Consider the following 288,358-nt stretch of genomic DNA (forward strand, 5'->3'; position numbering starts at 1 on the left):
AGGCAACTAATTGTTCTTTAATTATACGCTCAAGGATCTTGGAGAATACACTCAAAAGGCTGATGGGGCGGAAAATTATTTTTATCTAAGAAGCTATCTCCTTTATGCAGTGGAATGACCTTAGCGATTTTAAAGATATCCGGGAAAATACCGGAAGAAATACTTAGATTTATTAAATGTGAAGGGGCTTAGAGAAGACATAAACATTGTCCTTTAACACGTCAGCCGAGACACCATCACGTCCGGGGGCGGATCCCCCACGCAGTCCAGTCACGTGCCGTATTACATCAAGTTCAGTAACAGTGGTCAATGTGAACACGGTGTTCTGTCTGTAATCCGCATCACTCAAAACTGGGTCCCCACTCGAGTCGATGGCACTAGCCAGACTGTGTCCAACCGCGGAGAAAAAGGAATTAAAATCATTAGCTACTTTTTTACACAAACCGTGAGCTATATACGGAGTATCTGGTAACATTTTTGGATCGAAAAGGAATCTCTCTTCTTAATTTTACCTGCGAGCTCATTTACGATAGACCAGAACATTTTGGGATTGTTTGATAATTTTCAAGTTTAGTTCTGTAAATATTTGCTTTTTTAGATTGTTTTAAGAGATTGCTTAAATTGTGTCTTAATGTACGAAAAGATTGATAGAGATCATGATTAAAAAGGTTGTTTTTTTAATTTTTTTACTTACTTTGTCTCTAATGCGAATTAATTTGACCAAATCGGATGTAATCCAAGGTTTTAATTTTTTGAGCGTGTGGAATAGTTAATTACAGGTTTTGACGAAGCTTTAATAAGATGAGATATTGTATTTTCAAATTTTTTTAGCGCATGTTGTGATATCCTGGCAACTCAAAACAGATTCCCAGCTTAAGTGAGCGAGATTACGGCCGAGCAGATGCTTATCAGTGTAGTATTGTGTAGTGAATTCGTCAGTAGGGTTGTCATTGTGAGGCGATGTGGCAGTGGCAGTGATAGTCAGGCCAGTACTGTAGTGGTCACTCACGCCAGTCTGGAGCACAGCTGATTGTTACATTGTTCATGTCATAGTAACGTAAAAATATGTGATCCAGACATGACGAGCAGTTATTAGTAACTCTAGTTGGTTTATCTATACATTGGACAAATCCCGATCCCAGTAAGCAGTTTAAGTATCTGTCACATGTTGGAGTATTTTTAAGTAAATCGATGTTAATGTCACCTAGAATTATTCCCATCTTGCTCTTATCTAAGCGATTTACAATAATTTTCTAGTTCAGATAAGAAACATTCCAAGTCACTGTCAAAGGTACGATATAGGGCAAGTATGTAAAAGGTTTTGTTGCAGTAATTAAATTCTAAGTTAATGCCGTAAACGTCCCCAAGTGTTAACTTGTGAGGTAGTAGCTGATAAACGTTTGTTGAAGTAAATGATAACACCGTCTTTCTGTTACGTTGTTTGTTCGTCAGTACAATGTCAAACCCTCCAAAACCTCCCCCTCCTCACCCTCTCTCAACCAACATTCAGTCAGAACAACTATGTCCAAGTGTGGAATATCATTCAGATATACTAAAAGTTCATTAAAATTTTTACAATAACTCCGAATATTACAATGAAATATTTTTTAGGCTGTCATAACCATTCCTGATTAAGAAAAAAATTACTAATTTGTTGTATATTATTACAATTCTAAACAATGGTTTAAATTTAAAGTGTCGTCATCTTCCCCATTCATGAGCAGGACCCTCGGCACAGACCACCCGCCCAGTTGAGGACTCATCAAACCTTTACAGAGTATTATACATAAAATAATAAAGAGATATTATAACAGTAATGGATAGTTATGATATGAATGTGCGATCAATAAAATAGTTGTGAGGTTACAAATCGCACAAGATTCTTAAATTAAAAAGTATAATTAAACTTAAATTGAGTATGACTATAATTGAAGTATAATTAACATCTTGTATATTAAATTGTTAACAATCTATTCAGGTAGGCACAGAAATTAATTTTACTACAACTAGATAACAATGATTATTTAACTGTGTAGATATTTAATAGGCTAGAACAAAGTACAGGAAAACTCTTAAACAATGTTTATAATATTATTTTAAAAGTATTTCATGATAGATGATTACATTTTGTACTTAAATTCAAATAATATAAACTGATTTGATTACTACTGTATGTGAAAAAAGCTATTTTATACATTCAAGGAAACAACACGTATTAACTGAGCAAACTTATAATTTCCTATTGAAAAGGAGAAATATGCAAATACAATACCCACACACACACACAAACATACATTATTATAGTAATTGATTTTGTATGTATTATATGTCTATTTTTTATCTATGCATAGAAAACCAAACAAAAATTAGACTTATCTCGATAAAATTAAAAAAATAAGAAGCCTTCCTTTACATATATATGTAATTGACACCCATATGCGCATACACTCGTGCACACATACATTCACATGCACACACATACGCTTACATACACATACAGATACACACATATTTTACAATTAAGTATAACTAAACATAGATTATAGCTGAAGTTGCTTCACTACTTCAGCCATAATAAACGCAAATTTACATTGGAAGAAAAAGAAAATACTTATTAAAATAAAATGATTAATTGTATAATTCAAGCTTTTTTTTAAAAAAAAAAAAGAATATGTGAATATATCGTTAGAATAATTAATTAATGTGTATATTATGTTGACAATGCATTCTGTACAGTATTTCTGTCCAAATACACTTCATAAAAAATAAAATTAACCATTTAGAATTTTATTAAAATATAAATTAGCTGTTAATAATGGAAAACAATTCAGACTTCTGCTGATCTCGATAAAATAAACTAAAATAATATCCTACCTGTGTGCCATATGAATAAATATATTTAACAAACTAAAAACGGTTGACTAAAATTGATATTAATACAATTTGTTAAATTAAAGTAAGGATTTCAAAATAACAAGCTGCTAAATACAAAGCGAACAATACAGTGTAATATAAGAATGTTATTTGATGAATGTGATAAAATAATATATCTTAAAATTTATGCAGACACGTATTTTATGTTAGTAGTATAAGTGTTACTATTGTACCCAAATAAATAATTAAAATATAACAAAACATTCCTCTGATCGACTTAATTCAATAAACTGTACGTAATACATTAATCAGTGTACCTTATGCCGGAATAGTGTTAGTTCACTTATCAAATTTGTCAAGGTCAGCAAGCGCAGTAACTCGTTCGGTCTCAGCACCCTCAGCCACCTTGACAAGGATCTTTCCCGTTGAAGAAACCGGCGAAGCTAATCTTCTTCTCTCGCTGTAGTCTCCGTGCTCGCCCGAGAATTGCCTTGTTTATGTGCAGTTAAATGTTCGTTGATGAACACTGGGCTGTTGGTCAGCGCCGGGTCGATGCCAGAATCGGTAGTATAGTTTACGCGTGAAAGCAAAACAAACAAAGGCTCTTGGAAATTTATAATATTAATTATAATTCTCTGATCAAAAAGTAAGGACACCAATTAAAATTGCAATTCAAAGTTGCGAGTGAAATATTAATACATAAGGCCTAACTATCCCAACACATACAGCTTCATTAAATGGTATACTTTTATCATATTAACTCTGATGTGAAACCAAACTTTAATGAAAAAACACGCGATTGTTTCATGTGGTAAGATAGTTCGAGAAATATTTCATCCGTAGACAACTTCATTTCTACATGAACAAGAATGAGTTTTATGATGGTGCATGTCCAGCCACGAATTTGGCTAAGAGTCGCTCATGAGGTTGACACAATTTCTCTTTTGTTTGACGGGGATATAAAAAGTTCTTTTCCGTATGATTGTCTATCAACAATGGCATGAGCTATAGGCTTCAAATTTTGCACTGAACCTCGGCGAAGCCTGTTAAATGAAACGGGGTGTGGCGTACTCCTGCTTTGTTATTTTAACAAACACTAACAATTTCTAAACATTGCAGTGAAGTGAATATTATGTAAGATAAATTAAGTTTCAAGAGTGAATCATCACATAATTATGTGATAGTGATATATCAGTGGTTCAATATGGAATCCGTTTAATAATCTCGATGTAAACCCGGAGAAGCTATAGCGGCGATTTCCCTTCCAACCGAATCTGGTCCACTTCAAAACACTTTTTCTACGTTTGTATTGAAGTAGAGCGATGCTTACCTGGACGTTAGGAGGGATTTTGCGTTTTTGACATTCGTCGATCTAATTAAAATGCATTTTATACTATTTTGACATGAAGGATCTTTACAAAAACGTTATAGCCTCAATAAGGATCTTGAAATTATTAAGTAGCTAAACCTTGAACAATACTGGAACTGACGTTATCATTCTCTAAACAACATTCTTGGATCGCAACCTTACCAAGAATCTAGTACTAGCAGGATAACCACGATTATTGTACATGGGTGGGAGGAGGGAGCAAAATGAGTTACGATTTATATACGCCATTGATCTGTGATAAAATGAAACGTTTTAAATAGTTCTTTACGAAATTATACGCTCAAGTTAATGTTTTTGAGAGCTCGATAGCGAGACTAATGCCGAATGTTTTAAACTACTCCGTCAAAAACAGAAGTTTATATAGTAATTTAGTTGGAGCACAAGTTTTAGAATTAGGAATTTTTTTCAAAGTTTTCTTTCAAACGAAGACCATTTCAAAGTAACTCCCGTCATGTAGCTCTACTGGTTAGTTGTGTTTAACTTTTAAACTCGGGTATCTAAACGTTTTGATCTGAAAGCAGTTAACGTTCTTCTCATTCTTAAAGGGGCCCCATGTAAATGCTTTTCGCCCTCTATGAATCTAGACCACTCTCTCAAATGTAACTTCAGTCAGGATTTTATTTCTTCTTACTCTATAGTACTCAGTTGTCTTCAACAAAAAAAATCCAAAATGTCCCGAAAGACATCTCAAGTATCCCATGAGTCTTTCTTTTTGATATTACTCCATGGTTACTGAGTATTCAGATGAATCTATTCCTACAAGAATTCCTTAAATTGAAAGCGTACTGCAGATAAAGAATTTATTAAGAAAGAAAATTATACACAAAAATGTATTATAAAATACAATTTAGTACCCATGACAGTTGAAACATATCATTAATACACATTATTTCTAGTATGGTATCGTTTTATAAATAAACTAGCAGTTATTCGCAAACTAGCGGTTTCGCACGCTTATTCCAGCCGAAAAACTGGAAACTCATGGATTCTTCATTTTAAATGAAATTCTAAACATCACTGAGATAAGTGATAGTCACTGAAGGATACTCCAATTTAATGATTCCGTCGTAAAATTAAGTGTAAATAGCAGTATTTTTTAACCCTGAAGTCGTAGAATGAAACAGTTTATGAACTGTTATGAACGCGAATTTTTCTCCAATACTCCATGATATTTGATGGAATAGATCCAACGATTTCATTAACAATAGAACTATTTTAGACCAGTGAGGAATAATCCTAAAGTCGAAGTCCTTAGCTTTTCAATTAACACACTTATTAGATAATAAATAATTTTATAATAAGTAGATATGTTTTGCGTACGTATTATTTAAGTGTACATTACAAATAGTTTTTTTTTAGGATTTGCGCGTGTATGAGCACTTCTAGTTCAAATTAATTATATTTCCGACGCCATAGTTGAGTTTGCTTTGTTGACCCGATCAAGAAAATGTATATTGGAGTATCACCTGGGAGGCCTTTTTTGGTCAAAAGTGTCTACTTATGGCCATTGTACGAGTAATTTACTTCCGTCTAAGATATGTTTGGTTCCATAGTACACACACACAAAACAGGGGGTAGTTAGTTTTTTTGTTTACTCTGTTGCCCCGAACTATAAAATATACATACGCAAAACCTAGTTTTGTTAAAAAAAAAAAAAAAAACAACCAATGTGGGTATTTAGTAGTCTTTAAATCTATAGTAGTAGTAACTTTCTCTTTGATATATGCGTTAAACTAATGATCAAGCACTAGATACTTAATATTTGCTCAAATTTTCAAATAAGTATTTTTTAATAAATATTCTAATTTTGTTGTCTGGATAACTTCTGTGGTCAAGATTGATTAAAGAAAATGTTGAAATGAGAACTATTGTTAGTTTCAAGTTTACTCTATAAGACTATAAGTGTAAAGAAATAAATTTAAAATTATACCTAAATTAATTAAACATGATTGTGTAGTCACATTATAACGTTTAATTAGAAACGTTGATATTTTGACAGGTTTATTGAATTAATAACATGTATTAGTTACAATTCACCTCTTATGGAATTTTTCGCAATTCTAGAGGCCAGAGGGACGGAGCCCTAAGGTCGGAGAAAAAAAATCCTTACTCAGTGCGTGCGCGTCTAGGACAAAATATAAACCTATGTACATATGTTCATGTTTATATTTCAGGGATTTTGCTAGGCTTTGGTGAGTCAGTTAGTCAATCAGTCAGGACGTCTCGGTTTATATATTATAGACAATATAAGACTGTAGCCGTTAGCAGCACAATAACGCCTGTATTTTGTGAGCGATAATTGTGACACAGTAATGGATATGAAATGCAGTTTCAATGTTGCAGGCAGACATTTACGTTATCTATTTAGTGAACGATATCTTTGATTATGTAACCAATGTAATATAATAGTATTATAATAACCAATTCTACTACATTATAGAGTTTTTAATTTCACGAAATTTTCTTTACTCGTATATATTTAATTTGTTGATATCACAATAATTATAGCCACTGAAAAGTTTAAGGGTGGTTTGGATATGTGTATTCTTCCAAAGTTATTTAGCCTGAATTATGAGGCTCCAGACGTAATGTTTTTGTTTTTAAGTAGGCCTACTGTATACAACAAATGCTTTTTGTTATCCAAACAGATTTATTGCTGTATTATTATTAATTTCATGACCTAGGTTGCAAATAAAACATTGTAATCAGTGCAGCTTTAAGATGACTATACTTTCTTGTTGGTTGTGTACTAGTAAATCCTAGCTGCCAGATTATAGACTGAGCAATAGACTTGAAATTTCGAGTATTTTGCTGTCAGAGGGCTGGCAACATTCCTCTCTGTCTGTTTATCTTGTCTTCCGCAAGATATCTTGCAAATGAGTTATGCTATAGATTTAAATTTTTTGAATGAAACTACATTATTAAATGGACAACATCGAGTTGGATATTGATACATATGCTCAGCCTGTCTGAAGCCAGGAATTTCGTTCGGAGGAGTCCAAAACCAGGGGTGTCCCCCCTCCGGGAAATGTTTGAAGAAGGGTAATAAAAAAGGTTTACAAACTAGTTGCAACACTTTTCATGATCGTAAAAACTTAATTTTTCAATGAAATCGTTTTTTAACTCTTGATTTATCAATATTTTAATTTCTTTCATGATGAAGTAAAGTAATTGTGTTTTATCCAAATAAACATAAATATAGTGTTGTAGTTTGTCTGGAGCTTGAAGCACCTTCGAATAAATAAATAAGGGTAGAAAAACAACAGTGTAGAGCATTATTTAAAATATATTTAAAACATTTTAACATTACGAAAATATATAATTAACGAAATAATGATCTCAGTTAGAGAATTAATCTTCTATTTCTTTCCACTTTGTATATGATCAGTTTTAAAGAGTGTTGTAGTCCCACGTTGGCTGTGTCATTTTGCTCCGAATCGGTGTTTAAATAATGTTCAAACTTCCAATTCCCACGTCGATGTGTCCTATGCTGTGGAAATTGTATGTAGTGTTGTTGGAAGTATACTGAGTCTTAGTGAAAGTATACGTTATATGTCACTAGGCCTAGGCCTATATTCATCTCAGGTTTTAAATAGGTTAAATGATAGTGCAAATTAAATATCACTGTATTGAAGGCTCACACTTCTTCGCAGATGGGATAGTCAATCATATTAAAACAAAGCAAATCACTTTGATACGTTAATTTATTTTAGTGTGATACAAACAACTAATTGTACTCACTTTGCTTTGTTGTTAATTTATTCACTAAAAACAATATCCCATCGCCCGGTTATAACTTTTAATACACTATTGCACAATTCCGTATTGCATCACTGTCAGGTGGATCTACACTTCTGACGTCCTCTCTGCTTCAGCTCTCCAAACAGAAAGAAGATTCTCGGGCCAAAACCTTGTGTACTGTCTCAAACAATGCTCAACCCCTCTCCCGTTCAAATTAGCGTCTTCACGATTGAATATAATTTAATTCTTTTCTCATAATTATCGAATTTTATCACGTTCACTATAATTGATCAATTTAAGTCTTTCTATTTTCTTTAACTATTTTTCTATCGCTTTTTATTTAAATTTTTGCAACATGTGCTTTCTGATGTCATCAATACGCAAGTCATTTTATCCCACCATTGGCTTTTTTGCGTAATTTTATTTGGTACTTTTAGTAAAAACAAATTTTTGGTTATGTTTAGCTCAGTTTAATTATTTGAATTTGTTCCCGTATAAAGTTTAACATATTTCTCTATTATTAATTAAATAAATAAATCTCAATTCCAATAACATGTGATTTACTTGCGTCACGGTCATTTGGTTCACCGTCTGCTAATTCCCCGCGAATATTTAAATGTCGTAATTTGACCTGTCACAACTTCTGGCCATTTGATCGATTACTTCGTCTCTGTTGATCAGAGCTGTATAGTGAATTAACAGTAGGCAAGCCCATTTAATCGTTCATTACTCATAGAATTCCTCAGGTAGCTTGAAATTCTATTGAGGTATGAGTATGATCTCTACCCCTGCCATTGACACTGGTAGGCCTAATGTAACAAGAACTGCAATAGAAAGACATTTGCAGTTATTTCTATTTGATTTCTTTTAATTTCGACCAAAAGTCAGTTAAAGAAAAAGGTAAAGTAAAGTAAAGATGTCTTACTTTACAAGGCAAAGTTAGAGCTAAGAAGCCCTCTATTACACTTAAGTTGGGGACTAACGGCTTAAAGGTGACTTCTGAACCACCAACAATGGTCGGGCAGGTGGGCTGTTTGCTAGGACAAGATCGCTCAGCTGTCACCCATTCAAGCAGCAGCCACCCTCGATCTTGTTTGATCTGGTTATCTTTGTTAGTTAGGGATTATTTAAATTTGTTAAAGTTTTATCTTCGATAATTATTTATTTTACTGTCTGTATTTTAAAATAGTTTCGATTGATATATTTTGCTCTACTTTATCTAAAATAAACTGTGTTAAAATGTGTATCGTTTAAACAAACAAAAGTATCAAAACATATTTGTATAGGCCTACTTAGTTTTATAATAATACGAGTGAATAGTTACCTGAAGTAAACAGTTGATAGCAGAGTAGAAGATTTTGTCGCAGGCTAAAAGTTTTGTCTAGAACTGACATGATTTTTTGGGAATTTTATATTCTTTTACTTTTTCCATTTTGTACTTCACACTTTGTACTCTGCCTCGACCCCACAATCAGACCACCAACTATCGCAGAACAGTCTCAGGTTTTCAGTTTGTAAATATTTGTTTGTTTTGCATTATTTGGGAGTAAACAATCTAGAGCTTCAGAATATCGTTTTTACCAGAATTGGTCAACCAAACTTGAATTGAATGAATCGATGCAAGGCATGGATATTGATTGACGATAATATTCCTCAGCAGTATAGCAAGGGAGGCTCTTTTAGTTTGCTTCCCCACTTGTCAGGGAACAACAATTGCGGTTCCAAAATTATCTTGAGGCATCTTGTTCAGCCCTTTCAAATAAGGAAGTGAACTGTTTGAATATCGCTGCTTTCTTCGTTTTCATACAGGTTACGCAAAACCTTCAGTCGTTCAACCATGTTAGCAGCAAAATTAAAGTCAGTCGATATGTCGCTTCCAGGATTTTGGAGGTACTTTGAAAGAGGATGAGAGATTCTAAATATGAATTCACACAATACCATAGTAAATCAAAATCAAATCAATGTATTTATGACATTCTCACAATTTTATATTACATCGCAAACTTTCTAACGTTTGCTAACAATTTTTCAGACACACACACACACACACACAAACTTACATGTTCACTCATTTAGTGAAGTACGCTCTCACAGACCCCAAATCCTATGCCTCTCATATATCAAAACGGCACAACAAGAACTCATTGACATAGTAGAACGCTCTTAATACCAATAAGTGTTTTACAACAAGGAAACTTCCTTTCTCAACAGAAGATAGGAGATTGGCAGCTGATATCATTCTACTAGTAGTAGGCTATACAAATCTTGCAGAGTAACCAATGGTGGCTGGAATAACCTCAACAAATGTATTGATAAATCTTACCTTTCAATGAATCTTGTGTCAGACTGGCGAAGGAAGCATGTTTTTCTTTTAGTTTCAAGATTATCAATATGTATTTTTAGCATATCACCACGTTGAGTATTATTTCTCTTTACATTTGCAACTTAAGTTATAGTTCCCAAACAATTCCTCATGCAAAGAATGTCTAAGGAGCCACTCAAAATAAAAAAATGTTCAATTGAATATTAAATCCTAAAAGAAACATGTGGCTGTTTTGCAGGCCACTCGGCTCACAACTGTCTTCATTTATATCTTCGATTTTCATTCTTGTAAATTATAACTATCTGCAAATCTGATACAGCACTGTGGGAGTTCTTGCTCTCTAATCTCTGTTTGCTATTTCATCTTAATTTCTTGTTTTAGTCTAAGAATAATATCAACTTGTATACACCTAATCAGTGTCATATCCCCTATTAGTACAAAACAGGCAAATACTTCAAATACTCCTTTCAAGCAAATACTTACACCTTTTGTGTGGTGCACTGATTTTTTATTATCAGAGGCTCACTGCACTTGCTTGTTTGTTTAAATTATATTCATGGAGGGAATGGCTTCATAGAATTATGTTATTGCTCGTCCCTCTTGTTCTTCCTTCAGTTACTGTACAATCCGTTCTACAATGATAAATTAATTTTATCATTAATTGAATTTTAAAGCCATATCAAATCGATATCCAGAGTAAAAATAATTGCTTTTAATTTTTTACTGGAGTGATCAACAGCAAAAGTTAGATAATATTATTGGTAATGCTGTTTGTATCCTACTTTTGATGCACTCAAAATTGTGTTTCAATGGGATATATATATTTCATACTTTTCAAATTTTTCTTTCCATGAAAACCTAATATGGATTGTTATGAGAATTTAAAAACTAAATATCGAACATCGCTCCAGGCGTTATTATGAATGACAACAAACAACTTCATTTTTTATATAGATAAAAGAATATAAACAAAGTTTTGTTGTCGGAGCCCTGAGGTCAGAGGGAAAAAGTCCTTCCTTAGTGCACCTCTAGGGCACAAGATAAATCTATGTATCAAATTGCATGTCTCTACCTTTCATGGTTGTTGCTGGGTATAAAGTAATTAATTAGTTAGGACATCTACTAGTACTACTGGCAAAAATTTTCAAAGAACTGTTAAAGTCAATTTTGCTTTTGGATGAGACCAATTGTTCAATGGATTGAAATATATACAAAATAACTGATTTTTGGAGAAACATAACTAAAACATTGTATTTTATTTAACATCAAGGTTTCAAAATATTAAAATCTTGCCATTTACAGTAAGTCCAAATTTTGTTTTTGACACAACTACTTTCATCTCAATATGGGGTTAAAATATAAGATTTGACCAATTCACATAACTGGCTTATATTGAGAACTTTCTTGGGCTTTTATCCTGAAGAGTAGTCACTGATCCTGATTACAAAAAAGGATAGTTTTGGTTCTCTTTTGATACGTCGAGTTTTAATGTATGATTTGAACAATTTCTAACAACACTTTTTAACAACATTGTAGAGTGATATAGAAAACTAGTAGCGTGCTGAGTCATGTTCAAGTATATGACACAGGCTTTAAAAATTTATGTTTTAAACAAAAAACTCATTCAAATATTATGTATCATACATAATTATTTTCAGAAAAACATGCTCTCTAATACAAATAAAAATAAAAATGCATACCATTTTGCATTAAGAACGATTCTTTTTTCTTGAGTGGCAGAGCAAATACTGGTCATTATTTTGTTTAAATTTATCATGTTTAAATGTTTTTTTTAATGCAGTAAAAAATTCCAAAATATGCAAGTTGTTTATTTTATTTTTTATTATTATTTTATTATTATTATTATTATTTTGAATAAAATCAATCATGAACTAAAACTTTTAAAAAAAAAACCACACAGAAAACTATTTAAATAGTAACCATGTTCCTTCGGCTTAAATTCACAAATAATTATATATATATCCATCATAAGTACAATGGATATTTCTTCAAAATAAACAGCAACATTGATTATAAATATGAGTGCATAAAAGATAAGGTCAGTTAACGATGTAAAACATACAATTTTATTCACAAACTCCTGTTTTGTACAAGTTACCAGGTGACTGATTGGCCCAACTTTGATTTCTCTTACTTCTCAGAATTTTCTGATTTAGGACTTACAGTTTTGTCAGTAGGCTACATAGAGGTATTTTTCCTACATTTTATTTTGCAAAGACCCAAAGTTCCAAAGAAATTTCATTCCCATGGTAATGCCATTTTTAATTCTCTTAACAAAGATGGCCAGATCCAAAAATAATTAAATACAAATAATGAGCTAATTAGTACAAATATAAATGCAACAACAATCAAATTAAATATCTAAAAGATTAAGTGAATACATCCAACATAGTGATGCTAACGGTTTAAAGTGGTTTGAGTAAATGACTCAGTCGGAACACTTTTGATGCTAAAAATGTTTTATTAATTTGATTATTCGCAATTAGAAAACTTTCATACTTGTCAAGAAATGATTACATTCTAAGTTTGATTTTTATCTTTTTTATAAACAGTCATGACTAAAAATATTTTCAAAAAGTTTTTTTATTTAAAACTTGAATCCGTGGTGAAAAATATGAGTTCCCATTTAAAAAATGAAAGTGACATTATAGTCTTTAAAACCATATAAATTTATTTGTTGATTTGAAAACTTATTCTCTAATTTTTATTCCTGAGGAAGTATGTCAGTGATGTGGTAACTTGATTAGGTACCCTATATATTTGTCATATTTACTGTCTAATAAGTTTTATGTTACTGTATTACTAACAAAAGTAAATAAGGAAACACAATCAGAAACAACCAAAATAATAATATAATCTGCTACTACACAGTAGTTAACTTAAAATATACGATATCATTAAAATCAATCAAATTAAATAATAATTGGTCAATTAATGCTAAGGTTGTGGCTAGGTTACTATTTAAACATTTTAATTTTGTTTCAGTGTTCTGCTATTTTGCTGTTATGGACGAGCCTTGCAGTACGGTCTGAGCCAATTATTTGTGCTAGACTTGATGAAAATTACAATCAGATCAAACCAAGAACGTTTAACCACTTAGGGAATCGAAGACCATCTTTATCTAATAAAGGAGGGTCATCTTCAGGAAATCTTATCCTACATGACAATAAAGTGACAGGGAACTTTGGATTGATCCATGGTGGGGGAGGTATCCCCAGTGGAGGCTCTGGAATTATTCATGGTGGCCAAGTCAATAAAAAGTTTATTGGGCATGCAAAGAATAGCTCAGTGTCTCAGAGATTAGGGAATTTGCTCCATCATCACTACCACGGTATACCAGCTGGTCATGGAGCATCTGCTGGACAAATTCAACAAAGTGGTAATTTATATGTACAACAAAATTTACAAAATGGTCTTCAAGGAGGGAGTAATACAGCCACAGTAGGCCAAGCTAATTTTGCTGGTGGAGTGACAACAGGAAATGTTATAAGCCAACACCAAGGAGGAGTTAGTGCTGGAACTGGTTTTGGAATAAAAGGTAATAAATTTAACCATGCCCATAACCGTCCTCATCATGTTCATCATCTACACCATCAACAACATGGCGGAGGTCAGCACATCATTCATGGAGGTTACAACACTCAATTTTCTGGATCTGGAGGTGTCGCTGGAGGAGGAGCTATGTCAGGAGTTAACCATTTGCAACATGGAGGGCAGTACCAACATCATCATCATGGACTTGGAAGCTTAGGAGGAGGGCTGGTACACCACCATGGTCATCATGGAGGTTTAGGATTAATCCAAGGCAGTTTTGGAGGAGGTCTACATAATGCAGGAGCTACAACTGCTGAGGTAAATAATTTAGGACAAGCTGGCAACCAACAAACTACTCAAGGTAATTTAGGATTGATTCATAGCAGTCATGCTACTGTTAACAGCTCAATCAATGGTGGAGGTATAGTAAATAATGTTGGACAAACTCAAACACAACAAGGAGGCTTGATTTATGGCGTTCATGGGCAACAGGGGAGTTATTCAACTGGTAGTGGTAGTAGTAACTATCACGGTGGAGCAGGATTACAAGTTGGTCATGGACAATCCCATCATGGAGGAATAGGAATGATACATTTTGGAGCACAAGGAGGACACAGTTCTTCAGTTGGTGGGATTTTTCAGGGGATAGGGCATATTCAAGGCCAGCATGCGGGATCAGGATCAGTCCAAGGTGTTTATGGGAGTCAAACAGGTCAAAATATTTATCAATCAGCTGGGACTGGGAATTCAGGTCAGATTTACACCCAGCATAATCTTCATCAAGGAAGCTTAACTCAAAATGGATTATCAGGTCAGGGACAATTTATTGGATCCAGTAGTGGAAATGGAAACTATCAAACTGCTCAGGGAAGCAATACACAAAATCAATATGGAAATCAAAACGGAGGGCAAGAAAATCAAATTTATGGAAATTATCACCAAACATCTTCCACTGGTAATGTCGGAATCCATGGGATGGGTCAGAACCAATTAGGCAGTTATGGAACCCAAGGTGGTATTTCATCTTCAACTGATAATTCTGAAAATTATTTGACAAATCAAGGAATTTACCAAGGATTTCAGTCTGGAAATTATGAAGGACAAGGAAGTTTGTCACTAGGTTCAAATCAACAAGTACATCCATCAGGACTTTCAAGTCATTATGGCTCAGGTACTGTATGGACGATCCAAGGAGGGGGCAATGGCCAAATATCTAATACGGCAAATGGAAATTACATTGGTACTGGTACTAATAATGTAAATTTTGAAGGTGGTTTAAATATTGGAGGGCAACCTTCAAGTAACGTTAATTTAGAAAACTATCAATCTACATCAGGCAGCTATACAGTACCTACAAGTAATCCCCAAAGTAATTTAGGTCAAGATCAATACAACAATGTGGGGGGGTTCAATGGTCAGTTCAGTATAAACTATGAATCAGGGTCAAACGTTCATGATTTTGGTGGACCTCAACAGGTAGGTAGCATGGAGGATAATATTATGTCAAATAGTCCAGAAAGCTATTCTGAGGGGTACAACATAAATCAAATTCAACATTCCCCATTGGCAGATGAGCCGTTTGATGTTTCAAATGAGGAATCTAGTGCCATAAGTAAACCAAATAGTGCTGAAGCAAATGATGTTCACAAAGAAAATATAGTGAATTTTTCTGGCGATAAAACTACTCACATCAATGGAAATTATGGTTTAAGCTCATCTTTTTCACAGAACTACAATGCTACCAGTTCGGCTGTTGCAGGAAGTGCCGTGCATTATGGAGGGTCAAACTCACAACAGTCTTTTCAGAGTGATGGCTCTAATTCATTATCATCTCAATCGTCTAATTACTACGGAGCATCTGGCAGTGCATTAGCATCTAGTAATAGTTCATATAATAGTATGTCATCAACCAATTCAGAGGGTGGTGGTTCTTTTGGAAATTCACAGTCAAACTATAATACACAATTAGGAGGCCAAAGCAATGGATTGTCAACTGCCCATACCTCAGGAACCTATTCAGCTGGAAGTGGTGGATCAGCAGGAATTAGCAATGAACAACATGTTTCAGCTAATGCAGCTTCAGGTATATCAGCTGGTAGTGGTTCTATTGGAAGTTCACAATCAAACTTCAATTCTCAGTTTGGTGGCCAAAGCCATGGATTATCAAATACTCATTCATCAGGAACCTATTCAACAGGAACTACTGGATCAGCAGGGACTAGCAATGAACAACATGGTTCAGCAAATACAGCTTCTGGTATATCAGCGGGTAGTGGTTCTTTCGGAAGTTCACAATCAAACGTTGATTCTCAGTTTGGTGGCCAAAGTAATGGATTATCCAATACCCATACATCAGGAACCTATTCAACTGGAAGTGGTGGATCAGCAGGGAGTAGCAATGCACAACATGTTTCAGCAAATACAGCTTCTGGTATGTCAGAGGCTAGTGGTTCTTCTGAAAGTTCCCAATCTAACTTTAATACACAGCTGGGTGGTCAAAGCAATGGATTGTCAACCACCCATATATCAGGAACCTATTCAACTGGAGGTGGTGGATCAGCGGGTATTAGCAATAACCAACATGGTTCAACAAATACAGCTTCTAGTATATCAGCCGGTAGTGGTTCTATTGGAAGTTCACAATCAAACTTCAACTCTCAGTTTGGTGGCCAAAGCAATGGATTGTCAACCACCCATACATCAGGAACCTATTCAACTGGAAGTGGTGGATCAGCAGGGATTAGCAATGAACAACATGGTTCAGCTAATACAGCTTCTGGTAGTGGTTCTACTGGAAGTTCTCAATCAAACTTCAATTTTCAGTTTGTTGGCCAAAGCAATGGATTATCCAATACCCATACATCAGGAACCTATTCAACTGGAGGTGGTGGATCAGCAGGAAGTAGCAATGCACATGTTTCAGCAAATACAGCTTCTGGTACATCAGGGGCTAGTGGTTCTTCTGAAAGTTCCCAATCTAACTTTAATACACAGCTGGGTGGTCAAAGCAATGGATTGTCGACCACCCATATATCAGGAACCTATTCAACTGGCGGTGGTGGATCAGCAGGGATTAGCAATGACCAACATGGTTCAACAAATACAGCTTCTGGTATATCAGCCGGTAGTGGTTCTACTGGAAGTTCACAATCAACCTTCAATTCTCAGTTTGGTGGCCAAAGCAATGGATTGTCGACCACCCATACATCAGGAACATATTCAACTGGCGGTGGTGGATCAGCAGGGATTAGCAATGACCAACATGGTTCAACTAATACAGCTTCTGGTATATCAGGCGGTAGTGGTTCTACTGGAAGTTCACAATCAAACTTCAACTCTCAGTTTGGTGGCCAAAGTAATGGATTATCCAATACCCATACATCAGGAACCTATTCATCTGGAGGTGGTGGATCAGGAGGCATTAGCAATGAACAACATGGATCAACAAATACAGCTTCTGGTATATCAGCGGGTAGTGGTTCTACTGGAAGTTCACAATCAACCTTCAATTCTCAGTTTGGTGGTCAAAGCAATGGATTGTCGACCACCCATACATCAGGAACATATTCAACTGGAGGTGGTGGATCAGCAGGGATTAGCAATGAACAACATGGATCAACAAATACAGTTTCTGGTATATCAGCGGGTAGTGGTTCTACTGGAAGTTCACAATCAAACGTTGATTCTCAGTTTGGTGGCCAGAGCAATGGATTGTCGACTACCCATTCATCAGGAACCTATTCAACTGGAGGTGGTGGATCAGGAGGCATTAGCAATGAACAACATGGATCAACAAATACAGCTTCTGGTATATCAGCGGGTAGTGGTTCTACTGGAAGTTCACAATCAACCTTCAATTCTCAGTTTGCTGGCCAAAGCCATGGATTATCAAATACTCATTCATCAGGGACCTATTCAACAGGAAGTACTGGATCAGCAGGGATTAGCAATGAACAACATGGATCAACAAATACAGCTTCTGGTATATCAGTGGGTAGTGGTTCTATTGGAAGTTCACAATCAAACTTAAATTCTCAGTTTGGTGGCCAAAGCCATGGATTATCAAATACTCATTCATCAGGGACCTATTCAACAGAAAGTACTGGATCAGCAGGGATTAGCAATGAACAACATGGTTCAACAAATACAGCTTCTAGTATATCAGCCGGTAGTGGTTCTATTGGAAGTTCACAATCAAACTTCAACTCTCAGTTTGGTGGCCAAAGCAATGGATTGTCGACCACCCATACATCAGGAACCTATTCATCTGGAGGTGGTGGATCAGGAGGCATTAGCAATGAAGAACATGGATCAACAAATACAGCTTCTGGTATATCAGTGGGTAGTGGTTCTATTGGAAGTTCACAATCAAACTTAAATTCTCAGTTTGGTGGCCAAAGCCATGGATTATCAAATACTCATTCATCAGGGACCTATTCAACAGAAAGTACTGGATCAGCAGGGATTAGCAATGAACAACATGGTTCAACAAATACAGCTTCTAGTATATCAGCCGGTAGTGGTTCTATTGGAAGTTCACAATCAAACTTCAACTCTCAGTTTGGTGGCCAAAGCAATGGATTGTCGACCACCCATACATCAGGAACCTATTCAACTGGAGGTGGTGGATCAGCAGGGATTAGCAATGAACAACATGGATCAACAAATACAGCTTCTGGTATATCAGGGGGTAGTGGTTCTTTCGGAAGTTCACAATCAAACTTCAACTCCCAGTTTGGTGGCCAAAGCAATGGATTGTCGACCACCCATACATCAGGAACCTATTCAACTGGAGGTGGTGGATCAGCAGGGATTAGCAATGAACAACATGGATCAACAAATACAGCTTCTGGTATATCAGCGGGTAGTGGTTCTACTGGAAGTTCACAATCAACCTTCAATTCTCAGTTTGCTGGCCAAAGCCATGGATTATCAAATACTCATTCATCAGGGACCTATTCAACAGGAAGTACTGGATCAGCAGGGATTAGCAATGAACAACATGGATCAACAAATACAGCTTCTGGTATATCAGGGGGTAGTGGTTCTTTCGGAAGTTCACAATCAAACTTCAACTCCCAGTTTGGTGGCCAAAGCAATGGATTGTCGACCACCCATACACCAGGAACCTATTCAACTGGAATAGGCGCAAATGTGCCTTCTACAGCAACAGTTCATGGTATTGATGAATCTTCTACTGTCGGCTCTTCCTCTCAAATGTTAAACATAAATGCAAACAAGAATCAGGTCGGTACCGTGACTATGACAACAGTAAATAAGGAGCAATTAATGTCACAGTCATCTCACTTAGGAAGTAATAGTGTAGATGGGGCAACTTACACATCTACAGAGGGTAGTAGCATTGGCAGTCAGTCAGCAATAATATTTAATCCAAATGTATCTGGTCAGTATACATTAACTGCCACATCAAATGCAGTAATAAGTAATGGCTCTAATGATTTTGGAAGTCCTATTTCAACACAAGCAACAAATGCAGGTCCATTCCGATCATACTTTGTCTACAGCACATGTAGATAACAATCAAATCAGTTCAAGCTCAGAGCCAAATTTAAACAGTGGATTTCAGCAAACTTCAAGTACTTCTAGTTTTGGAAGTGGATCACAAAACAGTGGAAGCTATTCATCTAATTTGGGTCAAAGTTCTTCTTTAAGTTCCAGTCTACATGGAAGTCAGAGTTCTAGTTACAGTGAAAACAATTTAAGCAATTCTCAGATTCAAAGTACAAACACAGGACAGCTTGCTGGGTCAGGGTTGTCAGGACATAATCATCAGTCTCAAAGTAATGAGAACCATGGTTCTTCTTCCATTAGCAGTTCAGGAATGGTCTCAGATTTAAGTTCAAGTACATCTGGAACTCATAGCTCTGGCTACATTGAAAGCAGTATGGGCAACTCTCAACTACAGGGGTTTTCAAACAATAAAGAGCACCAATTAATAGTAGGAACGTCAGGAAGTACGCATCAGGCTAGTGGTTCTGGACCAGCAATAGGAAGCTCAGGCCATTTTACTGAATCACATAGCGGTGAAAACCACGGATCTCTTTCCAGTAGTAGTAGCTTGGGACAAAATTCAGCCTCAAGCTCAAGTACATTTATTGCTGCGGGCAGCAGCTACAATGGAAACGAATTGCAGGGGTCTGCAAGCAATAATCAAGAGCATATAGGAACAGGGATATCCGGGAGTACGTTTCAGTTTAGTGGTTCAGAATTAATGACAGGAGGCAGTGGTCATTTTACTGGAGTACAAAATCAAAATTCAAACACTGGTATGACAGGCACCACAAATTTGTTTTCTTCTGGAACTATGCCTAGTTATAACCAATACACTGGTTCAATGTCTTCGGGTCAGGGAGTAAGTGGTAACCAAGCTGTCCAACTAACAAGTAATGGAGCCAACCAACAAGGAGCCCAAGGACATTTGTCAGCATCATATAGTTCTGGAACCATAGGGACAGGTCAGATTTCTAGTATAACTACTTCAGGAGCTTCTGGCTCATCACAAAACAGTCAGTCAGGCTTCACAGGTGGAATGACTTTTGGTAATGTAGACCAGGCAAGTGCTTCAGCTGCTACAGGTGGTTATGGTATAAATCAAGAACAAAACAACCTTGTTAGTTCAACTAATTATGGAAATGTAGGTGTACTAACATCAACAGGTTCGCTGTCTTCAACCAGCAATGGTCAGTTAGCTACGTCCTCCAGCTCTCAGAATACAGGAAATCTCTTCACTTCTAGTTCAAACAATTTCAACCAGTATGGTTCAACGTCAGGAGGAGGTACTCAGATAGGTATCTCAGAAAGCAGTGGTAACCATGGAACATCTATCACACCATCAGGAAACACAGGGATTACTTCAACATTTAGTGGTCAAGGGCAGATATCTGGAAATATAGCAACCAATGTCAATAAGGAAATATCTGGTTCAATTCAAACTTCTGTTTTCAGACATCCTGATCATCATATTATACAATATTCCATTGTGCCTCAGAGTGACACACAGAACATGGGGTATTCAGCTGTAGAAGGTTATGGGAGTGCAACTCTACACCCCGGAAATAACTTCAACTCTCATCTTGTCACTGACAAGAACGGTTTTCATTATCAGTATGTGAATACTGGGGGAACAAATCCAGGAGAAAAAGTATACAGTTATAACACATCACCAGTCACCAATCAAGTAACTCCAAGTGGAATTCCTCCACAACCAACAGATCCTGCTTCTGGGCAGGCCTCCCTATCAGGAGAATCTCAGGGTTATCAAGGAATAAATGGAGCTCTACAAACCAACTTTCAACATTCTAGTGGTGGAAATTTTGAGAGTGGTTTTAAAAAACCATTTAAAGGAAACTTTGGTATTTTGGGAAATCATCGCCATAAACTGAATGCAGGACTTTCTGGCAGTATAACTGGTCATTTAGGAGGTGCGGGAAATCTACAAGGATTCTTAGGTGGAAACAGGGTTGGTGGAATAATAAATGGAGGAGGAAATACTGGAGGTGGAATCAGAGGAGAGCATGGTATCAGTGCAGGATTTCAAGGTGGGATAAATGCCGAACATGTTAATGAAGGCCAATTTCAGGGAACATTTTTAGGAAATCCATCATTAAACGGGCAATACCAGTCTACCACAGGGCTAACTGGGGGAATCAAAGGAAACTTCCAGAAGTATCATACATTATCTGGGTCATTCCAAGGAAATTCTGCGACAAGAGCACCACAAAATTAACTCATATTCTTTTCAAAAGTAATAATAATTAAATAAAACAATGAAACCAAAATACAAGAAAATTGCATTATTTATGTTGATTTTGATTTCAAAGCTAATAATAAAATAATAATAAATAATAATATTTCATATTGGGTTGACTACTATTAGTAAATGACTATCAATTTAAACTATTATTGTAAATAGCTCATATTTTATCCTCAAAAAGATCTGTAAAATCAGTAGAATCATATGTTATTAGTATTGAAGTACAGTTTAAAAAATAATATACATACATGTACTTATTACTATGTATCTTGTTACTTAAATCATTCTTAGATATTATTATTTATCATATTATAAATTAAACAGTTCTCAGAATATGAGAATCAATGTCTTGTAGAACCAAATCACTATCAAAATGTGTTATTTTATTTAAGTACCAATCAAAAAATGGCTTTGTTAATAAATACGATGTCTACATTTATTCCATAGAAATAACTAAATTCCATAGTAGAACTGCTCCATTATTAAACCAGTTATAATAACTCTGTGTGATTAGAACCACATTCTAAGTCATGGATGAATGTAGGGAGTCCATTTTGGGAGTGCAAGTGAAAAGGAGGAGGTAGTCCTAAAATTTTGGAATATATCTTAGATCAAAAGGGCTTCAGAAGATCTTCACCATAAGAATATTTTAATTACTTCCATTTTGTTTTCTTTTTAAATTACTATTTAATTTTTGGGATAACAATTCACTTATGTTCTTCCTGAAGTACATTCATCTATTGGATAAAAACCTAAAATAAAATAACCTGTATTAGCATGTAAGAACTACAGACCCTTTTTTCTAGAGAACACAATTTGTAGTCTCCAAGCTTTTCTCCATTATCTCAAAACTTTAGTGATACATTTCTTATTTCTTGAATTGATACAACTTGTAGTACAGTAACCTAAATAACACATTTTTTAATAGAGAATATTTTGCATGCATTGTTTTCTTCCAACTCCGGGTCTCCGGGTTTCTTGCAAGTCCAACCATATATTTAATGTTGCTAGTAAAGAAGTCTACTGTCTCTTGTTGGTTTTTAGTGCAATCAAACAATAACTGCAGAAGTTGAGGATTTTAAAATTTTAATAATACAAGTGTAAAAGTTGAATAAAATAATTTTTTATGTAAACTACTAGATATAAGTAATTATTTTGTACATTTAAGTCTGTGCCATTTTATTGTATTAAATTAATATATCATATTGATTAAATATTTTTTATTTTTTAAACATGCCATTTTTTAATTTATCCCATTTATATTTAACTATGAATTTTACTGTGAATTTACTTTATATCTAATCAGGTAAAAGAATAAATGGTAAAATTATATACATTTTAAATAAATTATTTTTTATATACATTTTATAAATTATATAAAATAACTTTAATATTTTTTTTTATATTGTATGAATAAAAATTTTACATTTAAAATCGCATATGGTTACTCAATTTGTTTATAATGTAATGCATTCTGTTATTTTCTTGTTGCCATAATGATGACACATAACAATGTAAAAATATTTGCTAATGCACAGCCAAATCCTATGAAGTTGAACCCAGGTTGCCTATATACAAATGAAGCTTCATGCAAAATTTCAAGTCTCCTGGTCTGTCCGTTTTCAAGATATCGTGCGGATAGACAGATGGAGAGAAATGCAGTTTTTTCAGCCCTCGAGTGATAGGCTTTGCTAACTCTTAACCAATGATTAAATCAGAAGAAATAAAGCGTTAAAAAGAAACAACAAAATTAAACATTTAATTTTGAAATAAATCATTACAAAAATTAAGTAAAATATTTATTAAGTAATGTTTATAAACTGAGTTTATTTTTAATCCAAAATACTATAACAGCTGTGTTGTTTACGCCTGAAGTAACAATATATTCCAAGAATTGCACAGAACAACAAGAGGAAATACACAATTATATACACTGAATAACTTCTGTCCATGCGAAGGTGTGTGGCTTCCCCATACAGGGACTGGAAGATGTTGTCCCAAAATGCCAACCTATCCTCCAACACCGGATAGGGAGCCATGACCAGAGGATCATTGATGATCAAGTGTCTAGTAAGTTTTCCCTTCACAGGCTCCCAGGTTGGTTTTCAAGTTACTTCCAGGAGGCACTGGATCCCTAGAAATCATGTTAGTCCATATTTTATTTGAAGCCTTTTCACTATAAACCCCCCCCCCCCACCCCCCCCCCCCCCCACCCCCCCCCCCCCCCACCCCCCCCCCCCCCCACCCCCCCCCCCCCCCACCCCCCCCCCCCCCCACCCCCCCATAACAACACTAAGGAAATTAAAAATTGGTTTTAGCCAGTAGGTATTGATCTCACTAACAGCATGATAAATTAAAACTCAACATGTTTAAGTTGACTGAAGCTTTCTGGATAAGTGGCATAAAGCTTTTTGCACTGTTCATATTAACCAAGAAAGGAATTAAGTCTTGATCCTCAAAATATAGTTAGTACTCACATACTATTGCCTCAAAACTTGTAAATACCTTATCTCCAACAATTAAGAAACCTTATGCTAAAGTTAGTTATAACTTATTTCCACACTAATGCATTTCTTTGGTTACAAGTTAAATATACTTTAAGTTGAAAACATATTAAAAAACCTATAAAGCTATGAACTATAGTGACTACATTATTTGATTTCAAATTTAAATATTAAACTGGGTTTACATACCGTATAAGCATGCACAGGGTGGTATTAATGGGAGAGGGGGAGGAGGATAGCAAGTGCAAGGTCATTATTTAAGTTAACCAGAGTATGTGTATTGCAATGTCTTACATTGGCTTCATATAATTTCATATTTGATTTTCAGACCAGTGCGATCACGACTTCTTGAATCAGTTAATTTTTTGCATGTCTTATCTTCTGCTATAAGGTATTACGTCTGAAGAAGATTGTTACCAGACAGTTACCAGTTCTCGATGCATTCTGTTTATGTCGTAACACATAATGGTGGCAAATGTAATCATGTCAACCTTTCAAACTGCCCATCATTAATTTAACCGTAAACAAAGAACAATTGTTTGCAAAATTTGTTAGAATACAAACTAGCACCAGAACTGTTTAAGGGTCAATTCTATCACACTTGCCATTGCTAAAATGTTTATTGCTGGAATTTTTAAACCATTTGCTTGTTAAAGGTTTCTTGTCCCTGGAGATTCCTGGAGCACCTGGCAATGCAGGAATGAAGGACCAGGTGCTGGCTCTGCAATGGGTCCAGAGAGAGATCCAACAGTTCGGAGGTAACAAAGGAAATGTCACTCTGTTCGGAGAGAGTGCTGGGTCAGCAGCCGTTCACCTTCAATACCTCTCCCCTCTGTCTACAGGTGAGATTGTTAATGTTGAGTAGGTCGTCTTGACCATTAAAGTATCACATTTTAAAAATTTGAATTTCTATGGGAGAAACCTCAGTTTAAATCTGGTCATAATCATTAGGTTATTTTGTAACTTAAATGCAGCTGGTATGTGAAGTAGGTACAACATGTGAGGCAGTATGTAAAATAATATTTAACCCATCATTCGTATAGTGCCTTCGAATTTTTGGTGAAATGAAACCGCTTCTGGATTATAACATTTGGCATTTGAAAGAGTAGATATTTATGATTAGTAGGTACAAAAAGTGGTGTTAAGCTACGCTTACAAAATTGTTAAGCTTGAATAATTCATAAATGTATTTTAACTTGAAACTTACCACTGCATGCAATTTTAAAGTTTGTCCTCCAAAATTTTGGGGAGGTGGGGGAAGGAGGAGGAGCTTGAGCAGGGTTTATCAATCTTGCTTTCCTTCCCTGTAGGAATAGCTAAGGAAAATTCACCTTCCGTTTTAAAAGAGCCCATGGAGACAAGTTAAGGGGCTTTAAGGTCATAATATTTTATGCATGAAATCAACCACGTAACAAAAAAAGCCAATGTTTACTTTTAAAAAACTATTTGCAAACTAGCAATTTTTGAATTTCTTTAATCTAATATTGTACTTTAATGAAGTGTGTATAAAGCATCTATATCATATGCATAGTATATGAACAATACTATTGATTGTTGTACCAATGAATCTGACATATCACAGTTAAAAAATTACATCATTTAGGCCTTTGATTAGAGATATTTTGACTTTGACTCGTTCTAATTACTATAATCTAATCAGTTTCTCTAACCTTCAACTTTTCAATATCTCCTATCTGTTTCAAACATGCGAGTAATTTATTTGATTGTTTGGTGAAATCACACAACAAAAAATGTAATGTTTTGTGATAAAGGTAGGGAGGAGATGTTTAATGGCTTTATTTGATAAAAGATGACTTGATGTATTAGAATATTTCTTCAGTACAGGTGAGCAGATAGAAAAAATGAACCATAAGTCTTACATGTTAGTATTGTATTTGTAAATATTGAATTCGTTCATTAGATTTGAGAGGTTGGCAGGACTGTTCCATCGGGTGATTGGAGAAAGTGGTACTGCCCTGACGAGCTGGTCTGTGAGGAGCAATGCAGCAATCTATGGGTTACAGCTGGCTGCAGCACTCAACTGCAGTACTGCAGATTCTGTTAAGGCACTCAAGTGCCTGACTACAGCTGATGTCCAAGAGATAGTGGTCGCTCAACAACGTCTAAATCAAACAGAAGAGGTGGGAGATTTTCACTGTTTATTTGATAAACAATTAAAAACTCTTTTAGTCTACAGTTTCGAAATGCTAAAAAGAAGAATTATATTTAGAATACTCTGTATGAAATATTCTTCACTTAAAAAAACAATACTATATTTAGAAATATACAATACTTTAATAGTTATAACAATACAGTGTGCCAGTTTTTTTTTAGTCAACAGTATTTAAACATAGCACAGTTCAGTTGACATAAGTGTCTGTGGCATATTTTTAAGGTAAAATTGCGGAAGAAATAATTAATTTTACATACATGCTTTAGGCAAAAAAAATATTTTTTAGTTACCTCCAGTTCAACTTCCTCTTAGTGCAGCATCTGAAACCTGACACTGTTAAAGATTTGACTCCTAATATCTGTAGTCATGTTCTTATAAAGAAATCCAAAGAGAGAGAGAGGAAGAGAGATGGGTGAGTCAGAGAACCTTCTTCCTGCAGAGAGAAGTTCTTGTATCCAGAGTAGAAAAATGGAGATGAGAGAGGAGGGTAGCACAGTGATACTCATGACCACCTAACCTAGATGAGTGCTGACAACACGCACCATTGATGCCAAAAAAGTGAAGCTCTTGAGTGAGGAAATAAGAAGGTGGATTTTCAATGTCTTAGAGGATGTTAATGGGATCATGTCAAATATAGGATCAGCCAGCAATGTAAGGATTCAAGATTTCCTGAGTTCAAGGCAAGACAACAGAAGATATTTCTAAGAAGAGTAGTTTGAGGCCACATACGATCTGATAGGGATTCCAATTTGAGTAGCAGTACAGCCTTTGTTTGATCAAAGGATTAAGAGACCAACAACAGTAATTTTAAATGCATGTCTAAGAGTTGAATACCAAATTTTCTGATGAAGGTGTATACTGACTTCCACCTTCCAAGGGCTCTGTAGAGAAGAAGTAGAGATCATGATGACATACGTGTATGTAAATTTAGCCATTTGAGGGGAGTGAGAGAAGCCTCTAGAGTCATGAAGAGTTGAGTTCAAAGGAGTACCCTCAACATAAGAGCATTTTGTATTAAAGAAAATGTACTATTTCTTGAACATAGGGGAGAGTATCGTCAGCATGATCAGGATCAGTAGGCTGGGATGAGAATGTTCTCTTTTTTGATTAGCCTTTGATTTAAGTTAGTGTTCAGAGGGTTAGGGGTTTTGCGCATTATTAGGTTATATTGCAGGGTCTTGAGACCTTCTGTATGCTCTTAGCAATTGATAAATGTACAAATTGGTTTAATAGTACTAAACTATCAGATTTATTAGTTACATCTAGCATATGACTTTTGTGTAGTCATATTGTAGTAATGTCATGCAGTAGGTCATACATATGCTGTAGGTAAGTGGGAGCATTGAGATTAAGATTCTTCAGACTGAGAAGTATGCCCAACAAGAATATCAAAATATCAACATTTAATCAGTTGCAGTGAGTGATTAATGAATGATATTCGTTCATAGAAGGGATACACAGGTGATTCAGGTCAAGCTTTAATAACTTCATATTTGATCAAAAAGTTAGAGGAAGTTCTTTCCCTGTGTACTACAAGTTTAATCAAAACTTGTATCATTCTAGGTATTGCACAAATAAATCATTAACACCTTGACTATATTGACTGTGACAAGAGTCTTGTACCAACTTTAGGACAGCGTTAGAGTATCAATTTGTGCCCTTCGGAGTCAATGTGTTAATTTAGTAAAGGTATTCTCTTTTTTAAAGGGATTACTTCTGGCTGGTTTATACCTTCCAGTTGAACCCACCACTGGACACAGCAAAAACCGATGTGTCACTTAAATCTGGGCAACTTTATGGATGTCCAGTAGCGGCACATCACTAACCGCAAATGTTGAGATTCTGTGGTTCACAGGCAATTCGATAGGTCTAGTCTACTGTGGGAGATGATTGTTGGAGTTGGTGGGGTTTGTTCCCTAACCTCAGAGGTTCTTGTTAGCCTCGACAAGGGTGTGCCTCCCCCTGCCTACTTTGACTGGAGAGGCTGGTTCAGAGCTGGCCTCCCCTTCTTCCGGCGAGACATGACTTTGAGATGTAGTGCCCTAATTCTTCGTGTCACTCCGGAAGCAGAGCAAAGGTTCTTACAGGACTAGGTGCAATTTATAAGCTTCTTGTCCTAAGAGAACAAAAAAAGGGTATTTCAATAGTTAAATTGTTACTGTTAAAAAGGTTACAAAAAGCCATAGGTTTCAGTTTTGTTGGCGTCCAAAGCAGCAATTTTGTTGATTATATTAGTGCATTTAATACTCTTAAACATTACATTATGAATCCAGAGATATGTTTGAAACATTGTGTTTGTCCTATGAAATAAATTTGTTTTTCTAGGACAAGAAAAATGGACTGAGTTTAATTTTTATTCCTTCGATTGACAAAACCAGCAAGAAACCTTTTCTTCCATACCACCCCAAAAAGCTGCTGGAGGAGGGAGAAGGATCTTTTGTGCCCTTTATCATGGGAATCAATAGCGATGAGGGGATGATGACGTTGGGAATTACCAGTAAGTTCAATTATGACGCTTAATTATTTTGTTGAAACTTTCTGTTCATAAGAAGTACTAAAAAATATTGCATTACCAAATTGAACATCTCAAACAGAACATTCATATTCCAGTCCACTATTTTCAAATATAAATAATTAAATACCCATATCTTGTGACAGTTTCATCTACATCGTCATTTTACAGTTATAGCTTGTTTATTAGACAGTCCAAACTAGACAACTCACTGAGGTTAGTTACTAGGGCCAGTCAACATATTGGTGATGTGCTATTTTCCATTAATGGTAGTACCAGGACTGGCCAGTGTATTGCGCTGTGAACAACTGTTCCAGTTAGATTTCTGGTTTTTATATATTTTTTAGTTACTACGATACATCTCTTCTCTGCATATTAATAGTTGATAAGTGTATGTTGATAAATATTATAAGGAGTGTAGAATCGTGACAAAGAGAATTTCTGTTTTCATAAATATCTAGCATAAATATCATAACACATTTCGTTTGATGATTTGCTGAAATATCAATAATAAGTGGCATGCTGCTGAATGGTCAACAGCAGAAAACAAAAATTATGAAGGTATAGATATTTACCAAAAAACAAGTTTAATTCTTAATTACTTGTTCACTAATGGTCACTTTGTTGTAGCAGCATCTAAATTCTAGATTCTTAGATATGTCTTTGCACTTTTAGTCTTTGTGTATCTCTGTTAATAAAACTGTATAACAATAAATGCGTTTTCTTTTATAGAAGATGAAGAGCGAATAAAAAACATCACCAATAACTTAGAAAGGTTCATCCCACCGGAAGTGAGAAATCAAAGCACAGAGTCAAGACTGGCATTTCTTGTAAAGAAGATAAAATGGTTTTATTTCCAGGACACAGTACCTTCGGCTTCCAACTTGAGAGGTTATGTTGATGTAAGATACTATTCAGATTAGTTTTGTGTTGTGTAAAATCTTTTATCTATTGTTTTGGTATAAATTTACCAAACTTATGTCTCAATAACACAATAACATACAGAAAATCAGTTCTTTGTGTAAAGTTTATTATTAACGATGGATGATTTGAAAGGATAATAAGATTTCGGACATCAGTGTTCCATCTCCCCTAGGATGTGCAACATGTGTTGTGTAATGTTCCATATTATATATAGTAACATTGCTTGGGTTCATTTTTACCAGTCTGGACTTTATACTATTATACGTCAGGTATATACTTGATCTTTTGATATAGAAAATACTCTGTTGTTAAATTTAGTTTAATATGAGGTACATTTACTACCAAATTTAGTTAAAAATATTCTGTCCACGTTTAACTTTATATCTTAGGAGGTTTTGACGCCTGAAGAAGAGGGTAAATTTTAGGCCTTGAAATGTAATGTTCTATTTTTGTAATATATAACAATGGCAAAAGGCCGAAATCCTATTATCTTTCCACACACAAACGGAACATACTTTGGCACCCTGGATTTTGACTTTTGAAGTCAAACATTTTTGAAACTGGCAATGAGAAATCATTGGTTCCTTGTACCTACAGTAAAATAATGTTTTCAGACAAAAAAGTATACTCTTTTGTAGTATATCTCACATCACTATTACAAAATATCAACGACTAAAACATTCTTTTTTAAAAATTTTTCAATTTATATGGAATTTTTAGTTGTTGAGACAATTACTTGAAGAATCTTACGGTTGCACTGTCAGCAAGCCTGTTAATTTCAAAAATACAACATATTCAACAAATAAAAATAAAAATACAAGACTATTCTGATATCTTAACCTATTTTTGCTTAAATGTTGGATATGAATCAGCTATCTTCATGTACTGCTGATCATTGCATACTACCGTTTTCAATTATACAATAATGTGCGGTGATTGATGATATTTTTGCTCAGGTATTAGATTTGAATCAGCTGCATCAATTTGTTGTATTTGCTGCATACTCTTATTTTCAGTTGAACACTGATGTTCTTTTTGGCTATTCCACTGCGGTGAGCGCTCGGGCTTTCAGGGACAGAGCTGATGTTTACTTATACTTCTTTGCATTCAATGGCACATTCAAGGAAAGGGTCACAGAAATTGTCATGAAAACATACAACTTTTCAGGTAAATGTATAATACTAGCAGTAACCCGTGGCTTTGCATGCAGTTTTTAGGTTATGCACCTGTATGAATAATTCTGGTTTAAGTGAATTATATTTCCGACGCCAAAGTTGAGTTTGCCTTATTGCCATGATCATCAAAATACATTAAGAAGTGTATATGTATGGCCATTGAAACAATCATATCACATATTCTTAGATCCAAGAAGCCTACCTCTGTCAAAAGAGAACTCATATTGGAACTAATTTATTCCAGTATTTAAATTTATACTAAAATTTAGATAGTGACATTGTCTTTTATATCTAATACTTAATATTTGATAAAAATGTACATTTAAAAGCACATTAATAATTGCACAAAATAAAAATTATATTGGAAAATGTTGTATTCGTTTATACTAGTGATAGTACAATAAACCTTTTTTCCAATGCTCCAAGATTCTACAATTACACTACATGTTTTTTTTTTATAAACTAAAAATATATTTTTAGGAAATATTGGAAAGCTGGAATTGGTATACTAGTTTAAAAGCACGGTCATTGAACTATCATCTAGCATAGTTCTTGCCGGACGCTTCAAAGGAAGTCTTCGGAGTCAAATTCTGACAAATTTATATTTTAGAACATTTTCTAAGGTAGATGAATATTTACCTAATCGCTGAAATCTCAAATGGTGTGGAATAATACTTATTCCTTAGAGAATTTGCTCATTATAAATGTAAAAAAATTGAAAATAGCGGTTAAATTAGTTAAAAATACGATTGTACTGTCCTAAAACAATGTTTACACAGTTGATTACATGTGACTGGCTCTCTCAATTAATATTTTACAATTTTATAGATCAAGGCGAGATTTTACACTACTTTAAAGAACAGTTGGGCGTAACCCGGAGGGATTTTCGAAATAAGAATAATCCTATATTTATCCCAGGGACTGGAAGAATTTCCATGTAAAATTTCAGTACAATCAGTTCAATAGTCTACGTGAAAGCAAAAGAAACAAACAAAGGCCTTTTGCATTTATGATATTATTTCAATTTTATAAATTATAGGCTTGAAGCTGTTATGAAAAAGTAAACTTGTTGGTTTAATTAATTTTGTTTATCTTTATAAGTATCTTTTACTACAATGTAAAATTAATACAATGAAATATTATGCAATGAACAATAAACTTTCCACTACCCAGGGGTGAGTCATGCTGAGGAGTTAAGCTACTTGTTTGTGCGCCAGAAAGTGAACCAGACAGCGACAGAGGATTCAGCAGAAATGAAAACTTGGAAACAAATGGCCAAACTGTGGACCAACTTTGCAAAATACGGGTAATATTTCATAAGCTTTAAAACTTGGGAATATATATTATATGTATAAGTAAATTAATAGCACTTAAATCTATAGGAAATACAGTATGTACTCGTATTTTAAATTTCACAATGACTTAAACGCTTAGAAGTGCCATATATAAGGTATTGAACTGAAAATCTTTTCAGGTATATTTAATAGTCAAAATGTACATCCACCTTACATTAATTAAATAAGATAGGAATATTTTTACAAGCAACAAAATTTCGTCCTTGAGAATGAGTTCCATTGAATTGAAGTTAGTGCCTTGAGGATCTTTACTTAATCAAGTCATTCTCCTCATCATTCAAGGGACATTAGTTTAAACATGACATCCAAACCACCACAATATGAACTGGTTGTAAAAAGAACCACTCAATATTCTCCGAACAAAATATTACCTTAATGATTGTTTTTTTATAATCGACAATCCCTATTTTGGAGGGTAGAATACTCTGATCTTTATTATTGAACTCATTCATGATTGCTAACATGCATAGTCCTCTACTTATTTCTGCATTCCAGGACACCGACTGTGGGAACAGACCCAGAGCTAGATTCTGTAGCCTGGTCCCCTGTCGGGAATGTGACGACACGCTACCTCCGGATAGACGGAAACTTGACGATGATTTCCAACGACTACTTGGGATCCCGAGTGGCCCTATGGGACAGTATCACACCCTCTCGCTCTGGTTACCTGCAGGCCACAGCTGTTCTGATTATTCTGCTGACCACAATTATCCTGTACCTCACTAAGTAGATGTATCTTTCATCTTGCACCTATCTATTATGCACATTATAGTCAATGTTTTGCTGTCTGTGGACATCAAGCAGACAATCCAGCTGTCAAAAAAAGACCCAGGATTTCTCTGAGGTACCGTATTCACAGAAATATAACTCTATAATTCAATAAATAAATCTGATTGAACTAGATTGAATCTGATATTTACTAAATTATACAATGTTGTGTATTAAGAGAAAAATCCATCTGACCAGTTAAGTGAAAGTAAATTTTTTAGCTTTTAATACTGCACAATGTAAACTTTTGGTGATCAGATTGTATGGTATCTGTGAAATATATCAAAGTAAGGTATAATTTGATGTTTGTTTTATTGTAATCCAACAAATTTATGTTGATATTCTTTATTTAAAATTTGGAAGTACATAATTTTGCTTCCTTGAACAAGTTTTATATTTTAAATGGTTTATTTATTTGGGCAAAATTTGTACTGCAAGTTATTTATATGAACACCCCCCTCTTTAAGGTTAGTACTCCAATGTCTTAAGGTTGGTAACATGATATGGGTCACCATGTACTGGTGACCATCTTGATTGTCGCTCCATAACACCAGTGTTAAGTATCTTTACCATAATAAGTTACATTTTAAGCTTGACCGTGAGCAATGTTGAAGAGGTAATAGAGGCAGGAAGAGACAAATTCAAATGTGATATTCAAATACTCCAAATACATCAAAATCCAACATATCAAATTAATCCTCAAAACACAAAAATAATTTAGTAGTATTTTTAATATTGTAGTATTCAACAAAATAAGAGTAAAAATTAATTGATTGAGTAATGTAAGAAAAACATAAACAGACTTATTTTTATCCTATATCCGTCACAATACTTTCAGAGTAACCACAAACTAATGCACAATGAGGATTTGAGGAAAATGTAGTTGTGTAGTCTGCCATTAAAAGGAGAAAATCAATGTAAAATCTTAAACACTTTTATAATCTTAATGTTTCTCAGAGGGTTATCGAAGATATATTATATTTTTAACAGTCTAAACATTTTTAGTTGTTTAGTTATAAGATAATATACTAATTATCTTATTCATTACATAGTATAATAATAAAATTCTAATAATGACAAATAATGAGTGCTAAAAGTATTTGAAGTTGAATGTTGTGTTTATGATTTTCACTACAGCCTGTTCATTTGTCCAGTGCTGAATGTGGTGTTAATTCTGTGCCACTTTGTGTAAGTGCTAGGAAATCTGTGCTCATGCTACAAAAAAAGTCTTAATTTGAACTAATATAGCAGATGGTATGTATAACAATAATTTATTTGGCCTCACACTATTGATTGCCATCTGGATACAACATATCAGCTTCACATGAGTACACAATAAGATGTATAGTCCAGAATTTTCACTCATAATCCAATTCTACTACCTTAGTTATAAATTATCACCTAAAATAAAAATATGTTTTGTATTTATAAAACTCAAAGAATATTATTCACTATTTCTTCACATAAGAACTGTATATTTTATGGGATACAATTATCTTTCAGTTCCAAATGTCTAATTGTTTTCAATGAGTTTCAATTTGTTTTAAGTAGGGCATATTTGGGTTGTAAACATTGGTTCTACTTAACATTTAACATTGGTCTGCAATTAGTTTAATTAAGTCTTCTTCATTCAGAGTGTTCATATTGCAAGTTAATTACAATAAAATCCTTTTCTGGTGTGAAAAGCACGTCATGAATGCATTCAACTCTTGAAGTGGTATCAGTTTATCAACAAGAGAAAAGTAAATGATAGTACAGAAACTGCAACACGATAAAATACCTAAACACACCCTCGTTTCCAATAGGCCTAATTTGCAGAGCCACAGCTAGGGGCGTAGGGGAGGGGGTCGCTTGCCATAGATGACAAAATTATAGTGGCGGCAAAATCATAAAAGATCGAGTCATTGAACAACTACTATATACATATAGTTGGGTATTTTTCAGGTGAATAGTTTTACTTCCGAATCAGAAAGTACAAATAACCGTACTTGGACGTTAATCACATAATAGCAAGTAGAGGTACAAGTACAATTACGACATATAAAACAAATTATGTACATATAACTTCCAGTTACATCAGTGAGAACGAAAAAAGTACTGGTTTTTGGTTACTTCCACAAAACTGTAACTTTGAAGATTTATAACTCTGAAATTTGAGATCCAATTAAGACAAAACTTCATAAAAGATAGAGCAAGTGTACTGTATTACAATGTCATTTTGGAATTATATGAACAAGTTTGTTGTAAAATTGCCATCTTAACTTTTACTCTTGACTGGGTGGTTCAAAAAGTTGGCACTGATCACGTTAAAAGCAGTTCATAAGTCATTATGTTGGACTTATAATTTTGTGAACCACTATTTAAAACATTTAATTGTTAACTAGGATTTCATTGAGCAAGGTTTTATTAATTTACCGCAGCTGGTGCCTGCTCATTTTGAAGGCCAGACTACCGAAGCACCGCGTTGCAGCCGTTCTGAGCAGTAAAAATAAGGCAACCTTTTATTGATCCTGAGAATGTTATTATTGTTTTAAAGGTTATATACCTGTCTTCTAATCTATACAAATTTTTGCTAGTAATTGTAATTGTAAAATAGCAAATTGTTAATGTTTTGACAAATTTGAATATTTTATACACATTTATATTTAAAGAATAACAATTTTAAAATAATTTGAATTTAATTCTATTTGTTGCTTTAAATTGTTAACCTTAATTCATTGAGCTTTAGCCAAGTCTATTTATTACTCGTGGGGCCAGAAAAATGTCACTTCTACCTGTCTATCTGTCTGTCTGCCCAGACGATATCTCGAAAACAAACAGACAAATAAACTTGAAATTTTGCATGAAGCTCCATTTTAATATTAGTAAGACTAAGTGTGATGATGGAGTCTGTCACAGTGATGGCAACAAAAAATAACAGAATAAATAAATTTTAAAACAAACTATGTACATTTATATGTGATTTTAATAAATGACATTTTTATTCGTAGAGTAAAAAGAAAATATAATAGACGAGTCAATGTCAAAAATCGGTGACAGTATTTCACTTCAACTCGCTCTTGTGTTGTAATATCTTCGCTATCTTACAGGAACTTTTATTATTTGAACACTGCTCTAAAGCCTATTGTACAAAACTGGTAAATGTATCATGTTGCAAGATATTTAGAGAAAGATTTTTTATTAAAATATTTTTAAATTTTTCATAACTCTTTATTTTTAAATAAACAAAAACGAGTTCTACTAAGGTGCAAGACCAACCATGGAATTTGGCTCAGCGTCATTGATGTCTATTAACAGTAGGCTGACACAATTAAATCTCTTTTGTCTGCCTTTGTTTTGAAAGGATCGCCCGAAACATTTCTTTTCTGTATGACTGTATCTGTCTATTCATTTTAATAATATCTAGAGAATTTGCCATCGGCTATATGGATTATAAAATTGTGAATGAAACACTCTAGCAAAGCAGGTTACTAAGTGACATATGATTTGGTGTGTGTCTATTACTCCTGACATATTTCTCTTTTGTTATTTCTTTTTTATGACTGTATGTCTATTCATTCATCATCTAGAGAATGCCATCGCTATATGGATTTAAAATTGTGAATGAAACACTAGCAAAGCAGGTTAGTGACATAATTGTAATTATTTATTTTTTTAGATATGTCAGATTGATGCATTGAAAGAAGTCAATTGTATTGTATTGAAGTAGTTGTCAAACAGTAATGTAGCCAGGGGAGAAAATATAGAGATGATGAAAGAAATTTTATAAGTAAAATTAAATTTTTGAAGCAACAAAAATCAATAAGACTTTTAGCAAAGCTGACACTACACCTTCCTTTTCCCTGTGACCACACCTAGTTCAGTGCATTGCCTTGTTACTCTACTGCTCTCAAATAAGCAAAATTGGTTTAAATAACTTACACATTAGAGCAAAGACATTAGCTGACAGTTATCCAGAAAATTTTAAAATTGGGAAATTGTTCAAAGAAGTATAAGATTTTAAATGCCATAGCCTTTAATTAGGTAACAACTTAAGAAATGCTATACCTCAATTGACTTTTAAAACTATTTACAAACAACACTTGACGAAGTTTACCCAAACATCATAACATCTCTCCGAAATATATTCCTTTTTCTTCCAGTCTATGTCGCTTTGGACGAAAGATGCTTCATCAAGACGAAGTTTGTTATTTAAGAAGTACTATGAGTCAGATATTACCAAGTGTAAATACTATAACTTAACATTGAAGAGCACAACAAATTACAAGTTATCCAATCAACACATTTGAGCCAAAACATCTGGGAAAATAAAATTGTATTAAGTTAAAAAATAAAGTTTTCATTTTTGGGTAACTTGATAATTTATAATAAAATTTCCAGATAGAGTTTAGTGTGTTTATTATTGAAATTGTTTTTTTTCTAGTAAAAAATAAATAAATAGAGAATTATCTTAATTTGAAAGAATGTAAACTATTAGGACTGTCAATTCTGGCAATGTGAAAAATTTTAAAATAGTTGGTAGTAAATAACATTAATGTTTGAATATATCATTATGGCAACATTAACTTTTTACATTTCTTAAAATGTATGTACAACTAACTACAGATAAAAGGTACATAAAATTATTTTGGTTTGCTCTCATCTTTATAATAACAAATATAACATAATCATTAAATACTTATGGAGTATTTAGAAGCTAATTTAGAAGCATCATAAAAATACATATTTAAATTTCCGGAATCGAGTGGTGGGAAAGGACGGCAAATTTAGGGCTTTTTTTTGTTCTCTTAGGACAAGAAGCTTATAAATTGCACTTAGTCCTGTAAGGACCTTTGCGCTGCTTCCGGAGTGATAGGATATTCAGGATGGGTAAGGTTAGGGAGTAGGGACCGCCTCCTATCGAGATCCATGAGGAAGAATTAGGGCACTACATCTCAAAGTCATCCCGGAAGAAGGGCCAGCTGTAAACCAGCCTCTCCAGTCAAAGTAGGCAGGGGGTGGCACACCCTTGTTGAGGTTAACAAGAGCCTCTGAGGTAAGGGAACAAACCCCACCAACTCCAACAGCCATCCTCCACAGTAGGCTAGACCTATCGAATTGCCCATGAATCCCAGAATCTCAACATTTGCGGTTAGCGATGTGCCGCTACTGGACATCCATAAGGTTGCCCAGATTGAAGTGGCACATTGGTTTTTGCTGTGCCCAGTGGTGGGTTCAACTGGTAGGTATAAACCAGCCAGAAGTGATCCCTGCTGGGTGAAATTTAGGGCTTACTCTGCCTGGAAAGTTATGTAGCTGCGGCTTTGTTAATTTGCAAACTGTTTTCACTCCGAATCTGTCTCAAGTTCATACGACAGAGGATGTTTTGCCTGATCAAACTATGGGCGATAACCAATCCAGAAGCACTCCGCCAGTTGTCTTAAGTAAAGATGCTTAGTACATCCCTGTGTGTTCTGTTTGTAAAAACAATATCAGTGACAACTTGTTTCCATAAACAGGGGAATTACTTTGTATGTCTCCACAACCACAGCATACAGATATGCGTGAAATATTTAAAGGAGCAATGTGCTGACTTCCCTTACCAGCTATCTGATGACAAATCATTACGTGTTTTAACTCGTGGCCTGCAACACTCAGTTGACTGTAAAATACTCTCACTTGTTTGCTGAAAAAGGACATTCAGTTAGAGTAATAAGTAATATTCATTCTCATAACAAAGGGAATTTAACACTTTTCTTTGTCGACTTAGAAGTTGCTGACAGTAATAAGATATATATTCCGGATTGATTTACTGATGTTACTTATTAAAGTGGAAAATCATTGACCATAACGCCAATTTACCTAGTTTATACGTTGTCAACAGTAAAGTCAAGCCAAAAGCTATTGTAACAATCGTTCACAGTTAGTGTTAATGTTTAATTTTAGTATTTAATTAATTAATATTATTATTAATTAATAAAATTAATTAATTTTAAATTTAAAATAATTTAAAAGTAGTTTAGTCTTTTAAGTTTCACAAAAAATCTATGTAATGTAATGCTTGAGAATAAATAAATAAAACAATCATTCACTGTACTGGCTCTCACAAATTATCATCTTGTACCAAACTCAGTGACATACCTGCTACATGTGTCCTGTGTAACCATTCCTATCTATCCCCCCCCCCCCACAGAGAACCTCATCAACGGTTTTGCACTTTGTACCATTTCCTTGGTTAAATACTTTATCATATTCCTATTTTCTAATGTTAGGGGCTGTATTATATTTTTACTTCTAGCCTTATATCCTCTTTTACTTATTTACTAATCTTTACTACATTTGCCATTGTTCTTTTTCCTTTATTATTCAATTTTATTATGTATTGGTTATTACCTACGGCTTCACATCAATTTATTAGAGTATAACAGAGGATTTATGCACATCATGTAGCTATGGTAGGAAAGGTTGATTTAATTTGAATGTGAAATTTAATTCGATTCCACCTTCTGATTAGAAACGTCTTCGTCACTGACTTTTTTTGGATCTTTTCAAATAAACACAGACTCCAGATTCTAGGAGTTAAGTCTGTTAAGTGTCAAATTCAGACACTGCATTAAGTGGAAAACGATATGGGGCTTAAGTAACATTCGCAGAGGTTCTTAGGTATGCCCTTTTTAAACGGCATACCAGGCACTCTTACGTAAAGTGGTGGTTTTTTAAAGAAAAACTCATTTCCAGATTCGACAATTGGAATTTTATTTCAAAGACGGTGTCTGAGTCATAAAGTTGGACAGCGAAGCACAATCTCTAAGCATCAAGGAAATCATTTAATGGTTTTATTCTCAACATCACCTTTCACTTGCCTATTTTTCCAACAAACTTGTTAGGTATCCTGGTGGGCAAAACTGGATTTCCTAAATTCTGAAGTTCAATAAATAGGGAGTGGCAGGGAGGTAAACCAATTGAGGTAAATTAATTTCTATTTTTCGGTATGGTTTTTGCCAACATCAAAACAATGTTGGCAAAAACCTATATCTAGAGAATCCCTTTTGATAGTCTAATTTTAACAACAAAAATTTCAAAATCATAAACTAGGCTTTGTCTTAAGTGTCACAAGGAGCATATATTAAAAAAAAAACAAAAAATTCTTTGCATCATTTTTTTTCTCCTTCAAACAAAAAAAAATTGTAACTTGTTTGGGCGTGCCAGAGTATGTATACTGTTTTAGCAGAGTCTTGTTTGAAGGGAATTTAATCTTTTCATCGACATATGAGTGATGTCTCTTAGAAATAGCACTTTTATTCTGAAAACCATCAACTAAAGATAGAGTTTTGTTAAATCTACTACGTTAGTGACCTTTACTGTCATAACCTGCATCTTCATTGTAGTTAAGGTTATCTTTATGCCACCCCATATATTTATGTTTATTGCATCAGTGATCTTTTGAACTCTTTCACTGTATTCTTGTTTTGAAAAAAATCATAAATGGATATATAAATCTATATATTCATTAATCTCCTAATGGGTTGTTAACATTATTTTGTTCAGTTGAAAGATTATATATTATGATTATATATCATAAAAACTTTCAAATAATATATGATAACATATGTCCTATCTTTATTTCCAAAATCACATATACATACATATAACTTTTAAACTAAGCTAGATAGGAGACACGTTATCGTATATTATTTGTTAGCTTTTATCTGATGAACAACGAAGGAAAGTTTGATCAGTTGGTTACGAAACATTCTGCATAATTTAGTTCTTTTTGCTCTTCCGTTATAAATTCAATAAAAAATTGCAAAAATGGTCATACGACATACCGCTTGAAAGCTCATCTTGTGCTCTTTGCAATAATAAAACAATGACACTCACAATTTTAATTGTAAAAGTACAATAGCAAAAATGAAAATCTCAAACAATGTCCAAAGAATCTTTCCCACTTAGACAAGACTTGTACCAAATTGATTGGCATTCAAATGTCTTCAAAATGATGTGCCACATTACCTATCTAGCCATTTAAAATTTTCAAGACTCGAACCCGTGACTCTTATTTTCAGGCACACTCTGTATTTTACGTGCGTCAGAAACAATTTTGTAACGTTCACCGTATAAGATTTATGGGGGTTACAGTTTGCTGCATCGCTTTGTGTCAACGGTTCAACCACAGGAGATTGTGGCCGAGTAGTCTTAAGCAATGTTTTGTAATGTATTCTTCATATCATTTGTAAATTAATAATTTATTTTTAAAAATTTAATACTATAAGGCACTATACTAGGCATATTTCATGACTAAAACCAATCTTTACGTAAATTATTAGTAGTATTTTTTCATATTATTCTAAAAGAATCTAAACATCAGATTCAAACATTTCATATACCTTTAAATCAACTTATTTAAAATAAAACACTACTTTGATTAATGCGGTCATAAGGAAGTCATAAGGAATAATCAAGAACTGGGTTTATCGGGTGAAAACTAGTCTCGTCTTGTCAATGTTAAGTGCAGCGCACTAAGTTATTCAACTACTTCGCACTAATCTATTCGTTGATATGCAAATACAATAATTATTTGTGTCAATCTCTTTTCAGTACGTATTTTACCGCTCATAGTTATCCAACTGTGTATATAGAGTTGGGATGAGATCAGCACGTTTGTTCCAAATCGCCTGAGCAGATATTTAACAAACACTGTACACAAAAAAGTGTACTTCTACTGAGAAGATAAGAGAACGCCACGCAACGTGTCGCGTAACAGGTTTCACTGCGGTTGTACGCATCATTCCAAGTGTCGATGGCTGGCTGCACGTGTGAGTATTTCACACGTTCAAGTCTCATATGATTTTACTCTGTTTGTTTACAAATTTATTCATCCTGCGATTTTATCATTGCCATCATTGTTGTTATTCATAAGGCCAATGCTCAAAAGGTTCGCTAGAGTGACATACACCATCAACGAAATCGATGTTGCTTAGGCAGTATATAAATGAAGCTTATTGCAATATTTTAAGTCTATATATAAGTTCGTTCTCGAGATATCGTACGAAAAAACAGATAAATATTTTCCAGCTCCTCAATTCATAGTAAATACGTAGACTGTTTCGAAAACGGAGTATAACATTTGTAGGTATGATTAAATTAAATTTTCCGCATCCCTGTACACTGTGCTACAATGTCGAACAAAGCTATATACGTAGGTAAACTCTCGTCACGACGCGGTGCGGTCTATCTCAGTCTCAGTGTTTTGACATGAGAGTTTCTCCTGACCGGTCGCAGACACCAATCAGTGTGGACCGGACTAGACGACTGAAGCGACGCGATGCGACCTATGCCTGTCTCAGTGTTTTGACATGAGAAATTCTCCTGACCGGTCGTAGCCACCAATCAGTGTGGACCGGACCAGACGACTGAAGTGACGCGGTGCGCCCTATGCCTGGTCCAGTGTTTTGACATGAGAGATTCTCCTGACCGGTCGTAGCCACCAATCAGTGTGGACCGGACCAGACGACTGAAGTGACGCGGTGCGGCCTATGCCTGGTCCAGTGTTTTGAAATGAGAGATTCTTCTGACCGGTCGCAGACACCAATCAGTGTGGACCGGACCAGACGACTAAGTGACGCGGTGCGGCCTATGCCTGGTCCAGTGTTTTGACATGAGAGATTCTCCTGACCGTCGCAGACACCAATCAGTGTGGACCGGACCAGACGACTGAAGTGACGCGGTGCGGCCTATGTCTGGTCCAGTGTTTTGATATTGAGAGATTCTCCTGACCGGTCGCAGAAAATTTGAGCTATACCCAAGGAAAAGGATGAAGGAAAAATGGAAAAGCTCTTCAAGCGGTAGTTAAAAGAATTAAAACCGAACTAAGATTTGGTGTTTTGCAGACGGGAATAAGTTTTGAAGACAGAAAATATATATTATAAACTAACACAAGTTTTGGTACTCTTGAAAATTTTCAATAGAAATTTAAAATAATACCGAAAATGTGTTTCCTTCGTCTTAATATGGTTTTACATTTTTCATAAGTGGTGGTAAACCCAAAAGGCCAATTATTGCAGATTAATAAACGTTGGAAATTTAACGTAGCCTAAAACAAATTGAGGTAAACTTAATTTATACATAGACTTACTTCAATATGTTAAAGATGTATTATTTATTTCTCTATCAACATGCACGAGTATTAACCCTTAAATTTGTACAAGTTTTATAAAAGTTGTGTTGTTTTATTTTTTCTGATACAGAATAAATTTTTAAATAATAACTAGCACTTAACCGCTTATTCTTTCCAACTAAATAATATGAACGTAATAGGCATACCCTTTTATAATACAAAATGAAAACTCCTTAAAATAAGTGATGTTCACTGGAATATATTGAAATCTCCTGATTCCTGAATTTTAGAATAATCTGTCTAGAAGTTTAAAGAGCAGTGCTTTGGGGCTCTGAAGTCGGAGAGTAAAGCCGTGTTTAAGAGTACCTAGGAAGTACACAAATTTCAATGCAACATTCCATGATACTTAAACAAATAACTCTAACAACTTCAGTGAGACTTGGAAAAGTTTAGACTTGGAGTGGAAGAATAGTCTACTGAGTCCGTAGTAATCTTAATGAAAGCACTTAATATGCAACATCGGGATATTTGGAAACAAAAATATAGTTCTTCTACACTTTAGAAACCCATTTCAACCCCTAGTGGTGGTTTATCTTTATAATAAATCTTTAATTAGTCTGTTGAGAGCATACGACATGAGACTGTAATTTTCCATCTTTCTAGGACATCGGAAAGATGAGAAACGAAATATCGTATTTATAGGAGTTGTAACCCCATTACAACCCCTATGGTTCTTCATGTAATTGTTTTTTTTACATATTTCAGCTATGAGGAGTCAAGAGTATACGTGTGAGTAAGAAACCTTTAAGGCGGTGGGATGTTGAAAAAACATAGAGATCTTCCAGCTTTTATCAACCCCTATGGGTGGTTTATCTTCATTAAAAATCTTTTACTTTGGCTGGCGAGACTTGGTGTCAATTTTTTATTTTTATAGGACATCGCTAAGTTGGGAAAACATAAATATGCTTCATTGTACAACAAAACAATAAATTGCAATATTTTTGTACAGATGTTTAAACATTTTTTTGTCTACATTTCTGGTTTAAATGGAGTCATATACCAATTTTCATAGCACAGTGAATGACTGATATAACCGACGCGTCGGCTCTAGATGGTTTATTGTCTCAACAAAATATAGTAAAAATATTGGTCTCTGTAGCATTAGTAATCAAATATGACAATTACTTAGTAAAGGGAGAAAGATTAAAAAATAATAAAACATGACAAACCAAAAATACTGCTATAAACTACACAATTACATAAACAAATGGTAACTGTTCACGAAAAGATAACACACCACAAGGTCTGGCCTTGTTTGAATTACCCAGGAAGTAACCTGAATATCATAATTGTCCGTTATAAACCGTCTATCGCCGAGATCAAAATCAAGAATCCGATACTGTTGGTGGAAATCAGAATTTGACCCGCCGCGTCCGCACCGCCTCCACTACACCTGTCAACTGGCACTTCAGTGCCTCCGCATTTTCAATATTAAAACTCACACCAATATGTAACATTTGTCCCAAAATTTTACATTCTCTGCAACAACGGGAGTTTTTATTTACAATATGTTTTGCAAGAATCGTAGGCAGGCGAGTTTCTTCTCAATTCCACAATTAAACTAAATAATTAAAATTCATTTTTTAAATTTACCGAATGTAAATAAAAATCGTTTAATAAGTTTTTGGTTTCCTAACCATATGTTAGTTCGGTTATTTAAATACATATGTGAGAGTAGCGGCCAAATATAAAATAATTAAATCGTAAAAAGTAAGGACTCTGAGTGTAGTGGTAGCGCACTCGCCCGGTAAGTGAGAGATCCGGGTTCGAGCTCCTGTGGAGCAAGTACTTTTTTGTGATTCAATGTTTCTTTCAATTTAAATTAAATTTGGGTATTTTTACCTATAAAAATTAATAGAATGTGTGTGTGTGTGTTTATGTGTTTATTTCATAGAGCATATATTTACTCTATGTACAGCTTCGCAATTAATCATGACGCATGAAATACGCAATCTTGGCTGATGTCCATGCATAAATGAAAGGATGTTGAAAAAACACATACATAGAAAATACGAACTTCTAGATTTACAAGGCACAATATTTTGCTACTTTGGTTATCTATTTCGGACTTTCATACAAAAGTACGGCACTAAGATTTAAGCGATCGGTGAATAGCTTTAATATCAATGAACGAACGCCGTGTCGGTTTCACGAATATATATATATATATATATCTCGACAAAAAGTCAATATATACATATATATCTCGACAAAAAGTCAATATATACATATATATCTCGACAAAAAGTCAATATATATATATATATATATATATCTCGACAAAAAGTCAATCTATTTTGTATGAAGGTTTTAATGTTATGTCACTCCTCACTACAAAGACTGTAATACCAGATTATATATTCTTTTGGTTACAGTTTAAGAAAAACTATTAAAGGCATCAACCTGAGATCTGACAGAGGAGTCATGGCATTGATAACATATTTGATAACAAATTTATAAACTCTCCTGTATCGCTCGTATGACTATGAATGTCTTTTTTAACAGTTTCTCAGTAGCAAGTATGCTGAACCTAAAAGAAAAAATACTAAGAAATCAAAATAAAACTTCTGTGAAATATTTCAACTAGAATATTGGAATAGTGTTTTTAAATAAAACTGACTTGAAAAGGTTTTTAAATAAAACGTTCCTTCTAATTTACAAAACAATATCAGTTTATAACAAGCAAAACTCGTGAAATCAGAAAATTAGAAATAGCATATAAGAAGTTTAAGATGCTTATATTTTATAGATTAATGGCCGACAAGAATTGAAGAATTATTATATTATAAATTAATGAATGTTGAACATGAAACTTATTGCTAAAGTATCCGACCATGCGAAGTACTCGGATGGTTGCCCCTTTGAAAGTAACCTAGAAAATTATCAACAATAATTTTTCATCTTTATCATCTAATCGCGAGGTGAATGAATTGACACTCAACGTGATTTCATATACGATCTACAAGAAATTTCTTCAGAATTACATTATGTAATGGACTCTTGTACATTAAACTCTAAATACTCTTCTTCCACCAAACAGGAAAATATTACGACTGTTTTAGTTCGTGAAATATCCCTTAAGTAATAAAATTAATATATTGAATTTAATTCCCTTTTACAAAATACAGTTCTTTGAATCTCTAGATGGATTAACTTCTCTCAAAAAGAGTATTACAATTTATTAGTATCTTGTCTTCTTTACTTATCAAAGAATATGGTTTGAGATATCCTCTATCTTGACTTTCTTGACTATCTCCTCTATAACTTAGAGTATCATTACAACATATTGACGATTATTAAAGCTATCCCCATTTTATATACATAAAATTCAATCTTAATAGCTTGAGACTAATATAGATTACTTACAAATTTCCAAATATTTTAGGGTGGTATATTTCTTCATAACGTTAAATCATATTTAATTCCTGTATTACGTCCATTGTTGTAATACAGTGCACTAGTTTATTTAATTACTCTACTGTACGTCTTCCTTGAAATCGATTATTTAATATGTTTGTATCAATTTGGATTTCATCATAACCTCTCCAAGATTTCCGCTATGCCTTTATTTTTTAAGCTGTATATCCGTTTCTGGTGATTTTTTCTTTGGAGTGTCAAAAGAATTTGTATAGCATATGGTCTTCCGGATAGTTTGGGGTCTCGGGATGAGAGAGACAGAGTTGTAGAGAGTTTTCGGCCAGATAGTGCCTTAAAAATCCCCTCTTTATCTATTTATCTTTGTAGTAGTTTTGTGTCTAATAACGCCAATGTGTTTAAGATTTCAGGTCATAGTTAGAACAATAGAAACTAAAATATAAACATTAAAAAAAATTCTTTAGGTCGGACATAAATAATTTAACCCTATCTCTTGATATAAAAACTGTATTAAGTATACTAATTTAGGAACGAATTTCGACGTTATTGGTAGGTCTGATAGGTATTTACAGTTGTCAGGAAGTGTTTGAGATTATTTAAATATGAGCTTAACATTGACTTGCCAATAAAGGGTGATTGAATATTATTAGTTTTTTTTATATTTAATTTATATACTTTGTACATTTTTCTTAAAGTTGAGAGACCGGGTGGGTGTCACCCCAAAAAAAGTGACACCCGGTGCGGTCCGCCACCGCCGCCCCCCTTTGCTACGCCACTGCTGTTACAATTTTGGTTGGAATCCAAATTTATTTCGTCCAGTAATTTCCGCAATCAAGGTGGAATCTCAGCAAGGTGATCTTGAGCATCAAGTTTATTCCTCCTAGACCAAAAAATTATGACCGTTTCACTAGGTTAATCCTGTCGAAAACTAAAAGATGTATCCCAAAGGTTTCGTAGAGAATACATCCTAGGGCGGAATCAGGAATGAGAAGATATGTACAATGAGTTTAACGATACAGAAAAGCCAGGCACTGGCGACCTCTAGCTCCACAACCTGGATAAAGTAAGAAGAAAAATGGACGAGAACCGCGAAAATCCTCAATTTCATTCACAGCACCCCGAAAGGTTGGTTCACTGAAGACACTGCCCATGGTATTCCTGTGGCTAAAACTCGATCACCGTACTAAAAACGTGATGATTTAGTGAAGAATATATTTTTTCTTTTGAAAATAAAATACCTGGTACTGAAAACTATGTTTTCTACAATTTTCATGATATACAAACGAGTCAGCGGTTTGAGGTTTCCAAAAAATTTACGTTTGAAGTGCTCGAGACGGAAAATACACCTGTGTAATGAGGAGGGTGGACGGGATTGGTGGAATCACAATATTTGAAGAACATATGTGAAGCAGTCAGAGCAAGCTGAAAGCTACCGCCCTCTGTCACTTATGTGTGTGTAAAAGTTTATTGATCAGCTGCTTGTCGCTCTACTCTCTCTTACTAGCAATCCAGCATCGCTGTTGAATGCTGGATTCAGACCTAGAAATCCAAGACGTCCATTTTACAACATTATCCTGTTTTTTTTTTTATTCAATTTTATGTGGGGTGGTAGAAAATACAAGGTCTTCGTCGGGCATAAGGAGAGACCTTTCAGAACCTTCAAGTATGGCCTGTCTCAGGGATCAGTTTGTGCTCCTCTGCATTTTTACATAAATACCACTGACCTCTCCAACAGCCAAGGAAGTTCATCTATGTAGTGACACAACACGAAAACGTGGGTCTAAGGCTACTTTAATTCAGCATCACATATAGGAATAATTGGCAAGAAGTGAAATTATTCAGAATATTTCAGGACCACGTGGTATTGCCTTATAGGTATTGTTGCACCATTACATTTCATTCTTTGCATAAAGTTTGTTTTTAGCGATGGAAGGATTGTGAAGGAAACAGGACTGAAAAAATCGTTCATTTTTTTGTATCACTGAACAATAACAAATGTCCGGAAAATCCTGTTTTCTTCATTAAATTTAAATTTTCTTCAAAAATATTAAAACTTTTAGTCAGTTGTCCCCTTAATACTGAGGATTTATTAGAACTTGAAATAGAGTTGTGCGCTACATGTGACTTTACTGCTCACAAACGAACTTATACGAGATACATATCCGAGGTAGCCAAGTGAAGGAATCACATGTAGATAGTTATTGATTTGAAATAGAAATCGAAGGCTTAGTTACATATCCGAGGTAGCCATGTGAAGGAATCACATGTAGGTAGTTATTGATTTGAAATAGAAATCGAAGGCTTAGTTACATATCCGAGGTAGCCATGTGAAGGAATCACATGTAGGTAGTTATTGATTTGAAATAGAAATCGAAGGCTTAGTTACATATCCGAGGTAGCCATGTGAAGGAATCACATGTAGATAGTTATTGATTTTAGATAGAAATCGAGGGCTTAGTTACATATCCGAGGTAGCCATGTGAAGGAATCACATGTAGGTAGTTATTGATTTGAAATAGAAATCGAAGGCTTAGTTAAATATCCGAGGTAGCCATGTGAAGGATTCACATTTAGGTAATTATTGATTTTAGATAGAACTCGAGGGCTTAGTTACATATCCGAGGTAGCCATGTGAAGGAATCACATGTAGGTAGTTATTGATTTGAGATAGAAATCGAGGGCTTAGTTACATATCCGAGGTAGCCATGTGAAGGAATCACATGTAGGTGGTTATTGATTTGAGATAGAAATCGAAGGGCTGAGTTACATATCCGAGGTAGCCATGTGAAGGAATCACATGTAGGTAGTTATTGATTTGAAATAGAAATCGAAGGCTTAGTTACATATCCGAGGTAGCCATGTGAAGAAATCACATGTAGGTAGTTATTGATTTGAGATAGAAATCGAGGGCTTAGTTAAAGTTTAATATAAAACCTAGTGCATACAATTTTAGGCCTACCTTTGTGCTAAAACTGAGTTTTACCGTTTCAAGAATGACTTGGATTTATTTGCATCATTAATGGGAATTAGATCGTTGGAGGAAAAACAATTTGAACTTTTTTTGTATAGAATTCAAACTAAAACTAGTGCGTAATTTGTTTGTTTTTTTTTTTTCAATACGTTAGACCCAAACTTTTTTAGAGTTTCAGTACAAGGAAATAACAGACTTTTTTGTACGTAAACTTAACAGTATGACTATGTCGAATTATACGCTTATTTTATAAAGATTAAATAAAACGTATAAGTTTTATATGTTTGTGTAGTTACACAAACCCTATGGATATTCTACCCCGAAAATGTTTTACAATTATATTTTTCCGTTACGTGTACTAAGAAATTTTGCAGCAACTTTAATATTTTGTTAAATTAGTCCAAGTACATATCAATAAATACAGTATAAAATTAAACTCCTTTCACAAACATTTTAATATTATGTTTTTTGCGTTTTTTTACTAGTCTACTGAGTCTAAAAACAACAAATTGCTTGGAAGTCTTTTACATTACTGTATATTGATTTTATATATAAGTAACCATATTTTATACAAACTAATTTTCAGAATAAATAACGCATTTAAATAAGTACAAAAATTAATAAATTAAATATTTGCTGTAACTTCAGACTAAAAAGATAATAAAAACCAGTAGAAAATACTTGTAATTTTATGAAGTACCGAACAAATTGTTCCATATAGACAATTTATAAGCTGTTTTTATTTTAATATTGGTCAAAGATAATGGAAAATATAATTACTTAACAAAAGTTTCACATGTTTAAATACAAAAGATAATTTGAACTGAACAGTTCTGAGCACATTAAAATTTAACGCTTTTGGGAAATTTGTTTCCCTTTTTGAAGTGAAGTAAAAATAAGAACATATAACGAAACAAATAAATGAACCAGCAACTGTAGACTTGAGGTAAAGGGGGAGGTCCAATCATGATAGGAATAGCAGTGACCAAAAACAAGCCAGCATAGCCAAGAGCTGAGGCTGAAAAGTGAATAAAAACAATAAAAATAAAATATACAGATTAACAAAACACGTAGTCAGACCTAGCACCAAAATTGTAGTCACAATCAATAGTTCTGTTAAGATTTTAAATGAACCCAGTTAGACTTAATATGTGATTAAGTTCACCTTTAACCAATTAAGTTTAAAGAGGCAAATAAAATATTACCGGATGATTATAATGAATCTATAGGGTAATACAATAAATTATTAAATGAAACAAAGGTTAATTGAACAGTAGGGTAAACATTAAGAATTACAATTGTTATTTACATACAAGGAAAGTGACTTAAATCCTAAAATAATGATGTGTAACGTTTGAAATTCTGACATGATCGGAAGGAATGCAATGAAGTAGATTTCAGTACAATAATGGATGGATTATTGCATTATTATATAACGAGTGGAACGTAGGAAATGTATAACTCTTTCAAATTTAGATGGAACGTGAACGATGAGTTCACAGGTGCATTATGGGGGTAGATTAACGATTAGAAAGGGAAACTAAAATACCAAAGAAATGTGAAACTTCATGGCTGACAAGTTTAATGTAATTGCTGGTACCGCTGGTTGCTAGGAATGGAAATGGATAAGGAGAGTGTTACTAGTCATGATTGCGTATGAATGGTAAGTGCAGAGAGACCTTGTTATGGCTATTTTATGGTGTCCCACAAGGTTCTGACGTAACATGTTTTAAGATTATGTAAGTGGTTTATTACGGCTGGTTGTTTAGCCTTTTCATTCCAATTGTAGGTGTTCACATTATTTATTTATTTATTTACATACGGTATACACCATTTTACATTGATATAGGTATCATGAAAATACAAGAGACTTGATAAAAACAACTTACATAAATAGTTTATATGCATACATGCTAAAGCAAACAAAAGCAAAAACAAGCAAAACAAGTGCCAAATAACATCAACATCGTGAATAAAAAGAAAAATTACAACGGCAATATAGTTTATAAGCAAGTGCAACATGCAGGTGGATCCGTAAAAAAAACTTAATTAAAGTAGCGTATAAATTATAGAGTTACTTACTATACCACTAAGAAATACATATACATATGAGCAAATTGTATATGTTGGTAGTATGACTAGTAATAAATGTATCCTACTGCAAGCAATTTAGCAATCTTTATACATCTTAATCACATCGGATGTATGGATATTATCTAAACTGCTTAGTGGTTTGCATATTTATAATTCTCAAGGATTAATTTTAGCGTCACCAATCACTCATCACTAACTCAATCATTTGCAGTAAGAAGGCGCACGGCTTGGCTACGAAATCGAGCCACACCAGGAGAGAAAAAGTTCACAGATCCACATATCTCATTGCCGAGTTGTAAAAGGCGTGGGAGCGTACTGCGTTGCTGGTATAACGTAGAGTACTGAAGCCTCTCAAACAAATCCTGGGATCTTGTACGACCAGGAATGTGAAAAGGAAGCTCCTGTAACAGCTCAGGGCAGCCCACAACACCATTGATCAACTTCATGAGGAGAACTGAGTCTTGAATCCTTCTGCGAATGTCTAAGTCATGAAGACGGAAGTGAGACTTCAGTAGTGGTACAGGGACTTCAAGGTAGTTGTATCCCATTCGGCAGCCAACAACTCTGATGAATCGGACCTGGACTCTCTCAATATCCGATATGAGAGTAGATTGATACGGAGCCCACACAGAAGAGTTGTACTCCAGGAGCGGACGCACTAGTGTCTTATACAATGTTACTAGAGAGTCAACATGCAGCCCCCCAGAGAAACGAAAGACGAAGCCAAGCGTGGAGTTGGCTCTCCCGCAAATGAACCGCACATGCTCATCGGGATGGAGAGCTGAAGCAGTTATGACATCAAGGTCCTTCATCTTCCAGACTCTATGGAGAATTTCGCTGCCAAGGTAATAGTCATGAAAAAGTGGATTCCGAGATCTGGAATGTAAGGTTTTGTAGTTTGGTTTAGTTTAAGATTAAGGTTGTGACATATTTTGAGCAAGGGTTGCTGTGAGAGGATTTAATAATAGGTTAGATTGGCAGTACAAATACCCTCAAATGAACCAACACATTTATTTGTGACAACATTTCATTAAATTGATTATTTGATTGCGTCAACCGATATATTAAGCACAAATTTTAATACCTTAATACTTTGAAAACAGGTTTGATATTAAATTATTCATTACAATTTATTTTAAATTTAATTCATTATAACATTTACTAGTAATTTTGTAGTGTTGCAATAATAATGAGTTCATGGACTAACATGAGAAAACTTTCTTTAAAATAGCTAAACATTTACATGAATTTAACATTTTTGAAATTGTGAACATTTAAATAGATATGGAATTGAAAATGATTAATGAACCCTAAAATATACTAAGTTCTTAAAATTACTTACATTTTATTTCACATCACACTTATTCCGCCTAGAGATATTTTTCCGCACACGAACACCAACACTCCCGAACTTCACTTTTCGAATTCCCGGCCTCCACTTCCACCTCTCCTCCTTGTTCTTCAGTTTTGATGTTCTTCTCCTCCCGCAGCTCATTGACCACGCCTCTGCCAAATCTCTCCATCATAATTGGTGAGTAACAATTTTCCATATCAGCATGGCTGTCCCTTACATTGTCGCACGGTTTTTTACAAATAAGCATTTCCTGTTTGTTCACCATCGGCGTCTGGGCGGATGTGCGTATCTACTTACATCCGGAGGATGTTTGTCTCGAATGATTGCAATACGAGACTTCCTTTCCAGCAACTATCTGTACATCCTATTCTATGAACTTTATTTTACTAATAATACATATGTCTTACATTCCCCTGGCTTAATGACGATTCTACCTACGAATCGTACTTATAGTCTAATTAAGGTTATCCATTGGGTAGTCACGTTCATGTACTGTAGGCTTCAGAAATTTTATTTTGATGTTATTAATGTGGATGAAGTAGAGGGCTATAAAAAGAAGTAGTGTTATTATAGAAGTCCAGGCTAATAAAAGTGTACAAAATGAGTTCCATGTTGTTTACTATGTTTTTGTCGTCGTGCTTTAGCTGGAAGTGGTGTTGTCTTTGTAGATTGTGAACAAAGCAGGTGAATGCGCAGGTAGCTCGGAGAGTAGGTAGTGTTTGTTGTGTTGAGAATGCTGTGTAGACATCTTCCTTGTTGTCTGCCAAGTCATGTATTTGGTGTTCTGTCGCAATGTCACAACACCATTCGAAGAAATCTCCGACGAACGTGAGCGATCTTCTGTTTCTATCTGGTTGCTGTCTTTGGATGAATGGAGGTGTTCTGCTATCATTTGTTGATGTATGAGGGTTTGTAATGTGGAAAGGTTGTTCTGTATCTTGAAATAGGTTTGGGAGTTGTTGAGGTTTTTAGGGCAGAAATTTAAAGAGGGTTCGTTTTTAGGTAAATTTTGCTGTGTGTTGAAAGGAATTTTTTATGTAATAGGGATGGAACTGATATAAGGTAGTGTCTGAGGCATTGGAGTAAAGTAGGCTCCTGTGAAGATTTGTACTAGAGGCTTATTGGGTTCTTCTATGTTGTGGGTTGATGTGCTGGCAAAGGTGGTCCAAAAGAGGCATGGCAAGTGCTGTCAGTAGTAGTAGTAGGAAGTGCTGTAAGGACTTCATCTGTCTCGTGGGTGGTCGGGACGATTAGAGTGCTATAGACTGGTGTCTTGTAGATTGGTGTCTTGTAGACTGGTTTTCTCAGGTTGTGGTTGGTTTTTCTGGTGTCATAATTCTAAAACTTAATATCTACAGGTTACATATACATTTTAGTTTAATATTTTATAATTAATACATATTTATGCCTAAGGTTTTTTATTTACAGAAATCTTTAAATGACCTCTCGATGGTGTGTCGTATTTCCCTAGTTCTATGTAATAATATTTACTAAGCATCTTAATTTCTAGTGTTCTTAATAATAAGGTTCGAAATTATGTTATTTTATCATATTACAAAACGATACTACGCACCTTTGTTTCTGAGGAATATGTAATAACCCTTCTTTGTGCTTATTGTCCATAGTCATTATTATGATCATAATATATGTTGCTAGAATGAAATTATTCTATAAGAGAATATATAACAAATATGAAGGGACTTGAGCAATAATAAAATATTCAAGAATAAAATATACAATATTTCTCATGAACATCACTATGCACTCACTGCCTTGTAGTAAAATTTGAAGAGAGTGAAAAGTATATTCGCAATAATTTATAATATATGAGGGTAAAAAGCTACTACATAGTCACGCAAGAATCGCTTTAAAAAATAGGTATTATACTCCAGGAGTTGAGAGACCGGTTAAACTTGATTACGGTTTGAATGATTCATTATAACGTTTATATAACCTTGAGAGTCACTGAAGTAAGTCTAACAGAAATAAAAATGTATATTAAAATCTCGATGTTTGTGTCGGAAAACGATAGAGAATAAAGACATAAAAGTTTTAGAAAATTAAAACGCCTAACTTTGTATTTTAATGTAAGGTTTTGTAGTTTGGTTTAGTTTAAGATTAAGGTTGTGACATATTTTGAGCAAGGGTTGCTGTGTGAGGATTTAATAATAGGTTAGATTGGCAGTACAAATACCCTCAAAGGAACCAACACATTTATTTGTGACAACATTTCATTAAATTGATTATTTGATTGCGTCAACCGATATATTAAGCACAAATTTTTAATACCTTAATACTTTGAAAACAGTTTGTTTGATATTAAATTATTCATTACAATTTATTTTAAATTTAATTCATTATAACATTTACTAGTAATTTTGTAGTGTTGCAATAATAATGAGTTCATGGACTAACATGAAGAAACTTTCTTTAAAATAGCTAAACATTTTACATGAATTTACATTTTTGAAATTGTGAACATTTAAATAGATATGGAATTGAAAATGATTAATGAACCCTAAAATATACTAAGTTCTTAAAATTACTTACATTTTATTTCACATCACACTTATTCCGCCTAGAGATATTTTTCCGCACACGAACACCAACACTCCCGAACTTCACTTTTCGAATTCCCGGCCTCCACTTCCACCTCTCCTCCTTGTTCTTCAGTTTTGATGTTCTTCTCCCGCCAGCTCATTGACCACGCCTCTGCCAAATCTCTCCATCATAATTGGTGAGTAACAATTTTCCATATCAGCATGGCTGTCCCTTACATTGTCGCACGGTTTTTTACAAATAAGCATTTCCTGTTTGTTCACCATCGGCGTCTGGGCGGATGTGCGTATCTACTTACATCCGGAGGATGTTTGTCTCGAATTGCAATACGAGACTTCCTTTCCAGCAACTATCTGTACATCTATTCTATGAACTTTATTTTACTAATAATACATATGTCTTACAGGAAAAGGTCATAACTGAACATTTAGATACGTTCAGGTCCATAGAGTTTTTAAAGCACCAGTGCTCCACTGCCCTTAATGACGACCTGAGACGGTCCACATCATGGCCCGAGGGTGATTCCAGGAAAAGCTTCACATCATCAGCAAATAAAAGATGTTTGGCGGTCAGGGCATCACACATTTTTATTTTTAAAAAACTTTGTAATATATTAACATTTGATTTACTAAAAATGGTTTATTACGCATTCGTACAGTCTATTCTGCAGTACGGAATTATTGCTTGGGGTGGGACATTTAAGAGCTCGCTGTTACCATTAGAAATCGTCCAAAAAGCAATTATTAAAGCTGCCTTGAAAAAAAATCGTCTTTATCCTTTAGATTTGTTATTTGATGAATTTAAGGTTTTTAACGTTAGACATTTATATGTTAGAAATATTATAATGTACATGTTCAAAAACCACAGAAATATTTTTAATCAAGTAAGCCATAGCTACTCGACCAGATTGGCAGTTTCCTCTGGGATTATTGCCCCGAAATTAGAGAAGTCCATCAATTGCACAAATTCACACTACATTGCAAATATAATTTTTCCTAAATTACCAGATTGTCTTAAGTTACCAAATGTTTACAAATCCGTCACTTATAAAAAGAAAGTAACCTCATGGCTACTAAACATAGATAAAGTTGAGTTAGAATATTTTATAACTTCTTTGTACGCACATTAGCATAATTGTTGAACCTATGTTCATTCATTGACAGTGGTTTGGTGTCATGATGTTGTAACTGTGTAGGATTGAGTGTTGATAGAGTGTCTTTTGATGGTGGTAAATGTAGGGACAGGAAGGGGGAAATAAAAGGAGGGAGGGAGGGAGAGCGGGGAGGGAGGGAGGGAGGGAGAGAGAGAGAGAGAGAGAGAGAGAGAGAGAGAGAGAGAGAGAGAGAGAGAGAGAGAGAGAGAGAGAGAGAGAGAGAGAGAGAGAGAGAGAGAGAGATTATGATGGTTATGTGTGGCGTGAGTGTATCAGTGTGTGAGAGGTTCCAAGCCTCCTAATTAACCGATATCTCGTATTTTGGATAAATTCAGTTTATATTCTTGTTATCATTTATTAATCATCCATTATCACATTATCATTTCTGCGGTTGTTATCTGCTTGTAATCTAATTGTCAAACACTTGCTTTGTTGTAGCTATGAAGTATTTGTTTTTTCTTTTATTACGAGCATACAAAAGTTGCATTTCATGTTGTCATTACGTTGTTTTTCCATACGAAGATTTACATTACTTTTTATGTTCATGAGTACATATTCATGCTGCTGATCACGTCTCGATCTCCACACACAGGCTATGCCCATGTGGAGATCATTTCCTGTTTTTGCATGTATGTTGAGATCTTTGTAACTATGAGAGAGGAAATAAATATTCATTCATTCATTCAATGTCATTGATGATGAGGTTGAAAAGGAAAGGTCCCAGATGTGACCCTTGAGGAACTCCTGACTCAGCACTAATGGGGTGAGAAATAGCAGTACCACACCTCACACTCAACGTTCGACCCCGAAGATAGGATTGGAAGAATTGCAGGAGAGAACTGGAGAATCCTAGAGAGTCCAATTTAGCCAATAGGTGTTTGTGACTAACCCGGTCGAAGGCTTTGGCGAAATCCAGATATATGCAGTCCACCTGCCGACCTCTTGCAAATGCTGAGGTAATGTAGTGTTGAAAAATGATGAGGTTAGTGGTTGTGGATCTCCCGGAGCGACAGCCATGCTGCTGCGGCATTACTAGGTGTTTAAGTTCAAATTCAAGTCCATCTAACACCAGACTCTCAAAAACTTTGGACAATGTGTTTAAAATAACATTATGTGCAGCTCACATGATGGAGTCTGTACAAAATGGCAATACCAATTATCACTCCACTTTTTAGAGTCACAGAGGTCAATTTTATGTCATATTCCAAATTCACTAAGGCTACACCCTCTAAGTGAAAACACACTTAGTGAAACACCCTCACGGATGTACACATCTACTCTCTCTTTCCCTGGAGATACTGTATTGTAGTTGCGGTTAATCCTAGCGTGTACCCTAGTACAGTTGGAGGAATTTAGCTGTGCTCGTAGGGCCCTAATACTACCCTTTCAACAAATAAACGCTATCTGTGTGGCGGGTTGCGTTTACATGCTAGCCGCTGAGATGAAGGCGCGACAATCTCTTTAACGACTTTAAACTCACGATTTCGATTTGCAGATTAGTATTGACAAATACGTTATTTTCAAAAACACATTAAACAACACTATAACAACTGAAAAACAAGGATAAGTCCCATTATTGCTATTATTTGGTATTCTCATATTTTTTAATTCCACCACAATCAGCATTGTCACAAAACAGACTGATTTTAGCGAGTGTGATGAGTTATTTGGGCCAATACGATTCCTGAAAGGAGGGTTTTACCTATGTGTCATAGGAAATGTTTTCGGGATGCAGCGCATAATACTACCCCGCCACCCCTCCCGCCTATCACCACACACTCAAGGTCACGCGCACAGCTAAAGTCCTCGAACTGTATGTCAAAGTGATTTAGAGGGATGTTAGGATGCAACCGGGTATAAGAAAATCCGGAAACATCAAAGTCAGACAAAAACGACCCCATCACATCAAATCCGGTTTTTAAAGAACGTAGACGTTTTAAAATTTGAGAAAATCTGGCCTTGTTTCGCGACACCTGAGAAATGTATATTGTAAGGCACTTACTCAGAGCGGCTCTGTCACTATTCAGTGGCCGATGTTATGAACTCAGTTAAATTGATTTAAGCAATTTACACCATAACAATCAGTGTAGCTATGTTGTACACGTATTTTGAACTTTTCGTTCAAGACAAAAGATTGTTAAAATAAAATATGTTAATGCAGTGTCAATATTTTTACGATTTTTTTATCAGTGACCCAATGTAGAACAAGTTTCAATCATTTGATCTGATCCAAGTATAAAATGTATTAACCTTATATTTATTTTATTGAGCTTGACTGAATTGAATCTATTTAATATTATTGTAATTTACTTAATATTATTAGCCCATCACTGTAACGGAACATACTAGTAACGACTGTTATAGAATATTATGATGCATTTGGTTGAATATAGTTATGTATAAACAAAAGGCCCTGAGTCTATGGTCACGATTGTAAGTGACTATCTCTTCAAACGATCTGCGCGCGCAGGCAGGCTGCTTGATTGTTTGGCGGGGGAGAGGGCTGTCTTTTCCAAGAACATTGGGCTTTCCCTTAGAGTCCATACTTCGGTACTTCTTGTGACTCAAGAGGCAAGAGCTGAAATATTTACTGATGTATTCGCTCCTCTTGTGGTTATAATAAAATAGAATGTGTTCTAGCAGTTCAGTTCTCTTAAATCAAACAAGAATGCCAGCGCGCAGGTGAGGTCAATGTTTCGCGGATGTCTAGTACAGCCTCGGCGGCGGGCTCAGATCCCTTGGCTTCTTGCCTGGCAAGGTGCATAGTTTAGGCACGGCGAGCGTATCAGTCCCTAACCACACACGACCTTGAGCTCACCTCCTCATAACTACGACAACGCTCCTAGTGATGGTCACAACAAACGCTAGGACAATTCCACCAGACAGAAGTTGTACTATCAAGTTCCCACGCCTGTGAGAAAACCTCCCAGTGTGTCGAATAGAGCGCCCAGGCCTCGACAAAGCTCGAGTGGTCAGATGTCTCAGACGAGGTGGTTTGTGAAATTCGGCAATTGGCCTCCATAAATCTAAGGCCGTCTCACAAGAAACTTCCAAACATCCTATGGATGGATTTTACGTCTTGGATGTTCACGGGGTCCTTACTATCTCAGACCGCAAACGTCTAACCAAAGGATGGATGGACGGATTTATGTGTATTTCGTCCTTCAGTTGAGTTGTGATTTCCGTCATGGAAACATTGGATAAATGCATTTAGTGTATCTTGGTGTAACAGTAACTTTATGAGAAGTATACTACCTATCGATTACTGCTGACAGTTCCAGCAGTGATGATAATACAGTCTTGCTGTATTCAGTTAGTAAAAAAAGCATTTGATCTACCCCATCAATAAAAAAGAAAAACGGGGATTCCACCATTTTATGGCTGATTTAGAGAGGGACTAAGAGGGAGTCACATGGTATTTTAGACTAATTAAAAAAATTTAAGACATTTTGATATTTATTTAGAGTAATATAAAGTCTGTCTAAATGAGTTCGAGCGAAAATGCATGTGAAACAATCCATGCGGATGCCTATAAAAATGTCGGCGAGCGATTCAAAAACATCCATCAGCTGACGTAATTTTCTTCCAGCGGTTGGACGGACGCCGGTGCGCGGTTTTCCATTTAATAAACAGAAGAGCGAACAGAACAAAATACCTATTTCTTGAGTATGCCTAATATCTTTATGGGATGAATAAGGACCTGGGAATTAGTAAGGACCTGAAAACCATTCATAACTTTTAACACTTCTTCCTTTGTCTGGTGACACGCTACCATAATATCCGAGTTAATATTGCTTATAATGATTGCATTATTTTTAAATAACCGGTAAATTTATAGTTATTTAATTTAAACAAGCAAATGTAATTTTGGTGATCCCTCATTTTATGTTTATTTTTGCAGCCAAAATTATTGGCAGTGGCAATTCCTCCGGTACGATAAAACTGGTAACTGGTTTTCCATGATACATGACCACTTAAAGTTTTTCTCAACACCTCTCAATTATATTATCTTATGGTTATTGGACAAGATGTAAAGAGTTATAAATCTTGGTAATTGGCCGCAGAACACATAACCTTCATATTATCTTCTGATTTACTAGCCTGTCCAAATGGTAACGTGTTATAAATCCGTTTGCTTAGTAAAACCAAGCTAACTCCCGTGTCAACTAATCATTGTGATGTTTTACTAATTGAATTATTTTTACCATATAGAATCTTTATAACGAACCTTTATAATGATAGTCCTCAATAGTTTTATATCTTCACTGCTGTGAGTAAAAATGGTTGTTTTCGGTGTCCAACCATAGCAACGATTCAAAGCTCAGGAAATAACATTAAGCACAGAAAAATATTGCTCTCTGTGCTGTGAACAACGCTTTTTATCATTCGGGAAAAAAGTTAACCCTTCGGGTCTTTACAAAAAAGGAGAACAAATTTCCCAAAAGCGTTAAATTTGTAAAGTTTTCAGAACTGTTCAGTTCAAATTGCTCTTTTTTATTTAAAACATGTGTAACTTTTGTTAGATAACGATATTTTCCATTATCTTTGACCAATATTAAAATTTTTAAACAGCTTATAAATTGTCTGTATAGAACAATTGTTCAGTACTTCATAAAATTATTGGTATTTTCTACTGGTATTTATTAATTTTATTAATTTTTTAGTCCGAAGTTGCAGAACATATTTTATTTAATTATTTTTTGAACTGATTAAATACGTTATTTACAGAGAACATATTCTGAAAAGTAGTTTGTATAAGATATGGTTACGTATAAATAAAATAAATAACCAGTAATGTAAAACACTTCAAAGCAATTTTTTGTTTGTAGACTCAGTAGACTAGTAAAAAAACCTATAGCCCTAACCTGAGGCTATAACTTACTTCCTCCTCAAAACAATTTTCTAAAACCACATTTCCTTCTAACTGAGAGCCCTGTCAACAGTTTTCCTGCAATATAACTGATATCTTACTGTATTTTCTTACCGATGCTTCCATTAATTTTACGAGCACAAAGCAAACTCTTTAAATATTTAATACTGGTTTATGTTTGCGTTCTATACAAAAAAGTTCAAATTGTTTTTCCACTCACTATCTAATTCCCACTAATGGTGTGAACAAATCCAAGTCATTTTTGGGACAGTAAAACTCAGTTTTAGCATCAAGGTAGGCCTAAAATTGTATGCACTAGGTTTTATATCAAATTTTAACTAAGCCCTCGATTTCTATCTCAAATCAATAACTACCTACATGTGATTCCTTCACATGGCTACCTCGGATATGTAACTAAGCCTTCGATTTCTATTTCAAATCAATAACTACCTAAATTTGATTCCTTCACATGGCTACCTCGGATATGTAACTAAGCCTTCGATTTTTTATTTCAAATCAATAACTACCTAAATGTGATTCCTTCACATGGCTACTTCGGATATGTAACTAAGCCCTCGATTTCTATCTCAAATCAATAACAACCAACATGTGATTCCTTCACATGGCTACCTCGGATATGTAACTAAGCCTTCGATTTCTATCTCAAATCAATAACTACCTAAATGTGATTCCTTCACATGGCTACCTCGGATATGTAACTAAGCCTTCGATTTCTATCTCAAATCGATAACTACCTAAATGTGATTCCTTCACATGGCTACCTCGGATATGTAACTAAGCCTTCGATTTCTATCTCAAATCAATAACTACCTAAATGTGATTCCTTCACATGGCTACCTCGGATATGTAACTAAGCCTTCGATTTTTTATTTCAAATCAATAACTACCTAAATGTGATTCCTTCACATGGCTACTTCGGATATGTAACTAAGCCCTCGATTTCTATCTCAAATCAATAACAACCAACATGTGATTCCTTCACATGGCTACCTCGGATATGTAACTAAGCCTTCGATTTCTTTTTCTAATCGATAACTACCTACATGTGATTCCTTCACATGGCTACCTCGGATATGTAACTAAGCCTTCGATTTCTATCTCAAATCGATAACTACCTAAATGTGATTCCTTCACATCGCTACCTCGGATATGTAACTAAGCCTTCGATTTCTATCTCAAATCAATAACTACCTACATGTGATTCCTTCACATGGCTACCTCGGATATGTAACTAAGCCTTCGATTTCTATCTCAAATCAATAACCACCTAGATGTGATTCCTTCACATGGCTACCTCGGATATGTATCTCGTATAAGTTCGTTTGTGAGCAGTAAAGTCACATGTGGCGCACAACTCTATTTAAAGTATCTAATAAGTCCTCAGTATTAAGGGGACAACTGACCAAAAGTTATAATAGTTTTGAAGAAAATTTAAATTTAATGAAGAAAACAGGATTTTCCGGACATTTGTTATCGTTCAGTGATACAATAATACTGAACGATTTGTTCAGTCCTGTTTCTTTCACAATCCTTCCATCGCTAAAAACAAACTTTATGCAAAGAATGAAATGTAATGGTGCAAAAATACCTATAAGGCAATACCACGTGGTCCTGAAATATTCTGAATAATTTCACTTCTTGCCAATTATTCCTATATGTGATGTTGACTTAAAGTAGCCTCAGACCCACGTTTTCGTGTTGTGTCACTACATAGATGAACTTCCTTGGCTGTTGGAGAGGTCAGTGGTATTTATGTTAAACAGAAGGGGAGCACATACTGACCCTCTGAGGCATGCCATACTTGAAGGTTCTGAAAGGCCTCTCCTTATGCCCGACAAAGACCTCGTACTTTTTACCACCCTACATAAAGTTGAATAGCCCAAAAAGAACAGGATAATGTTGTAAAATGGACGTTTTGGATTTATAGGTCTGAATCCAGCATTCAACCGCGATGCTGGGATTGATGGTAAGAGAGAGTAGAGCGACAAACAGCAGATTAAACAATTTATAACACACACGTAAGTGACAGAGGGCGGTAGATTTCAGCTTGCTCTGACGCTTTCAAATATGTACTTCAAATATTGTGATTCCACCAATCCCGTCCACCTTCCCCCTTACATAGGTTTATTTTCCGTCTCAAGCGCTTCAAAAGTAAAGTTCTTGGAAACCTCAAAGAAGTTTTCTGATTCTTCTGTATCAGTACTTGGTATTTTATTTTCAAAAGAAAACAATATATTCTTTACTAAATCACCAGGTTCTTAATGCGGTGATCGAGTTGAATCCACAGGAATACCAATGAACAGTGTCTTCAATAAACCAACCTTTCGGGGTGCTGTGAATTAAATTGATGATTTTCACCGTTCTTGTCCATTTTTGTTCTTGCTTTATCCAGGTTGTGGAGTTAGAGGTCGTCAGTGCCTGGCTTTTCTGTATCGTTAAACTCATTGTACATAAGGAATAAACTTGATGCTCGAGATCACCTTGCTGAGATTCCACCTTGATTGCGGAAATTACCGGACGAAAGAAATTTGGATTCCAACCGAAATCTCTGTTTTAGCACAGAAAAGGCACCACTAACATTGCCTTCAAAGAACAGAAGCATAAGACAAGGGGTAATCTCTTTGTAAGTACTTGTGTCTTAGAATCAGATGCGAAAGAAACAAAATTGATATCTTCAGTTCAATTAGCAATATTGGCGTTGTTGAAATTTTGTTTAGGAGTTTCATCTGGTGGCTGGGAAGAACTGAAATCCTAATCGGTAACAGGAGGATTTGTATTGCATTGTATTGATTTGTATTGTACATTTTAATACAAGGTCAGCAAGATTGCTTATAAAAATTAATCACCACTTCATCTCCTCCAGCCTGCCCTTGCTCGATCGTAAAAGTCTTATCTAGCATCGTTTTAATTGTTGCGTAATTTAAACTTGCATATAATCGATGCTATAAAGACTAATGAATCCAGAAAAAGACACTCAAAAAAGCCACTAGAAAAATTTAAATAGTACATTAAAAATAGCCACTTTAAATGTTTAAAAAGCTGATAATCCTATAGACATGGCTAGTTTCACAATTAACAAATTAGTGGTGTGTCAAGTAAAATGTAATATTTCTAAAGATTTATGACACTGTGCGAAATTGAATTGTTCAATAAGCTAACCTATTTATTTAATATAATTTATCAACACGTCCTACGACTTATAAGCATCTGTAATCCCTTTTTCCTGTAATTCTGATAAAAGGGAAGAAGATGAAGATTATTAAATTTTTATAAATATCTGAAGACACGTGAAGCACGAGTATCCTAGAAGGAAACGAGTTTTAAAAATGTCACCGCACAGTGGTGAAAATTCCCAGAAAAACATATGTTCTCGTAACGCCAACTTTTATCGTATTAAGAAAACATTTTTCAAAACATTACATCATTATTTAGGTCTCACACGTCCCATTGGTACTTTCACGGTGGATTCTACTTGCTCTGATAACCAATCGAGGACAATTCTCGATATAAGCTCTTAATAAAAATATAAATTAGTTTACATATAGCTTATGTAAACTAAACATTCTTTGTAAATATCGGATATCAAGGCTTGAATTATGGATTAAAATTGAAAACATTTATTTACAGTGCTGAATGTAATGGTGTTCGATAATATTCACTTTTAACCCACGCGATTATGGACTTGGTGCAGTGTGGAAATTTAGAATGCGAAAACGTGATTTATTCTATTGCTTTTACAGGATTTAGAGATGCTTGGAAACAGGTCGACACTATCGTGAAGGTTTCTGCCCATGCTACATTCGGAACCACAATGCATGAAACCACAAGGGGCATGCTAATTTTAGTTAGTTTCAAATTTGTATTTAAAGTTTTAAAAGTTATCACAGTACAAATGGGAAAGTACAGATATTTTTACTCTACCGTGTATTAATCTTTATTTTTACTAACAATCTTTCATTCCTCTGAAATGCGGAATCGAATCGCATTCCAATTTTAATACAAGGTCAGCAAGATTGCTTATAAAAATTAATCACCACTTCATCTCTTCAGGCCTGCCTTTCCTCGATCGTAAAAGTCTTATCTAGCATCGTTTTAATTGTTGCGTAATTTAAACTTGCATTTAATCGATGTTATAAAGACTAATGAATCCAATTAGAGCCTGGAAGAATTTAATTTTTGTCTGTCTATCCCCACGATGTAACGAAACTACTAAACTAACCTATAGACTTGAAATTTATTTCCTCCATAACTAATTTTCCGAAAGCTTGATCCGTATTTCCGACTAAAAACACCACTTGAAGTATTCTGTTTCTGTTCACAAACGTTAAATCCAAGGTAAGTTAAATAAAATGGTTACCAAGTGTCAAACAATTTTATTCCTAAAACGAAACCATTTCGTTTTTCCTGTTTCTCCGTTTGGGTGTGGTTTGGTATTCGTATCGATTAATCTGTCTTTGAGCCATTCTTGGAATTCTAATATCACCATCCATTGAATCCATAATAATTTTCTCATATTGTTCAAAAACAAAAGATAAAAATGCATCGCAGTTGTTACGCTTTCCTTCAAGAACTTTGAAGGCGTTATCCAGTTTCTCCTGAGCACGAGACTTGTCAATATTCTTGCAGAGATTCGCTTAGAGCCACTGTCGATGACAAAATATCACTCAGGTAATGAATGACAAGTAATGATAAACTCGCAGTTTAAAGTGCCATTTAATAATCCATTGGCTCTAGATGGAGTTGCCCCATGTTGACACAATTCTTAGAGTTTATTTTATTTTGGGAAAGTCTGTTTTGGTATTTCATAACTGCTTCATGCCCCTCAATCCTGCGAGTTTCACAATAGCTCTTAATTGATGGGAGACTTTCTTCAGCACACGATGAAGTTTACTAATGCGTTTTAAAAATTAGTAATTTATTTTATAGTCCCGAGTGCATTTTAACACTGTAAACTTTGTTTGACTTTGAGAGGAATAAATTCAAGCCATGATGGTCAAGACGTAATGTGAACAGATTCTTTCTGCATTCCAGACACTACCCCTTTATCGCTTGTAATATTTTCACTGCAACCGTTTTTCATAGTGTTTTTTTTATATAGTTCAATACTGTACTACTACAAGTTCTCTTTTATACAATCGTTATGTACATACCACAGAGCCAATGTTAGCTAGTTTCATCGAAAATGATACTGATGTATTTTGCAAACTGGCGTTTAATTTCCGATACAATTTCTTTTCTATAAATGTCGAGTTTATTAGCATAATTTATGCTAATATAAGGAGCATTTGACTCGGTCACATTTTGAGTGAGTCTTTAGCTGCTTTTCACCACTATCGACTCTAAAACACGGCGAAAGTAAATCACGAAAATTGCTATCGTTTTGCAATGGGTCATCAAGTTCAGAAAGACTACTATCAACTCTAGTACCCTTAATGAAATATTTTGCCTTCCATATAATATTATTTATTGTTTCACAGGAGGAGTTAGACGAGATCTATTCTATAGCAACTGTTTTATTCCTGTTCCCTCTAAAGGGTTTATTATTTCATTTTCGAGATGGTGATGGAGGGTAATAAACGATTTCCCATTTGCTTTTGCAATTTTATGGTAGTTTGACAAGGGATTTTCTAAATCTCCATCCGTGCCTGACAATTTCCCATAGCCTACTTTTGCAATAGTTCACATACCAGCTTGCTGAGAGGTACAGTTTTTTACCACTAGTTGCAGTTTGAAAATACAACACAATATTTACCAAAAATCCCTTGATTCTTCTCAAAGAAAACCAGCCAAGAACATTTGTCGAAGTAACCTAAGTTCATTTGTTTTTTCTTCTCACGTTCTTATTTTAACATAGTTAGGTTCAGGAAAAATGAAATTTTTTGGAGGCAGCTAAAATTTGGTCAAACTAAACGAACTTAGTGTGGGTCGATATTGGGTATACATGTAGTATTGGGTATACTACATGTATACCCAATATCGAGGTATGGTAATGGCCACTTGTATTCATCTGGGTTAAACCCGGCTTCATGAATTTAAATCTAAGCAGATGAAACGGGAGCAATGGCTTCTCGAGCGTACCAGAGCCTCTAATTGTCTGGAGCTCTTCACTTTTCATCTTCTGTGAAGTAGAAACCAGTTTCCTACGTTTGAAAACGTAAACAAAACGGTCCATTGTAACAGTCAAACTACACATCACTAACAATGTGTGAAACGCACCTAACCCCCTGACTGCCACGTCCGTGTTAACACGGACGATCCCACTTTGCATTCAACTGCCACGCCCGAGTTACCACATTCCGATCAGCTGTTTCGGTACACTACGCCAAACAGGCGTAAGATGATGCATACTGGCCTCTGGTAGTGTTTATTTGAACTACTGAAAATCAACAGTAGTGCTGTTTAATTACTATTACACTTTGGTGGTCAAATAAGAATTATTACGAATGCACACGGTGTGAAGTTTTACCTGGACGTTATAAACAGAACGTTAATTTTTTCTCTTTTTAAATTGTGTTTCTGATGATGCTACTGCAAATTTATTTTATTTTGATTATGGTTCAGTCGGTATGGCAGGAATTAGTATAGTAATGTTAAGGTTCTTTGACCAATTTATATTTGTCCGGAAGCATTGTTGTGAGTTAGGCAATCAGCAGTTTAACTATTCTGATAATTATGGTGAACGGTATGAGTATTCAATTTATGAATCACGATGTGACTTGACAAATCAGGAGATTCTGACGGCAGTTTGATAAATGGATCTATTGCTGAAGTCGATTACCGTTGGAAAACACATGCTACATTTGCGCTAACTGTGAAGCGGCTCTATGCTTGCCAAATAAACCCAGCAGAAAGCCAACATCGCCGTTTAAAAACCGGGCACTTAGAGGGAAAGAAAACGCATAAACAATAATGTGTGCTAGGTGACAAAGCTGTTTTAGTGGTTTCTACTAGTGCTTGTCCTTGTGGCGAGAGTGGAGGGTATCAGTGTAGCCAACTAAAGCTAACTGCCGGAGCGAAATGTCCCTCAGGCGTTAACCAGAAATCAGATAATATAGATAAAGCGTTCATTGGGAGGATGTGTAGTTGGTAGTTGTGCTGAGTGAAAATATTGAGTTTATTATCTCTATTGTTCTCTGATTCTACCTTCAACTCATCAATGATGCTTATGAACGTTCTTTTAAAGGCATAACTCAATTATTACATTATTTTTCCACGTGGATTCTTTTAAAGATTATAAAATTGTGCAATCATCTGTAACTTTCGTGTCAAAAGTACAGAAAGAATGGAAGTTAAGTTTTATGAAGCTTATATGACCATTGTAAAGGATGAAAGATTATAGATATACACATAACCTCTTTCAATTCACTAAATAAAGCTCCTATAGCATCCACAATCGTGTATTGTATTAAAAAAATAAAACATTCCTGTAATGTAAAATGTTGTGGTAAAATTGCTGTAGGTTAACAGACACGTTTCTGTGCGAGTAGATAAAAACGATTTAAACGATTTCATTTGACTCTATTCAAAGGGCGTTTGATTTAATAATGTAATTTAATGCTGAGTTTAAGCACAAACTAGAAATATTAGAGACAATTCAAAACAGAGAATCTTTCAGTGGAAGAGAAAGTTCCGGCCAATAACTATACAAGTGAAACACCAAAGGCGTTCCATACTCACAGTGGTGCCGGAGTTGTGAACTCTTAAAAGTAGTAGACATCTTGATCCTGATCATATCTTTTTTGACGTGACAACGTCTTAAATTAGGTTGCGGCTCGGAGTCACTCATGAAAAAGTGTAACGCCCGGTAACGTTACGATGCCCGTCCAGTGGGTCCGCCGCACGGGATCCGCACGGGATAAAGCAGATAACTGTGAGTCCGCCGCACGGGATAAAGCAGATAACTATGTTTATTCGTGAAAATGTGGAGTGCTTAGATTCGTCATTTACAACAACTACAACAATAAAGGTAAATAATTGTACACTGATATTTCATTATCGTAAACTATGATTGATTGATTAATTGTTAGATTGACACAAAAGTTGAGAAACTGAGTTTATAGGTTATGTCATACTATTGACAAATGTTGATAGTGTTAAGTAAATTATTAGTTTAAATCACTCTGCAATCAATCGTAATTCAGTCGATTGAGAAGAAACAGCGCGTATTGCTAGTCAAACATTTAAAATAACAAATTATAACCTCTAACCTGTCATAACAGTGCGACCAAACAAACGAACCAAACCGACCAATCACCACGCGCGGAGTTAAAATTTAACTGTGTTTAGCAAGAATTTCAAATTCCAATTTTAGTAAATGTTTTATTCAACTTTACCATTTACAATAACAAATTTTAATTAATTTCAAATTATGTACAATGTTTTAGTAAACAAAATATATTTCTATAGTTAAAATTTGTGCAATTCTTATTTTCATTCAAGTCCTTGTTCCTATTGTGCAATTTAATAATATTCATATCAATAAATATTCTACCGAGAAAAAGACGTTGTCACGTAAAATCTTCGCCCGTAAAACCGACTTTACAGGCAACCATAATTTTTTTTTCTTCAGATTCCAACGCTCACCTTATTTTTACGAAATAATTTAGTTTTTGAGTAAAAATGTAGTAAATTTGCAGTCTACATTGTAGTAACACGTAGCTAAAATAATTCAAAGTTTTCCAAAAATATATTATAGTGTATTTTGACTTCTATACTTTATCGTATTAAAAATAAAAATATTTAACTACTTTCTAATTAATTTATACGAATCTTCTTTTAATAAATCGTAGTTTTAATTTAAGCAAACATTTGAGAAATACAAAAATTTTCTTACTTGTTATAAATGTGCTCTTTTAACAGTATTAATTTTAAATTTCGCCTCCCCCCAAATATAGCTTTCTGAGCGTTAACACAGACTAGCATGTGCCTAAATACGGGCCTAGAAATCAGGTTACATCTTTATGATATATATATATATATATATATATATATATATATATATATATATATATATATATATATATATATATATGGGGAAGGAACCAAAAGGTGCGGGATATTTATCAATGAAAATAAATGACAGTTCTCATTAAAGATCATACAAAACTCCACCACAGACCCCTGAGGCGACAAACACCGTGGCTTCACGCGTGACTTTTACAACTCATATTGTTAACATTGGAGCCTTGGCATTTAGATTGATGGGAGAGAGAAATTTTGCTTTACTAATAGTAAGGGAGGACGTTTTCATTATTTTGAAAATAGTTCTATTCAAAATTATATTATTGAATTTTATAAAAACCAAGGAAACTGGGTTTAAAATGAATTAAAATTAAATGGCTATGAAAATGTAATGTAACTGTTTTAACTCTTTACTTGGCAGTACATAGTGAGTGTGTTACGTGAGGAGTCAATATCATAACTTTTTTACACATTTAGTTAACTTTGTTTATTATGGTTGTTTTCAGAATTAAATTCTCTACAATCTTTATTAGGAAAAACAATTTGTTTATTGGTCATTTAACAATGTTATTCGACATCAAACATTTAAGACGGTAATTTTGTTATTTGGCAAATTTCATACTTTTTCTCAAAAACTGTTCACACTACAACCTCTAGAGTGGTTTTATTTGATTTTTCAGGTGATTTTCTTTATACATCCATCTTATTTGAGTTAAAAAGTAAGAACAAAACTTTTCAGAATCACTTAATTTCACCAGGTGAACTGAAAACAAAGCAAAATCTTTCGCCAGCCATTACTCAGTTATGGAGCGTTTCCGGACCTATCTTTATATAACATTTTTTTCTTATTTTTAGCTCTATAATCACGTATTAAAATATTTTACCATATTTCTGACTCACCCTGTATATTACAACCAATTCTACAAGAAAGTTGAAATTAAAAATAAATAGCTTTAAATATTAATACTATTGTAATTACAATGCCAGTAACGATACAATAAGTATTAAAATAATAATTATAAATAATGACTAATAATAATAATAATGGATATGGATAGCAAAAGTAATATGATATCAAAAATAATAAATGTATAATAAAGATATTAATAGAGCACTGCATTAAATTTGTAATAAATAAATAACAAGTATATATTGAGAATTAATCAGATCGTAAAACAAAGGAAGTTTTGTTTTGCATACGGTGCCGTAATTAGGCTATCAAAATTAAATTTTGACTTTTAATTATAATGTTTTAATACGAATAATTACAACTTTAAAACGTGTTTTAAAATTTAGGCTGTTGAGTTCAGTACTACACAGGATTTTAATACTTACACACCAAAAACTTATTGGCGCAGGACATATGTTGTGAACATATGTTATACGATCAAAGTTATTCACGATTTAAAGTTATTTCTTTGTGTTATGTTCTTTCACTGAGAACAATCACAAACACTCATGTAGGGAATCAATTCCAAGCCATTGCTTAAGTAATTGAACATAAATTAACTTATGTAAAACGTGTAATCCTTGTAAACCAGAAACACAAGGAAATTGATTTAATTACTAAATGAATTAAGCATGTGCAGACTCCTTAGATGCTGGCTAAAGTGGATATAATAGTTCTCGGTGATATTGAATAAAAGTTCTTTAGACTGTCGCATTAATGGAATTCCTACATTTAAAAGTAACGTGAGCAAATCCAAGCAAAAGTTGTTGAATGATAGAATTAGTGGTTGGACTTGGTTACGGAATACTCCAGTGCTCTGCGCTTGTCCCTGTTATGTCTGTTTAATAGTAACACACTCTAATTATATATTATATGCTAGATAATTGCTAGTTTCTATAAAACATAACGCCATTATCTACGCTGTTGATACCACTTTTTACGTATTACTGAATATTTGTATGAGCTTCTTAAGGTATCCAGATCAATAATTATAGATGAATTAATATGGTTACAATAGAAGAAACCTGATTAATGGAAATGAAACAAAATACATTATTGAATAAATACAAATAATTACAATAAACTGGGTTAACCAGTTATTGTGCTAGCTAGTTAACCTCTTTACTTGGCAGTACACAGTGAGTATGTGGAGTTGTGGCACACAATTGGGGCAATAGACAATCAGGATAATGCATCTAAATATATACATATAATCATGGTTTTCTTCTAAAAAATGTCATGCTCCCTTGTTAATTTTTAACTTCGCATTGACTGCATTTCAAAGAGAATATCAGGGTAGTTCTGTATCCTGAAATATATCATTCTAAATTCCAAATAGGTACATAAAGTAGTATATTAATTACAGAATCGGAACCTTTTAAAACGTATGTACATTAGACAGAGTCCAATATCATGTGTACACGTAACGTCAACATGTTATCATAAACTGAGTAAAGATCTGACAAGTAATTCGACGCTATCAATACAATAGTTTACAACTAACTACTTATCTTGAATTATGACTCATTTAACACAAATTTACATTTAAAGTTCAATTATTTAATTTTTTTTATTTTAGTTATTTTAGTAATATAATTAGTATCTGTTTTGAGGTTATTTTTTCGTCACTCAAAGATTATTTATATTATGAATACATATTATAAGCTGCGAGCAAAATTAATCGCCCTCTGTCCTTCTGATATGTCCTTTATGTAATAAACTATTTATTAATCATGCATTCATTTACTTGTAATAATACACGGTTTTGTTACTAGAACATTTCAAAACGGTAACTGCGAAGTTGAAGATAAATTAATGTAAAATAACCAATGGACTAACGGATTGGGAAAGGAACCGGAAGGCGCGGGATATTTATCAATGAAAATAAATTAGAGGTCTCATGAAAAGATCATTCAAAACTCCACCACAGACCCCTGAGGCGACAAACACCGTGCCTTTCACGCGTGAATTTTACAACTCATATTGTTTACATTGGAGCCTTGACATTTAGATTGAAGGGACAGGGAAATTTTGCTTTACTAATAGTAAGGGAGGACATTTTCAATTATTTAAAAAAACTCCTATTCAAAATTATTAATATTATTGAATTTCATAAAAAAACCTAGGAAACTGGGTTTAAAAGCGAATTAAAAGTAAATGGCTAAGAAAGTGTAATGTAACTGTTTTAACTCTTTACTTGGCAGTACATAGTGAGTGTGTCGAGTTGTGGCACACAATTAGGGCAATAGTCAATCAGGGTGATATATCTAAATGGATACATTGCTATGTAAAGGGTTAACCAGTTATTGTGCTAGCTAGTTTAACTCTTTACTTGGCAGTACATAGTGAGTGTGTCGAGTTGTGGCACACAATTAGGGCAATAGTCAATCAGGGTGATATATCTAAATAGATACATTGCTATGTAAAGGGTTAACCAGTTATTGTGCTAGCTAGTTTAACTCTTTACTTGGCAGTACATAGTGAGTGTGGTGAGTTGTGGCACACAATTAGGGCAATAGTCAATCAGGGTGATATATCTAAATAGATACATTGCTATGTAAAGGGTTAACCAGTTATTGTGCTAGCTAGTTTAACTCTTTACTTGACAGTACATAGTGAGTGTGTCGAGTTGTGGCACACAATTAGGGCAATAGTCAATCAGGGTGATATATCTAAATAGATACATTGCTATGTAAAGGGTTAACCAGTTATTGTGCTAGCTAGTTTAACTCTTTACTTGGCAGTACATAGTGAGTGTGTCGAGTTGTGGCACACAATTAGGGCAATAGTCAATCAGGGTGATATATCTAAATAGATACATTGCTATGTAAAGGTTTAACCCAGTTATTGTGCTAGCTAGTTTAACTCTTTACTTGGCAGTACATAGTGAGTGTGTCGAGTTGTGGCACACAATTAGGGCAATAGTCAATCAGGGTGATATATCTAAATAGATACATTGCTATGTAAAGGGTTAACCAGTTATTGTGCTAGCTAGTTTAACTCTTTACTTGGCAGTACATAGTGAGTGTGTCGAGTTGTGGCACACAATTAGGGCAATAGTCAATCAGGGTGATATATCTAAATAGATACATTGCTATGTAAAGGTTTACCCAGTTATTGTGCTAGCTAGTTTAACTCTTTACTTGGCAGTACATAGTGAGTGTGTCGAGTTGTGGCACACAATTAGGGCAATAGTCAATCAGGGTGATATATCTAAATAGATACATTGCTATGTAAAGGTTTACCCAGTTATTGTGCTAGCTAGTTTAACTCTTTACTTGGCAGTACATAGTGAGTGTGTCGAGTTGTGGCACACAATTAGGGCAATAGTCAATCAGGGTGATATATCTAAATAGATACATTGCTATGTAAAGGTTAACCAGTTATTGTGCTAGCTAGTTTAACTCTTTACTTGACAGTACATAGTGAGTGTGTCGAGTTGTGGCACACAATTAGGGCAATAGTCAATCAGGGTGATATATCTAAATAGATACATTGCTATGTAAAGGTTTACCCAGTTATTGTGCTAGCTAGTTTAACTCTTTACTTGGCAGTACATAGTGAGTGTGTCGAGTTGTGGCACACAATTAGGGCAATAGTCAATCAGGGTGATATATCTAAATAGATACATTGCTATGTAAAGGGTTAACCAGTTATTGTGCTAGCTAGTTTAACTCTTTACTTGGCAGTACATAGTGAGTGTGTCGAGTTGTGGCACACAATTAGGGCAATAGTCAATCAGGGTGATATATCTAAATAGATACATTGCTATGTAAAGGTTTACCCAGTTATTGTGCTAGCTAGTTTAACTCTTTACTTGACAGTACATAGTGAGTGTGTCGAGTTGTGGCACACAATTAGGGCAATAGTCAATCAGGGTGATATATCTAAATAGATACATTGCTATGTAAAGGTTTACCCAGTTATTGTGCTAGCTAGTTTAACTCTTTACTTGACAGTACATAGTGAGTGTGTCGAGTTGTGGCACACAATTAGGGCAATAGTCAATCAGGGTGATATATCTAAATAGATACATTGCTATGTAAAGGTTTACCCAGTTATTGTGCTAGCTAGTTTAACTCTTTACTTGGCAGTACATAGTGAGTGTGTCGAGTTGTGGCACACAATTAGGGCAATAGTCAATCAGGGTGATATATCTAAATAGATACATTGCTATGTAAAGGTTTACCCAGTTATTGTGCTAGCTAGTTTAACTCTTTACTTGGCAGTACATAGTGAGTGTGTCGAGTTGTGGCACACAATTAGGGCAATAGTCAATCAGGGTGATATATCTAAATAGATACATTGCTATGTAAAGGGTTAACCCAGTTATTGTGCTAGCTAGTTTAACTCTTTACTTGACAGTACATAGTGAGTGTGTCGAGTTGTGGCACACAATTAGGGCAATAGTCAATCAGGGTGATATATCTAAATAGATACATTGCTATGTAAAGGTTTAACCAGTTATTGTGCTAGCTAGTTTAACTCTTTACTTGACAGTACATAGTGAGTGTGTCGAGTTGTGGCACACAATTAGGGCAATAGTCAATCAGGGTGATATATCTAAATAGATACATTGCTATGTAAAGGTTTACCCAGTTATTGTGCTAGCTAGTTTAACTCTTTACTTGGACAGTACATAGTGAGTGTGTCGAGTTGTGGCACACAATTAGGGCAATAGTCAATCAGGGTGATATATCTAAATAGATACATAGCTATGTAAAGGTTTACCCAGTTATTGTGCTAGCTAGTTTAACTCTTTACTTGACAGTACATAGTGAGTGTGTCGAGTTGTGGCACACAATTAGGGCAATAGTCAATCAGGGTGATATATCTAAATAGATACATTAGCTATGTAAAGGTTTACCCAGTTATTGTGCTAGCTAGTTTAACTCTTTACTTGACAGTACATAGTGAGTGTGTCGAGTTGTGGCACACAATTAGGGCAATAGTCAATCAGGGTGATATATCTAAATAGATACATTAGCTATGTAAAGGTTTACCCAGTTATTGTGCTAGCTAGTTTAACTCTTTACTTGACAGTACATAGTGAGTGTGTCGAGTTGTGGCACACAATTAGGGCAATAGTCAATCAGGGTGATATATCTAAATAGATACATAGCTATGTAAAGGTTTACCCAGTTATTGTGCTAGCTAGTTTAACTCTTTACTTGGCAGTACATAGTGAGTGTGTCGAGTTGTGGCACACAATTAGGGCAATAGTCAATCAGGGTGATATATCTAAATAGATACATAGCTATGTAAAGGTTTACCCAGTTATTGTGCTAGCTAGTTTAACTCTTTACTTGACAGTACATAGTGAGTGTGTCGAGTTGTGGCACACAATTGGGGCAATAGTCAATCAGGGTGATATATCTAAATAGATACATTGCTATGTAAAGGTTTAACCCAGTTATTGTGCTAGCTAGTTTAACTCTTTACTTGACAGTACATAGTGAGTGTGTCGAGTTGTGGCACACAATTGGGGCAATAGACAATCAGGGTGATATATCTAAATAGATACATTGCTATGTAAAGGTTTACCCAGTTATTGTGCTAGCTAGTTTAACTCTTTACTTGACAGTACATAGTGAGTGTGTCGAGTTGTGGCACACAATTGGGGCAATAGACAATCAGGGTGATATATCTAAATGGATACATTGCTATGTAAAGGTTTACCCAGTTATTGTGCTAGCTAGTTTAACTCTTTACTTGGCAGTACATAGTGAGTGTGTCGAGTTGTGGCACACAATTGGGGCAATAGACAATCAGGGTGATATATCTAAATGGATACATTGCTATGTAAAGGTTTACCCAGTTATTGTGCTAGCTAGTTTAACTCTTTACTTGACAGTACATAGTGAGTGTGTCGAGTTGTGGCACACAATTGGGGCAATAGTCAATCAGGGTGATATATCTAAATAGATACATTGCTATGTAAAGGTTTACCCAGTTATTGTGCTAGCTAGTTTAACTCTTTACTTGACAGTACATAGTGAGTGTGTCGAGTTGTGGCACACAATTGGGGCAATAGTCAATCAGGGTGATATATCTAAATAGATACATTGCTATGTAAAGGTTTACCCAGTTATTTGTGCTAGCTAGTTTAACTCTTTACTTGACAGTACATAGTGAGTGTGTCGAGTTGTGGCACACAATTGGGGCAATAGTCAATCAGGGTGATATATCTAAATAGATACATTGCTATGTAAAGGTTTACCCAGTTATTGTGCTAGCTAGTTTAACTCTTTACTTGGACAGTACACAGTGAGTGTGTCGAGTTGTGGCACACAATTAGGGCAATAGTCAATCAGGGTGATATATCTAAATAGATACATTGCTATGTAAAGGTTTACCCAGTTATTGTGCTAGCTAGTTTAACTCTTTACTTGACAGTACATAGTGAGTGTGTCGAGTTGTGGCACACAATTGGGGCAATAGACAATCAGGGTGATATATCTAAATGGATACATTGCTATGTAAAGGTTTACCCAGTTATTGTGCTAGCTAGTTTAACTCTTTACTTGACAGTACATAGTGAGTGTGTCGAGTTGTGGCACACAATTGGGGCAATAGACAATCAGGGTGATATATCTAAATAGATACATTGCTATGTAAAGGTTTACCCAGTTATTGTGCTAGCTAGTTTAACTCTTTACTTGACAGTACATAGTGAGTGTGTCGAGTTGTGGCACACAATTAGGGCAATAGACAATCAGGGTGATATATCTAAATAGATACATTGCTATGTAAAGGTTTACCCAGTTATTGTGCTAGCTAGTTTAACTCTTTACTTGGCAGTACATAGTGAGTGTGTCGAGTTGTGGCGCACAATTAGGGCAATAGTCAATCAGGGTGATATATCTAAATAGATACATTGCTATGTAAAGGTTTACCCAGTTATTGTGCTAGCTAGTTTAACTCTTTACTTGACAGTACATAGTGAGTGTGTCGAGTTGTGGCACACAATTGGGGCAATAGACAATCAGGGTGATATATCTAAATAGATACATAGCTATGTAAAGGTTTACCCAGTTATTGTGCTAGCTAGTTTAACTCTTTACTTGACAGTACATAGTGAGTGTGTCGAGTTGTGGCGCACAATTGGGGCAATAGTCAATCAGGGTGATATATCTAAATAGATACATTGCTATGTAAAGGTTTACCCAGTTATTGTGCTAGCTAGTTTAACTCTTTACTTGACAGTACACAGTGAGTGTGTCGAGTTGTGGCACACAATTAGGGCAATAGTCAATCAGGGTGATATATCTAAATAGATACATTGCTATGTAAAGGTTTACCCAGTTATTGTGCTAGCTAGTTTAACTCTTTACTTGACAGTACACAGTGAGTGTGTCGAGTTGTGGCACACAATTAGGGCAATAGTCAATCAGGGTGATATATCTAAATAGATACATTGCTATGTAAAGGTTTACCCAGTTATTGTGCTAGCTAGTTTAACTCTTTACTTGACAGTACACAGTGAGTGTGTCGAGTTGTGGCACACAATTGGGGCAATAGTCAATCAGGGTGATATATCTAAATGGATACATTGCTATGTAAAGGTTTACCCAGTTATTGTGCTAGCTAGTTTAACTCTTTACTTGACAGTACATAGTGAGTGTGTCGAGTTGTGGCACACAATTGGGGCAATAGACAATCAGGGTGATATATCTAAATAGATACATAGCTATGTAAAGGTTTACCCAGTTATTGTGCTAGCTAGTTTAACTCTTTACTTGACAGTACATAGTGAGTGTGTCGAGTTGTGGCACACAATTAGGGCAATAGTCAATCAGGGTGATATATCTAAATAGATACATAGCTATGTAAAGGTTTACCCAGTTATTGTGCTAGCTAGTTTAACTCTTTACTTGACAGTACACAGTGAGTGTGTCGAGTTGTGGCACACAATTGGGGCAATAGTCAATCAGGGTGATATATCTAAATAGATACATTGCTATGTAAAGGTTTACCCAGTTATTGTGCTAGCTAGTTTAACTCTTTACTTGGCAGTACACAGTGAGTGTGTCGAGTTGTGGCACACAATTGGGGCAATAGTCAATCAGGGTGATATATCTAAATAGATACATTGCTATGTAAAGGTTTACCCAGTTATTGTGCTAGCTAGTTTAACTCTTTACTTGGCAGTACACAGTGAGTATGTGGAGTTGTGGCGCACAATTGGGGCAATAGTCAATCAGGGTGATATATCTAAATAGATACATTGCTATGTAAAGGTTTACCCAGTTATTGTGCTAGCTAGTTTAACTCTTTACTTGGCTGTACACAGTGAGTATGTGGAGTTGTGGCACACAATTGGGGCAATAGTCAATCAGGGTGATATATCTAAATAGATACATTGCTATGTAAAGAGTTTAACCCAGTTATTGTGCTAGCTAGTTTAACTCTTTACTTGGCAGTACACAGTGAGTGTGTCGAGTTGTGGCGCACAATTGGGGCAATAGACAATCAGGGTGATGTATCTAAATAGATACATTTATATGTAAAGGTTTACCCAGTTATTGTGCTAGCTAGTTTAACTCTTTACTTGACAGTACACAGTGAGTATGTTGAGTTGTGGCGTACAATCGTGGCAATGGACAATTCGGGTTTCCTATGTAAAGGTTTAATAGTGCTATAAAACAGTTAGCATAAGCTACCCTATTTAAGCTGGGCAAGAGCTGTAAAAATTCATTTATGAATATACTATTCTTATAAAATTAAATCACGAAATATTAACGTTTTTGGGGGACTATTTAAATGTTTTAATAATACTTTTGTGATTATTTTGATGTTTTCAGCATGAAAAGTTTTGAAGTGTTTTAAGTGGCTTCCATTTTAATCCTATTGAATTTTGTATTTATTATACAATAGAAATATTATATAATATTATTATAAATTATATAATACAAATATATATATATATATATATATATATATATATATATATATATACTATAACTTCGTTACTTTGTTTTAACAAATTACGATTTTCTTACCGTCCACATTGTACTCAGTTTCAATGCTTCAATGTAGACCTTGCATATTTTAAGTAGGTTTCTTCAAATAATATGCATACTAACAGGCAAAAACTAAGCGTTTTCAACCAAAATTTAACATAAGAGTATTTTAGTTTTACAGCGTATATAGTTATGTTTTTACACAAGCACAAGCTTTAAAATAACCGATAAGAGTTCGGAAATATTGTGTATCACTACAATATCGTATGTGACAAATACAAAACTGAAAAGGGAAATTTTCATTTTTACGACAGGTAAAATGAATGTAGAGGATCAGATGAGGAAAACTTGCCGTTATTTGCAGCGTTATTACTCAAGAGCGAAGGCGGTCTGAGCAGTGCCTTTGGCGACCACGTGTCCCGCCGTTGTTGAGTTCCAAGTTACCCAGCACTTTTGCTTCAACAACTGGCAGTGCTGTTATTTCTCAGCAGTTGTTTTTATTTTAAAATACTGATTCCTTCTAATAGTTTCACGGAGAATTAATTAACTCATCTTTTACACATAACGATTATTTTTAAATGTTGATTTCGTAAAAATTATTAAAAATATCTAACACGAACCAATAGTGTAAGTACTCAAAACATAATTTTGTCTTTAACTTAAACTACACACATCTAAGAATCTTGCCTTCATTAAATTTCACCATTGATACAACAACGTTAAAAATCGTAAACGATATTTATTGTAAGTGATTTAATTACTTTTGCTCATTGTAAAATAAGCTATATATGATGTAAACAAAATAAGAAGACATCGACTGTACATGTATGTTAAGTAAACAATTCAAACTCATAGTCCTATATTAGTACAAGATTAATTTTCCATATCGACAGTTTAGTCCTTACGCTTACGAGGTGTTATGACTATCATTCAATTTTAACGGTTTAGAGAGCATCAACATTGCGTTCTTTAAATATTACTTCAAAGCTAGGGCAATATATTTCAAGCATATCATGTGTAAGTAATGTTTCGACGCAGCATGAATAGGAAAACGTAAATGTTAACAATAATATTGAAATATATTCGGGTATGCGTTAACTATAACTAATTATTGTAATAACCCACCTTGTATTATATTCAGTGATGTCGGTGCCATACTGTGCAGAGTCGTTGTCACCGGTACAACCAGGGAGTGACAAATAATATCAGTTACGATGTCACCGACACCAAAATATCGCACTACTCCAGCTAGATCGCCAGTCTAGTGGACCCGCGCGTGCGCGTGTGAAGCCTCGAACTACAGTGCTCCTGAACAGTGCCTCCTCTCACTGCCCCGAGATGCAGTCGTCTACGTAAGTAGCTGAAAGATTTTATTTCATTTTTTCATTTAAACATTTAATTTTTAATTTTAAACTTTATTTATAGTTTTTAGAATATTATATATCCGACCTAAAGGCTCTCTTAAATAAAAATTTGAAAATAATATAATAGATTGAGGCGTCATACTATGAATCATAAGTTATATAATTAAATTCAAAACGAAAAATAAAACTGCTTACGCAGATTTTTAGTATGAAAAAGAATACGTAAGCTACGTTTGGGACACAATTAGCATTACCGTTTGTAACATTACGCAAATCAAACAAATAGTAATGTTGTGCCCCGAGGGAACATACCACTGTTATGGTTACTATTTTAACCAATTTAAATTTTTGATTGGAAGTAAATGTTTGGGTAGTTATAATATACTATAAGATGTTGTAACATTACTTACTTCAAATTGCTTCCTTTTTTAGTTTCAAATCCAAAATTGTAAATATGGTGATATAAGAAAGGTGATACAATTCACTACGCGCTTAAATCGTGTTTAAACAGGAATAAACATTTAAAATTACGCTAATTTTCAATAATTACTTTATACTATCCTGGCCGTAACATATGATATAATTAAAAAAATTAAATGGTTTTGTTGTAATTCTCTTAGCAGCTTAGTATACGTTCATTATTTTTTATTTCATCCCTTTATCTAAAGTACACACAATTCAACAATGATTAATGATGGTGTTGATAACGCAAAAGAACTTTTTGATTGTTGAAACCATTATCGTTTTTAATGTTTTGATAAACGACAGTTGAAAACTATCAAATATATTAGTCCGCGTTGAAATGACCAAAGTTTGGAAAAATACGAAGAAATATATACTTCTTTTAATTTAGTCATTGTTTTACTTTTTCCCCGTTCTACAATTCTAATGCAGATAGTTTTGCGTTCAGAGATAGTTTTGCGTTCAGGTTTTTACTTTTATCTTGAAATACGTAACATCCTGTTTCAATTCTTATCAAATGACAAGAGAAGCACAGGCGTAAATCACACCATCATGTACACACATGGCGCTTTTGAAATGTAAATAACATGTCTTTTTTGGCACAGTCGGGGTAAAAGTAGGTATGTTTGGCTTTTATCGAGTAATATCACACTGAAGACGTATAATTAATGCTGAAGATTAGTTTGTACGAAGGTGTTCCTGGACAACACTTTGATATCGTGTTTCAAAAGTATTCGTGATCCTTGGTTAAAAACGAGAATTTTTATAGGTCATAATTTAGATAGAAAAAATATTTAATAGGTATAAAGGCGTTTAAATTATGGTATTTGATACCCCCTTTGTATGTTGTGGTTACAATCAGTTATAAAACAGTGTTCAATCGTATTTTATCATACAAATCTCAAGAGTTGCAAAACATCGCAATAGGTAATAATATACTAAAGGTGTTCGAGAGGTGTTTTGTCTACACACGAGAATTCAAAAACCCCTTTTCAATATTTTATTGTATTCGTTATGTAATAAGACTTATATTTGCTACGGGCTTCGCCCCAGGCCCACGTTCGGGTGTTAGGTTACCCTAGGCTCGTACTCAGACCGGTTTTTTCGGAAATTTTTACCGGGGCCCGGGCTCACGGGCCCTGTCCTCGCCAAACGTCTATTTGAAGGGCCAAGGTGGCAGAAAATGATGGGTATCGGCCGAATATCTTTTTCGAGGTCGCCAAAGCTGAGTGCGGAGCCTGAGTTGACTATGTGTTATATTAATCAAGGGATTAAGTTAACCAGAGGGTTACACTCAACAGCCGGGGATGTAACATTTTCTAAAATGTTGGAAAGTGTAATATATAATGAAAATAAGAAAACTTTACCAATGGTCGTGGCTAAATAAATCGTTTCAGAAGTTAAATATTGTGGCAATATTCAATCGCGAATTTCTGTTATTTTTCATACTCTTATTTATATTCTATATTTTGTACGTAGTTCTAAATTTATAAAAGCGGGAGTGTAAACACATAAAAAGACAACTATTTTAAATTAATAGAAAAGGTATAATGACAGTTATCGTAAATAATCCAAGAAACATAACTAAAACATCGAAAAGGGTCCGAAAAACTTATAAGGACAGTTATCGTCAATGACCCAAAAACATATATGGACTAGTGGACTAAATAGCCCAAAAACGTATAAGGACTATTGTTGTAAATAACCCAAAACTATATTAGAACTGTTGTTGTAAATAACCAAAACACGTTTAAGGACTGTTGTCGTAAACAGGAGCGGCGTTAGGGTAGGGCGCGGTTGGGCGACCGCCCAGGGGCGCCGGACGAAAAGGGGCGCCAGTAGCCTTTTTTCGTATGTAATTGAATTGCAGTTAGGGGGCGCCGAAGAAATCTCGCCCAGGGCGCTAGTAGCGCTATAACCGGCACTGGTTGTAAATAAACAAAAAACGTATGGCTGTTGTTGTAAATAACCCAAAAACCTATAAGGACTGTTGTTGTAAATGACCCAAAAACATAAAAGGACTATTGGTGTAAATAACCCAAAACTACATAAGAACTGTTGTTGTAAATAACCAAAACACGTACAAGGACTGTTGTTGTAAATAATAAAAAACGTATAAGGACTATTGTTGTAAATAACCAAAAACATATAATTACTGTTGTTGTAAATAACCAAAAACGTAAAAGGACTGTTGTTGTAAATAACCAAAAACATATAATTACTATTGTTGTAAATAACCAAAAACTTATAAGGAATTTTGTTGTAAATAACCAAAAACGTATAAGGACTTTTGTTGTAAATGCATCAAAGACGTACGAGGACACTACTTGTCGTAAATATCTCCAGAAGAATATAAGAGCAATATTCGTAAGTGAGATAAGAATCTTATAAGGTCAGTTATCGTAAATGACCCAATAAAGGTAAAAGGAATGTTACTGTATATAACCCAGAAACGAATACGGTCTGTTATTGTTATAACCTAACTACTCGTAATAAAGAGTGTTATTGTAAATGATCCTACGATTAAAAAACAGTTTACATTGATCATTATTGTTAATCATAAAATTCTTGACTAAAGGTAGTAGGTATGACCTCTACTGAGACCTCAATCGGGTTTCAAATTTTTACTTTATACTCCAATTTTTATTCTCATCTTTTTAAATATTTTTTCTTTTTCTACTCCTCGCATTGTTTTGACAACAATGCGTAACAGGTAAGTTACAATCTTTTCCCTCCAATTAAATTCCTAAACCTGCGGGCATGCCAAATTTTAACTTTTTACGTTTCCTAGTAAACTATTATTTAAGACAATCAAAGGAGTACCATTATACTGACATTATTAATTATACGGATTACTTTATACATCAAATATAAAAAAAAACTTTTAAATTAAAAAAAAACTATACGATAACTAACTAAGCAGTATGTAAAATCTGCATAAACGCTTACGCTTATGTAAATGAAGGCCTGTGACTAAACAGACCATAACTTACGTTACCTTGTGCTTTCCCAGCGAGCGTGCTGGCTCTTACAAGGAGGAAGCATTATCATACTAACGATTTGAAATGTGCTTTATATCAAGCACGTGATAATAGCTCAACAGTAATTTATAATGCTATCCTTGTTCACATAAACGACCTATCTAACTATCGTAAAACATAACAACTGCAACTGCCACTTAAATTGTGATTATCTATAGATCTAAAACCATTTTGGAAATAAAATGCATCTAGTTGTCCTCACGAGGGCACACTAATAGGTGGGTTTTACCTGCCACTTAAACCTGCACTGGGCACAGCAACAGCCGGTGTGTATTTCATCTGGACAAAACTCTGATATCTAGGAGCGGTAAATCACAAACCGTAAATGTGTAAATAATGGGACAAAAATGGCTGATCGAAAGGTCAATTTTACTGTGGAGGATGACTGTAGGAGTTAGTGGGGCTCCCTTAATTTTAAAGGTTCTTCAGAGCCTCCGGTCTTCCCTTCACGCTTTGATTGGAAAAGGGTGGAACATAACTAAATTCTCTTTTTTAAGATGATAGATTGAGATAGTGCCCATTATCCCTCCTTATGGGATCTCAAAAGCAGGCGTCCTCTCCTCACAACTTTACAAACTCTGCAACATTAGTAGCAGCACAAAGGCACCGTTTAGGAGTAAATGCAATAGGGAACTTCTTCATCATCTTGTCATAGGTGAAACAATAAAAATGCTAACCTTTACCCTATCGCACTGTGGGGTTAATCCAGCGAACTAAAAATAATGAAAATAAACTAAGCTATAATGAAATGTAATTTACATAATTACTGAATACAACCACTCCTGGGCTATTTTTTGAAAGGAAAACAATTTGTACTGTATACAGATAGGTTTCTATAAACATGCAGAGGTACACCGCAGAGTAACTGAGTTACAGATTTATTTACACAAATGATTTTCGCCTCCGCAAATTTGGGAAAATTAAGAAAGTAGGATTTTTGCCGAGTTTGCTGGAAAATGGAAAACAAACTATTTTGGTAAGAAATAGATTATAACGGCATTCCAATATAGGAAGGGCATTTGTACCGAAATTTTAGCGAAGTGTTTTGATTGGAGTAACCGCAAATTCGTGGTTGTGGCTCGTGATGTGAACAGGTGTCAGGATCCCAAAGTGAACCGGTCTAACTAAACCGCAAAGACATAAAAAGCAATATGGGAATTTGGAGCCTTACAGTGAATAAAGGCTTTGGGGTTGTTAATTCTGTGACGCATAATTCATCCTGGAGTTTTTCAAGCATTTCTGAGATATTCAAGATGGCGTATCAGAGTGCTAGAAAACACCTTAGATTGATATGCAGACTATTGTTCAAACAATGATTGTTGAATGAGTCTATACACACGAAACTGTGGTTTGAGCGTAGATAGTTCACATTAGGAGCCAGTGAAGTGCCAAAAATAGACCGGAAAGTAGAGCCTAAAGGTGTTCCTCCTGACTCATCATTGCGGTACCCAAGATGAACCACTTCAGTGATTACGTCAAGCGTGCCACACATTTGGAACAAAGTATAAAGCAATCAATTAAGTTGTTAATTGTGTAGTGGTTTCCGGTCGATTGGTTAAACCTGGTCCAATGTTACCCCATGAAAATATTTATTGTGCCAGGAAATTCCAGTCTCATGTTATGGGTCTTTTCCAATGGCATATTCAATAGTTTTAATGCAGTTTTGCTTCATTTGCGATTTTGATGAGCAATATATAATGTCTGAGGTACGTGTTACATAATACATATATACGCTTTGTTTAAATAAACTGATTTGCCGTGTTTCGAGTTTCCGTTTTTCAAAAGTGGGATCTCAACAATAATATTTTCTTTAATGAAACATACAGAATTGCAAAGTCGGTTTTATATTGTTTTCACATCAATGTATATATGAACAGGTCCTGATTGAACGCAGATGGTTAAAATTGGGAACAACTGTTGGGTTCTAGAAATTGGACTGGACAGGAAAAACATTCCTTAGAGCGGCTCAAGATACTCCTAATGGCCCTGGCAGGAGCAGGTTCGCGGAATTGATAAAATTCGGACTGTATAATTTATATATTTTGGTTAAATAACCACTTCTTTTGTCTAGAGATACTGGTATCAATTATTGATATACTAAACCTTGGATTTCAATTAACACATCAGTGGAACTCGAGAAAGGTGTTCGCCGGTATACATTAGTAATAGAAGGATATTTGCAGTGAACACTTGTTTTCTACAGAGCCACTCGGATCCTGGACCACTATGAAGGATAAGGCTTGATTTAATTAATACATTTCGGCGTTGAAAAAGTTACGCAATTTATATGGTTTCAGAAAAGATATTATTGTGGCACATTTCTATAAGTACTTAAAGTAACGCTCAAAGTTACAATTAAAGGAATTTAGCAAGCAGTGCATTTTCACTCGATAATTTACCGGATGGGCACGTTTATTTACGAAATTGAGTTCAAAAAAGGACCTAGTGTCGCCAAATAATAAAATATTCATATTTATTTCCTAAAATGTAAATCTCACAAAGTAAGCACAGTATACTTTTTAGATATAAGTAAATAAATAAGTATGTATGAACCAGTATAATGTAAGAATATGCTTATAAAGTAAAAGAGGGCTTTTAAAGTAAAACCTATATAGAAATTCTATCACTGAAAATTGTTTTCGCGTTGCAGCACCAATATAACTATCAAAACTAAAACGATATATAATTTTGTGTTGCACAAACATCATGAGAGAATGTAATATAACTATATCAACACATAAATAAATATATCAATAATTGTAAAACTTAATGTTAGGTATATTTTAGTGATATTTTGATATATTTTCCTGATATTAATATCCACACCAAACAAACTACGGTATATATTATAAAAAGAATCATCCGACCAATAATCAAGTACATAACACTCCTTGCATTGCTCTGGGAGTGCCGATGGCCGAGTGGTCTAAGACGTTGGACTTTGGACTTTGGGTCTGAGTTAGAGATAGCGCAGGTTCGAATCCTGTCTGTGACCGTTGCACTTTTTATCAGTACCATCGACCGTATAAAAAATTTTAAACCTTGTACTGTATCGACTCTCCCCCTTATTCTGTTTGATAAGATCCTCGCACAGGCCAGTGGCCCATGAGGACGGGCAGAATAAGGCATAAAAGGAGATCGGCTTCTCCTTTAAAAAAAAGGAAAGGAAAGGAGTGGTGCTGCAATTAAAGAGTGCAAAACAAGTTTTCACTGCAATTATCCTTGTATTGCTATTGCATACTGGCGAACACCTTTCTCGCGTCCCACTAATGTGTTACTGTAACTGCTGAGTTCGTTCTCTATAAAATGCGTATTTTAACAGCTTAATACATTTCTTTCAAGTGTTTGTAAACATTAAATAGTAATTTTTTATTTATGTTACTAGAAAACTGTTTAATACAATTTTTCTTATCTTAATGGAAATAAACTATTTCTCAACGTTGTTGATTTTAATGAATTGAATATTATTCTTGAACCTGGATAATGGTAGGCACCATTTTGCTACTTCTGCACACATGCACATGTAAAATGTTTATTATATATTTATTATAGTATATACTATTATATATTTTATTTTTTAGTACAAAACCAGGAACATTTATATACAGTTTGCTTATTTTTACTTTTTTTAATAGTAAAACAAAAATATGCTAAAGTAAATCCTAATGAAAATAGTAAAATCTTTTAATTACTTTTCTAAACATACAGGATATCCTATAAAGGTTTTTTATATAAAACATAAAAAAATATGCTTTTCCAAAATCTTTTTACTTTTTTTAGAAAATAGGTAGGGAAATGTGTTTTAACAAAAAAGTGACATATTGACATTATAACATTTTTAGATATTTTCTGTACGCTAATTATATTTTGAGTCCTTATCTATATTATAGAGCAATTTTAGAAAATTATATATATATAATACAGGCTTATATAATTATGTATATATACAGGCTTTAATGTAAAAAAGTTTTGTTGCAAATCCTTAGAAGTGTTTTTTCTATACAATTTTTGAAAAACACACTATATACTGTCAGAAAATGCTTCAAATGAAGTAAATTTATTATAATAAACATCTCATTGTCTTAGTTCACCTGTCTTATTTACTAGCTTAATAATGTCACTAAAGTTTTACCTGATAAATGAATCACAAATAAAACCATTGTTCACCGTATAGTTTATACATATAAGCTTAGAATTCTGAAATACAAGTTTAAAATATACAATGAGTAATGCCGGTGCATCACTATGGCGGCTACTCCTCTAAAAGAATTCTCTTCCTCTCTAAATTATATAGTTTGTTCACAAAAATACACTTATAATTTACTTACAAAAATAGTATATAGTACATACTCGAGTCACTCACTAGTCTTTGCAAAAAAACTCTACACCTCTTTTCTAGGCCTTCAACTCTCAGAACCCTTAGAAACAATGACTGCCTAGCCATTCCTTCTCACAGAACAGCCTTTTTCCAAAAGCATCCCATATATAACCACACCATCTTCTATAATAAACTTCCTTCAAACTAAAATCGGAAGCAAGCCTAGATGAGTTTAAAAATATTTTAAAGGAAATTTTAATAGAGTATTATTGTGTTGACGATTTTATAAAAGATAAGACATTTTAGTTGCTAAGTTTGCACAATACCATTGTATATAAAATATGTTTAAGGCGTTTGCTATGCATTTATATGTTTTTATGGCAATAAAGATATTTGAGTTTGAGTTTTTTATCGTTTAATACTAACAAAATTCTGATAACATTTTAAAGAAATGTCGCAAAGAATGGTTACGTCGAAGGTTTTCCTTCGCAACATATAGCAATAAACAGATATTTGAAGCAGATGAGCTTGTAGAGAAAGAAATTCTGAACGCAGGTTTATAGCCACACTCATTCCTACACGAAATTTCCTGTGGCAAAAGTACAGGGCAAAAATCTCGTTTTTAGCGTTCTCTGGAAATGCACGTGGAGACACCGTAAACCAACATTTGTATTGCAAATTTAGAATTGTTGTGCATATTTATCACGCATTATTATTTAATAACCTATAGATCAGTTGTGAAATATTAATTTCATATAATATTTATCTTAATTAAGTCTTATATTCGATAGCAAAAGTTTGATTAAAAAGATGACTGCCAAATCAGTGACTGACCAGTCGTTCAACATCGCAGAAACATTCTTAGCGACTAGTCACTAGTCGTCTAACAGATGGAGGGTTAATCTCAGATATTTTTACAAAGTAAAATAAAAGTAAAACTGTCAAAGCATCAGTCCGCATTGTGTAACAAGTGATTGTGACGTCCACCACGCTACTCAGTTATTGGGGTGGGGGGGGGGAAGGAGACAGGCAGTTTCCTCTCCTTCCATAATCCACGCTCTCTCTCGCCTCTCCTCTATCAAGTCACGATCTGTAACGACCGCATATATCAGGAGGCCCTGATAGCCTATCGAGCCGACTGAGCCTTCGAGAGCGAACGAAGCCTGTTTTTGCAGTAGATTTGTTTTTATTTGAATTTTTCTGGATCTCACATATTGAAATATCGCTAATAGCACACGGAAAGGAACTAAAACATTTGTACTGAACTAAAAAGACGTAACGGAACTTCAACTTCTTAGCTAAACGCGTTTTTTACTAATTACTTGTTGCCCATAATGTTAAATTAATCATATCCATATCATAATCATGTTATATCATAGTTCATTAACCATATAATTAAGAAACAAGGTAGGAATAAGCCGCATATAATAATAATAATAAGCCACTCGCAAGGGTTGTATGCAAAACTTCAACCCTGTAGCTTACTTCATTAGACTGCATGTGTTACTATTTTATTTGGGAAAATTTTATGTTATTGTACTCAGTTTGTGTACAAATTTCTGAATTCTGCGGTTCCGTCGTTTCCATCATTGTTACCTATAAGACCAATTTAAAAATGATCGTTAAAAGACAGAAATTAACATTTTCAGGTCCCTCGAGTCATAGGCTTTGCTAACAACCACTAAATGTTTTAATCCCACTCAGTTCATTTAACCTTTTTTTATTTAGTGTTATTTTTATATAAATATTACTCATGCCTACGATCAGGTTATGCTGCCGTTGTATGCAAGCCTTCATGTTCTCCATACCGTTAATTCATAGTAAATGTTCCTATCCTTTTCAATGGTTTTCTGTCTAAGTTTAAATAATTCTTTTTATGTATTGTTTTATTCAACATCAACTAATGTCAAATGAAGGTATAATTTATTGATTGTGTTTATTAGATTTTGCAAGTGGTGTGTTTGTTAATGTGATGGGTCACATATTTGGCCTAAGCGTTAACACATATAACCAACATACATCTAACTTTGCCCAACGTAAAATTGCATGTAAATTGTGGAGAATAATTAGTTCCTTGTTTCTTATACTAACCCAACACGACTTTCCTGACCCTTTTAGTCCTCCAACTCCAATTCTGGAATGTCTGTAGAGACCTTTTAAGTTCTGGCTTCATGTTGTTCTAGGGGACTTCATATGGAGCCCTTTTCGTAAGAAAAGGAAAAAAATAACAATAAATATAATACACGCTGATTGCCCAACAAGCAATGGTAGACTAATAATGTGTTCAATATGCTAAACAGTCTAGGTAGACAACAGTCACTGAAAAATAAAATAAAAATCTGTTACTGGTTTATAAAGATTTGTCGATTAACTCTAAAACTGAAATTGATTTATCAACCATTATTTTATATATGTAATATTTACCATTCCCTCACATCTTACATTCACATGAATGAACTATTTTTTAATTTAAAGTATCGTTATATACCAAAAGTAAAACCCCAAACAAAGGAAATAAACAATCACGTAAACTAAAAAACTAGTGTAATGTTCAAAGCAATAAACCTCCCAGTTATTCGTGTAACAGTAACAAAAATTTAGATATGACTTATATACAACCAAATCCAATTTAAGTTTGCGCTCACCAGATGAATTTAAAGCTTCAGTTTAATATATAATAATTTCTTGCCTTTAGCGTAGGTGACTCCATTAGCCAGTTTTAACCTATAATGGTGTACAATTAATCATCATTTTTATTATTAGCCATAGCAATTTATATGTTTTTCATGAGAGTTGTGTTTTAACTGAACTTTTTGTACCACGTGTTGCGTAACAGACTTCGCTTAGGTTCATTGCAAAACTTCAAGTCCATATACTTATTAAACTATTACCAGATAGAACAGACAATAATACGGTAAAAGAATTCTTACATACCCCGACAAATAAAAGAGAAATTGCATTCGCCTACTAAGTGGCCCAAAGACGCTCAGCCAACTTTCATGGTTGAATATGATGTTGATCATAGAACTCATTCTTGTGTATGTAGGAATGAAGTTTCATGTTAAATTCAAGTTTACAGATGAAATCTTTTCCGAGATACCTTACACATAATACATTCAACTTTTGTTCATTAAATTAGGTATTACAAAAGTATAATAAAATTCCACACATCAAGTAAGTCACCATAAATGAAGTTGGATGTGTTGGGATAATTAGACTACAGATACTAATATGTCAAATGTTAAAATCTCCCACAAGTTTGCCATAACGGTCACCCACAAGAGCAATGACATGCACTAAAATTTAACTCCTTGTTCCTCATATAAAATTTGAAGCTTCATGCTAAATGTCAAGTTAGGCCAGTTCTTTTTCGAGATATCATGCGGACAGTCAGACAGAAAAGCTCCACAAGTGATGTTTACGCTCAGCCAATAACAGAACATAATGAACAATAGACCGTTGAACATAGAGACACCTCGTAGTTGGGAATAGATATTCAATCAATTTATGAAATCCCACGTCCAAGAAGATTCTGGTGGATTGTAAAACTTTGCCAGCCATTGCCTTTAAACAGAACTGTGATTATAGTTTTTTTTAACTTGCCACCTTCTTGAAATATCGCTTTATCTTTATGACTTTTCATTCCACTATAAAGTGATATTGTATGATAAAAATAGGACAAAATTGGATACCATTCAAAAAGGAGAAGTTGATGTTGTGAGACCGGTCTAATTGACTTCTACGCTCCGTAAGTGTGGCGAATATTGCAACTACGAATAGGAGACGAAAGCTGCAGACAGTGTATTCTGCTACCGGATGTGTTGAAAACCGGATACGAAATGGCTTCACGATCATGTTACCCCTGTCAATGTCTCGTTCTCCGAAATAAAACGTAACGTCGATAAACCAACACACACACACACAAACACACACACACACACACACACACACACACACACACACACACACACACACACACACAACACACACACACACACACACACACACACACACACACACACACACACCACACACACACACTGTTGGTCAGACCTAGCCGAGAACGTCCTCGTCGAGTTTCTAACCAAAATACGAGACTAATTAACCGATATTGTCTGTCTGAGCAAATTAAACTTTCTTGCAAATGAAAATTAATTTATAACAACCAAGGATACAACATTTGTTATAATTATTTGACGTACGTTTAAAAATATAGGCTATAGTTGTAAAAAATATTTCTTTATAAATAGAACTTTTATAAATACAGTTTCTTCCAACTCTATGTAAACCAATTCAGTGGCGTAACTACAGGGGATGAGGTGATAGAACCCCTTCCGAAAAATAATAAAATTATTACTGACAAAATTTATGTATTCTTTTAATAATCTAATGCGTTTTCAGGCTCATCTAAAAGTTTAATTAATTGATCTGAATTTTGTAACAAATTTTATTTAATTCTTGTAATTTTCTATGTATATTATCCAAATAACAACAAAGCATAAGTATTTAGAGAAATAACATTAAGAAATAACCAGTATATTTATTTAACAATAACAGCACGTATGTATAAGTAAGTATAAAAAATAAAGCCTGACGTCAATAACAGCAACAGAGACTCAATAACAAGCAATAAAGGCGTAATAAATTGTACATAACAGAGGAAGCGTGACAATACAATTTAATAAGACAAGCAATAACAAGACAGGTGGGCATGAACAATATTTTTAATATCTAGAGGCTCTTAAATTAATTCTCCTAAGGCACTATTGAAAGCTACTATCGACACCACGAAGAAGTACACGTGGGTAACAAGGTCGCTGCTCACCTCAGGAAACTAGAGACGCCGCCGTAATAAGCGTTGTTGGTTGGCTCAAATCTCCTTTGAAAGATTGTCTTTGATCAGTTCCCTCGAGGAGTCACAAGTGGAATGTTGCTTAGAAGATTTAGACAGTCAAGCATGACATTAACCAGCAGAGTGTCACAAGATCACAACTCTACGCTGGGTCTGTAGTCCAGAAGCTGAGGACAAAACTAACCCAAATGGTGGTTCCCGGTATCAACTCATTGATTAAAGATACACTATTTCTACTCTTCAGGTAACTAAATAATGATTATCAGGATCATCATTGATTAGCATCATTGTAAATGTAAACCTGTACGTGAATTTACCATAAGGCCTCTGAGACCAGTGAAATATCATTCAGGAAGTTCTATCCCGCCATCAAAACCGAGTCATCGGAAGATTTGACTGGAGTCGAGATGCAATCCATCTGTTTCAATGGTGGAAAGGAACCTAGGTTTACTGTTGCAATGCGAGGAACATGGATAGAAATTCTGCAAAAATAGAATAGGAGGGAAAGTGAGGCAATAGTTCCCGTAAGGGATTCGGATTTTATAATTCATCCAACCCTCACACTTGGGACAAAAATGCGGAATTCCTGTTCCCGTACACGTCCTGTAGTTCTATGGTTATTTTATTCTACCCAATGGCGTAAGTATGGAGGGTGGGTTAGGGGGGATAGAACCAACCACCCCAAATCCCTAAAAATAAAAATCTATAACAATTTAACTTGTTTGAAATGTTACAGCAGTAAATGTTTTACTTTGTATTAAGCCTAACCGAATCAAATTCAGATTCATTCAGAGTTTATCCACACCTCTTCTCTTTAATCAGGTTGATCCCTCCTTCTCTCCCCAAACGCAAGTCACATTACGGCACTGTAATCCTAACTTTTGGGAACTTCTAAGAATCGCAATTTGGATTCCCAACAAGGAGATAAATAAAGGTTCGTCCTATATCGCACCATTACCACGAATCTAACGCACCATTAAGATTCTGCCAAGTGATGCCAAATAAAATTACGGCATTGTGTAAATACAAATCTTAATTTTATAATTCCTACCATACTGTTCCACACATTAAAAACACGCTTTTCACTTATCTTAAGAGAGCCAGTGAAACAGATTCTTAGAAAGCGTGGGCATTACCGGGTGTGCTTCGTCATTAAGGAGTACCTACACACCTTACGGAGCAGCATCTAATGAATTCGCTATCATTAAGCTTTTCAGAGGTCATTTTTGGTTTGTAGACATTCCAATCTTCGCGCCCAATTGATTATGGTTGTATGTGTTTTGGAAGTTCTCAACCTTTTAAAAATATGAACAGGGAAGCATAAGCTGAATGTTTTAATTTTCCGAGAATTTTGTGAGTATTAGGGTAACAGATCATATTCTTATTAATCAATATTTTGCATTAGAGCCGGGAGCTCGCAGTCTCCAAAAGGGGATTTGCCTAGAAAATTCTTATAGAGCATGAATTCCAATACTACAACCGCAGCCAAGCACCAATGCGGGTAGTGATCATCATTATTAAAACCTTAAAAGCTTGCATGTCGTTCTAAAACACCAGGACATCAATGTGTTTATAATTGAGATTATAACAAAATTCGTCATAATTAATTCATTTACATTTATTTTTGTATTAACGGAAATGCAAATTTAAAGAAAGTATACTAAAATGAGAAACAATATTTACGGTTAATCAATCAGCAATGGCACCAAACGCAATATTTGAACCCGCCCCGTTTGGCGGGTAACATTACTTCAAATGTTACTAAATAAAATTTACAGAATAAACAACAGTTTAAATAAATACAACTATTCAACAATAATTTAACATCTCAAAAGCTGAATTATACCTATAATAAATACCAACATTACTTCAACAAAGTATACATAAAAATTTTACGAGATAACAATATAAATGTATAACAGTGAAGATAGAAAAAAAAGTAATGACAATACAATTTCGGTATAAAACCCATACACAAAACAAACAGATACAAAAATACATACACATACATTTACATACATATTGAATGAATTATTTTTCTCTTCAGAAATAAATATTATTATTTGAGAGCGAGAGAGGAAATGCTGAAAACCTGTGTATTCAAATTCGAGATGTGGATTTCGGAAGATATTAAGGTCAAGTAATAAAACTAATTATATAGTCAATTCTTTTTTTTATACGGGACGTGCTTCTTGTTTTTTGCTTTCCAGAAAACAATTTTACAGATCACAATTACATAAATTACACTCACTGACACGGCGTTCCTTTACTACTCAACTGGATAATAAATATTCCTGAAGTATTTCATTATAAATAAAAGTACTCCCTGAAACACTAAATCTTCATTTTACGACTAAATACATCATTTTCCCACCGCATTACAACTTTTTCATCTATTATTCATATAATTAATGTTGTATGTTTATATTTTTATTGAGTTACTGAAAAGGCTGTTTACAGTTTTTCATATTGCACATGCACTCTATAAAAACTGCCTTCTACAATATCACTGACAATACTTAAAAAAAAATCATTATTACTTTATATTTTGTTCTGTTTGGATATTTTATTCACGAATTTAAATCTCTAAGTGCTGGTGAAATACGCTATATGCAAATAAAGTTACGACTACAAAAACAGTTTATACTTGTAAATCTATTCTAATGCTCTATAATACTAAGTTACCATCATTGCTATCAATTAAACGAACATTTATTAGAGTATGTGAAGTTAAGAATACTTCGTCTTTTCTTCCACTTAAGCCGAATAAATAAATAAAAAACTATTTTTAATGCTAAAAATTAAAGGAAACACTATTTAAAGTGAAAGGAATGTCATAATTATAGGCTACATGCTTCCCTTGCGAATTTTGCATTTAACACACTCGACAGCATGCTCTCTTGCCTGGTGCCTAGTTCGTCCTCAAATGTCGTTCTAAATAATTTACTCGTAAAGTTCTTTGCTTTCCTCAAATCTGACTTACCCAGAGCTTTATCCTTTCTGGCATTAAGAATGTTTTACATTCGCTCCTATCAGTCTCTTTACAGTTGAGATTTTTATCTGATGAAAAATAATTACCTTAGAAATATTTATTATCTCTGTAGAAGATCTACTAATCGTAGTCTGGGTGTTTAAAAGTATCTGTTTTCAACTACTTATGAAAAATATGAAGGGCCACGGGGAAGAATGATCGTTGTCCATCAGGCAAACATTTTCAGTGTTAAGTTTTTTAAGTTTGAAGTCGATTAAGTAACGTAAAAATAGGAATAAAAATTGTTTAAATCTTTTTATGATTTAGTACATTATTTATTGCAAATTCACAAACAAAAATATGCACATAACTGAACATGAGAAAATAATTCCAAAACAAAATAATGTCTTGACCTTGATCGTTTTTGCCGGTTACTGGGCTTCATCAATAGGTGGGTCGTCTGCATACTCAACGACATCTTCTTCTCCTTCATCCACTTCAAGGGCAGGAGCCAGGGAATCATAAAATGCTTGACAGTTTGCCAGTGTCAGGAACTGTTTTAAATGAAGTAGGTCCTTCAGTTTTGGTGGTTTAATAGGCAGTTTTCCATTGTAAAATTCTTTTACGTCATTTTGGTTCATAATCCTTCTTGAGTTATTTTTGTTTGTGCCTTGGTTCCCAACAAAAACCGCTTTCAAATAGCTTCCAAAGTAGTTTGCCTTGTGTAGCACAAAACTTGGCTCTTTTTGGTTAATTTTGAAAACTCTGATTGGTCGTGTGGTAATAGGGCACTTTTTAACATAAATCCCAGATAAAAATTCTGTCCAAGTTTCAAATTTGACTTCTTTGGCACAATCAATGACAGTAAAAGGTGAAGGTTTTATTCTGCTATATTTAATGACGTTTCTCCAGTCATCAGGTGTCTCGGTGTGAGATTTCGCATTGATAAGGCTCATACCCTTATCACACTCAATATAAGAATGATCTCTTATAGGTAAAACTACTTTTACGGTTTAAAACCGTTTCAGTTTATTAACTGTGTAGTGCAGAAAACGGTTAACAGTAAAATTCTTGTTCTGGCCTGCACATGAGTCACAGAAAAGAATCAGATGTTTTACTGTTGGGCTAAGAATATTTTCAAAGAAGTGTTTAAGCATCGAGCAAACATCATCAGCCCCTTTTCGAGCGACACTCTCATCATACGTTTAAAATACTGAGGTTGAGTCTGACAACACATGAATGTTAAAAGAAATAAAATTCAATTTAACGACTGTTAATACACATCAGATGTTGTTATGTTTGGTGTTGGCAGATTTTTTTTAGAAATCAACAGTAATTCCTTCAACTTTTTCATTTCTTCTGAATTCTTTTCGACAGTTTCTTTTGATTGAATAAAACTTGTCACTTCTCGCTAAATGCATGGTTTTTTTCCTTCTCCTTTTTAAGTAGTTCTTGTGCTAATAGTGCTTTAGTTTCTTCATCAGTAGCCTTAGTAATTTTATCTTGTAACACTAAAATCTCTGATTTCAATATATCACAACAGCTTGCACGTATCCTTTCTTCGGTATCCGAATACAATATTAAAATTGCCATAAATGTATCACTAAACGTTGTCAAACCAACAGTGTGCTCTTTGGTAGATTCATTGTACATTCTGTGTAATTTTGATTTATTTAACACTTCAGGCAAGTACACCCTTGATGATTCTTTTAGTCAATAATGTGATTTCCTCTTTGAATGAAGTTTAAAACTTTCGATATAGTTTCCTCGGACAATTATTTGGTCTATTTTTATGTCTACCCCTACCATCTGTCTGAGGTTAGCTGTTTTCTTAAGGTTTGCAACGGCGGTTAGTAATGCCATGTAAGGCTAAAAAGGCCATGTGGCAAACGGTTACGTCCTGTAATGTATCGCTACCAAGTTTCAGTAACTTATTAACTGTTGCGTCGCCACTGAACTGGAACAACGGTAATCAATTCGCTCAAATACTGATTCTGTTTGTTGCAATTTGTTAAAGTTCGATATTATACGTTGCTGTTCCCCAGGTGAAATAACTTGAAAACACTTGTATCGAAAACATCTACAATTCTCACCTGTCTCATTGCAGTTTTTTTCATCACATCCTTCATTTATGTTCTCTATCAGGAAATTTTCATTACATCAATTTAAAATTTTTCCTAATTTTCATAAGTTAGGACGTTAAAAAGATATCATGGGAAAGCTTAATTAATTCCAAATATTTGTTATTGCTTTTATTGTTGCATTCGCTTCATATAAAATACAATGTTCCATAAGCGACCAAATTTTGTACTTTTGTGTGTGACTACCATAGTCGTATTCCCCCGAAGTATTTATGTTGAGTAATTTTTTAAATTAACTAATACGTGCCCATCTTTACATTTGGAAATGTTGAGATTTAATCTCATTATTTTTCGTTTTTAGAACACCTTTTGAACTAACAGTATCCGACTTATCATGTGGTAGGGGATGTTTTTCTTTTAACATTTTTTGCTATATTTGTCTCGTCATAAGTTTAAAACATCTTTAATGAAATTCTGAAATGCTGTGTTTGTGTGTATGTTCTAACGCATTGCCTCTGAACTGACCACGCACACCACACGCCGTCCTGCATTGTTAAATATTACGAGCTTTGAATAGCCAAACAAGAGTGGGACTTATGTAACGTATAGCTCATCTTACGTAACTCCTTCAAATGACATCCTCTATCAGGACATAAATATTTCGTCCGAATGGCATTAACGATAACACTAAGCAACCATATCTTAGGAGATAAATACAAAATTGATTTCCTCTTAAGCTTTTGATATCAAGCGTTAGTCAATATACATTTAATTACTGTGTTTAGTTTAGGCGATGCAGCTGTTAAGATCATTTTTGCGTGTCCGCTTAACCATTTATCATTTGAGTTTGGGTTTTTATTGGCTTTTTCATAATTGGTGATGGTGGTGCTAATTTGTTGGTTTGCATTCAAATAACAATTATTTAAAGGAGGGCTCTTTTATTGACCACTATTCCAAGTTTGTATTACAATCTTAAGTTCCCTCAGTTCAATCGTGATATTACGTATTACGACAACCTTACAATCGCATTACGTGCGACAGAAAATAAAAGTAGGCTACTATAGACACGCAATTGATCAAACCAATCACAACAATAATGCATTATTTTTTGCACCTCAATACACGGGGATTGTCCTTATTGTTCAATAGGTTAAAAAGATTTACATCCCAGCGATTTAAAATGAACTCTTTGACGGCGTAAAACGCAGCGTAAGGTTTTGCGTCCCCATACCTAAAAACTAATTTGTGAGTTTCGTGAAAATCGTTCTGCCAGAAGGAGACAAAAAGTACTATTAATAGTTTATATAAATGACATTTGTATTGATTGGTTATGGGAAAATACACTAATAGTTTATTATAAATCAATAAGAAAAAAATAAAAATCATCATAGTAATTTTGACATATAAACACTTTCTTGCTGTTTTGATGAAAATACCCTAATAACGTCATCAAAGTTGATGGCAGACAGTATTTCTGCATTTGCTTTGAAAGTAATCAGACTTGAAAATGTGCCATATCCTGTCGAATTACGGAGGTACTTTTAACTCTTTAAAAAAAACTGAATATTCTTTCATCTGATACATTTGTAGACATAGTTGTTCAAATTCACGATCACTGAAGTTAAGTCCATCGTCTAATACAGTATTTTTAGGATCAGTAGTTTTTAAACAGATCAAATTAAAAAAAAAAAACTTATTTAAGTTTGTAGTATTTTGAAAGAATTAAAATAAGCATCGTATTTAGCTTTTTTTATCCTACGTTTGCAAGCTCTACTGGCAGTGTGAAAATTTGGGCACATTTTGATTTTGATAAAAGTCACCACTTAGACCTTTGTTAATTTCAACAAATTTACGTAGCTTTGTGTACCATTTATTCCCAAAAGAAAAGATTTTGTTTACCCTACTCATTGTACTTTATTAAATGTCAACTACATGAAGTTGACAAACAACATGTTGATTGTGATTCCTGACTTAGGCGTGCCACAACGCTTTGGTAAGATTTGTTTATTTTAACCTAGTTTGTAATTATGTATTAGGTTAGTTCTTTACCTGAAGAAGAGATCAGATTGCAGATCTCGAAACGTAGTGTTACTGATTTCTTGTTTCACTGAACGATGGCAAATGTCCGGAAAAATCCTGTTTCCTTCACAATCCTTCCATCGTCAAAAATAACCTTCAAACAAAGGACATTTTGATTGCTCCTCTGCCGTTCTTCCCCGCGATTTGTCGCGCTATGAGATCAAATCTAAAATTTTCAATAGTTGTAAAGGAATTTGTTATTTCCCGTCTGGTGATGTACATGTGGCAACGATTCAATATGAAGCAAATGGCAACCATTGTGATTTATGGTGAAAATGGGTAGAGAAAGTCGGGCGGGTCGTAAAACGTTAGTTTGAATCTAACTGCACACCTACCGCGTAACTATATTATTAATAGCTTGTATGCGTAGTTAATTTAAGTTCTTATTTGAATTTGTGAATGAATATTAACTTTTAGAGATTTTTATCCCGCGATGAACTACAAAGATGAGAACATTCAGTGGTGGTTGGAAGAACGTTTTTGTGAATATTACTTTTATAATCAAAGAAATAGGTCCAACACGGACGCTGGTTCTGAGATGACAAAAACAAAACAGTCCGACTACGAATACCCGTACAGGCTGCTCGGGAAGAAGCTACGAACAAACAAAAATCCTTCAAGACGCTGATCCTACGTTGCCTGGATCTTCTCAGCAGAGGGAACATTCTACACTCAAAATACCTGTCTTATATCCAGCTCAAGGTGCAGAGACCAGTAGCAATATACATAAGCAGGTAAGAGAAAGAACTGGGAAAACCTTTCATGTTGAGACCTGTCCAGGCACTGCCGTTGTACCACTCAGCTGATTTCTTCCAGTATTTCTAGCCATTATATTCTAAAGACTTTTGTATTCAATAATCTAATTTAATCCAAATTAAAAAAAACTGAACTATTTTTTGATCACTTATCATTACAATTTAGCGAGTCATATTCAGTTACAGAAATTATAGATTTATCCTTTATGCGCGACCCGCCCCGCGAGTGCTAGAAGCGCGACCTCTCGCGGCTTTTGCAACTATTCACATAAACAATTGTGTTACTAGTCCTACAAAAGCACTCACCAGTAATTAAAATAAATTACTTGTTTGACATTACCTTTTCAACTCAAGTTTTAGACCATCGGGGCTATACTAATTTTCATGTTACAATAACATAACATCACAATAGGAAACTGAAGTGAAGGCATTGGCTGGTGCAGCAGCGGTGAGTGGGTGGAAGGGGGAGGGGGTAATTGACCCATCACAGGAAACAGACGCGACGCGCTGCGCATCACTTACGCAGGCGCACGTCACATCAGACTCAATACATGGACGTAGCCAGAGCGAGGGGTCCAAGGGGTCCGCAACCTCAAAATTTTCAACTTTTTCAATTACTTTTTTAGCAAACGATTATTATTATTTAAATAATTCAGTATTACTGACATTTGCTGCTTCCGTTGTTTTGAGGAACAAAACGGAGTCTTACTCTCGGTCCACTACAGGAAAATATTAGTTGTCTTGACCCCTCCCAAATTTCTTTCCTGGCTACGTTCTTGACTCAATACACACCGCACTGGTCATGAACCAATCTGCCACTAGTAAAATGCCTACGACATCTCAGAGTATTTTAGTGGTTATTTGAATTGATTGGAATATATTTATTTATAGAAATCCAGTTACATCAAGAAATGCAGAGATCTTGGGGATTTCCCCCGTAGAACCTTAAAGATTACGTGGTAGCAGGCAGTGGCGTAACCAATAAATTATTCTGAAGGAGCCATAACAGGAGTAAGGGGTGTTATAACCACCAGAAAAAGGAGTATCCGGGCCTGCTTCCTCAGAAAATTTAAAAAATATATTATGGCTAAACACTACTTTTAGGCAAAACATTATTGAATAACACCCTTGATTAATTTAAGGTTAATACTGAATAAACAAAAATTTCAAAACCAACACTTTATTCCAATTAGAATGAATATTTGGTTCAAACATTTCAAGTAAACAGGTAGTAAGTTTCCGAGTTCATCTTACAACAAAATCTTCTCATCCATGATTCTTCCATCTCGTCAAGTACCTCGTCTGCAGTTATGGAAACTGGGTAATGCACTGATAGTGGAGCTAATTCCGTCGATAATTTTCCATGAGATTTCTAAGCACACTTTTTTCCTCTTCAGTGACGAAAATTATAACTCAACTTCAGCTGTAGATACTTGGCCATTATTGGTTTCGATTTATCAATTTCTTTTACACCGTGCTCTACTCTACAATGGGTTCTCAGATTCAATATATCATTTTTTTATGATTCTCTAGTTCTCTAGAACAGTTTAAGGCCACTTAAAAACTTGGTTGTCTCTTCCTTTTTTTATAGCAGTGCATCGAAGACATTTAACAGTGGTTTGTTTGCACCAAACCAATCTACAACACCGGAAATCAGTGTATCTATACATGGCATGAATATTCTTCTCTTGTAATAATCCTCTGCGTTGGTTTGAGGAGTATTGTCTCTTTTTGTTTGGCGGATGGATTGTCGAGGAATACTTATTTCTGTATCAAAGTGATCTTTTATCAAAGTTTTTGTGCCTTCTTGAGCAATGTAGAAAAGGCTTTAACGTAATTTTCTTTCCCTTCTTTATTAGTGTAACGTAGATTTTATAACATATGTATCATACCATTAGTATAATTGATGGCTAATGATAAATCATTTTCGACTTTTTGAAGGTCTTTAATAATGGTAAAGTGATGCTAAGTAAAAACTCGCAAGAAACTAGTGCGATAAATAAACTACTTTTCTCAATCCCTGAAAGAAAATTTGTAACTATGATGCTACGGTACTGTCTTATTACTTTCAGAAAGAAGACTGTCTATTATAGCTGGAATGAGCTCCAACAATGTATTGATGGCGTCATGCCGCTCAATGAAACTAGTGTCACACAATCTATGAAGGCGTGTTTCTATATTTGAAAACGGGAGCACATATGAGTTTATATGAATACTTTTACAGTGATTACAACCGCTGAAACTACTTACAGAAAATATGAATTCCTGACCTTCCTTTAATGTTCTTTTTAATGCATGGCACGCCACTGGTTTACGTCCGATAGTCGATGGAGTTTTCTCATAGAGAGCTTTCAGGTATCGGGGGAGAATACATCAGCTGCATGTCTTACATTGCTAGTGTGCTGCATCCTGGTTTTATTCAAGGTTAGGTTGTCAACATGAAGTACCTGCAAAGGGTGTTGAGGCTAGTAACTGTCAGAGTGCCAATTACTTTGAATACTCGTCTACAACTTTCTCTTTGATGAAGGTCACCTAGCGCCCTTACGACTTTTTTGGAGTAATGAGGACTCTGTTGAGACCACCGGCTGATGATTTACCCCGTGCAGCAATCCCATATTGCATGTGTGAGTCACCTTGTAAGCAATCTTGGCAGCCTCTAGATTGTTGTTCCAGGCTTTTTTTAGTTTCACTACATATACTCCAGAACTCAACTTTTTAAATACATTATTGACGTGTCCATTCTGTGTGAGATTTTGGTATAGAGTGAATCCTAGGAACTTTGAATTTGTTTGTTCCAGTATGTTTAGGATATCATGTAGTAATTCAAGGCTAATTTCAGGGGTGTAGTATAAGATTATTGTTTTTTTTTCTACAAAATTGATATAAAGTGTAGATCTCCCTACTTGAAAACACAACTGGCATAGTTTTGAATGATTTAAATTTCAACAAAAAATTCAATGAAATTTCCAGATCATCCACATTAAAGTTTTATAAAGAGAGAAAACCCATCCGAAATTGTAAATTTTTTTTATCGTAGATGAAGTATTAGTTGGGAATTCTTATGTTTATTGACTTGTTAGCTTATTTACTGTTATGGTCAGAAACCTCAAAGAACTCATAAAATAGTAGAAGATTAGCATGTGGAATCAAGTTGTGAATGGTGGCACTAATGCGGTGGAAGTCACGCTTATCAGAGACCACTTAGCACAGCGTCTTTGCACAGCGGTGGGAAGTGGTCGGGACAACTAATTTCGCTGCCTATTCATTAGCTGTTCGACCAGCAGTTTTTTGCACTCTGCTTCAGGTGAACCATGTGGGCATATGATTAACAGCATCTCTGTAGATGTATTGAAACACTTAACACCTCTGCCATCTCTCTAATAGTTCTGTCAGATTTTGACTAGTGAGGTTTCTTGATTAATTTTATTACTGGCTGTTAAGTTAGGTCGTCTCTATTAGAAGCAACGACTCTAGCATTCCTCAGCTTGTACTTGATGACACTCAAGATGACTGTCAATAACATTAATTGTTTGCCCGAAGTGATGTCATTGCTGCCAGCTAAGATGACGTTGCATTACCATTCAGATATGAGTCGTCAGATGTTACATCCAGTGGCTTGGATCCGTGTTTGCAGACGCTCTCCATCGTGTCTCGCTTGTTTCCAAACACTGATCATTACAATCGAACCATAATTGTGGAAGTCTACTTCAATGAACATGAGGAAAGGACTGTGGGATTCTTGGATCTTCTTCTTCTGTTCACCTCTGAGTATCTCAAATGGTATCAATGGAATGCACGCATATACAGCTAGTTGAAGCTTTACAACTGTTAGCATCAAAATATTACGGTTCTTACAACGTCGAAACATTGCACACATTTTGGCGTTGCTCTGGAGAGCCTCAGTCAAAATATTTTAAACAAAACCTGCACCATCATATTTATACTTATGAATATAAACAACCAATTCATCTAACCTTTTTACCTGATTTGCAAACTCTTTACTCAAACCTCTGTACCATCTCCTAAATTTATTATCATTAAATCCCATGCATCATAATCACTTTTACTTTAATCATTAGTGCTAATAAAGGAGTTCTCAAGTTTCTTATACGGTTTATATTACTTTCAAGGTTACAGTCCTCTTTCACATCATTTGAACTAACAGTGTCTTGTACCAAACTTGGTTTTTCAAGTGTCCCTAAAATTTCCAGTCCCTTTAAAATATCGCTACATACATTAACAGCAAATGATTAACATTTTAATTTCAAATTATAAGACATTATTTTAAAATATTTTATAACATTCACTAAAATATTGTTTGTTCGAATCCTAATTTACAAACTGTTTTTGATTAAATAGAATCTTTCCTACTAACTCTACTTGTAGTTTTTTGGATGCATGACCAATAAAACAAAAGCGATCATATTTACGCTCTGGCCTAAACCAATTATGATGTAGGTTTAGTTATTTATTTATATTAGGATCTCGAACAAGTCAGGGGAGATTTAATAGGAAACAATATATCTTAACATAAAAATACAAACCTACTCATTCTCTTAATTATAAAATATTTCGTAATATTTGAATTAATCACATAGTTAGGACCTTTGACTCTGCGTATTGTGGTATTTTTGGAAACAATAATTGATAATTTAAGGTGACACAGATGCCATTATTTCGGTAGGTTGAGATGTTCACAAACCCAAAGTATCCAGGCTGAACGTGTGTATACCTCGCTCTCACAGAACCGGCCGCTACAATATCGATTGTAGTAACTCGAGAAGGCTGTAGGGTTTCAACAAAAACCACAGTACCCTATTATGTCAGTGCAGTACTCTTTATTGAATTTCTATACAAGCAGTCTTCTACTCTGAAACATAGTCCCAATATTATTTAGTATATTATGACTCTTTAAGGCTGTTCTACGATATATGGTTACTTGACAAGAATCTTACCCACACCAATGGACAACAATGTGTTACAGGTTATCGTACCTTATTCCAGCCATTTTTACATTGTTCAATGGTAGCCTACATAATAAATTGATAATAGTACTGAAGGGCAATTTCACACTTTTTTGAGATTCTACTGTCTATCTCTGAATATGTTGACATTGGCAATGACCGATACGCTGACGTCTAGGGAACCTGGATTAGTTCTGGTAAATGCATCCATTGTCTTGTATTACCACTATAGCACCCACTTCACCATTTTTTCATTGGCAACGATAATTTATGCAAGTATGCAACCAAATAAAGTTATAATTTTTCATTAAAGCTAAAATTATACATCTCTTTGGCCGTGGTAACGAAAACGACTAAGGATGTAAAGTAAAGTAAAGATGGCTTATTTTACCAGGCGAAGTTAGGGCTAAGAAGCCCTCTCTAACACAACCTGAGGAAGAACGGCATAAAGGAATCGACGGACGGGATGTCTAGATAATATAATACTTGTACGAATAAACTTCAATACTGGAATCTAATTTCACTTTCTCGCAGTTCTTACTTTGACAATGACTGATAATATATGATGAAGGTAACATAAAGATACTGTTGACAAATCTCAATGCCAGAAACCCCCCCCCCCCCCCCCCAGCAATAATCATATTGCTAGCAGATAGCCAAACCCCACAAAGCTCCTGCAATTCTCGTGGTCTTGTTCCACCAAAAGATGCCATCTAGCTGTATCATCTGGCTGCCACGGACAACTTAAACTATTGACAAACACAAGCGATAACAGCGAGGAAGTACCTGCCATCCTACACAGGTGACGCTTGTGGAAATGACTTGGAGAGACAAGTGGAATGAATGCGTTGATAAGTGACTCAGGAAACCATTGAACGTCGAAAGACTGGCGTGCTTCCGATCTGTACCCAACAAAAACAACCACAACCAGTTTCAAAGTAGTTACCAGTCCAGCAACTAGTGCCACGTGTAAGGCTGGATATGAGGGCAAGAACTGGTCCTGCTCTGTCATTACTGTTTACTTACTGTAATCCCTATGGTAATCGACGGTGTAAGACATTCTTATACGTATGTCTTAAAACGTTAGAATCTGCCAATGACAATAAATAGTTAAGCCTAAAATCAAACATAGTTTATGACCAATATAAGGATTTTCTGTATATTTAGAAGTTGGCAACGACCTCTTTGCAAATTTCTAGATGACAGAAACACTTGGGCTGAACATTATAAAATTTTTCCTCTAATAATTTTCACATTGGCAGGTTTATCTATACGGAAGAATGTGTGAATTCTGTGGCAAGTAGTCAGTCCTAATATCCAAAATCCCTTAGCAATAATGTACACACTGGTAGCAATGAACGTGCAAATGTCTAGAGAATCCTTGCGTCGATTGTGAAGGCTAGAACCCAACGTCTATCACCAATAATACGTTTTCAAAAACAGTATAGGGTAGTCAAGGTTACAATCCAACGATAACACTCCGAAGCTGAAGGTCAACAATTCCTATAAACGGTATTTACAATGTTATCGACTAGTGCACGTGACTTTACGCATTATGAATCCTAATCTAGGAACTTATTTCTTGAGCAAGTACTTAATTAACTTTGGAGATATATCAGTCTTCGACATTTGTCACAGTGTTTAACTGTGATTTATTTTCAGTATATACAAAGCTAGTTTTATACATTGTATTTTAACATTAGCATTGCACCAACCAAAAATTATTGTAGGCACAAGTTCACTGGTAATTTAGACGTTTCATGATTTTTTTTGTTAATCATCAGTCAAAGCACTTGTGGCTTAGTGAATAATATGATGAACTGGAAGCTCAAGGACATCAAATTTGATTGCGGTACACAATTATGATTCTGCGTCATAATTTGACTGACTCATTTTCTTTTCATTTCTGTTATATAATACTCTGACTATTGCTTCATACGTGATGTTAACGAAACGTATTGAACCATTGCAAATATGTTTGTATTAATGTATTGTGCCCTTGTTGTAATATTTGCTTATAATTTTATTTTTTTATGTAACTTTTGTTTTAGTAACTTACTGTAAAATGTTAGTATAAAGTGCCTTAAACTACTTATTTTAATACTCATGGGATTAATGTACTAAAAATAACACATTTAACCCACAATTTTATTATTTAATTTTGTTGGTGGTAACAATTTACCTGATTAATAATATTGTTTTACTAGTTGCACAATTATGATTTTAATTGAGTGCACACACTTTAGAATTACACTTGTCTTCAATATTCTCCGAAGAAGAAATGTGCTCTAAATTATGCAACAGAGTTTAAATTTCAGAGAGGCTTTTAAGTCCTAAGTTAATCTTAATCAATACATTTTAAATTTCGAATGGCTAATTTCATACTGAAAATTGAAAGATTTAAGCTGTGAATAAAACAAGTATCTATGTGAGGCCAATATATGTATGTATATATATCATTCATGTTAAGAAACTTACAAAACCAATAACTGATATATTGACATTCCTTACTTAGGTATATATATATCAAAGATAACATTTCTGAGAAATATATAGATATGTCAATAATAAGACGTGTGTAGGGGTTTTGTGATATTGATAAAAACACTAGATGTCCTATTGGAAGCGTCAAGAGATTTCAAATCCCTCCACAAAGATAACTTGTATAGACTTACTGAACACATACCTCCTGACGCAGAACAAAATGTTTATGTCCCATTTAGAAATTAAATTAAAAATGCCTTTACTACAGAGATGGAATTTAAATTATCAATCCCATTTTACCACGCAACATCATCTTAAATAAAATAAATTTACGGGCATTAAATACAATCAAGTTAAATTACTTAAATATTACATGTCACAAATATTAACAAAGTATTAAACTTGTACGAAGTTACATTATAAAATATCTAAACGTTAAATTCTATATATTGAAATAAATACATGAAAACTTAACGATTTAATAACATAAAAAAGATGTAAAGCACTTTCAATCACTCTTTCACACTGCCCGGCCTTGTGCACTACAGCTCGTAATCCCCACAGGCCTCCCAGCATCAGGTCTATGTCGTGATCATCAGAGATCGCGTTCCAAAGGCGTCAAGCCTGAACTCTCGACTGTTTATCGATGGATTGGAATTGTCGTAATCATGCTTCCCTTCTTGTAGGTCGATCACTAATATCGGATATACAATCATAAAATAAACAAGAAGTTTTGTTTTGATACCTGAGTTTTAAATAGAACAAAATATGAAATTTACGTAGTTCCTGAAGTTTTATGGTTGAAAAGTGCTATACAGTAATTCTGACCACGTTGCAGTCTGTCCGATTTGCTCAATAGTTCTGTTGATCACGACATCACAGTCCTTAAAATGAGGCACCAGTGCCTTAACCAGTATCATCTTAACATTAAGGTCAGAGCTAATCCTTTTAAACCATGGATGGCGGCAAAGGCTCTTTCATATTATCGTAGTCTAGTTAGTCCATTTTAGTTTTACATTCATATTTTCAATTTTATTTATTATTCAGTTAACAACAGTTACGTTTAAGTTTCGGAGCAGTCTCAAGATTTGGTTGACCATTCTCGGGTTACCTATCATCATTTCGTATTTCTTGGATTCAATAAGTTTCACTCCATATTGTTTTGCTCGAAGGTTAATGGCTTTAATTTCCAAGTTGAGTAGTAACATGGAGGTGCCTAGTTCATTAAGTAAACACTGTTATGTACATTTATTAAAAATGAAGATTTTAATACTTTCTAGTTGAAGTGATTTCGTGTATTTCAAGTTAGAATAAAAGGGGGTCCAAGGACAAACCTATGAGGCACCCCCCATTTAAGTGGGGTCCATTCAGACATTTATTTCCTTCCAACACAAATTGTTCACGTCCATTCAGGAATGACTCGAACTAGTTAACACGACCATGGAAGAAACCACACTTCTTTCATTTAATGAGAAGACGAGGGCAGTATAACCAGTCGAAAGCTATGGTATTAAAATTGTCAAACTTTAAATTTGCCTCTTGTCCATTTCAAATCATCTTAAGTTTTCAATAAGCTGTAGTAGTACTATGAGTAGAAATTAATCCCGATTAAAAATTTTTCCAAATATTATTGTTATTAAGCTAGGAAAAAAACTGTAGTTGAACAATTACGTCCAGAGGCATAAGAGGACACTTATTAGGGGTAGTTTAGAACGTGTTTGAAGATTAAATGGTTTCTCCAATGGGTGAACTTAGAGTGAGCTTTCAAATGTCGAAAAAAGAATAAATTGAAAATTCTAATTATAATAGGTAGTGTAATTTGCAAGAGGGTTTTAAAGTGTAGATATATATTACCAGCTGCTACAGCGTTGCTATTCATCGTCAGAAATCTGAGAGCACATAAGCCTCACCTACAGGTAGGAACGAGAACCCTCGTTTCTCAAGCAGTAGGCCTCAATTCAGCAACACAATCGCGAGCTATAGATTAGTATATTAGAGTATTTACGAAATATGCATTTTTATTACGGTCAAAGGGAACAGGGGTGTTGATATACGATGTTCCAGTACTACCTTCTTAACCCCTTTTACATAGAAATTTTGGTGCGTGTCGTTCGGATAGAGTTCTTTGTAGATAAGATTGTCTAAATGCATGCACACTGCAACTGAGGTGTTGAAATTTAAAGGATGGCAACGGTCTATAGATTTTGGCATTGTTAGATTACAATCTTTATTATTGGATAGTAATAAAAGATTTGATAGTAGTATTGTACAAGAAATTACGTAGTATTATACTTCTTTGTGTCCATCCAGAGATTATAAGCAGTAACAGTGATAATGGATAGAGTGGCTTAATTTATTTTATTTGGATATGTAGTTAATCCTTACAGTACTCAATATGGTATTATTTTTATAACTTGTTATTTGTGTGTGTGTGTGTGTGTGTGTGTGTGTGTGTGTGTGTGTGTGTGTGTGTGTGTGTGTGTGTGTGTGTGTGTGTGTGTGTGTGTGTGTGTGTGTGTGTGTGTGTGTGTGTGTGTGTGTGTGTGTGTGTGTGTGTGTGTGTGTGTGTGTGTGTGTGTGTGTGTGTGTGTGTGTGTGTGTGTGTGTGTGTGTGTGTGTGTGTGTGTGTGTGTGTGTGTGTGTGTGTGTGTGTGTGTGTGTGTGTGTGTGTGTGTGTGTGTGTGTGTGTGTGTGTGTGTGTGTGTGTGTGTGTGTGTGTGTGTGTGTGTGTGTGTGTGTGTGTAGTGTAGTGTAGTGTAGTGTATATATATTTTCGGTTTGTTGTGTTCTTTTCTTCTAAGTAACTGTTGTGTTTGGTTATTGACGCCTCAAAGGCGAATATGGTTACTACTTATTATCGTAACAGTAGGCCATCCAAAGCCGACAGTTATACCAGGCTTTCACTGTGCCATAAGCATTTGTTACCTGATTGAATTTAAATGGGACATGTAGAAAAGTATTGAAATACCTGTAAACAATTAATGCTACTTCTTGTTTTCTTTTACAATAAAGCACTTTTTCATTCATATAGTTCTTTAGAGAAACCTAACTGTGGCGTTTCTAATGTTTTGGTGCATATTCTTCCAAAGTCGTTTATAAATAATCATATACTGTGTGGAATATAACCATTTGACCTTCTGGAAAGCTGAGGGGCTTTGCTTCTGTAAATCGCTTACGAAATAATTTATGCAAGCCACAGGAGTTTTATACACTAGTGTTGTGGTTATCATAGGGGCATGTAGACATCTCTGAAGAGGTTCCACACGTGTAGATATTTCATACTGGGCACCATAAGACGAGTACCAGTGTAACCCATTCTAAAATAGTTCAATGACATTTGAGATGCTGTTGCCATACTGCTGCTAACCACCGCCATATTGATGCTCTTACTATGACGTGGCTATGCTCGTATACTGTCTGGTAAACAGACAATTGGAATTAAATGTTTGTTTATTACAACGTATGTTGCGCCGTATAAGTGACTTTCAATATAACTAATAAATCTGGCAAGAAGGATGGGAAGCGGATTGTAGAAAGGAGATTCAGGCGCCCTAAGCACCATTATTTATGTGCACGCTGTCCTAGTACTTTTTTCGTGCAGCTTTCTGTGAAGTGTACTTGTTATGCCTTAAATTAAAGTTGGTTTAGATTTTAAAGTATTTGAAGATATAATTTCAAAATGTATTCGTTTTATGTAGCAAAACAACTGAATAACCTTAAAATATAAATTAATTTTTTTGAATCGATAAAAATATGTATAATATACACATTAACTGAATTAACTTCTTAGTTAACCTAAGCACGGTAGGAGTATACTGCTTAGGTATAATGCTGGTTTCGTGCAAGTTTCAAGTCTTTAGCTCATTCCATTATCAAAATGTCCTAATCACAGAAAGATGATCATTCAGAAAACCATCCAGGGAGATATAAGATACATTTTGTTAGTCTAATGAATCTTATATCTGGCATGGCTTTGATGCCGCTCAGCTAAAGCCATGCGTAGGCATTAACCATCACCGAACTCTATACAATTGCCTAATTTATTATAAAACGAGGTTCATGTCAAATTTAAATTCTGCAGATGAAATAGTCCTCTAGATATCTAGCTGAAATTACGAGCAGATCTGCAGACGGTCAAGTCTATAGGTCAGTACGTTTTCAACATATATTGTATACAGACAGATAGACAGAAATATAGAAATTAAATGTATCCAGCCTCTCAAGTGATAGGCTTCACTCACGCTCATCCTAAAGTAATATAGTTTTGTTTCCTAAGCAGAACTGTGTAGCTAGCAATAAAACGAAACCACAATGCTGCTTAAACTCCCCAAAATTGGCACAACTACGTAACTCTCTTGAATGTCCAAACATTCAACACCACATGAAAACATTGCAAACCGGTACCTACCACATTTTTACATCTGATTAGCATGGACAGTGAATTTCCGATTTACATACGTAATGAATTGTGTACTTTCGTCAAAGAGACAGCCAATTTATTCAAATCTAGTGGTCGTATACATGTAAATGTCGTCAAGTTATTAGTACTCTACATCACGTGCCGCGCGTCGTAAAGTTTTAAGATTCACTCCAGTCTATTATAATTTCTTTTGCTCTATGAATAAAAATGGCACTTTTAAATTTCACATGATTCCATACAGTTTTTTTTATTTATTAGTTCTTTTTTTCCATACGGTGACAGGTGTCATCATCAAACTCAGTGTTGCTAATATGGAAACCAGGCTTCATGCAAAATTTCAAACATACAGGTCAATTCGTTTTCGAGATATCGTGCGGACAGACGGACAGACAAAAATAACCTTTTCCAGCGTCTCGAGTGATAAGCTTTGCTAAAGTTCACTCAATTAGGTGCAAGATTAAAGCGTTTAAATACGCCGCCTTAATATTTTTTAAATCTAAAAGTATTTTAGAGTTCATAAATTCTTTGAAATATATTTTATATGATGTTTGAAATCAGAATAGTACACAGATTTTGTTTTAATAACATTTCTGTTATGTTTCGCAGTCATTTATCAGAAATTCTATTTATCAGGCTGCTTTTTTATTTATCTTTAAGAATTATATTTCCTCCATAAATAAATTAAACAAGCCCCTTTGCAGGAAGTGAGGGCAGAGGCGAGAAGCGATTCTCGAAGTCAATCGTCCATTGGCACAAAAATAGCGGGAATGGAAGAGAGGAGTAAGAGGTTATCAGAGGTTCTTATCATGGTTTGCATAAAAAACGAGTATGAGAATTCGAAATGTTATTCCAAGGCTAAGGAACCACAAGGTCATTAGGTGTTGTGGGTATACCTGTATACCTTCACAACTCGCGATTCCCCAATACTAAAAAAGTGTTATTGTTGTATATATAAAAGTTGCATGGTTGGTTTCATTCTCGAAAAAGAAGTAAAAATCTATTACCGCAGGGTCGCATACATCTGACGCCTTTTTGGGCCATCATTGCGATCTCAGTACATACAAATGTGACAGCAAACTTTAAACGTGCAACCTTTTCTCATTCTAGAGACATTTTAAAATATCAGGTTTTTTAATTGTCCCCATTTACATACGACGCTCTTGTGTAATAGTAAAGGAATATGTATTTATTCAGGTGTGATACAAAATACTGTGGGTTTATGTTTGAAACCAGCAATAAATTTTACTTGTGAAACAAAAAGAACAATTTATAATTTGCTTAAAATCTTCACGTGGCTTCGGTACTATGCATCAAAACAAGTTATTAAAGTGTAGAAAGAATGATTGTACCAGTGGTGAAATTGAACCATCATGGTACGTAGACGTTTATGCAATGAAAAAATCCTGTTGCCCGACAACTAGGCTACTACTATCCATCCACCACCTACAATATTTCAGTAGCAAGGACTGGTTTGCAGTCATTGCAGTAGATTTATGGATCCAGGGCCGCACAGTCGTGGAGGGACGAACGGGACCTGTCCCCCCCCTCCAGGAGGACATCATTTCAAAATAATCGATCATTTTTAAAAATTATTCATATATTTCATATATATCATGTATTAAAAAAACATTCGACTAAAAATAATATTTATGTTAGAACTTTTAAATAAGTTATAACCAAATAAAAATTCAAACTTTATAATTATTTTCTTTACGAAATAAACGACAACTGTGGATATAATTAGACAATTTTGTTCATAACACTAAATATTTTAATTTCACCTTCACGCAGGAACTACGAATGAGAGGTCAGTTCTTAATATTTCTTGTGGCTTCGATCCGTACTTAACTTACTTTCCTTAACTTACAATCCTTACTTTCGGTAGCCAAGTACAAAACGTACTCGTATTGATTTAGAATCATACGTTACAGATCACTCCTAAAATGGTACAGTTACATGTTCCTAGTTCCTGGTGCTGGTAAACGGGTCTGAGTAATTGGTACCAGGAAGCGCGCTTAAGGTGTAAAGTATCTGTCTAGTAAAAAAAGTACTTGTAACAGTAATATGTACAGGGTACTTGCGATTTGCGGTAACATGTACTCTCAGAACAGACGAGTACCCGTTACAAAGTATCTGTTACAGTAGTCTAGACATGAACAGCTGTCACAGGAGTGAGTGAGTTGCCGAGCTCTGAGCAGATTCGTTGTCACTACGGGTCAACACCGTCCTGGGCAGTCGCTTTGGGGGTTAAAATTATCGTTTGTCAGTCATGGTAAATTTTAAAAACCTGCTTATTTATGTGAAAAATGTTAAAATAGTGGTTTACAAACCACTCAAGATAACAATAACTAAGAGCTCCGTAACGTGACAAATGCCGAGGTTTGCGAACCACACAGTCAAGAATAGAAAATACAGTGATTTTCAAACAACTTTATTTTCATACTATTCTAAATTTATATTGTCGATTACAATACTCTTGTATAAACATTTGATTTTAATCGCATCACAATTTTCTGAGTTATGAATTTTTTAATTTGCAGTTTGGTTGGAAAGCGCAAAAACCGGTAACCGGTTATCGATATAAGAACTGGAATTTATTGTTATTAAACCGTTTTAAATATTGAAATTCAGAACTATACAAGTAGAATTTTAATATATCACCCGTTATTATAGCTCTATAAGTTATTTTGTGCTTATTTTTAAAACTCGAATACAAGTATCTATAATTTTTTACCCGAGAGTAGACGACCTTAAGAATTAACTTTGGTCTTAATTTATGGTTTAAACTTAATTAACTATTTTGTTAATTAAATTTTGTTTTAAAAATCTAACTTCTTATATAACACTCTTAACATATGCAACAACCGCTATAAGTAACTAATAATGTGGTGGCCTAATGTCTACTAATAATCTTATAATTCACTATGGGCAGTAGTAGACACTATGGGCGTAATATGGGCAGGAGTAGACACTATGGGCGTAATATGGGCAGTAGACACAGTTTTCGGGTGTTTATGTTTCTGTTCTGTTCTGTTTTTGCTAATCCTCATTTTCATCTCATAAGGCCTTACCTTTACCTTATCTTTTATCAATATGCTACTTGCTCTTTTGTTTCATATCACGGACTCTTCATGAAATGTTTTCCTAAGGGTTCATGTCAAAAAATATAGAGCTCATGCTTTTTTTATATTCAAAGATTCATTTCTATGAATTGAACAATTAAATATGAAAAGTTAACAGTAAGTCAAAGTTTTTTACATTCTTGTATAAAGGATGTACGCAAAAAATGTTCGAAAATATTCCCTCATTTTTTCAATATTGCTCAAGAATGAACTTTGATTTTATCAAATTGTTCACATAAAAAAATTCCCATTACTTTAATTTATGTTCTGTTTTACTGAGTGGAGTAATTTTTATTGTAATTCGGTTTTTATTAAATCGTCTTCTGATAATCTTAATTAGTCTGTTGGGTAATTCAATAAGTAAAATTTTGAAACCTACTTATTGCGGTTTTGAATTTAATTTCATTGTTTGCTGGCAGTTTATTAGATGTGATACTGTCAATTTAAATTTTACAGTAAATACGAGTCCTAACAAATAATTTCGAACATTTCTGTCAATTTACGTCTCTAGATCATTTTTACATTCATGTAGTAATACTTCACAACGTATCAATGTTTTAGTAATTGATATTTAAATATGTAGATTATAATGTTTAGACAATATATATGTATACATAGTTTTTGACAGTTGTTCTGACAGAAAAGATGTATCCCCGGAACACTTTTCATAGCTCAATCCGTCGGACATATCTGGACTCTACCATTAGACAAGGCGCGTCACTTGCGAATTGTGTTGCGAAACCTGTTGAATTGTATTAAACAATAACATCGATGAGGCGTCTGGTTTGATCTTCATTGGTTGCACTCTTCTAATAATACACATGGGCATATCAAGTAATATCATATTAAATCATATACAAGTGTATATTGTTTAATTTTATACTACGATTCACAGAAAGTATTGCTTGTTAAGAAACAAAACAACTTCAAATAAATCTGTTACTTGTTTTTTAAAGCAATGGTACAAAACTTTTTTTAATACTGAAGTTTTCAAATATAACAGACATTAATATAAAAGGACTAGGCTTAGTTATTCCATTCCTCTAATATATAATATAATATCGCCTATGTAAATATTACTATATAGGAGTGTTAAAAATAAAAATCTTTCTTTTTTATTTAGGAAAAGTACTTGTAGACTTCTTAAGGACTGAACTCGTTAAATTATGATTTATAAGTTTACAAGTAGTGGCTCAACGTTTAGAGAGTGTAATTAACATTGGTTTATCTCAAAAAAGCTTACATTTGAATTTAGCTTTCGACTTGACTAAGATTATTATAATGGTATATTTCTCGTTTTATATCTTGAAAGGTATAAAGTTTAGATGGCTAAATTTTGGGGTTATGGTAAAGGATTGATGAACACATGGTAAATTCAAACGCACTGGATATTTATTATGCCAGCCTAGTTCTTAAAGTGTGTAAAGCTATTTTTAGTAGAATTTGCTCTTTAAAGGTTTAGTAGGTATTTTAATGTACATGTGAAAGGTGTGCTCTCTTGTTTGGTGACGTTACACTTAAATTTTTATAGTTCTTATATTTTAATGGACTCTAAAAAGAGTGTCATTAAGTGCAAAATAATTTTTTAATGCTACTTATACACCTTTAAAGCCTTGATTGCCATTTTAAGTCTTTTGTCTTTTACATTAAGAAGTTTATTATAAAGATTGTAATTTTGTAATTATAAAATCAAACAAAGAGAGACAATTCAAGGGTTAAATTACTCGATTGATCTAAATATATGGTTTATACATAGGATTGTTTGGTTCGGATGTTTGTTTGATTAGCTGACTCAATAACAGACCATAGATCAGAGACTTGCCGATTCCGAAAATGAGTTCTTCGCAATTTAGGTTGAGGTAGCAAACAAGGGTTTCGCGTATTATTTGCTGATAGTTTCCGCCTCTCCTGTGGTGTACGTAATGTGAAAAGATTGGCTTTGGCCATCAGCCACATGCAGTCTCATATTATGCTTCAGTGATTCTTTTCTTCCTTTTTCTCGTCAAAAAATAATTTGGCTCTAAACACCCACGGAGCGAGCAAGGACACAGGTTCAATTCAGGCCAGTTGTGTAGTAGGATATCATGCGTGTATCAACCGAATCCGTGTCGATGCAGCTGATTGTGATGATATATCTACAAGATATATATTGTGACACAAGTTTCGTTCTAAGTGCGTTTTTGTGCAACAAAAATTGAAAATAAATATGTGTTATCCGTAACATTTTCTATCAAGTCCCCATTATTGGCTCTTCCACAAGACTACAGGGTAATAACCCAGTCTCCTTATATACTTTAACAAAAACTCATTGAATGATTAACTTAATAAGAAATTCCAAATTCTACAATATCAAAATACTTATATTTCTTAGTCCGAGGTATTATCACATAAGTGCGTAAATAAGGGTAACAGATAACACTCGGTTAGCTATACATCAAAAGCAATGCACTTTGTTAACTCTCTCTCTCTCTCTCTCTCTCTCTCTCTCTCTCTCTCTCTCTCTCTCTCTCTCTCTCTCTCTCTCGCTCTCTCTCTCTCTCTCCCCCTCACACACGCACACACACACACGCACGCACACACGCACACACACGCACGCACATACACGCGCGCACACAGTAGACCGATCGTAAGCACTTGAACCGTCAAGACTAATTCTGAAGTTGCTGTGAAAAACATGTATGCATCTATCAATGATGAAGACGTTTTATATGTTTACTGTCATGATTTGCGTCTGCATCGCTGAAAGTTTTAAGACGGCCGAACAGAAAATAAGATTAAATCTATTTTGTGGATATAAAATATTGCTTGGAACACCTAAAACGTTGCTTGGAGTGTAGATGTTCCATATTGGAGACAGGTGTTGGGTGGTAAAAAAGTATCAGTCGGGAGCAGTCCCTAAATTGGAACGTGAACGGGTAAACTAATTCGTCCTGACACGCTACGTTGGGAGCAGGTGAGTCCCTAAGAATTAACTGCAAAAATATTTTTAATCGCAAAATGTATGTTTTTTCAGTTGGTGAGGGCGGTAAATAAACCAAATTCATTCTCTCAATATCACAACCGTGCATTCCAGACTTAGGAATAGGTAAGCACTTGGGAAAATCTGTATTTAAATTACAGTTTTTGTGATTTTTCTCGCCCAAAATTACTAGTTCCAGAATAAATTAATTCAATTTCTCTTGCGTAGCAGCCACTGAACACTTGAAAGCTACTTAACCGCTTGTCACTTCCAAGTGTAACTTGCATTACAAAACGAATTGCACGTGAAGGCCTAACAACGTAACGTCGTGAACATAAAGCAATACGAAGTTGTACAGGAATAAACAGATCTCCTGTAATAACAGAACATTTTACAGTGGATAAAGTGAAAACCAAAAATAGCTGCCGCTCCCTCTCTATGTTGTATATGTAGTCAGTTACAAATGTCAGACTGAGCGCTAGTGTTAGATTTAAAATGTATTATATTGTTACATCTAGAGAAGAAGGTGACTTCCAAAACCACTATCAGATGACCCGAGCAGGTGGGGGTCATGGATTTGTTCATTGGTCCTCCATTCAAGGCCAGGTGGCGCTTGTCTTTGTTTTACTTTGTTTTTAGTCTTTGTTGTCGGGAGAACCGGTTGTCGAGTGGTGTAAGGCACCAGACATTGGGTCTGCGTTTGTGTGTCTGTAGCCGTTTCGTATATCAGTACTGTTGACCTTGTACTATACCGACTCTCTTGCATGTTGCATTTGTTACGGTCCTCGCGTAGGCTAGTGGCCAATGATGATGGGCATAATGAGGACATAGACGCATTGGGTAATGTGATACCACCCGTCAACAGCTGGGAGACAGTCACGACTCAGTAAACAGAGACCCAAGAAATCGAGCTGTTGTAAACAAACGTGCGAAAACAGGCTGAGGTATGTGATCTCTTGTAGCGTAATATCGATGTCTGACAGCCTTATATCATCGCACAGTCTCGTTAAGAGGTAAGCGATAGCTATCGCAGCTGCACATGTAGATACATTGTCCACCACAATATAACTGATGCTTGTTTGTTTATTAGAACAAATGGTAACTCAGTAAAATGAAATTAAATCAGACTGTTTTGTTGTATGGATATTTACAAGGTAGGAGGACTCCAAACAATCCACAGTAGGCTTCGCTGGAGGAATATTTTGTCTAGAGCTCATTTAATTCTCAATATATCACTCTGAGTTCTAGGCTTTGTTAACGCTCAGCCAAATCTCGTAGAGTGAAATGCGCAACCCTCGAACTCGATATTGTTTATATATAATTGAAACTTCGTGCATAGTTTCATGTTTATTAGTCAGTTAGTTCTCTAGATATACTAGATGTACTCTAGATATACAGTTCTCCCTGTATAACATCTGTCCAGAGAGAAATTAAATTTTCAGCTGCTCGTGTGGTCAGCAATAACTAGGCCTATATAGCAAAAAAGTTGACATATTAAGTATTTGTCCAAGCTATTACCACCAGTCTGCAGTAAAACTTATTTATTCATATATTCACATACCTTCACGCCTCGTGTAGTCCTGGCTACTAGTAATTTGAATATTATTATCGCGGCAGCTCTCTATGAACTTCCATACGCAATAAAACGTATATTTTTTGTAGACGAGCCTTGAGCTGACTTTTGGTACAGTTTTAAGAGCTTCAAAGGGCTACTTAAATCTGCGAGTTCTTCTACGTAAAAAGGTACGCGCTATACTCAAGGTTCGCGTAACGGTCTTAGCTGAGGTTGCATGCAAAATTTAAAACCTAATTTAATTATTCTCCTGCGGGCCGATAGGTATACGTAACAGAAATTGACACGAAAATGTCGTTCAGCTAAATTCCATAGTTGGGCATGCAACATCCTAGAACATCTTGAACATCATATTTAGTGCAAATTTTCATGTCTATGGATAAAACATTTCTCGGGATTTCTTGCTACATGATACATCCACATTTTTTGTTCATTAAATTATGTTTCATAGCAGTGTTCAAAAACTACCATTTCCGATGAAGTAAGGAGTGTACCACAACGCAAGAGTGCACTAAAATCAGATGTTCTCATCTATTTTTAACATTAACTTTCCATTCCATTATATTTCTTTTTATTCTATAAGCAAAGACCTATAGAGTGACACACACCACCATCGAACTCGCTGTTCATCATATTTAAATAAACCTTCATGCGCAATTTCAAGTCGGTAAATAATTTCGTTTATCTGGTATTGGTTCAAGTAATTAGTATAACAATAAGTCAAATAGGACAGGCGTCCAGAGGTCAGTGCTTTCAGTCTACATGTTTTTAAAGAAAACTATTTTCATTTCAAAAACTGTGTAAACTACAACATTGAAATTCGGTTCACATATTTTAAGTATCTTTAAGTACAGTAGCAAAAACTTTTATGTTATGGAGAGTTTAAAAATGACAACCTTCTTCAGTTTCCAATACAGAATCTCATTGCAACCAAAAGGTTTTACAATAAAACACATTAATCCTGTAAGTACAGCAAAAATCACTCGACAATGATAGAAAATCCAGGAAAGCTGAATTGTTCTTGGGCAGTGATTCTTAAAAGAATGCTCCACCTGTTCCCATTATTCTAATTTCTCCCTCGAAGAAAGAAAGTGTACTTTAGTAAATAGCTCGGGAATTTGCTTTTTCTTGGCACATGGTCTCAGTACTTATTTTATTATACTCTGTATTAAATATGTAACTACAACTATGTTATTACAACTTTTTCTCAAATTGTAACGGTTAACGCCAACAGCACTCATAAAACGTAATCTTATTTCAGCAAAGTAACGCACATTTTGCTCTGCAAGTCCTTAAATAACAAAATGAGAGAACATTTTTCAAAACAAAAGTTATTAAGTGTTTTTATCTATGAAATTATGTAGGTTTAATACTGGTAGCATGTGTGCACTGTGACAGACGTCGCGCCGGTAAAATGATCTATCCCCTCGCCAGCGACGAGAATGAATTTAGATTTGTACAGTAACAATAAAGGTACACTTGTGGATCGTAGTATAATATCTCTAGGAATATAAGACACGTTAATATTACTTACTTCAATTAGTAGTAAACTTTAAGGCTTAAAATAATTAATACAATACTATTTTATCCACTTTGTGACAACTATTAAAGTGCAGATCACAAGTAACAACTAGTGCATTCTAAAACCTATAAATCATTAGCTGAAGTCTTGTACCAGAGTTTAAAATCTTGAAGCCTGGTTTAATTTGAGAGCGACAACGCATCATTATAATACGAGCAGCAATTTGCACTCTGGAATATCAATGCCACATTCCACTACCCTAAAATGTTGTCCCTTCGTCCTGAGAAAGGAAAACCATGGTGCGTATACAGTAGGTTTCTTCATGTTTCTAATCCAGTTTGGTACAAATTATAATTTTAACGAACAATATCATAAGAGGATATAAATACCTCAGCATATTTAAACTTTATAAATAAATTAAGAATGAAAGTTCAACATTTCAATTTAAATAGTACTTTGAGTTTAAAACAACTTGAGTTTTAGAAAACTAAGGTGCAAGCAGAGTGTAACAAAGGCCAATGTCAAACTTTGCAAAACTGGCTGATTATCTGTAGGAGATTAATTTATGATATTATTCACTATAGAATTTATTTATGTCTTACAAGTTTTACACCATTATCAAGTATGATAATACTCAATATATTATAAGTTTCAAGAACAGTAAGTATAAGCAATACCAAATTAAAAAATTGCTCATTGTTTATCATAATACACGATTTTCACCAAAGAAAACATATAAAAGTAGATATGTTTGTTACAGAAACGTACGATATGTTGCTAACTAAGTTTGTTTAATAAATTTTGAAGTGTTGCATTTGATTTAGATGTCTACGAAAAACAACAACGCCATTCATTCTGGAATTTGAATATAAGTTTTCCTTCTCTCCCTATAACTTTCCATTTGGATTTTGCATTGCTGTAATTTCTATCTTGAACTCCGTCACCAAATATAAAATGTCTGCCAGCAAATATTACGTTATTCTCTTTCTGTTTTTCTCTTGCATAACAGTGCTAGATATGTTCTGACAGGTCTGCCAACATCATCTAGCATGATGTTGAACCAGTCGCGTTTACAGCCTTAGTTACATAAGTAGCCTAAATAGTCAAGGTTCGTTTCAGTTTTCCCTCCTTCATTTTAAACCTTGCAATTCCCAACCACCGACGATTACATTCTCAGTCCCTTGTTCTTGCTGATGCACGCCAATTAACGCTTCAGAATACGACTTGTAGAAAGTCCACTTCTTATCTACAGGAATAACAATTACTCCTTATCTGGCCAGTCGCAAATATAATTGCCTTGTTGAAAATCGCCGAAGAGAATTAAAATGTAGGTTGATTGGTATCAAGTTAAATATGTACATTTTTAGCAATCTCCAATAAAGTTAATCTGTAATTTAAAGCAGTAAAATAATTGACCTATGTGTTTGAAATTTATATAATATCTTACACAAGATTGAATATTTTGACTTGAGACCTTAGCCAAGCTGAACATAGCTTACGGAAAGATATCCCCCTTAAATATTCAAAATTTTAACTTGGAGTAATTTAAATGTTCTCCCGGTCCTTTGATATTCTTATAAAACGGTAATAAAGTCTGCGTAGCTCGATATCTGGAATAATTAAAGTATTGCATTGGTACCTTGATTTATATTTTTTAAACTAAAAAAGAATTACATTCTTGAAGCTCTTGTCTTATTGGAAATTATCTATTAATTCAAACAAACTCTCCAATAATATAAAGTTTTTTATTTTTGTGAGGCCTTTCGTACTCAATGAGTACATCTTCGGACTCACACAACTGAATAAAAGTAATAATAACAATAGTAACACAAACAATTTTGCACTAAATAAAAACATATGTCATTAAAAATACAAAGAGGTAATATTCTATGACAGCACAGTATGTTATATGTATATATAAAAATAAAGTTTATATTTAGTTAAATCAAATAAAGTAACGGTGAATTTTGAAAAGGCCCAGGTTCGTTGTTTACCAGATTATTTTGGTTCTTTTTTATAAAAGTTGTTTCATATGCATCAAGGAATTTTTTATTTTGTACTTCTTTTAATAATTTTGCATTTGAAAAAGAGTGTCCAGTTTGAAGTGCGTGTTTTGCCATGGCTGATCTTTCTTCCTGTTGGTATTTTAAACATGCCCTATGTTCCTTAGCTCTCTGTTTTAACTTTCTTTTCGTTTGGCCAATGTATTTTAAATCACAATTGTCACAATTAATTTGATAAATTCCAGATTTTTCTTCTTCATTAATTGTATTCTTGGGATTTCCTAATATATTCTTTAATTTAATTTTGGAATGTGTAGATACATTTATATTGGCATGTTTCTTAAAACTTTTAGTAATATCTGTAGATAGATTGTTGTAGGAAACAGATATCCAGTTTTCAGGTTCTTTACTTTTGATTTGATATAAAGTTGTTCTAGAATTTCTTTCAATAATTTTGTACGAAAGGGCTCACAAAAATAAAAACTTTATATTATTGGAGAGTTTTTTCTTTGAATTAATAAAAAAGAATTGTTTAAGGCTCAATCTGACTTACCTGAATATTTCACCTTCCTGAATAGAATAAAATTAATACGTCACGCCGCGATGCCAAACAAATTAAGTCCCGGCATTGATTTTCTGGTTAGTATCCCACCTTCATCTGTGATGATGTGACTGTGATAGTTCTCTTGAATTCGCGTGAGCTCGTGACTTGCGTCCTGTGCAGTGACATTTCCGGGGATAATTTTCTCTTGTTTAGACTCCAAGCAGATTTCGGGTATGTCTGATCCATTTACCTCCTCTTCTTTCTTTTTTAATGGACCAACCATTTTTTCACTTGATGAAGAGAATAGTTTTAAATCCTTACGTTCTGTTAAACACTTTCTAATTAAAACTGTGATAAATGTTTGAAATCCTATTAATCTCTTGTTAAACCAATTTTTTGGAACATTCTACAATTTTAACCTCAAGACTATATTTTGTCGTCTAAACCAGGATGTTTCCGATTGTACTATATTTAATTTTTAACTGAAAATATATGAATATAATTTTGTTTTATGGACTGAACTTGATGCACACATTTGTGCATCTATCATATTGTAAGTTATCTCGAGAAACATTTACTCCGTACACCATAACTTTTGCATGAAATGTAATTTCTAAATAGAGAACAATGGGTTCTATGATGGTGCAATATGATATGTTTAAACATAAGTAGGCATACGATCAGATTCATAATATTTCAGTGTTCATGATTGACAATCAGAGTTTGAGGAGCTAAATCTTATGTAAATTTTTGCGTCTATAAAAATCATTTCTGGTTAATTATATTTTCGATGTCACAACTGAGTTTGCATCGTTCCTTTCATCAAGCAAATAGATAATTAGTTCTCTAAAACTACGTTGTTTAAAAAGCCGTTTATAAACAGGATTTGTGACCTACTTCCTATCCAACATATCTCTAGTGCCTTAGTTCTTCTTAGTTGCCTCGTTGTCCCAACGAAAGAAATATTATTTACTTACCTAGGGCTACTTCAAACAAGAAGTGCCCACTTCCGGGAAGTTCTAATCTAATGTATTTACAGTGCTACAGTTGAAAATGGCTTTCCTTATTTCTCAATCGAAAATGTATATATATTTTCAATTATTTTGTATTTGGTCTTATCTGTCACAAATTCCTTTAATAACCAAACGTGTAATGGTAGCACACTCACTCGTCAAGTGAAAGACTTCAGTGTTAGAGTCTCGGCGGAGTAAATACTTTTTGTGATTCAATGTTTACTGGGAAACGTTAAATTAGGCCATTTTAGACATTTATACAAATTATATATATATATATATATATATTTGATTCAATGTTTATTGACAAATTAAATAAGGCTATTGCCATTTATACAAAATTTGATTAATGTAAACAAAAGTCGTTTGACAAGTATTTGGTCTTCCGATCATATGTTAGTTTAGTTATTTAAACACATATGTGACAGATACGGCTAAATACAAAAATCATGTAGTGGCCGGAAGCAGCGCAAAGGTTCTTATAGGACTAAGTGCTTTTTATAAGCTTAAAAAAACTCAATAATCGTTTCAAGCAACCTACCGATTGCAGCCAACATATTCTACACACAGCCTGTTTGGAGTGATGCCAACAGAGACTCTACCTACATATGGACTGGGCTTCCAGGTTGCCAAATATCCAATCAGCTCTTGCGAATTTTCTAATCGAAATCTTTTATATCCGAACTGTGACTCTTTATTGTGGTATCTCCCCAATTCTTTAAATAGCATCATCTCGTTCCTAAAATAAGTGATTTTTTTCTTACTAATAACAATGTCATACCTTAGCATGCCCCTAAACAATTAGATTCTTTACTATGTATATACTGTGTAAAACAATTAGAGTTGAGATGTAGTAGTTTTTGTTAGAAAATCTTTCAATTTCCAGAGATGACCAGTTGACCGAAAGTAAGATTTGGAAGCCACATGAATAATTAAAAATATTTTAAATTTATGTGGTAAAATCTGTATAAACTGATTATGTAACATTCAAAATAAACCCAGTACCAGTATGAAAATTTAATATTTTTGGGACAAATTTCCATAATGCATAACAGGTTATTTTTGGAATGTGTTGCATTACCCGAATCTCCTAGCAAATGGTTGTGTAAATCCTTATTTGGTTTAACTTCATCGCGGTCATATCTTGCGCAACTATAGTAACCGTACCCTCGACCAGCCATCGACAACTATGGGTATCTTGGACCACTACATGCAAGAGATCACTATAAAGTATTGCATTTTTACAACTGGACCAGTACCTTCCGAGTGTACGTAAAAGAGTCCTCTTTTGCCCGAAAAGCATGGGATTTTCTCGGCGGCTTTGAGCACTAGATTTTAATGTTTGAAACTTTTTGAGATCCTGTTTGGATTTTGTCAAAACCCAAAACGGTCGCTTGTCCCCTTCGAAAAATTAAGCAAAAAACAAATACGCAAACCAAAGGTCTATACAAGTCGGAAAGTAATAAACTCCAGGGAAAACTGATATTTAATCTTTCCATTTACTTATTATTGGAGATCAAAGCCCTTTATGCACTTATAAATGAATCTCTTTATTGCTATAAGTGAATCTATGTCTTACGACATTAAATTTGTCAAACACTGAAACAGTTTGAGAAATCATGAGGAAACGTTTGAAGTTGCTAAGGAATTCAATAAATTTCTTTCTTTCCCCAACCATTCTGAGCCACCATATAAAATGAACAACAAATCATCAATATATCAGTACAGCACACCAGGAACTTCCATGGTTGTGACTCTTATTAGAGGTGGCTTCTCTGATGCAAGAACTGAAATTTAACAATCTTGTAACGCAGGGCATGTCAGTATGCCATATAAATCGCTGCTTAAAGTAAATATTGCCACAACAGACATAACTAATTAGTGTTTCGTTTCAGTGGAATTTCCTGGAATTTCATCCTGAAAGCTGCCAAATTTACCGTAGTAGTCAAGTAAGGCCTCGACAGACTAGTACTTATAATCCAAACGAAATTTGTTCCTTTCTATAGAAGCCACGTTTCATTGATAAACTGTGGCATCTTTAAGTAAGCTATTGCATTTATTCAGGATAAGAAATCAACCTTTATGCCGTAACACAAATAATAAATTTCGTACGGTAGTCTATGGGCTGGAATTCAGTAAATTCAGGTGCTTAGCACTCTTTAGCCTTTCTAATCGATTTTTATTTTTAACATCACGAAACGTCATACGTGATCTTCTTACGAATGATTGTCGTACAGAAGGCATTATGTACGGGTAGTGACCGCCTTTAGAAAGAATGTAAATGCTATTCACTCCCTTTGAAACAAAATTTAACTTAGTTACTACATATAGCACTGCTCTGAAATTAAACATTTACAGATTGCATTCATCATATTCTGTCTTTGAAAACAATCACCATGAACTTAACCAGCTGTCTTCACGGCTGATGAACGCTTATAGTTAGCAGACGCTACAAAATATCTCAGAATATATACTGATAATGGGCTCAACTGAAATGGAATTATCATTTTTATCTTTTTTTTATTTTTTTTTTTTTAAGCCTCAGCTACACAGCTATGTAGGCTTCGGTGTTCACTGGTTTATCTCGTGTCTATACATGATTGGCCCGCCCCGGGATTTGAACCCGTGATCTTTCAGTTAGAGAGCCGAGACTATAACCATTAGTCTACGGAGGAGGACTAGGAATTATCATATCGACAATGTTTATATTTGAGCTGATCTGTTATTTATTATACAGGTGGAACTGCGGGCTTGTTACCCGTATCTAAGATTTGGAGCAGACCCATCTATCGGTGAAACGTACTTTGATACAAGGTCAAACTGTTGTCGATCTGTCAAATTGGCTCCCTGAATGTATCATACAGATTCAACCTAACCCTATTACGAGATTAACTAAAGTAATCTGGTTTCTGTTAGTTATTAGCTTCTACTCCAGTGACGTATTCATGGAACGACTAGGCCAACTGTAATTGGAATTGATGCAAAAAGAGCTAAATCTCCAGACCACATCTGGCTTTTTTGGGATTTGCCTAAAATGATCTAATCATCGCTAGCCATCTCTTTGTTGGAGTCGAGCACTTTATCAAGCAATGTAAACAAACTGAACAGTTTAGCCTGTGAAGTGACATTACAGATCGACACACAAAGATCGGAATACAGGCAATACTACACGCATACCGCCGAGATTAGGCCGCTGTTCACAGTGTTAAAGTGACACAACTCCAAACGGAGGAGCTGATGGCTTATGCTGTCCCTTTAACAGCTTTGCAGAAAAGACGACATAGACATAGCGATACCCAAATTAGTAGACCTCGTAACTCCAAAACAGTAAACTTTCTAGTAGGCAGTAAAAACATTACTATATTTTAATATAGTAAGTTATAGTTTTTTTAACTAATTTAAATTGGTAAACTACACCTATATTTTAGTTCAAATGTGTAATATTAGTTATTTCAATAAACAACAATTTCTTGTTGGAGTTAGGAGTTTTTCTTACAGTTTATAGTGGAGATACGTGCTTTTCATAGTAGTGATGTATAAACCTTCTGTAAACAAAACCAGTAAATAAGGGATATAAACACTGAAGAAAGATTATAAAACTCATCTTTAATGCATAAGTTTGTACAATTTTACTTAAAAAATTAACACATTACTTTATGTATTACTGTGTTAAGACATTTTGTTAAAAAAATAATATAGAGTAACTTAAGGTTTGCAACTCAAAAACAAGATTTAACTCATTTTGATGAGTAAATGAGATCTAAAAGCTATGTTACAAAGCACAAAACTTATTTAACTGCTCTTAACTGAGAAACAAAAAGTTTGGAGTAATAACTAAAACCTAACAATAAGGAATGTTGTCGTAGAAAGTGTGGAAGTCAGGTTCTAAAACAAGTTTCAGGTCTTCACAATCTTCAAACTTCCTTTTCTTTATTTTTATTCTCTCTGAATAAAGATGAGGTAAACTGTCAGTAGTTGAGGGCTGCACTGACTTGTTCTTTCTTTGCGGCAAGTTGTGCCACTCATCTGAAAAGTTGAGCTTGAATAGTATGGTTTTTTCTGGAAGATACCTTAGAGCACGTAAATCCACAACTTTGGGCGATCCAGTACCTCTTCCAGGTCTAATGCTGTTGTACACTAAGTTTTTGTCAAAGTTTTTGAAATCCTTGTGACTTAAATACTTTACAGAGTATGGTGCAGATGGTCTTGCTTCTTCACAAACCGTCACGTAATCTGCGGGAACATTAATTTTTTTGTTCTTCAGCTTCCGCTCAATGCATGCGTGCATTGCATCAGCCTCCATTTGAGTATGTCCAACTTCAAGAAATTTTTGTTCTATTACTACTTGTTTCGTACATGCTATGTGTAGAAGCGCATTAGAAACATTTGTACAACGGTTTTGGTAGGAACACCCATCACTAAAAATGACGATTTTGTTTTTGTCTTCAGGCATGGGAATGTGTGAAAGCACCAAATCTGAAATTATGGTTGCAAATTCATTCGATATAAGCCCCCCTTCACTTTCATTCCACAAGTAACAGAAGCCTTGCTTGGTGTTTACGTTAAATGCTGTGAAGTTGTGGACGGACAACTTCATTTTGTAGTACAGAGCTGACACGTTAGATCTTGGACAAAGAAGCAAAGACTGCAAGTCCATGGTGAGCGTTACACAGGTGGGATTTTCTTTGTCTAAGTCTTTTTCTGCTCTTGCTTCATCTTTTCTTAAGATGTGTGCTTCGTACAGTTCTTGACTTAAGTTTCCAGACTTGAAAGCTTCACAAGTATCACAAGCATCTTTTTTTGGCTGCAACATAGCCAAGTTGTTGTCTTCAAAAACTTGTAAAAATTTTGTTTCAGAAAGTGGAGTCACATTCTTTTTTTTACACCAGTCGTTTTTGTAAAATAAAAAAAGATTTTTCTTTGATTGCCAGTTGGGCTCGAGGTACAACTTAGACGTTCTCTTGCGGCAATAATGGGATTCCACTTTTGGTAGGCCAGCAAAAAACTCATCTAATGATTGCACTTCTATTGCTTTTCTTAGCTTCTTAGGAGCTGATCCAGTGGCCTCAACTTCATTCACCAAATTTTCTTCATCTGTTGTTAAATCTTTTTCTGCGTTATCTTTTGTTTGCCAATGGAAAGGAGTCCACTCACCAATCCCCAGAGTACCTAAAAACATCGTCTTACACACACGAACTGGAGTGCCACTGTTTTTCAAAAAGTATTGACAGGAATTTTGTCTTCTACTAGTGGTTTCTTGTTTACGGTCTCTAGCTCTAACTGTGTTTGTTTTTCTAGTCAAAAAACTCACAAAAAGCTTTTTCGCAGGCCAGTCCAAACTCCAATATTCTTCAAAGTTTTTTTTTCCTTTAGTCCTCGGACAGCTTTCCACATTGAAGCAAGCTGTTTTGTTTTCTGTCACATGTACACCTTGCTTTCATTGATCTGGCTTTTCTTTTTACATTATAATCGTTTAATCCATCTATTTTTTTTCTCCCGCAGTATTCTTTCCCTAATTTTCTTTGCTCTTTATTTTTATTAACGTTCCAAGTTGCTGGGTTCACTTGGTGCCTCTTCTTTCGTTTTGGTTGTGTTTTGTTTTCAGTTTGGTGTCCAGCATCAGTGTTGTTGTTAGAAGTTTCAGGCTGAGAAGATTCATCACCCTGCTCAGTCACATTAAAACTGTCATTTATTTCTTCTGATGATTGATTGTCTTCTGCTGTTGGGTCCTGTTCTATAATTTGTTCAGATTGGTGTTCACCACTAATGTTTTTATTAGTAGTTTCAAACTGAGTAGGAGTAGATTCATCCTCATTGAAAAAGTCATTCATCTCTCCTGATAATTTATTTGGTTCATATGCTATCATTTGTTCATACTGGTGTTGGGATTCAAGGATTGTAATGTTGTCAAAAATATGTTCATCAAAAGAAACTTCAGCATCAGACCCTAAAGAAGCAAACTCTAAGTTTGTATCGTTGATGTCAACAGTTGGTTTGTTTGTAATGTTTCCTTTTTCTGCTGGTACAGTAATTACTATTGGGCATGAGTTACTTTTCAAAATGTTTGAACTATTTACACTATTTATAGTTATAGGTTCTAGGTTAGTAATAGAATACGTATGATGTGAACTTTCAGGTAGGCCTACTTCAGTTGGTATATTAGTATATAAACTGATTGCAGAGACATTATTGGAGAAGCTATTTTCATTGTTCTTGGTGGTCGATTCAGAATTAATAACAGAACAGTCATGGTTTGAAATGGCTGGTATTTTTGGGAGTAGGCCTATACTTTTAGCAGCATGCTGGTGGGTATTTTCTCTTTGTTGTTGTGCCATAATAAGCAGTCTTTGACCTCTTGACATCCTGAAATAAATAGGCCTAATTAGTACTGTTGCTTGAAATAAATTGCAACAGTACCTCCAAAATAAACTGATTTAAATTAAGTTTGAATGAACTTTGGATAGTAATTATTTTTATCCTATGGTTTATAACGAACCTAATTTTGGTTTAAACTATCCAGAACATTATTAATTTATTTTCAAAATAGCTAATTTCATTTTAATTGTAAAATAGCTGTATATTTTATAACAAAAAAAAACTCGTAACTCCAAGATAACCTAAATGTTGTCTGCCAAATATAACTTAGCAAATTTCGTATCTCCTTTCCCACATCTATGACGTTATTAATCACGCTTAAAAGAGTTATTTGTAATTATAAATAAGATAATTGTTATTCTAAAGCACTTACATATCCATATTTGGTGTTTACAAGAAGCAAATCAGCAGCTAAAACTCTAAACATCTACAAACAAACAAGCACTACAATCACGTGTCACACAGTTGTGTACTGCCAATGGCCCAGTCAGGAGTTAGCAGGTTTGCAAACTGCAGAAATGAAATACTGGAGTTACGAGTTTTGTTTATTCGTTAAAATAAGACAAAATAATTTTTTTTGAGTTCTGAGGTTTTCAAACTGTTTAAGAATAATTTAGTTTTATCGGTTGGCACGGTTAAATCAATTTCAACAAAAAGTGGAGTTACGAGGTTTACTAATTTGGGTATCGAAGAAAGAAGACAAGGGGGTTGTGGCATAAATAATGGCTAGATAGAACAGCCTCTGAAACTTACTTACCTGAAACTTCTGAGTTTGGTCACGCCATACATAGCAAAACCAAGACAGTGCCAAGAGGAAATCAGTAACACAGGCAGATTATTATTACTACCATTCGCTACGTCCTGACAAGTGGCAGAACCTTTGAAGATCTAAAATGTTCACTTCCAAATTGTTTCTTCAGGTCATGATATGCCTTTACTTTTACCTTCCATAAACATTCTAGTTTTCAACACGCTTACAAAATCTAGGACTTGTTTGTTGCTTCACATGGCCAAATTAATTTTATAACAAATGCAAAAGCCACACTTTACACGATTGGCCCTTCAACACTAAGGCAAAGCATAAAGATTGAACAAGTGGTTGAAGTTATGTCTCTATCTGTGACCAAAATCACAAGCAACACGACGCAATGGTGTCGCAATGACGGCGGCCCGACGACCCATCGGTATGCGGTGGCATAACCACTCCTTGCAACCAGGACCATGCTGTTTCTCCAGGTAGAAGGTGACGATGTAGATTTTCCCAGCGCACACACCTTCTAAAGTGGGTTTAACATGTGTGATGTGCGTCTGCATTATGCAATAGTTTGCGTTGTGCCTCTCCTATCAGGTGCTGGACTCTCGCCTGAAGGTATCAAACATACATACATATACGCTTGATGTTATGACGTTCAGTTTTGTTCTGTTATCAAATAACTTTGGTGAGTTCATCTTAAGTAGATTAGTTTATCTACTTTGCTCATTCTTAACTTTATTATTTTAGATTTAGTTATTTGAAAAAAGAACAGATTCGTGTACTTAAAACGTAGTGCTTTAATTTTTTAACATACTCGTATAATGATGACAAATATCCGAAATCCAGCTATCCACTCATTACTATATAGTTCATTGAAAAGTAATACTAAAGTTTGTTATAAAATAAACTAAGATATAAAAGGAAAATTTTTAAATGATTCGTAAAAGTTAACCCAAAAGCTTATGGAAAACTAAAAAACTAAAGGATGAATTTAATCTAAACACGTGTTATTTGTGGCTCAATACATTTAAAATTATATATTTACTTATTTAAAGCAAATTGAGAGAAATTATATTACAATATACAGTATTTACTTATCGACAGGACCTTCATTGTTTAAAATTTGTTATTGACGATGAAAGATTTGAAAGGATACCAGGATTTCGGACATTTGCCATCGTTATATGTTATAAAATGTATAACACAACGTTTCGAAGATTTGAATCTATCCTCTTCGTCAGGTGGCAGAGGTAATAACACATACAAAAATAAAGAACAGAAAGAAGTAAGGGAAATAAAAGGGTTCGAACATAACAAAATCTGCTTGGAGTCCAGTCCAGGCGTTGTCACTGCACAGGATTCCAATCCTCGAAACTTTGTGTTATACCTTTCATAACCTATAGCCATGACAGGACCTTTTTTAAAGAAAAATAGTTTTTCGTCAGTCTACCCTTTATCTTTATCGCCATCTTCATCTTTGTGCGATTGCGTGCGTCTTTTAGTAGAAACATCTTAAGAGAATTCAAACTAGGTGTAGACCTATAGGTGTATCTGGGTTCAAGGAAGAGCTGTGTTGTTTTTTCGGAAAAAAGGTCAAAGACCGGTTCGTCTATCCGGTAAATCGGATTACTCCGCTGTATCGTATTTGTACTTTAAATGTGCTCTGTCACAAATACAGTGCGAATTATGGCAGTTATTGCGTACAAATCAAAATAGATAGAAAACCCCCAGTTATAAAAATTCCAAGACTATTATCGTCATTTCATAAACGTCATTCATATATCGTCCTGTTGGTATTGGTCTTAGAAACGTAGATTCCACTGATGACTGTAATAAGCAGCTTGTTGTCGTGTGTTGTGGCTTGTTGTAGTCTTAAATTCTGCTTGACCTTGCTCAACGGCTAGTGAGTGGGTGTATTGTCAAGGCGGGATATCTCTTGCTGCATTCTTAACAGGGTTCGCCAATCTGGACAAGGTAACGCCTTTTTGTCACGATTTCCACAGTCGTTGAACGACGGTGTTTTATGTTTATCTAGAGAGCTTTTTCGAGAAAGAATAAACATGTTACACAAAATCTGCGTATGAATGAATGGTTGTGAATTTTTTAGATATTTGTTTGAATATTAAATATATATATATACAGAAACAGGTTATTCTCTTCTAACAAATAAACCACGGTATATTTGTTCGAAACATTTATAAATTTTCTTGTATCTAGATACACTTCTTCAGTTAAATACACTTGTATAAATATTTACATAAATTTTGTTACAAAAGATAGGTAAGAACTCAAACAAGAAAAACAAACATTATAAATAAATAAGTAGATCAGCAGCTGCTGGGCGTGACATGACGTGTGTGAATAAGTAGACGAAAAATAAATTTGTCTTAAATTAAGACCCCTTGGATGTCTTGTCTGAAGTACCAGTTGGTGTGTAGTTTCACTTTTTTTCAGTTTAAATCTATTAAAACTTTCGTTTGAATTTTCAGAGACCTTATTTATGCCTTTGATGGTGTAACAATTTTCTATATGATTTTGTTTATAGACATTGATAGCGTGACTGGCTAAAGGTTTTTCTATATCGCTATGGACAATGTCAAATCGAAGATGTTTTGTATATATATTATAATGTGTATATATATATATATATATATATTATATATATATACACATATGTATATATATATTTATATGTTTATATATTAAATAAACATATGAATATATTCAGACAACATTTTTGTATCATTATAGATTCACATTATAGATCAGGTGTTTTCATGGGAATGACAGCTGATTGTCGTATGACAATTTTATGAAAGAACCGTATACTAGTGGATACAGTCACGGCTCTCTAATTGAGAGATCACGGGTTCAAATCCCGAGAGGTCCAATCATGAGAGGAATAATAGCCACAATGACCCCAAAACAAGCCAGTAAGCCAAGAACTGAGGCTTAAAAAAGAATAAAAAGTAAAACAATAGATCCTCAAATAAATTAATTAAACATCAAATACTTTTTTTTCTCAATTTAAAACCTTATTTATTTCCAAATAAAGAAATCACATTTCCATAATAGATTAATATATACTATAGTAATTTTAAAAATATGATTAAAACATAAACATTTCTTATATATATTTGAATTTGCACTACCCTTAGGAAGGCTTGAACCATACATTTAAAGTCTTTTACATCATAAAATACAAATAGGAATAAGCTATTCAGAAGCTTCCGTTATTAATATTTTTATTGTTGGATTTTCGATGGGAGCCTAAATGTAGATCTTGTTTAGTCACAGTAACAAAGTCAGTGATTTATTATTCAATTTAAATAATTTTGACGTTGTTAAGTTTGTAATGAAATGTACTAAAAAATTGTATTATTTTAATTCCTTAGTAAACCTTTGGTTTTTAAGAAATTCAATCTCGAAAAGCCTAAATGACCACTATTTTACAAATATTTAAGATATTATCATAATATGTGACTAATTAGTGACTCACAATCACAATATTTCATAACATGAATATTTGAACCTAATTTAGTAGGATTTAATTTATTAGTTTTTAAGACATTATTGATTTTATAAAAATCACATACAGACAGACATATGGCGAACTAGGCCCAGAAGACCCATGTTCATATGGTGAAATGTTGACCTTGACGTAAACAATGTTGTGGTATACATTTTCCCAGAAAGTTACGGGACACCCTGTTTATATGCTATATAACCGTGGCTTGTGAAAACGTTAAACAACCCAAAAAGACCCAAACAGTTTGAAACTTTATCTTATAAATATCTCGGCTAAGATCGTTAGCCAGGCTGGTGTGTGATTTTGTTTTATTTCAATTTTGTCTAAACTAAAAAAATTAAATTTCCGCTATTTACAAATCTAACATAAAACGCTTGAAGAGTTCCGAAATGCTTATAACATTTCCTAAACTTGTTACTTTAAGCAATTTAGTTGTATATCGAACGGTTTTTCAGGTATACGAGTAGAGTACATGTAAATTCCATGAGGATAAATTAATAATACTTCAGTTGTCAGAATTCACCTACTTCTTCCGACTAAGTGAGATGAGTTATTTATACTGTTGGATCAATGACGTAACGACCTTAGTACGTGTTATTATGTATTGTTTGACCTTACATAAATATGTGGAAATAAGCTGCCCTTATTTCATTACAACCATTTATAATTATTATTATTTTTTTATTATTATTATTATTTCAACGGCATCACCATTTCAACAAGTAAGTTTTAGTTTTATCTACATGCATAACAATTGACCAAAGAAACTAATTAGTAGACTAAAACAAAAACAATAGAATATGCAACCAGTAAACAAAACAATAGATAATGAAACAAATAGACATGAATTATTGTAAGATCCATAACAAGAAAGTATAAATAGATAACAAGTAATGTGTAACAATAAACAGATAAATATATAACAATAACAAAGAAAGATGTTTAACAAGAACGACGCAAAACAAGAAATTAACTATGACGTAGGTAACAGTTTTGACAAACAAGTTAACTGTGATAATAAAATAAAAGACTGAGACACAACACAGGCAGGGTAGGTGTAGAGACGAGCCAATAATAATAACAGCTACAGTGATACAAGCCGGCTTTTTATTGCAGATTTGGATGCGATAAAGATGTCGAGGGTGAATGGAATGTTGTTCCCTAGCCGCTGAATCCTCAGCATTGGGCCATTTCCTGCATAAGAGGAGGAAGCTGCGACCTTAGTGAAAGAATTCATGGCTCTGGTTCCAAACGATGCCTATAATGTTTTACATAGCGGTCGTCGTAAAGTTATTTCACAAGGTGGCTTTCAGAATCGTAAATATCTAGTTAACCTGTATATTTAATCAAATGTGTTAATTCAATAAAAACATGTACGGCTTTACGGTAGCATATAGCATCTTAATGAACTTCACTTGTTGAGTTGGTATTCTCTAAGCATCTCTTTAAACAACATTACTAATCTTTCTGATAATAGAATTGTGTAATTTATTTCCAGTTTAAAATAATAATCAATAACGTATAGTAGCTTAAATTTTATTGCTGTAACTCGTTTATAAAAATAATCAAAGTAAATGAGTGGACCTATTTTCTTGTACAATGCTCACATTTTAGACTTTTACAAGTCACGCTAACTCTTGTAGAATTTTGTCCGGGGTTTTTTCCGGATTGTGTCCTGAGGTATGACGTAACGTTAACTCCATAAACTCCATAATTATTTAACTCCATTGCAAAATACTGATTTCATGGAACGATCATAATCCTTATCAAATCGAGATATAAATCGGCGTCACTACATGGATTGATTAATTATACTCAAGTTTATTATATATTAACTGCTCGATTAAAATGTATGTGTCCCTTCTGGGTTACAGTAGAAAAATTTTGAATTTCACCTGTTGATGTTACCTCAAAATATCACATTGAAGTTACATTAATTTTGAGGGATAATTTCAAGCAATAATGCTATGACGACTGTAGAGAGTGGAATTTTTGGAACCATTCGATAATATAATCTTATAGTGAATTCTATACCTGTGAACTTGGTAATAATTCTGTAATAATATTCAAAGTCTTCGTAATTCTCAAATCGTTGTAAGGTCGTTTTTATGAAATCTCAAGTAATAACAAATATGAGAATAAAAGTTGCTTGAAATTCTTGGCAAAATTTAGTATTTGTAAAACACTGTACAACAAATGTTTTGAACGACAAAGTAATGCAAAATGGAGTTAATATTTTGGTAGATCTAAAGCTCTGGAATGATACTACATCTGTTCTTTCAACAAACCAATATAAAATCAGATGTGATAATCTGATTGGCTAACAAAGAGTTATATTTAAATCTTTATTTGAATATTTTGGTAGGATACAAAATTCTATTATATTGAATTTTTAATCCTATTCGATAGTAGCACATACGTTAATGATAAATATTTCAATCTACTTATTAAAACCCGGTATAATGTTTTCTAGTACATTATGATGTAAGGTTTGATGCTTTACCAAAAATACACAACATAAACCTAACATTACAAACACAACAAAGAAAACAAAGAGAGAAGGTCTTTACCACCATCCAAACAGCTATAAATCATGCTTCTATGGATTATTGTGGCCCGAGGAGACACAGACCTCTCCAGCTCCTCACTGTGATGCACCCGATCCTTAGTGTAAGGATAAGATAGCACGGTGAAAGAGGAATGTAAGGGAGATATGTTTCCAATGTTATCTCCGTTATGGATGCTCTGATTGGAAACGCCTAAAAAGAGACAAAGGCGGAAGACAAGAACTGTTAACGTACTTAACGTACGCTGACTCCTGAGAGCTAGCTATGTGAAAAGTTACCTCCAGAAAGATTACCTTACGGAGATAACTAGCGGATTTGATAGCTCTCTGTGAAGAGAGCTAATTGTATTGACAAGAGCAACAAATATAAGCACAGCTATTCCTCTTGACTTACTATTTACTAATGTTTAACAGGTTTTATGAATTAACGGTGTAAAAAGGGTGTTTCACACAACATGAACTATTTGTTGCAACATACAGTGCAATTACATATTTTAGTGCAATAGTAGCTTAATATGACATTGTAATTTATACTGCAAAGATTGTCAAATGTGAGTCGTAAATTGGTTTTAGCAGGTAAGTATAGGTGATGCGCGATATTTATTAACAAATACGATATTTTAGAAATTACGGCAGTTATCGTGTTAATAAGCTTGCGTTCTATTGCAAAGATGTTTCTAAAATGTAGAGACTGGGAAAAGTCAACAGTTGCAAATTTTTGAATGCTGTCGAATTGATAGTACGAATAGTTTTTTTTTTGCAATTTGAACGCCCTCAAGGAATTATTGCTTGCACAGGCTCCCCACAACGCCAAACCATAGGACAGGTGGGAGTGAGTTAGCCCATAATATGTCGCAATCAATACCTGACTGGGCAGTACCGGGCCGAGAACCTCAAAACTTATATTCCTGAGGACAGTTTGGCGCACACATGATCAATGTGATTATTCCATGTCAACCCTCGATCGAGGAGTATTCCAACAAATTTTGAAGAGTAGACTTCATCCAATATGGAATCTTCCAACATTACGGCTGACCCACATTGCGACGCAGTGCGAAATTCAGCACGTTGTATTTCGAAGAATTCGTTTGAAGGTTGAGGCTATTGAAGTATTGAATACAATATTATTGATATCGACAAAGGTTTGTAGCCTCAAACCTTCTTGTGAGTTATCTCTGAAACGGAGAGTCGTGTCATCAGTATACTGCACGATTTTACCATGCAGCAGCAATGATTGTACGTCATTAACATACAACAGGAAAAAGATTGGACTGAGTATTGAGCCCGGAGGAACTCCATAACTCAGTTGAATTAGTTTAGAAAATTGTTTTGAGATCTGAACCACTTGAATTTTCTGACTTAAAAATGATTTAAGCCATAAAAGCGAAACGCCTCGGATGCCATTAGATTCTAGTCTGTCAAGCAGTATTTCATGGTCAACACAGTCGAATGCTTTAGAAAGGTCAAGGAAAACATTTAATATGTGATCCTGGCGGTCTAGCCCCTATACAACCATATCAACCAGACTCTCCATTGCGTCTATCGTCGATTTATTTTCCCTGAATCCAATTTGGTGTTCAGAAAGCTGGTTTTTACTGGCAATATTGATACTTGAAGATTTAAGAGTTCTGATTGCCATCCAATATTCAAGTGATCATCCTCTAGTAAATGTCTATTCTGTTATTTTACAAAAATCGAGATTCACCACTTTAACACAAATAATAAAATGTATTACTGTATTTAATAACTCAAATGTTGATAAACTTTAATGAAAAAAAGGTTCTTCTCAGTCTCATATTAAGTCATGATTCCAAGTCCGATTTTGGTCTGTCAGTTTAAGAGTTCTGGTTGCCATCCAATATTCAAGTGATCATCCTCTAGTAAATGTCTATTCTGTTATTTTACAAAAATCGAGATTCACCAATTAACCACAAATAATAAAATGTATTACTGTATTTAATAACTCAAATGTTGATTAACTTTAATGAAAAAAAGGTTCTCTCAGTCTCATATTAAGTCATGATTCCAAAGAATAAATTCCATTATTGTAAAGTCACCAGCTGATCTAAATTCACTTTATAGCTCTAGGTGTTGTAAACTTACTTTGCATAACAATCTCCTTGTTTTTGATATTAAGATTTAATGTATTCTTTGGTATTTGGTCTAAAGAAATTATTTTATTTTATCTGATGATTCAATTTTACAATAGTTTATGTATTTCTAACTTGTGTGTATGATAATTTATTTTATGTAAATTTTAACTATAAAATAGGTAGTTTATCTAAATTTTAAAATACATTGATTTATATATATTTATTGTAAGTTATCAAAGTTGTATGGGTGTATATTCTTCTTCTTGCATGGATTCCTGTGTGTGTGTGTGTGTGTGTGTGTGTGTGTGTTTGTGGTTTTTTTTTGTTTTTTTTTTGCGATGCCAATACGGTGGGGAAATCCTTTATGGACTACCTGGGGTTAGGGAACCGTCACTTCCCAGAGTGTGGGACTCATACTGCGTATATACCCACTAAAACCACCACCAAAAGCATTTCCTCTTGTCACAAATACTCCCCGCGGGACCGCCGCCAGGCATTACTTCGCGGGGAGTGACACGAGCTATCCGCTACTTCAGGGTGATCCAATTGACCTCATTTCAGGCAACACTCTAACATTGTGCGAAGCTCTCTAGGGTGGCTGTAGGGGACGTCTCGATCTTTCCTCCTCCCTCAGTCTTGATATGACTTTCTTAGCAAAAGTCGCGACCGCGAGCCAGTTCACTTCCATTCGGATCATATTCTCCACAACATTATCCGTTGTAGCAGCCTCACCGAGAACGAGGGACAATTCCACTCTTTCTTCATTGAATCTTGGGCAGTTGAAGAAGACGTGCTCCGCGTCTTCTTCAACGGGAGAGCAGACCGGGCAGGCATCACTGATGTCATTGTGGGTGCGGTGCAGGTACTTTCTAAAGCACCCATGTTCGGTCAGGAGTTGTGTGAGGTGATAATCTACTTCTCCGTGCTTCCTTCCGATCCAAGGTGCGATGTTTGGGATCAGCCGGTGTGTCCATTGGCCTTTGGTTGATTGGTCCCATCGCACCTGCCACGATTCCACAGTTCTCGAGCGTTCTACATCTCTACCATCCGTGGGACGTCGGTGATACATTCTTGAGCGCTCATCAACAAGCAACGCTAGTGGTGGTATGCCGGCTAGAACGTAGGTAGCTTCATAGGATATATCCCTGAATCCGCAGATCACACGCAGGCAAGCTCGTCTGTGGATTGCCTCTGCCTGATGGAAGTATGCTCGCGTCTCAACAGCGTCGTGCCAAATAGGCGCTGCGTACAGGAGGATGGAATCGATGACGCTTGCATACAATCTTCGTCGGCTGCTTCTCGGGCCCCCGATATTCGGCATCATACCCGAGAGGGCTCCCGCCGCCTTGGAAGCCTTGTCGCAGACCTTTGCCAGGTGTTTTTTGAAGGTCAATCTGGCATCTATCTGTACCCCCAGATATCGGATGGAGGGAGCCGACACGATATCGCAGTCACCCACTCTTAGAGTGATGGTCTCCATCGCCTTCCTGCTAGTGATGAGCAGGGCTTCAGTTTTCTGGTCCGTCATGTCGAGCCCCAGGTGTGCTAGTGCCTCACGCACTTGGTGAATGGCACTGTTGACCTCATAAATGACTTCATCCAGGTGTTTAGCCACGATGACCACTGCGATATCGTCGGCGAAGCCAACAACCGTCGCCGACCCCGGGAGGTTCAGCCGAAGAATCCTGTCGTACATGACATTCCATAGAATGGGGCCAAGCACCGATCCTTGAGGCACCCCGGCTGTGACGTCATAGGTCTCCGGGCCATCGTCCGTGCGGAATTCCAGCACCCTGCCATGGAAGTAGCTTGAGATTATCCTCAACAGATACTCCGGGATGTTGATCTGTCGGAGGGCACTGAGGACGTTGTTCCATCTTGCCGAATTAAAAGCATTTTGCACGTCCAGTGTGACTATGGCACAGTATTTTTTAGATCCACGCTTCCTTCTCTTGCCAGAGATGGCCTCTCGAGCCGTGTTGATCACCATCTGGATGGCGTCCACCGTGGATCGTCCCTTACGAAATCCGAATTGTGCTTCGGATAGACCAGCTGGGTCTTCCGTCCATGTCTCTAGCCGGTCTGCAATGATTCTTTCGAGGATCTTGCCAATTGTGTCCAGCATACAAAGCGGGCGGTAGGAGGAAGGTCAGGCTTGCCTGGCTTCAAGGTGAGGACCAGCCTCTGGCGTTTCCAGTGTGTGTTCATATCATGACAGTAAACATATACAGCGTCTTCATCATTGATAGATGCACACATGTTTTACACAGCTACTTGAGAATTAGTCTTGACGGTTCAAGTGCTTACGATCGGTCTACTCTGTACTTATGGCACTGGTCTAGTATCTTGACCAAGATTTAGAACAAATTTACCTGTGTGTGTGTGTGTGTGTGTGTGTGTGTGTGTGTGTGTGTGTGTGTGTGTGTGTGTGTGTGTGTGTGTGTGTGTGTGTGTGTGTGTGTGTGTGTTGTATAAACTCCTTTAGTTATTTATTAATCTTGTATAAACAAATATAAAATAATATGAAATATATTAATTTTTCAAAACAAAACTGTAATAGGATGTAAAACTTTTGAAATTCCAATTTTCTTTTGAAAGGGACGCGTTGAGGAGAGTATAATTTTCTAGCCTTCAGTCTCTTATTGTTTTGGTACGTTTTGGTTCTCTCGCGATTTGTTTTCCACTAATGACAGCCTCTTGGCCATAGTGGTCCGAGATAGCTGTGTTGAGCACCGACACTGTGACATTTTCAATGTTCGTGGTGATGTTATCAATAGCCGAGTGTGTTGTAGCCGTCACACTTGTTGGTGTTTTAACCAGTCGCTTGGTGGATGAAAGGTTGTCGTCCATTGCATCCAATCTACAATGAGATTCCTCGTATTGTTGGTTAGTCAGGTCAGTGAGTAAATAAAAAAAAAAAAACTGATCATTTCCAAATCCAAATCACAATTAAAGCTGATCTGTTAGTTTGTACTTTGATCCCAACTGCTTCGAAATCTTTCGCAGTCGTTTCTTTGATTGGAAATTTTTGGAAAACTAAATTTTGTCTCAGAAAAATTGCTACAACACCCCCTTTGGTGGAAGCGACAGCTTCTACCAATTTGGAATTTGGAATTTTGCAAAGTTCAAGGTTTTAATTGTTAAAACCGTTCTCGGTTACAACGAGAATGTCTATTTTCAGCTCCTCACACGTAAGCTGAATTTCATTGCGTACTGAGCGTTTTGGTGGAGTAGTCATAGCGAACCTTGAACGTTTAATTTTTTATTTGTCTGACTTTGCCGATTTTGTTCTGTCAATTTAGTTCTTTGCTGTAACGTGGGGTCCCTAAAAAACCTGAATTTCCTTTTAAGTTTGCAGAGCACCCTTTTACCTTAAGAATGTCTGGGCTGAGGGAGCGTTTCACGGCAGCATCTGCGTAGGAGACATTTTTTCTGCTAGCTGGCCGTTGAGGGGTGGTCGCCGACTCTCCTAGGGGTAGTAGCTGGCGTTCGTATGCTGGCGGTGGAAGCAGCCGTTTCACGATGTTTCCTCCGGAACCGCGCCGTCATCTCTGGTCCTTGAGTGTATGGTCTCATCGCTGATACGATCATCCCAACCAGTAACCGCTTACCCAGCCCCGTGAAATACCTACGGCTGATGTCATCGAAGTTTAACACTATCAGATTGTGACTAGAAGCCAGTTCCTCAATGTAGGCGTTCACGAGCACGGTCTGATCGTGACCGGCCGGGTCCAGATCGTGGCGGTGCGGCAGTGTGGTGAGGATGATCTCGGTGCCGCCAGAAGATCCAGCAGCGATGTAACCCTCCAGAAGGCGGTAATGTACCGCTGCTCGCCGACTGCCAGGTCGTTAGTGCCGGCGATCAGCACCTCGCAGCAGGGCCGGGGCTCAGATGACGTTCGAGATGGTCTCACGATATCGAGAAACCCCGGGTACACAGACGCCGCTCACCGCGGTGGGAGGGACGATCAGTTTCCGAGTACAGCGATTTGGCGGGCGTGACTGTCCCCTTAATAAGTTATGGACTTGAACTGGACGTTGCGTGTAGGGTTTTTTGGAGCTTGCCAAGTATTTTTGTGGTTTTTTTTTAGATTCATCTGAGTCATTTTCCTTCTTTGTTTTTAGAAAAAGACTCAATTTTTTCTTGAGTTACATTTTTTTGGGGTAGCTATTAAGTTTATTTTCCACCGAAACTGGATATTCAGGCTTCCTCTTTTTTTACTTCTGTCCACCTATTGTTCCCTTTATAATCGGCGCATTCGAAAGTTTTCAACTGCAGCTTCAGACTCTGGTTCTCAGCTTCCAAGATATTGTCCTCAGTCTGTCGAGGAGGTTAGTTTGTTCACACGTGCCAGCGGTTGGTTGTTCCGGCAGGTCACATTGCACTCCGACCTCCACAGAATCGGGTGGACTGAAGAGCGGCTCGCACTGCACACCGCGGTCCAAAGTCACGGAAGCGTGGGTCCTCTGCTCGTCGCGGGACGAGGTGTTGACAAGGAAAATCTGATGCGTGAACTGTAGTCAGCGAGTGCCCGATCCTCTTGTGTGATCTAGGAGTCTCTGGAACTGGATTCTCTTTTCTTTAATCTAAATTCATTGTTCCAACATGTTTCATACATAATATGTTTTACGTGCACAGCTTATCATATTATTCTAAACTGATAACACTCATTAAAAAGTGACTAAACAATATAATAGAGCCTTCCATGTAACATACTATTGAAGGAATAGCCTGAACAAAGTTTATTAAATAAAAACAAACGTTATTTTGGTGGCTAAACAGAACTTATGGAACAAAATCTAAATTTAATAAGTAACGCTAAATTAACTTAATATTAGAATAATCTAATGGTCTGCCACACACGATGTTACGAAAACATATTACAATAACTGTCATGGTTACATAAAATTAACTAATTGAATTTCGATTTCGAAAAATGAAATTTTAGATATTAGCAAAGAGTACGAACACGCCTTGAATTTAGAGCTTGAATCTTTCTCGTGGTTTAACCCTTAGTGATAGACTTCTCTAACGCTCAACCAAATCCCATGAATGAGTATACACCATCATCTGATCTTCTTCTGTACAAAAATTAAGTATTGTGCAAAAATTCAAATCTATGAATGAAATCGTTTTTGAAATACAAATCAGCCAAATACCACGGGAAAAGAGGTACCATATCAAACAAAATCTTTTCTGTATAGAAATGACGTTTCTTGCACAAATTTCAGGCGTTTCCGAGATATAAATTAATAGGGGCAGCAAGCGCATGTTATTGCATGTCAAAATACCATGGTGGGACATGCACCATAATGAAACTCAAGAGACAGACAGGTGAGAACACATTGCTTCCCTCTTAAGAGGACTCGCACACGCTTAGCTAATAAAACTACGTCGAGACACAAATCATCACTGCTTTTAAAAGCAGTAAATTGTTATTGTTATAGAAGAATTTCATGGTTTTTGTTCGTCGATTCTATGTATACAAAACTATCTTGTACTATATATATATATATATATATATATATATATATATATATATATATATATATATGTACATATGTACATAGTAAATATGTACTACTATGTGTACATATTTACTATAAATAGAAAGCTCTTATACCCTAGATTTTCCTTTTGTCAATTTGAAATACGTCGGACCATAAGAATCTGTTACAGTGGTTTCCAAAGAGTCAATTTTAATCTCACAAGAGTATTTATGTTTGGTTTAAACAACTAATTACTAATATACATGAGTTATCAGGCAGTTCTAAATCCACTTATAAACTTAATATCTGATTATTCTTTATGATGGTTTATACTAGTATAACTTAAAAGTAATAATCATTGAAAATATCGAGTGCAAAGTCGACACCTTCAGATTAAAAATTCAGAACTATTTCATTAGAGTTCCCATATTAAGCAAGAGTTGTGATGGCGTCAGTCAGGTCCAGACCATCTATAATTATTAACGAAGTCGCTTTCAGCAGTAATTTGCAAACCGGACCAAACATTCTTTCCTGTAAAGACGGAGCGGAATTCTTTAACTGGCACAGCTGATGATTGAAAGAACCTCTAATCTATACCAAGATTCTTTGGTATCTGGTAGGACAGTGTTTTACAAATTCGGTTAGTATGTTGAATACATGCCCTAGTTGAAATGTCTTGTTAACTGGTACAAAAATCTTAAAGCGTCCCTAATCTGATGACTTTAGCATCTACATGAACATTTCTAATCGAGCTTGCGTACTTAGGTGGTATCCTGGCAACCCTTTAACAACTTAATAAGTACTGTTGGTTGTAGTTCTTGAATTTTAACATCCCGCAATTTAGCTACCAAGCGCCACATTGGCTGACATGATAACAATCTGCTACAGTAACGTAGGTAACGAAATTATTGAACGGAAGAACATTCTTGTGAACATTCCACCTCCAAGCAAGGCAGTGGCTAATGTAATAGTTTGGTGCAATAAGCTTGGCATTCAACTTATTAAATAGTAAGGGATTCCTAGAGTTTTCGAAACTGGGCTCGTATTAGAAAGCTTACGTAATGTATGATGGTGCACCATGTAATTAATTGTAAACATATACTAATTAAAATGTATTATGATTTTACTATTTATGAATTGTTAAATATAGAGCATTTGTTCAAAATTTTAATACCACATGCGCTTGGATTTCAGGTAATAGTAGATACATTTAATCAGAGTTGAATCAGCGACAGTGCTCAGGGTACAAATATGTCTACGGTTGTGCATTGGAAAATATTGTTCAAAAGGGTGAGCTCTCCGAGATCAAACCATGCAATTGGTATTGGGAGAGGGAGGTTTTTTAAAATTTACGGCATCGATCGTGTTTACTTTTAATTGGTAAGTTCTATGAGGATGTTTGAATAGCCTCAAACTATAGCTAAACCGCTCGCAAAGAAGCCTGCGCAGAAACAAGTATCTGAGCAGCCACGCGCAGGAGGGGCCCCCTCCAGTGGTGGGGAGTGGAACAATCATCCCTCGTTTCTCTTTGATCTGCTGTGTGGATCGTGTCTCGCTCGTGCCATTTTGTTTACAATGGAGCTTCTTACCTATTCTATAAGAATATTTTATTTTTGTGTGTATGCCTATAAAAACGTAAAATATTAATTATATTCATTAATGTAGCCATAGACGTATCCAGGGAGCTTGTGTTTTGGTGTGAGGTTAGCCGCTAAGTGGCAGTGGTTAGGTCAGGGGAAAGAGCAAGCGGGTGAGTGCCGAGCAGTGATGGCGATACTGGAATAGGGTGGCATCACAGCTGCGGAGGGGTATTTACCCCACCCTGCGTGAACTAAAAGCACCCAGTGTCTTTTTATAAGCGGTTTACCTATAAATTTGCAAGCGACGTTGTAAAGTTTCAGAAATCCTAGTTTTGAACATTTGCTTGAAAATTAAAAATAAAATGTAAAATATGTATTCAGTCATAATGCTTTGAATTGATTTCAGAATTGTTGTAGGTTAAGGTCTAGCTGGTTAAACGGCAAATTAAAGTATCATAATTGAATTTGTTAAAGGTCAAGTAACTGTTTTAATTCTGGATTTAATTTGATTACAATATTTTAATCACTTCTAGAAACTTTCAAATCAAATAAATATTATAGACTTTTGATCTGAGATTAATGAATTGTACCTCCTAGAACTCTTGTGCATACACTGGGACTATCTAGGCAGGAAAGTGACTGTTCAACTGTGTTGAACGACAGTTTTATTATATAAGTGTTTATAGTTTTCGTCAAAGTATTATGTCAAAATATATTTTTATTTCAAATTTGGATTATTTTGAATTTCAATTCATTTTAATTTATTAGTTTAATCTATTTTGAGCTCCATTTTAACACATAAGAAGATAACAGCTTTTAGTTTGTTAATTTTTAATTTGGTATGTATTTTCTCATTTAATTAATTGCAACTAATGTGGCTAGCCAAAGAAAATATATGTTTTTTAATATATTTTTTGTTTTTCTATTAAATTATATCTTAAAAACTTTACATAGAATTATTTTAACTTTTTATTTTTAAGTTCTAAAAGAACTTTCTTACTTATTCGAGCTCTTACATTACAATGGCAGTGTTTTAAAACCTATATAATTAACCAAGCAACAACTCAGAATGAGACAAGAAATAATCCCTTTATGACTAATTGCTTAAGGAAGCGGGGGGGGGGGGGTGCAATGTTATAGTAATATTAATTAAGTGTACTTGTTTGTATACTGAGTTTGCAATGCTGTTTTAAAACTCTAAGGGTTAATTTATGTTTTAAAAACATGTAGATATCAGGAACCAAAATGCCCATAGATGTCTTTTTATAGTTAACTAATCTAGTAAATAATTTGCACTGAAGACTGGCTCGAGTAATTATAGGGCGTGCGTACTACCTTCACTAAAGAAACAATAGTTTGGTTATTTTTTACTCGATTTACTTAACAATACGTCGTTGGTTTATAAATTAAGTTATTCTTCTATATTAAATTATTTAAGTTATATTCTTTAAATAACCGTTATCTTATAAATGATACACTTAGAACTTTCATAGTATATTTTTAAATATACATTATTGTTAAGAACCATGCAAATTTGGTTAATTTTTGTGAAAGGGTCAGTTTTGAAGAAAATCAGTTTCAATAAATTCCATAAATACACACAGAAAACCTAAACTTAATAATTCAACTATTGTTAAACATGAGTTTACTATATCCATAAAATATCCGAGAAGAGTTCTGAAATATCCTGTATAATGGCACAATATATAGTAAAATAAGTCTTTACAACAGTCATTATCAAATGATAGTTTTTTACAAACTGTTATAAGAGTCAGGTGACTTTCGGTGAAACCAAAGGAGCCTGCTGGCATTATCTGCAACTTTGCTTTATGTGATCATGTGGTTGTGTACCGTAAATTAGTTAATTAAATTTCATATAATGTAAATTTCGCAACCTAGTCAGCCAGTATAATTTAATATTATTTTTATCCAATGTTCCGGAACTAAATTATCGGCGGAGTAACTACAGTTAGAGGAATTTAGCTGTGCTCATAGGGCCCTAATACTACCCTTTCAACAACTACACGCTATCTGTGTGGCGGGTTGCGTTTACGTGCTAGCCGCTGAGATGAAGGCACACAACAATCCCTTTAACGACTTTAAACTCACGATTTAGATTTGCAAATTAGTATTGACAAATACGTTATTTTCAAAAACACGTTAAACAACACTATAGCAACTGAAAAAACAAGGATAAGTCCATTATTGCTATTATTTGTTATTCTCTTATTATTTAATTCCATCACAATCAGCACTGTCACAAAAGAGAATGATTTTAGCAAATGTGATGAGTTATTTGGGTCATTACGATTCCTGAAAGGAGGGTTTTTACCCATGAGTCACAGGAAATGTGTTCGGGGCGCAGCGCATAATGTTACCCCGCCACTCCTCCCGCCATTAACCACACACTGAAGGTAACGCGCACAGCTAAAGTCCTCGAACTGTACCTAAGTGGCACGCGAATGAATATTTTCTTCTAACCCTTTGTAGCAGCCCAACTACGTGACCGATCAGACCTCGCGCGCTTTGTCCGTAAGTAAAATTTATCTTTTCGTATTATTAAACTAGCCCTTTGATGCCAAACATATAAAAATGAATGTAACGTAAAGTAAAGTTGTAAATAGTAAAGTTACTTACCCTTGAAGATCTTTTATTTGCTTGATTGAGATAGATAAAAGTTGTGGCGTCGTCCTTAACGGCGAACACGTTGTTATAATAAGTAATTTGTACCATTAAATGGCTAATACCGTCGCGAATTTGTTTTAGGCGAGTTCACGTAGCTCACGTACCTGATGTATCTCACGTGTTGTTTGAGTAGATGGCTACCAGTTTCCCAACTCTACTCCTCTTCTAGAAATAACCGTTCTTAGACTGCAGCTTCAATGTCTCGTGCCATGACGCCGACACCCGGGTTGTGAGTCTACATATTGCGAAGAGAAGTGAAATCTTATTGTTTTATAAAGTAGAACGTCGTAGGCATAATTCCAGAGAACATTGGATATTTTAGGCCCACTTAGAAGATATTCGTTTTTAGTTCTTGTGTTCTAATTGGCAGCAACGTGGCATTACATACTTTTCCTTTACTATCTAAAAGTGGTGCTTGTAAGTTTTCGTAATTAAACTGAACTTATAAGTAAACTTTGCATTTCTAGTATTTATTACTACGACCTCAGAAGTCACCACTCTCATGTGTTATCGTCCAACGGTACAGTTGTTGTGGCATTTTATTTCAACACTGAATATCTCATCCGGATATTGCACAATGGATCAATAGAGCGATGCACTCAACAGCTTTGCTGCTTCTTGTAATCTCAATCCTACATATGGTTGTAATGTACACTGAATTTACGTTTTGAATGAGAATCCAAATCAAGATGCTTATCTGGTAACTCTGTACCGAATGACGATAACACATGGGGGTGGTGACTTCTGAGGTCGTAGTAATAAATACTAGAATTGCAAAGTTTACTTATAAGTTCAATTTAATCAGCGAAACTTACAAGCACCACTTTTAGTTGGTAAATTAAATGTATGCCTTGCCACGTTGCTGCCAATTAGAGTACAAGAACTAAAATGTATATCTGATAGTTGGGCCTAAAATATCCAATGATCTATGGAATTATGCCTACGATGTTTTACTTTATAAAACATTAAGATTTTACTTCCCTTCGCAATGTGTAGACTCACAACCCGGGTGTCGGCGTCTTGGCACAAGACATTGAAGCTGTAGTCTAAGAAGGGTTATTTCTAGTCGGTAGTTACTAGAAGAGGAGTAGAAGTTATGAAAGTGGTAGCCATCTACTCAAATAATACATGAGATACGTGAGCTCGCCTAAAACAAATTCGCGACAGTATTAGCCATTTAATGAGACATAAAACTTATTACAACAACGTGCTCGTCAGAAGGACGACACCACAACTTGTATCTATTTCAATCAAGCAAAAAAAAGATCTTCAAGGGTAAGTTACTTTGCTATTTACAACTTTACTTTACGTTACATTCATTTTTATATGCTTGGCATCAAAGGGCTAACTTTATAATACGGAAAGATAAATTTTACTTACGGACAAGGCGCGCGAGGTCAAATCGGTCACGTAGTTGGGCTGCTACAAAGGGTTAGAATAAAATATTCATACGCGTGCCAATTAGGTAGTTACTCCGCCGATAATTTAGTTCCGGAACATTGGATAAAAAAAAATAATCTTAAATTGTACTGGCTGAATAGGTTGTGAAATGTTACATTATATAAAATCTAACTAACTAACGGTACAACTCCATTAATTGTAAAAGAAGAATCGTAAGTTTGAATTAAACTATCAATTTCAAAATGCACCGATATCACGATAGAAACTCTTATGTTATTGCTTAATCAATAGCTAGTTTTTTTACCAGAGGAAACGAGGAAGTGGTATTACTGAATATAATTACCATAATTGTAAACACAAATGAATTTTAATTTACATGCGGAATAATTATTGTTGCATCTTTATAAGATACAGTCAGACGTGCAGACGTTTATAGTTTTAATGTTTGGACGTAACTACTACAATTTGTCCACTGCTGAGTAACGACTTTACTGTGAGCTTTAGTGATAAAATTGCCAAATCAGCATTAAAATGTGCACACATTTCGTAACTGATGTCAAAATAAATGTGATATAGTCCACAATTTACTAAGTTTTGTGCTATGTTAACTTTTTTTACTTGTAAAATTGATTTGATTTATTTACTTACAGTAATATAACCGTGGCTATTAAGATTCAGTCTTGAGAAGCTTTATAGATAAGTCTTGCATGACTTTACAATATATAATTTATTATACTCATTATAACAATCCATACAAAAAATAACTATTTTAAGAAATACAAGAAATTTTGGTACTTTGGTATTTTTCGAAGGGTACTATTTCTGGAAGCGTTTTCCCTATCGGGGACCTAAATAAACTACATTATTACAAATAACATACTTTATTTGACTCATATTGACAATTTCATTTCGTTAAGATGATCAGTTCTTATTTTCTGCCTCGGAAACAATGAAAGCGACGTCGGCGAGAAGGAGACCACTTTGTCCCTATTATATGTTATTAGGCTATGTAAGTCTGTACATACATACGTACTTATTATAAATATATAAATTTAACGAGGGCTCACTTTACCTGAACTTGCATTTAGGTATTATCTAGAGGGATGTTTCTTCTGGCACTTCTGGCAAGGAAAGAGAAAAGCATCCCTCGAGATTTTAGTCAGATTCGAACACAAATCACGAGAACGTTCATACAAGTTATCTTTAACTTTGGTACTACAAATAACATATTTTTTATTATATATAAACATAATCTAAACTTACTTATATAGTCTAGTAACAAATATTATATGTACGGTGTGCCTTCCTTCTCACTTACATCGCCGTTATCGCTTCCTTTTGGGAAGCAGAAAACAAGAACCGATCGTCATAATGACATGTAATTTTCACAGTAACTCAAAAAAGTTTGTTTTTTAATAATGTAGTAGTTTAGGTTCCCGGTAAGAAACCCCCTTTCAAAAATAGAGGCCTACGGATAATACCAATGTACCGAATTTTTAAATAGTTATTATACAAGATTTGTTCATAATGGCTTAATTTAATTTTGTAATTTATAATTTCCTTTTTGTAAACATAAATAGTAAAGTCTAACATTATTATTAAATTAGAACTTCAATTAAAATGTTGTGATCCTCTTTCTGCAAGAATTAGACTTATCACTTTAACAATACAATTTAGTAAACTGTAATTAGTTTAAAATTTCTGAACTCAGAAGGAACTTTGTATTCAATTCTCTACTAGGGCAACAATATTTACTATTTATCATAATTCTAAGGGGCTAGAATAGTGTTGATATAGCTCGAATGATTCTATCACTAACATCGATAAGTCTTGAAGAAATTGAAGTAAGAAGTCCTGTTTAATCGTTTTCTGCATTAAAAATAAAAATGTTCATTCCAAACTTTCATAAAGTTTCGGAATCCCAAGCTGTTAACATGCCTAACTGATATGATGATATGATAGCAACAGTATTGAGCTTTTTGGAGTTTATTAGAACTTATTAAAAAAAGTTATAAGTATACAGGATAACACTATTAAAAGAAACGAAATATATTGCCCGTTACTTACTCTTATTGACCTTAGCAGTAGAAGTGAAGAAGTATATGCATTACAACAGCACTTTTCGTGTTTGTAAAGTCCGTGTCTTGAAGGTTGTCCTTTGGCCGTTGTACAATAAGGAACTAGACTCCTGTATGGAACATTTTCTATTTAACTAAAGGTTTATTAAGTAGAAACAGTTTACTATAACTACTAGTAAAGGTTGAGTTTTATCCCATTCTAATTAATACGTATGACGCCTTTAGTCCAGCTCACCATACTGACTACGTCAGATTTTACGTTATAAACAGCATTCTGCGAACAGATCTAATACTACTATAATATTCTGGATATGGTAGTATTTATATTTCAAAATTCACATTGTAATGACACTAAACAGCTGTTGACACTTTCAGGTAAAGTTCGACAAATTAGCTGGAACATCTGTTCACATTTAAATGTTACAAAATATTAACTATACAGAGATAGATCAGTATTGTAATGCAGATAGGAAATACAAAGTTAATATTTAGATTTTATTTCAGATTCTGCCAGTGACAAGTTAAAAACATGGAATGCGTTTTAAATACTATAACAACAAAACCTAATGAACAAAACTGTGAATGATTTCTCATAAGTTACTCAGAAATGGCGAGTTTTGTTGACATTGTGATGTGGAATTTTAACTGTGGCTTATGGAAAAACAGAACTGAACACTAACGTGCCTCAATGGTCCATTCATTTCCAGACCGAAAAACAACAGGACTTATATAACACAAACTCTTATAAACAATTCTTTGGGAATGTTGCATGTACTAAATAAGGATTTCTCCCTTATACCAGAAGTAGATTGGAAGTAGATAGGATTTCCCTTAGGTCTTTTTGACGTGACAACGTCTTAAATTAGGTTGCGGCTCGGATTCACTCATGAAAAAGTGTAACGCCCGGTAACGTTACGATGCCCGTCCAGTGGGTCCGCCGCACGGGATCCGCACGGGATAAAGCAGATAACTGTGGGTCCGCCGCACGGGATAAAGCAGATAACTATGTTTATTCGTGAAAATGTGGAGTGCTTAGATTCGTCATTTACAACAACTACAACAATAAAGGTAAATAATTGTACACTGATATTTCATTATCGTAAACTATGATTGATTGATTAATTGTTAGATTGACACAAAAGTTGAGAAACTGAGTTTATAGGTTATGTCATACTATTGACAAATGTTGATAGTGTTAAGTAAATTATTAGTTTAAATCACTCTGCAATCAATCGTAATTCAGTCGATTGAGAAGAAACAGCGCGTATTGCTAGTCAAACATTTAAAATAACAAATTATAACCTCTAACCTGTCATAACAGTGCGACCAAACAAACGAACTAAACCGACCAATCACCACGCGCGGAGTTAGAATTTAACTGTGTTTAGCAAGAATTTCAAATTCCAATTTTAGTAAATGTTTTATTCAACTTTACCATTTACAATAAAAAATTTTAATTAATTTCAAATTATGTACAATGTTTTAGTAAACAAAATATATTTCTATAGTTAAAATTTGTGCAATTCTTATTTTCATTCAATTCCTTGTTCCTATTGTGCAATTTAATAATATTCATATCAATAAATATTCTACCGAGAAAAAGACGTTGTCACGTAAAATCTTCGCCCGTAAAACCGACTTTACAGGCAACCATAATTTTTTGTTTTAGACTTCTCAGTCCTTCTTATGTCTGTATAGTTTCTTCATCGGGACAACAAGGTAAACTCCAACTATAGCACTATATATATTTAAGACCGAAAGTAGATACAAGAACCGGATGTCGACGCTTTTTGACCGAAGTAGATTTCCAATAGCTACATGTTGTACTGTAGTTTTGGGGGCAATAAGGCAAACGATACTGTCACCGTAAGTAAATTGAAATGGTGGGAAGTAGTTCTCTTTTAACCGAAGAAGGCTTCTCTATTCTACGTATGAGTATATACTCCCGTAAATGTTTTTCCGTAAATGTTTTATGTTTTTCCATAAAACAAATAAAATTGTATATAAACATAGGTCCAGAAATGCCTCATTTAGCCGCTAGCTACCATATTGTATTTTCTATAAAGAATTAATATCTCAAAAACTAGTTGAGCCGAAGAAACCAAATTTGGCACATAGGTTTGAATACATAAGAGGAAAATTAAAAAAATAGTTGTGAAATTTGCTTTAATATTAAAAAATGGTGTCTGTTTAAAATGTTTTAACTCAAATAACAAAAATATAAATATAGTTATCTAAACTTTAACAAATACCAACTATTTCAAGAATTTAATTACAATTCCAACGGTACTTGCTTCAACGACATCCCTCAATGTATAAGCGAGCACGATAACTTTCACGTTAGGCTTGTACAAACCGGGAGTAATGGAGAGAAATGATATTCGCGTTCACAGGCAGTGCAAGTACCAACATGAGAGAGAGGGAGAAAGAAAGAGAGCGAGAGAGAGTGAGAGAGAGAGGATTATATAAACCGTTTCATAAACTTCGTCGAATGATCAACGAGTATTATAAAGTTTCGAAGCTAAAATCCAAGTTAGCTGTTAGTATAAAATCGGATTAAAGTTTAAATATGGTAAAACAATTTTTCGCGTTATTTGTCGAATAAAGTTAATAAAGCGTCTGTACATAAAATTTAAGTACATGCAGTTTTCTTCAAAAGGTCTATTTCGAGCAGTATAGACGCTAGAATCCGTAAAAATAAACATGCGAAGATTAAAGTTGTATAAACATTTAATGAATCCATAAGAATTCAAACATCTCTCTCTCTCTCTCTCTCTCTCTCTCTCTTCTCTCTCCTCTCTCTCTCTCTCCTCTCTCTCTCTCTCTCTCTCTCTCTCTCTCTCCTCTCTCTCTCTCTCTCCTCTCTCTCTCTCTCTCCCCTCTCTCCCCCTCTCTCTCCCCTCTCTCTCCCTCTCTCCTCTCTCTCTCTCTCTCCCTCTCTCTCTCTCCCTCTCTCTCCCTCTCTCCCCCTCTCTCTCCCCCTCCCTCCCTCTCTCCCCCTCTCTCTCTCTCCCCCTCCCTCTCTCTCTCTCTCCCTCTCATGGTAGGAGTAGATGTATTTTCGGCGCAAGTTTTCCTTGTTGGCACGATAAAGAAAATATGTATATTCAATTAATATTCATGACTATTGTAATTTATTCCGGTCTTATTATAAGTTGTACCTTGTCTCCTCGTTCGGCCCGTCCCTGGCCCAGTTCTTACGTTGAGTACTAAATCGTAGTATAAATCTTGTAATCAAATTCCATAATGACCAGTCCAACGACAGGGACATCGTGGCCCTAAATGTTGGGACAGGAGTCCTGACTCGAGGCGAATACAATGTAGGAAAACGGTTTTGTGAAAAACAAAAAACTCTTCTATCCAAGTAAAAATCTAGTGTGTCCAATTCATAAATTACAACCCATACAGCAAAGAACATGATATTAAATTTTAATCGTAAATACGCGCATACAATTTGTTTATATTGTCACTCCGAATGCATACTTGTCATATTAATAGTACGATTTCTAGACAAGAAGAGGATTGATTATAATTCTAATATCTTGCCCCTTTTTCAACCCGACCTCATGGACCACTGGGCCGGTAAGAGGATCTTATCAAACATAATGTGTGGGATAGTCACAGCAGTACAAGATCGACAGCACCAAAAACAGTGTTATGCCCCTAGGCAGGATTTAGGGAGTGCGGTAACTATGGCCGCCCTTTCATTCTGTTAGAAACGGGGCACCTTAATATAGTTCTACTGTACGAGAACAACGAGTACCACATAATAGTAAGTTTTCAAGGTTTTATAAGTTTTTGTGGTGTGCCCTTTTCAAATTAATACACTCTGGACTTACACGGTTTTAGTTTCAGACAAACCTGTATGGTGAACTCATTTTTATTTTACATTTTACCAATAAAATGCACAAAATTAAAACAGTAGCCTAAGTTATGGCAGTTTCGGTTTTGAATGAGGTTTTTTGTTTTAAAAATAAATTGATATATTCCTATAATTTATTAGAAGAATATTACAATGTGTACATATTTTTTTATCACATATGCATAGTTGCTATTATATATTAACTTTTCTATGAAATTTTCAGTTTATATCCATCAAAAGCTGTATTTAATAATTGAATCTAACTTTATACAGTTTACTTTTGAAAACGTTATGCTGAAATGTTTGAAACAAATGTAATTGATTCGTGCCAGCTGTACGACATGACAAAATGTAATTTAAAAAAGCAACTATAATCTTAGTTTGTGAAAACGTTCTTTGAAATAACTATATTGTTTGTTTCTTAGCAAATCGATTATTTTTAAGTACTTAGAGTAATTTGAATGATGAATTCGGCTACAGTTCACCTTCCCTTTTATTGCAGCGTCTGGTATCTGACGCTGCCTCAGGCTTGACTCCTGGAATCTGGAGCCATGTTCGTCTAAAGAGATCCAAAGAAAGTCGGCGACGAAGAAGCTCAAAATGAACGTTTAAATTGTTTAGAAATCAGAAACAACTATAAATAGGTGAAGTGGCAGTGTAATTTTCTCATCAGATGCACAGTTGAGTGCACTACGATGTGATAGTCACGATCTGGTAGGAAGGGTTGATTCAATTTCAAATACAACATTCAAATTGAATCAACCCTTCCTACCATAGCTACGTTAGGTCTTAGAGTAAATTATTTGTGTGGCACAAAACCTCATCTGTTTTATTATTTTAACAATTAATTACAAGACATAACGTAGGGCTATGGTGGGAAGGGTTGATTCCATACGAATGTTGAGTTCAGCTCCATTTCACCTTCCTCTTAATGCAGAGTCTAAAGTATAACGCTTGTGACGGACTTGACTCCTGAAATCTGGAATCAACATCCGTCTGAAGAGATCTAAGACGACGAAGCTCAAAACGAATTCTTACATCGTTTCGACATCAGAGAGACTCATAGACTGCAAAAATGGAATCCAGATGTAGTGGTGTTCTAGTTGTCTCATAAGGTACATTCAATTGAAAGATGAAATAGAGCTGACTCATCATTCAAATTAATTATAAATTTTAAGTATTATACAAATTAGTATTGAGTTTGTGATACGACGTTCCATTTCAATGTACTTTGACTGCGGTAACGCATTAAGGTATAACAAATTAGCTGCAACATTATACTAATTGTTGTTTAAATATTACTTTACATTCAGTAGAGAACAGTGCTACGCGAATGGGCTCAATTTGTTAGTCTTTAAATAAACCGTCGCTATTCTGATCTTTCCCCTTGTTCAAAGGTGTTTTATCTTTCTTGGTATACTAATTGTAAAGCTGTCCAGAGTTACAAGTTGACATTTTAACTAATACATATATTGCATATATTGCAATTACAGTAATTAAATTTGTTGGTTAGAAAATAATTCCAGCGGGAAAAAAGAGAGAAAAATAATATGTTAAATATAAAAGACCAGTATGTAAACGAAGATCATAACGATTATCTATGTTGTTATAGCTTTGTCACGTTCTTATTCACTAATATTTTATCCTGCTATTGTTATTTTCAATTTAATATTGTTACTATGGTTTTAATACTGTTTAATATTGTTAGTTAGATTATTATTCAATCAGCACATTATTGTTGGTATTATCATGTGTCCCTGGTCTGCTTTTTACATTTAGCACTCAAAACGTCTTGTTAAATCGGTTAAACCGTTAGAATATGAATATATAAATAAATATTCTGTAATTGCGAATCTCAAAGGAAACTGTTCAATAATAACATCAATGAATCTTCGATTGAAGCACAAAGCTGGTTTCAAAATTATACCCTACCTAACATGTTATTACATTAAATTGACCGATTATATGTAGTTAACTGGTGTTGGGCGGCATCATTTCACGTCTGGGGATTAACTCATGATTTATCTTTGTTAGCTAGAATGTTTTCCTTATTTATGAACGTACTGTCAAAAAAAATACTTTTTTGGAACGATTTGTTCAACTAGTATTATAGCTCCACCGCACTGAATCTTAATCCAGAACGTATTTTGAACAATCCCATTAAGAACTAACCTACATAAAGGTTTTCCGAATTTTACAATTAAGTTTCGTTTTTAGAGGGAGTCTGCAACCTTTAGAACTGGCATCAAAGTTCGAAGTCCCGAGTCTGCTAAATTGCAGATCGTGTTGTCCTTGGTGCTCTCTGTATTCTACTACTGCTATCCGGCGTATGGGAACAGCATTTCAAAGGGTGATATTGCCAGAATTCAGCGAGTTCAAAACTCGGCTGTGCGCTTCGTGTTCTCACTCCGCAAATTCGAACACGTATCACCCCAACGAGAAGCTGCGAACATAATGCCTATGGACACAGTTTGTGGAGTACTGTCCTCATGTATGGTCCACAAAATCCTTACCATTGAGGAACCTCAGTACCTCAGGGAAAGACTACTGTATCGGGATCAAGTGTCACAAAGGGCCTCTCGACATGGAGGAAATCTTCATCTTCCAAGAGTAAATTTAGAGCTCGGAAGGAAGAGTTTCTCTTATTTCGGGCCAAAGGTGTACAATGACCTTCCTGATGGCCTAAAAGGTCTTGTAAATATTGTTAAATTTAAGAAAAGGGTTAAAGAAAGATTTTGTACATAGGAACTAGCATAATAAGTGATGTGTTTTAAATGTAAATATTCCTATTATATGATTAGCTCTGTTAAGTTTAGTCGTTAGAATGTTTGTGTAGTAACTTGAGTAATTCTGTAAAACAGTAATGTAACTGAGAAACGCTCCAAAAAAAAGGCATTTTTATTTATTATTTAAGTCCAAGAATGGGTGTGTACATTAGTTTGTTTAGTTGTTTTTGCGATTACGTTTTGAAGTTAGATAAAAGCAAAGATGACACCTAGTTGATTTGTCCTATATTTTGACATCTGCACTAGCCTTCAGGGTGGCATCAAAAGTGATTTGTGAAATGTGCACGGCCTAGCATTAGATGCCGTAATTTGATGGTCGTGAAAGTTCTTCGCCATCAGCTATCGACCATAAAATACGAGCCACTGCTATCCGATGTCAGCTCTAGGATTACGCCTTACTCACAGATTACGGTCGCCCTTGACTTATTAAGTACTGCAACACCTTCAATGCTTTTTCTACAGACTGACTACTTTTCTTAATCCTTAATCCTTAATTCCTTAATAAGGTAGTTCAGTATTTTTGTTACCGCCTAATTCCGATATTGAAAATTCTTCTTATTCGAAGAGTTTTATAAATAGAATATTAGTAATCTGAATAGACTAAGGGTTGTAATTAAAAGTAACTATCCTGCTCCATGGTTCTTGCCTTGTTAAATATTGATTGATGTTTTGTGTTATGTGTATAAACTTGATTAGTTACGCCCATCATCAGCAATTAATCACACACCGTGCAAAAAGTATTCAATCGATTATTACTGACAAATTAATTAATATTGGTTGAGTCCTTGATTACAATATTTCTTCTTTTTGTTTAGTATCAGTTACAGACTACGATTCTAATAATAATAAATCATCTTTATAGTATCTTAAAGTTTTAAAATTGAATCGCATTCTTCATTTTAATAAACCCTACATAAAAGCGTTCACTTTGTTACGTTCAGTCCGAAAAATTCAGGTTTCAGATGCAGCTCATCATCAACCCATCGTGATTTTTAATTATTAATTTAACGAGGATCTTCAATTGCTTAATACTATTAGTTATTACTTACCATCAACTTGTAAAATATGTTAGGATAATACCGTATATGTTGATGGGTTATCTTCTCTGAAAAATGTACCTGATTCTGTTTCATACTGCTGATTGTTCCTGACACGAACGGAAACACGCCAAGATCTGCTGTGCGTCATCATAATATATAGTAATATAGAGGCAAGCGAAATCAGTAATTCAACTGTCAGGAAGAATCCCTGCATGACTGTATATTAGTCAACTTTGAGATTTTGAACCAACATTTTTTGCCACAATACTCGCTATATCTTTATTTAATACAACCTTTTCCAAATCTGAAAGTAAATTAAATTAAATGTATTGTTCCTTTCAAATACTTACCTGAAACGACATAGGAACAGTAGCTGGTTATATCTATGTATTTAATTGACACCAATGATAATACAGGATTCTTTTTAATGCTATATATGTACAATTTGTACACAACACTCTCCTCCTGTGACTTACAATTTAGTTATAACTACGGCTAGTTGTACTATAATAAGATTTTGATGTACCTTCAACATATTGCCGTCCCAGGTAGTGATGGGAGAATAAAATACAGAATCGAATAGTATTCTAATATAGCCCGGGTATTCATATTTTTTAATACCTCAAAATTAATTCAAATAATTTTTAAATGAATACAATTTCTCTGGAAATATCGAATTCAAACCAACAGTATTCATTCGTTTGGACTAATAGTTAATAGCTGTGTTCATATTCATGCATTAATTGGAGGGTTTTAGATGTATATATATATATATATATATATATATATATATATAACACACAAGTGTGTATGTGTGTGCAGCAATGATATAGATTTCTTAAATTACATTGAACACTTTTTAACATTTAAATTACCTAGACAAAATTTAAAAAAAATCAAATACACAAACCAAAACATCCATCATGTACCTTGAACTATAAAACACAACCAAAGTTTATTACACAATTCTTCCTGGACTACACAAAATTGACAGTATTATGAAAATTGCCCATAATGTGTTACTTTCCTCTCCAGATACCCAAACTGTTATGGCTAAAGCACCTAGAGTAATATTTCGCAAACCTTCAAATTTGAAAAACAAACTTGTTCAACCTAAACTACCTAAATTACACCTACCTGTTACTAATGGTTGTGAACCGTGCAACAAACCACGTTGCGGTTCTTGCAGAATTATGAAAAACTCTAGGGAATTCAAAAGTAGCTTAACTGGTTTAACATATCCCATCATCAGCAAAGTTAACTGTGACTCTAAGAGTGTGATTCATCAAATCAATTGTACATTTTGTAACAATCAGTACATTGGGCAAACATCTAACCACCTTAGAGTCAGAATAACAGGGCACATATTTTATATTTTTCATAAAGACGAGGAGAAGCCTTTGGTCAAACATACTGCTTAGCACAAAAAAGACAAAATTGAAGAGTGTTATGATCTTAAAGGGATTTATAAGGACTTCCCTTGTCCTGAAGAAAATTTAAATAGACTAAAATTAAAAAATCTCGAACAAGCCCATAAATTATTTCTAAAATCTTAATACCTAAATGGTTTGAATTTAAGATAAAAGTAACTTTTCCAAATTTCCTTCTGTAGCATTAATGATATAACAGTAGGGTCTTTGAATGTCTTAGTTGCGTATTAACATTTGTGGTTATTCTATTCTCATGTGTTGCGTTTCTTGTTCTTTTAATATTCTTATTTTGCTTCCTGAAGATGTGGGTATAGACTCCCACGAAATATAGAAGCTTTATATCCTTGTTTTTTATTTCAATAAGTGAAATACTATATATATATATATATATTTCTACGATCATTGATGACACAATCGGCAGTAGGAAAAAATCTGGAAAAGCCGGGACTGAAGTAGCAAGTAAACAATTTGTTTCTGGAGTTCATAAATCATGGGTATGACATGTTTGCAGGAGGCACAAAAAGGCAAAGGATATTCCCACTTTTTTGGCTAGGCAGTTCTAAATAACCAAGAAACGATGGATTACGGGAAGGAAGTAAGAGAAGTCTAGACTATTCTATTAGAAAGAGTATTCGAATAGTTGTATGTAAGTATGTCGAATACTTGTAAATACTTGTAAGTATTCAAATATATGCAACCGAGCATACAATAACACTGATGACCACAAAACTGTAGTTATTAGGAACCAAATATGATATGATTTTGAGGTAGTGAGATGCATATAGTGTGATAGTTACTTAAAGCTATCGCTGTTGTCATTTATTCTTTTTTTATTTATTATCTAAGTATTCTAAAGTACGTATCCTCGCTTCAAATAGGAATTGTTTAAGGCTCTTTAAAAATCTCATTCACACTCTGCATTTTATTATTTTTAAAAGCAAAACATAAATATGAATATAATTTTATGAATATATTTCTGTTTGATTTACGTACGCATATTTCTAGTATATTTGTTAAATGTTTTGTATTCGTGCCTTATTATTACCACTTCTATCAAAGAACATTCTGAGAAATTTGTATACATATAAGTTCTTAATTGTTACAATACATAATTGAGAGGTACTGAATGGTCTAGCTTTGCTTGCTCTGATATGAAGGGAATAAAGGGCTTTTAGATTAGCAAGATACGTTGCAAGGTTGTTGAATAGGCGTCTCCCCACAAGTTCAACAGATTTTCTAGCTTAGAATTTTTAACGCATAATATACTGATGTAATCAGATTATTATTGCACTAGTATCTGTACAGAAGAATATTCTTATGAACTTACTTATTTTTTTCTTTAAATAGTTAACGTAGTTTTTTCATTTCCTTTTAATTCCTGAGTTCAAGAGTAGCCTTACATGTTTTATTTCTTTTATTTCTTCCAAAGGAAGGCAAGAACTATTTAAGCTACTTATTGAAGATAGTTTGTGGTACTTCAGCTCTTTAAAGAAATTGATACTCCGTGATACACTGAAAAACATATATTTTGTGTTTGAGCTCATTATCATATAACTGCCAGTAAACCACCATCTCATACATGATCAATTCACCTGCATGTCACTGTGTAGCAGTTTTAAAGGATTTTCCTTTTAAAAAAAGAGTATTCCCCTAAATGATTCTTTAATTGGTTCCCATATATAAAAAAAAATAGTAGCCCTGGCAACACAGATTCTTGCGGAATATTATATTCCCTTTCCCTTGTCTACTCCTTAGTGTCAGCATAAATTTGTTTTGTTGGTATCTATTTGATAAATATGAACGGAACACATGAAGTGGTACGCCTCTAACCCCACATCATTCTTCTAGATAAGAGTAGAAAGTTATCAACTGTGTTGAAATCTTTCATGATATCAGCAATATGTTGCAATATAATGCACTTATACAGTTTGATCATATAATCAAGGAGGTCGTTGTCAGTATTTATAACCGCACTGAAACCGTATTAATTTCCGCTGAAAAAAACGTGACTGAAAAACATTCGAACCTTGACTACATCCACGAGTATCTTCGAGAATAACGACAGAATCTCAGTAGAACGGTAGTTTGTAGGATTATATTCATCTGATTTTTGTGCAAATGCCTTTTAATTGCTTTCTTCGCTGTGCCAGGAAACTTACTGGAGCTCATACTCAAATTGTCAGACGGACCAAAACATCAACAATTCCCTGAAGTATGTATTTCAACATTACAGTTACCAAACCATGGCAACGTTGTCAAACCATGGCACTTTGTGGTTGCTTGAGTTTATAATACTAGGTAACCTCATTAAGTGAAATCTGGTGAAAAAACAGACTACAGTTTACACATGTATTTTAAATAATTACTATATTTTTATCATTATTCTGAGCTAGCTGTGCGGTATCTGAATTTATCTGTTCTCTGAGATCCTTTGCCATTGAGAAAAATAAAGTGTAATATACTTGCTACCTCCTTAGCGCTTTCAACTGAAAATCAGTTTTCATTCTTAAGAGAAATGCTTAAATTCTTTATTGTCGTTTTCTATTATCTGATTAGTGTTTACCATTGCTTTTTATAATGAAACCTATTATCCCCAAATAACCTATTATAGTATAATTTTTTCTGTATTGTTACTTGATTATGTAGAACATTTCTTACAGCATTATAAGTCAACATAAACACTTATAACATTATAACACTTATAATTAACTTATAACAACATGATAATTAACTTTATGTTCACAGGATACTTTAAGCATATTTTATGTAGTGCATTTTCCTATCACTTTGTCGCAAGAGATTGTCATTTACCCGATATTTTATTTTAATTTAGGTTTTGGTTTTGTGCATCTACTGCCTGATGCTTATATGAATAAGTATAATTTATTTAATAGTGTGTCGAAGCCCACCGACGACTTGAAAGGTCTTTAAAATTCGCAAGTTGGACACTTGTTTCTATCACTAACTTTTTGCTAACAGTATTATAATATAAACACGCTGTGGCAATTTGATGTTCGATAATACCACTATCAATTACGAACTCTTTTAAATCATGCCGACATGAATTTTTTGTCGACAGAAATGTGATCGATAGCCTACATGTGCTGGAGTGTGTTTTTCCTCTTGTAGGTGGAATTAATATACGATAACAAGCCGTGACGTAATTACCTTGTAATCGTATAACGTTGGTTTAAATAAATCAATATTTATGTCTCAGTTCACAATTAGGTTGACGGATTTTGTTACCGTTAAAAGACAATTAAATTCCCCATTACAATTGTTTATAGTATATTCTTAAGCCTATAAATACCAAAAATTTGAAATAGTAAAGCCACTGCTAATCTAATTTAGAGCCTGGCAGTATCGGCTGGAATGAAATTGTAAGTAGTTATGTTCTTACAAGATTGAGTATCGTTCTCATTTTGTAAGATTACAATAACGTATGTCCATACGAGTATATATGAATAGACGTGTCATTCATTGAATCTCATCCTCTGGTACCGTACCAAAAGTTGGCTTAGGGTAGCTTTAGAACTAAGCGTTTTAAGAACAACGACAGGGCGTAGAAAAGGTAAAAGGCGCGTTTGTTCGGCAGATCGAGCTACATCCCAAATTCCACAGCAGCCAGCACGAAAATCTCCTACGCACCTAGGGATATCTCCCTGTAGTAGGCGCTGACTGCTTAGTTGACTCTGGGCGAGGTGTTTACAATAAAGATGTGGTCAGTGAACTAGCGCAAATGAGTGTCAGATTCAATTGTGTGATATAATAACTCGTTTGACGTCATAATTCTTTTTCAACCGGTTCTTCTGGCGTTGCTGAACGGATATTGCAAGTAACTAGGTGGCGCTTGCGTGGCCGGAGTCTGGAACAGGCGTGGATCGTGCAGGCTTTGTGTAAATACCGGCCAGCACTACGAGATCACTACAGCGACGTGCAATGTGTGATCGCCACTCTTGAAATATATACGCTTTGGGTTAGACGTAGAACTAATTCTAGAGGAAATTAAGAAAACTCCAGACATCTGGAACACCATACTTGTGATTCGTATTAATACGTAAAGGACTTACTATTGAATGACTGTAATCAATGGGATTATGAATCTGTTTGTGTACAGGAGATAGTATTTGTGGACGCAACACTTTTGAAATATATACGCTTTGGGTTAGACGTAGAACTAATTCTAGAGGAAATTAAGAAAACTCCAGACATCTGGAACACCATACTTGTGATTCGTATTAATACGTAAAGGACTTACTATTGAATGACTGTAATCAATGGGATTATGAATATGTTATTTTACAGGAAACAGTATTTGATTCTTTTGAGACAATTTAAAAAAAACTTTAGTTTCTGCTATTTAATGTTACGTTTTCAGTGTCTATATATAATATATTTCTGAATATATCTAAAAATAAAATAAAAAGATTAGTTTTTATTATTTCTACTATACGAAAACAGATTCATAATCCAACCTACCCTATATATATATATATATATATATATATATATCCCCCTCTACCAAATCACAATATATATATATATATATTATACTGCTGCTATATATATATAAAAACAAAATGACGTTTATTAGTGTCACTAAAACTCCAGAACGGAGGGACCAATTCGGCTAATTTTGTTTTTCTAATATTTTTAGGATTCAAAGGAAGGTTTAAAAGGTGAAAATCATTGGAAAAGTTTCTCAGAATATTTAATACATCTGGAAAATAATTATAATATTCATGACACGTAATCCAAAGGTAACTGACCCTAAACAGCAGTTGAAATTTTTAGCTGAAGTTCGTCAAAGTGACAGGAAATTTGCATACATTACAATAATTAAATATTGATTAATTATACATTGCTTGATCAGTTGTGTTATGGAGATTGCATAGACAAAGATAATATCACATTTTTATTTTAGATTGTACCAGTGACGAATAAACCGAATGCAATGAAGATTAAATTTTAACGTAGTTCTAAACCCACCTTGATGAACAGAGCTTTGAATATTTTGCACATAAGGTTATCGAAACTTGATGTCTTCTTTATTAATTTTACTGTAGTTAAAGGAAAGGTAAACCGATTGCACACTCTTCCCCTTTTATCAAAAGCGCAAGCGACGGAAGTAGGTGCATTTTTACCAAAGAGGTCATTTTACATTTAAGTCTATTTATGCTATATATTTTTTTCGGGACAAAAATCAATCATTATGGCGCTTGAAAAATCTTAGATAGAATGTAAATTAAAAGAACCGAAAATATACGCTTTTTAATCGAAGTTTGTTTTGGTTGGCGAATGATTTTTCTTTATCGGGGCACAAGTCAAACTCTACTATAGCATTAAAAGTATCTTAAATAGAAAATTAATCTAAACAGACGTAAGTTGACACATATTTACCACATTAGGTTCTCGAAACTTAAATTTATATATTCATTTACACAAAAAACCTAAAATAAAACTAGTCAAAATCTTATTTACGTTTTGAATCTCTCAACCATGGATACCGAAATAATATGTACCTTATATGTCTACTTATATTTAACAAAATTGTAGGACTCGATCACACTAAATCATAAATGCTTTCACTAAGAAAGATATTGCCGTCGATTTTGAAAATCTTGTGTAAAGCCGCGTGTAACTGCTGTCAATTATAGACAAATGAGGCACCAAACACTTCGTAAACTCCTAGGGTGAACCTAGCAGCTGCTGTAAATTATAGACAAATGAGGCACCAAACACTTCGTAAACTCTTAGGGTGAACCTAGCAGCTGCTGTCAATTATAGACAAATGAAGCACCAAACACTTCGTAAACTCCTAGGATGAACCTAGCAGCTGCTGTCAATTATAGACAAATGAGGCACCAAACACTTCGTAAACTCCTAGGGTGAACCTAGCAGCTGCTGTAAATTATAGACAAATGGGGCACCAAACACTTCGTAAACTCCTAGGGTGAACCTAGCAGCTGCTGTAAATTATAGACAAATGAGGCACCAAACACTTCGTAAACTCCTAGGGTGAACCTAGCAGCTGCTGTCAATTATAAAAAAATGAGACACCAAACACTTCGTAAACTCCTAGGGTGAACCTAGCAGCTGCTGTCAATTATAAAAAAATGAGACACCAAACACTTCGTAAACTCCTAGGGTGAACCTAGCAGCTGCTGTAAATTATAGACAAATGAAGCACCAAACACTTCGTAAACTCCTAGGGCTGAACCTAGCAGCTGCTGTCAATTATAAAAAAAAGAGACACCAAACAGTTCGTAAACTCCTAGGGTGAACCTAGCAGCTGCTGTCAATTATAAAAAAATGAAGACACCAAACACTTCGTAAACTCCTAGGGTGAACCTAGCAGCTGCTGTCAATTATAGACAAATGAGGCACCAAACACTTCGTAAACTCCTAGGGTTGAACCTAGCAGCTGCTGTCAATTATAAAAAATGAGGCACCAAACATTTCGTAAACTCCTAGGGTGAATCTAGAAGCTGTTGACAACAGCTTGGACTTTTTAACTTTATGGCCGGAACAAGGTACAAAACGTTGCCGTTTTTCAAATTTTACATACTCTCGAAACTTTTTCGGCACTCGGTACTTCTTATAATAATGTATGATTTTAAATTGTTGCTAGATGTAGGAGAAAAGTATTTGAATCTTTCTAAAAAGTTCTTTTAAAAAATCTTCATTAATTTTTGTATTTACATGTTACCATATGAGAAAAGCAAGACGTATATATTACAGTGATATGTATTTTGTACATGAAACATAATGAAAATGTTATTACGCCAGATTAGTAAAACAATTGTGATGTACAAGTTGAGGGAGTATTCCTTTGTAAAATAAATAAATCCCGGTTTGTTGAGAAAACTTCACGTATTTCGTGTCAACTACAGTTAGCCAAATGCCATGGCAGCATTATACAACTCATTCTTGTCTATGTCTACAGATATCTTGCCACATGACGTTTCTCATTTTTGTTCATTAAAGTTGGTTTCATAGCAGTGTTTAAATAATAACCCTACACACAATAACATTATATGGAAAGGTTTTGGGATAGTTAGACTACATGTGTTGATATATCTTAAGTTAAAATCTCTTATAAATTTGTTAACAAGGTTATTTTTTTCTGATGTTTTAATCGTTGTCATCACGGTTACCCCATAGGACCATTGTAAATATATTCACTATCGCTCAGCGTTATCGGTCAAACACCATCGCTCAGTGATGATTATACAGAAAGGAAGCTCGTGCGTGCATAATTTAATGTCGATAGGTTAGCTCGCTTTCGAAATATCGTGACACACACACACACAGAGTGAGAGAGAGGGAGAGAGAAAGAGGGAGAGAGAAAGAGGGAGGGAGAGATAGGGAGGGAGGGAAGGAGGGAGAGGGAGGAAGGGAGGGAATGGAGGGAGATGGAGGGAGGAGGGAGATGGAGGGAGGGAGAGAGGGGAGGGGGAGGGAGGGAGGAGGAGAGGGGAGAGGAGGGAGGGAGGGAGAGAGAGAGAGGAGATGAGAGAGAGGAGAGAGAGAGAGAGAGAGAGAGAGAGAGAGGAGAGAGAAGGAGATGAGTGATTGAGTGAGTGAGTGAGTGAGAGAGAGAGAGAGAGAGAGAGAGAGAGAGAGAGAGAGAGAGAGAGAGAGAGAGAGAGAGAACAATGACAGCCCCTCGAGTCATAAATTTCATGTACATCGCACCAGGACCGATAACGCAACCCGCTGCGACTAAGCTATTGCGATTGACCGTGCCTAAGCAAGATGCAAATTAAGCTCCACGTGCATTGTGCATGATCAAGGCCATTGATGAATACATCTGTCGAAGGTCGTGGTGACAAGTCAAGGAGTGGCTTTGAAAGATAACTACCTTATTGTGGCGGATCGTGTTCGCCCCTGTAAATAGGGCTTTTATTGTAAACAGCACTCTTTTCTAATAGCATCAGCTTTAATTGATTCGTCAATTTTTTCCAAGATACTTCAAGTCCTTTTTTCTCTGTAATGTTTAGCGTTAATACGAACTGAACGAGGAATTACTAGGAGGAACTGACAAATATAGTAGTAGCAATATTATAAAAAATACTGTAAAATATAAAAAATTGAAAACTATATGGTACTGAACACTTAATAAGCTAGATTTACAATATTTTCCTTACCTAAACGTTCTTTCATCAGAAGTTTTCACTATAGTCAAAATCTATTTCAGGTATCGGAATTAATTTCTGCGATCTCTCCACTCACTTATCGATTCAAATAGCGATGCTGCTGGCCCTAGGTAAAATATTTTGTGTTAATTTCATTCATGCATAGCCCTCAACGAAACTATTAAGAGGGAACTCAGTGTCGTCTCAGTTAGCTGTCAACCGCGTATCTAAGCTTCGCTATAGGGCTACAGTTTTAAATGCGTTAAAACAGGAACTCGTCTCAAATCCATAAACTTTCCACTTTAGAAACTTGGACTTGTTTCTCAGTACTAATGAAGAAATTGTCAAAAGCATTATCTTCTATTACTAATTGTTTATCATTTATATTCAGTATAGGTTTTTGCCATACGAAACTTTATTGTTTCGAATATAAATTATGAACCACTATTATTAACAGATAAATTTTATTTCTTTCATTTATTGATCGAACAAGCCAAGTTTCATAAAACTTGTCGGTGAGGTCCATTATAACGATTTTAGTTAAAATACAAGTTCATTTTCTTATACAATAAATATATATATATATATATATATATATATATATATATATATTAATTGCTTGATTGTATATTTTTAACTTTAGGGAAGCCTTATATAGGATTAGGGAAGCCATTAAAACAACAACACAATATTATACAATCTTATTAAGTGTGGAAGTCTTAAAATGCATCCACGCTACTATATCCCCTAAATTATTCAATTAATTAAATAATACTTGAAGTACTGCTATTATCAAATATGCGTGCTAACATATATTACATATGTACCGTGTTAACATTACACAGTAAGAGATAATCGTATTTTTAACAATTCATTGAAATACTTAAATTTAAGTTTCTGATGTACAATTTATGATTTAACACTAGTTTCTATTTATAACACAGCTTCAATCTTCAATCACATGCTTAAAAGCATGATATCGAAATAAGTTGATCAGTTAATACTTTAAATAACAGTTGATAGGAGTGAATTTCTAAGTATCGTAACGTTACTTTTTACGGACGTCTCGAATTATCCGCAACTTATTGGGTGTTGCGCATTGCGCTACCAAACTTTTCCTAATGTCGCCCACGTAGGCAAGTCTCTGTAAACAGCGTCTGAAGTGTTTTTGACGTAAGGATACATTTCCATCCCAGGACCACTTCAAAATCGTTGAATGCCTAGTTTTAAATACTAGTCGTTCGGAACTACGTAAATGATGATAAAGCAAAAGTTTTTTGCTCATAACTGAGCCAGAATTAATATAAAAATGCACGGAATTTAGTTAAGTAATTAACTAAATTGACTTAGCACGTACACTTCAGTACGTGCTAAGTCAATTGTTGTGAATCCTTGAAATCGGGAAACCGCGCAGGATCGTCCTCTCCTTTGCAAAAGAGAAAGAAACCGCATCCGTTCCTTTGTAGACATTCTATTGATGACTGCATGCAACCCGTGCTGTTCGTGACAGCACTTCGTGAGATTGCAGTTCTCTTAACGTGAGAAGAATGTAAGCATGTGTTACATTTGAAAGCACACAATGTGCTAAGTACCACAAGACATAAGATTTTGACGTGACAACGTCTTAAATTAGGTTGCGGCTCGGAGTCACTCATGAAAAAGTGTAACGCCGGTAACGTTACGATGCCCGTCCAGTGGGTCCGCCGCACGGGATCCGCACGGGATAAAGCAGATAACTGTGGGTCCGCCGCACGGGATAAAGCAGATAACTATGTTTATTCGTGAAAATGTGGAGTGCTTAGATTCGTCATTTACAACAACTACAACAATAAAGGTAAATAATTGTACACTGATATTTCATTATCGTAAACTATGATTGATTGATTAATTGTTAGATTGACACAAAAGTTGAGAAACTGAGTTTATAGGTTATGTCATACTATTGACAAATGTTGATAGTGTTAAGTAAATTATTAGTTTAAATCACTCTGCAATCAATCGTAATTCAGTCGATTGAGAAGAAACAGCGCGTATTGCTAGTCAAACATTTAAAATAACAAATTATAACCTCTAACCTGTCATAACAGTGCGACCAAACAAACGAACTAAACCGACCAATCACCACGCGCGGAGTTAGAATTTAACTGTGTTTAGCAAGAATTTCAAATTCCAATGTTAGTAAATGTTTTATTCAACTTTACCATTTACAATAACAAATTTTAATTAATTTCAAATTATGTACAATGTTTTAGTAAACAAAATATATTTCTATAGTTAAAATTTGTGCAATTCTTATTTTCATTCAATTCCTTGTTCCTATTGTGCAATTTAATAATATTCATATCAGTAAATATTCTACCGAGAAAAAGACGTTGTCACGTAAAATCTTCGCCCGTAAAACCGACTTTACAGGCAACCATAATTTTTTTAAGATAATAACATATTGCTCTGTTGTTTTTAGATTTCAGTAATTGAAAATGCTAAGTAAATATCATTTTTCCACATTACTGTAATTTTAATGTTACCTATATCAAAATACACTTCGATTTTTCAACAGTTATTTAAAATATAAAGAAGCGTAAAGGCTTAAAAATACAATTTTAAAGGAAATTATAAACTTTTTAGTTTGTCTAGATAAAATATTATTTTATGGATTGAAAGTTTTGTTTAAAATCCAAATTTGCGAACTGATACATTGAGATGTAGATGAATGTGCATATTATCCAGGAAATGTATTCTGCGGAACTCAGTTCTCGGAATAAATTTAATTTCTTGAGTATCGTAGGGTTTTTAGCAGCCCTGTAGGTTTCAACTGGTTTGGCTTTAACTTGTCTCGCCGCTCTACCAGTAGGTGTGTTTGCCTCTCGTTGTAACACCTGTGTCAGTCTATTTATGAATACGAGCGGGTTTACTTGTTAAGTATTAACTCATTGTTTTTTTTTCTCATCACATTTTTTTCTCGTCAACTAGCTGTTTCCCTCGGCTTAGCAAGCTTTTCGTAACCCTTGCCCATGTAAGTACAATTCTGTTTCAAGTGAATTATATTTCCAACGCCGATGTAGAGTTTGCCTTGTTGCCACGATCAAGAAAATCTGTGTATGTTTATAGCCACTGCACACGTACATGTACTTAATAATTATAAAGTGGTCTAACACTCAAGCTTTAAGTTCATCCAAATACCAATACTTCGTACCCCGATTGGATTTCACACTTCAAATAACACCAGAATAACATATTGGCTGTCACATTACTACAACCATTGTGGCGTCATTATGACATAAAACTGTTAACACGTCGTTTTGTTTGTTGTGAAGGTCTGTACAGAGTACGGTGCTAAGTTGGGATATCCAGTCCTTGACTGTCACATATTACTACAACCATTGTGGCGTCATTAAGACATAAAACTGTTAACACGTCGTTTTGTTTGTTGTGAAGGTCTGTACAGAGTACGGTGCTAAGTTGGGATATCCAGTCCTTGACTGTCACATATTACTACAACCATTGTGGCGTCATTATGACATAAAACTGTTAACACGTCGTTTTGTTTGTTGTGAAGGTCTGTACAGAGTACGGTGCTAAGTTGGGATATCCAGTCCTTGACTGTCACATATTACTACAACCATTGTGGCGTCATTATGACATAAAACTGTTAACACGTCGTTTTGTTTGTTGTGAAGGTCTGTACAGAGTACGGTGCTAAGTTGGGATATCCAGTCCTTGACTGTCACATATTACTACAACCATTGTGGCGTCATTATGACATAAAACTGTTAACACGTCGTTTTGTTTGTTGTGAAGGTCTGTACAGAGTACGGTGCTAAGTTGGGATATCCAGTCCTTGACTGTCACATATTACTACAACCATTGTGGCATCATTAAGACATAAAACTGTTAACACGTCGTTTTGTTTGTTGTGAAGGTCTGTACAGAGTACGGTGCTAAGTTGGGATATCCAGTCCTTGACTGTCACATATTACTACAACCATTGTGGCGTCATTAAGACATAAAACTGTTAACACGTCGTTTTGTTTGTTGTGAAGGTCTGTACAGAGTACGGTGCTCAGTTGGGATATCCAGTCCTTGACTGTCACCACCACGAAACGCTTCCTGCTGAAAAGAGATGTAGTCCACCGTCATACCCTGCTCCAAAACGGTAAGAAATGCTTTCATAGTTATTAGTTCTTAAATGTATCTTATAAAATAATAAGAGGAGGGAAATTCTTCATTAAAATTCGTAGAGCAAGTGTTTACTCAGTGAGTCATTAGAATGTCAGGTAAGGAGTATACCACACCAAATGTCGCGTAATAGACTTCCCTGAAGTTGCAGACATTGTAAATCTATAGCTATAGTTCTCGAGATGTTTTAGCGACAGACACCCTCCTCGGCAGACATAAGATAAACTGTCAGCCCACTGAGTCATTCAACCTCAGAAGGTTCCATAGTTAGCTCGAACCAAATTCCATGGCTGGACATTCGTCATCATACAACTCATTCTTGTCTACGTAAAAGCGAAATGTCACATAAACTTTATAATCTACAGACGAAATTGTTCTCAAGATTTCTCGCCACATAATGCATTCACATTTTTTTAACACGCTTTTATAAGCTTCGGTTGTATCTATGTAACGGAATCTTTGAGCATAAATTTCACCAATTTCCTGAAGTCTGATTAATTTGAAACTTTGCATACGTATCAAGGACCGATGACAATGCAATAATTTGATCATAGTTTTCCATTATCCTTATAAGGACCGCCAGGATTAATAAATTCTTTTATAGATCCTCTGTGATAGAGCTAGCAAAATTTAAGTTATTAACAGAATAAATTAATTCAGAGTAAAAAGCGTGGGGTGCATTTTACTACATTTTATAAGTCTAATCTCAAAGATAACTACCGATAGAATGATTGTAATATTTAATATATGAAGCACCCCACGCTTTTTACTCTGAATTAATTTTGTTCTGTTAATAACTTAAATTTTATTATAATTTTATTTTTAGGTGATTGACTATGAATGATTGTTTTGCCTTCTACTACCATAATATAAACTCTTTGTAATTCAAAATTATTTTCTATTTTTTAGTTTGGTTAGCTATAAAAGCGTGATTTTTTAGTTTTTTAAACTATTATTTATTTATGAATTAATTTATGTTTTAGAGTAGTTTTCAGACAATAAAAGTTCCTAGTGTGCTAAAATGTAATAGTGCACAAAAATCAAATATCAAAAATCAGCGATTTTTACTCTATTATTTCATTTTGCTCTATGAATAAAAACGTCACATCGTTGTACTCTATATTTTAACAATTTTATTTAATCTATTGTTCTCGTTGCCATCATAGTTACCCATAAGAACAATGTAAAATATTCGCTAACACTCAGCCAATCCATCATCGAACTCAGAGTTAATAACAATTTACAATATTATTTACAATCCATACATCCATCATGCGGCTAGGCAAAGAGATATCTCTGTCTTCTCTAAAGCTCAGCCAATAACGATTCAAAACTAAAAGGAAAACTTACATAGATATAGAAGATATAATGAACAACCTTTATCTATTTAAAATTTAGTTTAATTAAAAGACAAACATTTATTAATGAGACATTATCTAATAAGACGTTGTGAAAACAAATTTGTTCAATGGTTATGTGGTCTGATAGTACTCTCTAGGAAAACGAAATGCCTCGCGAATTACAATACAAAATTACATTACAAAAAGAAAAGAGTGTTTATAATGCATATTAATTAGCTTTCTGTAACATTAAAATATTTTAATGTATTTTAACTAACAGTCTATATGAATAATATTCACCTGAACTCAAAATTCAATTGATATTTATAAATCGATTTAAAGATACGATTTACATATATAGACACGTTTTAAATTTTCGGTATTGTTAGGGGTTATCCAGAAAAATGAACTATAATAATAATATTAACTTCAGATTCTTTATGCCTTATTTGGTTGGAAAACTACGCCAAGGGTCTCGTTTTAAACATTTTAGTGCGTATTCAATCGCTTTTGAAGTTTTTGCATTAGATGTGTGTACATAATTTCAATATTTTACTCAATGACAATTTAAAGTTCCAGGTTTATTCTAGAAAGAAAATAATAATAATAATATAATTTATAAGGACGTATATGAATCGTATGTTTAAATGAGACCTCACATTGTTATACGATCAAAGAAACAGGCCATAAAAGTGTTTAATTTTCAACATTTGTCATGCAGATAAAATCGAGATGGAGCGGTGCCGTTGCGCCATAAAGCGGTCGTAAAGCGGTCTCTTAATAACTTGAAGCGGTAATATATCACTTCTACCTCATTTGTATGCGTGTGCATGCATGTTGCAGCCAAAACACTCAATCACGTTAATGAAACGACTTTTCGGTCCAGTCTCTACACCCTTTTATCCATAAAAAAGATCACGGAAAAAATTCATTATCATAATTGCTCAAGGAAGTGTGCTCAAGGAAAAGAAGCTATCAAAATCCATACTGTCTAAAGAATATTTTTATAGACATACAGGGCGCTTCCGATAAAAGTGCGCATTTTCAGGGTTGATAGAGGATGTGAATACTATTTTTTTGTCCAATACACGTGCGGACGCAAATATTTAGTTTCTGAGAAAATTGAGAATTTGCGCTACATTTTCGTGTAGGTAACACATAGTGTTCCCTTTGAGATTCGGCAAGAGAAACGCAAAGCTTCTGAAAATAAATGTGTTTTCTTCTTAATAACAAATTAAAGAACCACTTCAAGCAAACAAGAATGAAAAAACTAGTAAAAAAATATTATTGAGCAGCAGAAGTGGGATATTAGCTCAGCTTTGTGTCGACAGGAGAATTTTTGAAATTTTGCTACAATATTAATTGTTTTACATTCTTATTCACATTATGTGGCTATTTTATGTGTTATTACGAAGGAAATAAAATTTTGCGTAAAAGGAGGCATTTCACAAATTTTCAAGTTTCTTGGAAACGAAACATTTGCGACCCCACGTGTATTGGACAAAAATGTTTGTATTCATATCCTCTATCAATCCTGAACAAATATATCGGAATTACCTCTTAAATTTAAAATCATTCGGAACCATGTATAATGTATACTGTGAGAAGACTGCTGATGCTAACACTAGTTGAGAATGTTCGTATAGGTGTATTGATGAAAGACTCAATAGAATCGATCTCAACATTATATCAATATTTTTTTTTTTAGTTTTACATTTTCTGTTTACGTGTACGGTGGACTTTTTCAATGCAATATTAAATTCAACCAATAGCCGAAAAATGAAAAACTCAGTTCGTGATATTCGGAAGGAAGGACTCAATGCGAATGTTGCGTTTAGCTTTCACCTTCCGCTCAGTGCAGTGTCTCTGATGTCAAAACCAAGCAAAGATTTTGTTTTGAACGTCGTCGTCACCGACCTCTGTCTGATCACTTCAGACTGACGTGAACTCCAGATTCCAAGAATCAAATTTGTCACAATGTTAGAATCCAGACGCACTAAGTGGAAGTTGAAATAGAACTAAACGCAACATTCGTAATGAAAACTATTCAATCCACAGATGATTTAATCCACAAAATTAAGATTTAAAATGAAAATTTGTTATATATCAACCCACTTGGCATAGGCAGTTTATATACAAGTGTCCTGGGGAATGAAATGATACATTTGTTCAAGGCACAACGAATACGTCTTTTGATAAGAAAGCAGCCGATGAATTAGTTACAATTGGATTTGCAATAAAAGGATTTCAAAGTGATTTACTTCTTTGTTAAAAGTTTGTTTTTTATTATGGAAGGATTGAGAAAGATACAGGTTTTTTCAGACGTTTCCGTTGCTCAGTGTTAACAAGAAATCAGTAATATTTAATATACTCCTCTACTCTATCCAGTATTTGATCAGAACTTATATTGAACGAACCATTTGGGAAATAAACATGAAATGGGATAAAAATAAATTAATGATTTGCCATCTTTACGTGTATATTTGATTTGATTACATTAAAAAAGCGGTATACGGACGCTTAGTTCCTAGCGCGAAAACCTAAGCTTATTAACTACTCATCCAGATTTTGTCTACCCTTGTACCTACGACGAGATGTGAAAGTTCCTGTAAAATACTGACATCAAATTTATCGTTTGATCCGAGATTTCTCACATCAAGCTTTTGACAATCAAAAATGTGTTTAGCAATCTCCTTAAATTGATTGCATAGTCTACATCCGGATCTCCAAGGATGAGTCCTAATATGACAAGTGATTCCTAAAATGAATTGAAATACATTATTAAATTTTAACAGTACTCGTGCATCGTGTTCTGGAAAACCAGAGCAAACAACAAAATGAGTAACAAAATAAAAAAGAATTTACAATGGAAATAAAAAATGTAATGCCCTCGTTAGATGTCACAGTGGCTAGAAACCTAAATAAAGTAAAAGTCAATATACAAAGTGGTTATCTTCGAACATTTTATAACTTTCAATACGGAATGTAAAAAAAAATAATGCGAAACACTTTTTTAGTATATTTAATTATAGACCCGATTTCCTACTAGCAGCAAACTTGAATTTTAGATTCGAAACTGTATAATATATATTGATCATTCTATCATACATTGATCATTCATTTGATCATATATATATATATATAACTGTTTTTATCATTCAGGAAAAAAATAAAAACCTACACGTTTCAGTTTCATTACGTAACTAGCTGTTACCCGTAGTGTGTATATAGGCCTACTTATATTAATGAGACAACAATTGTATTGAAGCATGATACCAATATAGCCAAAAATAACAACTTACAAATGAGTAAGGAAATGATGAGGTGAGAAAGTACTAGAACTAGTCTAAGCAAACAGAATAACTGAGTTATAGTGAGTTAACTACCATTGAAGTCTGATTTTAACTCTAAAGCAAACATGTTTTAATCACAGATCCGCATAAGGGTACAATCAATTCTTTGCTACAAAAGAGCCTCCCTTAATCCAAAACTATCGTAAATCCCTACCTTTCTACGAATCGTATGCTACCTCAAATGATGGAGCTGAACACTATATTCCACGTCCAATTTGGAACTAGTCCCAATCAATTAGGAGGTACAGTTATCCTAATTTATATGCAAGGCTGACTGCATCATTTAATCTTTATAGTATTAAACCACTACATATGTAAATAGCTATCTCCTTATTATGTGGCACGATTCCATAACACGCTAGTTGAGTCTAGCCTCCCTGAACCATTGACTCCACAAAATGTTCCACACACCCTGTTGTATTTTCTGGAAGTGAAGCAATATAAACTAATGCAAATGTATTTTATGATATCCAAACCATTCTTACTAAAACACGTACAATGGTGTATGTTATTTAAATTTTCAACTCGATGCTTTTTGTGTATGTACAAATAAAAGTATGTAAAATTTATTTGGTGATTGTATCTAATACAATGATACAATATTGCCTTTCTGTCTTTCTTCCCTCGAGAGTGAAATTGTCTATGGGGTTGACCATGTTCATGAAACTTCTTTTCTATACATGCAAAATTGGGTTCGGCAATGGGAAATGTAGCTTTGTAGGATTTGGCTGAGTGTTAGTAAACTTCCTTACATTGGTCTTATGGATACCAGAAATCCATAGAGTACATGAATTTGTAAACAAACTGAGTTACAACCGCGTGACATTTTAACATGTGGCGAAGTAACACGTGTAGCCTATCTATCTGCAAGATATAATATGAAAATAATGCATCTCTAAAATGAGTTCGATGGTGGGCATGTCCATATATGGGGTTTGGCTGAGTGTCATCAAAACCTGTCCTTACTAGGGCAGGTACAACATTTTTCCGTCAGCCTGGAGGCTGTACAAATGTCTATTCAGACTAGCCGTTCATCTATCCACAGATCATCTCGAGAGTGAAATGAGTTATTGACTTGCAACTTTAGCGAAGCATGTTACGTTAAGTACAAGATGGGCCAAGGGCACGTGCGAGCCGGTCGGCCGCCTGATTGGGGAGAGGGGTGTCTTTCCTAAAAACATTGGGCTTTCCTTAGTAGCCCATCCTTCAGTATTCTCTTGACCCAAGAGGCAAGAACTGGAATATTTACTGATGTATTCAGTTGTATCACAGTTATAATAAAATAAAAGGTTGTTCGGTTCTGACTGGAATGGCGGCGCGTAGGTGACGCGCGATCAGGTTCCTTGGCCTACCTGTAGTGTAGGTCTGGCGTACTGCCAATGTATAAGGAAAACTGTTGGAGCTAGAACCTTCAAATACCGGGATAACATGTAAAAGGTCATTTTATGTAACGTAATAGCCAAACTAAACCGAACCGAAGCAGAAACTAATGTGAAGATGGAAAAGAAGGGAACATCCTAATTTTAGATATTTATATGGTCGTTATAATTAGTAAAGATAAAAACGCAAAACAAATTTTAAAATGTTTGGTTTGTAAAGTGCTTTAAAATATAACATAGCATATTAAAGGTATGTTTACCATTGCAATTTTCAATTTTTGTATTCAACATCAGTTTCAGGAATACCCTAGTTTTATACATTTTACCCGGAACTTATTGGATAGCCTATGTTTTAGGGAGTGGAAATAAAACTAATTTTGTGATTGTAGCTCATGCCATTCTCCTTATAGGCTAAAAAATATAGTGGAAGGGTAGACTAGGTCACCATGTGTATAGTGTGTTGGGCAAAAAACATAACAATTTTTTAAATATAAACTACCGTACGGAAACTAAACGTAGTTTAATTTCAGAAATACACTAGAACGTCAAAAATTCAGAAGTCAGAAATCCGGATCGTCCATAATCCCGATTCAATTCTGGCTGAAAACTATTTTGTTGATATATGTACAGATTTAAAAAAACCTTCATATATTTCGTCATTTAAGTAATTTATTAATCACAGTTATACATTGTTACGGTATTTTAGTTTTATATAGCCTAGATATACTTTACAGGAAATAAGACTACTGTATTTTTTCTGTAAGTTAAACATTTAAAGCTTTTTAATAATTTTAGTTACCCGCTACACGTAAAACACATCGTGATTTATGCACGAGTGCACACAACTTTTCATTACCACCTTGTCATTACCTTTTTTTTGGTTCATTTCAAAAATCCGGACGGGGTCGGGTCCCAATTGATCCGGATTATTGACGCTGTACTGTACAATTAAAATTATAATATAAATTGAGCCCTTTTTAGTTTTAGTAAATGTCTCTCAATTGGCTTCTTTCTTCATCTACTTCTAAGCCTCCCATCTTTCCTGCACACGTGCAGTTCTCGTTGCTTATGCACTGCTTTAGTTCAGCGAGATACAAAGACTTTACTCTTCAAATAACCCCGTATCCAACATTCGCACGACGTAAGGTATGATCACATGAGAACCACTCGTAATCAGATCACCAAACCGTAATTTAGGTATCCCGATAAAAATTGTTCTAAAACAGCAATGGTTCTGCTAATACAAGACAGCTTCGATGTTTATTTTGTAAGAGACGTAACTAATAATTATTGACAGTGACAGTCCTTTCCCCTTGTCCTCATAAATACGTCCTAATGATCCCGAACCGAGCCAAGACACACTAAACAATATTGTTTCTTAGTGAAGAATGAACAAAATTTTCTTTCTTCGCCTATCCTGATTATTCCAAATTTGCTTCCTCGGACATTATCAAAACCTGAGAGAGATTCACAAAGTGTAATAGTCTGTGACAAAGGAAATGCGTGATCCGAACTTTCTGACATTCAGTTTCTGCACCATTATTATTTAATAGGGATGGAAAAGTTACATAATTATAGAGGTAAGATTTTTCGCACAGTTTTGTCTAAATCCAATGCAACAGTTGGCGATCACTTGGTACTTTACTGTACAACTCTTTAAATGTTTACGGCGTTGGAACTGTACGAGGTCTCTCACTTATTTTATTTTCATATAAGAAGCCATAGCCTGTCCTGGAAACGACCTACCCTCTTTAAAATCAGAACCATATAAGTAAGGGCTCAAGGGAGGGTGGTTCTTGGTGGACTAGGGTGAGTCACCGTTGACAGTCGCCACACAACGCTCAGTACAAGCGTTTGTATCGCACTGGGAGCCGCTTACAACAAACATAATACTCTCTGTACAAGTTATTAAACATCGTAAACGAATGCTGTATACTATTCTGTATTTTAGTAAACATTAAATGCTCTCTAATAGCATAAAAATAGTACTAATTTGTACGTTTAAATTTATTTTATATTAATGTAACAGTTATAGAATACATGAAGTTATAATCGATGGCATGAAGATTGCAGGGCTTGGGAGAGTTTGGTATGTGTGAAGGTCGGCTTACAGGACGAGTTGTAATAAAAAAAACTTTCGCCGCGGCCACGTCATCAAGCAGCAGTTGTTTGCATCTCCGGGGGGGGGGGGGTTCTGGCCTAAACTACTGGCTCCAAGGTTACACGGAGTTACAGTTAGGATTGAATTTAGAAGGAAATTAAACTATCGTTACATTAGTGGAAACAATAAGTGATAAATATGGCTCGAAATAACTATTTTACGTAATTAATTTCTTCTTTAGCGTTTTCAAATCCCTAATGATTGATTATATTTTGTATCATTTTGGTAAACTAATAGGGTAATGAAATATCCATTTCAATAATAGCCTATAGTAAATCAAAATAAAATGCAATAATTTAAAGTATTACCACGCAGCGGTTCTCAGTTTCGGAACTACGAGATGGTTTTAGTACAGGTTCTAAAATATTTTGTATAGTTGCAAAAACTGTGACACTGAAATCATTGTGAAATGGTAAAGGTTTTGAGAACAGAATTGTATACAGGTTACGAATGACAGAAATTTTGTAAGAGTGGGTATAAATTTGAGAATGTTTGGAACAATCCTAAATTCAACAATTCTAAATCACGACGAATTGCAAGTCAATTGAAGTATAATTTATAATCGATATTGCACTTTCCTACTTAAAAATAAATTACTGCATAATAAATAGTTGTAACTTATACACCTTAGTATGTTATTCTTAAATCATTATATTTTAAAATATTTAACTTATTATTGTAAGATAAATTCAAATAAACCAACGCCACTAATATTAAACGCGCAATTGTTGGTATAGTGAATTGATTAACTGTTCAGCTAAATAATCGTTTTCCATAACTCACTGAATTGATAAAAAGTGATTGAAAATACATACGCGACACTGTCGCTATTACTAACGGCATATAATAATAAAGCGCGTAGAGTTTTCCATAACACTGAGGTGGTGTCATAGTAATCCCGATGGTGAAGCTATCATTGCGTAAAACTTACGCACTTATTTTTTTTTAATTTTTCGATAAAAAGTACGTTATTGCACCTACCACGGTGATCCGTATTATCTAACCTCAAAATGGTACGAACCAAACATTACGTACTGTAACAATGACCACGTTAACCGATAGAGCGGAGTTACCTCAAAATTGAGTAAAATACTTCATGCCTTAATTAGTAAGTTATATACATACACACCAAAAGCAAGTAGGACTAGGTATTACCCAACAATACAATTTTATGAAGTTTTGACTAAGACAGAAGCACAATTTTAACTGGTTAATTTTTTCAGAAGTTCAGTTGTTTTGTGTAGAGGATACTAACCTTATAACCACATCAGTGTCGCAGTAACAGAAGCCCCGTGTTCGGTTCTTCGGATACGTCAAGGGCCAAATAGTAGAAGCAAACAGATATCAACTATCGCAATGTGTTTTTGTTTTTTTATCACACACCGAATCAAATGTTTGTTACCGTGTGATATTTTCACAACATGGCAGTATCAATTTCTGTGAGATGTACAACATGGAGACTGTGGTACGGGAGCAGTTGTTCGACACTGAGCGAGGTCGCCGTAAATCCGCTGTGGCTTGTACGAGAGGCGCCGAACTCAGAACGGTTCTTGTATTCAGGAGTACACAGTAGTTCTTGTAAGGTATGTAGGTCAGTGGTTCACTTTGCGTGGTGTGTGGTCGTGATCTCGTCGTACCCAATCACTTTGCGTGATATGTAGTCACTTTCCCATCGTACCCGATTACTTTTCGTGGCATGTGGTCGTCCATACAAGATCACTTTGCGTGGTGTGTGGTCGTGATCTCGTCGTACCCAATCACTTTGCGTGATATGTAGTCACTTTCCCATCGTACCCGATTACTTTTCGTGGCATGTGGTCGTCCATACAAGATCACTTTGCGTGGTGTGTGGTCGTGATCTCGTCGTACCCAATCACTTTGCGTGATATGTAGTCACTTTCCCATCGTACCCGATTACTTTTCGTGGAATGTGGTCGTCCATACAAGATCACTTTGCGTGGTGTGTGGTCGTGATCTCGTCGTACCCAATCACTTTGCGTGATATGTAGTCACTTTCCCATCGTACCCGATTACTTTTCGTGGCATGTGGTCGTCCATACAAGATCACTTTGCGTGGGATATGGTCGTGTTCTAATCGTAATCGATCACTTTGCGTTGGATATGATCGTCTTTTCGTCGACATGATCACTACAGCTGCAGGTGCTGCGTAGTGACTGGTAGAATGTCCAATTCTTCCAGGTTTGCCAATTGGGTGAATTAAAAAGTTTCAGCAGAGAAAATACCACCATCTATCTTATTGTTCCTTTCTCGTATATTTTTTTCCTAAATTTACGTTTTAATTTTGCTAAAAATAGTACAAATATATTCTGCCCGCACTTCACCATATTGAGGGTTTAAGTTATGCACGAATAATACTGCTGCTGTCAGAACGGTAATTTTATGTACGAGTAGCGTACACTGAAGTAGTTATCAGTTAAAATACTAAGTAAACAATCACACTTAATATGGGGGTAACAGGAATTCACGTAACGATTTTAATAAAATTTGTAATTTTAAATTTAACTAATATGATTGTGTCATACCTGAAAATATTCCAAAAAACTTAGTCTTTCTCTTAAATTGAAGGTAAAATTATCAATATTTTTATAAGGCTTTCATTTGTTTACCCCTACTCTATAACAAACGTTTAAAGTGATTATAAAATTAATTTTGACTTGTCTTTCAGTTCAAGGTTATGCGAAGTCTGGAAGTCTATTGGCAATCATGGGACCCAGGTAAGTTTTTGAGTTTATTTCTTCATATTAAATACGTGTATTGTGAAATTTCAATCTTGTATTAAGTCCAAATGAGAGCAATTAGTCACTTTCTATAATATTGTGATAACATTGTGCCTTACAATTATAGTATTAGTATAAAATCATTACAAGTGATTTAAAACGATTCAATAAGTTAAAAGTTTTCGCCTAAATATTCAATTACTACATTATAATTGCCTAAACCGTTATGAGACAACTTTGGTCAATTAAATTGAGATATTTTGTGTTGTACCATAAGAACGATAATCATAGAAAATAGCAAATTTTACAAATTACCTTTGTCTGCAAAACTGTTGTACGCATATTAACTTTCCGCCTTCCTGTGTGTGCTAAGTTTTCAGATGACGAACTGAAGCGCATTTTATTTTACAGTGGTGCAGGAAAGACTACCCTTCTGGCAGCCCTTAGTCTACGAGTCACAGGTGAGGAAGCTTATAAGATTTCATCCAAAATATAATTAAAACTAAACCTAACTCTACTTAAGGTATAGTGAGTTCAAAGAAGATAGTGAAGTCATCATCCTAACCAGTAGGGAGATACATTCCGTTGTGTGTTACAGGTGCTTTTATTACGTACAAAGAATCAGGATGATGTTGAAAAAGGTTTGATTCTGATTTGAGCCTCCCTCGCCTGGGCAATAGGTTCTTGGTTGTATCTGGGCCGTTCAAGGTCGCTCCTATGTCACCACAGCCCATCAACTGATCTCATTTGTTATTCCATCATTCTACAAGTTCGTCCAATGTTACAACAAGCTTAACAATCGCTAAAACGAAGTGTGAATAAGAACACGATGAAAATGTGGATTGTGATTGCGGTATTTGTCGTCATCCATGTAAATCAGGTGCCTTGCGATACCTTCCAGGAGCTATACAGTGACATCAGAATGTTTTACTATGATTAACACAGATGTTAATGATGATTAACTGATCTCATTTTCTATTCCATTTTCCTACAAGCTCGTCCAATGTTACAAGCTTAACAAGCGTTAAAACGAAGTGTGAATAAGAACACGATGAAAATGTGGATTGTGATCGCGGTATTTGTCGTCATCCATGTAAATCAGGTGCCTTGCGATACCTTCCAGGAGCTATACAGTGACATCAGAATGTTTTACTATGATTAACACAGATGTTAATGATGATTAACTGATCTCATTTTCTATTCCATTTTCCTACAAGCTCGTCCAATGTTACAAGCTTAACAATCGTTAAAACGAAGTTTGAATAAGAACACGATGAAAATGTGGATTGTGATCGCGGTATTTGTCGTCATCCATGTAAATCAGGTGCCTTGCGATACCTTCCAGGAGCTATACAGTGTCATCAGAATGTTTTACTATGATTAACACAGATGTTAATGATGATTAACTGATCTCATTTTCTATTCCATTTTCCTACAAGCTCGTCCAATGTTACAAGCTTAACAATCGTTTAAAACGAAGTTTGAATAAGAACACGATGAAAATGTGGATTGTGATCGCGGTATTTGTCGTCATCCATGTAAATCAGGTGCCTTGCGATACCTTCCAGGAGCTATACAGTGTCATCAGAATGTTTTACTATGATTAACACAGATGTTAATGATGATTAACTGATCTCATTTTCTATTCCATTTTCCTACAAGCTCGTCCAATGTTACAAGCTTAACAAGCGTTTAAAACGAAGTGTGAATAAGAACACGATGAAAATGTGGATTGTGATCGCGGTATTTGTCGTCATCCATGTAAATCAGGTGCCTTGCGATACCTTCCAGGAGCTATACAGTGACATCAGAATGTTTTACTATGATTAACACAGATGTTAATGATGATTAACTGATCTCATTTGTTATTCCATCATTCTACAAGTTCGTCCAATGTTACAACAAGCTTAACAATCGCTAAAACGAAGTGTGAATAAGAACACGATGAAAATGTGGATTGTGATTGCGGTATTTGTCGTCATCCATGTAAATCAGGTGCCTTGCGATACCTTCCAGGAGCTATACAGTGACATCAGAATGTTTTACTATGATTAACACAGATGTTAATGATGATTAACTGATCTCATTTTCTATTCCATTTTCCTACAAGCTCGTCCAATGTTACAAGCTTAACAATCGTTAAAACGAAGTTTGAATAAGAACACGATGAAAATGTGGATTGTGATCGCGGTATTTGTCGTCATCCATGTAAATCAGGTGCCTTGCGATACCTTCCAGGAGCTATACAGTGACATCAGAATGTTTTACTATGATTAACACAGATGTTAATGATGATTAACTGATCTCATTTTCTATTCCATTTTCCTACAAGCTCGTCCAATGTTACAAGCTTAACAATCGTTAAAACGAAGTTTGAATAAGAACACGATGAAAATATGGATTGTGATCGCGGTATTTGTCGTCATCCATGTAAATCAGGTGCCTTGCGATACCTTCCAGGAGCTTACAGTGACATCAGAATGTTTTACTATGATTAATACAGATGTTAATGATGATTAACTGATCTCATTTTCTATTCCATTTTCCTACAAGCTCGTCCAATGTTACAAGCTTAACAATCGTTAAAACGAAGTGTGAATAAGAACACGATGAAAATGTGGATTGTGATCGCCGTATTTGTCGTCATCCATGTAAATCAGGTGCCTCGCGATACCTTCCAGGCACAACACAACACAGACATCAGATCGTTTCTACTAGGATTAACACAGATGTTTGCCTGCGTCTTCCAGAATGCTTCGCAGTAATTGGTCCGTTCAAGGTCGGAACGATTTCCTCCTCACTGCCCATTAGTTGTGAATGATTAACTACTAGCTTCTCCACAGAATTGAAGATGAATGGAAACGGCGATTGTCAGCAGGGCCGGCTCTAGGGATTTTGCACCCTAGGCGAACACAAAATTTACCCTTTCTTTAAAGTTTTTTTTTTAATTATTTACGTATTCGGCAGGTATGGAACTTTTGTAAAAACGTTTTAGTTAGTAATTGTTGTAACAAATGATTTTATTTTATTAACAGACCTTTCTAATGATGCAAATTAGGAAACCTTTCTTCAAGGAATGAATTTAAAGGCAGCCGTATACTTCACATTTGCTACTTTAGCATATTTATATGTCCCCTATTACAGTCACAATTAATTGTCCTATTAAACATTAAGACTTATAACTAAATTGTTATTGCAAACAACTTAACGAACGTGCATCTGCGTCTTTTATATTACAGATTACAGTTCCCAAACCGCTTGCTACGGTTTATGGTACATTATTCAGTTTGGTTCATTCAATGTTACTTTGAATGGCGTGGCGATGAAAACGTTAGTACTTACAGCGATCCACGATAGTTTATTTTAGCTGAAAGCTAATGAAATTTCCCGCCGAAACAGACACACAGTTATAATAATCGACTAAATAAAGGAAGAATGACTAGCTTTGGCAATCATTATTTGACGTAATAAAGTTACAAACATCTAATGCTTGTGTTGTGAAATGTGATTTCAACACAACATTTCAAAACGCATTATTTTCCAAAAATGTAAAACAACATTTTTTAGGGTTTTGCGCTATTACCCCGAATATTGACGCTTTGCACCGTGCTACCCCCAACCAGGTTGCCAAACCGAGTAATGTTAACGTTAGGCCATTTACGTCCATATTTTCTTAAAAAAAATTTAAAAATGAATTCCCTTCACCTTCCATTTCCTAGTTATTAAGTACAGAAATTTTATTTAATTTATGTTTATAAATATTAAAATTAAAAATCATCAATTTTTCGGATCCATATGTTGTCAAGAATATGGTCGAGCCAACCCTTATGGTCAGTCTAACTCTACAAATCAGAAAATATGCATTTATAATATAAAAATGTCCCAAGGTAACATCCTCGTATACTATTGGAATCGGTAAATTCAGGTTAAAGTTACATGGAAATATGGTTCTATTGTAAACAAGTTACGTTCTTTGTTATTTATTGTATCTACTTGAAATTCCAACAATGATCTACCACCTGATTGCCACTGACTTGTCACCAGTTTCTTCACTATGCAGTCACATAAAAACGCAATAAATGAATCACAAATTTAAGTAAGCAGATCAGAAAAAGCCGTTTCAAAAATATCGACCGCTTTTTGTACCTTTTTTTACATCCGCAACTCTCACTCTGGTTTTATATTCATAGTTAATTTTTATCATTATTTTGAGACATTTCTTTTAATATTTTGCTAGATTATTAACAAAATGGGTTCGAATTTTTTTATGGCACAGAAATGGAGTTGCTCACCTACGAGTATGACAGTACTGGGAGTCGTAGTGCTAGTAACATTATGGTAATAACCGGTTCTTTCTCAACTGCATTCACCAACTCCAATTGAATTGTAAATGGCTACATTTTCTTTCAAATCGGTTTAACGTTTTTATATATGACACCTTACTTACATCTATATTATTACCATTATAAATCATTTTCGAAGTCGATGTTCAAAGAAAGCTGAAAAAAATTGAGTACAGTCTGCGTTATGAAAATGTAAAACATTTAAAATAGATATGAATGTTACATTATGTTCTTTGGTTATAATCGGTGCTGTAGATGCAAGACTGTTCTTAAATCTTAGGTTGTGGGATAACGTTTATAAAAGGTCCAAGAGTCAAGAGCTTTTTTTCATTTTTAGCATAAGAACCTGTTATAAACCGATAGATACATTTTCCGAAAGACATCGATCGTGAGCACTTCTAGTTTTGTCGGAGGTCGAAATGTAAGATATCAAAAAGGTTAAAGATATGAGATGAGAATATGTCCCTAAATTTTATTTGTTTGTTTAGCTTAGCACACTTAAGACCAACAGAGAGACGCGTGAATATTAAATCAGTGTCGGCTAACCTTATACTATACAGACTCGACTTTCAGTCTTATATCAAGATTGACGGAGGTTTGACTATTATTTACTGGTCTCACGTCAGTTTTAAGGGCATCAATCTAAAAAAAAATTTAATATGATAAAAAATACATATTTTCATATTTTAATCATCCGATCTCGACATGAAAGAAAATTAGTTTGACTGAGAACAAATTTGTATCTTAGAAAATTTTCTCTATCGATTTTAAGAAGAACTAGATTGTGTCATTATGCAGTGTGAATTGGTATACATTTCCTAGATTAAAAAATATTTATTTCCTGTTAAGAAATTGTTTTGAAAATTGTATTGATCAATATTATGATTGATCTATTGACTTAGGGGTTATTCCTTGAGTTGGGTTCTTTGACAACAGATCAGTTGATATTTTTTAACTAATATACTCACAAAATTAGTTAACAATATTAGTTAACAATATTAGTTAACTCATAACTACGAAAGATAATATAAGTTTATTATGTTACCAGTAAGTCATTCCAGGCATTTTTTTCAATCTAAATACAGTTTTAAATACATTATATTATATTGTGTGTGTGTGTGTGTGTGTGTGTGTGTGTGTGTGTGTGTGTGTGTGTGTGTGTGTGTGTGTGTGTGTGTGTGTGTGTGTGTGTGTGTGTGTGTGTGTGTGTGTGTGTGTGTGTGTGTGTGTGTGTGTGTGTGTGTGTGTGTGTGTGTGTGTGTGTGTGTGTGTGTGTGCAAAACAGTTCAAACAGTTCAAAACAGTTCAAAAAATCTTTATTTGGCAATGATTTTACATGCATTTTGAATTTTCATTCCCATGAGCTTCAAATAGCACGCGTGGGAAAAACAGTTACGATAGTATACAATATACATAGCCCTCAATCATAGCTATACAATACTATCATGCCATATATAATAAAAGATAATATGCCTTATTTTTACATTTTATCTGCTTATTATTTACAATTTTTATTACATCTATAAATTTTACATGAAAGACCGTTAACATTATTCTTCTGTTGATTTTCATAGAAATTTTCAAATTATATAAGTAAAGAATAACAACAATATAGACTATATAAATATAATATAACAGCAAATATAACAAAATACATCCAGTAAAGCTTTGCACAAACTTTTCTATAAATCTCTTATAGTAAATAAAAGGCATAACAATTGACAAATGCAAATAAACAGTTGACAGCATATGAGTACCTTAAGGTACATTTGATTATGATGGTAAGAGAACGATCTAAATACTATGAGCAAGACAAAAAATAATCAACAATACTTAAGTAACAATGATAACAAATAAATATGCTTAAACATTACACAAATACATTAACAAACACAAAAAATTAATAAATAAATATTATATTAAGATGGCATATATGATTACATAGATGTATACACATAAATATCAGTGGTTCTGACGGTTTACAAAATCTAAGGCAGAATTCTTAATTTTATTCTTATTCTCTATAAGTATATTATTTCTCTTGAATATGATAAACCTGTTAAACAGAGTAGGCCCTAAATAGCAATATTGATGTTTACTAATTTCTTAATTACATCGTGGAACCATTAGAGCAAGATTTTCAGCAGATCGTGTTATCCTTTCCCTTTGTAATATAGTAAAATTATTTAGGTATGTATGCGTGTACATTATTAAGCCATATTCATGCAATTGTTGAAATCTTAAAAGGTTCCGTTCTTTAAAAATATGGCTTACTCTGTCAAAACGCTTTAAATTACTAATGGTTCGAACAGCATTATTCTCTGGCACACTATGACAGGTTTTAATATCGTTGGGTAAGTTCCTCCAAAATGAATTATACCATACCTCAACTTACTTTCAAACCATGAAATATATAATTGTATTAAATATTCTTGTCTTATATAATCTCTTATATAGTACAGGGAGTAATTAATGTTTCTTAGCTTTTTGACCAGATAATTAATATGATGATTCCACTTTAAATGCTGATCCACGTAAACACGCAGATATTTAACAGACTCGACTATTTCTATACTAGAACATTTACATTCATATTTACATTGATGCTGATGACAATAAAAATCGAAGACTTCTTTCAACTGTGATTTTTCTTTGTTACAATCAAAAAACATGATGCATTTAGTTTTGGATATATTAATCAGCAATCTATTATTTACTAGCCACTCTGAAACCTTTACTAAGTCATTATTTACTTTTAGTTTTAGTGACTGTCGATTGTAGGCTGAGCACACAAGTGCCGTGTCATCGGCATAGGCAAAAACAGTTGAATGTGTGTGTGCGTGTGCGTGTGCGTGTGTGTGTGTGTAGGTCTGATACGAGAAAGAATGTAAATATACTGATAAATCAGTGTCACTGCATGTTTAATTATGATGTATGAACGAACAGGTATATGGTAATTGCTCCGAATGCAAATTTCATACGAAGTCTTGAGCTATATAATTATTGCCGATCGCTGGAGAGGCTGGAGAAGGTCGAGAGGGGAGCATCAAATTAGAATCTCATTACATTAGTATGTTTATAGCACACAGCCGGTATTGGAGTAGGCAAAGGCAACGTACATCGCAGTCAGTGTGTTAATCTATGATGCATCTGATGCTGATCATCATAGTATACATTGGCTACAGCATACGTCGTTAATGACACTTGATTACTGTTTTGTGTTATTCTTTTAATTTTAAATACTACACATGAGACAAAAATGTCTATCTAAAATTAGTTCTGACTCAGAGGACAAGGATATGACTGCTGTATCAGTTATCCTGTAATAACATATCTTTAGCAACCAAGTTGTCCGCTAATGCATTAGGCCTATGTGTGTCTGCCTTTATAAAATTCCATCTGTACTCTGTATTGTTTATATGTGAATCTGGTTGTTCACAGTTCACAGTTCAAATTGTCTTTATTTCGAAAAAAATACAAAGTACAGTAGTACAAATGTTGCCAAGTGCTGTAAAGCACGTGTGGCAAAAAATATTGTTGGCACAATTCTTAATAGCTTAAAATGTCTCTGGTCTTGTGTGGAGGCTATGCTATAGTATATTTGAATAAAATCTGCAAAAGAAACAATTATAAATAATTTAACAAAATTGGAACAACAATAACAGATAAAGAATAACTGAGTGACAATAACAAAGCAAGCAATAACAAAATGATTGAATAACAAGACAAGTTCAACAATAACAGGATAAATACAACAGCAACAAGATAATGCAACAACGACAAGATTAATACAATGCTTAAATAAAATTAATATATAAAAGTAACAATAATAATAACAATAATTTACTTTCGATTTCTACCTATCCTAAAAATAATAGACTACAAAAATGTTTTGCTTTAATTTTAAACTTTGGTTTACCCTCAAACAGCAATGTACTACAATACTCTAAAAGAAACCTATTAAAAACAACCTAACACCAGAATAACAAAATTGCCTTCTAGAAATTTCCTTTGAAAAATTAGGTAATAATAAGGTTACATTATTGGAAGAGCGTGTGTTCACTCTATTTTCTTTAAAACTATAATTTTCAATGTTTTTAAAAATGTGGCAAAGAGTACGTTTGTTGTGTTCTTGTCTTAACAATTGTAATGTCTTAAATTTGAAGTATGAGAATTATTTCAATGTTTCTTTATATATCTTTATTTTTATGAAACTGTGAAATATAACTTGCAAGGTAGGGTAGGTAAGGGTAGGTAAGACATGCCATTTATTACGACCGATATTACATTTTAATTTTATCACAATATAACATTTTTTCAAGTGACTCAGTAGTTATTTAGGGGTGTACAATTCCCTATTAAACAGTATTTGAAAATAATAAAATCACCTACCTAAAATAATTTTAATAATAACTTCAGTGTGGTATATGAAAAAACACTTTATGTTCAATATTTCACGTATTGCAGTTTGAAAAAATACAATTTCAAACACAATAATTGTATTGTGTTTGACCCCAATACAATTATTGTATTGTAAGTGTCAGGTTATTTCCACTAAACCCTAATGCGAGATGATTAATTAAGGTCAATTCAACTATGAGCATAGTACGATTAACGAACCACGAAATATATTTAGATTCATACATTTAATTATTAGAAAGTAACTACCTTTTTCCAATTAGCATGTTCAGAAGATAACTGCACTACATCTTCCATATTGATATTTTAGTTACTGTTTACTCAAAAATCACTTAATAATTTAATTAACTTTTGTTATTTTAATAAGAAAAGCTTCTCCTGGAGAAGCTAGATTGAAAGGGCGTCATCCTGAAAACTGGACTCATAGTCCACATGGCACCTTCGCCTCTCGGTGGGACAAAAACAACAACAACAAACCACATCTTCCGCCCAATTACCCGTGTTTCGGCCATTACAGTTACCTGTTTTCCGGTCAAGAGAAATCGTTTGGTTCATTTCATTTCATTTCATTTTCATTTATTTATCTCATTTACATATAATACAAATATGTGATAATAATATACAAGAGAAGGTACCCCACATGGGCAAAAGCCTGTGTGTGAGAACCGAGTCCATCTTCACTCGAGTTTGCAATCACAATAATGCTAATATATAATGTAAATATTAGAACAAAATTACAATTGTATGATTTAAAGATAACTAAATAGTAAACATACTCTGTTTGGATGCATATTAACTAAATTCAAGCAGTGTAAAAAGTAATAATTTAATCAGTTATGATAATGGAACGACATGACAAAGATGCAACAAATTCTAGTATATGAAGTTTTATGGCTATAAGAAGTAAGACAACATACGGGATATGCTTAAAGAGTGCCCAAGAAACCTTATTTTAAGACCTATAAAAAAGGAAAAGAAAAGAAAAACAAAAAGATAAACAGAAACGAATCATTTTATTGTTGTCGAACACACACGACGCACACACACACGCGCACACAACACACGCGCGCGCACACACACGCGCACACACACACACACACGCGCGCACACACACGCACGCGCGCACACACGCACGCACACACACACACACACACCCACACACACACACACACACACAACACAGAGAGAGAGAGATAATTAAGAATGCTCGCACACGTCCGTTCACCAAGGTATTCACAACTATATATAAATATCATCGCAGTAATTATCACTCGGCACGAACAGATCACTCAGAGTAGATAGAAGTGAGTATAGCGTTTGCACCACTCCTCCCCAATGCAATTAACCAGTTCATTAACTTCTTTTTGTACGCTTCGACTTTAATGTTCCAATCTTCTCTCAGTTCCAATGGTACATTTTGGTAGATTATGTGTAGAACGTAGAAAAGAATTTGTTTTATTTAATAGACGTAGTATAACGTGCTGTGGCGAGATCCAATATTCAATCTATGCCTTGTGTTGTATGCATGTTCCACTTTCTCTAAAAATGAAAATTTATGTTTGAAACCGTACAAAATCAAAACTTTTAGGAATAGTTGTCTAATATCAAGAATCATAAATAAACGAAAAACAAATTTTCTGATGGAACCTCCTTGGTTTTTTTGAGACCAGCTTTCATAAATAGACTTTTGAGTAATTTGTAATGGTTTTATTACTGTATTAGAAGCCCCTCCCCACGCAATGATTCCATACTGAAGGATCGATTGAACATATGCGTAATAAAACAATTTTGATATGGCGGAAATTTAGGCACCCGTGATAATGTAACGAACATATAAATGCATTTCCGTAGTTTGCTATTGATATAGCTAACATGGGCTGCCCAAGCGAGTCTATTATCAAACATTACTCCAAGATATTTGAAAGTACTAACACGTTCGATACTATTACACTGACAGGGTATCAGGCGGCCACCGCACTGCCCATTGTGGCATCTTCAGCTGTAGACCACTGGGTCGCGCGTTGCGCGCAGGGACACAGCCATGTGCTTCGTCTTGCATATATTTACAGTCAGTCGATTACTGTCAAACCACTGTTTAATGGTGTGGAGTCCTCGCTCAGCATTCCTATAGACTTCCTCCCACATATGACCATCAAATAACGCTACTGTATCGTCTGCGTACAAGTATAACGTACCATTATTAAGAATGATCTTTCCTATATCATTTGTATAGATTAAGAAAAGTAAAGGTCCAAGTGTACTCCCCTGGATAACCCCAAAATTTATTTGCTTGGATTCGCTTTTTTATACCGTTAATTTCAACAATTTGCCGCCTATTACATAAATAACTTTTAAACCACTTCAGCGCGTTGTCTCTTACACCAATTAATTCTAATTTTTAACCAAAATGTGTCTATCTAAGGAGTCAAAAAGCTTTTGCCAAGTCGATGAACACCAATAAAGAGAGCTTGCCTTTAGCTATATTGTTATGGATGTGTCTTGTTAAATTAAAAAGGGCGTCTTCCACTGTAACATCTTTCCTAAAACCAAACTGATTTTTAAAAATTATATTGTTTTTCAAATAGATAATGGGTTAATTGTTTTCTAACAATCTTCTCTAATAACTTGGGATATAAACGCTTAAGAGAGATATCGGGCGATAGTTTCGAACGCTCTCCTTCTCACCTCCCTTGAATATAGGCATCACCTTGGCGATTTTAAATATGTCTGGAAAAAATACCATCTATGAGACTAGTATTTATTTATTGTGCAAGAGTGGTTGTTTTTAGATAGGTAAAGTTATCTTTGATAATATCACTAGTAATACCATCCATTCCTGGAGCTGAGCCTCCTTTTAACTCGACCATACACTCTTCCATCTGCTGTTCGGTAAACTGGAGTCAACCTAAACTCCGTCCGCAACCTGATATGTTCAATATCAACCGGCAATCAGCTACAGGGACCGTGCCAGCCAGCTCTTCTCCCACATTGACAAAATAATTATTTAGTAAATTCGCTACATAATTTGTGTTATTATCATCTTTGATAATTTGTAACCGAAGCCAACGAAATGTTCCACTGGAGGAAGCGTGAATTTTGTTTAGTTTTCCCTGCTATTTCTCCGATATGCTGCCACAGTTTTTTAGGATTTCCGATTGATTGATTAATTTTAGTCTTGTAATAATTTTTCTTTTGTTGTTTTTAATAGTTTACTTAAAATATTACGATAATTTTTGAAATAATTTAACAATTCACGGTTGAAAGGCTGACGTTTAACTCGTTTGCTCAGTTTATCTCTTTTACGGGATTGATGTAATTAGTCCTCGACTTATCCAAGGTTTCAACTTCAGCTCCTTATTCCGAAAAACTACATGATTTTGAGGAGACTTTCATACTATCGTTAATTTTTCTGACCAACATTTCGTTACGACTACCAGACTCTACGCAACAACCAGGCTCTGGTGACGAAGTCCCTTGTGCACGCCCTCAAACCCGGCTGCAAACAAAATCCAAAAACAGGTCCCTGGACCATGTGTTCCGCAGGGTCCTGAGAGAGATTGCCCAGGAACTGTACGACATCGCCGATCCCGGAACCGTGGTGGTGTCCTTGGAGAACCCGGTCTTCGTAAGCGGGCGGTACCTGGAGCTGAGACTGTTTTATTTATTTATTTATTTATTTATTTATTCACGGCAATACGCCAATTACAAAACTAAACACAGATTGCAGATGGCTGTCTGCAATAATAAAATAAAAGCCATCATGACTACAATTAGATTATGGATAAATATATAATAAGTAATATTAAACAAGATTGTATAGTAAAAAGCTAGATACTTAATGAAAATAACAAACTGGATAGATGAGTGACACTAAATACCAGAAACGAATACAATTGATTAACAACATAAGATAGACAACGAAAACACTAATAAGTAACATTAACAAAATTGTACAGTAAAAAGCTAGATCCTTGATGAAAATAACATAACTAGATATATGATAGTAACACCAAGAACCAGAAACGAAAACAATTGATAACAACATAATGATAGTCAACGATAACACTAATAGACTATGAAAAATTAACAATGTAATATATACTAGTAACTACTATAAATACGTAACAACTTGAACATGCTACGGAAAAGATAAATACATAACAATTTAAATAATTAATAACAGAAGACGAAAACAATTGATAACAACATAATGATAGTCAACGATAACACTAATAGACTATGAAAAATTAACAATGTAATATATACTAGTAACTACTACAAATACGTAACAACTTGAACATGTACGGAAAAGATAAATACATAACAATTTAAATAATTAATAACAGAAGATGCCGAATACACAATAGCCTAAGAGACGATTAAAATAAATACAATACAATAAATAATAAAGACAGATATGAGCTTTGTTAATGAAGTACACCCGAAATCAGTTAAGTGCCGCTATTGGTTATAGATTTCGGAAGTCAGTGCTCTAAGGATAGGAATAAAGTCCTCAGACTAGAGGTGGCTGTCGTAGAAGAAATCATAGTTCGCGGGAGACCAGATTTCCAAGCCTGTGCAGACGAGGGATGACGCTGTTCAATTCATGGTTGGTAGAACATGAGGGACGGCAGAAGAAGTCCGCGGAGCGAGTCCGGCCGGGAACTCTGATGTTGATCAAACGAAGCAAGGCAGGACAGTCCAGATCACCAACAAGCACCCTCTGAAGAAATGTCAGGTCGTGCAACTGCCTTCTCACAATGAGAGGATTCAGGCCCAGAAACTCTTCCACAGCACGCACCGGCACATCCAAATACTCGAAACCCAATCTGACCCCGACCACACGCACAAACCTATCCTGAATTCGTTGCAGTCTTTGAATCTGACCTAGTTTGATAAGGTGACCACACTACACTGCCAAACTCCAATACAGATCTCACCAAGGACACATACACTGTTTTTCATTGCTTCGATGCTAAGTCCCTTTCTTGAAGTCCTGATAACAAATCCGAGCATCCGAGAAGCCTTGTTAATGATTGAGTCTATGTGGTCATTTGGGCCTCAGGTTGGCAGACAGGATAACACCTAAATCCACGTGTGGAATAAGCTCTCTCTCCAACGATGAACCATCAAGCGAGTACTCATAGTGGATGAATCCAGCGGAACGATGAAAGGATATGGCGTGACATTTCTTAATATTAAGTTTCATGCTGTTCCAACCACACCAATCGTAGATGCTCTACGCAGACTGACCTGAAGTCTGTGGCAGTCATCAATGGAACTAACAGAAGTAAAGATTTTGATATTCATCAGCAAACATAAGATAGTTCAGAACTGATACATTTGGTGATGTCGCTTAGAAAGATGCAAAAGAGAAAGGGGCCGAGATGTGAACTTGGGGGACACCCGATGAAGCATGAAAGGGCTGGGAAAAAAACCACCAGAAGATCTAACCATTAACATCCGATCGGTAAGGTATGAATGAAGCCAGCGTAGGAGGCTGCCCATAAACCCATAGGCACGTAGTTTCGCAACCAGATGACGATGACTCACGGTGTCGAAGGCTTTGCTAAAGTCCAAGTAGATACTATCAACCTGATAGCCGGCGCTGAAGGAAGATCGAATATAATGGTCGTATAGAACAAGATTCGTAGTAATTGATCTTCCCCGTGAAAAACCCATGCTGTTCGGAGTTTAGGAGACTTTTGCAGCTGAAACTGATTCGATCGAGTAGTAATGCTTCAAAGACCTTGCCCAGCGCTGGTTGAATAACTATTGGTCTATAATTCTTAACATCCGAGATATCAGAGGATTTATGGATGGGGACCACAAAACTAGTTTTCAAAACAGTCGGGAAAGGTGCCAATCTTCAGAAAACCGTTGAACAAAACAGTCAAATGGGGCGCAAGTAAAGTACAGCAGTGTTTAAGTACAATAGGGGGGATAGAATCGGGACCAGTCCCCTTGTATGGATCCAGAGACGCCAACTTCCTCTCCACATCTGACTCGACGAGCACACATTCGGATAAGTTAACAGATTCATCGAATTCGTAGTCCGGGAGGGGGCCGACATCATTTGTAAAAGACTGATGAAAAATGATTAGCAAAGAGGTTACAGATCCCTCCGGAGATGATTCGACTGCGCCGTCAAGATGGTACGAATCAGTAGATTTGGAGGAAATCTTCAAGGAGTTAATGAAGCTCCAGAAAGATTTAATGTTGCGAGGTATCAAGCAGTTAACATTAGCAATGTAGTTAGAGTAGCATCTACCACTCAAGCTCTTGCATGCAGATCTTAGATTTTTAAATTCGTTGTAATGGGTTGGGTTCGAGGTAGCTTTGTATTTTTTATGAGCAAGTTTTTTCTTTACAACTAGTTGCTTAAGTTCAGGAGACATCCAGCATGGAAAGCAGGACTTGCCAGATCTCTTAGTGGGTGTAAATTCAAGAACAGTTTCTCTAATAAGTTCCGTCATAAGCTCAAAGTATTTAACAATATCAGGGGGTTGGAAGGCAACAGGCCCAAGGAGGTAATTGAGTTTTCTAGAGATTTGATCGATATCACAATGCAGAAAGTTGTAGGTAGTATAGTGGGCCGGAGGCAACATTGTGGGTAGACAGACTCCACAATGCAGAGCTGGGTGAGCAGGTTCCTCGGGTAGAAGGAGATCCAGGGCTGGCATAAACATCAAGTGAGTGGTCCGTAGAGAAAAATGAGATCAAGGGTGACATTTCGCACGTTTGAGATCTTGTTGCACTGGGTCAATTCAAAACCAGTTGCCATATCTATCATATGTTGAGAGCCGCCACTTGTAGAAACAGGAAACGGAAGCAGTCCAGTTTCACATCGGGAAGGTTGAAATCACCAGCAAGAAGAAAACAGCAACTGAACAAGAAGAAAACTGTTGCAGAAGTTAGGGGAGTTCTACAGCGTCCACTGCGCCGGCCTCGATTTGAGCAAATACCTGACACAGTCCGTCCGCGGACACGACGTCTCCGCTGAAGGAGCACGTCGAAGGCAGCCGTTGCGAACAGTACGTGCGGGTACTGCACGGCCGCTACCTAATGAAGTCGGGGGCAGATCTCGTCAACCCGAGTCCCGAATCGCTCATCATGCCATCGTCCATGAGAGTGTGGACGGACGTAGAAACGCAGGCGTCCACCTCGTTACGGATCTACTACCACATGGAACCCCTGTTCGAAGAAGCGAGCAGAGAGGCCGAGGTGAACGTCGAATTAATAATGAAATTTGGCCATGCGTACGGAAAGCAGATGGCTCGTTTTATGAGGGGGGCACCAGGAGTTTTTGCGCGGGTCTGAAGGCGAGCGAACTTTTCGCGTGGATGTGCTTCGGCATCACACCACAGATGAAGTGTTTCAGGGTAACGGGATAATGGCCGCGTCGTACGCGAAGGCCAGCACCAACCCGGAAAACCCCAACATCTGTTGGAACTATCCACTGGCAACAATGATACGGGCGCGGCCGGACAACGTAGCCGAACCGCCTCCTCTGCTGATTTATGATAAAAGTTTCTCCGCAGATTTGACAGGAGACTTGTTTATAATAAAATAGAATTGAAAACCTGTATTTACAAAACGTGTGTTATCCCAAAAAAATCAGATATTGAGTTATATACATTACTGAATTCGTCTGCTACAGCCGGATCTTAATATGTTGGCTGTTTTGTTCCAAACAAATTCTTATCAAATATTATTTCATGTTGAAATATTAAAAGTTTTCCATAACGTGTCTTATCCTCTTACAGTTTGTTCCAAAACACGTCTTATCCCATTATGTTCCAAAACAAAGTCTTATCCTTAGTAGCCATATTGGAAATTAATATTAATTAATTTTTCAAAATGAGTCTTATCCATTCAGATCTTTTTACTATTGACCAAAAAATTACAATAAAGTATGGTAATTTAATTTAGTTTCAAGATTATTTTGTGTTGAATGTAACCTAAATTTGGCTAGCCTGCATTTTACAGACGTTTGTGTCATTTTTTTTGTGTAATAGAGCCCAACATCTGGAAAATCTCTTGACTCTTGACTGACTGTAAAAGCATTGTTCATGTTACTAGTTTAATAATTGCTACTAGTTCCATTGTTTGTTAGAAATGGAAGATAGTTTAAAAGCAAGTACTTTCAGACAACTATAATCATAGAATTTATTTACACGTATATGAATATATTTTTTTTTAATTTTTCAGTTGTTAGTTTAAAAAAATGGGTATCAATTTACAATAACGTGACCATGGAAAGGTATGTTCATTTTTTTTTCCTGAAAACTACAATTTTTCCTGAAAACAATAGTGAAGAAAAAATTCGTCGGCAACGAAAATCAAAGGAGTTACGATTTTTTGAAATCCTCTGAAAACTCTGTTTTTGACAGTACCTCTGGCAATTTTACTGAAATGATGACGTTAATCCTGTCAACGATGCCTGCCCGCTGCGCAGTGCTGCGCACTGCTTGCTCTTTTAGAAAAAAAATTAACTCGAGCTTGCAAAAGTCGAATCCCAGATCACGTGATGCCCTGATCCTTAACCCTCCAAGTGTTGTTCGGCAAAATTTTGTCGGTTATTTTCCATCCTTAATGCAATAATGCCCGAAAGGCATCACTATAATACAATGATATACTTTCCCCCCAGTTTATATGCACCTGTGATAATAATACTTGGCTATAAATGCCCAACCCATGAAAAAAAGTCCATTTTTCATGGTCACGGTATTGTAAATAAATACCAAAAAATGTCACTAACATTTTGTAAGCATGAAGAAAAACATTTGTTTTTAATAAAAATATATTTGAGTTTTAGTAATATTAGTAATCTTTCTGCTAACATATTATGAATTCTCTTGTTTCATTGTATCGAAAAACTACACCAGGATTGAAAATCCAAACTTTAAAACAGATCAAAGTGTCGTAAAATCAGAGGAAGTAGCTGAGTGTTTTTATTTAAGTATATGCATTTAAGTCATTAAAAATTATTAATATTGAATTCCCCGTTAGTACAAATAAGAACCTTGCATAGTTTAAAAAAGAATATTTTAACTTCATTCCGTTAGTTAAATGTCTTACTTAAGTTTATAAAAGATGTGCTTTTTCATAACTTAAGTAGAATTTTTACATTTAAATCATGTTTTAAACTTTAAATTTTAAACCCATAACTATCAACATTATCCAAGATGTACCGATCTCCCTCGAAGTGTCACCTTGGTATCCAGGAAGATGTTGAAGTATCAGAGGAAGAAAAAGTGACCCAACAATTATACGTAAATCCTGGCATCATAATATAATTTCTAACTATAATAAACACAGCTTCACGATCACCAACCTAACTGTGGGACTATTGCAGCTGACATGGTAGGAGAAGTGATGATCAACGGGACACCTGTTGACAAGGATCTCATGATGAGGATATCAGGCTATGTTCCTCAACAAGACCTGGCTGTTTCCTGCCTAACTGTGATGGAACACCTCATATTCACGGTACGTCTCGCATTATCTTAATTAACTTTACACACAGCTAAATTATCTAACACGTTTATGTTTCTTTGTCTTGCCAAAACAAAATTATTTGTTTTGGCATTCCACGACAATGTACTCATTAAAATATTAAACCATCAGTAACTAATATCCAAATTTAAATAACAACATTAATGTTTGATTCTTCTAGTTAGAACTGTAGGTAATAACTAACTGTTGTTATATTCATCCAAAGTGGGAAATGCTACTGACTCTCACAAAACATTTTGCCACATAAACAGTGTTTGTTATTAATATGTATGTTCGCTCTAGGTTCGCTATGTAATAAAACAAACAAAAATAAATTTTACTGGTCTATGGGAAGGCGTTCTATTTACACATCTACGTTAGTGATGGGAGAATCGAATACTTAAAAGAATCGAATACAGTGAATTCGAATTCACCCCTGTATTCGAATATGTATTCGAATACTTTGGCTCAGCTGAGCGTTTCTAACAGACAGGTCTAGACCTGTCTTACTTCTTTCCCGCAATCTATTGTTCCTGGGTTATTTCACTTGTTTGTCACGAATTCACCACTGTATTCGAATATGTATTCGAATACTTTTGCTTTTTGTGCCTTTGGCTTTTGGTGTCTCGTATAAACAAGTCATACCCATGATATACGAACTTCAGAAGAAATATCTTTGTTTACCTGCTACTTCAGTTCCGTCTGAAAGACTATTTTCCACAGCAGGTCTTGTCACTAATTACTGTAGAAATAGACTGAAGCCAGAAAACCTAAATAATATTTTGTTTTTACACAACAATATGAAATAAATATTCATATTTGTCTCTATTGCTTAGAACTGTAACTCTTAAATAATAGTCTATGTATTTTTTAATTTAATAATTATACAATTAATTATACATTTTTTCAAGTATTAAAATTTGTAATTATTTTTTCAAATTATGAATCTCCCCTAAATTATTCTTTTCAAAGTCTCCATATATGTATTCATTTTAAACCTCATATGAATACGAATACAGCTCTTGGATATTTTATTTGAATACTATTTGTCAGGATAAACGAATACTCCAGGTTTGAATTCAATTCTTCCAGAGAAATTGTATTCATTTCAAAAGTATTCGAATTCATTTTGATGTATTCGAATATGTGAATACTCTGGCTGTATTCGAATACTATTCGAGTCTGTATTCGATTCTCCCATCACTAATCTAATTTATTCATTTCACACTGCATCAAAACGTTGCTAACATCATTATTATTTTGAGATGTATTTTATTTTAATGCATATGAGTAGAGACAACTCACGGGAAGTATGAAATACCAGAAAATAGCAACAGTTTTAGCTATGTTTTGACGTGATATGAACCAGAAATCTTAGAGGATGACATTGACCGCGTAAATCTAAGTTATTATTACAACACATTTTCGCACACTACCGTGCCACAATCTGCCAGAATCTGTTGCCTATACAACCAAAATTTAAAATGTTCCTAAGTAACTTAACTGAGAAGCACACAGTAATTAAAGAGTGTTTGTGTATTTTTTTAATTTAAAACTAAGGTAGAAAAATTATTGTTAAGAACTAATTAGCAAATTTAATTATCTAATTTTCTAAACAACTGTATACCCTTATGATATTGACTTTTAAAAAGCGATTTTAGTATCTCAAAAGAATTTGGTTTGAAATTCAGCGTTGTGCTATTTAAAAATTGTAGGAAACTCAAATTTTTAAATTAGTGAATCTAATTGTCAACTTTGTGTAATAGGTATAATTTGTGTGTTCAGTTTAAATGTGTTGCTACTTTTACTGAGTAACAGACAAAATGGAACAATTTGGAACAATTAAAAGCAAAAAATTTTAAAATTAAAATTGTTTAGAAGAAAATATTGCAATAATATAATGTGTCAAATGTTTTAAAGAAGTACATAGACACACTTATTGTCTAAGGCTTAAACAATAAAAATGTTGATGAATATATAAAACCTAAGAACGTTTTATAATATGATTGGAATGTTGAAAGGCTACGCTCAAGCTGGATCGGCGAGTCTCGCTTAACCAACAGCACAGAATCATCACTAGTCTCATTAATGATCTCAGCCTCTCCGGCTGTAGTTACACTCAAATCTCTGCTCTCTCTGGTGGGGAGAAGAAGAGATTATCACTCGCCACACAGGTAAGTCAAGAATGCAACACTGATCAAAGTCAAAGTCAAATTGTTTATTGGAAAACATTTTAACATGTATGGCAAACGTCTAGAAATTAAAGCTAAAATAATTTTATCATTTATCCCGCAGTATCCATTCTTACATACAGTTTTTGCATTCTTTCAGTCTCATTCATACGCCAATTCTATCCACTTCCAACGTCGGGGTCAGTCTTGTAAATGATCGGTCTCCCAGTTGTGTGCCATAAATTCGCCGACATTATAAAATGCCTTTGGTGCTAAAAAGCGTTTGAGGCGAATTTTTAATGCTTTGGGCGTTGGGGCACTTTTGATGGAATGTGGCAATCTGTTGATTAAATGAACACCAGCCTGTGCGTGCAAGTGCTCATAAACAACTGTTCTGTGTCTTTCAGTTTGGTAGCTGTCTCTGCCTCTAGTCTCTTACTCATGTATATCTCGGCTCCTTATCAGAGCACATCTTGACTTACAGATCAAAATTGTTTGCAAAATGTAGAGACTCGGCAGAGTCAACAGTTCCAATTGTTTGAAAGCTTGTTTACAGGATTCTCTGAATTAAGATGAATTCACGAAACTCAACAGAAACCTTTATCACACCAAGTTACACATTATGCAAATTCACAGTAGGTCAAAATCTTCATTATGTTTTTATATATAAGTTTCTTAAAAAATCTCAAAATACAAAATATGTAGACAATCTCAAGGCAAATCCGATTGTGTATCAGGTTTTATCTAACAGTCAATGATAACTAAGACCATTTTTTCTAACATTTGTCTTACTTGTTTATTAAGAAAGACTTTTTGGAAAGAGGCATTAGTGGATTAACCTCAGCAAGTCTGCTGTAACAGCAATATTTGTAACAGCATATTCTGCAAACGTGAAATGGTTGGTATTTAAAAAGAAAATATAAAACTTACCCAAGGGAACAGAGTCAGCTTTTAGTGACTCAAGTTTGCACAATAATTAATGATTATCATCAGTTTTTTAAAGTTATTTATTGTCATGTAGCTGTTGTTTCCAACAGCTATTTGGTTTTTAACTACTTTCTAACAACAGTTTTCTTGTAATCTGTTGAGTAATTATTTGTTCTCATAAAATATTTAATTCATTTATTTCAACTTGGTAATTTAACATTGCTGACTATCAAAAACTAAATTTAAAACAATCGTTACTTTATAAGTTGGATAAATTTCGATATTATAATAAATTATTTAGTTTAAATTAATTTTATTTAGTTAAAGTACTGAAAGAAGTCACTCACCATTATCAAATATAAAAATAAATGTATATATTTTATGTAATACACTGTTTATTATTTTGTTTAACATTAATTTTTATATAATTTTAAATTTATGTCATTTTCACTAATGCACCTCTCTCCAATAAGTTTTTTTCAATAAACAGGGAAGATAACTTTTAGAAAAAATAATTTTCTCAGTTATCCTTGACTCTAAAAACATGAAACTATAGAAACTGATACATCATTGGATTTCCATTAAATAACTTAGATACATTGAATATTACAGGAAAGCTACTCTTCTTTGCAGATTGTATGGTTATAATTTTTAATTATAAAACCTTGCATTAAGTGTATGATGCCACTTCTTGAGGATTAAATTTATTTTATTAATGGTTTTGTAATGTTGGTTAAACTAAATGTTTGCCTATCACCTGCTGATTCACGGCTATTATTGCACTCTTGCGGAGACTTTATAATACTACCTCCAATTGCAAGCTGATTGAGATGGTGGACCAGTACAAGTATCTAAGTGAAATTATTGACTGAAAACTCAGATGGAAGCCCCATATTGATTGTATAAAGTCCAAACTAAGAAAATTAATGGACTTACATACTTTATCAGTTGTAGTCCAAATTCTAAATTGTAATGAAAAATTAGGTGTATGTCGTGTATGTACAATCTATTTTACAATATGGTATCGCATGGAAAGGGGTTTACACAACCAAACTAGAACCATTAAATTTTAAACGATAAGCAATACTAGGCAGCACTTGAAAGCAAAAACATTATTCGTCTACCCTGTTATTTAGGGAGACTGATATATTTAAAATTAGGCAATTATTTATTAGGACTGTACTGGTCTACACTTACTTCAAGCAGCTGGTCACCCCCTGGCTTCGACTGGTAGGTCCGGACCTTCATGCCGAGTTTCATGAATCTTAAACCGTTTATGAGATTATATTTTTTCTGAAAACTCACATACGGACATATAATATCTAAACTAGTTAGATAAGACAGCTGTTTATTATTGGTTAGGTTTTACCAGCTGAAAAACATGGTAAAGTTTGATCAATTGGTTACATGACACCATGTATATATCATATCAACAATAACACAATAAAAATACCACTATGTACAAGACAGTCACAAGGTTCTCGGATTATCCAAGTAGAGGTTTGCTGAAGGCCACATATCTCATCCGGCAGCTTTGCTGGTGAAAACGTTGAGCAATCTATCTTATTGCTCTGTCATTACAGTCATGAGCTACAAGTAATTACTGACTGCAGCGTTTATTCATTGGGTTTCTAAATGTTATTTTAAGAGCAGTGTGACGACGGTTTCTGTGAAGGTCATAAGAAAAAAACATGCTCCACTCATCTACTACCACGAGGTCCGGTAGAGATGTACACTCCACTCTACATCAACAAACGGTCTTATTAACCCTCATTGTGCTCCTGCATTTAACATTATTCGGGATGGAACAGGCTATATGCTTTAATTCACCGTTGTGGTAGTCACGGCCCCTAATCCAACACTGTGACGCATGTAATGACTTATGTCAAAGTTATTTATGGCTCATTGCATTGTCTTCATCCACACCCAGTGCATGTACCCATTCAGGAATACCGTGCCTAAGCGAACTGAAAAATTGAACTGCCAGTCGGGATATTAAGTGAACCTATCTGCCACCACACGACTCCGGTAGGCCACATAGATAACTTTACCCTAATCAGGCTTAACAGTGAGATTCCTCCTGAATTGTTGTCCTAGATCAAAGTAGCTTCACTTTGATCTTAGCTAACAAACCTAAAATCAAAAAACCGATGACCTGAATGGACAGTTACAGCGCCTTGTCGGTGCTAACAGTTAACAGAATGAGGCGAGAGTAATGTCCACTCCATACAACAGCACTCATCAAACTTCTACATGATTTTCTGTCACAGATGCTGACAGACCCATTGATTCTATTCTGTGATGAACCAACGACCGGAATGGACAGTTACAGCGCCTCGTCCGTGCTCACAGTTCTGAGAACCCTGACAGAACGAGGCAAAACCATTGTATGCTCCATACATCAGCCTTCATCAGAAGTTTACGTTAAGTTTGACCATGTCTGTCTGCTGGTTCCAGGAGGACATCAGGCATATTTCGGCACAGTGCCAGGAGCTCAGCAATTTTTTAAAAGGTTAGCATTTTATATTTTATTATCCACTTGAAGGAAATGGTAAATAAAATTTCTATGATATTGGTTATTATAACGACTTGGATCGTAGATATTAATATTCCAGAATATTAATATTTAAATTATCAATGAGACATCCAAGACGATATAAAATATTTTTTTATTAGTAAGCTCCGAGTGAATATTCAGTACAATTTATTACTAAATTGTTAACTATTAAATATTATCTGGTTTGTCTAAAATAAAAATCACAGTTCTAAATAAAATTAATGAATTTATTTTACACTGGAAAATTAATAAGTTCAAAGTTTCAGAATGTTCATCACTCTATTTTCCACAAAGAATTGACAAACCGTTTAGTACCTAATTTTAAAAGGTCCTTTGGCAAGAAATTAAAATATTAATCAAATATATCAAACTAAAAATCAGAGCTCTCTTCTAATATAAATAATAAAGTTATCACATAAAAATAAAATACCACTTGGAAATAACTAAAATAAAAATTTTCACTTCTAAGTTCACTCAAAATTCAAAATAAAAAATCAAACTTCTCTTTCCACTAGTTGTACCTTAACTTTCAAGTCTCTGCAATTCAGATTACAACTCTCTCAAACAATTATTAAAGTTCAATTAATTACCAATAAACAATTCACAATAAAACAGTTCCAATTTAATATTAATAAATTACTAAATTTCCAAATTTCAATTAAAGTTATTGACAAAGTTCAATTTTACATCACTTTTCTTGCAAGTTTGAACCAAATGTAACTTGTATGATTCTATTATGCTCTATTGTTCATCGAGAATTAATTATGCAGATTGCTCTGTAGTTTCTATGAATTTAATTTTTCCTATAAAAAAGACAACAAAATTAATTTAATATCAGATCTGGAAGACTATTTCAATATAACGTACAATAAATTTGGTGCTAACCTCAAGATCCCTGGCGGAAAAAATATTTAGAAACACGGCGCACTGTAATCAACTTAATTCACGAAAATTACCCAAAGAAGGGTGAAAATTATGAGCTGGGGCTTATATACTTCCCCCTTCCAACCAATTCTGATGGACATCCGCGGTGTTCTCTCACTGGCCCAGCTGTATTCATCTAGGAGAACAATAGCAGTAACAAGATAAGTTCTGATTAATTCAAGGCAGTGATCCGCCTTCCTAACAATTTAAAACTACCAGTACTAACTTGCCAAAGGATTACATATTCGTTTTTATCCTACCTTCTCACAATCTAATTTAAAATTAAATCCCAATATTTCTTTTCCAAAATTTTCATTTAATTTAAGTTTTAATACAAAAAATAAACCAATGTAGCTTTAAAAACGCTACAGTTATCTGCACTTATTTTATTGTAATATTCAGTTTAACGATCTATTTATTGTCTAGGCTAACAATCACTGACCTTAATTCAAGGGGTACAAGTAATTTTTAACATGAATCACTCATAATGAAATAGTTTTTGTCTATGAAGTGTTTTGTGCATTTATTTTGTTTAACAATAAAAAATAAACAGTGTCATAATATAAAGTTGTTGTATAACATGATACTAGAATATGAATGTTATAGCATTAATCAAAACATAATGCAAATAATCGTAATTATAATTAACAACAGCCAATAAGTCTTAATTAATGGATGAAATGGTTTTCTAGTAATTGGGTGTACATTTTAATTTTGAACATAATTATAAATACAGTTCTAACTATACAAACAGTTTACTATTTTACTTTTCACATGTTGTGTATTATGTATTGTTGTGTATATTATCTTTGATGACAGTTAGTTAGTTATTCATCTTTGTTGTTTTTTAAGACAGAATGCTAGTTAACCGCCAGTTACATGTATGAGACCCCATAGTATTAAGATACATTTTTAAACTGTGTTTTAAATAGGATTTCGTCTCAAATTTATAAATGTTTCACTTTAAGAGCTTAAATTGTAGTGCCTCAGTGCTAATGAAATAAATTATAAAAATACTATTATCTTGTAATGCTAATTGTTTATCATTTATATTCGGTATATTGATTTTCCATTAGAAACTCAGAAAAGCTAGATTGTTTTATACACAGAGTGTTCAAAACAGGGTGTCACAAATTTCTGTTTCTAATTAATTGTACTTATCATTTAAAATTTTTTTAAAGTCCTATAAACATAGATTGAGAATTGTATCATTATCTGCTAGCCTCAATGTTGTATGTTCACAAAAAACATCTCTATAACTATTAAAGGTAGAGATATGAAACATGTAAAAACAACTGATGCCTCTCTACTGGCAAATATTTGTTGCTCCCGTCTTGTGCAAGCATAACTTTAAAGTGGTCATGCTCGCTTGTGTGGTGACAGAACGTGTTTTGATTGAAATGAAATCAATCAGCCACAGAAATCTGTCACACCGGTTTCTGAACACTGTGTATATGTATATAATGTGTGTGTGTACGTATACATGTGTGTGTGTGTGTGTGTGTGTGTGTGTGTGTGTGTGTGTGTGTGTGTGTGTGTGTGTGTGTGTGTGTGTGTGTGTCTGTGTGTCTGTGCACTGCATGCGTGAGTGTAATTGATTCTAAAAGAAATTTAATCCTGCTTGTCATAACAGTCAGGGAATGGAATGCCCTCCTCTATACAATCCAGCAGACTTTCTGCTGTCCAAGTTGAACTCTAGTCCTGATGTCACCAAAGAAATCTGCCAGAATTTCTCCGACTCTCCCCTCAACGACGCTCTCATCTCCGAGATCGATAGTATCAAGAAAAGCAGTGGCAAAAACCAGTCCGTCTTTGGAGTAAGCAGGAGTTTTTCATTTTTTTTAACTGTTTCATTTTAATGCAATAGTTAGTATCATGTTTGAACATTTTAATTATAAAATACATAAATATAAAATAGACATTGTCAAATTACTTTACATTACATGTAAGGTTATTATTTATATCAACAAATTCAAACGCTATTTAATAAATAAAATAATCATGTATAACTAATAAGCTATGCATGATATTAGTGCTGAATATTTCAAGCAAGATAGCAATCAACACACTCTTGTTGTGTTGTTTCTCAAGATAAAATGTCATATTTGAGTGAAATATATTTGTTTTTAGTACTTATTTTATGTGTTGAATTAAGTAAATATCTGAGAGTGAAGTGTTAAACTTGTCTTTGTTTAAAGTTTGCTATTGACAATGAATTATTTGACACTATGATAGGATTTCGAGTATTTGCTATTGTTATATATTACAAAAATAGAACACTATCTATGTTCTGAGGATTCAAATCCATCCTCTTCTCAAAATGTTAAAAAGTTATCAAATTTACTTTTTACAAGTTCATTGCCACACCAAGTTTGTGTTTCTGTTTAACGTTTCATCTTAATAATGATGATAAATGTTCAAGATGATGATATAGACACTCGTATTATTGTTAACAGAAATGGCAGAACAACAATAAAAAATGCTTAACAATCATCCTGTAGAGTATATAGCTGAAGATTGCTTCACTACAGCTGATTCTTAATTTTGCTACATGAGTTACAGAGGTATTGTTGTTATCCGTATCATTTGAAGTCATAAGTGCGGAAATAGTACTGTGAAATCATCATTAAATTCGCCAGGAGAGATTACTGTATGTTATTTCTTGCAATTTCCTCAACCAATTTTGTTTAATAACTCTTCAGGTATCTCTGTTAGTGTTATTAGAAGATTTGTAAGATTACCGTTTGCTACAATCCTAACTGTTTTGTTGCATTAAAAAATTCCTTGAGTAATAATAATAATAATAATATTTATTGTCATATTAAGTTTTTGCACTCATTGACAAAGTCACTTTACAGCTAGTAGCCAAGTCAATAAATAATTACATGTTTACATACTAAAATATAAGTCATATGTAAACACATCCATGAAAAATAAACAATTCCTAACATTCATTAAAAATTAACTAAAAAATTAAAAAATTAATTGAAAGTATGGAAAAAATCCCATACTTTCCATTATTTTGGTTGATCATATAAAAATAACATTATTAAGCAATAACTATCAATTGAGGGGATAACCTTTTACACAAATATTATGACATGGTCTATATTACTTTTCATCAAGTTTTATTGTATTTATGGAAAATATATAACAAACTTATCGTATTATATAAGGTAAATACTATAATAAATATAAAGTGAACAATTTAATGAAAGTTTCTTTACTTATATATTCATGTTGATTGAAATTATATATAATTTTTATAGCTGTTTTAAATGTTTTATAACTTCTGCATTAATCAGCTAAACTAATATATGTATATTAGTTTTAGAGTTTTACTACTATAGTGTACCAATTCCAATAAACCAGAAAAACATCATGGTGACATTATTTTATTATTAATAATTATTAAGACAACTCACCTCCACATTCAAGCTATGAGGCTTGTGCGGGAGTATTTCAGTTAAACATATAATATGCAATATTTCTTATTCAGGTATTCTTTAAAGCATAAAATCTATGTAACTTTTTATTTTTTCTCAAGGTGTCCCCACGAGTAATTAGTAAATTGTAGATTCATCTGGCCAGAGTAGTAATGTTGTAGAAAAATTGAAGTGTGATTACAGTGTATTGAGGCAATTTTCTATAAAGAAAGAAAAATGAGGCTGAGTAACTAGTAATTGTCCGTCAAGAATAAATGCACGGTCAAGATAAGAAACCTTACATAAACATTGCTGTCTTATGAAGGAAACAGGATTTTTCCGGACATTTGCCATCGTTCAGTGAAACAAGAAAACAGTAACACTACGTTTCGAGATCGTTAGTGAAGTTGACAAACAACATGTAGGTTGTGATTCCTGACTTAGGCATGCCACAACGCTTTAGTAAGATTTGTTTATTTTAACCTAGTTTGTAATTATGTATTAGGTTAGTTCTTTACCTGAAGAAGAGATCAGATTGCAGATCTCGAAACGTAGTGTTACTGTTTTCTTGTTTCACTGAACAATGGCAAATGTCTGGAAAAATCCTGTTTCCTTCACAATCCTTCCATCGTCAAAAATAACCTTCAAACAAAGAATTGCTGTCTTAATCCATTGTATACTTGTGATTAAGTGGACATTTCCAGGTTTTGAAGGAGCTGAGTTTCACACTTAAATGTAGAACTCTATGTTGCGTAAAATGTTGATCATTGTACCTAATATCTAATTATTGAGTTTCATTAAATTAATACTCTTGTTCCAGATAGAAGAGCAATTCCTGAAGTTCTACTCAGTGTAAGTATGAAACTATTATTATTTGTGTTTATACACTACTCATAGATAAAGAACATATTTCAAGAATAATTTTCATAATGTATATAAAACCATTTTTCTTGTCTGCAAGGAAAAGCTAATTTTATACTCACTTATGTCTTTGCTTTGAAAAAATTCCAAAATGAAGTGGTGTTAGAAAGTAATAAAATGTCCACATGGCAGTAAAAGGTGTACAAATTAATATTTACCCAACTATGTGTGCACTTTAGTAATGATTTTTTTCAAATCACTGTTAATGTTTAGTACCGGTACTCCTAAAAAATATACTTTTGTATAACTTCAACTCATATAGTTCCAAGTACATATTCATTATTGCAAATATCACTTAAGAACCATTTTCTGTGAATTTGAAAATACACTACCCCTTTTTGAAAGCTTTAAAAAAACAGTACTGTCAGGCCCTTACATATTTTTTCATGGAAATTCCTATTTTTTGTTTACAAAAAGTATGTGCTATACAAGAAACATAAAAAAGTCAGTTTGATGTTCTCTTGCCAGATAAACTTAGAACTACTTTTTCTAGGAAAATCAAGCTATCATAAACTGTTTGTATGTATGTATGTATGTATATATATATATATATATATATATATATATATATATATATATATATATAAGTACTTTCCCGGTGGAGCAAGTACTTTTTGTAATTCATTGTTTATTGAAACAATATTTGTATTTTATATATATATATATATATATATATTGACTGTTGTAGGTGTCAACCGACTCATAAAACTCAAATGAGTTGGCTCATGTGGCGCTCAGGATTGTCAATGTTCAGAGAGTCTCAGCGAATGATGCTACGATTCTTCATGTACATGGTGTGTACTTAAGTATCCAAGAATATAACATTAGGTGAAGGAAATAGGATTTTTCCGGACATTTGCCATTGTTCACGGCAATCCATTGTCAAAAACAAACTTCAAACAAAGAATAACATTATGTGTTTGTAAGTTTTTAAAATTAAATTTTGTTCACTGCTCTTCCAAAGGTAAGGAACTCCCAAGAAGAGAGGAATGCTTTTAAACAAGAGGAACTTCCATAAGCCAGAATCTATCTGAGACCAGACGCTTCTAGAAGCTAAAGTTTTCCTAATGCCATGAGCATCTAGAGACCAGAACCTCCCAGAGATCGAGAACTTATAGATGTAGGAATCTTTGCAGAACCCAGTAGCTCTCTGAGCTCGGGTGCTTCTGATAGCAGAAGCTTCTGAGGATAGATTGGACAAGATATATAAGTGATCATAGAGGTTGGAGGTTTCTAGAGTTTTATTATTATTATTATTATTCTTTATTGAACATATTCTTAGAGAACAGTACAATCGTCAGATTTTATTTTGTTACATCAGGTTAGAAAGTTCTGCTTAAAAATTCATTTATCATGTAAAATGGATGGTCTTGAAGCCAGAGTTTTAGTTTGTGTCCAAACTGCAGCCGGTCTCTCCTCTTCAGTTCTAGTGGGAGGGCGTTCCACAGCTTTGCTCCGACACATTTATTGAATCCTTCCTTGAAAAATTATATCATTGTGTACTTGCATCACGAGTACAGAGATGCTTTTAGGAGCCAGATAGTTCAGTGTCAGGCTTTAAAACATCAAGTGTTACATGTTTTGCAAGGGAGCTCTATCATAATCTTGTTGACAGTAAGATAAAAGATCTTGCTGTACCTACATGAATAAAACCTTTAAAATTAAAGATTTATTATTTTTAACTTCCTCTCAAAAATTAGAAATATATTTATTTTAACCTTAAAATTTACTAATGTAAATATTTATGAATAATAATGTAAATAAGACACAAAAAAAACCTGAATAAATATAATTTTGGTTTTGGCTAGAGATGACTAGCATGAATATTAAATTAACAATGCAGAGTCAAAAATTCTATCTGTGTAATTCTATTGATTGTTTTGTTGAAGATGATCGCCTTATTTGTATCCTTGCCTTATTGGAGTGTGAAGATTGATCAAGCTGGAATCCAAAATTTGCAAGGTTTTCACTATTCTGTCATCACAGAGGCGATTTTCATGCAGACTTACTCCATCCTGTACACCTTCCCCGCTGAGATAGCCATCATGCTAAGAGAAATCAACAATGGGGTCTATCAGGCCGGGCCGTACTACTTCTCCAAAGCAGTCGTACTGGTATAAAACAACATTAATTAATTTTTATATTGAACTATAAATAATATTGAAATTATGAATAAACTAAAAAATCCAAAAAGGCTTGGAATAGTTATAAATGTCTGAATGTGACCGTGTAACCACACACGAACCAAAATATGCTTCCAGTTCATTTGGAAGAAAGGTAGGCTGTTATCTCAAAGTGAAAGTAATAGTATAGGTTATAAATTGTGTTTAATAAGTATATTATAAGAGAAGAACATGCCCAAAAGATGGAGGTGAAAATCTTTCTTTTAATTTTTGAAATATAAGTAGATTGAAAATACGAGTTTCTATAAAGGGAGTAATATGTGCAATTTTACTACCATTAACATTTTCTAGCTTATTGTAGTCTATATTAAATTTCTAAAATATTAGAAAATATATTGTATAGGATATTGATCATATAGAGAGAACACTGGCTCTTAAAGTGCCACTGTATCTAGTCTTGGTTAGTGCAGCTAAATAAGGTTGTGTACACTTTAGAACCCCAACCCTGCCAAGTAAAATTATGCACATTATGCCCTAGGAAGAACAGTAAAATATAGAAAATTGTGACAAAAATTACAGCTATTTAAAATTTTACAATGATGGCAAAACTATTCTTTGGTTGTACCCTCAAAATAATAATGGATAAAGGTCATATAAAGAAGAGCTTAATTAGGAAGAACAGTAATTGCTATTTTTAAGCAATCATCCAAATAGTCATTAGTTTTGTATAGACAAGAGACATGATTAACTGAAATGTGGTTATCTGAAGAACACTATATTGTTTCATACACTAATACAGTAGGAAAATCACACTTTTTTGCTAGAAAACATCTTTTTTGTGAGTTTTAGAGTGATGAACAAGTTATCAGAAGTTACCAGTGACCGCTGCCAGACTGTGCTGTTGGCGTAGAGATGTTTCTGTTCACGTTTTATTGTTACGTTTTAACAGAAGTTACGTGTTGTTTTGTAAACTTTACAATATAAAACGTTAGACTTAGTGCTGCATATACTATTTTATAATACTAGCTCGCTATCTGTTAGAAAGTGATAACACTGTAAGGCTGCAAATAGCGAACATGATATTCCCTGTAAAGACTTATGTGCGTGACACTTCTGCTCAGTTTTTAGATATTACTTACTACTTATCATTAGTGGACCTGCTTATTATGATTGTCAACTATAGAAGAACAACCTAAAATACTGTGACATCTCAAGAATCTGTCTGATCACATACCTGTGGTGTGAAGGTTTGATTTAATGGGATGTTGAGTTTAGCTTCATTATCTAAAATCTGACACTATCAAAGACTTGAGTCCTAGAATCTGGATTCCTCGACCTTCTAAAGAGATCCAAAAAAGTCTATGACTAAGATGTTCAAAACGAATTCTTTGTATCGTTTCGACATCTTGATCACAAAAGTTCTCTGTCTGGTTTACTCAGGAGCAACACGGTTTAATCCAGATGAAAAGGCATTCTCATCATCTCACCAGATACACAGTCTGTGAAAGTGTCAGATTTCAGGCGTTGTATTGAGTGGAAGGTGAAATGAAGCTAAATTCAACATTTGCATCTGTATGAATTCATAAAACATAGGAATTGAGTAACGCAATAAAACAAAGAGTGTTAAATAAATTTAATATTATAGATAATGACTGTTATGCTTAACTTGTGGTTATTTTTGTGTATATTTAAATGTATGTTTGATTCAGGAATTCTGTTTGTTTCAGTTACCCAGGGTTGTCATAGAAACTTTAGCTTTCTGTGTCATTGCATTCATGTTAGTGGGAGTCGAAGGCGGTTCATTGGGTTTTATCATGTTTTCGACTCCAGTCATTGCCAGTGCCGTAGCTTCTACTGCTTATGGTTGGTACTTTCATGATATAACTTTGTAAAGTCTGGAATATCATTTCACAATTATTTATTTGTTCCTTATAGTAGGGGAGCCCAAGTGGGGATTTTTCGCGTTACTAGAGCAGAAAAATATAGGGAGAAATGTCGTACCCTGTAATGTACCCCTAGCACATATGGACCTTTAATATAGGGGTCTGCATTGAGGGCAGACCGTCAGACTAGTAAAAAAAAATCGATCCTCAGAAAAACTCGTACACGTCAGATAAATACAAGGTAAGTTAAGTACATAATAAGTGTAGATTTCAATAATTAATCTGACGATTTAAGCGTGGTATAAGGAAATAGGCAAGTCACAAAGGTGTAAAAAAAAATTCGTTACCTCAAAATACTCAAGCGCGACTGAACTTTTTTTTATTTTGAAGGAAATCTTTTAAGGATTGCGGAAAAAATATAATCTGACGATTTTCATGGGGTGAGGTAGCTAAAACCATAAATAATACAGCCGCTGAGAACTGCATATTTCCCACTCCGTGCCTCTCTTTCCTTCTCACTCTTTCTCTGTCTTTCACTCTCTCGCACCATCCACACACTACCATCAATGCCATCTCAGCTGATTACAATAACAACGTGTTTTTGTAGAAGTACAACGTTTTTATTTATTTGTTTGATTGTTTAATACAATAAGTTTTATATACATTACAATAATGAGTGATATAAGTGTAAAATGTGTATTTTGTGGAAAAGAAACGTGTGAAAAAAACAAAAAATTTTTTTTCAAATGGTCAGATGAACAATATTCCTCCACATTATTGTCAGATTATCATTTAGAACGGTCAGGTCATCGAATTGAACCGCCTGTATAAATATCTGACGCGCTCGAGTATTTCAAGACCGCATTTATTTTTACATTTTCACAAATCTGTCATGACTTTCGATCACGTCCAAATCGTTATTCATTTAAATAGGATACTTTTTTTGAGTTTACTTAACATTCCCTCTGAATATCTGACATGCTCGAATAACTTTTTTTTTCTTCTTTTTTCTATCCCTTTTTATGGCCACCGTCTACTAATTACTTGTCAGATTAATATCGCTCGGTTATCAGAAAGACATAGCGCGTATACATTATGAATGTCTGACGTGCTCGAGTATTTCCATGTGAATGTTTTTTTTTACATTTTTGAAAATTTGTCCACGTTTTCCCCCACACTGAAATGAAAAACTTAACATAAACTTTTTTTGTTTTAAGACTTAATCTTCACAATCCTATAGGCCCCCAAGACGCTTTAGTCACTGCAAATTTAGCATCCCGGGCTCCCCTACTTTTAGTATTATAAAGGAAAGTCTAAGTGTAATGATCTGATATGGATTCTATACAACTACAGTAGAGTCCCGTTAATCCGACCTAATTGGGACCCGAAGCCCTATTCGGATTATGTGATTGTTCGGATTAGCCAGAATTACAGAAAAATAACGGTTTTAAACTTGAGAATGGTCTATTTTGTTATAGAATTATCAACATTTTTTATTAAAATATGTTTTCTGACTGTTGCATTGTATTTCTTTGACAAATAAACGTGTTTGCGAATACTAAGCACATTTACCGTATTTAGTGTGAGAGTTAAGCAATGTGAGCGTACTGGATATTGTACGGGTCCACGCGCTACGGGACGACGAGAACCTGGGTGATAAGGAGAGTTGGTGCCACACGCAGACGGTGCAGCAGCGCTTAACCTTGCACTACGATACTTAGAGCAACAGGCTACTGCTACACCTGCCGATATCATGTTTATGACACGATGGCGAAACTACGCGTCATCCAATAGACTCTCTTCATGCAGCTATGCATCAGCCACTATCACCACCGCGGATCCCATCCCTTTTGAAAACTCCACAGCAAGAGACCCCATGGGCAGGAGATACTTCTGACTCACACCAGACTGTATCCCCACACCTCGTACAAGAATCAGGGAAACAGATCTTAACACAGGCCGACATTCACCCACTCTGATTCTTTTTTTAGACCACATAAACCTGATGAACAGCAAGATAAAAACTCTCTCATAACTCAAGAATGTGCGCTCATTAGGCCCAAAGCGAACATAATTATTGGTCACCAAAATGTTAACTGGCTAACCAACAAACTGGATAGAGTAACACACTATTTAAATGAAGAAAACCCAGACTTATTTATTGTCACAGAACATGGTCTCAACCAGGAAAACCTGCAAAACACCAGGATAACAAACTACTCCTTTGTTGGCGGTTTCTGTAGACAACTTCATACAAAGGGAGGTGTAGCTGCATTTGCTAAGAGTGGTATTGAAAATCATGTCAGGCTATTAAAAACAAGCAGCCCAGATTCTGAACTCATATGTGAGTCAGCAATTATATGAAATTAGAAGGAAGAAAGGGCCATTTTTAGTATTAGGAGTTTACCGACCACCTAGTTCAAATCTTGATGCAGCACTGAACCAACTCTCAGTATGATAAATGATGGCCTAACCTCAGAGAAACCAATAGTGATAGTGGGAGACATAAATGTAGACATGCTGAAAGAAAATAATGATAGTAAAAAGATCACAGAGCTGTTAGCATGCTATAACATTACCAGACATAAACTTCCGGCAACAAGAACAACACCAACCTCATCAACATCAATTGACTGGGTATGTACTAATCTGCAGCAAAATGAAATTATTACTAAGGTAGTTCAAACAGGCCTCTCAGACCATAACCGCTCAAATAATAACCCTAATTTCCCCAAAACATCTCTAAGCCAACACCCAAAGAAAAAAAAAAGAGTTTTAGTGAACAATCTGTACATCAACTCAAGTTACTCTTAAGCAATGAAGACTGGACAGAAATTCAAACAATACACAATGTTGACGCAGCCCTATGACTCTTTTTGCAATATACTTCAATATTCTCTAGATATTGCCTGTCCCACATGTCACTTCAAAACAAAAAAACGTAAACCAACAAAGTACGTCTGGGATGAGGAAAGCAAGCTGTTAAGGAAAATATATATAGAAGCAAATGAACAGTACCTGCGCTCTGGGCTACCAGAAGACAAAGCAAAGTTGCAAGAAGGAAAAAAGGACTATGACCTAAAGCTCAAAAAACTTCGTAAAGACCAAAATGCAGCTTTCATTGACCAAGCGGACAACAAATCAAAAGCATTATGGCAGGTCATAAACCAAGAAAGAAAGGAAAAAAATGGAAAACTAACCGAAATGGTACTACAGGTGAATGGTAGGGATGTGAGAGAACCAAAAGATATTGCAAATAACTTCAATCAGTTTTTTTTTCAAACACTGCAGAAAGAACATTGAATGAAAATAACCAAAAAAAAACAACCCTGCCTCAAATTTTCCAAATTTTACAACCAAACATCCTTGAAAACACTCTCATTGTATCCTGCTACTCCTGAAGAAGTCAAGAAAACTATAGATTCCCTCAAACCAAAAACATCAACTGGAATTGATGAAATTTCAGCCAAACTGGCCAAGAGCTGTAAAGAAGAGATAGCCATTCCATTGACAACCATAATAAACAAATCATTTCAACAAGGCATCTTTCCATCAAAACTAAAAATTGCAAAAGTCTACCCGAAATTCAAAAATGGGCCAACTACAGAGATTAACCAGCTACCGCCCCCATTTCTCTACTACCGACTTTCCTCAAAAATTATTGAAAAAATTGCCTTAACCAGATTACTACTACACCTGGAACAAAACAATCTACTAACTAATTACCAACATGGCTATTTGAAAGGCAGATCAACTACTACAGCGCTAATACAGCTGATTGAAAATATAATTGACAAACTGGAAGAGGGCTCTAAGGTGACAAGTCTATATTTGGACTTCAGCAAGGCTTTTGACTGCTTAAATCATAACTGCTTACTTGATAAGTTAAATACTCTTGGAGTCACGGGGAACAGCACTAGCCTGGTTTGACAGCTATTTAAGGAGCAGACAACAAATGGTGGAAGTTGAATGCCTCTCTAATAATACTCCTGAAGAAAGCTCAATCAACTCTAACTCCAATGCAGAGAGGTGTGCCTCAGGGATCAGTGTTGGGCCCGGTCCCTATTCCTGCTACTAACAAATGACCTACCAGACCAACTTAAAGATGCTTGCCAGACTGTTATGTTTTGCAGACGACACTGTCATTACAGTAGCAGAAAAAACAAATGAACAACTTGACATCAACGCCTACATAGCCTTTAATATGACAAAACAATATTGCTACTCAAATGACCTTGTGTTGAACGAGAAAAAGACTCTGCAGATGATCTATAACATTCGGAAAAAGGAAATCGAGGCTGGACTACCTGAAACTGAAGAGAGAAGAAAACACAAAGTATCTCGGAATAGTGATAGATGAGAATCTGACCTGGCGAACTCATATAGACCAACTCTGTAAAAAACTCAGCTCAGGAACATATGTAATCAGACGAACCAAACAAACAAGTGGGATAAAAACATCAAAAATTGCATATTTTGCACTTTTTGAATCACATCTAAGGTATGGCCTGGCAATATGGGGTGGAACAACAAGCTCAAATCTGAAAGAGTGCTTATACAACAGAAACGAGCGATTAGGAGCCTTGCAGGGTTAAACTACCAAGATAGCTGCCGAGAATCTTTCAAAGAACTTAAAATATTAACTGTAATAGCACTGTACATAAGAGAAATCATCCTGTATGCAGTAAAAACCAACCAAGACAGACACAGAGACCCTACATCAACATAACACCAGAAACGCAATAGATTTCTCACTCCCAACTCACCACTTGAGTCTTTATGAAAGAAAGCCAAGCTACAGAGGAGCCTTGTTCTACAACAATATGCCTGGACACCTCAAGAAAGTATCTGGACAACGACTGAGTAGACAACTAACAGCGTGGCTGGAAGACAGACCCTTCTACTCAGTGAAAGAATTCCTGGAGAGAGCCCCTTGACTAAATGAAGACCACATAATGAATTTACAAACCACTGACTATTACACTCATTTATAACATTAACACTTCTTCTTGACCTTTGTTCTGTTCTCTAAGAATATGTACAATAAAGAAAATGAAATGAAATGAAACAGAAGACAATAACTGAATTTATGTCTTTTAACAATTAATATTGTACTCAATAATAATATCAGTACTGTACGTCCAATTTTTGTTTGATTCACTTCTTAATACAGTAATTTAACTCATACTTAACCTATAAGTTTCAATTTGGTACTGTATTTAACTTCATTATTTATGTACTGTACCGTACACAATTTGTCTTAATAAAATACTGTATGTCTATTTAATTAAAGTTTTCTTTGTTTATGTACGAAATGATGCACCCATTTTCATTTTTTATGTAATTAGTTCCTATAACTGTTCATTATCGTTATAAATAATTCCTCCTGGACCTGTTCGGATTAACCGACCGTTCGGATTACACGTGTTCGGATTAGCGGGACTCCACTGTATTTCCTATTTTTAGTTAGCCTGAGACAGGTAACATAGTTTTGAGGTTTTTAGGACAATCTTATGGTTGGAAAGATCTCTTAAGACAGTCAATAACCTAATTTTAATTTATCTTTTATTTCACACAACAGTTAAGACTGGGCTCCTGACTTCTTAAGTTGTTGAAGTGTGACAGTAAATTCATATAAAACAAATAGACAAGATCAGATATGAAAAGGTTTAGTGGACAGTCGGCAAGCAATATCAGGGAAGGGAGATTGGCTATACGATCATATCAGTCAAATAGGAGACTGGGGAGTATAGATGTGCCCGTCAAACTTGTCTGTGAAGATGGATAATCAGTCACTACTGGGGTAGGAATTTTTTTTTAATTCAAAGAGATGGGTATATAATCACTTAGTTGAATCAATATTTTACAATAAGCTATTAAATTACTATAAACTAGATATTTTATATAACATTTATTTAGTATAACATTTATAGTATAACATCAGATTTCATTTAACAATTAATATATTGCATAGCTACATGGCCCTACCACATCTGCCTTTTTGATTATAGCTCTAAATTGCCAATGCTTATTTCTTTTTCAATATTCATATGATTCAAATAACATAAGTTATATACCCAGTTTCTCTTGTTACCCTCTTCCCCCATAATATTAAATTATAATATCATTTTTGAAATAATAACTCAATTGTTTTTTTTTTTGTTAAGAAAAAAAAATTTTGAAATAATCAAATCAAATCAAAATCAAACCGAATAATTTATTGCCAAGGACAAAAAAACATTTTGTATTAGCATAGTCAAGTATTTTTAAAGTGAATATTATCTACATTCTTATGTCATAAAACTCATTTACAGTATACAAACAATGCTCAATAAGTACATTCTTTACATACAATTTAAATATATTATATTCTAAACTTCTAACATTTAAAGGCAGATGATTGAAAAGATTTATGACATATAATAACTCAATTGTTATTATATGTTTTATACATGAGTCTGAGAAGCCTACATCTGTCCCAAGACAACTAAGATGGGTTTTATAACAGTTAAATGTATAGTAGAAGTTAATAGTAACTTTGTCTGTTATATCTTCATTTACAGTACTGACCAAGCACTGCATACTTAATGTTTGCTAAAATGTACAGTTAAAAGCATATTTTTACTAAAACTTTTAATTTTCTATCTGGATATTTTTTACTCTGTGCCCGACAGTGATTACAGAAAAGGTTGAAATAAGAGTAACTATCAAGCTTACTCTACGCTTTCACATTATAAACGTAAACAAATAGAAAATAGTGGTTAAATTAAGTAATTGAACATATGATTGTGCTGTCTTAAAACAATTTTTATACTGACTTTTCCAATTAATAATATTTGTTTACTGCAATGCAACTTTAAAGACCAAGATGGGATTTTTCATAACTTTGGAGACCAGTGGAACATATCCCAGAGAAATTTTTGGAATAAGAATAGATGTAAATGTTAACCAGGGACTCTTAGAATTCCATGTAAAATTTCAGTGCAATCGGTTGAATGGTTTACTAGTTTACACATGAAAGTCTAACAAAAAAACTAACTCGCTTTCAAATTTATAATATTAGCTAGGATGTATGAATGTAATAGTATGAATTATATTTGATTTTAGAACTGTAATGGTTTATTATGTTGTAGCATACTAACATGCACTTCTTTTTATTACAAACTAGCTGTTACCCACGGCTTCGCACGCAAATTTTAAGAACCGAAGTCCTTATATTACTTAGTAAAAGCAATTATGCGCAATTGGCTATGGGTAACGGCTAGTTCGTCAATAAATTCGTAGTATTTTATAACGAAAACTCTTCATTTTCAATAAAATACCAATTACAACCAAATACCCACGGCTTCACACACAATTTCCTACAGAAAAATTGGGACATAGGAGGCATATTTCTTTTGAATGTCGTTATTACCCTTCTGAGATAAATGATAGTCACTGAAAGATACTCCAAGCTCATGATCTATTTAAGATTTAAATTTTAAAACAGTCTCAATATGCACCTGTGAAATAACTGGAATTTTTCTCCAATATTCCATGATTTTTGTATAAAATTGAACTATATTAGACCATCGTGGACAGGAGTCAAAAAGTCGGAATTCATTAGCGCACATACAATGTAATAAATGAAGGCGCTCAATGTAATTTGGAACGAAAATAGGCATATTTTAGGTACATATTATTACAGTCTAATGATTATGAGCTTCAGATGTTAAGCGAAATTGCGTATGGTTTTTATTTTAGGCTTTGTGCGTGTATCACTTCTGGATCAAATTAGTTATATCTCCGATGCCATGATTGAGCTTGCTTTATTGTCTCGATTGAGAGAATATGTACACACGGAGTTTTGAGAACCATACTTCTGTCAAAAAAAAACAACTAATGTTGGTTTTATAACATTCTTTATATTTGTAGCCAACGTAAGATAGTAATTTTGATATCTGCATTGCTCTTCTGATCAAGCATGAGCATGGTTTATATTAGATAAATATTGCAGTTAATGGTGAATTTTTACGTCAAATTTGAATTGTATTATCTGGATAGTAAAGTCTATGATTAACAGTGATTGCAGAAACAGTTGAAACAAAATTTGCTGTTTCAAATAGTAATTAAATGATATAAACATATATTTCTTTTGTCGCATTATATATGTATACAAAGAACAGCTGATTAAATTTGAAAAAGCTCTTTCACTTAATAACATATGTTTGCTGCAATGCATTTCTTACGGATATTTCTGTAACTTTTAAAGACCAGTGGGGTGGAATCCTGAATCGGGAACGGGATAAAAAGTATCCTATGTCCTTCTCCCAGTTCTTAGCTACCTCCCTACCAATTTTTCAGCCAAATCGGATCAGCCGTTCTTGACTTATAAATAGTGTAACTAACACGACTTTCTTTTATATATATATAGATTACCAGTTATAAAGCAATCCAAGTTATTTTATTTCTATTTTAGTTTGCTATATAATTTTGGTAGTAAATTTAATAGATGTAAGATCTAACCATATATTATGTTTCTTTACATAGTTAAAATATAATTATTAGCAATTACTTCAATAAGTGTTCCGATTCTGAGTATAAACTTTCTAGCCAATTATGTTCTATATTCCATTACTGTCTGTTTTTAAAATGTAATTTATTTATCTTGTTCACATTTGATCTGTATTTTGAAAACATGTTATAACAAAGTTATTAGTTTGTGTAATTTTACAGGATGCTGTATGTCAGCCCTTTTTGAGAATATTGCAACCGCTTCCCTCCTCATTGTTCCGTTAGATTTCATCACTTATACGTTCTGCGGATTGTTCATACATCTCAGGTAATGACCTTTATTTTGTTTACACTGATCTTTAACCTTACTTTCAAAATGAAACCTAATTTATAAAGAACAGTATGTGACATTGTTATTTCCTAAGTGGGTAAGATACACAAAACTTGTGGTCAAAACATTTTGGGTAAAGAGGATAAGGCTATGACCAGTATTATTTCTTAGTAGTGTTATCCTTAACCTTGTTAGTGGTGGATTCAGGGTAGGGACCATGTTGTAAGTAGGACCTTGCTTTGTGGGGATGAATGTGATTAAAGAGCGTACCATGCCAGAGGTATGGAATAAATCTGGATAAATCAAAATTTAAATACATTAGATGAGCCTAATTAAAAATAAAATCATTAATTTCTATGTTTCAAACAAGTAGGATTGCTAATATACAAATATTATTTAATGTTTTGAGCTCTTGGGGGGACTTTATCTGACTCATTCTCCCTTTACTCTCACAGCTTCATGGCCTCCTCAGAAATTTTCATAAAAGAGTATTTTTTTCAAAAACCCCTCTCATATTGTAAATATAAAAATGAAACTATCATAAATTTATGAATTAAACCTTAAAACAATTTTAGTTTTTGTTGTACCGAAATTCAAAGTCACCTGTTATAGTAAAGATAATGTTAAACTAAAGCCAAGGTGGTCCTCCTCCGTAGACTAGTGGATATAGTCACGGCTCTCTAACTGAGAGAGATCACGGGTTCAAATCGCGGGGAGATCCAATCATACAGGAATAGCAGTCACAGTATATTGAAAACAAGCCAGCATACCTGAGAGCTGAGGCTTTAAAGAGAAGACAAAAAAAAGCCAAGGTGGCCCCCTCCAAAAATTAGTACTGGATCCGCCCTTGACCTTAGCAATATTATCTTTCACACCCATAAGTTCTACTACAAGAAGAATAGTATCTGATAATTAAAACAGCATTTCTTCAAACTCTCAATGTTTGTAAGGATGAACAGAATAGAATAGTTTATTAACCTACAATGGACAAGCCTTCGTGCTCTGGCAATAACATGGATAGCATTTTAGAGCATAAATGTTCCGACTGAGTTTACTTTTGGAACAAACTATTTGCCGATGCCATTTGTCAATTAATGTATGTGTTATTGTAAGAGATTGTTGGATGATGGGAAGAGGTATGTACAAGACTCGGATACTACACCATACTTTGGGATTGTGTCTAAAATATTGTAGTGCACTCAATTGAGTACCTGTGAGACAAATACCTCTTCATCTAGCCTACACTTGATTCTGTGCGTGTTTCTGGCATGGAAAAGAGACAAAGAGTTCGTTTTGAGCTTCTTCGTCACCATTTTTTTTTTTTGGTCAGATAGACATGACTCCAGATTCTGGAGTCAAGTGACAGATTTTTGATGCTGCACTAAGTGAAAAGTGAAGAGGTGCTAAACCTTCACAAAGTGAAAAATGTAATGCTTTTAAACATGTATGTTTCAGCACGGTTCCTCTATACCTAAAATGGATCAAATACATCTCCAGGTTCTACTATGGTATAGAGGCCATGTCAATAATGCAGTGGAGCAAAATTTACTCCATCCGTAAGTTAATTTTTACCTATTACATTTTCTTAATACCATTCTCAAAAACACCTAATAGTATGCTGTAAATTCTTAGTGTAAAATTTTCTCACAGACATTGTTGTTTTTTTATTCTCTTAGGACAAGAATCTAAAAATTGCACTTAATTTTTATAGGACCTTTGTGTTGTTTCCGGACTGACAAAATATAATGCATGTGTAATGTTAGGGGTAAAGGCCATCTCCTGTCGAGGTCCATGCAGGTATATTTTGGGCATTAATCTCTGTCATGTCTCCTTGGAAGAAGGGGAGGCCAGCTCTGTACCACCCTCTTCAGTTAAAGTGGACAGGGGTGGTACACCCTGATGTCTAGGCTAACAACTGCCTTTAGCACTTAAGGAACCCAACCAACTTCCAACGATTATCCTCCACAGTAGACTAGACCAATTGGTCTACCCTTGCACTTATTTGATCTAGACATTAGAAGGTAAGTGATGTGCCACTCCTGGATATCCGTAGGGTTTCCTTCAGATTTAAGTGACACATCGGTTTTTGCTGTACTCAGGCCAGTGTAGATTCAACTGAAGGGTATAAACCAACCAAAAGCGAACCCTTTTTGGTAATACATTGTTGTTATATGCATGACGTTTTTTATATAATATGTGAAAATAATAAACTGTATGATTGCACATTTGTACTTATACATAAGAATAGCCATCTTACTGATTAGATTCTAACAAGCTGAAGATATTTTAACCACAATAGTTACTGACACATGTAAATATTTTCCAGCTTGTCCAGAGGATGCAAAACTCCCATGTATTTCAACGGGCTATGGAGTGTTGCTGAAATATGGATATAGTCCTAACAACCTCTGGCTAGACTTCTCTGGTCTGTTCCTTTCTTTTGCTGTGCTCCACGCTATCGGCTTCTATGCCTTCAGAAGACGCAGTCAGCGACAGCCTGTCTATTGAGCTGTGTGACACTGAAACATAAACAAAGGAAACATATGATTCAGCATTTATACATTATTGTTATTTTTGTTTCATATTTATTTATATTTACCATCCTTTTACCATATTTTTCCTCACTTGTAAACACGGTTTCATATTTATTTACACCAGATTTTCCAAAAAGTATTTTTGTAATTCTTTCTTGAGGATTTTTCCTGTCAAACCTCAAAGATTACATGGTAGCAGGTTCTTCAGTTTACACCTTATGTACGAGGGAGTTTTCTCGAAAAGGGCTGTCCGGTGTCGGGGAAGGATGTATCTTGCTACATACCTTGTATTGTAACTGTTTTGTAAACATCCTGGTTTGTTTCAAGGTTGCATTTGTCAACATGAAGAACTACTTGAAGGATGTACTAAGAGGCAAAATTCAAGTCAGGAACAATTGTCAGAATGCCATGTGTTTTGAATGCCGGTCTACAGCTTTCTCTCTGATGAAGGTCAGCTAGCGCCCTTATGGCCTTTTTTTATTGATGAGGACTGGCTGATGATTTACTCCATATATGCAATCCCATATCTCATGTGAGAGTCAACTTAGCAGCCTTTATATTGCTGATCCATTTTAAGGTTCATTACAAGGTCATTCATTTTGCAGTACGTAGTTCGAGGTTGTAGTCAGGGATGTAGTTGCAATGTCATAAATAGCATATGCTGTGTTATTTTATCAGTAGTGTAGTGTTTTGATTTTGGACGTAGTTAGGGAATTATTATTAGAAGGATAAAAAGATTGGGCCAAGAACAGACCCCTGAGAGACACCTTATGTCATTGGTTGAGGGTTTGATCTGTATGTAGTGGTCCAATTGTTGACTTTGTGTTACCTCTACTACTAGTTGTCGTTCCTCAAGGTAGCTAACAAACCAGTCATTGGCTACTTCTCTGATTCCCAGTAGTTTTGCTGCTTATTTGAAATAAGTCTGTGACCCAGTCAGTCAAATGCTTTTCTGTAATCTAGAAAGAGACAAATAGTTCCCTTGTCAGTCACAGAACTCCAGTCCACATGTTGCCAACCAGGCAGTGTCTGTTCCAATTGGTGTTCAGAGAAAAGGTGTTCCCTCAGAAAGGAAAGAGAATATTTTTATTTTACAAATCCTGGATTAGCAGGAGTATTTGTCCTGTGCTACTATTTACCCCTGAATTCCTTATGTTGATCTACTTTGTCTAAATTATGCGTCGTCATCATCACTAAGAGGGCAAACCACTGAGAGATTGTTCAATGAGTGCTATCAGTTCTGCGCACTTCAACTGTGATAGTTACTATTGTCCCTCTTTTTTCAAGGGTCCTGGCAATATGATTGTAGGATTTAGTTGTGATTAACTTTTATAACTGCCTTCTGTGGTCGTAAAATGGTCATAGTTGTGGTCATGTCCAATTTTTGAATACAGATTTGGCTGTCTCTTTTGGTTGATTTGGGGTGGTTTGGCTTGGTTACTATCATGTGTGTCACTTTTTTGTATAGGCTTGGCTGTTTCCTGTGTCAAATTATGGTTATGTTTGGTCTTGGTTATAGACAAAAGGACAGTGGTTTGCCTGGTTTCCTCGGAGTGTCTAGTGTCAGAGAGTAGAGAGTCTCTTGAATCTTTTTTGATTGTCTGTTAATTTTATTCAGAGTGGAAATTAGAATTTGCTGTATTTTTGCAACTTAGAATGAAATACTACAGCAATTTTGTTTTATTGATGCAGATTTCTACTTGTATCCTTATGACAAATCTTTGGTATTAGTATTGAGTGAGGCTTATATATCTCTTGTCTGGATGAGAGGTTTATCTTCTCTTCTAAAGACTTAAAAGTGTCCTATGCCATACTGCCTATTTTTTCATGTATAATAGAGTTTGTGACATAAGAGGGTACATTTGTTAAGGTCATTTCATTTTGGGGGTCTATGTCTCAGAGTTAGTATATGTCTTTAAATCAGACTGGTTATTTTCAGACCTATTTGAATTTTCTTTGTTGATTTTAGATATCATATTTTGGAGTATATTTTAATGTCCTCTGAAGTATAAGGGTTTGTTTATTATCATGCTCTTCAAACAAGAGTTGCATTTCAGAACTATTCTGTTTTTCCTTTAAAAGTTGAGCTACAGCGGCTTGTATATTTTTCTGTAAATTTTTCAATTTCAGTTAAATATTTTTCCTGTCTCTGTCATGACTTATAGAGTTGCCTCCATTTCAGCTAGTATTTCTTTTCTTATTAAATTTTGGTTATTAAGGAATTCATCGTCACTTTTTAAGTTGCAATTTTCTGCTAAGAGAATGTTTCTGGCCTCTGCTGCTAGAGACAATGATGTTTCAAAGTCTGTCTCTTCTCCATTTTCATGCTCTTCAACTTTAGATGTAATATTGTCCAGCTTAAATTTAGAGCCAGTTGGCAGTGCTGTGCTGGTGTTCAATATTTGCCATAGTCTCCTCTTTGGCTCAGATATGGTAGGGGTTGGAGCTTGTTTTACCTTCCATAGGCCATGTAGTTCACTTCTGAACTAAGTGATGTGTTAATTGGTAGGTTATTAGTATTTAACATACTTAGGGGTTTTATGGCATCAGCTAGCTCTGTATGGGTATTAGTTTTTACATGTCCTAGTTTTATTTGATCTTTTACTGCCTTTTTCAAAAGTTGATAAGAATATTGACACAGCCACCATTGTACAATTTATTGCAGGAACTAGTGCAAAGTATACCAGAATATTTCACCCTAACACCACAGCCTCAACATTGATATTTGGGAGTTATGGGTATTGACATTTTGAGAAAAATATTGATTTTAACCTACTGTAAAAACTGTAAAAAAATGCATAGACAAAGTGATGTGGCTTAATGCTGGTCTGGTTGTTTTCAATTGGTCAAGTGGTGGAAACTAGATATGTAATGACTGAATAGAATTAAATTGCGTTTAGTCATAAGTAATTTATTTTAATACACTTCAGTGATATTGAATTGTGTATTGGGGGATTAATAGTCCATTTAAAAAAATAAAGTATAAGAATAGTGAACCAGGGTGTAAATGTGCAATGATAGACATATTTAAAATGCAATGGTAGCCACCATGTTATTTATATTCAGTCAAGAAGTGTTGTGGTGGATCAGCACAACTGACATAGTATCTAGGTCAGCGGTACTGTGTCACATATAGTGAAGCACCTAGATAATAAAAGTATTGGTGTTTCAGACAAATTGAAATACCAGTGATGTATGTATTGCCACTTTTATGTTGGCTATTTTTGTGATGTCAATGAGTTAAATGTGTTCTTATTGTTGTGATAAGTCAGGTTTTTTTTTACCTTATTATTTAAAAGAGTTATTTTTATTCATACTGATATATTCAGCTTCAATCTTGTATTATTAATAAAGGATCAATTTGTTAGAAGTATGTCAAATTCAAGCGTTGCCATAGAGTGGACTGACTTGTTAATATTCTATTATTAAAGATTTCTTACATGATTAACATAGGCAGTTTGACTCACAGTACTTTATATGTGTTGCTGACAAAGTCCATCAAATGTCCTTTGTCTAAAGACACACTAAAAATTACACATTTAGAAGACTTAGTACTCTGGTTTGTCACTGGTCTACCATCTTGTATAGTCGAACTAACATTAGCTTTAGAGGCTGATTTAAATAGTTTTTAGTCATTTTAGTTCTACTTTTTAGTAACTTGTCTATTTAAAACGTGTCAGATGTGAATTATAAAAATGTTCTACTGATAAACATATATACAATACTTTACGTCATTTCAATATAAAACCAGGAGAAAAATTTGATTGTTAATATAATGTCCAGTAGCCGACCAAAATATATTGTAAAGTTGATGATATAAGGGTAGACATTTGCCACACGTGCTCACAGCACTAGACAACACAAAACTCGTATAATATATTATACAAATAAAGATTTTTTGTACTGTAAATATTTTAATATTAACATTATTTTGATAAACCTCAATTAATATTGTGATTTTATGAAAATAAATATCTCTACAGATGTTGTTTTTTTACAGTTTAATAAATTGTGGATAAGATTACTAGTAGTATATTTATAAATATACTAACTATATTTTGTTAAATGTCCAACATAACTTAGATATAACAAGATTTTATATACCAAAGTTTTATGAAAATCCAATTGTCATTCACAATATGACTAATTTATCAATATGTATATAAAGTTCTGCTTTAAACAGATACAAAAAAAATTATTTAAGAAATGTTGAATAGAAATATTTGTATAATGTATTTAATTTGTATAATTAAATATTTAATTTTGTAACACCTCATTTTCTAACCCCATCTTCTTTATCATACCTACAATATTAATATTGCAAAGTACAGGTACTGTCAGGCTAAAATGTTCAAGAAGTAAATTATATATTAACCCTTCCTGGGTCAATGACGGTTATATACGCCTAACTTAACATTTCCCGGGGATCATATGCGTATATTTACGCATACACTTATTTTGGCCAAGCGTCAAGTGTGTGTACATACGCATAATAATGTTCATGAATATCCTTATTGTTTGCAGTTGTCAGCTATTCTAGCTAATCGGGAACATAATATAAGTGGTTTGGCGGCAGTATGGTTGGGGGGTGGGTGCCGGAGTGGCTTGAGCTGCTTGGGGGGGGGGGGGGTGAGGGCTTTAGCGGCAACTGAATGAAGGTCATTGTCGGTTGGTTGCCTCTTTGTTTACTGAGTCGCTCTCCACTCGGCGTACTGAACTGAAGTTGTTAGGGTTGTTTCATACTCGATCATATAGAACCTATTGAATTGATGTAGATGAAATTTATAATGTACGTTGCCTTAGAATAAGTCATGAATATTTTATTCCTACATCACACCCAGTTGTACTCTAAAAAGTAAATTTGCAATCAGTTCTGTAGTTATTGAGTGAAGTAGTTTGGTGGCAGTAAGTTAGGGAAAGGGTGTGCCGGAATGGCTCGGGCTGCTTGGTGGGGGGAGGGGTTTTAAGCGGCATGTCAAGGTCATTGACGGCTGCCTGCCTCTTTCTTTCTCAGTCGCTCTGCAACACCCCGCGTACCACGGCTAGATGGAAAACTTCATCTCATGAGAAGAGACGCAAAGGGTCATAGATGCCATGTCTGCTACAAAAAATATCTGAGAAAAGAAACGATCTATTTTTGTAAAACGTGTGTCAACAAACCGTTCCTTCACCCAGATAGCTGTTTCGAAGCTTATCATAACATGGAGGACTATGTGAATGGACAGTGATCAATCTCCTTTGTTATATGATTAGTTTTTACTTTATTTGTTTTGTATGTTAACCCTAATTATGTAATACATACTTATTTTTAATCATAAAATGTTTGTATTACGCTAAACCTAAACATCAATTATATTTATATACGCATGTCAATTTTTGGAAGGGTCAATGACGCTTATATACGCATACTGGTCTATCACACAAAAAAAGGTGGGAAAAATTATTTATGGATAGATTTTCCATTTTTCCATGACAGGTAAGCAATTTAAAATCAAATTGAGCAGTTTTGGTCAAAAATTTTTTTTACCCCAACACATGAATAATAGGCAATCTAAGGCTACAGTAAGTTGACCCTGGAAGGGTTAACATTTCCATGTCTCTATGTTTTTATAAATTCTTACGCAGAGGCTATCTTTATATCTTCTTTTCGTACTGATGACTCATTAAATTGAGTTACATATTCACTGCACATAGTATGCAGAGGCACCCATTGCATTGTTGAGGTAAATGCACATCAGGTGACATGTGTAAAACTTCCTAATTGTTATTTACATTATTAACATATAACATAAATACTATTACGTATCAAGCAACATATAAAACGTTTTAGGTTTTGAAGTAAAATATTGGGCAGTGTACTTGGGCTACCAGCATCCCAGGGAAGACAGAAAGAGTAGCCAGAAGTGCCCATGAGTAACCCATATCCCAGATGTCACGCTTGGTGAAATAATGACTCTGGACCAACTCTGGTAACTATACAAGGATGTGCTTTCATATAAGAAGCAGGCATGCACAAAAACCATTACTATTAATTTTTGATAGTGAAAGTGTGAAAATAAGTCTATTTTGAGATATTACATCAGCATAAATAAATGTCAAGTTCAATAAATATTTCTATATACAACAAGAGTAAAAAATAATTTAAATAGTTGTCAATACATATTAATTGATTAACTAATTGTTTATAGAATACTAGCGGGCCCACCCGGCGCGCGCTTTGCTGCGCATTTCAATAATTTTTTTGCAAAAGTTGCCCGCGGCTTCGCACGCAATTTCCCGTTGAAAAACAGTACACTATATTCACTTATTCTTTTTCTATCACACATTCTAAACATTGCTGAGATAATTGATAGTCGTTCCATCGTGAGCCTCTTGGGCGTATTATGAAGGTATGTACCATATTCCTCTGCCTCTATCTAGCTGTTACACCCCATGGCTTCGCACGCAAATCTTAAGAACCGAATTCCTTATATTACTTAGTAAATTTTTTTTTTTTTACTATAATAAATTTTAGATTAAATTAGTTATAATATCTCCGATGGCCACGATTGAGCTTGCTTTGTTGTCTCGATCGAGAGAATATGTACACACGGAGTTTTGAGAACCATACTTCTGTCAAAAAAAACAACTAAGGTTGATTTTATAAACATTCTTTTATATTTTGTAGCCAACTTAAGATAGTAATTATGATATCTGCATTACTCTTCTGATCAAGCATGAGCATGGTTTATATTAAAATAAATATTGCAGTTAAAGGTGAATTTTTACGTCAAATTTGAATTGTATTATCTGGATAGTAAAGTCTATGTTTTAAACAGTGATTGCAAAAACAGTTTAAACACAAAATTTGTCGTTTCTCTTAAGCTTACTCTATGCTTTAAAACTATATATATATATATATATAATCGGTTTCACAGCGTATGTGGTTCGCCTTCCCCGATTCCCAACTTCACTCTTTCCTATCATTCCAATCACCAGGTCCCAAGTTCCGTTCCGACATTGCCTTCGATATCCCCTGCTTCCATGTTTCTCTAGGGCGCCCCCCCTCTTTCGTCGTTCTGTTGGTAGCCATTTCCATAAGAATTTTTTGGCAGACGTTTCCTCATCCATTCGGTTTACATGGCCGAACCATACTAAACTGTTTCTGTCTAATATTGCTTCAACAATAGTTTCTTCTCTCGTTTCATCATCGTTCTTTCTTATCTCCTCATTTCGCACTCTGTCTAATTTCGATTTCCGCGCAGCTCTTCTCAGGAAATCCATTTCGGTGGACAATAGTTTATTTTCCATTTTTTCTGGAGATTTGCCATGTTTCACTACCGTAGGTCAAAGTGCTTTTGACAAATAATCGTGTCGTATAAATATGCATTTTCGTTTCTGTTTCTTACATCTTTCTGCCATAGGATGGAGTTAAAGTGTTCCCGTAATTCTTCGTGCTCCGACTATCCTGTCATTGATCATTTTTTTCACACTTTGCCATCTTGAGTGATTCTCGTGCCCAAGTATATGTACTCTTCACACCCACTAATTTTTTTCTCCAGAGTTCAGTTGTAGGTCTTGCATTTGTCCTCCTATACATAAGTATTTGGTTTTCTTTAAAATTTACTGCTAGTCCCCACTTTTTATATTCCTCCAGCAACTTCCCTCGTCATATACTCTAAATCTTCAGGGTCTTGAGCGAGTACCACCTGGTCGTCGGCATAATGCAGTGTATATAGCGTTCGATCACCCACTGAAATTCCCATTCCACTGCATTTCCGTCTCCCATTTTGCTAATGCAGCATCGACGTATATGTTGAACAATATTGGTGACATGCAGCAACCTTGTCGGAGTCCTTTGCTGACTGTAAATGCTTTAAAACTATAAGTGTAATATATGTTTACAAAGAACAGCTGATTAAAACAAAAATGTGAAAAGACGTTAACATTATGTTTGCTGCAATGCATTTCTTATGGGGTTATTTCTGTAACCAGTGGGGCGGAATCCTGAATCGGGAAAGGGATGGGCATAGCTTATAAACCTTCTCCGTGGAAAAAAATACATATACGTACAAATTTTCATCATGATCGGTCCAATAGTTCACGATTCCATAAAGGAACAAACCATACAAACATTCATTTTTATATATATAGATTTTTTCTAGTTTTTTGTGACTTACATGTTTTACTACTAAAGACTTAGAAAACACACGTTCTTTGATAAATAACTCACAATGAGTAAATTTAACAAACAACATGGAGAACTTATCAAGTAAAAAAAATTGCACAAATTGAAAATGATCAAAAGGGTTTAATATACAAAGGGGGCTTACACAATAAAAGGGTAAAAAAATTTTTTTAGTTGTAAAACATATTTCATTAAATTTTGGTGAAGCAAAATTTCTCTGAGGGTAGTTATCCTGTACTGCCTCAACAAAATTTAGGAGGAGGTTTTTTTTTACTTATTAATAGCATGCAAAGCCAAATAAATCATAACTCCGACTTCAAAATATTTAAAATTGTTCGAATTTAAAATATTAAAAAAATTACGTATGGATTAACATTCTTGTAGACAAGTTGAATTACAATTTGAAATTTCTTGATCTTAAAGAAATTGATCAAAAGTCAAAGTGTTCGACTTTAAGATTATAACATTCAAAATGGAAGATGTTGTCATATACAAAGTCTGTCTCACCGATGGTGTCTTCAGTTCCACAGGGGAGGATTGATGCTTAAAAAAAATGGAATAAAAAAAACTACTGTGGTACTATAGATTAGGTAGACAAAAAAAATTTAATTCCATTGAAAAACTTGGGGAATAATTTACTAGAAATTGTGTCCCAAAATTAGCTAACACTGCCTTCTCCCTATGTCCTTGGTGGAGGGATCATGATTTAGGAAATGGTAAAATAATGTAATTAATTTAAACAACAAGTACAGAAAATGGCACTGGTGAATCAAATTCCTTCTTTCTTGCTGGTTACTTCACAGCTCTATAACTTGTTGGTGAGGCAAAATAAATTTAAAAATATTAAATAAGTTTAATTTGACTTAATAACAATGCATCAATAGTTTTTCAGAACATGGTGAAATTAAATGTGATGATTAGCCATATGAAAAACAAGTTATTAGGATGATTTTATAACTTTAAAGTCAGTTATTGACAAAATATTAGATTTGTCACATGCATTACAGTTATCCTGATCTGTAAATATTAATTACTAAATAAGAACGGGGAAAAATTAATTTCATTAAAATAAAATTTATAAAGCACATTAGGAAAGATGAAAAAAAAAGGATGCACTTTAGGATGCTAAAATGTTAGAGAAATTTAATGAGACCTTTCAGAACACCATGGCCAGTACCAGTAATAGCTTTCATTAGATATTTATTGGAGCTACCAGAATTTTTCAGATGGTTGTTTATGGAGAAATGTTTATAGAATTTGTGATCATAAATTGTGTATGGTAACATGAAGTAGATCATCATTCTTTAAGATAGTGGTTGAATTTCGAAAGACACTCTATCTGCTCTGAATAATTAATACAATATATGATAAATAAAAGATGGTGATTCAGTCCCCTCAATGGTGATTACAGTTGAGTATTTCCAAGTAGAAAGAGGCACTGTCAAAGGTCCTACTTGATGGTCTGTGAACAAAACTATTTAGATTGTTGCTTTGCCAATAGTTCAGCATACTACACAAGTTTCATGTGGAAAGTTCACTTGCAAGGTAAAGTTGTAAATTGTTTAAACTCATTCTCCATTGCAATGAAGGAGGAGGAAGCTCTTTTTTACTGGAATATAAATTTTCTATTATTTACCAAAAGAAAACTCACAATTATCCAATAATTTGTGTATTTTTTCACGTATATATATCTTCCAAAAAAACAAAAGAAGAATTTATCAAAAACATCGAGGACAACTTTAAAAAGTGAACAAAAAGAAAAACGAAACTGGCAATCCATGAGTTATGGTCCATTTTATAAAGAAATTAAAAAAGTATTTAGAAAACATCAAGACATGAACATAACATTTTACACAACCATATAAGATAAATAACCTAATTGGAAATCCTAAAGATAAAATTTTAGATGAAAATAAAAGTGGCATTTACAAAATTAACTGTGAAGATTGTGATAAAATTTATATTGGCCAAACAAAAAGAACCATTAAAAAAAGATTTAAAGAACACGAAAGATATTATAAAAATATGGACAAACTGATAAATCTGCTATTGCCAAACATGCTTTTTGAAACAAACCACATCTTTAAAAACTTTACATTATTAAAACAAGTCCACAAACAAGAAGAACTCGACGCATATGAAACATTAATTACATAACAAAACACAAAGATAACATTTTTAAACAATGATTTTGGACAGATTCAAAATTCACCATTCCTTTAAAATATATAACTTAAATTTTTCGACCCCAAACTTATATACATATACTAATATTTATATCATTTTATTTAATTTTAACCATATAAATCTTGTTAGTTTTACTCACTCAGCTGATATTTGTTTTTAAATTGTTGATTCACACCTGATGATGGCATCTTCGATGTCGAAAGGCCTCGTGAAAAATACACAAATTATTGGATAATTGTGAGTTTTACTTTTGTAAATAATAGAAAATCATTCTCCATTGTTTCATTACCAAAATTCCCACATTTGCTTTTATGAAGGGAGCTAAGAAAAACCATACAGTATGTTGTAGCCTGGCAGTGTAGTACTGGAGAGCTGTGACTCTCTAACACTATAAACAAATACAAATTTAGAAGCTGCACCACCCAGGACTGAACACTTATGCTGTGTGAGAACACTGGGAATTCAATTATGGACCCCAAGCTTCTTTCCTTAAGCTTCGTGCAGTGAATACAATTTGAATATGGAAGGTAGGACATTTTTTTTAAACAAAACTATTTTAACCCTTTTAGAGCAGACAAAAAAATTAAGTTATTTCCAAGAATGCCAGGGATTTTTCATCCAGTATTACAGAAGGAAACCAGGCCAATTACAGCTGTTTTTGCAGTGTTCTACTTAAAAATAGTTAAATTACGAAATAATTGAGATATTTTTTCTATTATTTTACCAGTTAACACGTTCACCGACAACATGTACCCCCCCCCCCATCAAGGTACACATAATCTTTCACAACTGCTTTCATATACCCGATCAGGTGTACAAACAAGCTTTCATAAAGCACATCATCCCATGCATTTCCTTGTTGCGTTATTATTGTTTGCCTGTCTTGATGGCTTATTAAATGTGAACCTGTGCTTAAATAAATATCTTGGACTGTTGTGTACCCAATTGCTTAATTTTTAAGGTAATTAATATTTTAGGTACTCCTTAGGGTACACGTAGAGAAACATTGGAAAAACATACAGAAAATAATTTTTTTCTGTGAAAATTGCGAAGCCTACATACATTTTTCGTTATACTCAGACGTTTAACATAAAAAATGATAACACATTTTTGCTTATTGTTATTAAGAAATTAAACATTAAATAAAAAGGTCCGGAAAATAAGCCATAACGTGTTCTGCTACTTTCAGTCTATATTTTTTACCAGTTTCACATGAGGAAATAGCAACTGAAAGAAAATATTTCACTATAAAAATATAATATTACTTGAAAGAGAATAAAATGGAATACAAACATAAAACGTATTGATTAATATTTAAACATTGTAAAAGTTATGAAGTTTTTTAAAAAGCTACATCTTACTTTTTTTCTATTGTTTTTACACTAAATTTAAAATAAACAATCAATAATATTACAATACTGCTTATATAATATTTTTTTTTCTTTTAATTTTGTTGATTCTGATTGTTTGTATACAAAAACAAATTTATATTATGTTAAAAAAATATTGCAGGAGAATTTTTTCCATGAAAATTCCGTATATATGGTAAGTTTTACACGTCTGTAGTATATTGGACATTGGCAACTAAAAAGTTTTAAATCAGGATTACATAAGATACTTAGTTTTTATTTTCTTCTTATAACTTGGTATTTCAGTTTAGTTTTCTTTTGTTGCTGTAATTTTTTGTCAACTTGCCTAGTAAAATAGACCACAAAGAATGTTTATTAAACTGAATTTAAAAGAAATGTTAATTTGATTTTTTTTTAATCTATGTGATTAATTATTACAAAGTAAAATAAATTAGTAAATAATTGCAATTATATTTAATTAGTTTTAAAGTCCTTTCCACATGAGGTGCTTCTGATTTCATAAACCACGTGAGTTACTTCCCACATTCAAGGCCAATGTCAGGTCTGTTACTAATTTTACTACACGTTTGCCCAATTTGTACCACTCTAGATCCAAGAGTCAATTCATTGCAACTAGCTATAATACGTGTTTTATATGTATACATTCATTGTAAATGACTTTTTTGATATGTTTTGCATGTACAAAACTTGTTGCCTGCTGATGAGGTTTAAAAATATTTAAATAATTAAACTAAGCAGCAATTCGTTACTAGCATTCTTGTTTGAAATTTTATTTTGCAACACAAAATGCTCACTGTTTCTTTTTCTGAACATTCCTCATATTTAGAAAAAACTCTACCACAGATTTTATAGCAGACTATACAGGGTGAGGCAGACCACCTATCTGCGATGTGTAGCAGCTGAAGTGAGAAACCGCTTTTATATCGTGGACATGTGGTCTACCTCACTTTTGCATATAACCACTTTGACATACCTGTGTTGTTTGGTAATGAAATTGTCAAAACTTTAATTTTTCAAATTAAATTTAAACGAAATTTATATATTTTACTTTGCACAACCAAACTTACCTACCTTAAAATCAATGGGAGTGACATGGATGATGTTTCCTTTTGGAAACTCCCATCAGTCCGCTATTTGCACAAAACTGAATATTTTCCAAGTTACAAGCATTGGGATAAGTGACGTTCAGAAAGAATGGACATTATCGGTTTTTAAATTTATTAACAATACTCACTTAAAAACTATTAACAATGATTATACAAAAATAATGTATTAATTAAGCAAAACGTATATAAATTATTAAAAAATGCAAGGAACTATATAAATTAACAAAATATATGCACACTATAATACATATTAATGATCCATAAGTTTAGGTTTTAGTGACAACATATAATGTAAGTGCCAAGAACTTGATTATTAATTTTGGTTTTTAATACCAAACTCAAAAATAACAAAATAACTAATCACCCTTTAATTGTTTCTTAGTTAAGTGATAATTGACATTCAGTAAGACTGGTTTTATCAACTAATATCCAAAAACCTTTGCTTCTCTATTAAGTAAAATAATTAATTGGAACTTTATTTACCTACCTACTAACTTTTTTTATCTTTCCTTGTAGGCTATAACAATTTAAAAAAATCCCAATAAAATAATAAAAAAAATTGTAAGAAAATTAAAACAAAAATCTAAACAAAGTGTAAAAAATAAATAGTGTTAAGATTTTTGTATGAATTCAAGATGCCAATCTTCAACATGCAAGAGTCATGCTCATAGGAAAGAAAATATTGTCAAGACTGCTGTTTTTTGTTTTTTTTAAGGAAGAAGTTTTCGATTAGTATGAAGTTTCGGTATTCTCGATCTTCGATACAATTTGGAGAGAAAGAAGAATATTGTATCTAATTTTTCATGTCTGTGTCATTTCTTTGCTGTTTGTTTACGTAGTTGGTTTGTTTGTTTGTTTATGTCTCTATGTTGCATGTATGTAATATTATGTTGAGTTATTATTTAGTCAAGTGGTATAAACATGTTTAAAAAAGTGTCTTTCACAAGAGTGGTAATAAAACCCAAATTATTAGTAGTTTTGTTTTTCAAAATAACTCAAGTTTTCGTAATCTATTAGTTTCGGCCTAGGTTAAGAGTGTCAAGTTGTTGTGTATTTTAGTAAGTTTTACTTATTTTGTATGTTGAATTTTTACCAACATTATATGCATCTTGAAATGGATATGAACTATTTTAAGATCAATCTAGTGATATAAGAGAGTTGTTAGAAAGAGAACTAGTAGACCATGACAGAGGTGGTGAATCTGATTAGGCCCAGTAGCAAGATCTCAGTGCCCCAACCAGAAACTAGGTTTTATAATTGTACATCTTTGTAAATACATTTTTATAACAATTAGGGATACGTGTTAACAATATACAGAAATGTGTTTATGTGGATAAATAACATTTTTAATTTTTCAAAATGTGAGAAAATTTAAACATTGCTTCTAACTTTGAAGATATAAAGTTTGACGTGTAAGAAAATTTACACTTTCCTGAATCATAAATATGATGAGTTTTGCTACATAGTATTTTGTACTTGTACTTGTTATTGATAAATTATATGTTGTTGCTAACTCTTGATGTGATATAATACTGTTTCATGTCTGGAAAAGCTATATTTATAGTTCTTGTTCTAATATAGTATGCATCACCCAGACAACATACGCCCGCCTACCACCATCCCGCTCCACCCACCTTCTTCCATAAACAAAAAAACCCTCGTTAATCAAACCCCCCCCCCCCCCCACCCCCCCCCCCCCCCACCCCCCCCCCCCCCCACCCCCCCCCCCCCCCACCCCCCCCCCCCCCCACCCCCCCCCCCCCCCACCCATTAGAATGTATACATCCATATGTATAGTTATGAGTACTTTACTGTTAGGTACAACACGGTAAACCCAATTGTGGCACCGGAAATATAATTTATTACAATCAGAAATCCTCTTTATACTATTTTTATAAGGACCGGAAATAGATGATGTTTCACTAAAGTAAGTTTCCAGATCTAGATATGTATACATCCATATGTATAGTTATGAGTACTTTACTGTTAGGTACAACACGGTAAACCCAATTGTGGCACCGGAAATATAATTTATTACAATCAGAAATCCTCTTTATACTATTTTATAAGGACCGGAAATAGATGATGTTTCACTAAAGTAAGTTTCCAGATCTAGATATGTATACATCCATATGTATAGTTATGAGTACTTTACTGTTAGGTACAACACGGTAAACCCAATTGTGGCACCGGAAATATAATTTATTACAATCAGAAATCCTCTTTATACTATTTTATAAGGACCGGAGATGATGTTTCACTAAAGTAAGTTTCCAGATCTAGATATGTATACATCCATATGTATAGTTATGAGTACTTTACTGTTAGGTACAACACGGTAAACCCAATTGTGGCACCGGAAATATAATTTATTACAATCAGAAATCCTCTTTATACTATTTTATAAGGACCGGAAATAGATGATGTTTCACTAAAGTAAGTTTCCCAGATCTAGACATGTATACATCCATATGTATAGTTATGAGTACTTTACTGTTAGGTACAACACGGTAAACCCAATTGTGGCACCGGAAATATAATTTATTACAATCAGAAATCCTCTTTATACTATTTTATAAGGACCGGAAATAGATGATGTTTCACTAAAGTAAGTTTCCAGATCTAGATATGTATACATCCATATGTATAGTTATGAGTACTTTACTGTTAGGTACAACACGGTAAACCCAATTGTGGCACCGGAAATATAATTTATTACAATCAGAAATCCTCTTTATACTATTTTATAAGGACCGGAAATAGATGATGTTTCACTAAAGTAAGTTTCCAGATCTAGATATGTATACATCCATATGTATAGTTATGAGTACTTTACTGTTAGGTACAACACGGTAAACCCAATTGTGGCACCGGAAATATAATTTATTACAATCAGAAATCCTCTTTATACTATTTTATAAGGACCGGAAATAGATGATGTTTCACTAAAGTAAGTTTCCAGATCTAGATATGTATACATCCATATGTATAGTTATGAGTACTTTACTGTTAGGTACAACACGGTAAACCCAATTGTGGCACCGGAAATATAATTTATTACAATCAGAAATCCTCTTTATACTATTTTATAAGGACCGGAAATAGATGATGTTTCACTAAAGTAAGTTTTCCAGATCTAGATATGTATACATCCATATGTATAGTTATGAGTAACTTTTACTGTTAGGTACAACACGGTAAACCCAATTGTGGCACCGGAAATATAATTTATTACAATCAGAAATCCTCTTTATACTATTTTATAAGGACCGGAAATAGATGATGTTTCACTAAAGTAAGTTTCCAGATCTAGATATGTATACATCCATATGTATAGTTATGAGTACTTTACTGTTAGGTACAACACGGTAAACCCAATTGTGGCACCGGAAATATAATTTATTACAATCAGAAATCCTCTTTATACTAGTTTATAAGGACCGGAAATACATGATGTTACACTAAAATAAGTTTCCAAGATCTAGACATGTATACATCCATATGTATAGTTATGAGTACTTTACTGTTAGGTACAACACGGCAAACCCAATTGTGGCACCGGAAATATAATTTATTACAATCAGAAATCCTCTTTATACTATTTTATAAGGACCGGAAATAGATGATGTTTCACTAAAGTAAGTTTCCAGATCTAGATATGTATACATTAATATGTATATTTATGAGTACTTTACTTTTAGGTACAACACGGTAAACCCAATTGTGGGCACCGGAAATATAATTTATTACAATCAGAAATCCCCTTTATACTATTTTATAAGGACCGGAGATGGTTTTTCACTAAAGTAAGTTTCCAGATCTAGATATGTATACATCCATATGTATAGTTATGAGTACTTTACTGTTAGGTACAACACGGTAAACCCAATTGTGGCACCGGAAATATAATTTATTACAATCAGAAATCCTCTTTATTTTATTTTATAAGGACCGGAAATAGACGATGTTTCACTAATATAAGTTTTCAGATCTAGACATGTATACATCCATATGTATAGTTATGAGTACTTTACTGTTAGGTACAACACGGTAAACCCAATTGTGGCACCGGAAATATAATTTATTACAATCAGAAATCCTCTTTATACTATTTTATAAGGACCGGAAATAGATGATGTTTCACTAAAGTAAGTTTCCAAGATCTAGGTATGTATACATCCATATGTATAGTTATGAGTACTTTACTGTTAGGTACAACACGGTAAACCCAATTGTGGCACCGGAAATATAATTTATTACAATCAGAAATCCTCTTTATACTATTTTATAAGGACCGGAAATAGATGATGTTTCACTAAAGTAAGTTTCCAGATCTAGATATGTATACATCCATATGTATAGTTATGAGTACTTTACTGTTAGGTACAACACGGTAAACCCAATTGTGGCACCGGAAATATAATTTATTACAATCAGAAATCCTCTTTATACTAGTTTATAAGGACCGGAAATAGATGATGTTTCACTAAAGTAAGTTTCCAGATCTAGATATGTATACATCCATATGTATAGTTATGAGTACTTTACTGTTAGGTACAACACGGTAAACCCAATTGTGGCACCGGAAATATAATTTATTACAATCAGAAATCCTCTTTAATACTATTTTATAAGGACCGGAAATAGATGATGTTTCACTAAAGTAAGTTTTCCCAGATCTAGACATGTATACATCCATATGTATAGTTATGAGTACTTTACTGTTAGGTACAACACGGTAAACCCAATTGTGGCACCGGAAATATAATTTATTACAATCAGAAATCCTCTTCATACTATTTTATAAGGACCGGAGATGATGTTTCACTAAAGTAAGTTTTCCAGATCTAGATATGTATACATCCATATGTATAGTTATGAGTACTTTACTGTTAGGTACAACACGGTAAACCCAATTGTGGCACCGGAAATATAATTTATTACAATCAGAAATCCTCTTTATACTAGTTTATAAGAATATGGAAGTAGATGACGTTACACACTAAAATAAGTTACCAGATCTAGACATGTATACATCCATATGTATAGTTATGAGTACTTTACTGTTAGGTACAACACGGCAAAACCCAATTGTGGCACCGGAAATATAATTTATTACAATCAGAAATCCTCTTTATACTAGTTTATAAGAATATGGAAGTAGATGACGTTACACTAAAATAAGTTTACCAGATCTAGACATGTATACATCCATATGTATAGTTATGAGTTATTTACAGATTGGGACAACACGGCAATCCCAATTGTGGCACCGGAAATATAATTTATTACAATCAGAAATCGTCTTTATACTAGTTTATAAGAATATGGAAGTAGATGACGTTACACTAAAATAAGTTACCAGATCTAGACATGTATACATCCATATGTATAGTTATGAGTTATTTACAGATTGGGACAACACGGCAATCCCAATTGTGGCACCGGAAATATAATTTATTACAATCAGAAATCCTCTTTATACTAGTTTATAAGAATATGGAAGTAGATGACGTTACACTAAAATAAGTTACCAGATCTAGACATGTATACATCCATATGTATAGTTATGAGTTATTTACAGATTGGGACAACACGGCAATCCCAATTGTGGCACCGGAAATATAATTTATTACAATCAGAAATCCTCTTATACGCAAAAATCGGAAACCATTTTGGTTTGGATTAGGTTCGAAAACCTTGTTACTGGAAAGAAATTACCGTACCGCTAGTCGTATTAGACAAAATATGTTCCACATAGCTCATACAAACTCTTTACGAAAATATCCCAACATACGGTATGGTGTAATATATTGTATATGCTGGTGTTTGGAATTCAGATCTCAAACTTGTTATATAAAGTGTGAAGGGGAAGCCTATATGTCCCAAGTTATTCGTTTTGATTTCTCAGTAACTGAGTAGCGCTCACATTCATAATTAGAGTGGTTTCGAAGTGGAGAGGGAAAAGTTTCCAGAAATACAAGTGCTATAAATCAACTCAATTGTTTTTATTAGTTAAATGAACTGATGAGGTTTTTGTTATCACAAAATTAAACGTTTACAAATTCAAGGGCAAATATTTCAGATAAAATAATATGCTGTGTTAGTTGAAAAAAAAAACAATTAATTATAACATAGTACCGTATATTATAAATAACTGCAAATGAAGCGTCTGGCTCCTTTACATGAAGAGAGTAATTTATAAATTGAGCTCACACATGAAAGATGATGACTTCCTTTAATAAAGTGAGTACATCCAGGACTCATTAGTGCTGTTAAATTTACCGCTCATAACAAGCAATCCTCTGCAATTAACTGTGCAATATTACCTTTGTGTTTGAGATACTGTCAAAGAGTAACTTAACATGTTGCTTAAAAGGAATTCAAAATTTTAATGTAATAATATATAGAACAATTTAATTTAGTTCAAAGACTTCCAACACTAATAAAATAGGAGTGGGGAAAACCTTCAAATACATCTGTTGAAAATATTCGATAGCATACTTAGCAGTTATTTATACGTTTTTAATAATACTATAAATCGAAATTAATAAAACAAAGATAATAATATTGTAGACCGGTGAAGTCTATCACTTGATGGTCTGAAACATTTCATTTCTATCTATTAGTTTTTTATGTGCGCTCAATATCTAGAAAAATAAGTGATGTTTAGACTTAAAAATTATTTATGAAGCAGTTATATATAGGTAACACTAAGTTTAATGATTGTATATGTCACTCCACGCGGTTTTGCCTTAGCGTTACCGATCATTTTTACGTTGCTCTTGTGGTTAATTATGATGGGAACGAGAAAATAGCATAATAAATAAAATTTGTAAACAAGCTATAAATTAGAGTACAATCATATGAGATTTTAATAGATGGCATACTAATACATATAGCCTTATTACTCTAACAAATAGCATCATATATGATTACTTAAACACTGTTATGAAACCCAAATTAATGAGCAAAAGCATGAATGTATTATGTACTAAATATCTTATCTTTAATACACGTGTTACGTTGAAATTTACATAAGGATGAAGATTATTTAAATCTCCATCCTTTATTTATTTTACAATTAGGCTGATTCTTAATATTCTGACCCCCTTATTAAACTGTGTACTAATAATTATAGCACAAAATCTATTGATTTCAATATTGTCGGTCAAGGAAGATATGTAAACAGAAGTGCCCTGAAATCATTATCTTCAGCTATTCAAGGTTTAAAATTTTGGTTATTTATAACAGTTTTACTGCATTATTCTATTCCTGCATATTCTGTTCGTGTAGCATTTTTCAGTCAACATGGACATTAACAGTAACACTTGAGAGACCCGGTGGCTTAACGGTGTCGGACTTTGGATCTCAGTTAGAGACAGCTCACGTTCAAGTCTACTGTGGCCGCTGCACATTTAATCAGTACTGTCAACTTTTTACTGTACCGACTCTCCCCCTTATTCTGACTCATAAATCCTCGCATATACCAGAAAGCCCATGAGGATGATAAAAAGATGAGTTTGTAATAAAAATATTCTGTTAATAAAGACTAATTAGAAACGTCATACAGAAGTCATCGGAAGTTTAAACAAAAGTGCGGTGAGGCAAGGCTGTAGGTCTTGGTAGTATTCCCAGGAAGGACCCTTCTTCGGAGGACTGAAAAACCAATCACAGTATTCTAATTGCTGAATCAGCGCTGATGCTGAAGACATACCGATCGCACAAATGTCCCTCTATGATTGCCAAATTCGGATTTCCTCGGGGAAATGGCTGTCTGGTGAACTATACAACCCGGGGTGAGGAATTGGTGATTCTGTTGAACAACGAGGCGCACCTTTTCGGGGTTCTATACATTTTTTGCACTTGGAGACGTATGAGGCGATTGCAGCTGTGTTTCGTTATCATGTCTGCCCTTGCATGTACTCAAATAGTCCGATGAAAACTTCTACGAAAAGGTATCAAAAACTCAACTGTGAATGTGTCTATTTCAGTCGGGAAGAGCGTGGTATTCTGTTTAAAAAGATCCGGGCGTTTCTTTAGCTGCAAGCAGAAGACATCACAGCCGTCAGCGTCAACAAACTGAACTAAAGTTTCACATGGAACGTACGCCTTCCGCAGATCCTTCTAGCATCAAGGGTTCAACACGTCCCTCAAACCGTATTAACCCTTTTCTTGGAAATATATAGTCAGTATGGGTGACACAACTATTATCTAAATGGATGCATGCTATGTAAAAGGGGTAAACCACCCTAATACAATCAATGTACGATATGTTGATTGCGTTCTTTGGTTGCCCATCATATTCTTGTCGTAAATTCACCTCCATCACGTGGATCTACAAATAAATCTACGAATCCATTACTTTAAATATAAAGAATAATTTGCACTTTCTCTCCAATATCACTTACTTCTGTTCTAAATGCACAAGAAAGACTAGAGATTATGTTTCCCACAACTGGACGTCCAGCACAAATTCCGTACCTGGCGCTAATGATTGCAGGTGGAAGATGCCGAAGACGAATCGTTTGATCCACCATTGGGGTAAAGGAGGAAAGGGAATATGGAGAGATTGCAGAAAGGAATGACAAGAAAGTGAACACCATGATGAAGATAAAGATGAAAGTAATAGAAAGTTGATAAATTGAAAAACAACACAGACCATCTGCTGGTGGATGCTTTAAAATATTAAAATCATATAACTGTAGACTATATTCATACATTAGTCATGCTAGGGAAATGGATAGTAAAGACGAATATTAAAATGTTTTTAAATTATGCTAGCGTAAACACTTAACTAAAACGGCGCGAACGTATCCTCAAGTGATGTTGAATATTTAGGCCTATACCATATGCAGTAATCTAAAAGCTTAGAACAAAATAGCACAAAACCAAAATGAATTAAACATTCATAAGTATGGAGAAGTCTAGGTGATGAAAATGTACATTGAACACATGTACGAGTAGGCCTACATAGTAGGCTTTATTTCTTCTGAATAGAATGAAGCTTTTGATTTTAAAATAGAATGAGATTAGAATCGTCTGTTAAATTGCCACCTCTAGTACATTAAATGATCATGCTTACACATAACGTGATGGTGACATCAACTATTGACGGGAAGGGAGGTGGGGGCGTCACGCGAGACTCTGGGGACCGTGACGGTGCCCACGTGACGGTCAAGTGTCACGTCATCGAGCCTCGCCGCCATCAATAATTCTGTTCATGAAAAAATAATCGGAAGGAAGGTGGACAGATGGTGGAGTGTCCAATATCATTGTCCTTTATCTTAGACAGTCGCCAGATACGTTCTTGCTACATTTGCTCTTCTGAAATTTTCCAGAACAATATTTCTAAAACATAGCATATCTACACTTATACACCTTTTTAATATCTGGAGTTCTCTGTCATGTAAATTGAGATGCTTTTATTTAAGCAAAAAATAATTCAATTGTGAACATACTCAATTTTAGTGCGATCGTTTACTAATGATATTAGAAAGACCTTATGAAGAAACATTACAAATATAAAGATTGGTTCGTATACCATAATAGGTTACCTAATAAAAAAGCCGAAACAAAAGTCCGTTATTCTTTTGTAATAAAATATATATGTGTTCAAATGAATTCATTATTTTTAACTATTTATGATGCAGTAATTTAGGTCCATTGAGGCTACTAAGATTTGCAAGATTATAACTTCATTCCTTTAACTGTTTCTGCTCCTTCTTATAAGAGCCAGAATGAGATCGAGACTCGAGACTTAATATTGTTTCAATTTTGTCCTGTTTTATATATATATATATATTTAATACAAATACATGATATTGATTAGGATATCATGACAAAATAATGCGATCTTACACTTATTGTCCGTTATAGAAGAGAAATATTAAAACCAAACACAAATCCATACTTGTTTTTATTCAATTTATAGTCTTGTATCCATTGAGAGATAAGGAAGATGTTGGCAGAGAACGGTATTCTTTGATTGCACCAGGGAAATAATCCAAATGACCTTTTATTCTTCGTAACACTAAGAGGGCCTGACCCAGTGTTTGCACGGATCTTTGTTGCTTTCCATTAGCATGATGTCTTATTTAAATTCTTGAAATTTTTCCATCCAAAATTTGCTTCTAAAAATTACAACTGTTTATGAGTTACATGGCTGCTTGGTTTTTTTTTGTTTATATATTAATAACCATTAAATTTATATGTCATTGTTTCATCTATAGACTTATTATAACTATGTAAAGGTTGATTTCTGTTTAAACACAACGATAAGAACTACATATTCATTTTTTACATCTACGAATCTACGTATTGAGTTTTACAACATTCCAAATTTTCCAATCCTTTGAGCAGTTATATGGGTAGAATATTTTTATTAAGGAAAATTTTAAATTTTTAATAACTACAAAAGTCTAACAGACTTTATATTTTAATTCGATCTAGAGTCGTGAAACTCTAAATGAAACACACACAGTAAATAAATCGAGATAGAACATACTCCAAAAGGAAGATGTTACTTATTTCTTACTATTTAATCGTGAAGTTTTTCCTCCACATTTTTGAATGCCCTATTACTACATTACCGAACTAAATAAGCTCCAGCCTTAATTACGTTTAATTAATAACTTCCCCAATAAATGTTTATGAACTATAAGTTGAACAATTTAAAAAATAAGGTAGGAGTACGGCTCACAGCATGTCGTGCAGTAAGCTTTGCTGAGATTCGATGTAAAACTTGAAGTTTTACATTTAATTATTGACAAATAGAACGACAGACGTTAAGGTAAGGCATTTTTACATCCCCCAGCCAATAAAAGAGAAATGATGTTCACCTACCGTCTTCAACGACGCTCAGCCACATTCTATGGGCTGGACATGTAACACAAAGAACTCAAACTTATCCATGTAGAATGGTTTCACAACACGCATTGGCTCGTAACGAAATATTTAATAACTGTTACTAAATTAAAGGGATTTTTAAAGTTCCAGAAGTTTCTTCCAAAATTCAATTGGAAATTTTAGAACAAACATATCAATTAGTCATTTAATCAAAATAACCTTTTGGTTTAGATAAGAAATGATCTGTTAACAATAGTCTAACAAATGTAAAACATAATGTATTGTCTATTATCTTGTTATGAATTCAAAAAGAACAAAATTGTTAATATTTTATTTAAATTTTAAGCTATTGCTATATTTTTTAATATTAATTTCAATCTAAAGCCAGATCCCAATGTTTCTTATAATATACCAAGAAGTTTAAAATAACTTTAAATTTAGATTAAAATATTTCAGCTGATACCAAAAATTCATTATATGTTTACTTTTATTCCTTTTTTGTATACATAATATTTATATCCTTTTTGAGAACGTCATTCGCCGAAACATTAAAGGATTGTGTGGAGTCTTTTCTTTTATCGTTTTTATACATATGTACAATATATAAACATATAATTATATGTATTATTATATGTATATAATATATACATTATATATATATATATATATATATATATATATATATATATATATATATATATTGCATCATCTAAGTACGGTGAGACGGTACGAGAAGTAGACGGTCAAATACTTGCCAAATTGACTCAGGCACTATTGTTGTAAATTATCTCCATACATTTTTAGAGAGAGGGGCCACCGCTTTAACTAAGTCACCATAAAATTATGTCGGATGTGTACAAATATGTCACATGTCTAAAACTCTTTTACTGAGTTAATTACAAATTTATTCATTCTGCAATTTCCTCTTTGCCATTATGGTTACCCATAATACAAGCGTGACATGGAGTGACAAGCAACCACAATCGATCTCAAGTTGGCTCATATAGAAATGAAGTTTCATGCTAAACTTTAAGCCTATAGGTCAGTTAATTTTCGAGATATCTAGCGTAGAAACATAGATATATAGAAATGAAGTTTCATGCTAAACTTTAAGCCTATAGGTCAGTTAATTTTCGAGATATCTAGCGTAGAAACATAGATATATAGAAATGAAGTTTTTCCAGTCCCACAAGTACTTGTAAATTTTGTTTACTTTGAAACGTTTACCAGAATGTACAGGAACAAAATTCTATGCTGGTTACAGGTCACGAAATACATACAAATTAACAAATATTCACGTCCATAACATATATATATATATATATATATTAAATTTTATAAATGGCAATAGCCTTATTTAATTTCAATAAACATTGAATCACAGAAAGTACTTGCTTTTGTTGAAATTATATATATATATATATATATATATATATATATATATATATATATATATATATATATATATATATATAATTTTAGTAGCAAGTGTCCTGTTTATGTAAGGATAACAATATAGAAACATAAGTACATTTAACATTTTCAACAATCCTTTTGTACTTACTTCAGAGCCGTAAATAATCGTGTATGTGTCGTCCTAGAAAGATTTCAGGTGTAGTGAAGAACAACGACAACGCAAAGTGGTTGTAACAACGCGCACATTACTGCAAACAGGTTGTCGCGGCCATGTACCATGTTCCGTGTACCATGTACCATGTAGGCTGGAACACTTGTCATGCTGGAAGGGACAAAAACACGCCGGGTAATGACCAACCGTGCGCTGTTAACATCTCATTGACTTGTCGCCCTTGTTGAGCGCTCTTTGTGGACTGACTGCGGGCACGCGCTTCCCTACTTTGATGAGACGTGGACGAGTATGTACTTGTTTTCTTTGATGCTCGCACAATTCAACATAACCTCTTATTAATTGTTGTACAGCTAACCTCTTACAAAACTGTTTGTAAGTTCTGTAAGCCCTCCGATATTAGCCAGAGAGGCTCATGGTTAATAAAAGGGATAGCGTTTTGCTGCCACCACCCTAGCTCGTAGGGAAATTTAGAATAGTGGTTGAGAAGGGTCTTGAAATAATTACTCACGTTTCTCCTTTGTTTGAGTCCAATCTATATTCAAAATGCACTAAAACACTCGTAGGCGCACCCAAACTACTATATGTGTACCGGTGTGTTCGCATCTCACTCCACCAAAATAGACTTACTTCACACACTCTACATTGCCAATCCCTCCGCCTACCTCCGAGCCCTCAACTCGACTGCCGACCCGTGCTGACGAGTGCTGACCCTTGCATTTCCTCAGCACGGCCAGTCACCTCACATCACGCGGTTAAAGGGACTTGGGTTAGTCCAGTTAATTTACACACTGTGTAATTACTAAAATACCATCTAAAAATTACTATATTAAAATAGTAGTGTGCGTGCGCGCTACATCACTCTCCCTTTCAGGAAAGATGGATCATACAGAATTTTCATGGTGATACATCTTAGATTCTCAGAATATAACAAACATTTACAATACCTCAAAAAAAAAAAAAAAATGTATAGGATAACATTTTACATTACATCATTTTTTCACAACTTAAAAGGACAAAATAGTATTTTAGGCTGCGTAAGTTCTTATAATCTACAATTTAATTCTACTTGACATTGACAATCACTTAAGATATACGTCCTCCTAACTACATTACATTTCTTGAGCTTGGCAAGTCCCCACATATTTATAACAAATATAGTCTTTGCAACACTGACCTGACTGGTTCAGCACTACAATGAATTTCACAATACCGTACTTCAAGGCGGGCTTGGTGTATTGAATTGAACAAAGGAAGACTCCTGAATAATTTCTGCGAGCGGAGTTCCATGTTCTACTCGAATGGTTGGGGCTTGCCGCTCAGCAACTGAGGACATCCTCGCACAGGTTGGCATTTTCCTGTGACAAAACAAAACTACGCAAAGTACACTATTCAAAATGAACAAAATAAACATTGAAACTATGATAATGTAGAAATAGTTCAGTGGGGTTTCTATACTTTCTTTGATACTAGGGTACAAAACATGTGTATCATTTAAAAGCTTGTTAAGGTCTAGTTCTATGTGATTATCTTTAAGATTGTCCTTGACTTTTTGCATTGTTTCAAATAACAAACTACTGTTTTTAAAGATTAGATTTTCTTCGTGAGAATAGCAACAGATTAATCTTTGGGATGTGCAAATGGTTAATGTCAAATTTATATTTTATATTTCCTTGAGTCCTCGAGAATAACTTATTATATTTACCAAAGATAGCGCAACTTGAAGCCTGTTTTAATATTCCAGACTTGTTTTAAAAGTTAATTCTAAATAACCTAGATGTGGTGGAGAGATAACTGAGTTTTCTCCATCAGAACTCCTCATACAATTAAGTATGACTTTATATGGTTCCTTTAGGCTATAGATCCAATCATTGCCGTTTTGGATCCATACAGGTGAAGTTACATTTATGGTTAAGGTTCGTGAACATTTTTCTGTGACTAGGTTAGATCCCATGAATAGAGCGAATATACAATCATTAAACGCTATGATGCAATACATTTATAGAGTTAGGACACAAATAAAAATGACTTAGTCTACACTGACTTAGTGTGTTAAAATCGATAGGTGCATAATACTGTCTCTCTTTGGAGATCAACAAATAATCAACTTGTACATTCCATTTTAACCAATGTTGAAGGTTTGTTTGGTACAATGGAATAACTTCTACTTTATAAAGTTCAAGACGTCTGTCTTGCGAACTTAAAGGTACAGTTACGATCAATCTAATTCCTGTCTTGGTGGCTAAAGCATGAGCAGTGCAAAAGGTGTAATACATAAATACGTCCTCTTCATTAACTGGTATAATTAGTTTCAAATGACGAGGTATGACTTTTCCTATGTCAAGCAATATGTTTACAAACTCATGGGGTGGTAGTAATTTGCTGCTTATTCTACCTGTGTTTACTAATTCTAAAGCTTGCCTAAACTCAACAATTCTTAACTTTGCTTCATCTATGGTTTGACCTAAATGACGTGCTAGACTGACAGATTTTAAATGTTTTGTTAATGAACGATGTAGCATAATGTTTTCTTGTTCGAATCCTTGGAGTGAAGTGATTAACATGCTATTTGAATGAGTAAGTTTAGTCATTATCTCTGATATGGCTTTAGTATTTGTTACCATCTTTTCATTCATGTCTTTCATTAAGGTGATTTGGTTTTCTCTAGAACTCAACAGTGATCCGCTAATCTTTTTTATCTCTTCAACTTTACTATTAACTTGTTCCATATCTTCGCTAGTGGGCACACCAAACAACCATTTCAATGCATATCCTCCTGCATCAACTAGTCCTCGCTTGGAGCGTTCTGTAGGTAGAAGTCTAAATAAGTCACTTACATCGGATTCATACTGGTCTATCCCGGTCTTAATTCTACTATATTCGAAAGCAAAGTCCTCATCCCACACATTTACACTAGTGTTCGTATAATAAACTAAGTCTGTGCACAATGTCTTAAGTGACTCAAGTTCGTCTCTTATTTCTATCATATTAAAATCTTAATACAATCTTCCATTCATCCTCGGAAATAATTGTGTCATGAAGTTTCTTGAAAACGATTCCCTGTGTCATTTCATTCTCTGCCATTCCTGTCCCTCGACAAAGAGTACAAGTATTCCTGAAATCATCATTTAGATCCTAATAATTGTTTACTTCATGAATATCCTGACTTATTCGAAATTTATTTTATTACGTACAGCTTGATCTTATGTTTCTTATCTTAACCTGCGTAGATATAACTTCTTTCCTTATAGTGTACTCAATCACACATTTGAATTGTTTGGATCCTTTAATTTGGCTTTTATCCACACACCTTGCATACCCATTCATCAACATTCGTTTCACAGTCATACAACATTCATACTCACACGCATACAACCCATTCAATTCGGAGTAACTATTGCATTCTACTTTGTACGTGGTACTCTAAAACATCTTTTACTTACACATCAGACAAGAAGCATAACATACTAACGAGGAATATTTTAGTGTATCATATAACATCCTCAAATAACAAACAATACATAATTATTCAATACATTGCGTTTACTTTTAACTACTAAATAAACGATGCAATACACGTTCACTGTCATAACAATATGTATATACATTCCTATTATTTAATAAACTTCATAGTCTTTGAATCTACACGGTTTTCTTTCTTCTATCTCTTATGGATCTAAAAGGGCCTGGTCGCTCTTCTGCGGTTCCTGGGCTTGGTTCTCTCCTGTCTTGTTCTTCATTTTGTCCGGCTACTCTATTGAATGCCTCTTCATGGTCTTCGGTCTCTTCAATGATTTCTTCCTGTTCTTCTTCTTCTGCTACCTGAGCAGCTTTTGGATCATTTTGGCTACTTCCTTGTTCTTGCAACTTAAACTCGGTGACAGGTTTTACTCGATTCACATGTACAGTTACATTCTTCCTTTTAATTCGGAGTACGACATTCAAATCTGATATAACCTTGACAATTGTGTATGGACCTTTCCATGGTCTAGACAACTTCTTCACTCTTCCTTTTTTCAACTTGGGGCACGTGAAGGTATACTCGTTGGCCCTCTTCAAATTTATTTAGCTTAGAATTCTTGTCGTATTGTCTCTTTTGCTGGGTTCTTGCATGGTCTTGGCATTGTTGAGACAAAATTCCTTACGGCATTCAACTTCATCTTAAGATCTTCGACATAATCAGGGTAACCATCATCTTCTTCTGTGATCAATAGATCATCTTCTAAGGGAGTCTTCATCTCTCTTCCAAAGACTAGCTCAAAAGGAGAAAATCCTGTTGAATCATGCACTTGAGAGTTATAAGCCATATTTACCATTGGTAGGAGCTCGTCCCAGTCTGTTTGATTTCGGTTGACATAATGACTTAGCATCTTGGGTATGGATCTATGAACTCTTTCTGTTCTACCATTGCTCATGGGATGATATGCGGTGGTTTGAAGTTTCTTTATTCTTAGTAGAGCACACATGCTTTTCATTATTTCGGATGTGAAATTTGAGCCTTGATCAGTAATTAATTCACAGGGTACTCCCATCTTCGTAATGACTCTCTGCACAAGTGCTCGGGCTATTGTTTCTGCAGTTTGGTCTGGCAATGCAATAAACTCTCCGTACCTTGTAAAATGATCTATAACTGTCAGTATGTATTTGTTTTTGGAGCTTGTTAGGGGTAATGGGCCAACAATGTCACACGAAATCCGGTATCCAAATTCTGTACTTTCTTGAAATTTACCTAAAGGTGCTTTAGTTTTTCCGTAATCCATTCTTTTATTGCATGGATCACATGCTCTGATAAAGGAGACAACATCTAATTTCATTTTTCGGCCAATAAAACTTTTCTTGGATTCTTAACATCGTCTTCTTGATACCTCCATGACCTGCTGTCGGGATATCATGGTGTAAACGAATAACCTTCTCTCTTAACCGTCTTGGAACGACTATCAGTTGTCTGTCCTGCCTCTTTATATAGATGACTCCTTGTGGACTTGTTTTGAACTGAGGGTATTTTTTTCAATCTCTCTGGCACTCTTCATCCTTACATTGATTTTCTTTAATGCTGTCCACATCCAATATAGGTAGACTTTCCACAGTATTCTTGCACACAATTCTGCTCAGACAATCAGCGTTTTGATTTTTTATCCCTGGTTTATGGAATACCTTGTAGTCATATTCAGCCAATTTCAGTGCCCATCTAGTGAGTCTACTCGAAGGATCTTTTAGCGACAGCAGCCATCTGATTGCGCTGTGATCAGTATACAAGGAGAATGATCGTCCGTACAGGTAGCATCGGAAATACTTTACTGCCCATACAACTGCTAAAAGTTCTTTTTCTGTTACTGTATAATTCTGCTCAGCAGAGTTTAACTGTCTTGACGCATAGGCGATAGGGTGTTCTATTCCATTAATCACTTGTCCTAATACTGCGCCAAGTGCAACATTACTTGCATCAGTGCTTAAGACGAATTCCTTGGAGAAATTTGGATACACTAAATAAAGGTTCAGTTACAAGGATGGTCTTCAATTTTTCAAATGATGTTTCCGCTTCTTCGTTCCACTCAAACTTTTGGTCTTTTTTGGTTAATTTTGTCAGAGGTTTTAGCGATGTCGGCAAAATTTCGGTACATGCCTCCTATAGTAACTACATAGTCCTATAAATCCACGAAGTTCCTTTTCATTCTTGGGTCTTGGAAAGTTTTTGACAGCTTCAATCTTATTCTGACATGGTTTGATTCCATCTCTCGATACAACATGGCCTAGGAAGTTAATTTCAGACTTTGCTATTTGGCATTTCTTCAACTGGATACTCAAATTTACCTCTTGAAATCTCTCTAGAACTTCACTAAGATCTTTAGCGTGCTGATCAATACTCGAACATGAAGATTAGGATATCATCCATGTAGGGCAAACATGCTTTTCCTTTCAGACCTGTGAGAGTAGTATCAACCAATCGTTGAAATACAGAAGGAGAATTGATCAATCCCATTGGCATGCGTTGTATATTCATAATGACCATCAGGAAGTACTGAAGGCCGTCTTCTCTTGACTTTCAGGGTGCATTTTTACCTGATAGAAACCTGAATTCAGATCCAGTGCCGAGAAGTACTGACTGCCTCCTAACATGTCTAAAGTTTCATGTATATCTGGAAGGGGATATATTTCCGGAACTGTAATTTTATTGAGTTCCCGATAGTCTACACATAGACGATAACTGATGGTACCATCAGAGCCTGCTTTCTTGGGGACAATGATTACCGGTGCTGACCATGGGGAAGTACTGGGTACAATTACACCTTTATCTAATTGTTCTTGTATCAAATTTTGTAGAGTAACCTCTCTGTGATTGTGGCACTCTGTAAGGTTTCTTATTGATCGGAGGATGTTGGCTCGTGTTGATTTTGTGAGTAACTAAAGAAGTACACCCCAAATTCTCTATTCCTCCTAAGCTAAATAGACGCTTGTAGCGTTGGAGAACATTTTTTAATTTATTTTGGTCTTCAATTGGGAGGTGCTTTTTAAATTTTTCTTCAAGTTTTCCATTGAATTCCTCTGTCCTATTTTGTGTTAGATTTACTCGTTTCCATGCTCCTTTATTTGCTTCACTGTGTGGCTCTTCTATTTTGCAGAGCAGCGTTATTCTTGTATATCACTAAATTTTCAGATGTGATATTTATGATTTTGGTCCAACACATTCCTTTATTCACTTTTGAAAGGCTTCTAGCGACATTGATGGCCATGAACTTTTACTAACGCTGGTTCTGTAATTACTGTTTTTTCCTTCCATTTGTTCCATTTGATCCTTTTTGTTTTTTGCTTAATTTTACTTGAATAAGCATTTCTGAACGGGCAGGCACGTTGATGTTTGTGCGACCTATACGCTAAAATGTCAGGTATTTCTTCCTTCAGGATTTGTTTTGGTGGATTAAGGTTTGTTGAACTTGTTTCGTGGGAACATTGAACAATGCCAATGCCACTTCTCCTGCTTCGAGTTACAGGGGATTCTCTTTCATGGAAACTGCATGCTATCTTGTTTCCAATACTCAGAGACTTATTCTCAAGGTCAATCACAGCCTTTTTTCGTTTCAAAACATCGTATCCTAGGATAGCAATATAATCTTCAGGGAGATCTGTTGCTACGAAGTCACATTTTAAATCAAGTAACTCTAGTTGCAAGGTCTCTGTTACAGTGCCGTAAACGTTCATAACAGCACCAGTGATACCTCGTATTTGGATTTCAGTTGGAGTTAGCTTGTTCTGAGCCATTGTCCTATCGATCAGTGATACTTGTGCTCCTGTATCGATTACAATGAGACCGTTTCACTCCTCCTATGCACCCTTGTACAATTAATTCACTCACATTTTCTTGTGTCAAAGTGGCAACAGCTTTGAAATTCAACTTCGCCTGTCTGAGTCCCGTGTGGTTCAGATTTAATGATTTCTGAGGTTCCCAGCGGCGTGCCTGGGTCCCTCGTTGTGGTTTAACGTGTTCGAAGCTGATCCACGTCCTCCATGCTGATACCCTCTGCTCCTGAAGGGTTCCTCCTCTAGCTGCGCCTCTTCCTAATGCTGTATTTCTCATACCCCAACAATTGTTTGCTGTGTGTCCAGGTTTTCGGCAATTTTCACAATAATAGGTAGTTGTTTCACTTTTACTTCTACAATCCCTCTCTTTGTGACCTTTCTTCTTACATGTATAACATACAATATCTACTCGCCTGGATTGGCATTCTCTGGCTTTTATGGCCTGGTTTCCCACAAGTGTAACACGTAGTATCGGTGATCGTTCCAAAAACTCGCCTTGTCTTCTCCTCAAATTCGGATGGTCTTTTCTCTAAGTTGTTTAGAGCTATCGCCGTGGTTACAGCTTCTCTGAATGTTTTAGGGAACTTGATCCTGGTCTGCCGTCCTATTTCACCATTTAATCCTCTTACAAAGGCATCCATGGCTCTTCTATCGGCCTCTTCTCTCAGAATTTGGTTTGCTTCAGCGTTGTTTGTAACTCTTAGAGTTTTATCACTGACCCTTTTTACTCGGTCAGAGAACTGCTCAATAGTTTCTCCTCTGTTTTGTCGTATGCTAGCCAATTGCTCGAAGTAGTAATGATCTGGTAGGCTATCGCCGAATCTTTCCATAAAAGCAGCTTTTATTTCTTCTAAAGTTGTTGAGTTTTTACATTTTTCGTCTGACTTTGCAAACTGTAGAGCACTGCCTGTTAGTTTAAGTTTTAAAACTTGAAGTTTTTGAGCTTCACTCCAATTGCTGAGCTCTCCAATTCCTTCGATGTTGTCAAAGAAGGGGGCGACTAGATCTGCTTTCTCTTCCATCGTAATGGGCTATACTTGAGACAAGCTCAAATGACGGCTTGCTGTCTGCAAGGGTCATGTCCATCGGGTACGGAGATGTTTCAGTTTTGTTCACCGCGGAGGTAGAAGCGTTGGCTAACGTTTCATCTAGTGTTACTTGAAGCGACCTCACTTTATTCGATATGGCATCAAAGGCGTCTTGGACCTCAACGGTCTTCCCTTCTAGGTGTACAGTGCCCATCGTTAATAATTTAAAAAAATTTGGTTTTCCTCTTTGGAATACAGTAGCTATACAATTCTCTAGGTTATCAGTGATATTCAATAGTTAAACTTAAAACGCTCTAAATGAAATCCCTAAAAGACATTGACAGCAACAATGTGAATAACTAGTTTCCTTCCCTATTTTTCAGTAAAATAACTTTTCCCCTTTTTTTTTTTCAATTTTTCGATAATGGATCAATCAAACAATAAAGTTTTTCGATTTCCAAATGATACCAATCACTAATCGGTAGTATTGAGTTATCAATGGATCAATAGTCTAACAATGCCTCGATATACAAGTATATCAATACTGTAATGTGACTCAATACAGCTGCAATAATATTAAATAATCGTATTTGTTATATGATATACTATGTGCTATTACTTATATACTCTAATAGTTAATCACATTAACTGATATCACTTTGTTTTCAGTATAATTCGAAATTTACCCTTTTTATAAGTCAGCAACAAGTTACTTCCAACAATTATTGCTATTATACTCTTTTACACTTATATTAAAATTTCTACGGGTTTCTTTTTGTATACTGATATTAATGAATTATCAATCAAATTGAACAGTAAGCTAATATAGAATCATTGGCATATCCCTATTTCCAAGCAAATGATTTTAATCAACACGTTATTCTGCTTATATTTACGCTGAAAACATGATGGACTGAATGCCCTGGAGGTGACGACCTGACATGGAGGCTTTGGCAAAATAAAATACTAGGATGTTATCCTTTTAATTTCTCTTATTTAAATAATTCTGAATCTGTTTGTCAATAAAGAAGTTTAATGCTTAAAGCCTGGCCTCAATGCTGCATTCACCATTTATTTCCAAAGCATTTTGAACCATATTATTTAACCAACTATTTACTAATAATACGTAGTCTAATCTTAGGTTTCGCCAATGATTTAATTTAATTTAATTTAACAAAGTTCCCACTGCTCACCAAATAGTGACAGGGCTGCCATCTCGAAGGCTGTGGATGATCGTGGACTGCGTTGACGGAGATGACAACATCTGCGTAGACAGTGGTCGGCAGTTGGTAGTTCCGGTCTGGATCACTGGATGTCCGGTGACGTATGCCTCCTTGTTCCTTTCTATGTTCTATGATGACGTATGATGATGGCGTCCAACTTCCGCTTCATAGTGTAATGGCGTTGCACATGGTGTAATAAGCACACAGAACTAATCCAAGTCCATCTTCGTTCATATAAGTTGAATTTACTCGAAATTTAGAAATATAACATTGCAATTAATTTGTAAATGAATTTAGAATAGTAGTTATTTGGATAATGGAGTGTAAACTGAAATGTTCTAATAATTTTTCTCAACCACGTGGTACACTTCTTTATTTCTTTTAGAGTTCTTTTAAAGTTTTGAAATCATTTTGAAATAATTTGCTGGTTTTAATTATCGTATCCCACCGCTGGTCACCACTGTAAGCCCTCCGATATTAGCCAGAGAGGCTCATGGTTAATAAAAGGGATAGCGTTTTTGCTGCCACCACCCTAGCTCGTAGGGAAATTTAGAATAGTGGTTGAGAAGGGTCTTGAAATAATTACTCACGTTTCTCCTTTGTTTGAGTCCAATCTATATTCAAAATGCACTAAAACACTCGTAGGCGCACCCAAACTACTATATGTGTACCGGTGTGTTCGCATCTCACTCCACCAAAATAGACTTACTTCACACACTCTACATTGCCCAATCCCTCCGCCTACCTCCGAGCCCTCAACTCGACTGCCGACCCGTGCTGGACGAGTGCTGACCCTTGCATTTCCTCAGCACGGCCAGTCACCTCACATCACGCGGTTAAAGGGACTTGGGTTAGTCCAGTTAATTTACACACTGTGTAATTACTAAAATACCATCTAAAAATTACTATATTAAAATAGTAGTGTGCGTGCGCGCTACAGTTCATAGAGTATAGTTTTTGATCGCAAGTTCCGAGAATGTTAATTATTCCATCCGCAGATTAAAATTTATTATATTTTATGTACAATTAGTAATTGTATGAAGAAACGTATATAACTGTTATCTTTTTTATTGGTTCAGTATTATTGTTTAGTAACATGTATTTGTACAGAATTACAAACATTTAACGTTAACAGATTTAGCATTCAATATTGTGAAACAGGCTTACAAAATATGGTGACGTTAGATAGAAGTATTAAGAAATTCAGATATTTAATCGTAATATACGTACGTAAAAACGCTCAAATGCATGGTTGTATTCTTAATCTGTAATAGTGTTTAACTTATTATTCATTTAGGGAGCTCAAAATACTAACATTGCCATGTTTGTATATACTGGAGACTACTGTACATTGTCGGTTTTAAGAGCCAAATGGTTCGAGGTCGTGACATTCACAACTACGATACGAGGTATCGAAAAAATGTCAGACCTGCTCAGCATAGATTGAGAAGATACGAGCAAACTTCCTTCTCAAGCCGGCATAAAGTTTCTAAATGGGCTCCCTGAAGAAATAAAATCAATAAATGATCTAAATCGGTTCAAAATTACATTGCGACACTTTTTAGTGTCTCATTCTTTTTATACAGTTGGTGAATTCATGGACCATCTCACTAGCTCCAATGTGCGGTAGTACAGGGGCGCTGATATCCAAAGTTATTTTTATTATATATTAATTTTACTGCTTGACAACTTTTATTGTTAACTAAAATCGATATTGTTTACAATATTTTAAAAATTAAATCGTTAGCATAAGACATTTCATTATTTTAATGAATATACAATTATTATTATTTGGACGCATGCTATGCAATGTTAAAATTGTTTCTGGCAATAAAGTAAAAAAAAAAAAATAAAAAAAAAAAATAAAAATAAAAATTATGTCTCAAACGCTTGTTCAGTAAAGCAGTACCCGTTGTTTTTTGTATTCGTACATGAAAATCAACTTTAAACATGAATCATAATGATTTAATGGAATTGTTGTAAATATTCCGAAAAAGGAACTGCTAATGTATATGTTATTATATTTATTTGGCATTATGACTCACGTCATGTTGTTCATGACGCTCGCTGTCAAGGCGGCTAACTACAAAAAATTAAAGTAAAGAATGTCTAATATATTATGTATAATGTTAAAAGGATTCCAAACATTTACGAAAAAATAAAACTAACAGCAGAGTTTAATATTAGCATCGTGGGCGAGGAGTTAACCCTCGTGCGTGAGGAGGTGAACATAGTGGACGAGGAGTTGAGCACCGTGAGTGAGAAGGCGAACATCTTGGGCGGGGAATTGACCCTCGTGCGTGAGGAGGTGAACATCGTGGGCGGGGAATTGACCCTCGTGAAAAATGAAAAAAATGAAATGAAAAATTATTTATTGAAACAGGCAAAGTTAGGGCCCTTTCTTACATTTAACCTGTCCTGAACAATAATTATTAACAAATATTAACCAAATTAATATTAACACTAATCTGCTTTACTAAAGACATTAAATTAAAACATTAATCTAAACACTAAAAAATTATAAATATGATACTTCTAAAAAAATAAAAATATAGTTATAGTTATACAATAATAACACAAAATAATATTACAACTTCCATTTTTAATAAGAACCAAAAAACTATTAATAATACCTAAATAACAATAATTTATAAATAAATAATAAGAATATTTTAAAAATAAATAAAATTTATGGTGTTTTATCTCACTCACACTCCTCACATACATGTCACTCCTATTTATTTACGATGTTCTCCTCGTGCGTGAGGAGGTGAACATCGTGGGCGGGGAATTGACCCTCGTGCGTGAGGAGGTGAACATCGAGATCGAGTTGTTAATCATTGTGCATGAGGAGGTGAGCATATTGGGCGAGGAGTTGAGCATCGTGCGTGAGAAGGTGAACATATTGGGCCGTTCTTTATTGGCTTCGTGCAAGTAGACCTACCGTTGCGGGGAATCAGCGGAGGAATTCATGGAAGTAATTTACCTACAAACTTATGAAACAGAAAATTGTACAATGGATTCCAAAAGATTTACCTCAGGAATCCATTGTTGACGGTTGAAGTACAAACTGTTATATAGATACGAATGAGAGTGTCGTTTGGAGTTTAATATGGTCTTTTAAATATTTTTGTTAGGTTAGACCGGTTTTATTTTTCAATACCGCATAAGTACTCCTTAAACTCAAAATATGGTCTGTAAACAACCCATTGTTATAAGTTAAGTCATTAGAACTCATTCTGTTTTAGAGGAATGTTGAGGCTAATATCAAAATGTTACTTGTTTAGTGAGAACTCAGCTAGACGTCTGTGAATCATGAATAGGTAATGGATTGTATCGATGATATAATGAGACAGGGCGTTTGAGTTGATTTATAAACTTTATGAGAGAAAAACGTTTATGTTTAAAAACCTCCAAATGGTCTAAAACATTTTCAAACGTAAGTTTTCAATTATGTGTTTTAAACCTTTTTAGTAAATTCATTAATTTGAATTCGATATTAACTTCATAATCATATTCCTTGGAAACTTCGACAAGAATTATTTCAGTAGTTTGAAAAAGAGATGGCCAGAGCTACAGTTGCTGAGGGGGGTCAGGTAATCCTGACACACCCCTAACGTGTGGGATTCTGTGGAATTTAACAATGGTTAGTATTGAGGATACCACATTAAATAATTTAATCTGTTACTATTTTCATCCTTACAAGCTTCATTTACAATTTTTTCTCACAATGTAACGTTGTTGTTTGTTAATTTCAGCTGCTTTTCATTATAATAATTTGCTATATAATTACATACGGAAAAACATGATATTTGTTCCGGAAAGAGCATTGACTTTCAAATTGTTTTGTTGCGAAAAAAAAAACAGTTACCACACGCAGGACAAGAAGCTTTGTACTGGGATACAATTTACGAATAATAACCAAGAATTCTATTTAATTAATTTAGTTGAGAGGAAGGTTAAAGGATTAAATCATATTTTATAATCATATATATTAAAATAAGTATGAAAACCATACAGTTCAGTCAAATATGTAGAGTATTACACACAGCAATCACGTTATACAAAATACATTTCGGTATAATTCGTGTCGTAATTCAACCTCCTACGTTATTACAACCGTAACCTGACAGTTGTGCAAACTGTTACCATTTTACTCCTCTGATTATCTCTGTTAAATGATATGAAAGGTATGCTCCTTTGCCGAAAATTACCAGAATATTAATGTTTAATTCCGTAATAAAATAAACGCCTAGTAGTATGCTTATAATCATTGAGAGATACATCATAAACTACGGTACAGTTCTGTCAGTATAAACACAACACAACATAGTATTGCTCTGACGAAACTAACGTCAACTTACCTTCCTCCTTCAATTATTGCTAAGCAATTATCATCTACCTAGTTGATTGAAATAGCACTAATTGGCCAACTCTAATCCAACCTAGTCCCTAGAGACTATGGCACATGACTAACTGACCCTCAATTACTTACCGCTGCCATATCTACCTTACTGTCACTTCCACATGGCATCCCTTGACGACCGCACCGCTTCTCTATCTAGATCTAGTGACTGCCATTTAATTTGATTGCCTGACTGGATGATCTCTGTGGTTGACATCTTCACATCCTACCAGTGGCAGTTATTTATTTAAAAAGAAGGGAATTATTCAATTATAACAATTATAAATCATTCTGAATATATCAGTGAAATGACTGTGAAGAAGTATTTTCAAACATTAATATATACTCAATGTGCTTTGAAGTTGTGTAATTAGTTTTTGATTGATTTAATAGTTACAACCCCTGACATACCTTACCCGGAAACAAGTAGAAAGTACACAAACCTGTCTTAAGGCATTGATTAGGCATTCAAGGTGGTCATGATGTTTATCAAAGTTTAGATATTAGACCAAAAGAAAGACAAACTGTTAAGGACATGACGTTTCATAGTAAGTACATAAATAATTAGAACTTTAGTCATGTTTTATAAATATGACTTAAGGAATAATATTTTAGATTTAAATAAAGCATAAGAAAATTATATACTTTAAATGAAATATAAATAATATAAACTACGTGTGTTTTTGTCTAAAAATATCTTTATCTCGTGATAGTAGGCGTTTTTCGTTGGTTTGTTTTCAAGCTGGTCTATATTACTAATTTCAATTACTGTAAGGTTTTCAATTTCAATTAAATTAGGTAATAAAGGTAATTTCAATTACCTAAGTATTGGTGTTTTAATGGGTTTTACTATCAATTATCATACGTCTAAGCCAACAGAAAACCAATAACGAACAAAAGAGATTGGTCTTTAAAACTTGAAACAAAACGTATTGTGGCATTGTAATAAATTACATTGCTCTACATTAAAAATGATGATGAAAAACGTTTCTATTACTGACACCAAGGTCCGACATAGGCCAGAAGCTACCAGATATTAGAAAACTCTAGAATCCAAATATTCCGATAGTGGCTAGAATAACCAGGGTTGTGGGGCACTTGGAGGCTATTTTCTTTTACATGCCAGGATTCTCTACACCAAGAACTGACATAAGAACTTCCAATGATCAGAAAAACCTAAGAACCCTTTGAATCAATAAGTTTCCAGAGGTTGGTGGCTCTGAGAAGCAGGTAGCTATTAGGGGATATGAGCTTTTAGGGGTCGGAATATTGTTGTTCCCTTCTGGGACCGTGAGATACTAAAGGCCAGGAGCTCTCAGAATTTTGCAGAAACTAAAATTGAGATTGGTAGCTTCTACAGATCTGCACACGTTACAGGCTGGAAGTTGTAAGAGGTTAAGATCAAAATTATGGAAGCTTCCTCAAGTCGTGATTTTCTAGACCAGAAGTTAGAGAGAAAAAAGCTCAAGAGGTCCGGTTAATACAGAATTCTTGGCTGAGTCCAGGAATATACCACGTTAATCAATAAATAAGCCGCCCTAAATATTGGATGTTTTCTATTATATTTGTTAACAATTCTGAGTTTTCCTAGAAACCGCTATAGGACTTTCAGAAGTTAGGTTGCTCTACAAGTGGTGTAGTACACAGTCAGTGCACAACTGGTTTTCAGGAGCCAACTTTGTTCAAGTATCTGCAAGTTTCAAAATGCCCAGATCTAATGAACTGCAAAGGAGATCCTACACTTGAATCTTGTAGCCAGTGAGGATTTTCTGTTGTGTCTTATACTGTCCAGTGTTGGTTCCCGTGCAAAAAAGGCCTTGAGGGATGTCAAATAATGTTAAATTTAACACATAGTATCCTCTAGATTAGGCAACTGAAAATAATTTTTATTCAACCATAAAAGATTTTCTGATTCTGTAGTAACTGATTATGTTTTAGTTAATGCTAATAAGGTTAAAATGCAACTATGAAATTCAAAATCGTCCTCGGTTTCCGTCTGTATTTCAAAGTGCACGTTTTATTGCGGATGCAGTGAAAAATACATTCAACGAAAAAGTAAATAAATTTTTAGTACAAAAATCCTAACACGTGATTTTAACCTTGCTTATTTGGTACTAAATTCCAGTGGTTTGGTTATACATAGCGGCGCGCAGTGCCATTAAAGCTAACTTGCCTCGTAACTTAACTCGTGTCCAGTGCGGAGCGGCGGTAAGCGTGCAGCAGGAATGTAGGACTGGAAATCTCGGCCCATTGTTCCAATGTTCCTGCTCCAGCGGTTTACAGCTCTTGGTAAACTTGTTAGGCAGGCGTTGCTCGAACAGGGTGGGATGTATTGATTGTGTTAAAACAAACTGTGTCCCTTGAGAGATACTGTGCTTTAAAAGGTTAATGAATTTGTTTCAATATTATATAACTGGTTTTGTAGCATATATATATATATATATATATAATATATATATATATATATATATATATATATATATATATATATATATACATTTCTTGTGTTCGTGTGTATGTGACTGAACTCCTCCTAAACGACTGGACCGATTTTGATAAACTTTTGTGTGTTTTTCAATGGAATTCGAGAATGGTTATAGATTCACAATTTGGTCTACTGGAAAATGTTTTTATTAATTAAATTTTTAATTTCTAAGTAGTTTGTTAATTTTATAATGTTTTAACCTTCGATCCGGCAGACTGGCGCTGCGACACGTAATATAAAATGAACGATACTTAACTTAAAATGACTTAATACTTTCAGCTGAAGTTTCATCAAAGATGCATAAAACATCATTTGTTTACATTACAAATTTAGAAAATTATTATTAATAAAGTGTCTTGACTAGTAGTGTAATGCAGGTTACATAGACGAAGTTATTACCTAATTTTAATATTTAGATTGCACCAATGATCAGTAAACTATCTAATGCAATGAAAAATACTATTGAACGCTGTTATAAAAACCACCTCATTGCACAAAGCCGTGAAAGTTTGTACATAAGGGTAATCGAATTTGGTTAGATCGAAGGTAAAATTAAAAGAGCCAAAAGAAGACGCTTTATGATCGAAATTGGTTTTCATTGATAAATTTTCTTGATCGGAGCACAAGGCAAACTCCACAATAATACTGGAAATATCTTAGACAGAAAATTAATTTTAACAAACCGAATTTGATTCTTTATAACCAAATTAGTTTATTGACATTCATCTATATAAATTAATTTGTACTGAATAACTTAACAACACCTAGCAAAAACCACGAAAAACAGATGCAGAAAATATGGTTCATACCTTCATAATGCGCCCAAGAGGCTCACGAAGGAACGACTATCAATTATCTCAGGAGTGTTTTAAGAATGTGACAGAAAAAGAAATACGTGAATATAGTGTACTGTTTTTTCAACAGGAAATTGCGTGCGAAGCCGCGGGGAAACTGCTAGTCTTGTTATAAATATCTTAAATTAAAAGATGCGAGTCCATTTACCTGCATGGTTTTTAAGACAGAAGTAATAAAAATTTGGTTGTGCTCTTAAAATGATTTATAATTTTAAAAAATTAATTCGTTGAGCGTAACCTCTCTCACAATTTTTGACGACAGCAGATTTTGGTCTTTGTGTGTGTCCCCTCTGTAATAATTTTTAGAAGGTTTAAATTCGGTGTGAAACTCCATCTATACTATATTTATATCGAAATTTGAAAAAAAAATTAGCCTACTGGGAAACTCCTGGTCAGGATTTTATCCGATGTGACGTGAAAGCGGATTTTTACACGCTGAACTGACATTCTTGCGTTTCATTCAAAACTATAGATAATACACAAAGCAGATTATTTAGTACCTCAGGGATACAAGGAACATTTTATATTGTTATGTTATCTATCACGGACTAAATTTTTCTTGGAGTTTTATTCTGTGTTGAAAACATCCAAAAAGGATAGGAGCGCAGGAATTGGGGTTTCTTAGAATATTTCGTCATTAACCTTAAGGATTTTCAAGAACACTTCAAAATTTTATAATATGGTTCCAGACGGCGGCCCTTTTGGATAAAAAAATCTTCTAATGATTGTCACTTTCATCAGATAACGCTTTCTAGTAACCTTATCTTTGGAGACATAAACCGTCGTATAGGTGTGATACAGGATGGAGAGCAGAGATGGAGTTTGCCTCCAACGTCTGTTTTTTACCCTATTCTAAAGAACATTTAAATGTTTAAGAACAATTTTTAAATGTCCCGAGTAAAAAGCCAATAATGGTCAGTTTTAGATGGATTTTTTCCATACAGATATAAGAAAACATACAATGCAGAAGTCATGGGCATATATAAAGGGGATTCCCTCGACCCTTTAAAAGACAATTATTAAAGTTACAAAGTTTGCTTTAAACTAGAAAATATTCATGAGGTCTTCAACAATTGATCTTGAGGTCTTCAAGATCAACAATTTCCCGGGGAAAGTCTCCAGAACCTCTGTTTAGGAAATTAATTTATACCTCCAAACCTGGCAGAAGTAATCATTCTAAAAATTAGTATAAATTCGAAAAAGTATTATACAACATTTTATACACATTTTATATGAAGCGTGTAACTACATATGGATGTGTTTGATCATTAGAGTTAACCGTTTTTGGTAAATATTCTGGGGATAAGTTACCTTTAACTTAATTTAAGCGCTGATATTAGTGAAATGGCCTCAGTTCTTTCTCATTTACGAGGTCACTTTTAAACTCTTATTTTTAACGTAGTGTTACGGCAGATTTTTCAGCTAAAAGGTGTAATTATTACGCATACAAACATGTTTTATTATTTTTGTATCCATATTTAAAATTGCATAACTTTTACAAAATAGTACAAAAATGTTTCACATTTTTTTCTGAATACGTGTACAAATTTCGAAAACTGAACCAATCTACTAAGACATTTACCTTAATTACATTAAAACATAAAACCAATATTTAATACTTTTTATTTTTTGTGAGGCCTTTCGATAGCAAGGCTATCTTCTTCAGACACATCACAAAATAATACTAAGACATCTCTAATAACTCAACGACTGAAAAAAGGTAATACAATTGCATGATGTTTAACATTATTCTTATGGGGCTATAAATCAAGATGGCCGCCACAATACAACCAACATTCAATTGCCATTTTGAATATGTAAAAGACATCCCGAGTATTCCTAACAAAATTTCCTTCCACTTATAATAATGTACCTCAACTGCATTGCTAGTTCTGGTTACGACTACGAGTACTATCAGAGTTGTACCGAATGAAGATAACACATGGGGGTGGTGACTTCTGAGGTCGTAGTAGTAAATACTAGAATTGCAACGTTTACTTATAAGTTCAATTCAATCCGTGAAGCTTACAAGCACCACTTTTAGTTGTTAAATTAAATGTATGCCTTGCCACGTTTGCTGCCAATTAGAGTACAAGAACTTAAAAAAATGTATATCTGATAGGTGGGCCTAAAATATCCAATGTTCTCTGGAATTATGCCTACGATGTTTTACTTTATAAAACATTAAGCTTTCACTTCCTTCGCAATATGTAGACTCACAACCCGGGTGTCGGCCGTCTTGGCTCGAGACATCTGAAGCTGTAGTCTAAGAAGGGTTATTTCTAGTCGGTAATTTACTAGAAGCCCCCCCCCCCCACCCCCCCCCCCCCCCACCCCCCCCCCCCCCCACCCCCCCCCCCCCCCACCCCCCCCCCCCCCCACCCCCCCCCCCCCCCACCCCCCCATGACTATCCAAGAAACAATCAACAACTGTAGATGCAGATTGGTTCCAAGAAGGATGGACGACCCTCCACACTATGGCTTGTTTGTTCTAAGGCGTCTTTCACTTGTTTGACTTGTGATCCTCAGCCACTTATTTCCCAGATACGCGTCCACTGAGTGGCTCAGATCACAGGCGGTAGAATTTGATGACATAGGAATTTGAAAGTTTATTTATACAAATTTGTATAAATGACAATTGCTAATACATACCATTTACATTATCTGCCATTATTTTTACTAAGATAATTACATACACTTTTATAAAAATATTTAATAAAAATAAAAAAATAAAATATTTAATAAAATATTTTTTATACACTTGTATAAAATATTTCCAAATATCCACAGGATCTTACAAAATACAATCTTCACACGCCACAATACAAAAACCACCATAAAGGTTATTCAAATATTACTTCATGAACTTAATTAGTTTGAATCAGCTGAAATGGCCACAACCTTTGTCAAAGAAAATATGACGAATAAAAAGTGTTGAATAAATGATCAGCTCAACAACCAAAACATTAGTTAATATTTTATGTCAGATAAAGAATAATGCATTTTTGTGCGTCCTGTTTTTAATTTTATAAATAAAAGCTAAAGTTCAAAAGTAGCTATTATTAATTTTTTTTCCAAAGTAATGTCACATGAATCTTTGTCAGAATTAAATGTTCTACAAATCAGTTTTAAGAAAAAAATGACTATTTATTTAACATTTTATGGAAGTAATCTTACTTTAAACCACAAAAATGGTGTTTTATTTCTTTAGCACCAATACTTGTTACTTTATTAACGTAAGATATCTCTGAAAAGTATTGCATTTACAGCTCCTGGAACGAATTTTAAATAAATTTGTCAGATATCAAAACATAAATAAACAATCGTATGTGTATCTTTGTAAACTACCTTTACCATTTTTATACGGCCTGAACTTCACCAAGGGTTCTGAAAGAAGCCGGGCGAAAAAATCTTTTCGTGCTAGGCGTAACTCGCTAACGAAGCGTTTTCCCCGGGCATATGGTTATATGAACTTTTTTACTTGTTTTTAGCTATAGAATAAAGCTCCCGAGAGATTGCTCGTTTAGTTTTGAATACACCCTGTATATATCAAGTTTGATAGTGTGAATATTCCTGAACTAATGGATTTTGTAATAGACATTAAGCATCAAAAATAGCCGTGATTCTTTATGGAATGTAACGCTTGATCAAAATTAGGCATTCAATATCGGTCACAGCTCACATAGTTAAGTTGCACTCTCCCATAAAAACTTGGCAAAATTATTTCGACATGCAATATGTTGTTGCGTGTTTTTTACGATTGCAATACATTTAGTCATCGGATGTAAACTAAAAACGGATCTCTTGGAAAGAGGTACACAACCGCAAGTTTATGCCTAGCATGTCATAAAAATAAATGCCTACTCTTTACAACAATAAAGGGTCCTTCATAGTAAGGATTAAGTGTAAAAAAATAACGACCAGGGGTCGATGGCTATTTAGTTTCATATTAGATTATAGCCCAGTCGTAGTAACCTGATTGAAAAAAATAAATGTTATCTTACAGCAAACTAATGGCACAATTTTTAGTCAACTACAATCATAAATAGAATAAAAAAAACAGACCATTCCGAACCAAAATCCGTCTATTAAGGGGAATAGGAGGGGTGGTTTTTAGGGGTGAAAATGGTTTTTTTGCAATTTGGTGAGTAAACAAATGCATCCTATTGAAAACAGTCAAATGTAAATTTTGTTGGAAATAAAAAAATCTACAACTTATGTAGTAATCATTTTTGCCCTAACCTCAAAAATTTCCCAAAAAAATCAATACACCGTTTATTTTTTGTTTTTAAGTTTTTCCTTTTACAAAAATGGTTTGATTGAGCTGAAAGTTTGATCAAATAAACATTAGTGCTAATCTAAAAATACTGTATTTTTTTCATTAAGAAATATTCCAGCCTGATATAATAAAATTTCACTTTGAAAAAAAAGTTTTGATAATTTTCAATCAACCATTTTGAAACATTTTTTTAATAAAAAAAGGTTTCTCTGACGGCACATTATTTTCGTTTTTTTGTCTATTTTGAGATGAAATGAAATAAAAAATATGTAGTTTTAATTGAAAAAAAAAACATTTTTTTCATTATACATTGTATTATATACGTGGAAGAAAATTGTTATTAATTTTATTAATATAAATTATACCTTTTTTTTTATACCCAGAGTGCAATTTTGTAAGCATTAAGCAAAATAATAATGAATCATGCAATATTTAACAATATAAGTTGGAAATTTTTTTTTAAATAAAATAAAAACACAGAATTCGAGTCTTAGTAAATTTTTTATTAATTTGTATGTTTTCATCATATAATTATTATTTTTAGTTTACAATATTTTTTACAATTCTTAATGAAATTGAATCAAGAAACCATTATTTCTTTCCAAAAGTTTATTTTGAATATTTAATTTTTTTTTTTTCAGTGAACTTAGAAAATAGAAATATCTTGTTTTTCATATTGTACGTCAATCTGATACGTGATTCATACCATATTCTAATCTCAATTTTCCCTGCTGTTTAAAAAGTAATGAATGTTATCACCTTTCATTGAAGGGAACACAAGAATCATTATAATCAAACTATCACTCATTTTTTTTCCAATGTATTTTATGTTGGGAAAATCACCATCAAAAATCTTTCTTTAATTTCGTTAAGGGAAAATTGGCACTGCGATGAATTTTTTAAAGTAATATCACGCAGTAACTGATGAAATCTTTAGAATCTACACTCAATGTATGTCTACAAGCTTGTTGAGCTTGTCCCATCATAAAAAGATGACATACAACTATTATGATACTAAGCTTGAACATCAACTGATTCTTTGAGAACATTCAGATCTAACTAACGGAGACATTTATTAAAATGAATCTGAAACATCTCTTCCCTTTAAAGTTGATGAACATTTTTTCTTTAGTCTCAACCTTCTGCATGCCACAAAATGCACTATTTTGGTTAAAAGGTTTCTTCACAAAAAAACCAATGATGCTCAAAATCAAAATCAACATGCTTCTTTCATAATCTTCTACTTCTTTCCCAATAGATTTTTTTTCTTGTTTGTTCTCTTGGAAGCAGGAACAATTGAATCGAGGTCTATTGGTAATGCCGATCGACAACCATCATGAATGTGTTCTTCAGTTCAATTTTCTGAAATGTTTTGTACCGCTGATCAATGCTATGTTTACGGTTGACGAAATAATTCAACCAGTAACTATACCTCGACTTTTTTTAATTTTTTAACCAAATGCTCCATCGCGGCTTATACAAAAGATACATAGAAGATACCTTTTCCACCATTTGCATTAATCTATAAAAGTGCAGCAAGCACGTATAAAATTAGTATACTGAAAATACGTAAAAATTACTAGATAAAGAGCATGCGTAAAATTAGTATGTACAGAGACAAAGTTTTTAATGATCTGTATTATTTTTAATAATTTATGTTGAATAATTTGGTATATAATTTAAATTTTCGCAAAATTTTAAAGTTTTACTTACGATTTTGTATTATATATAGGACAAAAATCTTGTAAATTGCAAATCACGAGGCTTATTTTCATGACACTACTCCAATATAACTTGACTGACGACAAAGCAGGTGCTTATTGAATGCTTAGAAACATACTGAGACCCGTATAATAGAAGAATAGGATTGACCCCCGCCCTTTGAGCTTCAAGGACAACTGATTAAATACCTGTACTATATATACACCTGTAATCCAACTTTTCACATTCACACAATGTATCCTAAACTATTCAAATAATTCGAAAATTCTTCAACAATTAAAAAATATATAATTTAAATAAATAATAACAATTTATCCACGTAAATAATACAATGTATAATGAAAAATGTAAATATTTTTGTTTATTTTCAATTTTTCTGCAGTTTTTTTTATACAATTAAACTACATAATTTTTTATTTCATTTCTCCAAAATAGACAAAAAGGAAAAAAATATAATGAGCTGTCAGAGGATCTTTTTTGATAAAAAAAATGTTTAAAAATGGTGATTGAAAAATTATCAAAATATTTTTTTCAAAGTGAAATTTTATTATAACCGGCTTGAATATATCTTAATGAAAAAATACAGTATTTTTAGAATAGCACAAAGTTTATTTTGATCAAACATTCAGCTACAATCAAACCATTATGTTAAAAAAAAATAATTCAAAACAAAAAAATCTGTTTTCCTTATATTTTTTGGGTAAATATTTGAGGTTAGGGTAATAATGGTTACTACATAAAGCTGTATGATTTTTTTATTTCCAACAACTTTTACATTTGACTGTTTTCCAATAGGATGCAATTGAGTTACTCACAAAATTGCAAAAAACCATTTTCACCCCTAAAATCCACCCCTCCTATAATAACCATACTTCCCCCCTAGGTTGGCCGACAGGAGGCGCCGCAAGACTGACGATGAACGGGGCTACATAAACGATTTTGATTCGGAATTGTCTTTATTTTTTTATTTATTTATGATGTATTATGAACATAAAATGTGCATTTAGTTTGCTGTAAGAAAACATATATTTATTTGACCATTTTTAACTGCTATTTCCCATGGACTATTATATACTTATCAACAGCTGTGTTAAGGTCAGTCATGATTGTTGTAATATTATACTGTACGAATGTTTGACATGATAGAAAAGACAAGGAATAATATATATTTCCAGACAAAATACACCTGTCCCAATATTTTTTTAGCCATTAAAACTTTTTAAAATATGACTTTTGTTACAAATAAAGGCAAATACAAACTGAAATACTTGAATTTTAATATATTCTGTTGATTTTTAAGTCACGGAACTAATCATAAAATATTAGTAATCCTGAAAATTTTGCTAAAACGGTGAGCGGACACATACATTTATCTTCCCATACTATCGATTAGAGTGTGAAATAATTTGTTTTTTGGAAAACGTGTGTTTTCTAAACTGAGTAATGACCACTAAAGAATCCAATCCGAACTGATCCACCACAGAAATGTCTCAAGAAAAATAAGTTGGATTAGGAAACATAGAAGCAATCGATGCGCTGTAGGCGGAACCGTTTCCAGACGGAAAACAGAATCCAATCACTGAGACTGCACAATGGAGTGGGGCAGACTTAAGTCTGGTTAAGTTAAAAAACAGAGTCTGTAAAAAACGTTCACTCGGGTGGATCTGACCTCAGCAGTGAGGGTCGTGCCCCTGCTGACTGCTGACTACCGGCTGCTGAGTCGCTATTGGCCGCAGCTGTCCGCTGATAACAGCTGAACTGGGACTTTACGGCCGAGCTTTACAACGGCTAACACCTTTCTTCTTATCTACACTCCTTCTGGTCAAGAGAAAAAACTTCGGTAAGCCCACCATTGTTTCTGTACCTAAGTTACTCATCTTAATGTTGATCTTAGACCCGTGTGATTTCTATAAAATTAATTTATTTGTAATGGCTTGTTTAGGGAAGATTAACAATTATGAAAATGTATTAAAAACAGTTCTAAGAAGGGCAATGACTATTATATAGAATAGAATTAAATTGTTTTATTTGTTCAATAATTTATTACCTTAACTAACGGGAGTATGACAGAAGTAAAAATGGAGTCATAGAATTAATATTCTATTGAAAGAAAATAGAATACAAAAAAAAGAAAAGAGCCACATTTGAAACCATTCACTTAGTTAAAAAAAATTATACATTTATTTTAAAATTTATATTTGTCAAATGATTTTAAAGGCATAAATAATAAAATGATGATGTGCATTAATTGTTTCTAATTATTTTTTTTAGTAAAAAGGGAACACGGCCAAAACTTGCTCTTGAATGATAATAAAAGTTCCAATAATTAGGAAACATTGGTAAGTTTTCTTTATAAATCCACTTTTATAGGGTTAGGATTCATAAAAGTTACATTTTCTTATTTACTATAAAAGAAATGTTCTGACTTTTGTATTTGAAAACCGTTTTCCCATAGAACCATTATTCAATTCTAAAAAATGATTGTTTTTCAAGAACTAAATGCATACATAACAGGATGATAAGGAGGTTAATTAATCACTACAGTGTTTAAAATATAATTATCATTTTTTTCTAGCTATATAAAGAGTTTATGCAATGTTTATATAGTCATATAATCTTTTAAATGTTTACCATCCATAGTTTTATATTAAAAATAATTAATCAAGTCTATGGAATGAATTATCATCCCGTTTTATGTAAAAAGGTCCCTCGATTTTTATTAGTTAAAATGATGCTTCGTTTGGAATAGTTTTAATAATTGTAAAAAATATTGGCTAGCCAATTATACAGTTTTAACAGACTTGGAATATAATTTTCGTTCCGAGACTTGTTTTAGATGGTATAGAATAACAATCTAGTCAAAATGGATGAATACGTACTTCGTTCTCTTAAAACCCTTTAATTTTAATGAACTTCAATAAAGTCTGGCTGACTATAATTACAGTTTATAATTATTAATAATTGTTTGCACTTATATTTCATTATATTATATATTATTCATTGCTAAAATCTATAATGAAGCTATACTTGTTTGGTATTATTAAATCCCTACTCGGATTGTTATACTGGCATGAAGGTTATCTTCAGTTTATCTCAAGAAAGAAACTATGAGAACAATTTAGAATCGTGTGGTTTCCAATTCCGAATCCCGTTGAGCCGCCCCGATTAAGTTCAAGGGTGGGGTGCGGGCCAAGACGTCTGTCGGCTCGGGACAGGATTGCGAGGCTTGTTCCTGAAGAGCGGCAATCAGATTAGCATATCCGCAGGTCGCTGGAGAACATACCCCCTATAATCTACACATCTCCTGTCTTCTTTCGACTTCTTTACTGAACTGCACACAGAGTTCGTGACGGAATATCAATGAGTAATTCAATTCTTCAAGATTGGAAATTATAGCACAGGATAGGTAATTGAAACCTAAACATAATGATGATCATGCAAGTAATTATAAAGCGTAAAATAATCACCGGTAAAAATATGTGCCAAATTAGAAAAATTAGAAACTTAGAAAGATATTCTGTAGGTAGGCTAAAGATAGCACAAGATAAGTAAAGTAAGACATCATACAGCGATACAAAGAATATCAGTTAACGTTTTCGAGGATCTGCAATCTGCTCTATTCCTCAAGGTAGACTTACTAATGGTAACCACATAATTACAATGTCTTGTTGAAAATAAACAAATTGTTATCATAGCATTCTGACACGCGTGCAATGTTGTGTTACCAACTCCGCGTCGGACCATGCACATAACCTATAAAATACGCGCACTTAATAAAAACAAAACATTTATATTATTGAAAGCCGAACTAAACGTCATAATAGGTCTGGGCCAGATCACTAACAAACAATGAAAATTGTCAAGTAATCTGTTATAGATTGATAAAATATAAAAAAGTGTGAAAAATTCTATTCAAATATGGTAAATATCGTTTAAACAGGATATTAATTTAAAGTTCCAGTTTTAAATTAATAAAAACACTTTTGCTATAAATAGTGTTTGCAGCAAGCATAAATTATAGGTTATTTATAATTAACCGCTCATATAATTTTTCCATTTTTGTTGTTGTTTAAAACCATTTGTATAAGGAAAGTTAAACGAAATGTATAAGTGATTGTGTAGTATATCTAAAACTGTTGCTAAATGTTTTATGGCAATAACTACAACCGTTTATATATTTTAAATAAATTTATTTATATAATATAAATACATTTTATTTTAATAAGAACTAAATTATATTAAATATTTATAAATAATATAAATAATTTTTATAAATAATATATATAATTATATAAAAATATTTTTAATCAAGACGAAACATTTTAATAATTGTATTCTTTATCGACCTTTCTGTAAAGGTCTGATGCTATACATATGTTTAAATTTTTCAGTGGATTGAAAATACTTACAAAGGAATTATAATCTTCAAATGATAGGATTCAATCTGTAACATGATTGCCAAGGCGGGACTTGTAACCTAGATTTTTGAAAACGCGTGTTAATGACGATAACTTTTAAAAATGTGCCGTAGAAGATTACTATAAAACATTTATATTAAACTAAAAGTACGAGATATGTAGCTAAAATTTCGCCCCGAATCCTTTGTGAAATAAGAATTATACTATATTATGTAAAGAACAATATTATCACTGTGATGCGTTTATTAATAGTTTAAATCTCGGTTATTCTTTGGATAATTATTTTTTGTGAATAGAATATTATTACAGTTTGAATTTCAACTGATCCAGTACTATGTAGTCATGAAAGACTGCTCACCTAGAGGTACTTAAACATTTCACCCCTTTACTTTCTGACTAATTTCACTTGGATAAATGTTTGTCCATGTTTTATCATCTCTAATTATACTGATTTTCTGATAGCGTTTTCCATTTAACTGTCTTGCAAAATACTTTTATGAATATGATTGGGATTACAATGATGTACATTGTACTTATGTAAAGTTTTGTAAAGAAGGTTTCAATAACAATTTCTACAGAACACTACTTAAAGATAACGTGGAGGTTTCCACATTGAAATGAACGAGCATATTTTACTTTCTATTAAGTACACTTACTCGTTTACTTGAGGTACACAGTGCTCATAGTAGTGTTACCTAACCTAGCCAAACACATGTTTCACATCCTTCTTCCAGACGTTTCCGTTTCATAGATGTTCTTCTTCTGGTTGTTCTGTATTCTTCTTCTGATTGGTTTCTCTATCCTTCCCTTCTATTATTATGTCAACTTATTTAATTATTTATTATCATTTCACATTTTCCAGGTCTTTAATAAAACGATTTATTTTGCTTCTTCAAATTTCTTTTATCGTGATTCATGTCTTTATTTAGTAAAACATTTTCTTCTAAAACTAAAAAAGACTATTTATTCGTCTTGTTGAAATTCTGACAATCCAAATATTGAAGCAGATGCAATGGTTGGTCAGCGATAGAAAGCTGGAATTACTACCCCCCCCCCCACCCCCCCCCCCCCCCACCCCCCCCCCCCCCCACCCCCCCCCCCCCCCACCCCCCCCCCCCCCCACCCCCCCCCCCCCCCACCCCCCCCAAATAACACACACACACACACACACACACACACACACACACACACACACACACACACACACACACACACACACACACACGCACACACACGCACACGCACACACACACGGTACAGTTCCGATTATCCGCTGTTGACAACAGCACGGATAAGCCGATTTTGCAGATATTACAACAGAAGAACATTTAGTATTTATAACTACAATATAATATACGCGTACAGTTATATAATACACAAACCGCCATATATTTCGTAATAACTAATCTAATATTGTGAAGGAAACTGGATTTTTCCGGACATTTGCCATCGTTCAGTGAAACAATAAATCAGTAACACTAAGTTTTGAGATCTGCAATCTGATCTCTTCTTCAGGTAAAGAACTAACCTAATACATAATATTACAAACTAGGTTAAAATAAACAAATTAGGCGTGCCACAACGCTTTTGGAAAGATTTGTTTTATAAGTGACTTGTTTCATTTCAACAACACAAATGACTGTGTTTATGTAACAAAAATTCGAATCTGAAACATGTGTTTTTTTAAGTTTATAGAAATAAAACTTGTACATTGAAAAATTGTTCGGTCTAAAATTGACATATTTATTCAAAATTCGAAAATATAAGTTTTATTATTTATTAGAGCTAACGTTGAATCCTATAACGTTCCAGTAATAACGCATGGCTTTACGTACATTATTACATTTGTGTGGCGTCATTGTTTACTTTTGTTGCTATTAGATACATTTTTGAATAAGTGGTCAACAATTCTTATATTTATTCTTATTTTATAAGAACTAGCGATGCAAACCTATGGTGCCAAAAATCAGTTTAAACGTCAATAACATTTTTAAAACGCGCCAACCAGTTGCAGGTAGTCACAATCCGTAACTTATTAACTGGTATGTAAAATGTGATCGTAGAACTAAGTGATGTGGTGTTCAGTACATTTTTCGTTCTGAATTTCACATTAGAATCCGGAGCGCTTTTAAAACGTGCTGAAAAGCTTATGAATCGCACAGATGTAGTGAGCGTAAATGCATTTGTTACGGCATTAAATTACCATAGCCAATAATACCAATCCAAACCTTGCTTTATTTACTGTTCTTTTTTTATCACCATTGTGTATGTATTAGATTGCTGTTTTTCATTTCCAGGATAACTTCCAATGATCGCTGTGTAATATTAATTGTGAAAGTTTATGATATTAAAATTAGATTTTTAAGAGTTAATTTATTACTGAACTACAAATATAAGATTCCAAGACGAACAAATTAAGACTGTGTAATGAAACGTCCTGAGCATTCTGGAGCACTATATGTTATACATGCCCGCTTACCCACTACAGAATATATATTATACACATGTACTTTTGGTAGTATGTTATATGTCTTTGGTGCTGGTGAAATGTCTAATTTCTTAAGACAATACATTTGTGTTGTCAAGTATAAACTGTATTCATTGCCGTGTTTTTCTTAGTTTCCATGATTGCTAATGATTGATTTATTTCTTAGATTTTTTGAGACCTAAAAAAGAGAAAAGTAATCACGTAAAACGTAACATTTTCGTTATGACACGATAATACACACTATGTAAATGTCCGAAACCTACACCCATTCGAATTAAACATTGTATATTATGACACCTAAACTGAGAAATAAATAGGACAGGAGTACGTCACATAACTTGTCGTATAGCAGAGTTTTTTTTATTTTTTTTTT

At 34.3% G+C, this 288,358-nt stretch overlaps 3 protein-coding genes across 3 annotated transcripts; all 3 read left to right on the top strand.

The window, feature by feature from the left end:
- The first annotated feature begins 20,238 nt into the window (after nucleotides 1-20,238).
- Nucleotides 20,239-21,630, top strand: LOC124365609 (uncharacterized transmembrane protein DDB_G0289901-like). The gene has a single exon (XM_046821600.1). It carries the CDS (start codon nucleotides 20,239-20,241, stop codon nucleotides 21,628-21,630), a length of 1,392 nt encoding a protein of 463 aa, XP_046677556.1.
- Nucleotides 21,631-24,801: 3,171 nt separating this feature from the next.
- On the top strand, nucleotides 24,802-33,362 carry LOC124365035 (esterase FE4-like). Its single transcript, XM_046820926.1, has 7 exons — nucleotides 24,802-25,003; nucleotides 26,100-26,302; nucleotides 28,660-28,831; nucleotides 29,579-29,748; nucleotides 30,787-30,937; nucleotides 32,119-32,251; nucleotides 32,796-33,362. The coding sequence occupies exons 1-7, from the start codon at nucleotides 24,862-24,864 to the stop codon at nucleotides 33,028-33,030; spliced, it is 1,206 nt and encodes a 401-aa protein (XP_046676882.1). The 5' UTR covers nucleotides 24,802-24,861; the 3' UTR covers nucleotides 33,031-33,362.
- A 48,377-nt stretch (nucleotides 33,363-81,739) lies between these two features.
- LOC124365036 (protein scarlet-like) lies at nucleotides 81,740-236,793 on the top strand. The gene is made up of 15 exons (XM_046820927.1): nucleotides 81,740-81,846; nucleotides 176,869-176,981; nucleotides 187,924-187,972; nucleotides 188,387-188,436; nucleotides 206,096-206,229; nucleotides 208,257-208,409; nucleotides 211,604-211,845; nucleotides 214,448-214,631; nucleotides 217,060-217,091; nucleotides 217,849-217,954; nucleotides 219,050-219,274; nucleotides 221,011-221,146; nucleotides 229,882-229,987; nucleotides 231,446-231,546; nucleotides 232,317-236,793. Exons 1-15 carry the CDS (start codon nucleotides 81,833-81,835, stop codon nucleotides 232,496-232,498), a joined length of 1,827 nt encoding a protein of 608 aa, XP_046676883.1. The 5' UTR covers nucleotides 81,740-81,832; the 3' UTR covers nucleotides 232,499-236,793.
- Nucleotides 236,794-288,358: the final 51,565 nt, after the last annotated feature.

This window comes from Homalodisca vitripennis, chromosome 6 (genome assembly GCF_021130785.1).
Source record: "Homalodisca vitripennis isolate AUS2020 chromosome 6, UT_GWSS_2.1, whole genome shotgun sequence".
Taxonomy (NCBI): Eukaryota; Metazoa; Arthropoda; class Insecta; order Hemiptera; family Cicadellidae; genus Homalodisca; species Homalodisca vitripennis.

Bases quoted from the DNA above. Each gene is read 5' to 3' on its own strand.
- LOC124365609 (XM_046821600.1), top strand. From the start codon at position 20,239: ATGTCTTCGGGTCAGGGAGTAAGTGGTAACCAAGCTGTCCAACTAACA.
- LOC124365035 (XM_046820926.1), top strand. From the start codon at position 24,862: ATGAAGGACCAGGTGCTGGCTCTGCAATGGGTCCAGAGAGAGATCCAA. The intron at 29,749-30,786 runs GTAAGATACTAT...TCTTATTTTCAG, and splicing joins ACTTGAGAGGTTATGTTGAT to TTGAACACTGATGTTCTTTT. The intron at 30,938-32,118 runs GTAAATGTATAA...TCCACTACCCAG, and splicing joins GAAAACATACAACTTTTCAG to GGGTGAGTCATGCTGAGGAG.
- LOC124365036 (XM_046820927.1), top strand. The intron at 219,275-221,010 runs GTATAAAACAAC...TGTTTGTTTCAG, and splicing joins TCTCCAAAGCAGTCGTACTG to TTACCCAGGGTTGTCATAGA. The intron at 229,988-231,445 runs GTAATGACCTTT...TGTATGTTTCAG, and splicing joins GGATTGTTCATACATCTCAG to CACGGTTCCTCTATACCTAA.